Genomic DNA, 288,358 nt, shown 5'->3' with positions numbered 1-288,358 from the left:
TTGTAGCTATGGAATCTTTTGGACAATGATGGGCTGGTTACGAGCCAGGCAGGAGCTCTTTGAGGACCGGGGATAGAACAGTTTAAAGCAGTGGTTCACAGTCTGTAGCTCACAACCCCTTTGGGGTAGCATATTAGCTATGCTGCATAACAGATATTTACATTATGAGCCATATCAGTAGCAAAATTAAGTTATGAAGTAGCAAGAAAGAATTTTATGGCTTGGGGTCGCCACACCGTGAGAGGCTGTATTAAAGGGTCGCAGCACTAGAAGTGTTGAGAAGCACTGGTTTGAGGCTATGTGTTTGGATATCATGCTGACAAGGGATGGACTTGTGATTCTTAATCTTCATTGCCAATTTGCTTGGGAAGTGCTAGGAAGTCAGTAAAGCACGGCTCTGGGTCTTAGTGGGGATTATGTAAGGAACTAGGGAGCTTTGTGGATACGGGCCCTGTCATCTAATAGGCTGAGGACATGTAAAAAACCACTTGAGCGGGCACATGTCATCCGGTTGCTTGCTGCCACGATATGAGTTGCTCTCTCTGCGCCATCCCTGCCACAATGGATGGAAACCTCTAAAATTCTGAGGCCAAGTAAGCAAGGCCTCTTTTGACTTGTTCATATGTTATTCTATCGCTGTGATGAACCTAACATAGACACTAGTCCATTTATGAGGGCATTGTCTTAAAGATTCCAACTTTTAATATTATTACAATAGTATTTAAACTCCAACATAAATTTGGGAGAAGGACATTCAAAGAGAGAAGGAAAATAGTCTGAAATCTTATTGTGCAGCAGTGTGGAAAGATATATTCATAGGGAAAAATGATAATTCAACTTTGAGGATTCTAGAAGATAAAAGAGTTTTTCTCCGAAGTTCGTTAATACTAATGAACACAGCAGTTAAAAGTTAATTATAAAATCTTAAAAGCATCCTCTATCTACATATTTTACTTTTAAAATCTCTATTGTCCTAGAATCCTTTGTAGAGTTTCCAGGGCACTAACTAGAACAAGAATAAAATATAGGTCATTTTTGTTGGAAGAGAAACATCCAAGTTTCATGAGTCAAGAGGAAAAGAACTCTGATTGCTCCAAATACACTTGTGAGTGGTCCCTTCTGGGCCCTGGTGATGCTCAGAGGCGCTTCTGTTGGTTCAAAAGTCTTCTGGGTTCTACTGCCAAAATTCAGCAAGTAAAAACTGAGAGATGCCTAGTTACATTTGAATTGCAAATGTAGCTTTTAAATTCAGGTATGTCTTATATGTATATAGTATAAATACATGCACTTATCTGAATTCATATTCAACAAGATGTCTTATATTTTATCTGGCAGTCTCACTCTGGCTCCCTTAACATATTGGGAGCACCAGTGGGTGACATAGGAAGTGGACTGGAAATAATTTTTCCACTGTGTTCTGTGGAAGACCATTGCCTTATATCTCCTGGTGAAAAGGCCTAAGGCTCAGGGTGGCCCTTAGGCCAAAAAAATAAAGATGTCAAGACCTTTTTGATATTTTAATGTTTATGCCTTAGCTGGGCAGACTCTCAAGTAGCTCATCTAAGTTAACCCATCTACTTTGCCCCATCCAACCAGGAAACTAGCTATACCAAGTCTGCCTCCCTCATGTGTCCTTGCAAGAAGGCTTTCCTCTTTCCTCATCTGTCTCCTCCAGGAAGTCCTGCCTTCCATTTATCTCTCTGTTCATCTGTAGGCTATCAGCAACTTTCTATTAAAGCCAATCAGAGAATACCTTAGATAGGCGAGGATAGACAAAGACACAACTTCCCACCGTGCACTCCAACAATGTTCTTTCTGGCTCATGGCATCCTTTGGCAGAAAGTCTCACTTGTCCATCAGTTCTCTGCCTTCAAGCCATGGTATCTTCTTTTTTTCCGTGTGTTTCTTATGATTCAGGGGAAATACGTGTAACATGCATGCTCTGGGTCCCATCTTGTTGGTTCTTGGTAGCATTAACTAATTTCTCTACTTTCTTACATTTCTTACACTATTCTTCTGCCCCTATTAAGCACTATTTACATAGCTTGAGTCGGTGTGCTGTTTCCTACCTGCATGCAGAAACAGATGATCTTGTAGAGACTCAGTCTCAGAGGTGCCTTTTGAGTACTGACAACTTTAATTTCTCACAGCACAGGAAGTACTGTGTCTCAGGCTGACACGAGCTACACTGCACTGCCCTTCCTTCTCCAGCATCTGTACCTCTGGTTTCTTTATTCTATCTCTAATTTTCCAGCAGTTTCCTAGGCCTGGCTTTTTTCTGCTCCCTTTACACAATGTCTTGGTTTCAGCTCTTATGAAATCATGCAAAATGGTGATCTTATTCTTTTTTTTTTTTTTTTTGGCATGATATCAATGAATGTTTATATGCAATGACACAAAAGCTTTGGACATTCCAGAGTGTTATAAGATCGCAAGAAATTGGTTATGAAACAATACAATGGTTATGATGGCAATCTTAATATTTCAAATTTACTAAGCCATGGTGCCTGTATAGTCAAAGAGTATTCTAGGTGTTTCTGTGAGGGTGTTTAGCATGAGGCATATTTAAACTTGTGTAGTTTGTGAGAAGCAGATTGATTTCCAAAATGCAGATAAAGTTCAGCTAGTGTACTGGTTAGCTTATGTCAACTTGACACAAACTGGAGTCAGCTGGGAAGAGCAAAACTCGGTGTTTCATCTGACTGTCTGGTAGACATGTCTGTAGTGGCATTTTCTTGATTCAAAGATCGCCCAAACTGCTGTGGGTATTTTCATCTTTGGGCAGGTGGACCTGAGTTGTATAAGAAAGGAAGCTGATAAGGTCATGGGGAGCCTTTGTAGTCTCGGCTTCAGTTCCTGCCTCTAGCATCCTGCCCTGAGTATCTGCCTTGGCATCCCTCTATATGGACTATAAGCTGAAACGAACCCTTTACTCCCCAGGTTTGTTTTTGATCACTGTTTTTATCACACATCAGAAAGCAAACTAGCACAGCCAGCTAGCAGATGCCCGAACAGAACAAATAACAGATTTACAAGCAAGAAGTATTTCTTCTATAAATGGTCTTTAGACTTGAACTCCAATATTGACTCTTCCAGATCTCCAACCCTCTACACCACCTGCTAACTTTGGATATGCCAATCTCAATTACTACTATAGAATACATTACTTTGCATACATTTTTTTCTCCTGCCAGAGATAAATTTCTACCGAGTTAAACAGTGTGCACACTTATAATTTTTATGCCACAAGGAGTCCAAGAGTAAGAACTGCATCTACCTAGTGCACAGTGCAGGCTCTGGAGGGCTCTTACCTCTGTCCACAGAGTGACTGTGTAATCGTTGAAAGTGTTTCAGGCCTCACATCCAGACCCAAAATGTTCAGAGGAACAAGTCTGATTGTCTTTCCTTGAGTTGATTTCTTCGGTATGAGACTCTTTTCTCAGAGGCCTGCTTAGTGTATGCTCTGCTTCATGGCCTCTGCTTTGATTAGCCTCAGAAGACTGGAGTGTTCTGACCTATGGCTAAGGCCAGCTTCCTCTGAATTCTATTGGGTGGCCAACTGAGGAGAATCAGGAAAGAAAGGATCAAGCAGATTTTGCAAAGGCAGCCAGCAAAAGCTTCCCGACGACTCACCTGGATAATGACCACATGGGCCAACATCTAGGGTTGAAAGAAAGAGACAAACCCCGAAGAAAGTAAAGTCTGGGTTTGGAGTTCTGGAAGAGTTTCAGAAAGTAAGACATACCCAAGTACAGACATGAGCACCTCAAAACTACTCACACACTCTTTTCTTTTTGTTTTGTTTTGTTGGTTTTTCGAGGCAGGGTTTATCTGTGTAGCCTTGGCTGTCCTGGAACTCACTCTGTAGACAGGCTGGCCTTGAACTCAGAGATCCTCCTGCCTCTGCTTCCCAAATGCTGGGATTAAAAGTGTGCACCACCACCTCTTGGCTCATGCTGTTTTAATGTATATGAAATTAAATATAGATTACAATGAATTATTTTATTATATGTGCTATGTGTAAGGATTTAATAAGACATTTTTACATTAATATTTAATGGGATGAATTCATATAGGTGCTTGATTAAGTGTTTCTTTATTGGAAATGTGAAAAATATGGATACATTTCCAACTGAATCTCAGGTACTATAAAAAAATGCATCTAACTAAATTTATTGCTATACCTTGAGCCACCCCATATAATTCAAGTTGTAATTGGAAAATACCGAGAGATACAGAATGAATGGCAAAAAAAAAAAAAAAAAAAAAAAAAAAGTTTTTTTTTGTCAGCATTGTGTTCTTTAGATGCAGTTGATTCATATATACTCACAAAAGGTCCAATTCAAATAGTATTTCACATGGCAGTTGATAAGATATCAATAATTAAAGGTTGTTTATATGAGCTAAGAGTTGCCCAGCGCTTAAGGAAACAAAGTGCATATTTAGATAGTAGCTTTTGCAAAATTGAAGTTCATCCTACAAAGAAATGTTTCAAAAGCAGCACACACAAAAACCAACCAACCAACCAACCAACCAAACAAACAAACAAATAAAACACCCCAGGAACCTGAGAGTGTTTTTTCTGTTTAAGCAAGATGAAGAAAAGAACAGGAGCCTACCCTGACTTAGGCCTCCAGTTTGTCACAGAGATTACCCCCCAACCCCCGCTCCTGCCCACAGTTTCTCTTTTGCCTTCTGTCCTCCTGCACCCCACCCTACCCCCATTTTCCCCGGGTCTGATCTCCATTCTCATATCTCTCTGCACCCCTTTTCCTACTTTGTTCCTTCTCTTCAACCACTACCTCTGTCTTTTCTATTTCCCCTTCTGAGTGATATTTGAGTACCCCCCCCCCTTGGATCCTCCTTGTAGTTTGTTTGTCCTGTGCTATATAGCTAAAATTCACTTATAAGTGAGTATATACCATGAGTGTCTTTCTGGGTCAGGCTTACCTCACTCAGGATGATTTTTTCTAATTTCACCCATTTGCCTGCAAATTTCATGATTTCTTTGTTTTTAATAGCTGAGTAGTATTCCATTCTGTAAATGTACCACAGTTTCTTTATCCATTCTTCAGGTGAGGGACATGTAGGTTGTTTCCAGATTCTGGCTATTACAAATAAAGCTGCTATGAACATAGTTGAACAAGTGTCCTTGTTATATGGTGGATCATCTTTTGGGTTTATCCCAAGAGTGGTTTAGCTGGGTCTTAAGGTAGAACTATTCCCCACTTTCTGAGAAAGTGCCAGATTGAGACTCCTAGTAGCAGGGGCCAAAGTGACTAAAGAGGACACCTTATAACTGGACAAGACTCCTAGTAGAGGGAGGGGGCATTAACTCACCTACAAAAACTTTGACCCAAAATTTACTCTGCCTACAAGATGTGTAGGGATAAAGATAGAGCAGATAGAGCAGAGATTGAGAAAGTGTCCAACTAATGTCTGGCCCAACCCAAGACCCACCACATGGGAGAAAGCCAACCCCAGACACTATTATGCTTGGAGACAGGAGTCTAGCAGAGTTGTTCTCTGAGAAGATCCCACCCAGCAACATATCAAAACAGATGCTGAGACTCACATCAAACACTGGGCAATGCATAGGCAGTCTTGTGGGAAAGTGGCGGGGGGAGAATAAAAGGACCTGGAGGTGACAGAAGCTCCACAAGAAGACCAACAGAGCAAGCTAACCAGGGCCCAGAGGGGCTTGCTGAGACTGAAGCACCAACCAAGGACCATGCATAGACTAGACCTATGCCCAGATGTATCCAATGGGCAGTTCAGGCTTCATGTGGGTCCTCTAGTGAGGATAGACTGGGTTGTCTCTGACATGGATTCTGTTACCACCTTTTTAAATCACTTCCCCCTGGCAGGACTGCCATGCCAGGCCATAGGGGAAAGAAAGCATGCTCAGTCCTGATGAGACTTGTTGAGCTGGGGTATATGGGAAGGGTGACTCCTCTTTTCTGAGGAATAGGAGAGGGGAAGAGGAAGGGAGTGTGGAGCTGGAAGAAGAGGAGGAATGGGGCTATGACCAGTATATAAAATGAATAAGTAAATAAAGTTTAAAAGGAAAAGAACGTTGGAAAACCATAGAGTGCTTCTGGCAGATACTTCTTTCTCATAAGTAGTTTAAAGGCCAATGGAGTGTGGAAGAAGCTCTTTTGTAGCACAGGTGAGTGGCCCACTTTGGGAAGTGTTATAGTTTAGGAGAATGACAGGAAAAGGTGGAGGCTAAGGCAGCAGATGTCAGAAGAAGTTAGATTATGAAAGGGCATGCGTGTCATGCAGAAGAGGAAGAGGTGGTGATCTTTGACTGTTTCGCAACATGGGAAGATAGGCAAGTAGAGAGGTGACTCAAAAGCAACAGAGGAGGAGAGGGGTCGAGAAGGAAATGGTTGGGAAAAGAACAATGGTGAGGATGCTACTGGAAGAGTTCAGGGGAGAGACAACCATGCAGAAGGAAAGCAGCATGTAGAACTCCATGAGCTGTAGGGTTCAACAGTTCTAATGATTAGTTAGATGGGAAGGGGACCAGAGGAAACCAATGGGCGCATTAGTGGTGAGAACACTGAATGGAAAGTGAGGCCCTCCATGAAAAAGCATCCTGTCCCAGGTATATCCAACATACATTGGAACATCCAGATCACGGGAATCCACAAGCCAATCCAGGTTCCTCTTATATATTCTTTGCCACACCTTAAAAGGAAGCTTTTCTCCCAAAAGTTACAGTGCCACAGATACTTTTAACGTCTATGTCATGTCAAGCTGAAGAGCTAAAGTCCATTTTCTACTGTTCAATGTGAAATGTGTAGATTGAGCTGGGCAAGGTGGTACACACCTGTAATCCCAGCACTCAGGGGGCAGAGGCAGGTGGATCTCTGTAAGTTCGAAGCCAGCCTGGTCTACAAAGTGAGTCCAAGACAGACAAGACTACACAGAGAAACCCTATATCAAAAAAACCAAAACAAACCAACCCCCCCAAAAAGCAAAAGCAAAACCCCAAAAATCCATTATTGCTACTTCCCTATGAGTATTCTCCCTTCTGCCCTTTCCGTAGCAACACTTTAAAGCAGACAACCCTATACACTCTACCCAGAAAACCTCCTTCCCAGACCCCAGGCCTTCAACTCAAGTCAGCCCAAAGTCAGAGACATCCAAGATTCTTCACCATGGCAATGGCTCGGCAATGGCTTGTGGTCATTTTCTCTGCCTGCTTTCTCTGAAGTGAGAGGCATCAAGATGTCTTCCATGTCCATGTCTGCTTTCTTTATTGTCTCATTCTGCCTTCCAACTATCTATCTCATTGAGTATTTTCCTTCATAGCTACTGTCTTGATACTTAGCAAAACCCAGAAATGCCAACAGCTTCTTTTTATATTTTTCTGTGTGACGAAAGAGCTATTTACACACTCCATTGGACTTTACACTACCTGTGGAGATATTGCTAGAAACACTCTTCCCTTGTTTAGAGAGAAACATGTTTTTGGATGTCTTTACTTGGGTGTGATGGGAATGGAGCTTGGAACAATGATCTTGATCTATGGGAGTTTTCTGTGGTTAGAGATGCAGTTTTCAATTCAGAGAAAGTGAGGTCTGAATGTACACAAAGCCAATGAGAGTCATTAGCAATGATGCCATGTAGAGAAAGGAGTGTAGGGGCTGGACCTTCTGGAGTTGCTCAAGTGTTTGGCCAAGGAATGAGTCTAACTTTTCCTGAAAAAAAAAAAGTGTGGTTTACTATGGAATGTACAGTTCCCAGGAGAGTGGAGGTCCTACAAGGTGTCCCTCTGAGAATCTGACAAGCAAGGGCATGGGAAGACATGACAAAATGAGCTAGGAGCCCATTACTGAAAGTTAAGATTTGCATATTCCATCCATCCTGGGCTATATAAGGAGTTCCAAGGAGGTGGGAGCATTTCCCAACTGTATGCCCCAGAACACTCATGCAATACGTCATAACTACACGGCAGATGAGCCACTGATGTATCAAGAGGTAGACTAGGAAGTTAAAGAGGTGGGTGAGGTAACGCAAGTTTTCTTAAGATTTTAGAAAAACTGAAGGAACAATTTGGATGTGTGTTTAGGAGTTCATGTCTTACAGCTTCCTGCAGGAAAAGGAAATTGATAATTACATTCAGAAAGTGCCCACTTCCAGAATAATGGGCATACTTAGAAGGCATCGTTCACTATTTCCTGCCTTGGACATGGGAAATTGCTATAATACAAAATGTCTATGGGATCAGAGAGACAAAAGCATTCTGTTTTGAGGGCTTCACCAGATTACGTTTCAAACTGTTTGCTGTGAAACTTGTACCATCACCTGTGATGTGTTATAGCTAAATATTTAACTTGAACACATAAGCTGTGACTTCTATTTTAATTTATTGGAGATACAAAAGATAGAAAAGCAAACATGAGTGATACCACATAGAAATAACCAGATAAATATAGAACAAGGGACATTCTGGAGAACAGTTGGCCCAGCTTATTTAACAAGTTGGTGAGACTTAAAAGAAAAAAAAAAAAAAAAAGGAGGGCAATTCTGCTACATCAAAGGAGAGAGAGTTTAGACCAGATGAATGTTTTGACCAAACAATTTCCAGAAGCATTTTGTAACATTCAAAGGGGCTGGGCTATAGAGTGAGCATGAGAAAAATAGAAGTTTATCTTGTGGAAGTTGTGGATCATTTAGTAAATAAATCGGTATTTATAAGATAAACATTTTTGGTGAAAAATTTACATATACTTATAACTATATAATATATCCTGAGAGAAATACTTCACAGAGGTTAGACCTAGTTGGTGTGAACAGTGGTCTTTTAAATTTTTGTCTATGCATGCTACCTAGTATTTACACTGCATTTATATTTGTTTAGAATACAAACCCCCCTTTTTTTTGAGTCATTAAAATGCGTAGAAACTGTAGGTGACGCTTAAGAAGATACTTGTTTTTAATGCTGCCAAACAATGAAATAAGACCATGTGTTAGTTTTCTGGGGGCTGCTATTAGGCACTACATAGTGAGATGCTTAAACAACAGCAGGGAATGCTGTCCCACTCTTCTGGAGCCTGAGAGGTCAAGATGTGTGTGAGGGAGGAAGCTGGAGGGGTCTGTGTTTTTGTTTCCTTCTGGCGGCTTATGGGAAAATCTAAACTAAGCCTCCCTCTCTGGCTTCTAGTTGCTCTCTGGCCTCACCCTCGGCTCTGTCTCCATTTTTACACAAGTATTACACATGTCTTTGCCAAAAATCTGCTCTTCATAAAGACCTCAGTGATGCTGAATTAGGGTGTCTCTTATTTCAACGTGACTCATCTTTCCTACTTAAACATACAACCCTACGTGCGAATACACCCACTATCTACTCACTGCCATAGATCTGTGTGGTTTCTTTGACTCCAGACTCAGATTCCCCTTTGGCTAAAACACATAAACACACACCTGTCTTTTCTATAAAAATCCTTCCACTTCTGATGAAGTAGATACCAAGGGATTTGCTGCTTTGCTTTGTTGTTTAGCACATCTGTCACTAGGGGCAAAACTTAACCTTTGGAGAATTGGTATTGATCCTGTAAGCAGGGTTTGCTTATTATATAGGACCAAAACAGGAGAATTCAGTATCAAAATATGTATTTTCTTTTTAAAAAATATTTTATTAATTTGTTCATATTACACATCAATTGTTAGCCCATTCCTTGTATCCTCCCATTCCTCCCTCCCTCCCGCTTTCCCCTTACTCCCCTCCCCTATGACTGTGACTGAGGGGAACCTCCTCCCCCTGTATATGCTCATAGGGTATCAAGTCTCTTCTTGGTAACCTGCTATCTTTCTTCTGAGTGCCACTAGGCCTCCCCATGAAGGGGACATGGTTAAAAATGGGGCACCAGGGTTCGCATGAAAGTCAGACCCCACTCTCCACTCAGCGGTGGAGAATGCCCTGTCCATCATCTAGATCTGGGTAGGGGTTCGAAGTTTACTGCATGTATTGTCCTTGGCTGGTGCCATAGTTTGAGCAGGACCCCTGGACTCAGATCCACGCATCATAATGTTGTTCTTGTAGGTTTCTAGGACCCTCTGGATCCTTCTATTTCCCCATTCTCCCGTGCTTCTCTCACCTAAAGTCCCAATAGGATGACCTCCTCTCTGACCCACTTTCCTGGTACGTAAAGACTTTCATGGGACATACCCCTTGGGCTAGTGTCTCTATATAAGTGGGTATATACCATTTGACTCTTTTTGCTTCTGGGTGAACTCACTCATTATGGTAATTTCTAGTTCAATCCATTTGTCCACAAATTTTGGGAATTCCTTGTTTTTAATAGCTGAGTAGTATTCCATAGTGTAAATGTACCACAGTTTCTTTATCCATTCTTCTACTGAGGGACACTTACGCTGTTTCCATGTTCTGGCTATCAGAAGATGGAGGGATCTACCTTGTTCGTGGATCGGGAGAATTAACATAGTAAAAATGGCCATCTTACCAAAAGCAATTTACAGATTCAATGCAATCCCTATCAAAATACCTACAAACTATTTTCTTTTTTTCTAGACCCCTCAAACAAGTCCATGAAATGCTGACTTTTAACTTGTGGCCTGGTTAATGCTTAAGTCTGGCTCCCTCTGCTGGAGGATATGATAGCTTCCCTCCCTGCTCTGAACTGGAGTCCAAAGACCATACAACGGCTAGGGATTCACAGGTGGGCTTTTCCATTCTGCATTCCTTTGTCGATTTCACTTCACAGAACAGCATGTGGCTTGCAATGGTGGAGAACTTAGGTCATAATCTACCCATCTCTTACTCACCACAATCTACTTGAAGTGGTGCTAACGTATAGCTCAGTCCTTAAGGTAAATACCCAGGGGCATGGCTTTGACATCCCATCTCCCCTTTAGTGGGACAGAGACTGCTAGTCTCAACAGAGGCTTCCTGAACAGGAAGAAAGCCCTAGAGATTTGCTAGGATAACTCCATTTTCCTCGCAAGGGAGCACAGCTGCAGAGAGGCAATTTTCTCCAATTGTGCAACTTCATGATTTTTGATATGCATGTATCACAAATGTAGGACACACTTCTCAAACATTTTACAGGGGCTAATTAGTGAATCCATTCAAGTTATCATAATGTTTTGACTGCCTATGGTATGTCAGACTCCAAGAGACATATAAAGGCTTCTAAGAGGAGGTCTTTGCACCTCAAAGAGCTTATTGTTAATTAAGTTGTATAAGTTATGATTTTAGGTTAAAATAGCTGCCAGGTCTACAATTCCAATTACATGATTTTTTTGTGTGTGTTAATAAGTACTAATTCTTGACAGATGGTTGATAATTTATTTGCATAATCTCCCCGTTACATCTTAGCTCTAGTTCAACAGGTTGTGGATTTTGACCATTTTTTTTTTTCTGCACTAGAAATTGATGCTTTTGAACAGGGGTAGTTTACAGTTAGGCACATGCTGGAGTCGGGGTTCAAAAATTTATTTTGTTAACATGTAAAATGGCTTCATACTGTCCCAGTGAACGACGCTAAAGTTGCTTTTGAACGGAACTATAAAAATAGCCCTAAATTCACCTGTCCTCTAGGGAAACGTATCTGAATATCTAGTTGCTATTTATTGGTCTTCCTGTTTCAGCCTTAATCCATATCACAATGCTTAGAATCTACTCAGGTGTTTTACAGTTGAAGTATTAATTGCATCTGCCTACCATAGTGACAATATTTGTCTACACTTGTATGCATATATAGACCTTCATGGAGAATTAACTAGTAAGTAGAGAGACAAGCCCAGAAGCAATTCTGACTTACTGGTTGGACCACTCTACTGATCACTTATTCTGCTGCTCAAAGAAGCAGTGTGAAGAGCATTTCGTATGGAGGTAGCGTAGCACACTGCAGTGATTGTTAAGCCTCAGGCTCCGGCATTCCCACTCATCAGCCCTGTTACCTTGAGCAGCAGCTTGATTCCATTGTGTCTCATGGTCCTGCTGAGGTTCTTGTGGTGAATACTGAAGGAGCATGCATGAGGCCGTGAACAGGTCTTGGTACAGAGTTGGCCTGTATAAGTATAAATGAACATTATTATTGCTTCATTTGTGCACGCGTGCACATACACACACACACACACACACACACACACACACACACACCCCAAATGCATGCGTGGATCTAAGAAAGGATTTAAAAGTCAATTTACAAAAGAGAGGTGGCTACGTAAATGTCATTTTCTACTGGCTTTGGCTCCAGATGAGGGGGAAGGTATTCGCTCAGGGAGAGTGTCCTGTGGTAGCCATAGGCACCAGGGTGAGAAATCTTAGTTCTCAGCTAATGAGCTTAATGTCAAGCCCCTGCTGTTCTCGTACCTTTTGCTTAGGAGATACCAAAGTACTATGGAAATAAACTCAAGATCATCATCACGGGAGGACACAAGCAAAAAAAAAAAAAAAAAAAAAAAAAAAGCAAAACATTGTAGTGTCAACCACCAAAGAAGATGGATTTGAGTCCCCGAATCCATTCTTCAGAGGTGTCCCTATTTCAAACTCACTTGTCATTCTTGGATTTTAGCATCAAAGACAGGAGTGACTGTAACAGACGGACTCTGTTCTTAGTAGTCACTGGGTGAACGCAGCTGCTGCCTGTCCGCTCAGCACCTAGCTCAAGGCTGCACGATGGAAAATGTCTTCAGGAGCTGCCAATCATCCTGCAGTCAGCAGCAGCTCATTTTCATCAAGATGAACTTATGATTCATCCTGATGCAAATGCGATTACTGCAAAGGACGAGAGCTTGTATACGCATTATGCTTTTAAAACTCAGATGAGATTTAATCAACTGTTTCTCATTTTACTTCATTGGTGCCTCTTTTTACAGACAGCGCTGAGTTTGGATTAAAAATCTATTGGCTAGGCTGCTTCTGAAAGAAAAAAAAACAAAACAAAACAAAACAAAAAACACTAATTGGTTTGCCGCTTCTTCAAAGTCCATCCAACAGGTTGAGTTTTAGATGTTTAATCAGGTGTTGTCTGGAATAGTGTCTACCCAATTACTGACAAACCCAGGCCTTTGATGAGCTGTGAACTCCCCAGGGTGGATCACCAGTACTTGCTATAAGCACCCTGCCACTATTAATTGGGCATCTTACCCCATGTCACCATTGCTGCCATCCCAGTTAGCATTAATGAAGCAGGTGACGTAGATGTCACTGTTCTTTTGCTGTGCACCAGCAATGAATAAGCCTACCAGATAAAGAGGTGCTGACTTCCTGGACTAGTGTGACTTTTTCTGGCTATCTACAGAGAATGTTAAAAAAAAATAATAACTATACGTAATGGTCCTAAGGGCAAAGAGCAAGTGAAATGTGCAGTCAAAAATATCTATAAAATCTGAGTGAGAAATGTGAGAATCTATGATATCCAAATGATGCGCCTGCTCTCCTTCCCATAGCCAGCTCAATGAAGCAGAAACACGTACAAATGGGAACAGAAAGGATTTCTCAACCTGAAAAAGGCTCCCTGCAAGAGCTTGCTAGCTAACCTCATTGCTGATGAAAGAACAGTCAAGTATGTGTCAAGAATTCCAACCCTTATAATCCCTACCTGACACTATTCTAGGGACTCTGTCTAGGGACATTAGGCAAGAAAAAGATTTGGAAAAGAAGAAGTAAAATATCTTTATTCACAAATAGCATGCTTTTATATACAGAAATTTTTAGAGAATCTATTGAAAGCTCTTAGGACTAGAGTCAAGTCAGTTTTCAAAACACGAACTGTATTTTAAAGTTTTTTTAAAAATTATATATGTTTTTTGTGTGTTATACTGATGTGTGTATGTGAGTGCAGACACACTCGTGCCACTGTAGGCTTGTGAAGTCAGAGGACAATATTCAGGACTGGGCCCACTTCTTCCAGTATGAGATTCACGGGTCAAACCCAGGTCACTGGCTTGCATAGCAAGTCACCTTCATCGTCTGAGCCATCTCACCAGCCCTCAAATGTGTTTTTATACAAGTGCAATGACCAACCTGGAAATGAAGTTAAAACAACTCCATTGATGATTGTATCAAAAGAATAAAATATTTAGGGACAAAATGAGCAAAATGCTTGCAGAATTTCTACTTTTAAAACTGTAGGTGGAGTCCTATCCCATGCGTATACAGCAGATGACCTTCACCATTGTTAAGAGGCACTGTCCCCCAAACAAATCTACACCATTAGCCTCAGGGTTGCAGAAAACATCTTTGCATAAAACCAGGTAAAGTTCTGAGGGACCACAAATAGGCCAGGAAATTCTGGCAAAGGATAAAGCAGGTAGATTCACACTTACTGCTTTAAAATTTACCAGGCAGTGATGGATATAAAAACTGTATGACCCTGATACACCACACACACACACACACACACACACACACACACACACACACACACACAGAGAGAGAGAGAGAGAGAGAGAGAGAGAGAGAGAGAGAGAGAGAGAGAGAGAGAGAGAGAGAGACTCCCATAAACATGCAGTCAGTATAAAAGTATAAAATTCAGAGACCAAAAAATTGAATGCACATGCCTCTTGTCAACTGCCTTGTGACAGGTGTGCCCTGACCACTCATGGAGGATAGAACCGTCTTCTTGGCAAATAGTGCTGGCATCCAACTGTGTAGCCACATGTCAAAATGTAAATTTGAACCCTTATTTCAACTTATGTATAAAAACCAGCTCCAAACAAATAGAAGAAATAAGTACAAGATTTAAGAGCATGGGAGGAACCTCTAGAAGAAAACACAGGGGTAAATTTATGATCTTCATATTCATGAAATCAAAAGGTATGAATGGCAAAAATCAGAACAGATGAATTGAGCTTTGTCTCGCTCTCAACTTCATGATCGTTTTTTCTTTAATTTGGTGTTACATACATAAATATGTCTGTATTTTTTACATAAATATAACCTGCTTAATCTGTATAATGTACTTTTTAATATGCATTTTCAGACTGGCCATTGGTTATTGGAAAGCAGTTGGTGTGCCCTCCCCACCCCACCCCCCACCCCCCGAGAGATTATTTCTCCTACTCTTAGCATTTCTCAGTTTCCCATAGCTCTTTGTTCCGGCTTGAGGGATGAGCTTTCCTCCACCCACAGACTTCCTTCTTAATGTGATATAAATGTCATAAGATTTACTTTGGAGAGTTGCACACAGTTGTGCATATACTGAAGACTGATATGTAGCCTGAATTTACATGAGAGAATTGTGCTGGTTCATTTACAGAACTTGATATCCATGTTTGGTACAGGATTCATGCCTCCCTCAGAGCAAGGACCATGTGGGACATCAAAAATACTCACTTTCTGGCAGCAAAGAGGGACAGAGGGAGGAGATGGTTACAAGATACACTCGCCAAGGCCACACCACAATGACCTACTTCTTCCAACTGGATCGCACCTCTGGGAACTTCTGCCACCTTCCAGTAATGTCAGGAACAGGCAATTAAGCCGTTAAGCTCAGGACCTTGGTGGGTGGGTTTATGACACTCCAGTACTGCAGTTTGCAAACAAAAGAGAGGCCATTGAAGGAGAAAGGAGAAATACAGAAATAAAATGTATTCAATAAAGCAGCACTTGCCGAGATCCTTGCCTCTGCATTGCTGAGTGGCAGAGGGAAGGAAGCATGGCCATTGGGTTGCTCACGACAGCTATTGATGTGCTGAGTTCACACAGAAAATGATAAATATACCCTTATATTTTCCTCTTTAATATTTTGAAATAGACATTCAAAGCCAGAGACCATAAAGCCTTTCATTTTTATTGAAAAAAATTTCACACAATATACTCTGATCACACTTTTTCCTCTCCCAGCTTCTCCCCACCCATTCAATTTCATACCCTCCCTCCCCCCTCTTCTTCTTCCTCCCTCTCTCTCTCTCTCTCTCTCTCTCTCTCTCTCTCTCTCTCTATATATATATATATATATATATATATATATATATATATATATATATATATATATATATATATATCTTCCCATAAAGCAATGATCACTTTGTATTTAGAAGAAAGAAACACAGAAAATGTATGATTGTACCTTACCTATGTTCCTAATTTCATTTTAAAATCTGTCTCCCACCAGAATGCACACTCCACAATCCATTTATTCAGCAAGTGTCTGTTGGACCTGTACAGTATTGGAAACACTGCACTGGGAGCAAACTGCAAAATTTCATTTCTTTATAGAATTTAGATTCTGTTAAAAGGAAACACATCATCACACTTACGTAAATCATGAGGTGTGTTTGAAGGGGGTTAGTCTCAAGAAGAAAACAAGCCATAAAACAATGACTCAGTGTGTTCCCACCTGCTCCAGCCCCAGTACCCAGAAGAGGGTCTGGCTCAGGGAGGCAGTAAGTGAGTGGTTGGCTGCATATGCAGGGTTCAAGCTGCAGGCCTTCTAAGGCTTTCTGGTTTACATTTTGGGCTGATTTTTCTTTCCTTTTCTTCCTAACAATCAAGAGAGTTTTGAAATCTGTCTCCCCGACTTGCCTGGGTTTGTTCTCTCAGAGGACAGATAATAGATTGCTTATGCACAAATGTCTCTACAATGCCTGCATATTCTACCTTCACACGTCAGCTTTGCTTATTATTTCTGAAAACTTGAATCCTATTTATCTTACTTTAAAATGAGTTCAATTACACCTTCTTCTTTAACTGTAGCTTGAGGCATTGTGCTTTGAGGAGTTCCCTACTACAGCTAATTCTGATGCGATGTGTCGATTTCATCCTCGTGCTTTTATATTCAGTCAAGATTTATTACTTGACAGTTGTTTTCAAGCAACTGTGCTGGATCCTAGGGGTATTAAATAATGATGTGCCCATCACAGGTAATGTTAGTGATCTTTCTCTACTGTCTGTCAATAGGAAATTTGATATCTTGAGCCTATGCAACATTCATATCTCTGGCAGCTAAGACTGTCTCACTTGTACCCAGCATCCTCAGAACCTTTCCAGTAGCTGTCTCATAAATACATGCAGCATGTGTTTTGAATAAATAAAAGGTTGTTATCTACTAACAGTAATCAATTATATATGCAAGGAGCATACCATTGTAACTGTTTGAATGTGCAGTTTAGACTATCTTTGGGTTATTAGAGATTGGCTCACATTTTTCAGAATCTTTCAGAACAACAGTATCATTATGGAGGTCGACCAGATGACCTATAGCTTGACAGCAGCTCAGGAGCACATTTTTCTACCTCAGAGATCAGCTAACAACATGAATTGATGTTGAAGAACAATTCCTTTCTTCCTCACAAGTGTTATTGCAACTGCTCTCTCACATACCATCACCCAGCTCTGTGAGCTGGTTCTTTATTTTCTATGCCTTGGTTAGATACTCTTATTTCTTCCTTTCATTGTCCTAGTTTAAAAGTAAAACAACATTGGGGTTCGTTAGGATATCTAACACAGACAGTAATTTATAGGATATCAAGTAATAGTAAGCTCTTTGGCTCGTTCCCTCCTTGTGGATGGGAAGAGAAAGTGTAGTGGTGTCTCTTGTTGCTATGGATACCAAGCCTTCCAGCTAGTAAAATCCAGTTCAGTTAGATGATTTTCTCTTGAATGCTCTATCTACCTGGCACACTTTTTAATATAATAAATTATAAGCCACATTAGAAAATGTTATTTACACATGTTCTCCAGCTTTATTTCGCCTAAATCTCCTCCATCTTAACCAGAAAAGATGAGAAGGAGAAATAAATCACAGATTTAGTTTTCCTCTATCAAAGTAGGAAACCAACATGATTAATTCCACACAGCTTTATGTAAGGGTCACAGACGGTTTGGCCCAATTGTGATAATTGGCTCTTTTTCAAAATCTTCAAAACTCTACTTAATTATAAAAAGCCATATAACCACCTTTTCAGCATTCCATTGGCTCATTAAATCAGGTTTCCTTAAAAGAGTATCTTTAAGGTGTATAAAAAATGGGACAAAGCACTAAGCTAATTGGTGGTGGTAAGGGAAAAGAATCACAAAGGCTTCAAAAGAAACTAAAAAAGATATTCAAGGGTAGAAGAGAAATCTATGCCCATGTGTGAAAGCAGTTAGGCTCTTTCTAAGAACACCCATTTCTGAACTAGTGCTAGTTAATCATTATCATTCACAATTGTAGAGGAATGATTTTTAGTGGATTTATAACACTAAAACAGGACATCAGGGCACTAAGATGGCTCAATGGGTAAGGATGCTTGCCACCAAACCTAAAAACCCGAGTCCAGTTTCTGGAACAACCTGGAACCTACACAGTGAAAGGAGAGGATTGATTCTGGCAAAGTGTCTTTCAATCTTTAGTATGTATACAATGCACACACACACACACACACACACACACACACACACACACACACACGCAAGCACGCAAGCATGCACACACACATACACGTACCATGTTGAACTCTTGCTTGGGTCCCTCACTCCTATTCTAACTTACTAGTCTTTGGAGACGGGTCAGGTCCACTGCATAAATTGAAGAGTCTGCACAATAAACATTTTCTGGACTGGTTTGCTGGAGGCTGCCATGTTGGAGCTAAAAGGGCCTGCTTATGTGTCACGAGACTTGGATTTAGCCACAGCTGTGCCTCCAGCTGTGTGGCATCCAATGGATCATTTGGCCTCTATGGTCTTCATTTCATCATCTAAACATTAAAGGTTAGACTATATTATTTTCCAAAGCCCCCTGACATCCTCAAATATCTACACTGCTTTGAAATGTATACACATCTCCACTTCTATCCAATCGATACCCAGCACCAAGGCTAGAAACTGTTTTTAAATAGGCTTATGAAGTTCAAAACCAAATTTAAAGAAAAAACTTTTCACAAATACAAGCCTGCCAGCAACTTTATTTCCATCTTGCACAGCATTTAAACTGCTTTTACACTTACAGTGGAAAATAGGCATTAGCCCACACTGAGGAGGATGGCTCCAAAAACCTTTAGTATTCCTGATGCTTTGCCCAGCTGTGAAGTATGTCATCATATCCCTTCTTGTGCCTTAGAATGCACTAGATGCCTTGTTAAGTGTTTTGTGTGGTTCAGATCACCAGCCCTCACAGTCAACTATGAAGCAGGTTTAGTTGTGTCTGTTTTATGTGTGAAAATGGACACTGTAGGAACAAAGGGATGTCTCTCTCTCTCTCTCCTAAGGACATCTAGCTAGTGTGTGGCAGAGCCAGGATTTGATTCTCTGTTCCTGCTTTTGCCCAAAGCATAGAAACACCACCCCGCCCAGCCCTCCAGTCTTTTGTGCGCTTATCCATGCTTTCTGCATTCAAATGGAAATTCTCACGTGCTCTCCACTCCAGCAGTCCTCTGCATATCTGACTTCAGTGACAGACATCACCTGTGACACAAGACAGAAACTTGGGAATGCCACAAGCCGAAGGTCTTTACATGTGGCTATCAGTGTAAGGTTACTGAGTAAGATACAGATTTTACCCTGTAAAGATGCAGCCTTGGATTCCACTCTGCTGGTGGACCTGTGCTGCTGCCTCCAATGGTGAAAAGGGCCTTGAGGTAAATAAGAGTGAGCCTCTATGTTCAAATGATAGACGGAAGGCTGCCGCACTATGGGCTTTAGAGGAAAATGAGAGGCATCGTCTGAGGATCGGCTGGATGATGCAGTGTGGAAGCCATTTTAGGTCACTGTACAAAGTGCAGTGAGCACCCTGGAGGGGTGGAAGCAGGAGAGCCATGGACTCTAGTTTACGCTTAGAACATACCTCTCTGACTGTCATTTGGCAGATACGAAAAGAAGACCTCCATTCTGGAAGTTGTCATGGCTTTTCCTAGGGTGAGTCTCAGTGGGCTAGATGAAGACAGACAGTTCAGGAATAAGGAATGCCCTTCTGAGATAGTGTCCAGATTTCTCAATGGATTGGATACAGGGTTGGGGAAAGGGAGAGCACAGGTGAGGATGACTTTCTGTCCCTGGAGGAAATGGGGAGATGGCTGTGCCTTTCAGTAAGATGCAGGAGGCTGTGGGAGTAACATCTAGTAGGGAAATAAGAAGAGTGTTCTTGACTCGTGTGATATCCAAGTAGAAATATTTGTTATGGCTCAGCCTGGAGTTTCTAGCTCCAGTCTTGGTTTTAACTGCCTTTCCCTGACTTTCTTCCACAAGTCAAGATCCTATTAACCCTGCTAAGGCTTGGCTGGGGTCATACAACCCATATGGTTAAAAATACTCATCATATCCTTATTGTTCTCAGACTCACACACAGGTCTCAATTTGGTTTTCAACACTTGACTATGGTCCTGGCATTGCCTTTCAGCACTGTCTCGTGTAACTGTCGTGCTCTGTTCTACAGCCTGGTCAACTGGGTGACCTTCCAGTCATTAAACATATTTTGGACCTTTGCTCAGGGTTCCCTCAGTTGGTAATTTCTTTACAATCAACTTGGGTTATTGCTTATCTTTTGAAATGTAATTTGAATGGTGGTAGCTGTCACCAGATTTTTTTTTAAGTCCAGCAGTCAAATGAGATCATTTTTTCTATCCCTTTACAATACGTTGTTAAGATTATATGCATGCACTAGGATTCCATTAGGCTCTAAGGTTACTGACAGACTCATTGTTCACCTAATTTGATTTAAAAAAAAAAACAAACCCTCCATGATAAAATCAAATGTGCTTTCTTTTTCTCCCCTATATTCTTTGCATGTCTTTGAGCCTTATAAAATAAAATTTAGAAATTAATATGTATTGGCCAAGTATAGTACACACACCTGTAGTTCTAGCACTTGTTAAGCTAAAGCAGAAAGATCACTTGAGTGAAGAATTTGGGACCATCCTGAGCAACACATTAAGTCCCTCTTCAACGATAATAACACTTAACTTGAAAAAATCAGCCAAATTATCCTTTAAGTCAATAACGGATTATCTTAGCAAAACAAGCAGCAAACAAATAAATGGCTCTGCCCAGGGGATCTAGCAGTTATATGTTTTTTAGGCTTATAATATCAGAGACATGTACAAACCAATGATGAGAATATATTTTTAAACCCTCTAAGTAGAATATCTGTGTCCTTAAAATGAGTCATATAAATAAAGACTTGGAATCAGAGTCCAGCTCTCACCCAGTCCTCAGCGTGGACTGTCCACTCCCCCCCTGGAAATTCTGCTAGGCCTAACAATAAGTAGTAATTCTACTTGATAGGAAACACTTTGTCCTTAGAAGCCTAAACCTGCCCCCTGATTACTTTTGACAGTAGATATTCAGCAATGAAAGGCGCCCTCTTCCTATCTTTCACGTTCTGTGGAGTGACCGAGTTAGCTCTCTCAGCTCCATGGTGTCAGCTGCGGATGTCCTTATCTGGAGGTTTGTCTGGACTCAGACACCCATATACTTGGTGGCCAACAACTGACTTTATCAGAGCTCTGGAGGGGTGATAGGCACTGTGTCTTCTTAGGCTCTTCCCCACGTAGCTACTCGGTTCTAGAGGTTAAGGGTGGCTATTTCACTCTGTAGTTCCACTACCTTCAGAGCTGTTTGGTGGTGTTTTGTGCTAGCACTAATGGTCAAAACTGCCTGAAGCCTTGATGCATTAACAGGGAACATATGTCCAACTCTGTATGAAATGAATGCCCTCTGATTAGAAAACAGAAAATGAATTAAAAAAAAAAAAAAAAAAGACCCAACTGCTGCCCCTACCCTCTACCCATTGTTCTTGTTATTTCCAGAATAGAGGTTGTAGGGCAGCCTCAGGGCCAGAGAGACATGGTTTAAAGATAAGTATATGAAACCTAGAGCAAGGCACTTGAGTTGAAAAGACTACATTTTTTTTTTTTTTTACAGAAAGCATCAGACTATAATGGTTATTGATTGGAAAAGATTACATGACATAACAAATGCCAATTGCATAACACAGAATGCCTCTTGCATAACAGAATGCTGGACACAATTTAAAAATGATAATTTAATAATCCTATTATTATTGCTTCCATTAGTAGTATAAAGAATTATACTTTTTAAAAAAAAGTTAATTTCACAGCAATGTTTTTTTTTTTTTTATTTGAGGTGTATGGTATTAACTTTATTAGTTATTTTACTTCATATTATATGCCCATGGATAGAATAAAACACATATACCTCATACATTATTTAGAGAGCAATAATATTAAAAAGCTGGGTGTGGTGGCTTATGCCGATAGTCTCAGCCCATGGGAGGCTCTTACGGGAGAACTCTATGAATCTGGGGAGGCAGCCTGTGCTGCAAAGTAAGTTTGAGGTGAGCCTGGGCTACAGAGTGAAAGCCAAGTGCCCCAGAAGTTAATACTAATGCACACAAAGTGGCTGGCAGGTGCCAGCAACCAACAGACAGCATTGTTGCTGTGGCAGGATAGTGAGTAAGAATTCAAACTTAGGGCTTCTGCTGCCCGTCCCATTGTTTTTCCACGACTTCACTCAGCAGAAAGACATTTCTTCACAATTTTGTCCCAACTTCTCCCTGTTTGTGATAGTTGCCCTTCTCAAATGAATGTGCAAATTGGAAAATAAATTCTCAAATCCCTGAAACATACATTTTTTTTAAAAGGATCATGATGATAAGAAATTGGAAGGTGGTAGTTTTCAAAATTGTTAAGGTTCTGGTTTAGAGCTAAGGAGGAATTAGAAGAAAGTAAGCAAAGGTTAAATGCAACATTTGTAACCAATTAGGACTCAGTGCAGTCAGGAATCCCAAGAAAGGGACACTGGAATAACGGACACCAGCAACTGCCTTTGTGACTCTCCCCAAGTGTCCACTGCCTTTCTGAAATTATATATGCATATATGTGTGTGGATATGTACATATGTATAGTTTCAAAGGCTCATTAATAAGTATGTCATGCCAAAATAGTCAAGAAAACTTACGAAGGTTCATAAATGCACAGAACAAGGAGTTTATCTTATTAACCTTTTGGATCCACAAAAGCAAACGCCGCTACTCATGTTTCAATTTTTTTTTTTTTTTTAAGTTTTAAAATTGCATTATTGACCCTCTGACAATGGCAAAGAGACACTTTGTTGGTGGCGTTGTTCTTATATCAGTCAAGGTCAGAGTAGATTGCAATCCTTTGTTCATCCTAGCTTGACACCTGGCTTGGTGTCCAAAGCTGTTTTACACCTAGGACACATAAAAATCCAGTCGAAACAAAACGAATCCAAGCAGCACAGAGCAGGAGGAGGGAGGGCAGAGTGAGATCTGCGTCCTGCCATGCCGCAAGGGGAGGGTGGGGAAAGATGCCCACAAATCTGCTTTCTACCCCATTGTACTGGTGGGCCTTCCACACACAGAGCCCCACCCACCACCACACAGCAGTGCTACCTGCAGACCTGCCACGCCACCCACAGACCTGCCCTCCTGCTCTCTGCACAGGGTGGGCCTTAGGCACCTAGTTGCTACTGTACCAGGGAGCAGAGAGAGAAGATGTCACCCAGGGGCCTGCCTGCTGCATGGCCAGCCTGCAGCAGAAAGCACCACAATGCGTGGGCACGTGGTGGTCAGATGGGAGAAAAAGAGAAGTGGATATCCTTAAGCAATATGAAGAGAGATGGAACTGGAGACTCAAGTATGGAGAGGAGTGGTCTGTTTTGGTTTTGGTTTTGGTTTTTGATTTTTCAAGACAGGGTTTCTCTGTGTATCCTTGGCTGTCCTGGACTCACTTTGTAGACCAAGCTGGCCTTGAACTTACAGAGATCTGCCTGCCCCTGCTTCCCGAGTGCTGGGATTAAAGGAGTGCGCCACCACCGCCCGGCGAGTAGCCTGTTTTGAGTGGCCAGCCCTGCCACCTGGGGCCATGGTGAGGTCCAAGCCTGAGCTGCTCATGATGGCCATGTCTAGGTCCATGGCTCATACATTATTTGGAAAGTAGCAAGGGTTGGTGTCCTTAGCTCATATTATAAACAGAGAAATGAGAATGTCCATAGTTGGGACAGCTTCTGGGGACCATGTGGTTGTCCAGGAGCTGTGCAGCCTAGTCCTGCCCCTCACTCGCTATGGTGCTCTGGAGAGCTGGCCTCACCCTTGTACCTTGCTCAGGCAGCACAGTGGAATTGGCCCTGGTAGCAGGGGTGCAGGTGAGCCGTACCTGAGGGCATGACTGTGAGAGAGCAGACTGCCAGCTCTAGGTTGGCACTGGCACAGAGGTGATGCCCCCGCCTCATTGCCTCCAAGGAGAATTTGCCCCTCAGTCATGAGAACAGGAGAGCTTTTCCTGCCCCTCACCATATGTAGCACTCAAGAGAAGGAACCTTGCACCTCACCTGAGCTGCAAAGTAGAGTTAGCTCTGAAGGCATAAGTGAGGGATAGCTGGCTCTCCCACTCCTCTACTGTGAGGTTGCCTGGGCAGGGATGGGGGATGCCCCTCACCACCTGAGGCAGTTGGGAGAGCTGACCCCTGGGTCATGACAGCAAGTGCAAGTGCAATAGCCCTACTCTGGTTGGCTACAGCACTTGGGAGAGAGGTCCTTGTACCTCACCTGAGCATCACGGTAGATCTGGCCCTGGTGGAGAAGGCACAGGTAAGCTGGTCCCAAGGGCATTAAGGTAGAAGAGCTGCCCCTCACTGGCTGTAGCACTCAAGAGAACAGACCCTACCCCTTGCCTATGCAACACAGTAGTAGAGCTAGCCCGGGGGCTAAGGCATGGGTGAGCCAGCCCCAAGGGTGTAAGAGGAGGGGAAGAGCTGCCCAGCCCCTCGTAGGAAGCAGTATTTGGGAGAGTGGGCCTCACACTTCGACTGGGCAGCACAGTGGAGCTAACTCTGGAGGTATGGGTGCTGGTGAGTTGGCCCCAAGGTCAGGAGAGCACGAGACCTGACCTTGCCTCCTGCAGATGATAGCATTGGGTGACCTAGCCAGAAAAGTGCTGAAGAGCTCACCTTGGTGGTGCCTAGAAAGAAGGGGAAGCCAGCCTGCTGACCAGCTCAGCTACCATCTAGGCTCTGAGTTGGCCCACCCCAAAATCTATATCATCTGTGAATGATTTGGACACATGAAAGGGCCAGTGCTGCTGATCCAAAGCTGCAGGATCTCCACAGCACAGGGCAACATCAGCATAACAGGAGGAGTCCTGCTGAGGATCCAATATTGATGGTGTCACAGAAGCCAGAGGCCTCGAAGTGGACCAATGATTCACTGCACTGATCATTTGCAAATGAAGATGTGTGAACAGAGGGCTATATACTGTGACATACATGCTACAATTTCCTCAATGAGGTGCTTCTATGCTTTGGTTTTTGTTGTTGTTTGGTGTGTGTGTGTGTGTGTGTGTGTGTGTGTGTGTGTGTGTGTGTGTGTGTGTGTGTTATTGAGGGGGGAGATTGTAAGGGTAAAGGGCTGATATGAGGAGGTGGGAAGATGAGCAACACTGGGATGCATAATGTGAAATTAACAACAAATCAGTAAAAGGTTTTTTAAAAGCTACCTCGAAAAAAGTAAAAATTACACTATTTATTCATTCACTTATGAACTGTATTTGTATGCATGTGTACATGTGTACATGCCTTGGGACACCCTGGTGGTCAGAGGACAACTTGTAAGGCTCAGTTCTTTTTTTTTTTTTTTTTTTTTTTCCAGCATGTGGTTCCTGGGGATGGAGCTCAGACTGTCAGGCTTGGTGGCAGGTGGCCTTTAGCAACGGAGCCACCTCACCACCCTGACCACTCAGATATTTTAAAGAATGCTTTGTAGAGGTGAATCTAAGCCTTAGGATGGACTTGGCTCAGTGGGAGAGCATTTGCCCTATCAGCACAAGATCCTGGATTTTTCCCCCAGCACAGGGTGTGTGACAGTTGAGGCAATGAGAGAAGATATGGGTATATGGGTGTCTGAGAATTGATTTAGGGAAAACTCCAATGAAAACTACCTTTCAGAGTGAGAGAGGACTCAAGGACTCACAGAGTGAAGGAAGACAGGAGAGAGTAGAATTTTAATATTAACATCATTGAATAATGGATATATATATATATATATATATATATATATATGGAGAAAAACAGGTCAGATACAACTCTGAATTGTACAAGAATAAAAGGTTATTATTTTTCTGTTTCTGTAAGGCATAAAAGTTTTCCATTTGACTAACTCTTCTCCATGCTGGTACTATTTTAGGGGCTCTGTAGGTTCCCCTCCCCCCTTTAACATTCATCTGAATAAATGTATGTGACATCCGGATGTGAATGCTCCTTGCAGAGTTCTTGGTAGAGGAGGACTCTGACTTTGAAGAAGACCAACAGTTGTAAGGAACATTCTTTAGACTGCTATTCCAGGATCTGAGAAGCTAGGCTTTCTCCTTGTCTCTAAAACAATCTGTGTTTTGTGTGCTTGGCAATCCAAGAAGTTGTCTTTTTCTCCCATAATATATTCCACTTTTCCAGCTGGGGTTAGTCTCAGAGCTTATTGAGTTCTGGGCCTGGGAGTCTGCCTACCAGCCCCAGCCCCAGCCTCTGCTCCCTCACAAAGCTGGCTTTGTGACAGGGATCCTTGACAGTAGAGAAACCCACTGGAGCCAGACATTTCTTTCAGCATCTCATGGGAACTGTGACAAGGGTTCTGGGAACTCACACCAGGCATCCTGATTGTCCTGAAAGGGTTCTATGGCTACATGGTCAAAACTTTCCAATACTGACTTTGGAACACTAAGGGCAAGAGCCAAGAAATAATAACTGTTCCCATGCAAGAAATGTCATTTCAGAAATGATTATAAATCACTTATATCTGAAAAGTCTGGGCAATGTCTGGTACCATGAGGTGATGTCCTGGCTTAGAGAGGAGGTGCCACATGGTCAGTGTTCACAGTCACTGATGAAATGATCTGGGGATAGGTGATGTCCTCCACACCAGAGTTCACAGAAACAGAGACAGGGAGGGACGACAAAAATAACAAAGCTGTTTTAAAGGAATGTCAAGGGTTAAAGTACAGAAATTCAAGAGCTATATGCTGGGCATTAGCACCTTAAGCTCAGGGTAATTGGCATCTGCCTTGAGCATCCTGGGCAGTAAGCCTCTGGCTTTAGAAGCTTGGAGCAATTCCTGAAGCGTCGGAGGTATAAAGCTGTGAGTTGGAAGGCCAGTTTAGGAGCCTTTGGAAACTTGGGGCTGTCAATACAAAAGAAGCTGCTCTGTGCCCACCAGGATGAAAAGTCCTCAGCCAGCAGTTTACTCTACACCTAGGGCTGCACCCCTCGGGTCTGCAGTTTCTCAGCAATCCCGGGTGTAGCCACTGCCCCAGACACAGAATTGAGAGCCTGGTTTGCATCCCTAGGAACAGTCTCAGGACAACCACTAGCTTCCTTTCAGTGGCATTTACATTCCATTCACTCTAGGCATTAGACAAGGATTACTCAAACTTATAGGCTGTACCCCTAGCACTTAAAGACTCAATTTTCTAAAAGAGGTCAGGCCCTAGAAAGAATTAAGAAAAGAGATATGTGTCCTGTTATACGCTGATCTATCTTCCAGTTAAGTGACCAGAAAAACACACTTGATGCACTGCCTGAGCCATAGGTCAAGTCTCTGTGGAATCACAGCGTTGACAGAGCCGCAGTTCCTAACACTGGAATCATCTCCTCAGAGTGCCTCCTCTCTAGTTCCACCTCAGATAACCCTTGTCTTCCAGAAAAAAAAAGTGATCCTAAACATTACCATTTCTAACCAGATAAGATATTGACTGGGTTTTGTACGTACTAGCAGATTGGTGTCAATATTCCTATTTACTGACATCTCCTTTTTCATATTATTCGAATTGATTTTACTTTTTTAAAAAATTGTATTAATTTATTCAGATTACAACTCAATTGTTATTCCATCACTTGTATCCTCATGTTCCTCCCTTCCTCCCGCTTTCACCCTATTCCCCTCCCCTAGGTCTATGACCGAGGGGGACCTCCTCCCCCTCTATATGGTCATAGGCTATCAAGTCTCATCTTGGTAGCCTGCTTATCCTTTCTTTGAGTGCCACCGGGCCTCCCCACCAAAGGGAGGTCATCAAATATGGGGCACCAGAGTTCATGTCAAAGTCAGTCCCAGCTCTCCATATAACTGTGGAGAATGTCCTGTCCGTTGGGTATCGAAATGATTTTAAAGTCTCACTGGTTTGTGCATTAATAAGTTAGTATCCCGGGCTGGAGAGATGACTCAGCAGTTAAGAGCACCAACTGCTCTTCCAGAGGTCCTGAGTTCAATTCCCAGCAACCACATGGTAGCTCACAACCATCTATAATGTAATGCAGGCCCTCTTCTGGCATGCAGGGGTACATTCAGGCAGAGCATTGTATACATAATAAATAAATAAATAAATAAGTTAGTATCCCACACATGTTAATTTTACATTATTTGGAAGCATGCAATGCTTTAAACTTTTAGAGTGAGTATATTTAAGGTTAAGACTCTAGGTTGAGGGGGGGAGGTCTTGGTTGTGATGCTCCTAGGAAAGAGTTGCCAAGATCACAAGGAACTAGTCAAACTCTAGGGCTGCCCAGGAAACTTTAAGATGTTCCTGTTTTGACCAGTGTGGTTTTTTCTCCCCTTCAAAACACAAGAGAATGCTGCATGCTGCATGCTGCCACTTTAGAGGTGAAATGAAACAGTAGATAGCGTTGAATATAGAGAGAAAGGGCTTGAGGTTGTGCCAGAAACCGCAAACACTACAGTGCAAACTCAATAAAGTCTGTGTCCTCAATGCCAGACTTGAAGGAAGACCCCGCCCCCTGTGCTGCAAAGGCCACGGGGTTGGACCTCGCTGCTCTGAGCCTTGTTTTTCTGTTCATCTCTGCTTCAAGAATACTCTATTATTGTCTACCAATGACCACCACTCTGTTTGGGTCCTAGCAATGTGCTCAGATTTTAATATTTCTTCTTGAGAGCGCATCGCGTCCTAGGCATTTCCCAGCTCTGGCTAGAAGTTAAAGCTGCTCAGATAGTTCTGTCGGGAGAATAATGGAGCTCACAGAATATGACCTCCCTCATGAACCCTTGAGAGACGAGGCTTTCCATTCATCTCTGCTTTGTATTCCTGACCTCGAGTTCACACTGCTGGAGGTCATGATGGTCAACATGCAAGAAATGGGTGAGCTTGCTGTAAATGCTGGCATTAGGCGATATTGGAGACAGCTTGTCCCCATAAAATGGCAGTGTATAGACCCCTCCCTCTCACACCTAGTTTCTACCATCAAGTGCTATTTGATTTCCCCTGAACAGCTCATCTATGTCATGGTACTCATTAGCCGCTGTAACAACCATGCCCAGACTCTGGCTGAAAACAATATAGGTTTGTTATCTCACTGTGCTGGGGGCTAGAATACCGCACAAGTCTCCCTGGCCTAAGCCACAGTTTGCACAGGGCTCCAGTCCTGAGGCTCTGGGAGAAAACGCACCTCCCCCTTTTCTGGATCTTCCAAGCCCTCCACATTTCTCGTTCCTCTCTCTTGAATCCTCAAAGCTAGTGATGCTGATCATTGCTCTCCTAACTGTAGTCACATCTTAGATTTTACAAATGTCAGTGAGTGGGTCCATCCGGGTATATTAGACTCCTGAGTTGCATCTGTAAAGCCCGTTTGTCACACAAGGTGACACTTACAGGTTCTAGAGATTAGGGTGTAGACATCTTTGGAAGGTTAGTCTGCTTACTATGGTTATGCAAACTGTGCTTGAGGAGAAGAATAATTCTATCTGAAATATAAAATGCCTGCTGCCTTTTAGAAAGATGATAAAACTCATTTTCAGAGTAGGCTTCTTTTGTTTTAGCTTTCTTAGGAATACACTTTGGTATTTTTACTCAGCCATTTGTTCTTGTTATGAGCTTAAATATGATGAGAGTTTACATGTGGAAAAGAAGAAGGGTGTTCTAAATAACTATACATAAGAACATACTCAAGATGCCTCTCAAACCCTTGACAACTCATTTACACATTGAAGTTTCTTTTCTTTATTTGTTCACAGGGTCTCACTATGTACCCTTGGCTGGCCTGGAATTCACTGAGCCTCTGCCTCCTCAAGGACTGCCTCCTCCTCTGACTCCTCAGAACTGCACCTGGCTTTACCCACTGCAAATTTAAACCCTCTAATTTAGGCTTTCCAGTGTGACTTACATTCCACATTCTTTCTTTGTGGCTGTTTTTGGGAGCATTGCTCTGGACCTTCTCCCTTTAGGTTGCCTACATTTCAGGGACAGCCTGCAAGCTTCTTTTGCCTTACTGTGTGATTTACAAAGATCCCTCCCTAGTCCTTGTTCCAAGTAGACACTCCCCCTCCCAGGTGGCTTTGCAATATTCCAGGGGGATCCAAGATGGCGGCGAGCAGTGTGGACCGCGTTTGGAGGCTCCAGTGAACAATTCAGGGAATTGCACAGATTTCTGAGCCAGGAACACCGAGGTCCGAACATCACGGCAGCAGGAGTGCTCCACGGTTCGGAGGGACCAGGGTGCGGAGGACCTGCGTGCCCCTGCACACGGGAGGAGCGTGGTTTTTCTCTGATCGGAGCGGCAGCGGCAGAGGCAGCAGCACCAGCGGCACCAGCAGCGGCGGCTGAGGTTTGCAGCTCATAGCCTTCCGGTGGAGGCGATTGGTGTGGTGGCTGGTGGGAGTTGCTGCGGGAGAGGGGACTCGGGGCAGGATTTGGGTCGCGTGGAGCCTTTGGACCCAGACTGGACTCGGCGGACAGTTCAGCCCCAGAGTCCCAGGTACTGGCCCAGCCCAGCAAGCAATTCTGCCTGAGGCACTAACTCAGCGTGGCCATAGCTCCCCTGTTGTGGCGCAGGCTTAGTTGAGCACGCTGCTCCACACTAGGCACCACCTCAGCTCAGCGGCAGCTCCCCTGCGGTGACACAGTCTGGGCGGAGCACTTGGTTTCACCACAGGCGCTAACTCAGAGCAGCTGCAGTTCTCCTGCTGTGGCGCAGGCTTGGTGACGTGCTCGGTTCCATCCTAGGCACCACCTCAGCTCAGCGGCAGCTCCCCTGCGGTGACACAGTCCGGGCGGAGCACTGGTTCCACCACTGGCGCTAACTCAGAGCAGCCGCAGTTCTCCTGCTGTGGCGCAGGCTTGGTGACGTACTCGGTTCCATCCTAGGCACCACCTCAGCTCAGCGGCAGCTCCCCTGCGGTGACACAGTCCGGGCGGAGCACTTGTTCCACCACTGGCGCTAACTCAGAGCAGCCGCAGTTCTCCTGCTGTGGCACAGGCTGGACAGAGCTCTCGGTTCCACCAGCTCTAAGACTCTGGTTGGACACAGTGTGCAGTTTGAATCCAGAATTCCTGGCTGAGATTGGTGGTCAGTTCGGGCCCTGAGTCAATAACTGACCACAGCACACACTTTGGGCCAAAAGGCCCTAGTGGAGCTTGGTGTGTAGTCCCAGCCCAAAAATTCTGGCTGGACCCTGTGTGCATTTTGGGCCCAAAATCCCTAGCTGAGCTTGGCAGACGGTTCAGGCCCTGAGAATCTAGCTGAGTTCTGCCCGTGGTTCGGTCCCAGTGCTCCTGGCTGGACTTGGCAGGGAACACAGAAGGCTGTGGATACCTTGGCCTGACCCAACGCTCATTCAGAGACCCAGAACAATTGCAGGATCCACAGCAGAGGGGGACTGAGGATCACTGGCTGTGAGAGACCAGAACAACAGGGCTAACCTCCTAACATCCACACCAGTGAAGCTTTGAGCTCGCAGCCTAGGGAAATCGTAAGAAAACAAGTGAATCTATCGTCAGACACCCTCCATTTAACTCTGGAAGCTACCCAACAAAAACAAAGACGGCAAGATGTCTAAAGGACAACGAAAAAGCATACGCAAAAAACCCCAAAACAACATGGCGTCTCCAGTTTCCAGCTATCCCAAAGAAAACCACCCAGAGAACTCAAATACAACGGAAATACAAGAAAATGACCTCAAATCCTTAGTAATGAGGATGATAATGGAGGAAACAAATAAAATTCGTAATCAAATGCAGGAAGACGCAGACAAACAGGTGAGAGACATAAAAGAAGCACATAGAGTGGAACTGGAAAAATTGCAGGAAAATGCAAACAACCAGATGAAAGAAATAAGTAAAACGGTTCAAGCTCTGAAGACCTATAAAGAGGCAATGGAAGAAACTCAGGAACATACAAAAAATCAAATGAAAGAAATCAAAAAATCAGTTCAAGATCTGAAAATGAAAATGGATTCAATGATAAACACACAGACAGAAGAAAAACGAGAACGTGAGACCTCAGAGAAGAAGGCGAGCAACACAGAGGTGAGCTTTTCTAACAGAGATGGAAGAACGAATCTCAGGGCTAGAAGATACAATCACAGATATTGAATCAACCATTAAAGAAAATGCCAAATCTGGAAAACTCCTGACACAAAACATCCAGGTGGCTTTGCAGGTGGGGATACTAAACCTGTGATTAGGCTTATTCCCAGAGTCTTGTTGGTTGGTTGGCTGTGGGTATATGTGTGCCCAAGCACACATGCTGTGGTAGTGGCTGTTGTGTGTATCTAATTGTGTTCCCTTGATTTCTTCTTTTTTTTTCCCCTGATTTCTTTTTCAGTGTGTTTGTCATTGGTATATAGGAAGGCTCCTGCTTTTTTGTGCTAATTTTGTAGCCTGCCACATACTGAGACCATGTATTTAGCTCTAAGCATTTTATGGTGGGGTCACTAGGGTTTCCTGCATATAGAATCAAATTATCTGCATTTAGGGAGACTTTGACTACTTTTCCTGTTTGTATCCTTTTATTTTCTTCCCTTGTCTTATAGGTAAGACTCCAAGCTCTCGATTGACTAGAAGTGAAAGGAGCAGATACCCTTCGTCTGGTTTTGTATCGCTAAGTACAATACTCACTTCATAGGAATAGCGTAGACGCTCTCCTCTTTTATCTATGTGGTGGTTTGAATATGCTTGGCCCATGGGAACTGGCATCATTAGGATGTATAGCCTTAGTGCAGAAGTTAGAGGCAATGTGCCACTGTGGAGGCAGGGCTTTGAGGTCTCATATATATGCTCAACCTCCACCCAGTGTGGAATTCCATCTCCTTCTGGCTGCCTTTGATCAAGATGCAGATCTCTCTGCTCCTGCAGCATCAAGTCTGCATGCATGATGCCATGCTTCCCACCATGGTGATAACGGACTGAACCTCTGAAAGTGTAAGCCAGCTCCAATGAAATGTTTACTGTTCTAAGCGTTGCTTTGGTCATGGTGTACCTTCACTGCAATAAAACAGATAATCTGTTATATGGAATAAATGAGATATTTTTATGTTAACTCCCTAAAGTTCTGGTAGAATTATACAATAAATCCCCCCCAGCCCTTTTGAGATGAGAGACTCTATTATCGATCTTTCAGTATTGTTGCTGATAATAGAGCTGTTTCAATTATTCATTTAATAATTTCACCTTGGCTTAATTTTGGTGTTTCATATACATCTAAAAGTTCATCCACTTCTTTTAAGTGTTCTAACTTAGTGGAGTGTAAGTTTTTAAGGTATGTCATTATTTTCTGAATTTTATTGTTGCCTTTTGTAATGTTTTCCATTTCTCAGATAATTGTTATCAATTTGGATCTTTTCTCTCTTTGTTTTGGTTAACTTGTCCAAGGATTTATAAAGTTTCTTCATTATTGTTTTCTAGTTTTTCCCATTGTGAACAAGTATAATACAAGATATGATTTCTATTTTTCTGTATATGATGAGACATTCCTTGCATCTTAGTATGTGAAATTTTTGGAGAAACTTTCACGGGCTTCTGATAAGAATATATATTCTGAAGAGTTTGGGTGGAATGGTACGTAGATGCCTGGAAGATACATTTACTTTACAGTGTCATTTAACTCCAATGTTTCTATACTTAATTTTTGTCCAGCTGACATGTCTATTGGTGAGAGTGGGGTATTAAAGTCATCCTCTCCCACTGTTCTGGGATTAATCTGTGGCTTTACATATTGTAATTTGTTTTATGAAAATGGGTATATCCATATTTTGTGGGAATATTTTAAACTATAATCTCCTTTCAGTAGATTATTCTATTAATCCGTATGGAGTTACCTTCTTTATCTCTTCTGACTAATATTGGTTTGAAGTCTAGTTTGTTAGACATTAGGACAGTTATGTTGGCTTGTTTCTTTGTTATATTTGCTTAGAATAAGTTTTTTATTCTTTTACCCTAAGGTGATCTCTATCTTTTATGGTGAGATTTGTGATAGTACAAAGATGGATCCTATTTTCTAATCCAGTCTTTTACTGGCAAGTTGAGATTATTAATATTAAAAGCGATTATTATCCTGTCATTTTGTTTCTTTTTTATACTTCTTTAGAATCTCTTTTGATTAACTAATCTACTTATAAATCCTTGTGATTATCTTTCTCTTCCGTCCTATTTCTTTAATTATCCTCTTTAGAGTAGCTTAGGTATTAGAAATTCCTTTTGTTTATTTTCATTGTGTAAATTTTAACATTTTATTTAAGTATGGGTATAATAACCTATGTTGGCAGTTGTGATCTTAAATTTTTAAAATTTATTTTACATCCCAATCTTAGCCTCTTCCTCATCTCCTCCCAGTCCCATCCTCCTTCCCTCTTCCCCCACCCCCTCCTCCCCTATTCCTCAGAATAAGGAAATGCCCCCCACCTACCCACCCAAGCTCATCAAGTCTCATCAGGACTGAGCACATCCTCTTCCCCTGTGGCCTGCCTGGCAAGGTAGCCCTGCTGAGGGTGGGAGGTGGTCAAAAAGCAGTAGATGGAATACATATTAGAGACAGGCCCCCTCTCCCTTACTGGAGGACCCACATCAGGTAAATTTGTGTAGGGGGCTTAGGTCCAGTCTATGCATGGTCCTTGGTTGGTGCTTCAGTCTCTGAAAGCCCCTCTGGGCCCTGGTTAGTTGGCTCTGTTGGTCTTCTTGTGGAGTTCTTGTCACCTCTAGATCCTTCTATATTCCCCCAACTTTTCCACAAGACTCCCTATACTTCACACAATGTTTTACCTATGAGTCTCAGCATGTTTCAATCCAGTGCTGGGTAGAGATTCTCAGAGGACAGCTATGTTAGGCTCCCATCTTGTTCTCTCTCTTCAACCACTACCGCTGCCTATTCTATTTCCCCTTCTGAGTGAGATTTAAGCATCCTCCCTTGGGTCCTTCTTGTTACTTATCTTCTTTGGGTCTGTGAATTGTAGTATGTTTATCCTATACTGTATGGCTGAAATGCACTTATAAGTGAGTATATACTATGTGTGTTTTTCTGGGTCTGATCTGAGTTACCTCACTCAGGATGATCTTTTCCTGTTCTATCCACTTGCCTGCAAATTTTATGATTTCCTTGTTTTTAACAGCTGAGTAATATTTTCATTGTATAAATATACTACAATTTCTTTTTCCATTCTTCAGTTGAGGGATATCTAAGTTGTTTTCATAGTCTGGCTGTTACAGTTAAAACTGCTAGGAACAAAGTTGGGCAAGCGTCCTTATTTTATAGTAGAGCATTGTTTTGGTATGTGCCCAGGAGTGGAGTAACAGAGTCAAGGTAGAACTATTCCCAATATTCTGAGAAAGTTCCAGATTGATTTCCAAAGTGGTTGTATAAGTTTTCACTCCCACCTGCAATGCTGTCGCTTGAGTTTTTATCTTAGCCATTCTCATAGATGTAAGATGGAACCTCAGAGTCATTTTGATTTGCATTTTCCCTGGTGACTAAGGATGTTGAACATTTCTTTAAGTGCTTCTCAGCCATTCGAGATTCTTCTTTTGAGAACTCTCTGTGTAACTCTGTGCCCCATTTTTAAAAATTGCATTATTTTGTTTGTTGGTGTTTAATTTCTAAGCAAGCTTGTAGCTTACGTCAAATTAAATGGAGAGGAACTTAAAGCAATCCCACTGAAATCAGGGGACAAGACAAGTCTGTCTACTCTCAGTGTATTTCTTCAATATAATACTTGAAGTCCTAGCCAGAACAATAAGACGTCTAAAGGATATCAAGGGGATACAAATTGGAAAGGAAGAAGTCAAAGTATTATTATTCACAGGTGATATGGTAGGATACATAAGTGGCCCTCAAATTCTACTAGAGCACTTCTACAGCTGATAAACACCTTCAGCAAAGTGGCTGCATATAAAATTAATTCAAAAAATCAGTAACTCTGCTGTATACAAACAATAAATGGACTGAGAGAGAAATTAGGGAAACAACAGCCTTCACAATAGCCACATATAATATAAAGTATCTTGGTATAATTCTAACTAAGCAAGTCAAAGATCTATATAACAAGAAATTCAACTCTCTGAAGAAAGAATTGAAGAAGATATCAGAAGATGGAAAGATGTTCCATCCTCATGGATCAGTAAGATTAACATAGTAAAAATGGCCATCTTACCAAAAGCAATCTACAGATTCAGTGCAATTCCCATCATAATACCAACACCCTTCTTTACAGACCTTGTAAGAACAATTCTAAACTTCATATGGAAAAACAAAAAAAACCTAGGAGAGCTAAAACAATCCTATGCAGTAAAAGCACTGTTGAGGTATCCCCATCCCTGACTTCAAGCTATACTACAGAGCAATAGTAATATAAAATGCATGGTACTGGCATAGAAATAGACTGGTTGATCAATAGAATTGAAGACCCAGAAATAAGCCCATACACATACTGACACCTGATTTTTTTTTTTTTTTACAAAGAAGCAAAAACCATACAATGGAAAAAAGATAGCATCTTCAACAAATGGTGCTGGTCTAACTGGTTGTCTACATGTAGAAAAACTCAAATAGATCCATATTTATCACCTTGTGTAAAACTCAAGTCCAAGTGGATCAAAGATCTCAAACCTAAAACCAAATACACTAAATCTATTACAAGAGAAAGTGAGAAAGAGCCTTGAACTCATTAGCACAGGAGACAACTTCCTGAACAGAACACCAACAGCTCAGGCTCTAAGATCAACAATGAATAAATGAGACCTCTTGAAATTGAAAAGATTCTGTAAGGCCAAGGACACTGTCAATAAAAGAAAAGGGCAGTCTACAGATTACAGATTACATCTGATAAAAAGGACTAATACCCAAAATATATAAAGAATTCAAGAAATTAAACACCAACGCTCTCTGTTTTTAATGTTTTAACTATAAAATGTTATGATTAATGTCTTATGTGGATTTCTATATTTGGTGTTCTTGTTGTTTAGGATGGGCATCTCCTTCAGATTTGGTAGTTTTCTTCTATGATTTTATTGAAAATATTTTTATACCTTTGGTGTGATTCTCCTCTCCCTCTTCTTTGGCCAAGGTAGAAGATTTAGTTTTTATCATATACACAAATATAGGTGCACGCGTGTGTGCGCGTGTGTGCACACACACACACACACACACACACACACAGAGAGACAGAGAGAGAAGGAGAATTTTAAAATTTGTCATTAGCCTTTGTCATTAACCTTCAATTCCCTTCTTGTTTTCAAGCCCTGACATCATTTAAATGTGCCCCATTCTATTATTGAAGCTTTCCACTGAGGAGGTTTATTCAGTTTTTCACTTCTAGCATTGTTTCAGCCTGGCTTCTCTTCAACACCTGATCTCTGTATTGAATTTTCATATCTTAAATTGTCATCCTCGCTTCATTCAGCTCTTTGTGTTTCTTCTCTTGAGTATATTTATATTTCCTTTGGGTTGTCGAACATAGAACCCTCCTCCTGACAAGTTTGTCTGGTGATTCTCCCAGGTTGCTCTTCCTGGGGGCTGGTACCCTGGGAATAATGACTCCTGAAGGAGACAGGTTGCTATTAGTTCATGTTAGTTTTGATTCTGCACTGAAACATGTGCACTTGGGAGTAGTTTGCTAGTTGTGTCTTTCTTTCTTTCTTTCTTTCTTTCTTTCTTTCTTTCTTTCTTTCTTTCTTCTCCTTTCTTCCTTTTACTCATGTCAGCTTTCTTTTCTCAAGGAAACCATTTATAGAACTCAGGAGAGGATTAAATCTTACTAGGTTGGAGAGCTTGTTTTCCTCTGAGGATCTAGTATCCTGGGTCCCAGGATCTATCCCTAGCTAGCTTCTCAAAGCCAGCTACTGTCTGCACTGACAGTTGTTGCCCAGGGGTCAAAACACCCCTACACGGGCTCTGCTTCTGCTGCTGTCTGCTGGGCTTTGTGCACCTGAATGCCTTATTTTGATTTAACTCTGACCCAGTCCTTACTTCCACAGCCTCCTGCGTGGAGTGTGGAATTCCGTGGGCCAGGTTCTGTACCTGATTCATCTCATCCGTTCTCCCTGAGCCCACAGCTTCCACCACGAGCCATGAAACACCTCCATCTCCTTGCCCTGGGTCTCCCCTTGTTCTTATAACTTCACTCACAAAGGCTCCACTTGCGTGACCTAATCACTTCTCAAAGGCCCACCTGTTAATACCATTACACTGGGGATTAGGGCTCAACACATGAATCAGGAGACATTAACTTTCAGTCTATGATGAAAGGTGTCACGTATCCTCATCTCTGATTTTTCATGTGATTTGATTAATGCTAAGCAGATCCCCCTGGGAGCTTTGGAAGACAAAAGTTCACATCGAGGAGCTGTTTCTGAGAAAACATGGTAGACAGATGTTTGGGCTCTCTGTAGCAATCTCACTGAGGCCTCAATGGCTTTGTGGGGTCACGAATCAGAACATGGAGCTGGGCGTGGTGGGGCATGCCTGTAATCCAGCACTTGGGGAGGCAGAGGCAGGCAGATCTCTGTGAGTTTGAGGCCGGCATGCTCTATAAAGCAAATCCAAGAGCACCAAGGCTGCATAGAGAAATGGTTTCTTGAAAAGACAAAAGAAAAAAAAAAAAGAAAGAAAGAAAAAAGAAAAAGAAAGAAAGAAAATGAAAAAAAGAATTAGAACACGGAACACCCAGAACACCCACTTTCACAGGCAACAGCAGAGGTGATGAGTGGCCTTCTGATTGTAGAAGAAGTTATGAAGTGTAGTTGTGGAGCTGAACTACCCTGGAAACTCAGCCCACTGCCTAATTCTATCAGTAGAGAAAAGCCCACAGGTCACATGGGAAAACATGACAACAGGTATGTGCTTTCTTCTTGGATTTGCAAGAGAGGTTTCTTTGTTGTGCTAATGTGCTCTGGTGTATACATACCTTCTCTGGCACTAGTCATAGCTAAAAGTCTGAAAATATTCAGTGGTTTTACGTCTCACTACATGGGAATGCTTATTTGCACAGACATCCTTCTGTCAACATAGATGGCTACATGGGTAGGAATTGAGGCGAACAACACAAATCATATAATAATAAGTCCCTACTACCCATGAGGGCTCACAACACACAATAGTGTTCCTAATTTTAGTACACACCGTGCTTTTGATCTTGAGATTCCTCAAAATCTTGACTACAGGCTCTTCTTTTGCTTGGACTCACTTAAAAAGGATATTTGCCAGTAGCAGATGAAGTTAATCTGAATCAAATAGAAACGTGATCCTAACTACTGGGGGCATAAACTTTAAATAATTAGCTAATTCAGCGTGGTTTTTCCCTCTCCTCTAATCAATTTATGGTTTGTTTTTGTTGTTGTTGTTTGGGTTTTTGTTTTTTGTTTTTGTTTTGTTTTTGCCACTTAGATTAGATCTTGGGGTAAAGTCCAACTGAAGGCTGAATAGTAACATCTGCTCCGACCCATACTCACAATGTCATCCTATCAAGTCTTTCGATATTTTCAAGTCACCTCAAGCTAGTAGCATGCAGTTGTGAGGTCAGAAATACACTAAAAGTGTAAGTAAGTGCCAGAGAAGGGAACCCTTATTCTGCTGGTGGGAGTACAAACTGGCACAACCACTGTGGAAATCAGTGTGGAGGTTCCTCAAAAAGCTGGAAATAAATCTACCAAAAGATTCAACTATGCCTCTCTGGGGAATACACCCAAAGAACATCTTACCATAGAGTTACTTGTTCATCCATATTCACTGATGCCCTGTAATAGCCAGAAACTGGAATCAGTCTAGCTAACAACTGTATTAGTACCCCCATGTCATTTGTATGTCCACCACTGGGTGGCACCAGCTGCCAGGTGTCAGATTGGTTGCACAGGACAAGTTTGAGGGGGCTGTGTATGGCTTCCCTGTGCATCACTTTCTTGGAGTCTGATTTTCTATCACAGCTTTGCGTGTTAGGGGCTCACATGTTTGACCATGTGACCTCTTCTTTCTTAGGCACTTTTTCTCCTTTCAAATTGTTTCCTTTGTCCTTAGAGGGCTCAGTCACCCACTAGCCAATGGCTCACTAGATTTGTCCTCCAAAAAGGAAAGTGACAAAGAAACTACACAGCTGGTCATGAAGACTGGAGTCCAAATGGCCAAAGGCACAGCTTCTAAAGGAGGAAAAGAAGACATATTTTACTCCATCAAAAATAAAAATGTGCACCAAAGAATGCTACCAAGAAACTAAAGTCAACCTTAAAGCAAAAAGTAAATTTGCAAATCACATATAAAGTGAGCTAAAGATTAAAGAATTCTTATTGTGCAATAACAAATAGACTGGAATTAATTAGAATAATCTAATTTATGGGCAAAAGGGTCTGCTAAGGCCTAAAAGATACCCAAAGGACTAGGAAGGAAAACAGAAGATGGTCAACATCATTAGCCCCAGGGAAATGAAGCCCTAAAAAGACCTAACTTCCTACCCACCAGGATGGCTGTCCCTTACAAAGGAAAATGGTGCTTCTGAAGAGGAGATGTGGAATTCTTGTTTGTATTACTGGGACATAAGATATTTGCAGCCACTGTAGAAAAGTTAGGCAGTCCTTTTAAAAGTTATGCATTTCTCAAAAAGCTAAAACAAAAAAACCAATAACAACAACAACAACAACAAAAGCAAAACCACATGAGCATGGTGGCTCACACCTGTAATCCTGGCACTCTTGTGCTCTTGTGAGTCTGAGTCACGCAAGGCTTTATGAATTTAAAACCAGGAATGGTATCATAGTAAGATCATGTTAAATTCAAAAAGAAAGAAAGTTAGAGTGACTGAGCATGCCCCAGCAATCTTATACAACATACACAGACACACACCCCACATATGCACTTGTGCCCAAGAGAGTTGAAAGCATATTTTCATATGCTTAAGAATGTTCTTTTAAGCTGGGTGTAATGACTCACACCATTGATCCCAGCACTTGGGAGGCAAAGGCAGGCAGGCCAGCCTGGTCTACAGAGTGAGTCCAGGACAGCCAAGGCTATACAGAGAAACCCTGTCTCGAGAAGAAAAAAAAAAAAAAAAAAAAGAAAGAAAGAAAGGTCTTTTATTGTTATCTCCAAGAGGTAGTGAAAACAACCCAAATATCCAATAACTGACGTTGAGACAAACAAAATACAGTGTATACCTATGAGTGGGATTTCTGGGTCTCGTGCTTGGCTTTTTGAGAAACTGTAAGCCCATTTATGGGAATCCCCTTTTAAATCTGCTTCTTCTACTGCCCAAGGCATGTGATGGCAGGGATCAGGAAATCAGCAGCAAGTAATATCTGTAGTCATGCATTATGTAGAGCCATCCCTTTCAAATGAGCTTTTACTGAAAGCTTGCTCTGTGTGCCTGGTACCAAAGCTGCACAGATCAGTAGGCTGTAGCCCCTCCTCCATAGTGGGTAAGGAAATGGCTGGGGTTATACAGGCAGAGAATAATGTGGAAAATAGACACCTGGCTCCTGCCTGGGGATGCTCACACTCTAGTGGAAAAAGATTGTAAAGAAAATGAACACAAACAGGACCTTAAATGTAAGCAGAAATGGAGTTGAAACAAGAATGGGTCTTCATACAAATGGTGAATATTAAGCCAAGTTTGCTTGGTGGAAACAGGAGCTGGGAATTGCAGAGACAAAGAAACACCCAAGTTGTGGAGGGATGGATTCTGTGTGAGGGCTCAGGGCACTGCAGTGCTCATGCCTGCTCCGTGCCTGGCTAACTGCCTATCTATTGTGTCTCTAGGCCTCAGTTTCTCTAGTTTTGGAGATGAGGAGACTGGGTCATCTCTAGAGCTATTTAAGATTTTTTTTAAATGTTGCTTTTCAGACTGTTATGGAAGACAGCAATTATTTAAATAAGGTAGGAAAGTCATGGGAGAAAGTATATAAACTAAATTTCTGTCTGACTTGGAGTCCTTATTGGCATCTGAAAAGGTGCGTTTCACAGGCTTATCTTTGGAAGGGTTGTATGACTGATGGGGTTTTTATGAGCAATTGGGACAGGAGAGCGATGCAACCTCACATACCATCGATTCTGACTAAATACTCCTGTACTGTCTAAGTCCTTGGCATGATACACTTGTGACTCAGCCTGAGGTCACAGTAGCAGTAGCTGTCCTGGGGACAGACAGCATTGTCATTGTTTTGAGACAGGGTCTCGCTGTGTAGCTCTGACTGATCTCCATTCCCATTCCTTTGGCCTCAGCTGAGTACTGAGATAACAGACATACACCGCCATGACTGGCTGACACACATAGAAAAATTTATCTCATGCTCCTTGCTGTAGTAGGTACAGAAGCAAGACAGAGGGCAGGATGAAAAATGCCTTCAGGTGGCCAAAGCTCAGAGCTCCTCCACTGGCCATATGCTGTCTTCTTTACTGCTCCAGTCCTTTTTTCTGCAGAGTCACCTTCTCGCCTATAGCAAAAGGTCATGTACACAATAACTATATAAATGCTCAGCTGGAAAGTAGGAAGGACAAGGTACTGATAAGGAACTAAACATCTGCAGGAAGGCTTGCTTCACAGCTGCCAGCAATGTCAGCCCTCAGGGTCCTGAGTTCTTTACATTGCCCTTCTGTGACATCAGCTCCTCGAATGATCTCTTCTTGAAGTCTCAAGATGGCTGCAAGCCCTGACCTGTGAGCTCCCTGTCTACCTCTACAGCCTAGGGAGATTTCACCCCAAAGTCCTCCATGGAAGTCCTGAGATTACTCTGCTGATCTCACTGAGGTCACATCCTCACCTCTAATCTAGGCGAGGTAACTGTGAGGTGCACTGGTGCTGCCTGCCTATGGGCAGAATGGAATTTTCATTTCTGAAAGCATGTCGCTCTCCCTAAGTTAAATCAGCGGCCTGCCTTTTGCTCATGTATTTCCAAGACCAGCAAATTGTTTCAGGCCCACTTCCAGACATACCTTAGGCATATCTCTTGTTGCTATTCTAACTTTTCTGAGCCTAAGCACTCCTGTCTAGTCAGAGTACTAGCTACAAGCAGGAATCATGTGGGTATGGTCAGAGATGCTTGGGCACAGAGAAGTGGGCAGCTGTGAAGACTGCTTTTCCCTGTAATGGTGATGAGGTGATGTCATGATTTCAATTCTTCAGGCATCTGTTGGGAGGCTCCTGTTGTTAAAAGTGGATGACTGATTAGAGGACAAAGAACACAGGGCCTCCACTCATTTCTAACCAAAAAGGAAAGCCAGTTGGTGTCACAGAAGGTATGGTGACCATGGGAGGAAGTGACCCAATCACCTCGGAATTCATAATGGCAGGGGAGAGGAACAAATGGGCATGCTTAGTCACACCCATTGGCTTTTCTTTTTTTAATCTGAAGGCAGTAAATAAGTTTGAAGTGTGTTTCTAAAAGAGACCATCACTTAAGAAGAATATGTATCTTAAACACACACACAAAAAAAGAATGTTTACTTTGTAATCTTGGCTTGTGGTAATGAGAAGGCTGCAGGGAGTGTCACTAGGAACCATCCAAAGAGATTTAGAAAGAACAGAAACAGAATTTTGAAGGAAGAGAACATAGTCAAGGCTGAGCATGAGATCATGAGCACAGATTTGTACCAACGAAATGTACAGAAAAGCCAGCTGGGAATAAGTTGAGACTTGAGAAATATTAAAACTGAAGCGGCTCTTTTCTACCATTTTCTTGCTTATTTATTTTTTTTTTTTTAAGGGAGAACATGGACAAAGTGAAGAAAGGTCATTAGAACAGGCAGTGTCAAGAAGATGACAAAGAAAAGTAAAACTATCCAACTGCCACTTTGCTCCCCCATTCCATCCCAACCCCCACGCCGCCACACACACCTTTTAGAAAAGGGCTTTTCAACATGGGAAGGCTTGCATTGCAGGAAAAAAAACTATTCCAAAGGAACAAATACCCTAGGAAGAGCATTAGCCCACCAGGATTCATTTCTGTAACAAAGGCAAATAAATGGCATCCGAAGATAAAGAAGCAACTATCTCAAGTGATGGATCTTGGGGTGAGTAGTAGGCAGAACAATGACCTCTTTCAAAGACAGCAGAATCATAGTCCCCGAAACCTGTGGCTCTGTGACCAAATGACCTCATATGGCAAAAAGGACTTTACAGATGTGATTAAGTGAGGCTCTTGAGATGGAAAGATCCAACCACCTAAATGGGTCCATTGTAATCACAACCGTTCTTATGAGAGGAAGGTTGGGGGTGGGGTCAAAGAAGGAAAAGATGATGTGAGCATGGAAACAAAGGTTGGGGTGATGCCTCTGGGGGCTGGGGGCATGAGCCAGGGAATGCGAGCAGCACCTAAAATCTGGAAAAGGGCAGGGGTTGTCCCATCAGAGCCTCTGGGAGGATCCAGCCCTGCCAACACCTTCATTTTAACTCGGTGAAACTGTTTTTTTTTTTTTTAATTTTTTTCTCTCCAAAGCTCTACTGTGTTGTTTGAAGTCAGAAAATCCATGGAAATATGTTTCAGAGGTAACAGGAGGCTAACACAGGCTCAGAGCTAGAGACGCACTGCAAAGATGAATGTTACAGAAGGACAGCAGTGAGCACATCCCAGGATTATGAGGTGTTACCGTAAGCAGAAACATGGCATTCATCATTGATGAAAATTTGCATTTGCTTATATTAAAGTAGGCTGAAAACACGTAGAAAAGTAGGTTGTCACCAGAAGCAAGCATATACAAACACGGTGAGTCCAGTTTTGAAGGCTTATTCTCAAGGATGTGTTTGTATCAAGCAAACAAACAAAACTGAAAAAAAGCTTTGGATAAAATTCCCGATGATAATAATTTGCTTTTAAGACAAACAAATGCAGACCAGGTCATGAAAAATTTAAGGAGATTGATAGTTGACTGAACAGATGTGCCAGTGTGTTGTCTAATGGAACAGAGCCATTTTGGAAAAACAAAAGCAAAAGGCAAATTAATCTTCTCAGATATTATTTATTAGTAATATGCATGGTTCTGTAAATAACAGCCTTACTACATGGGTGGGTCTTTAAAGAACATCCTTATTACATGGGTGGGTCTTTAAAGGACATCCTTACTACATGTGTGGGTCTGTAAAGTACATCCTTACTACATGGGTGGGTCTTTAAAGAACATCCTTATTACATTGGTGGATCTGTAAAGTGTGACTGAAAAGAATCTGTATTCAAAAAAGTCATCTTAGATTAGAAAACGTGAACAGAAGCTAAACGTTATGACAGAAAGAGAATGAGTGTGAACTCTGGCATCAGGCTTAAAAGTCGTGAAAGTACAGCACAGATGGATGATGTAAGGAGACCTGGAGTGGCAGGGACTCTTATCTCAGAACAGAGGGCATGGTGATTTTAACTGATGGCGAATGGAACTTAGGAGGAATGTGGTCCATTTTCAGCTCACCGTGGCGGCCGTTTTAGAAGCTGCGCCTGGACTCACTGCTGGTGGAGGAAGTATAGGGTTTCGCTCACCGCACCAGCAGAATGCAGTGTGAAGGGTTCGGAAGAAATACATAAATAGAGTATGTGCTTGGGTTAAAGAGAACAGCCTGGGCATTATGGAGCCCTATCACCAGAGATGTGAGGAGGACCTTCAAGTCTAAGGCTGGGGTGTGAGTATCGTCTTCTCTAGAGCACAGATGTATTCTGTTTGAATGTATGCTAAAACTTTTTATTGATTCTTTGTGAATTTCACATCATGCACCCCGATCCCACTCATCTCCCTGTCCACCCTTCACCCTTTCAACCTCCTCCAACCCCACCCAAAAAGAAATAAAATAAGATATAATTTTTAAAAATCCTGTCATGGAAGCTGTAGTGTGTCACAGTGTGTCACACAGGGAACCCTTTGTCCACACATCTTTACTTGCAAATGCTCATTGCAATGAGTCGTTGGTCTGGTTTGAGGCCTCTGGCTTCTCCTACTCTGTCTAAACTGGATCTTCACTGGGACTCCTCTTAGATATCCTGCTGTTGCCCTGTGTCATGGAGATCCTGCAGCTTTGGATTTGCAGGACTAGCCCTTTTATAAGCTCTGGCAGATCATAGATAGGGTAGATGTTGAGGTGGGCCAGCTCAAAGCCCTGGATCCGAGCCTGGGCTGTAGCTGAGTTGGTCCGCCAACCAGCATTCCAGCGCTGCCCTGGGTAGCTCTGCTTCTGCTGACAAGGGGGCAGAGTTGGCTCTACTGCTCTCATGTCTTAGGGTGGAGGTGGGGGAGCAGGGCCAGCTCATCTGTGCATTCACCAACAGTGAGGGGCGCCTCAGCCATGCCACCCGGAGGCAGATGAAGGGCAGGGACAGCTCTCCAGAGCTCATGCCCTGGAGCTGGCTCACTTGCACCAGGGTTAGCTCTACTGTGCTGCCCAGGAGAGGTGTAGGGCCCATTCTTCTGAGTGCTGCTACCAGTGAGGGCTAGAGACAACTATCCCACTCTCATAACCTCTAGGCCAGCACTCCCACCTGCCACAGATGGTGAGGAACAAAGCAGGGGAGGGCATCGTTCCCTTACTCAAGACACCCTTGGCAGTTGAGGGCCAGGGTCAACTCCCCTGCACTTATGTTCTCGGGGGATGCTCACCTGCTCCCTGCCTCCAGGATCAGCTTTACTCTGTTGGCCAGAACCAGCTCAGTACAGTGCCTCAGGCCGCAGACCAGACCAATGACATCTGCATGACCTTTGCTGGTAGTGTAGGCCTGGGACATCATCAGACCTCAGCTACTGCAGGAACATGGGCCCAAACATGGCCCTTGGCAGCAGCCTGGACCAGGCCTTTACCACAGCCTCCTCATATCTGCCTCTTCTTCACTGCCATTGAGTCTCCAGTTCCACCTTTCTCCACAGCATACAACCCCCTTGGCTTTGCTTCCTCTTCCACCTCTCTACAGTGCACTCCATCTTTCCCATCTCTTCAAGTGGCACTTATGGCAGGTGCTTTGGTGTCTTTCTTCTGGCCATTGTGGGCCCTACTTGAATATATGTGTTTCCAATAGGCCCAAGATTAATTTTAGCATTTATTTCCCAGAAGGTGGCACTGTGAGAGGTTGTAGCAATTCAGAAAGTAGGACTGAGCTGGAGGACTTGCCCTTCTGACTATCTCCTGTTACCCTCCATCTGCTGGCTTTCCACTATGGTGTAAACAACTGCCCCCCCCCCCCCCCCCCCCCCCCCCCCCCCCCCGCCATCACACCACCACGTCTCCATGATGTTCCTCCACAGCTCATGGGACCAAATATCTAAGGCATGACCCCTCTGAAACAATGAGCCCAATTACAGCTTTCTCCCTTGAAGCAGCTTTTAGGTCACAGCGATGAAAAGTGACTAAGACGTGAGTGTCAGTATTAAAAAGTAGACGAGGGTAGGTGAGAACTCTCTCTTGAGGTTAGATCTGACAAGTGCTCAGGGTCTACAATCAAGACCGGGCAGAGTGCAGATCTTCAACTTCCTCATGTCTAACTATGGGCAGAACCCTACACGTCTCTGTGTCTGTTTCTTCACCTTTAAAATGTCACTAAGGACAGGGTCTACATATATTACTACAAGAATTAAGTAAGGTAAAATATATGACGTGCGTACACTTGTTCCTGGCATGCAGTGGGTCTGAGCAAAAACTGGCAAGTAGCTATTGTTACCATTCAAACGTTGAATGTGTGGGCAATAAAAACATGGAAAGGAAGAAACAGTCACAGAGAACATGATAAAGGCAAGAATCAAGGGGCTTTGCTGAGCATCTGAACTCTAGTTGATCCATTCGTGGTCTTTCTGAAGCATTCCAAGCTTTGCTTCTGCCGAGGCTGCCAGGTAGAGTCTGAAAGACCTTCATCGTCTGAAGCTTTCTCCTTCACATGGGCCCAGAGCGATGCTCATGTTTTGTTTTGGCTTTTACATGACATTTCTCAAACCATTGCCTCATGTCTGGTACATGTCTCACTCTACCAAGTTTTAGTGTTGTTTTATATATATGCCTTTCTATCTTCTACAACGTTTGGCCGAGTTTCATGAAGGTAGTGCTATTCCAAACTGAATGTAGCTCTCCAGTACTCACAGAGGATTATTTCCAGGGCTTTCCTTCCCCCATGGGCATCAAACTGCAGAGGCTCAAGTCCCTTTTATAGAGTGATATAGTATTTGCAGTGAAGTCACATACATCCTCTACTAAACTTCAAATCACTTTGAGATTACCTACAAAACCTATTACAATGTGAATGTGATATAAATAGCCACTATTCAGTATTGTTTAAGGAGCAATTGAAAGAAAAATGTTTGTTCAGGTTCAGTTTAGACATTAGTTTCCCCCACATATTTTTGATCTGAAGTTGGCTGAATTCTTAGAAATGAAGGCAGTCTACACAACTGAAAATAGGGAGTAGGCTAAGATAATGACTCGAAGTTTTGTAGCTTGTCTTGGGGAAAGTGATGGCACATGTAATGGCAGAAATATATACAAAGGAGATGTTATTTAGACTCAGATGTTCATGGGTTCAAACTTGGGATAGAATGAGTTTATAACTTACTTTGGCTTAAGTTATAAAAAACACTAAGAATCAATTCTTTGTTTCTTTTGGTCAGTCTCTCTTAAATCAAGCATAATTTCATAATGTATGAAATTATTCAATATAAGACTATTTCCCCATGAAAAAATATTTGCATGTTCTGGCCATGTGAGGTGGTGGTGGTAACATTTGTATCTTTCCAAAGTGAGCACTATGAAATTATTAAAATTCCCAATGCTCATGTTTGGGTTGCTGTGTGATTATGTGGCATTCAGTCAGAGCTGTGCACTGAGTTTAGGTATGACATTTAATGCTTGTGGGTCCCTGCAGTTCTATGTTTCTTTTCAGGGTGATGAACTTTTGATGCAACCTTTGGGAGACACAACCATCAGTGGGCAACTCTGAACTCTCATTATACTTGGGCTTCAAAGACAGCTCAGAAGGAGAAGGCAGGGTGAGCTCTCACACTCTTCTTAACCCCCGCTTTGCTCATAATGATGTCTATGCTTCCTGTACTATCCCAAGTACCCACACAGGAAGAGGAAAATAACATTATGGGGATGCTCTATGATTTCAGTCGATGTGGACTACTGAATCAACCACTAGATTGACAGGAGTAAAAAGAGGACCATCAGCCTAACACAGTGTGCAATTATTGTGGTTGCAAATCAGAAGGGACATTCTAAAAGCATCAATTTACTTTGGAGGGAACAGTGGAAACCAGCATGCAATGTATCACTTATCTAGACTTAAGTGATGTTTTTCGTGACTCTGATGAATGTAGGCTCCAACAACTGAAGGAAATATCCAATCAGGCAGAAAATGTTAAGTGTCATCACAGGGACGATCTGGCCATGTAACAGTAAATAGACAATAGAAAGCAGCCATGAGCAGAGCTCAGAGAGGAGTGTCATGGGGTCCTTCACCTCAAGTGCCTGAGTCAGGCTGCCTTGTTTTGTTGACACGGGTGTTAAGGAAAAAGAAGGTCATGAATCTGGATGCCGTTCCTCCTAATATCAACCATCTGCCCAAACGTAACCTCTTTAGTTCCTGGCTGCCGGTCAGCTTTCACGGCTCTTTTCTTCTGTAGTGATTATGAAGCATCCTTAACCGGTACTCACCAGTGTCACAGCACAGTGGTTTGGAGGCCAGCTCCTTAGTTCTTTAATGATGGGTCCCCTTCCCTGCCATGCGAATTTAGATAGTGAGCGTCGAAGAGGGTGGCCAGGGAAGTCCACGTTCCTTGTGGAAGTCTCCCAAATGAGACCTGTTTTGAGAACAATTTTTAGGAGATTAGAACAAAGAGTTGAACAAAAGGGTGCAAGGTCAAGGTTAAATACCTCTGGCTGAATGGGGAAAGGGCCTGAAGGCTGTTTTTTCAGGGTTCCTCCACCTCCAGGAGCTGGAAGGAATCACTGTTGCACTAACGCACCACAGCTGTTCAAACAGAGGTGCTAACCTCAACTGTCTTAAGCAAAAGTGGCTAAAAAATAATGTTTGAAAGAAGCGACAAGATGCTATCTCTAATTTGGAAGAGTTATGCAACAGAGGTCGATTAGATGAGCAGGAGAGTCAGAGACAGGCCTCCAACTATAGCTATTTTGCTTAAGTTTTGACTGTCCTTTGGTTTGATGCTCATAGTGGGTTATTCCCACCTGAGTCTGTGAGATCAACTGTGCATTACATAGCTAATTCAGGAGAGATTCTAAGAGATTTGAGGGCATATCCACAATTATCACACTCTCTGTTCTATCACATGCCTAAAACTGGACCGATCCTTAAACCATTAAACAAAAAGGAAGCCTTCATTTTGTCAGCTCTGTTTCCACATGTCAGGAAGCTATAAACAAATAGAATGTAGGGCTTGGTTAGGGCTCTCTCTTAATTTGCATGTGCGCATGATTATGTATGTAGGCATATGTCATATGACGTGGTCCTCAGGACTAACACCTACATCCTTTGATACAGGGTCATTGTGGCCCAGAGCTCACAAATTACATCACACTGATTGACCAGTGGGCTCCAAGGATTATCCTGCCTTTCCCCTTGTCAACACTCAATCACAAGCACAGGCCTCATCCCCATGCCCAGCTCTGTCCGAGGCTGCTGGGGAGTCAGGTCCTCAATCTTGTGACACTAGCAGTTGACTGACAGAACCATCTTTGCAGCTCTTGGTGGAGGCTCTTGCTGTACAGTCTTCAGGACATGGATGCATTTGGCTCCCTTCTAGTCATCAGACAGCATTTTCCGATTACCTGTACCCTTTTAAGGATCAGTTCAAAGTGTTTTAATTGGTGGCATCTCGGGGCTGAGTCCCTGTCATCTGTCTTGGTGTTTTCCTCATCCCTATCTTTTTTGTTGTGGTGTTCAGTTCACAAGGGAATGCTGCAAAGATTTAGAGCCCGTGGCAGAAGACCTGATGAAGTCAGAGGATGTGGAGTGGCGGATTTGCTTCATCTCTCATGAGGTTCCTGCTGCTTGGAGATGGATGTGGAAGTCGAGTCAGGAGGGAGGGCGCAGCTCATTCTAGAATTCTGCTCTCTTTCCTTGTAACTGCTGTGTGATGTACAGGTACCTGGTGAAGGCAGAAATCCCCTCACTTCAAAGTTCTCTGGCTTTTGTCCTCAAATCTCCGTCATGATTTCAAGCCAGTTTAGATGAATGTTCTGCTGCTGGGATTTTCCATTTGGCCTTGTGCAATGTGGTTTTTTTCCCCTTTTAACTCTTCCTTCTTCGGATGCAAGGCGTGTTACAAGAGGTTAACAATCCAGCAGTGGTGCAGCAGCAGGCAGCAGGAGATCACAGTGAGCTACTTCTGTGCACAGAAGTCCAGTCCTTCCCTCTGAAGTGGAAACCCGTGCTCTGAGGGTGGGGGAAGGGCAGCTGCCGCAGGGTTGTTTGAGGGACAATTCTGTTCCAGGAAGAACGGTTTCATCAACGCAGCTGGGCTCAGCAAAGTTTGCCGTTCTCCCTCACTTCGCACTGGCTAGCAGAGCACACTTAGGATCCAGGAACTAGAACTAAGGACCCTCCCTGCCTGTCGCTCATGCTATGCTAGAGCTTGAACTATGTTAAACCATCTTAGCAATAACCATCTTAGGCTAATGAAGGTGGCTCGGGCAACTTACTGTCAACAGAGGAAATGTTTTGGCAGGAACCTGAAGAAGGGCTGCCGTTGAAGGTTTGCAGAGCACTAGTGGAAAGCAATGGGTCAAAAAGCACACAGAGAGGCGAGATCAAGAGCTACACTTCTCTCTCAGGGGCTTCTTATTGGCTTGGAGTGAGAATTTATAGTACTAACCCAGAGGCAATTTATTTTGTTTTGTTTTGTTTTTTTTTTAAGAAAAAAGTCATTGAAAACAGATGACTAGAAGCAGACAGATGCTTTGCAGTTCATAGAATTCATCCTGTCACCTAATATCTTCATCCTTCCCTTTTTCGCTTTGTCCCGACAATCTTGTGGAGATGTATAGTTTAGGCTGACTTCTTAAAAAATAGAAACGGACCCAAAAAGAATAGAGAGTGTACAAGTGTGTGCAATAGAATTGATGTTATGATCAAAAGCTTGGCATGCTGGGAAATAGAATGAATGTACACACTCAAGTCAAGTAGATCTGGGGTTGAGTTCTTGTTCTTCAGCATAACAGCTTTGTAATGCTGGGCAAGTAAAGTCCACTTACACACAACCCACACACACTTTCGTGTTCTCATCTATAAAGTAGCAGAATAAATACTTCCTTATTGACTTCAAGAGGGGGGAGCAAAGATTTATGTAAACATGTTTTCTATATAATAATCCATAAGGTAGGTGAAATAGGGCAGAGGGTTACACTGTGAACCAGTGCTAGGCTCAGATTATGGAAGAACTAAGTATAATTCAGCTGTGTCTAATAGGACTCTCAGTCACAAGGGGCAGAGGTGGGCCTCAACTAACAATGATATGTCATGACCAAGCTTACTATAGTTTCTACAGAAATTGGTGATAAATAGACCGTTGTGAAGAAGCAACACGCTAACAGTTGGACCTTTGAACATCAGTGTGGTCCTCACCATGGTCTCAAGGCTTAAAAAGGAGGATTGTCACTTTGCATGGGATGCCATGGCCTGGGAACTCAGTCCCTGCTCAAAAAGATCTAGTATGTACTTGCTCGTGCATGCCTTTTTAAACATATGTCATTTGTTTGCCTATTGGGATGATCTGGCAGTAAGCCAAAGTAAAAGCCTGTAAACATTATTCCAGTCATAATTCTCATCGAGGCCTCAAATTTGAAGCACTGGACAAGAGTCTGGCCTAGCTTACTAACTTAAGCCTGAATTACAAAGCTGAGGGATAGCTTAAGGAGTGAGAAAAAATGCCAAACGGCTACATATATAGACAGGGGTCTGATTTTAATGGATATATTCCTGTTAGAGTCATTAGTACATGAGTATTTTTTTTTTTTTTGAGAGTCCTAGGAATAGAACTGATGCTTCAATCATTATTCCTAACTTGGATCATTCCCTTCAATATCTAAGTTACCAGGGGAAAGAAATATGATTGGTCCACCATAGTCATGGGTCTAAGGTTCCACCTACTTCCAATGAAGGAAAGACGTTTTCTTGAAGGATAGGGAAGAAGAGAAGCTGTCTCTACCTGTCCTTTAGTTGGGACTCTCAGTAGAGGACTCTCATCTGCTGGTGTTGGAAGCGTACGGTCTCTGGAGTGAGATGTCTTGGCAGAGCAGAGGGAGACAATGATCCACTGAAGCTTGTCTGCTGCAGCACCTGAACGTTAACAATATCTATACAACTTCTATGGGGTACCACACAACTCAAACACAGCAGCCCTATAGTCTGGACAGGAATCTGTATTTAAATACCCAGAAGGAAGCTAGTCTCCAGGCTGTGTGCACAAGAAGCTGGTTTGAGTCTAGACCCTGCTGCAGAGAGACACTTACCTTGCAGCCAGAAGATGGGGACCAGAGGGCCGCAGAAGAGGTCATGGTAGGTTTGGTCTCTCAGCACTCTGGGATACTGAGAAGCAACCGGAAACAGCTTTGGGAGTTGTGGGTTTGTCTCACCATGTTCTAGTTTCTCCTAGTCACCTTATTCTAAAGCAGCTCTCCAGGCCTCAACCTATCTCCCTAGGCAAAGTAACTGTATTCTGAAGCATGGGTTTCTGCCACATGTCCTTTCTTAGTGTCTTTGAGGCCAAGTACCTCCCCTCCTCTTTGTACAACCCAGTCACAAACTGTTTCTAGAAAAGGTTATAAGGTCTTCATTCACACAAAGAAAAAATAGTGGCCAGTGTCTGCAAAAAACATGTTGTAAGAACTGAACTGTTTGCTCACCTCTCTTCAGCTCTGTCCATCTCACCATCGCCCTCTCTAGGAGACTGACTTCTATGAACTCCTTTGCCTTTGCCTTCTTCTTGGCTTTCACTGATGGGGATATTGGCACTGGCAGCATTCAGGAGAGGACATTCCGCCTACCCCTATTGCGTGGACCTTTCCTCCATGAGAGCTGCTGTTCTCTTATTTAAAAGCCCTCTCCTTTTTCTTCAGACGGAGGACTGTTAAGAGGCTCCCTGCTTTGACCTACTTCATTCTGCTTCTGCATGTCTTGCTGGTGTCCCTTAAACCTGAGCACATCTTGGCAAATGATTCCTAAATGACCTCTTTTTGATTGCATTTGAATGCAGTACCTATTTGCTGAGCAGTCTCGCTTGGAAGGTTGGTATTATTGCTCCTACTTTATAGATGAGAAAGTATGGTCCAATGGCTTGATGAGATTCAGTGCTAACCAGGACATCCATTTACATAGCTCAGATTGTATGAACATAGCCTACCCACTGTCTTGGTGTTTTATGTCAGCCTTCTGCTTTACACTCCGGCTTCTCAGGCAGTAAGAATATAGTTGTCAATGAGCATCCTCTTCTCATCACACACACACACACACACACACACACACACACACACACACACACACGATCCAGTCTTTTTCCCTACCCTCAAACACAATCTGGGTCCTCATTATCATGCTTTGAAGAACATTTTCTTCTATAGTTAGAAAGAATTGCCTCAAATCCCTTCCTCATTCTGGAATAGCTCCTGCGATTTCAATATCTGCGATCCTATTAAGCAGAGCTCTTAAATGTAATTATTGGAAAACAACTTTAATAAAATCTAACTCAAGGCAAGTCCTGAAATACCCGATAGTAGAGGAACCTAATTAGCTATTTCACTCTCTCCCCCATACCACAAAGCACTTTGGAGTTCTGAATAGCCCTCATAGATTACCCAGGCTCTTAACCTCATTTTAAGTAACACAGACCTTCTTAAAATGTGAAAAGTCTTTGGATCTTCTCCCAGGACAATTTCACAATTGTATATACTAGGTCTCATTCTTGCTTTCTCAGGCAGGCATACACATACACACACACACACACACAGACATACACAAACACACACACACACACACACACAAACACACACACCAAGCACATGTGCATGGACCTACACAATTTTACTTACAACTATTTTGTTTTTTTATCATTGTCTTCCTAAAGGCTCTTCCCAGGCCCCTAGATTAATGATCAACTTTCTCATTCTAAGCTAGTGTCTTTGGTTTGCATGCAAAATAAATTACCCAGGGTCACACAGCTTATTAATTGCCATATTAATCTGATTTGTATAAATTTTTTTCTCTAGTAATGGACTTTCTCTTCCTATGTATATGGCCTTGTCTGTGGGCTAGCTCAGGTCTCTACTCTATGCCACATTTACTCAGGAATGTGGGGGTATCTGATACCACGTGTCATCATGAAAAGAGAGCTGGAAAATCTGATTATTTTTTAAAATGACATCTCAATGATGTTTGTAGTCCATTGGCTGTAGCAAATCATATGGTCATGCCTAACTTCCAGGCTGGAGGAGAAGTCACTGTCGAGTACAGGACAAATGATATCAGGGATTGGAAAAAGAAATTTAATCTTTTATCCCAGATGTTTCACTCTTTCCTGGCTGCCTACCAAACTCTAATTCATCTGGATGTAACACACACACACACACACACACACACACACACACACACACACACACAAATCTGTATAGAAAGGCTCAATTTTCTCTACAAAGTTGAGACAAATAATTTTCCTAGTGCTAGAAAGCGATATGAGTGAAGCCTTCTAGGAGAGAAAAGTCGTCAACAGTTTTATCAGCTGTGAGCCATGCAAACTATATTCCCGACCAGCCAGGTAGGATGTGCCCACTGGCACAATAGTGGCATGACTGTTATGACTGCTATGGGGGTAACCAATAATTTTCTGATTGAGTCTGAAGTTCATCTAACTGGAAGAATCGATGCCTGGTACTGTAAACCTAGTTAAAAGCCCATGGTTAGGGAATTTATAGATCTTGGGGGTGGGGGTGGGGAACCTACCACTATTGCTTTACCAGTGTGGAAATAGTATCAAACTGCCTTCTAAATACTTACATTTACACTGATAGATAACACTGCTCAGAGAAGCCTTTATCAGAGAAGCTTCACTTGCAGTGGGCAATGGTTAATGTGGTAACTCATAACTTGTCAAAGTGTTGAAAATAAGTGACAGTCGGGTGCTCAGCTCCAAATGCACATCTACATCATCCCCTCAGGCTCAGAGAACATCAGTGCAGAGGAAGCGGAAAGAATGTAAGAGCCAGAGGAGGGGGGAAAGAGCCGTGAACCATCAGCTTCTGGTTATGGCATGGTTATTTCACACACCGACTCTCACTAGTGGTGGTGACCTGCATAAGACCCGACCTACAAACATTCCATTATGGATGAGAGAGAGGAGAAGGCGATAAGATGTAATGATGGTGGAGCACATGACCAAAGTACATTGTATATGTGCATGGAATTGTGAAAGAATAAATAAATTAGAAAACTATAAAACAGCAATAAAAATCGAGCCCAGCTAGAGGCTTTTTGTTTATCTTCCTTGAAATGCTCTTTTCCTGGTGCAGTTCACTCTCTATGCTACCATAACAAAGAGAGCCTGCTTCACGCCATGGGCCATCACCGGTTTTACAAAAACACTTTCACAGTAAAGCATCTTCTATGATGGTCTTTCTTATGTTTCCAGCACTCATTCAGCCTTCCTGGTCCCCTGGAGCTTGGGACCCAGGTTGTTATCAATGCAGATACAAGGTGTCTCTGGGCTTTTCTGATGAGTGGTCACAGTGTCAGCTCTTGTTTTTCTCTCTGGTTCTTCATTCATTCCACAATTTACTGAATACCTGTTTTGCTCCAAGGATTCTACTGGGCTAAATTAGGATAGATTCAGAATCTGGCATAGGGTAGAGCATGAAAACTGGAGTGTGTGTGTGTGTGTGTGTGTGTGTGTGTGTGTGTGTGTGTGTGTGTGTTTATATCTTGAAATTAATGTATGATGTTTAAAAGCACATATATGCTCTGACACATCAGGTCAGCATCTTGATATCACCACTACTGTAAAAGTCATAAGATCTAGGGTTATTTTAATACCCATGTACCTTAGTTTTTTCATGTTAGATAGGGAATATGGATGCTATAAAACTGCCTTTTTCATGATAAGAACTAACTGAAACAATATATACAAAGCATCCACCATAATGCATGATTTATAGAAAGTGTTTAATATAGTTACAGTTCTTACTGTTATCAGAATGCTTGTTGGAGAACAGCAGTGTTGTCTGCAGAGTAGATAGTGAGGTGAGGAAACGAGTCCAGGACATTTAATAGACATGTGTTAGATCTCAGCTCCATCACGGTGGGAATATGATTTGAACCAATCATTGCTCTGGAGAGCTTTAGCTTCCCAGCAGTGTGTGCCCCTCGTCCTTGTCTTGCAGGGTGTTTGGGGGCACGTGTAGGAATACAGTCCTGCAAGTCTCATGTATTGAGGTGTGCTGGAGACAGGGAAGGAACATCGGTTCCTCTTGATGCTGTGCGGCATATGAAGGTGAACCAAGGAGGCAGCCCTCTCTCTCACCTTCCTCTAGCTCATAATCTCATTGTGGAGACTGGACATGGTTACAGGTCCAATGTAATAAATGACGTCCCTATTTGGTAGTGTAATGACTGATGTCCCTATTTGGTGACTGCCGTGAAAGAGCTGTAGCTAACAGGTGTGGGAATTTGCACTATGTAAGTAAGTAATTTGGGCTGAAGAAAAGGTGCTTTGACTAAAAAGAGACTTTAATTTACAAGCCAATTTCTTTCATCTCTCTTTCTCTCATCCACCCTTTCTTCATTCCTGAACCTGAGGGTACCCTATTATGACCATGAAAAGCTCCCGTGGAGAACAGAGATCAAGGCCCTCCCTCCGGCAGTTTGCTGATGTTATTCTGTTTTGGCTCACCATATTCACAGCAGCCGAGTTAGGATTCGACTTGTGCACGCCTCGTTTTCTCATTTGCTGCCTGAGATTCCATGCCCTGGAACCTGGAACTGGAAACTGGAACGTGGAAAGACTTCCTTGACATTCAGAATCGATGAGCGAACAGGAGAAGCATTTTACTGGAGGCAAGGCAGCCAGCGATGTGGGGCGGGGCTTTGGTTCTTAGCAGAAGTTTAGCCTTCCGTGGCCAGCTGCCTTCATTCACCTCATTACCAAATCCGATGCCTCTGAGGCATCCCTGGGCTTCCTCTCCTGGAAGTATTATAGCCGAGGAGGCTCTCTGGGTGTCATTATTACTTCCTCTTAATTGTGGCCTCTGGACTTACTTCCTCAGAGTTTGTGTGTTTCATTTCCTTCCCATATAACTCTTTCGGGACTTGCCCTATGAAACAAAAGACTTGTGTGAAAGATCTCAGAGCTAGCAGGCCTCTTCTTTGCCTCATTATCTGTGGATTTGGGCCGCTAATTAATGCATACTTTTACTCCTGAGTTTCCCATAAATCCTGCCTCTTAGCTCCAGGAGATTGGTGAGCACCAGGAGGAGTGTTTGGGCGTTACCCCTCCCCCATGTGTTTTCAACTGTAGGTGATGAGCACGCCCTGGGCCCAGGCAGAGACTTCCTCATCTCGCTGCTGCCATCTCGCTGCTGCCTTTGTTTGTTCAGTCCGTCCACTGAGATGGTAGAAGCCTTCTGGTTGTTCTGTGTGTTTTGGTTGCTCACTCTCCCACCCCCATAGCAACACCGTTGTGAATCGAGCAGCCATTTTATCTATCTTCACACACATTCCTGGCGGCATTTCATGGGTAGACTGCAATGTGACAGGAGCAGCTCCATGGATCTTCCTGGAGATTTTGGGTTTGGGACTGAGAGATTTAGGTTAGTCTCTTCATGGGGACTGGAGATAGATATGACATTGAGAATTAGATGGAATTTTTCTTCTGTGTGCAGTGAGAGAAAAATGGAGCAGCACGCAGAAAGGAGAGGAAGAGAGAAAAGGGAAGGGTGGCTCCTGAAGGCACCCGGAGCCTCTCTTCCCATGGGCTGGACTCTTCCTTGGGTAGCGAAGGCCCTCAACCATTTCCAATAACATGTTTTTACTCAGATCAGTGCAAGTTGATTTCTGCCTCAGAGAATCAAAAGCTCCTTATTAATAAATTTTTTTAAAAAAACTGAGTTGCCAGTTTTATGGTTTTGAATAGCTTACAAGGAGGAAAGTTAGGTTTTAATATTCATCCTCACAACAGATTAGGAAAATGCAAATATTTTAATGTACTCAAGAAAAGTCACCAATTAAACCCAAAATAATTGATAATAGGGTCTTGATTATATATTTGTACACCATGTTCATACATGGTGTACAACCAAAAGATAAACAAGCCAAGTGCTCACTGACAGCTGAATGGACCAACAAATGTGCAGACTGCATACTTGATGAAATAGAACATAGCCTTAAAAAGGAATGTCCCCTTTTGGGTATTAGCAGAGGAGATCCAGTAAGAGGCCTGAGCACGAGAAGTTCACCCGGCATATGTCCCCTAGCTTTTAAACAACGAATCAAAGATGACGTGGCCCCTATATTCTGCAGTTTTAGCCCTAACACAGACTTTCCTTAAAGTTATTTTCTGAAACGTAATTCTGCCTCTAAAAGATATTTTCAAGTTCCATATCAGTTTTAAAAAATTATAGGTTACTCAGGAGGCATACCCTATGAGTTCCAGGTCATCCTGATCTGTATAATAAGTTCCAGGTCAGCCTGGGATTAACCCCCCCACTCCCAGCCCCACCCACAAAATGATGGGTTAAAAAAGAAAATCAATTGGGATATTGTCAGTCAGGAAGAATTTAACTGAACTTTTATTTGCTAGTGGCTACTCAACATACCGCAAAGGAGAAGCTTCCCTAAGTAGATGGGGGTTGTTTTTTGTTGTTGTTGTTGGTTGGTTGGCTAGTTGGCTGGCAGGCTGGTTGGTTAGTTAGTTGGTTGATTGGTTGGTTAGTTTGTTAGTTGGTTGGTTGGTTGGTTAGTTGGTTGATTGGTTGGTTAGTTGGTTAGTTGGTTTGGTTTCTATACTGATGATCAAACCTAGAGCATTTGGGAAAGTGCTCTACCACTGACTCATACCCCAAAACCTGGTTTTGAATTCAAGGGAGTGTGACTGGTCCTGGATCCTTTAAGTTCTTTGAGCCTCTTGGGTTTCTGGCATTAACTCATACAAGCACATGCTGTAGGTTCCATGTCCTATGCAAACTTCTGGGAACAGAGACGTGAATAAGAGATGCATTATTGGAGAAGGCTGACCATGGAACCCATCCCTAAAGTCTCTAAGAAGATCAGCTGAGAAAGGCTCCCTGGGTAGAAAGTACAGGTTGAGGCTCATGGCAGTGAAGCAGTTTGCACAAAGCCAGGAGGATAAGCATACCTGGGGTGTTTGGAGAATTTTGAAAATGCATTATGATGGAACTGAGGAACAAAAACTTTCTCTCGGTAGAGGATGGAGCTGACTAGGGGGACCTAGGCAGGTTGATGGGTGGACCATCTGTGGATAGTCTGGAAATAGTGATTATTTTCTGTTTGTGAGTTCAGTGGACCACCATGTGCTCCAAAAGTCTCATTAACAGCAATCTGGTCTACACTAGACTCTCGCCTCTGCTTTGTGGTATGTTGAATAGCCATCATCAAAGAAAAGTTTATGTGAATTTCTCCTGAAATAGTCCTCACTGATTTTTTTAAAACTCATCATTTCTTAAACTCATATAGATTTTTTTATTAATTAACTCATCTATTTACTTTATATCCTGACCCTAGTTTCCCCTCCCTCCTCTCCTCCCAGTCCTTCCTCACTTATACAGAATTTTAGAAATACCCTTTAGTGTCTATGGTGGTTAATTTGTAGTCAACTTCATATAGGCTAGGGTAACCTGGGAAAGAGGGAGTTTCAAGCAAAAAAATGCATTCACTAAACTGGCATGTTGACAGCGTATAGGGCATTTTCTTGTTTAATAAATGATGTGGAAGGGCCCAGCTCACTGGAGTGTTGCTATTCCTAGGCTGGTGGTCATGGGTGGTATAAGAAAGCAAGCTGAGCAAGCTATGGAGAGCAAGCCAGTGAGCAGCATTCTTCTATGGTCTCACATTTCAGTTCCTGCCTCCAGCTTCCTGCCTTCAGTTCCTTCCCTTCATAATGGACATAAGCTGTAATCCAAATAAATCTTGTCCTCCAAGAATTCCTTTCGGTCATGGTACTTATCATGGTGATAGGAAGAAACTTGAATATAGCTACATTTGAAAAACAATTTTGGGGTAAATACATAGGGTTAGAAGTCCAGAATAAGGAGCCTACTTAGTCTTTGCCTCATCTTCCAAAAGACAAGGAACTTAAATTGAGAGATGGCTCTGTGCTCTCATACCTGTGATCTTTTTCAGTCATCCTATATGGGAAAGTAGCACGTAGGAGCAGGCTGAGATGTCGGGGCAACTGGATGAGGCAACTGTGTCCTACCCTGAAAGGACCCCCAACTTCCTCTTAATAGGAATAACGATTTCAGTGCAAGTGACTCACTGACAGTGCTCTCTGGAAGAATCCACAGAGGCATGAGGATGTGAAACACTGAAGACGAGGCAGCCAAGAAGTAGCAGCTAAAGCCTGTTCCCTTTGGGGAGCCCTGGGAGGCATGCAGCATATACAGCTCCAAGTTCCCTGTCAAAGCAGCAATAGGCCTGAAATAGTGGTTCTCAGCCTTCCTAATACTGTGACCTTTTAATACAGGTATTTGTGTTGTGATGACCTCCAACCATCAAATTACTCATGTTGCTACTTCATAATTGTAATTTTGCTACTACTATGAATCATAATGTATTCTGTGTTTTCCATGGCCTTGGGCGACCCCTATGAAGAGGTCACTTGATTCCCCCACAGGTTGAGAACCACTGGTCTAGAGTGTCCATCAGCCACTTCCTGCTAGTGAGTGATTGTCTTAATTTCCTCCAGTATTATTTGTCCAGTTTTGATTGGGGTGGGGAGGAGGTTGGAGCAAATCCAGAGTCCTGCACATATGAGGCAAACACTCTGTCACCAGTCTTTCCCTTAGACTTCTGGTTGTGACTCACAAGGGCCAAACAGGCTACAGGGATTAAGACATTATCCAGTAGGTACTGCTGTGCTGTCTGGAGAAGTCAGGCTGCCTGGGAAGGGCAGGGGGTTGTGACTAGAGCCCTCAAGGGGTTTGCTACAATTCTGGTCTATTTGAAGCAGATTAATCTGCAATTTCTGTTCGTTGCCTTGAGAGTCCAGAATTTTCCCTGTGATTACCTTTGTTATGATATCCCAGAAATCCTATTTCTGATTATCTGACCATTTAACTACCCTCTCACCTTTCATTTTCTAAGTCCTCGTTTGTTTGCTTTGCATGGTGTTTTGAGGGTCATGGAGATTGAGCCAGTGCCTCCCACATGCTAGGCAGGTGCTATAGCACTGGTGACATTCTCGGACCTCTTTGTGGTTCATTTTGAGATACAGCCACTTAGCTGTCCAGACAGTCCTGAACTCACTCTGTGGCTCAGGCTGGCTTTGAGCTCGCAGTCCTCCTAAGTATCTGAGATTACAGGAAGTCCAACCAAGTCACTAGTCTTAATTTATCCACTAAGTACTCTAAACTACACCATAGCCATGCTAAAATGACACTGCCATGAACATCAACTATGGGTTTTTTTTAATGTGGTCTAATGCTAACATATTCTTGAAAAATTCCTTTAATTTTGTCTGTACAAGGTCAGGAAGAGTGGCTTAGTGGTTAAGAGTGCTTGCTGCTCTTACAGAGGACTAGAGTTTTTTTTACTTCCCAGAACTCAGGCTAGACATCTGTAACTCTAGTTCGCAGAGATCTGAAACCGGCTTCTGTACTCTAAATGTACTTCCTTCCCAAGCACACATATGGACAAGGACACACACACACACACACACACACACACACACACACACACACACACACACCCCATCTGTACAAAGTCCCAGTATTAAAACTTGTGTCTTCTTGCTATTGAACAGGATAAAATTCAAGAGTGTGTTTTTTACTATGTCCCTAAATCAACACTTTCACATCTCTTCCACCCCCGTATAAAGCCACACTAAGTCCTAGCCTCCACTCATCCCTTCTCTCATCCCTTAACTCATGCCCCACTTTCATCTTTGCTTCATTTATTCTATGGATTCACTGAGCATCTGCCAGCTGTGCAAGGCAGTGGTGCAAGTCAAGGTGCGAGATGATGTTGTGGGAATAATGAATCCAAAGCATAGCTTCTAAGATCAGGTGGGTGTGAGTGCAAGGCTCATCTCTGCCTTTGGCAAGTCACTTCATCTAGATTATAACTGGAACACAAATTTTATGGAGTTATTGTGAACATTAAAGATACAATGCAAATATAATAAGCCCAGATGCTGACACATATTAACTGATTAATATATACATAGATTATTATTTCCTGTTATTATATCCAATTATTCCCATAGAAGTAGATAAGAGAAGAGTTGGTCGGGTAAAGCTGCATTATGTCAGTAGTACAGAGGAAAGGGACTCACTCCCTGGTTCACTGGGCAGGTGTTAAACACTGAAATCTGTCGATATCACAATTAGTGTTAATGATATGTTCTTTAAGTTCTTGTGATACCATTTCTTTTGATGCCCAGTTACATACTATCACTAAGCAAAGACACTGGGGGCAGGAGAAGGGGGCAATTTGCCATACCATTTGCTAACTATTGTATTGCCTTTTGTGGTCCCAACAGCTTTAAGCAGTCTAAAAGCCGACGAGACCACCCTGATACCATCATTGGTCATTTGAACACCCGTAGATACCTTGAGGAAACTACAGCACAATCTCACCTGCTTGCTCTCGTTCTGAAAGGTGAGGTCCTACTTGAAACTATTTCAATCCTGTATGGACTCTGGGTGATGGGTAAGAACACAAACCTCAATTGCAAGAGTGGTTTGCCATTTAGGGCAGACATACCTTCTCTGGCTTTTTATTCCAGCTGTTTTGCTCACCTGGTGAGTTTGGCTCAGTGAAAGACTCCTTTGCTGTGGGTGTTTTCTTGTCTGCCTCTAGGTAAGACAGTGGCAGCAGGGGCAGATGGCTAGCACTGATAGGAGAGGCAGTAGCAACAACAGGCTGTGTTCCATGTACATCAAAGTGATTGCATGCTCTGGGACCTGCCAAAGAGGCAGAGCCACCTGACTGGCAGCAACATCAAAGTGACAGCAGCAGCACACCACCCTTGGTGTCACCCATTACACCAGCCTCAGCAAAAGCCCACCGAGCAGTTCCAGAGACTGCCAGGGCACAAATGGTGAGGGAGAGAAAGAGTAGAGAGCTGAGGTTGAAGAAGAATTGGAAGCCACAAAGAGCCAGAGAAGGGAAACTAAAGTTCCTGGTTACTGGAAAAGAGTTCCAGAGAACTGTCAAATCTTTAGGACCAAGAGGCTCAGATATCTCAGGCCTAGCAACTCTAACACTGGTCCCCGACTTAGGCCTTGGCGCAGGCTGTAATACTTGTAAAGCTAAGATCGGCTACATGAGACCTGTGGGAGAATATTACATTAGAGAGCTTCTCTGGGGCTGCTCCCACCTGCCTGTTGCTATCATTTGCTGCTGCCAAATGTCAAGGAATATGAAAGCTGCTGTCATCTCTGTCTCTGTCTCTGTCTCTGTCTCTACATCTATCCCTTTCTCTATCACCTCTATCTCTATCCCTTTCTCTATCATCTCTATCTCTATCCCTTTCTCTATCATCTCTATCTCTATCCCTTTCTCTATCATCTCTACCTCTATCCCTTTCTCTATCATCTCTATCTCTATCCCTTTCTCTATCATCTCTATCTCTATATCTATCTCTACATCTACATTATTTGTATCTATATCATCTCTATCTATATATATATATATATGTCATTGTCATCTATCTCTAACTCTATCTATATCTCTATATACAGAGAGAGTGGGGAGAGGTTATATTAGACTGGTGTATAGGCTGTGGTCAGGGTAGCCCAACAATGACTTTCTGCCACAGATTGCACAGACTAAACAGAGAGCACTTGACCTGAGAAGATAGGGTTAGAAGAAGCCGCCTAAACATGTAGGAAATGACTGCACTTATATATTTAATCATATAGTCACATAGCGTGAGCTCAAATCTCTTCTTGAGTAACATGGAACAATATCCTCTCATGGTGCATTCAAGCAGTAGCTGTTGACCCACCACAGTTATATGCAAAGGGAAAGTGAGAGAGCTACACAAGAAGTTTGGGGAAGTAGACAGTGTTGTAGGCAGTGATTGACTGGATGTCGGTGGGATAAGTGTTACTTTGTCTGTCTGTGTTTCTGTACATGGAGGCAATGCACATGCGCCTTAGTGTACCAGTTGAAAAGCTGGGTGTAATGTACACAGTCAAGCTACTGAGCACCAAAAGTACTAACTTCATAGAATCACAAAGTACCCTACCCGTTTTCTTTATTCCCATCTCCTAAAATGGCTGTCACATTGCTAACTCACAGCCTCTTGATGTTGCACGCGCGCGCGCGCACACACACATACACACACACATATCCACTATCACTCCCTCATTTGTGGTTCATAAACCCTTTATTTGATCAAATAATGCCTTCAGCTCAAGGGGAGTACTTTTCTCAAAGAACACTATACTAGAACTCTGAGGCTTGGGGCTCTTAGAAAGGCACAATATGCTGTAACTGCAAATGCTCGCTATTTCTGTTTGCTTTGTATGCTGTTAAGAGTGTGGAAAATGTTCAAATAAAGCCAGCTAGAAAGTAGCTCATTGATTTTTATAGTGGAAACAAAAGAACCAGAGAGCTCAGGATCACTTCCTGTGACCATCTTCATTATAAGGATGGAGGAGGCATAAGTGTTGTGTCTTTCCCTGGCCACAAAGGCCACAAAGGCCACATGCCACTGGCCATGAGTTACCAGCACTCAGCAGGAAGGCTTGGCCACTGGGCGCATTCACCGAGCTACATTCTAGGCGGCAGTTCAGGGAAAAGTTTGTTTGCTATGGCACCACTTCTGGCAACGCAGCTGTATCTTTTCCACTGAGGCCACGGATTGCCAGCAGGACCTGCCTTACCTGGCACGGCTAGTCAGCGCTGGTTGGCTTTGCAGAGCTATGCCTGCTGTCCAAAGCCAGGGTGTGGCGATTTGAACAGACCTAGGGTTTTGAATCTATTTTTTTTTTTCAACAACTTTCATGTATTTGCCCTTCTATTTCCTTGTGTAATCACTCCTGTGCTTTCCTCTCAATTTGAATTTTGAACATTTTAGGGGGTGCTTTTTCAGTGCATGCATTTAATTGACAAACCCTTTATTTCTTTTTGCCCCAATGGATAACTTGTAATTATGGAACTGCTGTCACTTTGAGTTAAAACTCAAACAATTTGCCTGTGACTTTTTTTTTTTTTTAAGATGAAGGTTCAGTGGAAGTAGATATAACTTGGAAAATGATTTACATAAATTGTGGACAAGTGAGAATGAATCATTCAGATATTAAAATGAATGTATATATTTAAAATTATGCCAATGGGGAGAACCCTCAAGAATTTGAAACTGATTCCTCATCAAAAAATCCACTTAAGTGCTTGCTTTGTTTGTTACTTAAAATTCTTTGATTGCTTTAGGATCAAGTTCAAGTGCATAGGGTCAGCCTACACACCATCTGGCTTGTTCCTCTCCCGCAGCCCCAACCCTTCCATTCTAACTGCTGTACAGCCAGCTCCCTTTACTTCCTCTCATCTCTGGGCTGTTACCATTGGAATTCTGCCCACTCCCCTCCATCTATGTAATTTCCATTTGCCAGGCCTCAGCTCGTAGGTGGCTTTCTCTGACGAACCTTCTCAAATGTTAGTCTAGGACAAGATGCTCTGTGTTGTGTTGGATCATCGTAAGAGAGCATCACCTGGTGTGTTCTTATTTTCCTCATTAGCCCATCAACTTGCTCAAGAGGAGAGACAATATCTGGTATCATTTCAGCCTGTGGACCCAGCATAGTAACTGAGTGATACATAGTTGGTACACAATAAGTAATTCTGTTTTTTAGTGATTTAAAAAAGTGTGTGTGTGTGTGTGTGTGTGTGTGTGTGTGTGTGTGTGTAGGCACACATGTGAATATAAGGGCTTACATATTTCTGAAAAATGTGGAAGATTTCTTCAAGCTGGAGTTAGAGGTGGTTGTGAGCCACACAATGTCGGTGCCTCGAACCAAACCTGGGTCCTCTGCAAGAGCAACCTTTACTCTTAACCATAAGCCATCTTTTTAGCACTCAACACATATTTCTTAGCTGCATGGGTACACAGGAACACTTGCTGAGAAAAGGAATCACAGTCGAAGTTAGCTTTAAGGTTTCATGCTGTCCATTATAACCTAGGTTATCCAATCAATGCAGTTGAGCAAATGTTGACCCGCAGAATGTGCCCACAATTGCACTCAGTCCTCTCTCGCCCTGTTTAGTAACTGCTGGCCCTTGGCCTCAGTGAGCACGAACAACACACACAGAACTCTGAGCTACAAAGGCCTCGCTCATCGCTGGTTCAAAAACTGCGACGCTGTTGACACAACCATCTGCTAAACTCACCTGTTAGGACAGCCCTCGGATTGCCTGTGTGAGAGGGAAATCAGAGGCAGCCATTGAAGTGCATTCCTGGAAAAGAGAGCAGAGCAGAGCAGGGAGAAAACTGATCCAAGACTCCAGGCATGGGCTTTGGTCTCCCTTTTGTTACTAGCTGGCTATTTTCACAGAGGACAAGTCACCTAGACTCCTAAGATCTTGGCTTTCTCAGCTACACAGTAAGTAAAAAAACGAGTGGATAGTTTCTTAGAGATGCCTTAGCTTTAATGCTGCAGCGCTAATACTGTCAGTCGGATGCAACTTCAGGAAGGCATAGTGGTTACTGCCTGGGGCTCATTGGGTCCATGGGTGATATCCCACCTGTCAGGGGCACACCTGAAGTTGCATATTGAATGAGGACAGCGAACATAATTTCATACCACCCACTTACAGACTTTTGTGTGTGCATGCACAGGTAACTAAAAAGAACTTTGAGTTGAGGATTGAATAAGAAGAAAGGCTCACAGGAAACAAGCCATCACTCTACAACCTGTTCGCTCTTGTCCTTTCAGACGAGCCCCAGGGGACTGACTGTCTGCTCTTGTGCATACCCTTCGAAGGTCGCAGAGCACACTCCTTCCAATGGACACTTACTTTCAGATAATTGCTTGGAGTTCTGCAGCTCTTGAAATTGCTCTGTGTATTTAAGCAATTAGCAATCAGTTTTCACATCTTATTGCTGCACATGAAGATCTAAAACATAAAAATGCAAATTGTGGGGAATGAAAATAGATTTGAGATTGTTTGCACATAACTTGATCTTTATGAACAATTAAAACTTAGCAGATTTTTAAATCATCTTTGAAGGTACTAAAGTAAATAGAATAATTAAATCACCTATGTGTGGATTTAGTAAAAAACAAAAAAAGCAGGAAAATTGTCATTCTGAATTTTAAAAAGATTGCCAAGTTTAGCTTTGATATGACCAAAGAAATACACTACAGGGCAAAAAAAAATTAAATGTGATGCATAAAAGTCAAATCTTGGCACTCTAACAGGTCTTATACTAGTGACTTCTTCAAGATGCCATTAAAGGCTTCATGTTGTGAAGGAAAAAACAGAAAATAATTTAAGATGAATAGTTTGAACTCGAGAATTTGTCTGGGGTTAAAACAGTAGGCATTGCCAAATGATACAAAGTGATGTAAAAAAAAATGAGAATATTTATTTTTATCCTGTTTACTTTCTGTGTGTGAACTTGAAACTGCATTACTAGTCAAGAAATTCATTTTTTCCTGTCACCATCTGCCTAGGTTACTTCAGGTAAATCACTTTAAGCTCTCCAGAGAGAATTGTTGCTATGCATGGAAATACCGTTTTATAAAAGGGTGACTAGAAACTTTAAGGAAACGATGAAAATATGCTGACAGGGATGACACTGTAATTTGCAGCCTTATTGCAAATTAAATAAATTCTGAAAGTAGATGTCCACATTTAATTGGAAAACAAATGATCCAGTTTCTCTCTGTATTGGATCAGCTTCCGGTATTGAATTGGGATGTCTGTCCTGGAAAGGGCTTGATGGCTGGCCCTGAGTTGTAGGTATAAGCTCCAGATTACAGGTGACAGAATTCCTGAGGTTTTTGATCTGTACAGCAAAGCGTAGAACAGCCCTTTCTAAGTTCCGAGTCAAAGCTGCCAATGTGTTGGGACATCTGGAAACTGAGCTCTTCTGCTCAGAATGATGTACAGTAGTTCCATTTTAGAAGTCTAAGCAACTTTCCCCAGGGAATATGTACAAATGAGCAGTTGTATTTTCTTTATTGTAAAATTGTGTGTTCACTTTGTCTCAATGACAATATAAAAGTCTGTGCCACCTGCGGACTGGGGACTTTATGCTACCTTGTGAAACCCAGACTGTTGTGAGGAATGGGGGAATGTTGGCATTAAATCACAGAGAGGATTACCGCGTGGAGTTCAAAGCCTCACTACACAATGTTTAGGAAGAGAGCCTCATTTTGAGACTGAGCTTTGCTGTGGTCTGTGGCCTTGCTCCCCACCAGTGGATGTGCTGAACTCCTAACCCCCAAAGTGATGGTCTTGGAGGTGATAAGGCTCTCGGAAAGTGTCTTCCTGAGGAATGACATAAGCATACTAACAAAGGAAGCCGCATAGCAAGCTTGTCCCTCTTACCACAGGATGGCACAGCAGGAAGGCCTTCCCTTTCCACTGAATCCGCACGCGGTGCCCTGACTCCTAACCTCTCATCTTTCAGAACCAAGAGAGATAAATCTGTTAGAAGCCTTCCCAGCCTGTGGTGTACTTTTGTTATAGTGGCCAGAGCTGGCTAAGGCAAGCTAAGAGCAGATGATCAGAAATGAATTCTATGCAACTCCAGGATTGAGCTGGAGGGACCAGCTGAAGATGCTGAGGAGGGAGAGAGACACAATCCATAGCAAAAGGATTTTGTTGAATGAAGGAGGGGGTGGCACTGAACACTGATTGACAGGGCAGCATAAGAAAGGGTGCATATAGGGAGTTGTGAGTAGTGTGACAGTCACAGCAAAGGTTTCAGAGGTTACAAATGCGTGGGCAGAATGTGAGGGGTCAACAAGAGTCAAGGGTGGTGGACATCAGTGAGTACACATGACTGGCTACCGAAAGTGTGTTCCTGAGATGCTGTGTGAAAATGGAATTATCCTAAACTACAAGATGCTTATTAGTTAGTTCAAACAAAGTGACATCTGTCAGGGAAAGAGTTCCTGGGTAACTCAAATCCTAGTTCTCCCGAATTATTTCTTTTGCAATTCAAGATTATGTTTATGTAAATTTTCTTAGGGCAATAGACAACTGAATGAAGCAGCTGGAAGAAAAATACTCAATTGTTTTAGTTTTGGGTGTGGTGGCAGTAGAGCACAGACTGTTCCCAACTGAAAGAGACCTTTGCCATCCCTGATCCAACTCCTCATCCTCCAGCTGGGAAAAACAAGGATGAAGTGTTCAACCGTAAGCAACGCCCTGAGCTTTAACTGAAGGTTAACGGCTCTGCACATCCCAGAGCTGGCTGGGCAGCTAGAGGAAGGACCCCACAGTCCTCCCTCCCACTGACAGGTCCTCCTCTGCATGCACTTCACAGGGGCCAGTGTGTTGTGTGGAGAGAGGCCAGCACACATGCCTGCTCTCACTCTTCTCTGGGGGAGGCGGCGGGAGGGGCTTCCCACTCCAAAGGCCTGTAATGGTTCGTCAACTCTTTAACCTCTGCTTCCTAAGACTAACCTAAAAGGATTCATTGTAAATCTCCAAGGCAGAAAAAAAAAAAAAAAAAAAAAAAAAGAAAGAAAGAAAAGAAAAAAGAGAGGAAGAAAGAAAAAAAAAGAAAAAAGAAAGTTATTGGTTCCCCTATATGGCCAGGGACTGTAGTAATATATTGTACAGAAGTAGACAAATGATGCTAAAAGAAAATGTATCTCCCAGGAAGCGATAAAGTTTTAAAACTGAGTGTAGGAAAAGAACAGAGGAGGCCAGTTCTTCCAGAAGTTGTCAAGAATGAAACTGATCCAAGTTCCATAGAGCCCAGGGAACCACAAGTGAAGATGCCGTAAGCCTCTAAAAACACGTCACTTTGCCCTGGCTTTCACTTCTCCGCACACCATCTAACTTTGCTCCTTGTCATTTCTCCTCAGAGATCCCACATGCATCTCTAGTGATCCAGAAATAAGGCCTTTATTTGTGACTGCAGAGAGTACATCAAAGAAGGACTTCGAGGGAGAGGCAGAGGGAGCAGAGAGAGTGTGTGTAATTCTCAAGCAGAACATCTTTATTCTCCGTAAGCAGCATAATTCCCATGCATAAGTATGGCTCAGATTTTAATATCAGAGTTTGAAAATATTTTATTTTTCAGTAGCAGCCTTGCGTCACCTATTTCTTTCTTTTTTTTATTGGATTATTTTGTTTGTTATTGTTTAAGTTTTTTTTTTTTACTTTTATTGAATGTCTATGATTTATATGTCATGCACCAAAATCTCTCTCCTCCCCCCCAGTAAAATAAAACAAACAGACAAACAAAAAATCTTGTCACAGAAGCTGTAGTGTATCACGTATTATAGCCTTTTGTCTACATATGTTTACTTTCAAATGTTCATTGCTAGGAGTCATGGGTCTGGTTGGAGGCCTACACTGTAGTTACTGGATCCTCACTGGGACTGCTGTTGGATATCCTGTTGTTGCCGTGTGTCAAGGAGAGTCTTAATCTTTGAAATCTGCAGGTCTGACCCCTTCATGCGTTCCAGCAGGGCATACATGGGGTAGATGTTGAGGTGAGGTCCACTCAGAGCCCTGAATCAGGATCCGCTCCCATGTCCTCAGGGCAGGACCTATTTCTTTTTAAATATAACATTTTTATTTATTTTTTGGAAATTCCATCCTTGTATATAATGTATTTTGATAATTTTCATCCTGGCTTCCCATCAGCTCTGCCCTTCCACCGTGTCCACATCCCAACTTCATGCCCTCTCTCTGTTTTTTTTTAAATGACGTATCCGATCCTATCAGTGCTGGCCATGTGCACATAGGTACAAGGTATCTACCACAGCATGGACTACCTAACAGGACCCACAGCCCCAAAGAAAAGTGAAGCCCCCACAGAAGAGATCAACTGCGAATAGCTTCTCAGCTTCTTAGCTAGAGCCAGGGCTTCCTAAGCCCCTCCCACCTCCTTACTGAAATGTTGACTGGCTTAATGTTGTTCTGCCCTTATGTAGGCTGCCACAGCTGCTGTGAATTCATGAGTGCAATGGCTACATCAAGCCCAGGAGACATTAAGCTGTCGTACTTGACCTTTGGCTCTAAATAATCTTTCTGTCCCACTTCTATGAGTCTTGGGAGGAGGTAACGTGGCATGGATGTCCACAGTTAGGCCTGAACAGTCCACAGACACTTTTATTTGTGCTGTGACCAGTTGTGAGTCTCTGTATTAAGCACCACACATTTTTGGTACCTATAGCTGTTTATCTCTGACTCCTGGAAAATAAGTTCTCCACCACCCTGGCTCCTTTACCTCCTCCAAAAACTGTGCCTCTGTGACCATCTGCTTTACTGTGTATGATATGGCTAAGTGCTGTTTCTTTTTGCTTCTGTAACTTGCTTAGGCAGACATTCAAGGACTATTTTAAAGTCGCTTTGACCATCTAATCTTGGCAGAACAGAGCAGCTCTTGTAGTTTCCCCTTTAAAAGTCCTTCCTACACCTGTTTCTTTGTGGCAGTCACTGATTTGGGATGGAGATTGCAGCTCTGCTAGAAGGTTTAAAAAGTTTAACTAATTACAATTTGAATTGAATCTGGTTGTCTTTTTCCCAGTCATCTCAAACTCCACAACAGACTTAAAGCACACTCCATGAGATGGAACCCATGCCTGACACTGCTTTGGCTGCTAAGCACCTGAGACTAACCCCAGGCTTAGGATTAGCTTCTACTCCAAACGAACTTTGAACAGGTACCTGGAGTGCTGTCTCTGCCCTATAAATTTTAGATACTTTTGTCTCCATGAATTTTCAACTCTGTCTCTTTGGCTCAGTGATTCTCCTGTACTCTTTCTTCTCACAAATCCCCTCCTGTCTTACTGTGACCATGGCAACCTTTATTGAGGAAAACATTTAATTGGGGCTGGTTTACAGCTCAGAGATTTAATCTATTATTGTCATGCAGGAAACATGGTGCACGCAGACATGGGTGCTGGAGAGATAGCTGAGAGTTCTGCTTCTGGATAGGCAGGAAGCAGGAAGAGATTGCCAAGCATCTGAGATCTCAAAGTCCACTTCCAGTGACAGACACACTTGAAGTCAAGTTTTGTGACAACAATGCCACACTTACTCCAACAATGCCATTCCTCCTATTAGTGCCACTTCCTATGAGCCTTTGGTGGCCATTTTCCTTCAACCACAACTCTGTCCACTAGGGAACTCTACAGCTAGAGCCAATGTAACCCTAAGACCACCCTCCCTTGTCTCTTTTTCATCTACCAGCAGCCCTACTGCCCATGTCTCAAATGAGGTACTGAGCATGTCCTCCCCAGCAGCACATAGACCCTTATCTAAGACTGATCCTAGTCTAGGTCACAAAGCAGGTTTTCACAAATACAAAACAACTGAGATAATTTCTTACCTCTTATCAGATCACAGTAAAAAAAAAAAACTAGAAACCAATTATAAGCGATATAACAAAAACTACACAACACTTGGAGTCTGAGCAGTATGCTGTTGGATGGCTGGTGGACATCTTTGAAGAAACTGGGGAGGGAATTACAAAATTCCTAGAACCAAATGAAAATGAAAGCACAATTTACCAGGACCTGTGCAGTACATCTAAGGTAAGTCTAAGAGGAAAGTGTGTAACTCTGAGTGCTTGGGTTAAAAATGTTAACAACATATTAAATAAATAACCTACTGTGCACCTTAATGCTTGAGGCAGGGGTGGGGGTGGGAGAAAATAAAGGAAGAAAAAGAAGAAGAAGAAGGAAGAAGAAGAAGAAGAAGAAGAAGAAGAAGAAGAAGAAGAAGAAGAAGAAGAAGAAGAAGAAGAAGAAGAAGAAGAAGTCGTCCAAAGCAGTAACAAAAACCAGACAAGACTCACCAAAGAAATTAATGAAATAGAAGAAGCTAAAAGAGCAATATACAGATCAATCAAAGAGTTAGTTCTTTGAAAAAATAGACAAGATTTACAAGCCCCTACCCAATATAATCAAAAGAAAGAGAGAAAAGGCAATTTGTAAAATTTGATTATGAAAAAGGAGGTGTCACAATAGATTCCTACAAAATGCAGAGGATCATTAAGGAATGTTTTGAAAACTCATAGACAAAAAAACCTGGAAAATAAAGACAAAATGGAGACATTCCTGGACACTTGAAACTTCTTTGAGATTCCATTTTACCTCCATCAAAATGGCTGTCATTAAGAAAACAAATGTCAAAAGGTGAGTAAAGAAACTTATGCACTGTTGGCATGAATGCAAACTAGCCTACCCACTCCAGAAATCAGTCTGGAGTCCTCCAGAGACTAGAAATAGAGATGACTTGTGACCCAATTACAGCACTCCTGACTTCATACGCCAGGGATTCTAAATCAGCATGCCAGACCCACTTGCATATCCGTGTGTTTATGTGCACACTATTCTAGGATAAAAATAAAATCGGGGCTGTGGAAAAGGAAGAAGAGATCAGGCGGGGAACCAAAGCAGAGGATGGAACATGAAAGCAGCAAAAGGAAGGATTGGGGGGCAGAAGGGGACCAGGAAGACAGGGAAGTGAAGGGGAGAAGGCAGTGGGGAGTGACAAGAATACAACACAGTAATTTGTGCACAAAAACATGACAGCGAAACATGTGTCACTGCATGCTGGCCAAAAACTTAATAAAATAAAATAAAAATAAACTGGGTGTTCAGAATATTTTGTTGAGTTACAAGTTATGGTGAGAATATGTTGGTTATCACAGCAGGCCGCAGCATTTCCAACAGTAGATGTTTTACAATTATGCAATCTTTCCCTAGCTGTGGTTGAGAGCTTATTTTAGCCACTGCCACTGATAAGTGCTAAGAAGTGTAGGCACCTGAAGCCCTGCCTGGGTCTCACACTGGAGAGCAACAGGGCATGCAAACACATGAACTTACTGGGAGCACATGGGCAGCGGTGCCTCTTGGCTGAGAGCTGACGCTCAGCACTGACTCAGCAGGACCCATAACCAAAACACACTCTTGTGACTTACACTGTCCAGGTCCCAGCAGATGCCTCTTTATATCTCCTGCCTTGTGTTCCTGGCTCAGAATGCTGCTGACTATCCTTTCTGAATGATGCTGTGAAGGCTTTGGGGGCAGTGATTGCAGAGACAGACACAATAGTGTGTTGGGAGCATTTGAATATTAGAAATTAAGATAAATTCGTTGCCTTGCCAAGTTCTCCCCGGCAAGTCTCTGGAATATAACAAACTTTTACTGATCATTTATTATTTCTCAATAGTGTCAACTAATTATTTTCTTTCTTTTTTTAGATTTATTTTAGTGTTTTTATGTGCACGTATGTTTTGCCTGCATTCATGTACGCATGTATGTATGTATGAAAAAGGAAGGCATTGAGTTCCCTGGGACTGTAGTTTCAGCTGGTTCTGAGCCTCCATGTGGGTGCTGGGAACTGAACGCAGGTGCTAACCCATCTCTCCAGCCCCCAAGTGTTTATTTTCTCACTCCTCTTGTTTCTATATGTTTTACCCAAAGTGCATTTAAAATTACTGGAGTGTTTATAATAGTCCAACACGGCAGTTGAAAATGCTTGGAAATATTTTAATAATTCCTGTCATGTTTGTTTGCATGCAGATGTAGTCATAAAATGAATACAATGTCCTTATCAATCAGATAGATGCTGAGTCCTAGAATTCTGAGTAGGTTAAGGTTAAAAATATTTATATGTTTATTAAGATAATGGCTTTATATAAAGGCAAGTTGTTATAATTGCAGAATCATTTCAGTACTTTAATATCCTATATTCATAAGCTACATGTATTCTGACTTAATTTTAATACATGATTTGAGTAGCTCTGAAAAATAAAACTTCAGAAACAAGAAAAATATTTTAATTTTATGTTTAAATTTAATAATTGATAAGATGTATCCACAACTGTATACTTTGAGTGCTATTTTAGTATTTTTTAATGAAATTGTAGTCTTTGTGTGTGTCTTTCTCTGTGTGTGTGTGTGTGTACCTATGTCTATGTGTTGCTGGGGGCCGAGCCCAGGGCCTCCCACATGCTAAACAAGTGCTCTACTATTGAGCTGCGTCTCCAGCCATCATTTTGCCTACCCTTAAACTCACTGTGTAGTATGCTGAGTTTGAACCTTTGACATACCTGCCTTGACCTCTTCAGTAGCTGAAATGACAGCTCTACATGACCAGGGCTGGCTACATCTCAGTTTTAAGGAGCTGAAGGGGAAAATATGAGCGTCATTATGAAGATGCAAATCCATCAAGACAGGAGTATTTGAGAAGGAGAAATTTCCCTAGTTTGTGACTACCTGGCAGAAACAATTTAAAAGGAAGGACTTGATTCACAGTTTCAAAGGCATCGATCTATGGTCAGCTCAGCTGACACAGGGCATCGTAACATGGTAGAGCTTCTAGCCTCAAGGCATCTGGGAAGGAGAGGGAGGGGAAAGGAAGGAGGACAGAGAAGGGTAGGGAAAACGAGAAGATGAGGTATGCTGTTCCTAGCCATGTCCCAGTGCCTGGTTGTTCACCTCCTCCAGCCAGGCTCCACATCCCAATAACACTATGATGACATACCATGCTATGAACCCAACAAGAGATCAATCCATTGTTAGAGCAAATCACTTCTCATTATTGGATTCACCAGATAGGGACCAATTCACTAACATGGCTTTGGGGATGTACTTTATATCTAAGTTATAACTGTTTCTAGGGTAACTGTGTGTGTGTGCCTCAGATTGGGCAGAGAAGGTGGGGAGTATAGGGCGACTGACTTGAGAGTCCTTACTTCCTGGACTGCTAATTATCCCTCTGCAAGAGGGCTGCCTCTTACTGGCCAATCGTCCTGTGGCAGAGGCTAAAGGCAAGTAGGCATTGCTTTGGGACAGGACTCTAGCGAACAAAAGACTTGCCCCAAGCACGGTACTGAGGCAGACATCTATCCATTCCTACATGGATGTCAGAGTTTGTCATGGGGCAAGTTGGGTTATGTGTGTGGTAGGAAGAAAAGCAGATATGGATCACCTGTCCTACTTCCTGCCCAAAGCCCTCAAGGACACACCAGCAACCAGCTAGTATGTTGAATCCCCAGAGGCACTTTCAGCTACTCCTGGAACATTTTCTACACACAGCAGAATTGACCCAGGCTCAGAGCTAGTGGAAAACATCCTGCTCAATAGGGTAGGAGACAAAAAAAAAAAAGAGAGATTATTTTTATCTGTTCCATGTGATTAAGAATAGTCTTTGCAGCAATGTTTTATAAACAATTTAGTCATAAGCACCTCGCTAGGCATGTCTCCCAGGACAAAATTTATGGTCTGCCTGTGATCGGCTCTGCGGGGTTATTTTGGCTGAGCCAAGATTGATGTGGTGTTGTCTTCCTGCCAGTCGCCAAACTAGGCACAGGGCAAACTTTAGAAAGGAGACGCTGACTATCAGCTTTTAATGGACTCCTTCAGCTGTGTGAGGAAATTGTGTCTGTGAGGAACAGCCACGGAAGCAAATCAGAGACGCGGAAAAAAGAGCCGGGGTCATTTATTTAACTAGCAGGGAGTGCATCTCTCTTCCCTAAGCAACCATCTGAGGGAACCTCAAGTTGATTACTGCCTGTTCCACAGTGAAATGTTGATGTGGGTTACAAGTAAGCCAAGGACTGTGGACTGTAGGAAGGATGAACTGCACTGCAGTCTTACTCTCCTGCAGCCCCTAGATGAGTGATTGCAACCTTAGCTGTCCAATACCAACACCGGGACAGCTCTTAACAAGTGTTGCCCAGATCCACTCCATCCCAGTAAGCAACACTGTCTTGGACACGGAACACTGGCACATTCTAGTTGTTATAGCTTCACCGATGATTGCAATGTGTAGCCAGGGCTGGCCTTTGCTAAGCTGCCTAGCAAGCTATTGGTTGCATGGCAATTGCTCAGCAAACATTCAATAAACTGAACTTGGAGCAAGTAATTTTTCCAGGTGCCACTTTGAGGGAAAAAAAAGCCATGAGGAATGGGCTGCACCCTTACAGTTGTTGAACTGCAGGTAGAACAGCTTGTCTAGTAGTGCAGCCCCATGTCAATAAAAATGGTGTGTGTTTGGAGCAGGGCAGGGTGGGTGGTTTTCATCTCTGTTGAGAAGCAATGAAACAGCGGTGTGGCTAAGGCTTCCTTTTCCAGCGTCAAGTCCAGGGTTGTGATGAAATCATTCGCGTTTTAAAATTGTACCACATTATTGCCTTTTGCAGAACAAGTAGCCTCTGTTCAGATCCACTCATTGCTCATTTGTCTAAGACAGATTCAACTTCCTTTGGTTCCTGGGGAAAAGCTGGGCCGACAGGCCCTGGCAAAGGGATGAGAAAGTTGCTGCTCTCTAAACTAAACGCACTCTAGATCACTCAGTTTTGTACTTTAAATTTTTGCCAAAATATGGGTCTGGAGTTAAGGTTAAAAATACAAACATTGGATAAGCTGCTTTATTAAATAATACAATGAATAAAAAACAGGTGGATAGACAGAAGAATGGCCAAATAATGACGTATACCCCGGTTGCTGCCCCACTCGCTCTGTAAAGCCAAACGAAGGTTCATCTTAGTACAAGAGTGACAAAATCACAGAGGCAAACACTACAGTTCCAGGAAAAAGGGGAGAAGGCCAGGCAATGAAGGGCAAAGCTGGAGCCCCTGAAAAGAGACCCTGAGGTGCTGATACGTGAAGCAGTAAGGATGAAACCTAAGGTTCAGTAGTGACCACAGGATGCCATGGATGCCTGTAACGTGCACTGAGGAAAGTTGCAGGTCCTGAGTGCAGCTGGCCCAAGAGAGAGGCCACACGGAGCACAAATGGCAGACATATAGAGCTAAAGTCACACAAATTCTTTAGATCCAGATGCTGCCGCTGTGTTGTCTAGATTTTGGATGGGGAGCTACAAGGTTTGGTGTTCACCTTGCCATGTGCCAGCCTTGCTTTGATCCAGCATTTTCTCTTCCTTCCCTTGGGAGTGAGAACACTTACAATATGTCACTGTAAGTTAAAGATGTGTAACTTAGAAAGGATTTCATGGGGGCTCATCATGAAGAGATTGCATCAAAACTTTGGACTCTTGAACAATCTTGGGACTGTTAAGAATTTGAGGACTCCTAAATTACAACTGAATGGATTTTCATTACGAGAAATCCATGGAGGCCAGGGTAGAACATTATGGTTTAAGTGTAAAGTGTCTCCCATGGGCTCATATGTTTGAATACTTGGTTGCCGGCTGATGACACTGTTTGGGGAGGTTGTCAAACCTTTTGGACAATGGTGCACAACTGATAGATACTGATAACTAGTAGTGGGCCTTGGGAGTACAGCCATGTCCACTTCTGTTCCAAGGACTCTATGTCCTGACCTATGTGATGTGAGAAGCCACCACTACAAGCTCCCACCACTGCAAGCCCCTACAAGCACAGACCAAACCAAACCAGTTGCCGTGCAGTTCCTGGCATGGTCATGTGGATCCCCTGAAGTTATGAGTCAAGGTAAAACCCTATTTGGTAAAGAGATTTGGGAGCCCAGATGGGTGGAAATAAGATGAGGAAAGGCAGAGTGACTGTCTTTGTTAGAGGTGAGATTTTCGGTATCTGCTGTTAATATAACCCTCCCAGTTCTGTTCGCCATCAGGATTTCCATAGGCGTGTACTCCAGACCACTTGCAATTAACTAGATCTGAGTTTACAGTGGTTATTCCCACCTTGTAGATCACAGAACCAGTTCAGGATGGCTAAAATCATTAAATCTTTGACATGAGGCTAACGTGTGTTGCCAAAAAAAATGTCTCCTAGACTATGAAGTTCCCATGGTTCAGGGTCAAGAAGGCAGTAGAAATAGTCTCCTACCCCAGCTCTGAACTGTTCATATCTCTGGGCCAACAGCAAGGCAGTCCTTGAACAACCAGTTTGCTTCCGCAGTAGAAGCTGTGGTTTCTCCTACTATGACGTAAGCAAGGCCTTCTTCCTGTTCACCACTCAATTCAGCACGGTACCTGCCATCCTGAGCAGCCAGTGGGGACTGTTGTAGTGGGTCTGAGGCTAAATATGTATTGAGTGGGTTTATGTTAGATATAAGAATGGAGTGTTGCCCGTTGGTTTGGGAAAGCAGCCTATGCATGATTACCTTTTGAGAATTAACTGTGTTAGGAGAAGGGAATCAAGAACATGATCTGACACAGAGCTAGAAGAACATTAGAAGAAACAACACGCTGTATTAAAAACAACAAGACGGGGCTGGAAAGGAAAAGAGGTTTCCCTTCAAAGCCAGAAAAGGAGCTTCATTAAAAGGGCCAGGTTAAAGTAAGAGAGGAAGAGCTGCCAGATGAAGTCCGGAGAAGGGAGGAGCCAGGGACTAGAGTGGCCCATAATTGGAGGCTATAAAACTGACAGGATAACACAGCTTCTCAACTCTCTGTCCCAGGGAGAAAGCTGAAGAGGGGCATGGCTGGCTTTCTCCAGGCTGTAAAATATGGGCTCTTAGAGTACCTAGCCTTATAAAGTGATAGGCTTATAATCTCTCAGTTTGAATTTAGTGCAGATCAATTTCATTTTGAGAATTTCCCCATTGCACAGTGTGTCAATTCTTAACCTCTGTATACCTTGGGTAAAGCATCAGTATGTTTGCTTAGTAAGAACTAATCCCTTTTTTTTTTCTTTTCTTTCTCTCTCTGAGTTGAGATCAGTGAATGTTGGAGGGAGAAGAGAAGCCAGAGGGTGAAAGATAGTAGCAATTTGTGGTGATTGCATGGTTACGTTTCTGGCTGTGGCCACCAGAGTCCACTGAGGAGGAATCTGGCTCACTGTTAGATAGAGATGACTTGGGAGCAAATTTAGTAGAAGAATTTGCAGCAAGCTGAAACCTGTGTTCTGCTTCTTATCTGAAAGCCTTTACCTCTTCCAACCTCCTCTCCTTCTGGGACCCAGACAGAAACAAACTTCCCCATTCACTACTGTAGACAGGTGTCTCCAGACACGTTCCTTCATTTCCACAGCACAGTATTTCATGCACCATTAGGGTTTTTGTGAATGTGCCCCAGCGCATGACCTTTTTTACGGGAAATTGCAAGCAGAAGTGCTCTGAATCGTACTTCTTAATTGCTGTTTCTGTCCACAAAATGGGAAAATTCCTTTCCTAAGCTTCCAGAGTCTCTGTCCATCTTTAGCCAAATGAAATGTGTGCCATCCTAGAAGACAGGGTCCCTAGGGAAGGCAGGATCCTGAAGGCCATGGAGCAATGCCATGGACCACTTGGGACTGAGAGATAACAAGGGAAAGGATTCTTAGGCCCAGATGACCCTAAACCTTAGCTCAACTCATTCCTACCTGGTGTTCTTGGGGAAGTCTCTTCCCTTCCCAGCTACTCTGAATCTCTGTTAAAGGTGTATGCATCTCTATTCTGGCCATACCTCTGCACCCATTGGTATACTTTCCTGTAAAGTATCCCAATCGCCCTGTGAGTGATTAGACACCATTACAATGTACACTTCCAAGATGATGAAACCACAGCCTTAGCCAGAGTCTAGCTATGGCCTGAAACCGACTTTGCTTTCTGAGTCACTGGAAAGTCCAAATGTCATGTTGTGTGTAGAAGACTTGGAAAATAGTAATTAAAAGATGACAACCGAGGAAGCCGACACCCTCAGAGTCGGAGAGGACTGTTGCTGTGACTGGTGGTAAGAGAGATTGGTGAACTGCTTCTCCGAGCCTCAGGGACCTCGTGTACAAGCAGACCAGATCATAGCATCTCCATGGTGATAATGGGAGTGAAGAGAAACTATTTCTGTGAAACTCTCAGGATAGTAGATGGGATATCAGCCGCACTTATGTGAAGGTCAGGAGCATGATTTTGAGGCAGGGTAAAAAGACAGGGAACATTACAGTGACATTGAAGGCACCTTGTGGCATGCATGGGAAAGAAAAATGGCCCATAGTCTCTGGGCATTGCTTGCCTGTCTAGCTGATGGTGTCAGGAAACTCATAAAGCCAACATGATATATGGAGGAGCCCATGTTAGTCCACAGACATCTCCAAGAAGGATGCTGAAAGCAGTAAAGGAAACTGCAGTCTTAAGGCTCCCCTCACTTTGCTAAACCTAAACAATGCCCTTCATGTATCTACTCCAAGGTTTTATTTATTAAGGAAAATTCTTTAACTTTTAACTTTATTATAAACTACACTTTGGGGCCAATGTTAAAATGAAAGAGAGGTTTCTTAGCAAGCTTTAAAAATTTAACTTGAGAGCCACCAAACTGCTATCTATACCCTTTGTAAAAAAGTCCAATGTGACTCTGCCTTGAGAAGTCCATTCCACGCTCGGGTGTGTCGCTCATTCCTTGCCAGCATGTCTCTTTCTATCTGCCCTGCTTAAGATTTATGTTACAAAACATCTCTTTCTAACTCTACTTCATAATGGCTAACCTTGAAATTGTTTTCTTTCTTGAAGCCACGAAACCGTGGTTTTTACTGAGTGGAGAAAGCTCCGTAAAGAGAAAAGGCACCATTTAAAATACTGCAGGGGATTGACTAGGGCTGTGCCTCTCTCTCTGTCATGGGATGGCAATGTCACATACTGATCATAAAGAAGAGTTAGCCCAGCTTCTTCTAGGCCTTTCCTTGTCTTGCACTTGCCATCCTTCACTACCGCCTTATTCCTATGTGTAAAATTCAGAGGGAACACTGATTGGTTTCCAACAAAAGCACTATGTACTGTAGGTAACAAGTGCACAAGCCTTTCTCTGCCTCACTGGAATGAAGCTCTGCATCCAGTACTTCAGCAAACACTGGGCCTTTCTAGCCACACCCATTCCTTACTAGCCTCAAACAAAGGTTCCTCCTGGGGTGGTGCTCTTCCTACCCCACCTTCCAATCCAGGCTTCTTTGTTCCTTTTGTGCCTTGGTGCTCAGCTGCCAAGTCTCCCCACAGTCCCTATTTTATTCCTCCTCATTTGCTCATCATGGGGCCCAATATCCCTTCAGCATCACTTCCTGGTCCTACAGTCTCTCTTGTCAGATGAAGCCATCCTTATTGTAATTGATGGTGAGGAGCTTTGCTTTGCCCAGGCTTGTGTGGTCTCACCTTGCCACTCCATATTATCCACACGGGAATGTGGACCCAAGAAAAATACCGGTTGAGTTTCAGATTGTGTCTCTCAGCATCAGTCCTCCAGATGTTTCCAGTGACCCACGAGTTTTGGTCCTATAGCTGAATTCCTGTCCACTTAGGGTACACTCACAATGTGGCCTCACTCTGATACAAACTGTGGTTTTATACTTGTTAAGAGCAGGATAACTACTTGGGTGTCCTGCCACATGCCTATAGTCTAGGTACTTGGCAAATAGGAGGTGGAAGCAGGGGGACCAGGGATCAGGAATTCAAGGCCATCCTAGCTACCTAGTTTGAAGCCAGTTTGGGTTACAGAAGATCTTGTCTCAAAAACAAACCAAAGAGTGAACAGACAAAAAAAAAAAAAAAATGGAAGAGAAGAAAGAAAGAAGGAAAGAAGGAAAGAAAGAGAAAGAAAGAAGAAAGAAAAAAAAAAGAAAGAAAGAAAGAAAGAAAGAAAGAAAGAAAGAAAGAAAGAAAGAGTGAGCTCAGGATGCACTAACTTTGGGATTGTCTCTGATGCAAATGTACCCTTTTTAAAAATAGCAGCTGGAAATAGTTTTTGCAAGGTAGTGTTAAAACCCAAGTATTGGGAACTGGGAACTGGAGAGGTGGTTCAGTGGTTAAGGGTACTTACTGTTCTACCAGAGGACACTGGTTCAGTTCCCAGCACCCATATGGGGGCTCACAACTGTTTATAACACCACTTCTAGGGGATCAGAAGACCTATTCTGAGGGTATAGGGCATGCACGTGGTCCATACATGCAGGCAATAAATGTGTGTGTGTGTGTGTGTGTGTGTGTGTGTGTGTGTGTCTGTGTGTGTGTGTGTGTGTGTGTGTGTGTGTGCATTTTAAAAAATGAATTAATTTTAAAAACCCACCAAGTATTGGTCAATGCACACATGCTTTGGTGATGGAGAAGACAGAGTGTGGCTCCGTCTCTTTCTGGCCACTGCAGTTCAGTTTCTCAGAGAGCCTTCTCTAGTCTCCGCAGCTTGTAGGGATCGGCACACCTTCCTTCTCTCTCTTCTTCCCAGACTCGAAGAGCAAAGTAGAAATCATAGAATCTGCAAAAACCTTACCAGACCCCAGATGGGAGCCCAGGCCTTCCCCCTGACAAGTGTGCATCCCTAGCAAGTGTGCTGCGTGTGTTGTCATGCAGCGCAGTGACTGCCACCGCAGACCAGAGCACCCTGGCATTGGAGAGAAAAGCACTACAGCAGGAAGCTTGCCCTGACCTCTCTCTCTTCCCCTGAAGCAGACCGTGCATTTTCTCACTATGAATCCTCATTGCGCCCAAGGGGAAGCACAGTTCTTGTGTGTGTTGACAAAAGGAGACAGGGAGAGGAATCTCAGCTTACAGTCCTTGCTAAGACTCTGGCAAGTCCCTGTCATACGATGATCACACCTCCTTTGCGCAAGCACACTTCTGTCTACCTGCTCTCTTCATCAGATTTACCCAGCAGAAACACACACAGTGGTCCCTGTCTCTTTGGGTCGTCATTTTCTGAAGGATATGTATCACATAAAGCTTGGGTGAATAAGTGGTCAGACTTTTCTCTTGCTTTATTGCAGGTAGGTCCTCAGCCATTTGCCCAGTGGTGAGTGAGGACATCTTTTCTTCCCTGTAGCCTCCCTGTGTCTACAAAGGTCTATAAGCCACTCAATAGGAACACTTTCCTCTGATCATCCTGATTCTCTGATGTTTTATGTTGATTCCAGGGATTAAAAAAAAAAAGAAATGTTTTTAATGTTTTCACCATAACGAAATTATCAATGTTTTAGAAGATGTGCATGTTCAAGTGACCTAAAGATGACACAACATATGAATATACTGGACTGTCATATGACACCATATAGATATGTACAACCTATGTCTCTTGTGTATAAATTAAACAATTAAGTCTGTAGAAAGAAGTAAACACCATAGCAACCAGGAAGTGATATTATAATACAAATGTCAAGCAAGACATTCAATTAATAGTGACATTAGATGCTTGGGCAAATGTACAAACTATGAAAACAAAAAGGATATTAATAAATTAGAATACTTTCTGTTCAAAAAGTAGAATTGTCATTCTTAAAAAAAATTTTTTTTTCCCTAAAGATTGCCTTGTTTGGACACTGTTGGGCAAGTGGGCTTGTTCTGACTTGTGTGTGTGTTTGAGTGTGTGTGTGTGTGTGTGTGTGTGTGTGTGTGTGTGTGTGTGTGTGTGTGTGAACCTTCAAGTTCTTTCCGTGGCCACAGTTTGCCTCCCAGGGCCTGAGGCAGCAGGCTGGTATCTGTGGTTGGGCTGCCTGGTGAGCTGGCTTCAGCTGTGCTTCAGAATTTCCGTTGGCCTCTAACGGCCACGCTCCTTGAATGTGTCCTCAGCTGCTTCAGCCCCAGACAGGCTGTGTACTGAGCAAATGCTTCTCAGTGATTTCTTTCTTGAGAAAAGTTTTAATAGTGTGATTTTTTTTCCCTCTTCAAAAACTAATCCCATGGTGCTTGGCAGTTGGGAGTACTAGACTGGCTCTATGGTGAAGAAAATTTCCTAAAAGTAAATAATACAGCCTTTGGGGTGAGAAGGCTGTTAATGTTGAATGCACTTCTGTGTCACTCACCCATACATCAGTTCTACAAGCATAAGGTTTTTCTTTAATCCTAAGAATGTTTGGATTTGTTTTGTTTAATGCATGCCACACAAACTCAATAAATTATCAGACATAGTTAAGGACGCAAGAGGAAAAAGCAGCACTTGTGACATATGAATGCACAGTCAGCGAGCTCTTTAGGCTTAAAAATCTATTGCTTTTGGAGTGTGTGTGTGTGTGTGTGTGTGTGTGTGTGCGTGTGCGTGTGTGTGTGTGCGCGTGCTGTTTATACATGTTCCTATGCACAGGGACCACAGGTCAATGTCAGTGGCTTCTTCCACTGCTGTCTCCATTGTGTTTTTGAGACAGGGTCTCTCCCTGAATTGAATGCTCAGTAATTTGCCTTCATTGACTGGACAGCAAACTCTGTGTTAGCACTGGGTCAAGCCATATGTTGCTGCTCCCCCATCCCTTTTTACCCCTCTTCTGTGAATGCTGAAGATCTGAATTCAGGATGCAACAAGCACCTTACCCATTGAGCCATCTCCCTAGCATTGCGAGCAATTTTTTTAAAAATCTACTAGCATATGTTATTTGCATGACAGCATCATGACATTTTCACATCAACCATACCCACTCCTGTTTTAACCTTTTTTCCTCCCTCTGTGACCCCACTAGCCCCTGTGCCAATGATTATACACCCTTTAATCCCATACATTAAAAAAAAAGATATCATGTGTTATAGAGAATGTGTGGCATTTGTCTCTCTGAACCTGGGTTGTCTCATTTAATATGAGGCTCTTTAGTTCCGTCTTTATTCCTGGGCATTACATAATTTCATTCTTATGTGCCTCTGTGTATACATGCAACAGTTTACTCTTTTAAGTGTTTATTATTATTATTAATGATTGTGTGAGTAGTATCTGTAGTGTGTGTGTGTGTGTATGTGTGTGTGTGTGTGTGTGTGTGTGTGTACCCATGCCTGCATGTCAGGATCAGAGGACAACTTTTGGAAGTTTGTCCTCATCTCCCATCATGAGTTTCAGGGATTGTACTCAGGTCATCAGACTCGCACAGCAAGTGCTCTTAGCTGCTGAGTCTCCTCACAGGCCCGAAACCACACTTTGTACATGCGTGTGTACATGTACACACCCACCCTTGTGTGAGCACAGGATGCCTCTGTAACCTGGTCATGTGACTAGTGCAGCAAGGAACATCAGTGTGCAGGCACAAGGAGTTAGTTCAACTCCATGCTTTCTAGGCCCCTTTCCCACGCATCGTCAGAACTATCGCACCATTGTGTCTCCCCTCGTGCCAAGTGGGAACTCTGTTCCTTCTGTAAGAAGCGCCATTATCCTAAGTCTGAAGAAACTAGCTTGACCTGAACTGCTGGATGCCCTGGGACCTTAGGGACACCCTGTCAGTTGCCTTAGACCTGATGAAAACAGTATTGCAGTGTTCATTTGCATATAAACAGAATAAAACCACAGTCTCCCTCCCCTGTACACAAGCGTAGTGTGAACAGCCCCTGCTGTTCCATAGCAGCCATAGAGAGTGCAGTATAACCAAAGCCATACTGACCACTGGGGAGATATTGGATCATTTTGTGGAAGTGAAGACTTTTACTCTCCAAAGGGCTGCTGAGGTGCCTGTATCTGGTGACTCCTAGGGAATTCAGGAACCCGAAGGGTAAGTCCTCACAGATCATAGATAATGTGTTACATCAGCGTGCCTTCCTATCCCCAGCGAGGACATGCCATCCCTCAGAAAGGTTTGCCTCAACCTTCTGCAGCCACATCTGCAGCAGATGTTGAGCACTGAAGGGGACGGAAGTATGAAGATAATGTTTCTTACACCGTCTTTCAGTGGTTCCGAGAGTTAAAGTTACTTTATCTCCAAGTTACAAATAAGGGAACAATGGCCCAAAGACTAACTGGCCTCTTCAATAGAACTCAGAAGCAGAGAGGTTCAAATCCTTTCTCTAGGGCAGTGGTTCTCAGCCTCCCTAACTGCGGCAACCCTTTAATACAGTCCCTCGTGTTGTGGCAAGTCCCGCCACAGAATTACTTTTATTGCCACTTCATAACTGTGATTTTTGCTGCCATTACAAATCTTAATGTAAATATCTGATGTGCAGGATATCTGATCTGCAATCCCTGTGAAAGGGTCATGACCCACAGGCTGAGAACCACTGCTCCAGTGGTTATGCTGGGTTGGATGTTTTAAAGGGCTAGACTGGTCTTGGGGTTGGGAAACAAACGCTAGAGATGTTGTAAAGAGGGTTTTATTACAGGAAGGTAAAATACTGCGCTTGCCGTCATGCTTTAGTCTGAATTCATTATCACAGTACTGAAAGCCTTCTGTGACAACAACCACTGTGGTGCCTCCTGGGAGCAAGCATGACTGGATAGACCTTTATCTCTGAAGGTCAGATGTCATTTAAAGAGTAGGTACCACCTTAAGCCAAGGTATGGGTGACACCGTATTAATTTCTTGGGAACCATCAGATAGGAAAACAGAAGCAGTCATCCCTGTTTCTAATTTCTTCTAAATGTTTATGCTTTCTCAAGGCAAAGGACAGTGTACAACTTCGTGCTAATTCACTCTAAGCTCAGCAGATTCTAAAGTTGCTTGACATCTTTTAATGGCCTTCTGGAGGGGATAATGAAACCATTGCCTCATCCAATGTTGGTATTTGTTGCGGCATTTTGATAAATAAGGCCCTGCTCTGAAAAGGAGCTATGTTTTTTTAAAAAATATATTCTTCACTGTTTCTTTTCCAAGGGTGTCCCAAATAGGTTGGCTACATATATTTGTGTTAATGAGATGACCTGGATACAGCACCATTGTGGTTCTAGGCAATAAAGCCAATTTGATTGCGTTATTTGAGCCCCACTTTTGCTGAGATAGTTAATTTCATAACAGTCCCAGGTGGCAAGTATATTGGGAGAGTTTTTAAATAGAATATATTTGAACATGCCACTAGCTATCTTAACATGGTAATTATAACTTAGGCTTGGGCTACCTTAAGTACACAAACTAATTTTGAACCTTTGCAGGGGCTTTCGTGACTCAAATGACTAATAGCTAAAGGAAATCACAGCCTTTTCTTGTTTGAAGACAACATGACCGTAACTATATGGCTGAATCCTCTCTTTGTTTCTTTATAGTTTGGTTGCAAATGGCCCTGAATGCACAGCACCTAGACTAAGCATACTGTACTAACAAATGATTTGATGGAATCAAGTTGTTAACAATTTTGTAATAAATGACACTACCACGTTTTGTTGTTTCTTGAACAATTCTGTTGTATTATTCACCTCCTGATGAGCTGGCATTGGGAGTGGACAAGTTGGTTTCTAAGCCAGGGATATGCATACATACATTCGGTGTACTTAACTTGAGGACCAAAATGGTAAATCTCACTAAAATTGAGTTAAGTACATTGCTCCTTGGCAGGTTTGCTGTGAGACTGTCAAAGGAGGCATATACCTTTAAATAGAGGATTGGCCATCACACGGCCAGGCATTATGAACAGAAAGAGGGTGCAACATGAATGGCCTGGCCTGCCTCCATTCATTGTGGCACGAAGGTCATAGGGTTCTCCAAGGACTACTGGCAGCATTATTCTTGTTTTGTTTTGAGCAGGTGAAAGGAGACATTCTATCACTCCTCGGTTTGTGCCAGGTAGATTATCACTTTTTAAAAATCCTACAAGATGTTCAGACCAAGGGCACCCTGGGAAATTCTGTGGCTTCAGTCATTGTATTCATTCTATTTCCTTCTCTTATGTGATTGCTATAGCTAAAACCTCAAGTACTGTGTGAATATCCCCGAGCTTAGTGGGACTGCTTTGAGATTTTCTCTATTTTAGAATGATGCCCTGAGCTTAGTGGGACTGCTTTGAGATTTTCTCTATTTTTAGAATGATGTCGATGGTACTATTGTTTGATCTCTATGAGTTTGTGTAGTTTCTTCTGTTCTTATTCTATTAAGGTCAGATGGGATAGAAGAAGTTATTTCAGTGGGCTGGAGAGATGGCTCAGTGGTTAAGAGCACCGCCTACTCTTCTAGAGGTCCTGAGTTCAATTCCCAGCAACCACATGGTGGCTCACAACCATCTATAATGTGATCTGATGTCCTCTTCTGCAGATAAAACACTCATATGTAATAAATTTTTAAAAAGTAAATATTTTTTTTAAAAAAGAAGAAGTTATTTCAGTTCTCCCATATTTGTTAAGACTTGTTGTGCGACCCTAGGACATATGAGCTACTTCAGGGAAAATTTTCACGGGCTGCTGAGGAGAATGCACCATGTAGATAGAATATTCTGTAGTTGTCTGTTAGGTTCATTTGGTCTGTGGTATCATTTAACCCTGATGTTTCTGTTTATTTTTGCTATCTTGGTCTCTATTTGTGACCGTGGGATTTTGAAAACACCCATTATTATTGCAGTGGCATCAATCTGTGACTTGGCATCAAGTAGCATTTGTTTTCTGTAGCTGGGTGAGACTGTGTGCAGTGCACATACGCTTAGAATTATGTCTTCTTGATGGTGTGCTCCCTTAATGATATGAAGTGCTCTCTCTCTCTCTCTCTCTCTCTCTCTCTCTCTCTCTCTCTCTCTCTCTCTCTCTCTCTCTCTCTCTCTACCTCCTACAGCTAGGAGAGCTTTCTACCTGTGTTCTCCTGGATGTGTTTATCGTTGCTTTCAGTTTGAAGAATTCCCTCCAGTATCCTCTGCAGATCTGGTATAACAGTTATAAATTCCTTAAGCCTGCTTTTGTCATAGAAAGCTTTTCTTTACTGCACATAGTTTTCCTGTGTGTAGCTGATCTGGATTGGCAGCTGCGGTCTTTCCAATCGTCAGATACTTCTTTGCAGATCCTTCTGTTTTTTGTTTGTTTGTTTGTTTTGTTTGTCTTTTTAAGTCTCTACTGAGAAATCAACTGTTTTTCTCATGGGCCAGCCTTTATAAGGGACATGTTTGTTGCTGCTTTCAAACCATTTCTTTGTTCTGTATATTTAGTGTTTTAATTATAATATGATGTAGGAAATTTCTTTTCTAACCCTATTTAGTGTCATATCGAGATTAGCATGTTTTTCTATATTTAGAGAAATTTCTTCTATGATTGTATTGACATTGTTTTCTATGACTTTGGTATTGAGTTCTCCTTTGTCTATGCCCATAATTTGTTGATATGATCTTTTCATCGTGTCCCCAAGATTTCTTATGTTCCTTTCATACTTTCATATTAAATAATTTATTTTTGTCATTTACTGAGTGTTCTAATTCTTTCACCTTGTCTTCAAGCCCTAATACTCTGCCCCTGTGGCCACACTATTAATCAGGGTGTCCACTGATTACATTTGACTAATTTAAATTTCATTTATAGCATTTCAATCTGGTTCGTCTTAAGTATTCTATATCTTTATTGCATCAATTTTCATACTCTGTAGAGACTTTTTATTTAAGTAAAGTGTTTGTTTTATTTTATTTTTAAGGTGACATCACTTTTAGTTACCTTCTACCATTGCCCCCACCCTGGTCTCATGTTTATTTCATAATGTAAAATATAATCAAAATTTAAAAGTCCTCATAGTCTTTACAATTCCTACACTTTAAAAGTTCAAAGTTTTTAAAAAGTTGTCTTATTTCATTTATTTTATTGTATGTGTGTGAGCATTTTGTCTGCTTGTATTCATGCGTGCCGTGTATGTGCCCAGTGCCCACAGAAGTTAGAAGGCAACAGATCTCCTGAAACTGGAGTTACAGGTTGTTGTGAGCTATCCAGTGTTGAGACTGGCAACAACTTCCTTTGGAAGCATAGTGTGTCAGTTTTCTTTCTACAACTGTGATAAAACATAGTAACAAAAACTTGGAGTGGAAAGGATTTATTTGGCTTACTTGTCCTGATCATAGTCCATCACTGAGAGAAACCAGGACAGGAACTGAAGGCAGGAAGCTGGGGTCAGAAACTAAATCTGAGGTCATGGAGAAACAGAGATTTCTTACTTGCTTGCTCTCCATGACTTGCCCAGCCTGCTTTCTTATACAACCCAGGACCATCTGCCCAGAGATGACACCATCCACCATGGGTCAGGCCCTCTTGCATCAATCGTTAATCATGAAATGCCCCATACACTTGTCTACAAACCAATTGGATAGAGAAGTTTTCTTAACTGATGTTCCCTTTCCTGAATGACTCTAACTTACGTCAAGCCGACCCACCCAGCACCGGCAATAAGCATTCTTAACACTAAGCCATTTCTCCAGCCCCATGCTCAAGCTTTTAATATTTCCAACATTGATAAACATATGTTATTTAGAACATGTTTAAGCATATTTGCATTATAAGTCTCTGTATGTAACATTATAGGATTAAACTGTAGGAGTATGTAAACTGGTGACAGATATTGCCGTGCTGACCTGTATAGAGCATACACACATTCGACTACTGCCATGTACAGGAAGTCCTTACACCCTCACAAAGCACTGTTCTCAGATGCTTGGGTTTTATTGATACAAGCACTTTTAGTTCTGTTTGGTTTTCAGTTTTGTTATTTGTGTAAATGTGAGGTAGGATTCTGCTTTCCTGTGTTTAAGGACATTTGTCTGAATCCTTAGAAAGCTTTTATGCACCATATCAATATAAGACAAATGTTTGAGGTGAGTGAAAAGGTGAGGTACTCCATATTTTAGTGACCTAAAAAAGACTTTCCATAATTCCAAATGCCTCTTTTTCCTGAGTCTTGACAGAGTAAGCTGTGGGCTTTCTGACCCTTTGTATTTGTTGGAGTTCTGATGTATCCCAGACCCCAGCAGAGATTCTCAGGTGGGAAAAACACCCAGATATGTTATGATTATGTAAATGCCCAAAATGATATCCTTCATTTAAGGCTGTCATCCTTTCTACAACTCTCTATAACAGCAGATTTGAGGTGAATGATGAGCCTTTGGGCTTGGGGTGCTTTTTGCAGTCCTCCTTTTTCATCTATTCTGCCTTTACAATCTCCTCTATTCCATCCTCTGCTAATATTTTATTTTATAGATTCCTGGGAGACATGACATCTAGTTTTTTTATAGTGGCACTATATAATAAACAGCAGAGAATGGCAGCAACATCCTGAAGTCAAGAAGAAACAAATTGGCGTGGTTAAAAAGGCCCCTGTACTGAAACAAGAAAACCTGCCAGGTACTTAATCCAGCCATGGGCTTTCTGTTTGCCAATGTTTTGAGAATGAATGTCTTCATCTGAAACCAAACTGTCCTAAAGGTGGAGAGAAACAATGGGCTTAATGCACATTTTACAAATAAAGTCATGTCCACAAGTATTAGGGGGTTAAGGTTTATACAAATGTAGGGGAGCAACTATTTAAACAACTCCTGTGAACAAGCTAAGAACTGGATCCAGACTGTTTTTCCATTTCCCATTTCCAAGGTACCTTGGACTCCTCTGTGCTCTCTCTAGCACTGCTTTGCCAGTGTTAAGGACCACACCGTGGTTTGTACTTACTTGAGGTTCCATATTGTTCTTGCTGTGTCTAGATTGTGAGACTCCCAAAAAGACCACCAGGACTTGATACCAATGCAATACACACAGGGTCCTTTAATTTTCAACTCAAGCTGGGCTCTGACTGTCACCAACACAGTGATATGCAGAAAGAGCACTGAATTCTGAGCTGGGGGTAAATTTATAGGGTCTTTTCCCTCCCAGCACACCCAAAACATCAGGGGAGTTCCAGGCTGGCAAGTGCCTATTAGTTGAGATACAAAAGGGGCATTATGCTTTGAGAGTGCCAAAATCACAAATAGTTCTGGCTTTCTTCTCTCTCTCTCTCTCTCTCTCTCTCTCTCTCTCTCTCTCTCTCTCTCTCTCTCTCTCTCTCTCCCCCTAGTTTCCTAGCAATCTTATCTCCTGTGGGTTGAAAGGAATGCAAGACTCATTGCTGGTTCTTCCCTGCAGCTGGCCAGATTATCTCCTGTAGGCCTATTTCTCAACCTTTGCCCTAAGTGACCCTGAAATCTAATTTTAGCTCTTTTGTTATCTCATTCTCTGTTGTAAAAAGATGAATTACTCTTTCTATATTAATCAATACAATAAATTTGAGGGCAGTAGTTTTCTTTAACCAGCTAGTTCCGCAATGGCTGACACAGAAAGACTATGATTTATTTTTAAGCTCTAAGCACTATACTGGGCAGATTCTGAGCTACTCTAATCCCAGTGCCTTTACAACCCACATAAAAGCCAATCACTTTTTAATCTGATGATTCCAGGGGCAGCTTCTGCTCCACCAGTCTGTTCCTACAGCCACAAGCTCAGCATCATCTTGCCTTCTTGCAACTCCCTGCCCCTCTGCTCCTCTCTTTCTCTTCCATTTCCTCCTCCCTCGAACCCAAGCCAGGGCACCTAAAAATCCACCTCCCTCTCTTCAACCCAGTCATAGGTTTCAGCAGCATCTTTATTTAGCCAGTCAGGAATAATTGGGGAACATTCCTTATCATCACACGATTACAGGAGATAGTTCAACTTTCATAACAATACCCAAGGCAAAGTGATAACCAGATGTCAAGGCACTGAAATCAGCATTTGGAAACACAGTTGGACCTTCCTTCAACATTCTCTGTGCTTGTACTTTATGCCTGGGAACAACCAGGGCACTTTGGAGAAATCACTGAATTTTACTAAATTCTTCTTTTACATACCCTGCCTAATTTCTAAGTAGTATGTCAGTTATACAGATGGAATTTGTTAAATCATCAAAGCTTATGGCTAAGATATAGTGCTTATAATTTAATGTGTGTTAGGCCAGTACTAATCCCTTCCCATGTGTTATCTTGTTTCACTGCAGGAGAGAGTGGCTGTTGTCATCTTTTGTTTACAGAGAAAAATGGGGTTCTGAGAGGTCAGTAAGTTTGTTTCAAGTCCTGGAGCTGCTGATTGGTGTAGCAGAGATTTGAACCCAAGAAATTTGGTCTGGGAGCAAGCACTAAGACTTAACAAACAAAACCTTGTTAATCATGGAATTAACCATGAGGTTCTAGTAGGAACCAGCTGGGCATTTCAGACAGATTTTTGTTTTCCTTCTATTCATTTTTGAAGTGACTGCTGAAAGATATTTAGATCAGTTGAAGGAAAGTACTTGGAACTTGAAATCAGATTTTAGGAAAATATAAAATCAGGATATTTCCTTTCAGGCGTTATTCCATTGCTCTGGAGTTTCCTTGTGTGCTAATTGCTCAGAATGGTTGCTTTGAATTTGTTGACACATTATAATTCATGTTTGCTCTTAAAATATAGCATTTCCCCCACCCACTACAATGGTAAATTTTGTTTTGGCTATTCATCGATGTAAAGCAAATTCCCTTCAACAAGGTAGCATGATGAAGGTCCACATAACTCTATGGAAGGATTTAGTGAAGCCCAGTCAGCCCTATAATTCTTCCTCTTTGATTAACGTTTTTAGCTGAAAGAAGAACAATAAATCATTAATATACCTCCTAAATTCTAAACAAAACTGTATTGCCTTAGAATATATTAATTTATTTTTAACATTCATGTCCATTTTTAAAGAATGGCTTAGTTCCAATATTTTAACAACTTAAATGATAACCACCAGTCTGCCAGTCCAGCATCCAGAGTTGCTCATTGCATTCTCTCCTGTAATGAAATTCATTAATGATAGCATATTTATAGCTTATATGGGAAAGGTCATCTTCTTTTGTATATTGTCCTCCTTTAATTAACTTGGGGGTCCTTGAAAGCTACTTAAGCCTGCAGGTCTTGATGGATTTATCGTTTTCCTCTTAAAGTAAAACAAATGTCACTTGTATGTAAAGAGTCAGGCTAGGGTTTTCATCTTCAGAGCGTCTTTGAAAGTTGTGCGTTTGAGAGGCTCTCGGGAAAGCAGGCCTGAATTCAGTCTTGCAGCTTGGTTGCCCGAGGATGAACAAGAAGAGTAGGAAACAAAGACAACAGTTCTGACTAGAAAGGAAGATGGCCGTCTTGCCCGTTTGCTGAGTTGCTTCCTTTCCTCCGTATTCAATACCAAACAGGTCATCAAGACAGCAGGAGGCAAGATGAACTGGGTCAGATTACACTGAAACTGGGAACCAGTGTGTCTCGGCCTTTGAAATCCATAACAGGGACAATGCTAACAGTTACACATAAAGTCTCATGTCATTTTTGGATTGATGTTTGTGGACAAAAGTGAATATTTGATAATTCTTGCTGAATAAGTTATTTTTACAGACTCTCTATAAATCTGAAAGGAGCAAGTGGTCTGCTCTTGACTTCTACATGCAGCAGACTTAATCAACAAGAGTGAATTTAATGAACTTCCCAAACACTTGGTGGTAAGGCTACTATGATATTTTCATTACAGAGCCAGGTAAACCAAATGATAACAAGCTGAAGAGATTTGCTTAAGACCAATAGGAGATCAGGGAATTGGGGGATAGAGATGGTATTCAAAATATCCTATGTCAATTATCATTTGGTTATTCTTTCCTTCATCCATGCTTTTTTTTTTTTTCAGAAATAGAAGAAAATTATTCTGAAAACCTTTTTCCAAATAAAGCAAACTTTTTATATTTTTGCTGTCAATAAATTTATTCTAGTATTCTTGATTTCAGGTGAAATAAATTCTAGGGGTTCAATTCCAAACATTACTATTACTACTATTACTACTACTGAGTCTCATATAGAATACCAGTGGCAGCCAGCTCACAGGAGTCTCCTCCTAAACTCTTAGGTAGATTGGGCATGGAAGGGAAAGTGAGGCAGTGATGAGGTGATGGACAAGCTTTATTGAATCCCTCCTGCTAAGACTCAGTAGCTACTGGAACAATAGCAAGGCCCAAACTGGTTTCAGTTGTCTTTCAAAACTACAGCATTTCATATCCTCATATTCACTGAGTGTGCTTTTTCTGGGGAAAGACCCATTACTCATGGTGAGTTTGAGTGTTATCCAAAGGCTCTTCTACTATTCTACTATCTCCATTGAGTTAACCTTGTGGGTATAAAGTTTTCATCCATGGATGTTGACTAGCCCAGTATGCAACTGAACTTCTGTACTATATGTAGATATGAGAGAGAGAGAGAGAGAGAGAGAGAGAGAGAGAGACAAGACAGACAGACAGACAGACAGAGAGAATGTTCATGTGTGTATAGGTACACATAAATGATGCCACCTTATATTTTGAGAAAGGATCTCTCACTGAACCTAGAGCTCATCCTGTCTCTGTCCCCCTGTACTGGAATCAGAGGTGCATGCTGTTACATCTTCTCTCTCTCTCTCTCTCTCTCTCTCTCTCTCTCTCTCTCTCTCTCTCTCTCTCTCTCTCTCTCTCTCTCTCTCTCTCTCTCTGTGTGTGTGTGTGTGTGTGTGTGTGTGTGTGTTTGTGTGTTTGATGTGGTGTACTAGGAATTGAATTCAGGTCTTCAGGCATATACGGCAAGCACTTTAGTAACTGTTCCATTTCCCAAGCCCCACTACAGGGATTCTTAAAAGATTCTAAATCTTCATCAAGGTCCATTAGATATTCATTATGACATTTGGAAATTGAAACTACAGAAAGCCAATGGTGCAATGCAAGCTTTTTAAAAGGCCAGAGATTATAGATTCCATCCCAAGGACCAACAATTAAACTATCAATAAGCCTCATCAATTTCAACAGAGGCCAGCATATAATACACACATGTATAAGAACCTGCATAGTCTAACAGGGATAGTGTAGTTTTATTCAGCTCAATCATCAATGGTTATGCAAATAAGTTTGACTTGGTTTTTGAGTGTATGTGATTTGAATTTGCCTTTCAGGTTTTACAATCTTCTTGTCTCCGTTTTCCTGGTAGTTCATAAAGCTACACCTTAGTAGGAGACCATTTCAAGCATTGTTCTGGGAATTTTTGTGTGCTAATCGGTTTAGAAGCTCATAGGACTTTATTAAATCTTTAATTTTTCCCATTCATATTCTTTGTTGTCTTTTTCTGCAACTCTATGCAGATATTGACCTTCCTAGATTACTTAATACAATGTTGTTGTTGTTGTTTTGTTTTGTTTTGAGACAGTATCTCATTGTATAACTCTGTCTGGCTCCCAACTCACTGTGTAGACCAGGTTGGCCTTGAACTCACAGAGATCTGCCTGTCTTTGCTTCCTGATCAATAAAATGGTCTGTGATATAATGTAACATTTAATATGTTTTTATATAAAAGCAGACATAAATACATATTTATATTCTATATAACCAGTTGTTCTGTTTTCTTTCTGTTGCCTTTTCTCTGCTTCCTAGGGGTAGATCAACATGCCCTTCCAGCTTTCTGTTGGGAGTTTCAACTCTGCTGTGTTTTTAATTTCTAAGAGTTCTTTCATGTTCCCTGAATGTGGCTTTTGAAGTAACATTCCAACCTTATTTCTGGGATTTCATATCACTGTTCATCTCTTAAAGGACTTTAATAATAACTTTATTTTGAAGTTTTTTTTTTTTTCTGCAACATAGTTAATTTTTCCTCCAAACTGTTTTACTTCTTTATTTTCTGTTTGTAGTTTGCCTGGTTGATCTCTATCTTGCATGTTAGAGTTCTTCCCTGTCTGTCTTGGGTGTCTGGTCATGTCCAGTTGTGGGAGAATTAAAAAGTTGACCAGAGTTTCTGAGTGCAGAGCAAGGGATCTGGCCAAGTGATATGCTTTAGGAAACCTTCTTATCAGAAGAGTTAGGTCTTTCTTTTTGGACCCAGCAGAATCCTCAGAGATAGCTTTTTAAAAAATCTTTTTAGTTCTTTTACTAGGAAAGAAAGTTTCTGGTGAAACCGTTCTGGAAGTTGAGTGAGTAGACAGGACGCAGTAGAGAGTCTGGGCCTCTGGGGTCTCTTCCTCCTCATCTCCTTCCACTGAGTTCTGTCATGGTTGCATTGCATAACTCAGTCTGCACCATCCTGCCCAGTAGACCCTCTCTTACTTTCTCTGGAAAATATGTATCATTCTTTTTCTAAGGTGGGGAGACATCCCCAGGAGCAAAGGTGAAGGAGCCCAGGGCAGCAGTGTTTCTCCATGCCTCTGGTCCTTCCTGTTTTAAGCCATGTTCTTTGCTCCCATCTATGATGTTACTGTCCTCTGGATTCTTGATAATCCTTCAATAAAAATTGGGGCAACTTCAAGTTTGACCTTCTTTAATTTGTTTGATTGGTTTTTATTGGTCATATTCTTTGGGGTTGGGGTGTTTTTGTTTGTTTGTCTTTGTCCTCTTCCTTATTTTCCATGTACTTACAGGTGTACACATTTCAAATAATTCTTTCTTATAGATCTTAAGTGGATTCTGGAAAAGCAGAGTTGGATGAGTATACTCAAGACATCAATACATCTAGAACTTTAATCTAGAAGTCAAATCTCACTGACCTCCCCCTTAGGGCAGATCGTTCCAAAGATTAGGAGAACTGGACTTCTGTAGATCTTTGCTGAGAGAATTGTTAGAGGATGTGTTTCCAAGATGTTAGAAAGAAAGAAAGATAGATAGATAGATAGATAGATAGATAGATAGAAAGAAAGAAAAAGGAAGGAAGGAAGGAAGAAAGAATCCTTGAAGGAAAGAATACAACAACAAAAATACCAGAAGGTCCAGGAACCTGGTCAAAATGGTGTGAACAGCACCTCCAGTGGAGAAGTCCCCTCCTAGAAGACTCTGGTGATACCCAGTATGGTCCATCAGAAGTGCAGAAGGCAGCCATGATAAAAGGCATCAGCACAGCTAAAAGCCATTCCAAACCTATTGCTTTGCTCTTCATGAATCTTAGAGGTGAGGAGCCAATGTCCCTGGGGAGCATTTCCCTCCTTGCCTCAGAACCATTCTAAGTCAGTAAGGTAAATACTCAGATATCTAATATGAACTTGTTGTAAGTGACCAAACAAATATAAGTTCCATACAACAAAATGAAAAGCTTAAGTATGTATAACATTATAAGTGGGTAATTTAAAAGTCAACTTTCCAGATCTTGGGGAACATCTATAGGGGCTTGTCTAGCTGGTTTAAAAGCAAGGCAGCTCCTTAATAGTCCCCCCTCTGTTCTTCTCATGCGTTTGCTTTCTCTCAGAGTCCATTTTTATTAGACGTCCCCTGACCTGTAATGAAAGTGTAAGACAATTTCCTTTCGTCCCCTAGAATTATAACTTTGTAAAATACAGATTTATAAATGCAATTCCATTTTGCTTGAAACACCCCATGTCATCAAGGAAAGATTTTCATTTTAATCCTAGAGCCATTTTCCACATGACTATTTTTAACGTCCTAGTTGTTGGTTTCTAAAATGGTACCCATTCGATAGCTGAGGCCATTCATCTTCTCTGACACAACATCAAGGCTGCAGATTATTAATTGTCCAATTTGCACACATACATTTTTAATTTCTATGTCCCTCATCCTAAAGGCAGGATCCCACATAAAAGCCTATTTTGATGGGTAGACTGTCTCATAAATGTCAAGTACAAGCCTGGACCCATGAAAAGCTCTGCTGTTAGAAAGTAATAGCAAATGTTTGTACAGTACTTGGACAGCATGCTAAGCACAGTGTGAAGCACTTGGGCAATGCAATTCAAACTAGCATTTAAGACTGTCCTGTGAAGTGGCATTTTTACTGTTTCCATTTTTAGATATGAGGAAGACAAAGCACACAGGGACCAAGTAATGTGTTCTAGGTTCACAGACAGTAAGCAGTGACAAGCTACAAGTTGAACCCAGTCCACCTGGCTTCTGCTCCTCCTTCTAAAAAAAGAAAACATGGTCCCACTCTTTAAATAGCTTTTTACTTCTCTCCTGTAAATAGAACTACTGCTTAATTTTGTTGATGATGAAAAGATTGTCGTGTTCTTATCTTAGTTACTTGTCTATTGCTGTGATGAGACAACGTGACTAAGACAACTTATAAAAGAATGCATTTAATGGGGGGGATTTCTTACAATTTCTGGAGATGAGCCCATGACATTCATGGTAGGGATCATGGCAGTGAGCAGGCAGACATGGTGCTGGAGCAGTAGCTGACAGCTTATAGCTAGCATATAAACACAAGGCAGAGAGAGTTAATTGGAAATGACGTGGGCTTTTTGAAACCTCAAAGCCTGCCTCTAGTGACACACCTCCTCCAACAAGGCCACACCTCCTAATCCTTCCCAAACAGTTCCACCAACTAGGAACCAAACATTCAAATATATGAGCTGTTCAAACCACTATAATTCTTAACCCAAATAAACAGAATTGTATGATGCTTGGTTCCATCCCAGGAATTCTGATTTAATTGGTCTGGTAAGGGCAACCTTTTTTATTGTTTTTTATTTATTCATTATTTTGCAGTGCTGAGACTTAAAACACAGGGTCTTAAAAATGCTCAGCAAGCATTCTGCCACTGAATTCTACCTCCAACCACAACCCTTGTATAAAAAAAAAGAAAGAATTCCCCCTCCCGCCCCTGCCACTGGCCAGATGGTTCAATGTACACCTAAAGTTGTAAGTCTCTGGTCTTGATCACTGAGGTGTTCTGGAATTCTGGAGGTTAAGTTTCTTCCAACTGGTGACACTGGGTACTTGGAAAATCTGGAAGAACCAATGTTATTCAACATTATTAACCTGATGGTGGGCCCTTTGCATTGAAGGAGTTGGTATTCATAACTGTTCTGTGACTTAGCTGCTCAGTAGTGCTATATCTGCAACAAACACACACACACACACACACACACACACACACACACACACACACACACACACCACTAACACCACCAAGAAGTCAATTTGCCAATTTTTGGGGCCCTCTACTTTTTCACTGATCATGAGAGGTGACATGTGACCTTAGTTCCCAGGGTTTAAGAGGACATTCAAGGATGGAAGTACTCATGAAACAGCTCATGACAGCAGGACAGAAGTCATGCTGCCCCCTCCCACTGTGTGCAACTTGAAGTGCAATGGAGTAGTGATCTGCAAGAGAACAGGACACCATCTACCTGCTCTGTTCTTACCTCGGTCACAGTCGGCATTAACACAGGCCATAGACCTGCTGAGGACCCAGCATTCTGCAGCGCTTTCAAGGCAGAGATGTGGCCAGCTTTTCCAATTGCTCAGCCTTTCTCCTCAAGCCAGATAGGCATCCATGGAGCTGATCTGGCACAGACTCAGACAGCAGGATCCAGGCTGCTTTGTAATCCGTTTCCCTCTAGTACACAAGCCTGCACTTCTAATGCCTAAGGTCTCTGGCCCTGCCCTCCTTTCCTGCCTCTCATGACTGTGGCCTTGTTAGAGTTAGCCTCTCCACTCTGGTTTATAGAATATTCTGCTCTCATCCCTGAGAGCCCGCTTTGCAACTGATTGCAGCTGGCTCTCTGGGAACCAGAATCTCAGCTCAGCCCTCTTTCTGCTAATCAGGGAATTGTAGTTTTGGCAAACATCCAGATTAGGTATACCAACAAGGATATGCCATTCCTTCATCTTTACCTCAGCATACAGTTACCAAGCATAAAGAGAATGTGGGCTGGTTTGCTCTTAAAACCTCCGTTTCAATTGTAAACAGCAGAGACATAGACACATAGACGCATAGACATAGACACAGACACATAGACAAGCTGTTGTGTCACCACTCACCCCCAGCTTCCCACACATACAGGACACCCTGCCAAGTTCAAACATTAAATTCTCACCCTAAGGCTAATGGTACTAGAAGGTCAAGCCTTTGGGAGAATGGGTGGGTTATGGGACCAGAGTCCTTATGGCTGGGATTAGCCTCCTTATCAAAGGTCTCCAGAGAGACCTTTTATCCCTTATGTCATGTGAGGACCAAGTGAGAGGATTGCTAGCTAAATATACAAACCCTCCCTGGACAGCAGCTTCCAGAGCCATTAGAGGTAAATTTATTCTGCTGTTTGCATAAAACCTGTCTGTGACATGTTGTCCAGCAGCCTGAGCAGCCCGAGACATGGCTCAGGGAGATAGCAGGAGCATTTAGATTGGGTCTTGAGAAATGAATAGGAATGTTTACTAAGGCTGTTGAAAATATTGCACACTGGGTAGCTTAGCCACACAGTGCTCCTTTCTCGGTGCTAGCAGCTGCAAGCTGGCGATGAAGGCGCAGTGGTGTTGATTCCCCAAGGGGCACTAAGAAGGAGCTGATGCTCCCAGACATGGGAGTCCTTGTCTTCAACATTCCTTGGCTTCTGGAACTATCACTATGGTCCCTGTCCTCATCTTCACATCAGTTCTCTGTGGATAGCTGTGGCCATATCTCTCATTGTGTAAAGATGACATGAATATTGGGTTGAGGTATCTACCCTACTTCATTGCAAGTACAGTGATCCCATTCCCAACTATTGTCACATTGAGACGCTGTGGGTAGGGGTGTGAGTTCTTCAACATGTGAATTGGGTGTATGGACAGGGACACAATTCAACCCACGACCCAATCACAGAAGGGAAGGAATTTGAATTCTGGGTGCAGGGGAATGTGTGAGAGCTCAGGATGGTAGAATGAGGAAGAACACATGGCCAATGCGGAAATGTCTGACAAACAGGAAGAGCAGGTGGACCTGAGGCAAGGAAGTAGGCTCAACTCTGAAAGCACATGGCATGAGCACTATGGATAAACAGATCTCTGTGGCAGAGTGAAGCTGGCCATACCAGCCTCCAATAGGTGCAGTAATGGAGACAGGACTGGGGAGTATGAGAAGATAACATGTCAAAGTTCAAGTTCAAGCCTGCCTGGGGTTAGAGGATGCCTTGGAGATAAAGGGCTTTGGTGATAGCTGGGAGCTGGTTCATGTCCCAGCTTTGTGCCCTTAGGCAAGTCATTCAACTCATGGGATCTCTAGAGATTCACCCTGGGAGCCTGGCCTGCTAAGCACTCCGTAAAAATGGTAGCATTCTTTTTTTAAAAGAGTGACCAGCCGTTTATTTGGCTCAGGGTTCTAGGGCCTGAGACACTCAAAAGCATAGCACTCCCATCTTGTGAACATCTTTGTACCTTTTTAAATTTTAATTTTATTAATTTATTCAGATTACAACTCAATTGTTAGCCCATCACTTGTATCCTCCCATTCCTCCCTCCCTCCTGCTTTCACCCTATTCCCCTCCCCTAGGTCTATGACCGAGGGGGACCTCCTCCCCCACTACATGGTCATAGGTTATCAAGTCTCATCTTGGTAGCTTGCTTATTCTTTCTTTGAGTGCCACCAGGCCTCCCCACAAAGGGGAGGTGGTCAAATAGAGCACCAGAGTTGACCCATTAGCCAGGAGTTTAGATTAAACAAACAGAAAGCGGTTGTATTCAAGTCATGGTGAAGGATGTTGTCTGGCAGCAAGGCTGGAATTTGGAGTAAACTGATGGAGAAAAGATGAGTGGCAAGTGTGAAGCACCTGTTAAGGACCCGTTCCCTCCAGGAGAAGCGCTTACGTCATGGGTCCGGGTTGTGCGAATGTGGCCGCGTGCACAGTGAACTATCTATGTTTTGTAATAAGAAGGGATTTGTTAAGAACTGACTGGCCTGAATCTACTTCCTAGCAGTGATGATTCAGATCTGTGGCAGGCACATGTTTGCCCTTTGGGGGTGAGAGGTAGCTGGTTCTGGGCAGTAAGCAAGAGACACTGCTGGCCCCAGGGCAGAGCCCACAGACAGCACCTCCTGCTGGAATGCGACAGAGGTCACTGGCAGGACAAACCAGGAGCCTGGAATCGTTTTAGCTCATTTTCAACCTCACAATGTGTAATGAGCAGGGACGTGTTATGTTGGGTGCCTTTGTTGAGAGACAGACAGACAGACAGACAGACAGACAGACAGACAGACACACACACACACACAAACACACACAAACAACAAAAAAACAAGACAGAGATAAATACTGCAAACATAGCCTTTTCTTACTTCTGAGGAAAATTGCAGACACTTGTAAACGTTATATGAAGTTATGTTTTTAAAGCTTCTGGTGTGTGTGTGTGTGTGTGTGTGTGTGTGTGTGTGTGTCGATGGCTTGTTCAGGGCATGTACTATTCTTGCAGAAGACTCAAGTTCAATTTCCAGCACCCACACTGGCCAGTTCACACCTGCCTATAACTCCAGCTCCAGAAGATCTGACATTTCTCTGACCTCCTTGGGCACATACACAGATACACACGTAGACATAGATAAATAAAAATAAAATATTAAAAAAATTAAAAGTTACTGGAAAACATGAAAATGTACACTGGACCAAAGTGAATAGGGGTGGGGTGGGAAGAGCTAGAATACTAACTAGCATAGCCTCAGAAACGTGTAACAGTTACCTGTGATACTGAGAGAGCCTGGAGGCCAGCATGCACTTGGTATGCTAAGAGGCACTGCAGACAGCCATTTGCCCCTTCTTCCAGGGATAAGAAAAATAAATGACTCCTTTGGTTAGAGAGGAATCAGCTTCGCAAGTTCCTAAGAAATGCTGGTTTTTGTCTAACCACCAGAATTTGTGGAAATGGAGGTTTTCTTTGGACCTGACACATAGCAGGGGGAACACAGGAGAAGAAGGAAGAAAAGGAGAGATGAACAGAAACAGAAACAATGAGAGATTTGAAAATTCCAAACACAAGGTCTTGACATGTATCAGAGGAGACCTATCTGCTAAGAGAAGGGAAAATATATATTGTTGTTTTTAACAGAAATCTCAATTGTTTCATTTTACCCATAGAGACTCAGGAGCCAGATGCTGGGACAAAAGCCTACTAGCTCAGAGGGACAGAGAAAGCACCCAATCAACCTTCCTCCTCAGCTGATGTCCCAAAAGGAAGCTCTCCTTTTCAACGCCACCTCAAACCCCTCTCAAACTGATCACCCCTCCCTTCTACTTCCTCTGTGTCTCTCTGCTTTCCTGACTTCCCCTTACTCTCTCTGTTTTTTCCTACATTCCATGTTCACTTCCTGTCAACTGGTTGGCTGCTCCCCACTCTTGACCTATAGTTGACTTTATTTTATCCTGTTTACAGTATTCAAGCAGAAAGCTCTTGGATTAAAGGTGTGTGCCAGTGCTGAGCCACACCATAACCAGAAACAGGTTTTCCCAGTAAACAACGCAATCTAGGGATTCACACTGTGATTAAATATCCTGCAAGAATATATCAATGTTTTCAAAAAATATCTAACACAAGAGAATGCAGTTAATGCACAGTGGTTACTGTGGATGTGGTTACTGTGGCCATTATGAAGTCCTTTACGCCCATCCAGTTACTGGCCAGGTAGAAGGCAACTCAATGGCTTCTTATCACTTAGAGAAATAGGGTTTGAGGAAAAGTTTTAAGACTCTTTGTGCTTTAACTTTCTCTTCTATGGAGTGTGACTGGCCATGTGTGCTGGCCACATACTTTGGCAGGGTTGGCAGTATAGTCTCCCACTCTGACTCCATGTTCTATCTTTGTGCTGCAAACTGCAGCTCAAGAATAGAATTGTAAACTTCTGACAGATTTTGTTCTGCCTTAATGGAAAATCCATTCTCTTTGTTGTTGTAAGTTATCAAACAACATCTGAAAACCAAGAGCTGTTCACAAAGACCTGTATATTAATCTTCTTTTGAACAATGGCTAGAGGAGCTACCATCCAACTGGCCTGTAGATGCAGATGTAGACCTCTGAGCTCTGTCTCCAGCACCATGTCTGCCTGTGTGCCACCATACTTTCCACTATTGATGATAATGAACTAAACTCTGAAGCTGTAAGCCAGCCCCCAATAAATATTTTCCCTGAGAAGCATTGCCATGGCCATGGTTTTACTTCATAGCAATAGAGCATCAACTGAGAAGTCTTGATTTTTCTGTATGACTTTGTTCCATGTCACCAGCACATTCTCTTCAAATTACTTTCTCACTGGCCAGCTCCCTATCTCCAGGGCAGAGACTATGCCTTGTTCACCTGGATTTCTATACCCAAACATGATTCCTGGTTCATAAAAGACACGCAGGAAACTTTTTTATTTAATTAATTTATTCAGATTACTACTCATTTGTTATCCCATCACTCGTATTCTCCCATTCCTCCCTCCCTCCCACTTTCACCCTATTCCCCTCCCCTAGGTCTATGACCGAGGTGGACCTCCTCCCCCACTATATGGTCATAGGTTATCAAGTCTCATCTTGGTCGCCTGCTTATCTTTCTTTGAGTGCTATTAGGTCTCCCCACCAAGGGGAGATGGTCAAATATGGGGCATCAGAGTTAATGTCAGAGTCAGTCCCTACTCTCCACATAACTGTGGAGAATGTTTTGTCCATTGGATAGATCAGAGTAGGGGTTTGATGTTCACTACTTGAATTGTCCTTGGTTAGTGCAATAGTTTGAGCAGACCCCCCTGGGCCCCGATCCACCCATCATGATGTTCTTCTTGTAGGTTTCTGGGACCCTCTGGGTCCTTCTATTTCCCCATCTCCTATACTTCTTTTACCTAGAGTCTCAGTAGGATGTCCTCACATCTATCCCAATCTCCTCGTAAGTGAAGACTTTCATGGGACATGCCTTTTGGGCTAGTGCCCAATGATAAGTGAGTATATACCATGTGAGTCTTTCTGCTTCTGGGTTAACTCACTCATTATGATCATTTCTATTTCCATCCATTTGTCCACAAATTTTGTGATTTCCTTGTTTTTAATAGCTGAGTAGTATTCCAAAGTGTAAATGTATCACAGTTTCTTTCTCCATTCTTCAACTGAGGGACATTTAGGCTGTTTCCAGGTTCTGGCTATTATGAATAAGGCTGATATGAACATGGTTGAGCATATGTCCTTGTTGTGTGCTGGAGCATCTTCTGGGTATATTCCAAGGAGTGGAATAGCTGGGTCTTGAGGAAACCCTATTCTCAGTTTTCTGAGAAAGTGCCAGATAGATTTCCAAAGTGGTTGTACAAGTTGGCATTTCCACCAGCGATGAAGGAGTGTTCCTCTTTCTCCACATCCTTGCCAGCATGTGGTGTCACTTGAATTTTTGATCTTAGCCATTCTGATGGGTGTAAGATGGAAGCTCAGAATTGTTTTGATTTGCATTTCCCTGATGACTAAAGACATTGAGCATTTCTTTAAATGTTTCTCAGCCATTCCATATTCCTCTGTTGAGAATTCTCTGTTTAGTTCTGAGCCCCATTTCTCAATTGGTTTATTTGGTTTGGTGGTGTTTAATTTCTTGAGTTCTTTATATATTTTGGATATTAGACCTTTGTCAGATGTAGGGTTGGTGAAGATATTTTTCCAGTCTGTGGGCTGTTGCTTTCTTCTGTTGACAGTGTCTCCTGCCTTAGAGAAGCTTCTCAGCCTCATGAGGTCCCATTTAGGAAACATTTGATGTCATCTTCCCATGATACTGCCCAAGAATGAGGAAGAGAGAGCCACCCACGGCAGGGAGTGTAGCTGCTGCAGACAGCTTCTGTACTGGGACAGCACAGCGCACATGGTGCAAGTACAAACCCTGGCCACCTTTCTTCTCCCAGGTAAACCCCTTCCTGAGCTTCTTCCAGCTATGGGAGAAGACAGCAAACAGCGAGAGAAACTCCTGCAAGGAGCATCTGTGTTTCCCTTGCCTCTCTTAAGGAACCCTCATTTGAAAACCTTCAGACTAGAAGTAAAGAAGAGCTGAACCTGATTAGTAACTGTGGGCTTGGCCCAATCCCAGTGAGAGGCCAATATTGCATGTGTTCTGACAAAGAGAGCAGGTCATTTCTCCAGCGTGTGCTGTAGGAAGCCTCTGTTTAAAGAAGCAGCCCTTATAGGGTGCTGCAGTGCACAGCCATCAGAGGCAGACATCCGGGTTCAAGCCCTGATGACTTATTGGCTGGAAGTGGAAACCTAAGCCAATCAGTTGACTCTACCCTCAATGTGTTTCTTTATTTGTGAAATGAGTACAATAACAGCATCCGCTTCACAGAGACATTGCATGGATTAAATGAGGGAAGGCGTATTAAGTGTCTGGTACATGTTTATCACACACACACACACACACACACACACACACACACACACACACACACACACAGAGAGAGAGAGAGAGAGATAGAGATAGAGAGAGAGAGAGAGAGAGAGAGAGAGAGAGAGAGAGAGAGAGAGAGAGAGAGATATCAGAACAATTGGATAAAACTTTTTGCAATGTTAGAGCCAGAAGTTCAATGTCAAGAAATCTGCAAAGTTGGCTCCTCTGGGACTCTTGGTGTGGGGTGTGCTTTCACCTCTTCCAGCTTCAAGGCTCCGTACATTCCTGGAGCTGCATCAGTCCACTTCCTCTTCCATCTTTATGTGATTTGCTGCACGTGACTGACTTCTCTTCTGCCTCTCACAACACTCACGTACCATTGACTCAGGGCCCATCTGGTAATCCAGGGTGATCTCATCGCAACATCCCAAATTTTATTACTTAAGCATATAGCCTCTCTTTCCAAATAAGGTCACATTCACGGGCTTAAGGATGTATATGCGTCTCTTTGGGAAGGGTCCTATTAACCCATCATAGCTCCTATATCTGGCTTTTTTTTTTTTCAATCCTGAGCTTTATACACACTATTGGTCCTTTGGCTAAGCTAAGTCTTGGAGGTTCTAGGTCCCTGAGCTCTGGTTCCCCTTTTCTAAATGATAATAAGACAGCACTGCAGCTGTGTGGACTCCAGGCATAGTGACTATAGGGCAAGGCTGATGCCCAGAACTCCTGTATTCTCTGGATTCTTCTGTCAACCATCTGCCTGCCTGCAGCCATAGCTCTTCCTTCCTGTACAGAGGTCTGTGGTGGGCACTGATGGGCTCCCCACCCCCTCCAAGAAGGATCTGTCATCCCAGCCACTGGGAATACTGCCACCAACAGTCTCCAGCCACCTGCTTCTTCTGGTCAGTCTCAGCACTGGGAGGCCTCTTGCTCAGCATCACTCTTGTCCCCAGAAAGGCCACATCCAGTCACTGATGGAGGCAGCAGGTACAAAGGCCTGGTCCCTCCAGACCATCATGGGTTGATCAAATCAGCCTTTCTACCTTGAGTGTCTTTGGGCAGAACAGGGTTTGTGGAGTTTGCATTCCAACTCTACTTCTCTTTTTAGCCGAACCCTGCTGCTGCCTTCTCCTTCTTTACAGGGGTATTGATCCCAGGGCACCTCCCAGTAAACACATCAGGTGGCTGACCTACACCAGTGGCTGAGGGACCATGCGTTATACACTGGGTGGGATTTACTTCACCCAGTGTGTGCTAGTGTCTGTCTAATGATCCCATTTTCCATAAGTGCCCACAAGGGGGTGTGGCCTTGAGGCTTTAAATCATATTTTAATTATTTGGATATCTTCCTTGGACTTTTAAAGTTGGGGCTTTTTTTTTTTTTTAAACTTCCTCACAACTTGAAACATGAATCTAAGGCAATTCTAAATATTTCAAATATTTATAGATACTGGAGCAAAGGTGCAGCTGTTTGACAGTAGCTTGTGAGGCTGAAAACAGTGTCTTGAAGTTCAAATGGGTTCATATCTGTCTCCGAACGTTTACATCCATCAGAGAGTATTGCCTTTGAGCAAAAGCTTAAGTGGAACAGAAGGCAAAGGAGGCTCCTGCGCTAGCTGGGTCAGCCTTGTTCCTACCACCTGCTGTCACTGGAGGCTGGCTTAGCCTTGTCTCTACCACCGACTGTCACAGGATTTTGCACCTCAGTTTTCCTACTACTTAAAGGGGTTCATTGTGCTAATCAACTTGCTGTTATTGCAACAAATACCCGAGATGACCCGCTTATACAGAGGAGAGGTTTCTTTAGGCTCAGAGCTTTGGTGGGAGGTTTCTGCTCAAACCACAGTAGGGAGCATGTGCCAGAGCAAAGGTATGGAATGTATGGCCAAGATTTTGAAGAGAGAAAGAGGGACAAGCTGGTATCTCATCACCCTTCTAAGAGCACACCCCTACAATTTGAGGACATTCCAGAAGGCCCCACTTCTTCTGTCATCTCCTTATAGCACCAGGTTGGGAAATAACCTTTTAACACAGGGTCTTTCAGAAGCATTCCAGGTCTAAACCGTAACAACCACACCAACCTCTTAAGAAGGCCAAAGGAGATTATTTCTAGAAAACATCTGTAAGAGTATGCATAATATGTGTTCACTTTTCCCTCCCACCCAAGGGAATGTATATAAACATAATAAGTAGCACACACCAAATAAGTTTCTGATCCTATGAGGCATAACTTACAGAAAATCCACGAAAATATGTCTCAACTTTTAAAAAGATCCTGGACACTTTAACAAATTAAGGAGGTTATTATTGGTTTTTTCACTATTAAAGTGACACCAGAGTGAAGACCGTAACAGGGCACCCAGCTATGTCTGGGGAAGAATGTTTTGAACAGCCGGGATGGCTAGTGCAAAGGCCTGTGAGGACACAGCTGCACTGTGTGGCAGGAGGGAAACAAACCAAAGTCGTTGATAGCTGAGGAATGAGGAGATAAGAAGTTTGGTGAGACTGAGACTTGACAGGTCCTTGTGAAGAATTCGCATTTAAGTAAGTGATGCGGGGAAATCATTGGGTCTTGAGCAAAGAGTAGCATGGCCCTATTCCTGTATTGAACAAAGGCTCTAAAAACTCTAATATTTAGAAGGAAATGTGGTGGGCAAGGCAGAGAAGCAATGGGAAGATCAGGATCAGCAGGCCCAGGTGGTGTTCGAGACCAATAAAAGACACCAGTATGGATCAATCAGGGCCTGAGCATAAACACGAAGCAGGTTGGTACCTGGTATGACGTCAGTCCTAAGCACACAGAATTGGGCACTGTCATAGGAGGAAGAGATCAGTCAGACATGATGCTATGTGCTAAAGTTTCTCTGTCCTCAGCAGCTGGAAAGTAACTCTGTTAACTAAGACAGGGAAGAGGATGTCATGGAGCGTGAGCCATTCTCCTTGAGACCTGTAAAGTACTAGACATCTGGCAAGCATCCACATAGAAATGGTCTGGTGACAGTGACACAGAAACACCTGCTGCTGAGCTTCCCGGGGCTGGGGTATGTTTAAGTCTGAGGAACCAGGTAAAGCACTGAAGGAGGGTTCAGAAAACCACCCAGGAGATGAAGGGAAGAGCTTTCGTCACTCTAGCGTCAAGGGTCCAGGAGAGTGGGCAGCTAGACCTAAGGAGACGGCCTGCTGTGGGAGATAGGGAAAAGCAAGCTCGAGAGGGCAAACTGAAGGCAGAGGTCTGACAGCTGAACAGGAGAGTGTTAGACTAGCGGACCTCAGATTGTGACTCCAGGTCAAGCCACAGCTGGAACATGGTTAGAAATGTACAGCATCAGGAGCGCCATCCCAGAAGTGCTGGGTGTGAGACTTAAGCACGGACCTCTTCAGGGGATTAAAAAATAAGCCACCCCGCCCTAGTCACAGCATTGCCTGCACACACTGACAGAGGAGATTAAGAAGCGGAAAGAACTAATTGACTGGGTGAAAGCACTGTTGGAGACTTACTGGGGTTCAAACTTTTAACAAGCAGATCGCCCGGAAGTGACACCCCCCCCCCCGGCTAAATCTTTCACTATGATGGCTGTTTGCAGAAGAGGAATGCCCCCCCCCACTCCATTTCACTGGACCACGGAATGCTGAGCATCAAGAATGCCAGACATTCTTCTGGGTAAAAAAAAAAAAGGGGGGGGTACTATTCCAGGGTTAGAAACACTGGGCCATTAATTCTAACCACTCTGAGAATTAAAGCTTATTCCACCCCCCACCATATCCAAATTTTCCTCTAGAAATCCCTAAGAGAATTTCATTCCCTTCCATTCTGAGGAAAGGTGGTTAAAATTAGGGTCAGCCCTGAGAGATTGGCACGCTAGATGCTGGGAAGGCTGTCCCCTGAAATAAGCTGTTTCCCACCGCGGATGGGCGGGGCAGGAGCCTCTGGTTCCAACCCAGCAGAGGGACTGGCCCCTTCCAAGTGTGTGCAAGAGGTCTGGTCCCCAGCTTTAAAATTCTGGACGAAGGCACCGTGTGCTGACCTCTCCTCTTTCCCCTAGTGCTGCCTAGCCCTTTCCAAGTGTGCAGTTGTCTCCTCCCTGTCCAGCCGAGCGGTCGTCTCGGGGCCCAGCTGGGCTGAGTCGCCGGGTGCTGCAGCCCTCCGCAGCGCGTTCTGTACACAGGCACTTTGGCTCGCAGCTTCTCGGGCTCTGCAAAGTTGAGCAGCCTGTGGCACCTCCTTCAGGTCCCCAGATCCTTGCCTCACACTCTCCATTCTCTTGGAGCAGTGGGTCCCAGTGAGGCAGCAGCCAGCAGCGCTCAGAGGGTCCTTCTGCCTGAAGTGCAATTATGATGCTAGGAGTCCTGCTGGTAGTGCAAGGTAAGAACCCGCCGACCCCGGAGACCCCCGCCCCCAGCGTGTCCTGGAAACTCTCTCCTACTCGGGCTGTCAGGGTGAGGCTCTCGGTGTTGGCTCAGCCATCCAACGGCTCTTCTGGATCATTCTCAGCCACTAAGCTCCCTGCCCTGGTCAAGCCTGGGATGGGGGTGGGTGTGGAGTTGCGCAGAGGAAGATCCCAGGAGTATTGAGGAAGGTCATACACACATCATCCTCTTTCTCTTTCCAACATGCCTCCCCCGACTTTCACCAGGTAGTGCCCAAGGCTGGTGTAATGCTGCCAAGCAGAAACGCAAACTGAAAGTCTCTTTGTGCCTGCAGCCTTGCAGCTTGCCAGTGCCCTGGACCTGCCCGCTGGCTCCTGTACCTTTGAAGAGGGCACCTGCGGCTTCGACTCGGTGTTTGCGTTTCTGCCTTGGATTCTAAATGAGGAAGGTAAGGGGGCTCCATGGAAAGGTGCCCGAGGTGAACTTTCTTCGTGGTTTGCTTCCTCCCACCCCCTCCCCCCGGAAGTAACATTATCTTGGAGTTAGTTCCCTTTGGGAGGAAAAGTGTGAGTCATGAAGCTTCCTTCCAATCCTCCTGCAGCTAGGAGAGGCCAGGGAAGCCACCAGGAAGAGGATGGCTGTGTACCTGGCTCTGAGCGCGCTCCAACTCCCCCACCCCCTCCCCGCGCCGCCCATCCTACTGAAAGGGACAAAGGGGGATTCTGCTAATGACTGTCCCCCACTAGCCTTGTGCCCCCTGCAGGCTGATATAGCTTTGCTTAGTCCTCAGCATGCACTTGCCCGAGCTTGAAAGTCAAATGGGACTAGCTCTCAGGAAACTTTGCAGCAATGTTTCCATACAGGTAAGAGGGGCTTCAGCGCTAAGACACTGAGGTCCACCCCACAGCAGGTTTCCCCGTGATTCATCCTTTCCCATCCAGTGTCTAATTCAGTCCTGGACAAAAGAGTGAAGTCCACCGCGGAGTGTCTGAAGCCACTGGGCTGGGGCTAGTTGGTCACAGTCTCATTACTCTGTACAAGTTGGTTCCTGTGACAAAGTTCACATGAAAAACAGTCTGATGTGTCTTCTTGCCTTTCATTATTACAGTAAAAACATTCCAAATACAGGTACTGCTGTCCCTCTCCTTTGCTCGCTCTGCTCTTGTCCCCGACATTTTGAAGCTTGATCCTCAGAACCATTTATTTGGGTTTGGAGTAGACTCCCTTAAAAACCACACTGCCATAAATGAAGCCAACTGACCTTTCTCCCCAACTCAGTTGTCCTCAAGTTCAGGCCATCCAGCCTGACTCCCCAGAGCAAGACCCTTGCTCAGGATGTAGAAACCATCAGTAGTCTTGCCTACATGAGCTTTCATGATCCGCACAGGTGGCTGATATGAGAATCTGAGCCTTCAACTAGTCATAGGGTTGACTGAGTGACCAACACGGAACTGCTCAGCTAGGGGAAAGAAATCAGAAGGTCCTAAGTAATTACCGTTGTCTATAACACTCTTGAGCACAGTTTACTTAGGTGTATGCGAGAAAACTCAACTCATTGTTGAAGAGGCCCCTTCCCTGATGGTGGCTTAAGAAAAAAGACTTTAAGCCCATCGTCCCATTCTTTCCTCTGCTCTGGTTGGGTTTGAAATGTCTTGGAAGATGGCTCTACCTATGTTATGGCAGTAGCTTTGGGAGCGTTGTTCTCAAGTTTGCAAGGCTTCTTAAAGTTTCTTTGAGAAGGCATCAGGGTGACCTGGCAAGCACGTTCCAACACAATTTCCTATCCTTTCTTCAGAGTCTGATTCAGTGGTCTGGATTGAGGCCTGAGACTATCTCACAAGTTCCAAGATATTGGGACGGCTGCTGCTCCTTCTCCTCTGGGGGCCACATTTTGAGGATCCCAGACTACCAGAGTGTACACACACACACACACACACACACACACACACACACACATCTCTATACCTAAACCTACATTGTTAGCCCAAAGCAAGGCCAGGATCAAAATGAACCACTCACATAGACCCAAGAGGGAAGAGCTCCCTGAATCTTATGCCCTAAACTCACTTGTCTCAAGCTGCTGTGGCCCTGGGGTGGGGCAGGGGAGGGGGGGGGATGGGTATCTCTTTCACATCGGGCTTCTGAGACATTAAATGCTCTCTATGATATCCTATCAGGTCAAAACTGCCTCCCATTCAGAATCCTGGTGAGCATGGCGCTGCCTGCTAAGCACAAGGGCCTCCCAGGCTAGTAGGAAGCCCTGCACTGAGCTGGCACCTCCACACCAATGTAGCTGTTAAACAGCCCCCTCCAGGGAAAGCGGGAAGAAGATGCTTATAGGAAACAGTGATTAGAGTTACATAATAGAAGCACTGTGGCTCTCCCACTTTCTTTTACATAGCCACTGCTTTCTGGCTGGCCCACTGACTTGGCTGGAGGACATTAATACATCCTGTTCTGAGCACTCCAGAGCAGAGCAGACAGGTTAGGCTTCCATCCTGCCGATCAAAGTTTCAAAGGCTGGAACTTGGGCACAACTGCCCACTGCAGACTCTGGGGCAGTAAGACAGATGTGTGTCAGCTGTTGTACTTGCCTGCTATGAAGTGATCTCTGAGAATTACCATTACTCTATATTAGAAAATTAAAATAGCAAACTTGTCCCAGGCTCAAATTTGGGAAGCTATTTGAAACCCTCCACTTCATTGTAGAACCCCTGTGAAACAGATTCCAGACACCTCTGCATGCTGCATCTGCCAAGAAAGCTGTGAATGCCACAGATTTTACCCACAAGTCCTTGCAACATAAACAGCACTTCCTATATTTCCTTGGTCAGTCAGTTAACCTACAATGAAGAGAGCAACGCCAATGCCCAGTGAAGAGTGGATTCCAGAAATCAATTTGCAAAGTAGAACTTCCTAAAGGGGTCTGAGAATAGTTGACAAACACCTCACACCACAGAATCACTCTCCTGCTATGTGAAACTATTTCTTGGTTTATCTGAGTGTTAGATCTCTACACATCTCTGACTACCTGGTTCAAAGTCATTTTTATATATGCATATACATGCATATATACACCTACATATGTAAATATAGATGTAAACTCTTCCTACTTGTTGAAATAGGTGACATTATGTCAAACTCAAATTGGAAATAGCTCTGAAATCTTAGGTTTGAATTCAATCTTAGGAAATAAGCTCCATTTTATACTATAAAAACTTCTGCATTCATTTATCTTTTAAAAATATTTTATTTACTTTTATTTTCTGTGCATTGTTGTGAGAGTGTCAGATCCTTTGGAACTGGAGTTACAGAGTGGTGTGAACTGCCATGTGGGTGCTGGGAATTGAACCTGGGTCCTTTGGAAGAGTAGACAGTGCTCTTAACCACTGAGCCATCCCTCCAGCCCCCATTCAATTATCTTTAAGAAAATCACCATTTATTCATTCCTCATTCAGAGACTATTGGGTCCCTTGTGAGCAACAATCCTCAGCAAACATAGCATTGTCCCTTCCATCCGCCGCCCCTGCTGCCACCCCAGCTGTAAGATGAGCAGCCCTTTGGCTGAGGATTCTGGGAGACCAGACAGTTGGCCTCATCACAGTTCAGATTGGTGATAGAGTGGGCTTTGCTCTTGGTTTTGGCTTAGTAGCTTAATCTTCGCTCTCTAAGAAACCCTTAGCTGAGTTCTGGGTGGAAGAACAAAACCTAAAGTAGGTACTATTTACTTGGGAGAAGAAGGTGGATGTGGGAATGATTCTGGTTAGAAGAAAGTGAAGAAAAAAGAAAGAAAGAAAGAAAGAAAGAAAGAAACTCAAACCATTTAGAGGAAGATCTACTTTGTGCTTCCTTGATAATGTCCGAGTAGGGAGAAACTTCCCAATACAAGAGACAGGTGGGTGGCTTTTGTACCTTATGGGGGCTGGGAAAGCATAACTAAGGGTGGGGGGGCATGGTAGGGTGTACTCATATCTCCACTGTAATATTCCTATGCACTGCATGCATCACTTTCTGGCACTTTCCTTCACCCAAATTCTTTCCTTGTCTTTTAAGGATACTCCCTATTGGTCATCTGAGTTTTGGTTCTGCACACGGTCATGTGCCAGTTATTACTAACAGTGATGCATCCTGCTTGACTCTTCTTGAGGCCCAGTGGGACCCAAAGTCTGGCGAGGATTGCAAAGGGACTATGCCGACCTTGGAAGGTCACTGTAGCATCTGACCCAGACATCACCATGTTGTTAAGGAAACTCTGCCTGACCCCCACCCCCCCCCACCCCCCCCACCCCCGCCCACCGCCCACCGCCAGCCGCTCACTCCCCGTGGGTCCTGTATTACCTCTGCTGACTGTTTTTGTGGCGTTTTCCCAGCAGAAGCTCCACTCCCTCACAACCCTCCTGGATAGAGGCTGGAAACCAGAACAAGTCTAGAATGTTCCTTGGGCACCTCTCAAAAAGACGCTGACTGCCGAAATGTGGTTGTACAGTTTCTGCTGCATCCGATGCAGCTCTTTGGAGTTGTGCTGGTGTTCCTGCTCCCAGATTGAGCATGACCATGTGTTCTGGGCCTGCACAGTTTGAGTTCTGCTGAGGCTCTGCATATGGTATAAGAGCGGGGCCTCTGAGGATGTCCCGTGCAGGATGTCTGTTTTTCACACTGTAGCCCAGACAGGATGACACTTACAGCTGGGTACAAGGTCCATGGCATCTGACCACACACGTGCCCTTGTGTCATTTTTCATGCTCTACTGTTCTTCCTTCACCTTCAAAGTGGGTTCCTTACCACGTGAAGCAGCTTGAACAGGTTGTTAGAAGCCAACATGGCCAACTCATATTAGAATCAGGCACTGTTCCTTCAAGGGCAGTTGTCTTAGTTAGGGTTTCTATTGCTGACATAGCCAAACACCATGATCAAAAGCAAGTAATGAAGGAAATGGTTAATTTGGCTTTTACTTCCCAAGCATGGTCCATCACTGGAGGAATTCAAGACAGGAACAGGCAAGGGACCTGGGAGGAGGAGGAGCTGAGACAGAGCCATGGAAGGGTGCTCCTTGCCTTGCTCCTCATAGCTTGCTTGCTCATCCTGCTTTCTTACAGAACCAAGGACCACCAGCCCAGGGATGGCACCACTCACAATTGGCCGAGCCCTCCCACATCAATCACTAATTAAGAAAATGTCCCGTAGTCTGGCCTGTAGACTAATGTTATGAATGCATTTTCTTAATTGAGGTTCTCTCTCTCTCAGATGACTTTGGCTTGTGTCAAGTTAACATAAAGCTATCTTGCACAGAAGGCTTGCTTATTTTTTTCACTCTAGAGCTCAAAAGAGATATGAAGGAGCAGGAGAGGTGGTTCAGTGGCTAAGAGCACTGTCTGATTTCCCAGAGTCCCTGGGTTCAATTCCCAGCATCCCCACAGCAGCTCACAACTATTTATAACTCCAATTCCAGGAAATTTGATGCCTTTCTGGCCGCTATGGGCACTGCACATCTGTGGTGCACGAGACATACATGCAGACAAAATACCCACACATAAAATAAAATGAAAAATAAATAAATAAAATGGGAGTAATAAACATATATGTCAAAAAAAAAACCCATATATGTCGTGTAGGATTTTTGTGAAGATTACTCCCACTGACACACTAACATACTGACAACTGTATGATACATGTAATGTGATCCTCACACTATTACCAGATTTGTAGCTTAGCAACATTACATACATTATACATAAACATCCACTCTTCTTAGCTGTCTTTTGCTTGTAGTTTTGCCGATTGCTTTTCATTATAGCCAGAGGGTGAACTTTCTTATCAAGCCCTCAAGAGCTTCACCTAACTTCTGCATGCCTGGAAGATACGAGTATGTAAAGCAATGAGGCTCTGTCTCATACTTGGTCTGCAGTCTCTTTCTGAAGCTCATATTGTTTTGCCTTGTTTTGGTTTTTTTCATTGTAACTCATGTGCTCTCTGCCCCTGTCTCTGCCTCCCACTTCAGCCCAGTTCACCTTGTATCTGTCTCACAGAGCTAGGGCCTCAACCTCAATTGGTTCTTGTCACTGGTGGTGCTGGTGCCTCCTTGAGACTCCCAGCTGTGCTGAGGAGCACTCCTCAGCTTCAGGCAGGCCTCTAACCTTGGCCTTCCTGTCTCCCTTCTCTCAGCCTGCCTAGGAGATGTCTTTCCTAATCACTCCTCTTTGAATCTAGCCTGAACAGCTTCTGCCTGGCTGGCTTATGGGACAGAGGCTCTCAGAATTGTCAGCCTCTCTCTAGGACAAGGTCCAGGCCCAGTTCCTCCCCCTCAGATTAGAGCGGTGACTGGGAAGCTGTTCACTGGATCCCAGACCTCTCCCCCAGACATGTCTGGAGATTCTTAGGATGTTTTCCTTCTCTGAAGTATAGATGTCAGCCAAGGTCAAAGAATCCTGTCATGGGACTTTATGCTTGCTTCGCCACCCTTGAGTTTCTTAACCTACAATGACTGTGTTTTGTAACTTTTGTGTTGGGATATAATATTTAACAAAAATTCTGGCTCTTTCTGGGTGGGGTGGCTTATCACTCAGGAGCTTGGGGATTGAGAGTTCAAGACTTGCCTGGGATGTAGCACAAGTCCCAGGAGCGAGGCTGTGTACCTCAACAAAAGCATAAGGAGGTGGGGGCGTGGGGGGAGGGGGACGAGGAGAAGGGCAGCAAGAAGAAGGAAGAGGTCTTGTTGTTTTAAGATTTATTTATTTTAATTTTATGTGCATAGTGTTTTGTCTGCATGTCTGTGTGCCATGTGGATGCAGAGCCCATGGCCAGAAAAGAGTGTCAGACCCCTGGCACTGGAGTTACAGATGGTTATGAGCTGCCATGTGGGTGCTGGGAACCAAACCCAGGTGCTCTGAAGAGCAGCCAGTGTTCCTAAGCACCGAGTCACCTCTCCAGCTCCAATATCCTGATGCTTAAGTCCTTATCCTTAAAATATCAGTGTTTCTTTTATTAGATTACCCAAAGCCTGGTCCTATTTCTATGTTATGTAACAAACTTGATGTTTAAGAATTTAGCGCCAGTTCAGCTATGCTAATAGAGGTTTGGGCATTTCAATAGGTAGAGCCAGCTGGTAATGAATTCTTCTCAGACATTCCAGATGAATAACTCTGATTTTCACACCTGTCAATTTTTTTAATACTCTTCCTCAATTTTTTCATATGCTTACCTAATCAAGTATATCATAAAAATGTATTCACTCTGGTCTGGTCTTGATGTGTTTGACTGTCTGTCTATCAACTGGAAGAAGCCATGCTGTTGCATACTGAAAAACATGTTGCCAGTCATATATGAGGAAGTTATAGAAGAAGAGAAGAAGAAGAAGAAGAAGAAGAAGAAGAAGAAGAAGAAGAAGAAGAAGAAGAAAGTTTAGTGTGATGAAATTCCTGTCCTGCATACCATTCCCACTTTATTTCACCAAGACATTGACTCTGAGCACTGGTTAGACAACACCTGAGCGTTTCTCTTTAAGTAGTCATGTCCAGCACCGACTCCAAGGGTTCTGATTCATTTGGCCAGAAACTGGACCAGGCTCCACACTGTTAAATAAACTGGCTGGCTGGCTGACAGACTGACACCCATCTGTGGTAGAGAACTGGACATGGGAATGACGGCCTGCCATTCCACAGCCCCTTCTGGGACAGTGAAGAAGAGACACCGTCTCCTTAGAAAACCATTGATAACTATCATCTGTCCCTAAACTGCCTAGCTTGGCATGCACAGTCCCTCCTGATCTGCTTCAAATTATACTTCTACCTTTTTCTCCTATTGATCCCTAGGACACTGTTAACTCATCCTTATTCTTTTTGTCTGTCTCTGTCCTATTTGCCACACCTGCCTTTCCATCCTCTTCTCTTTCTCTTGCTTATGTTAAATGCTGCTGTGGTTTGATTATGCTTTAATTATTTAATTAAATATTGTTGAGTTATTATTATTTAAGTAATTAAATATACATTAAATAATTATAAACACTTATCCATCAAATTTTATTAAATAATTAACTTAATTATTTTATTTAATTTAATAATTAAGTAATTAGATGCTGTGGACTCTGGGAGGTCCTTAGGTGCTAGGGACATGTCCTTGGAAGGGACTATAGGACCTTGCCTGTCCTTTCTCTTATTGTGTCAGTTCCAGATACAACTGCTTTGCTCTTCTGCGTCCTCCTACCATGATATGTTGCCATCAAGAGGTCACATGAATAAGGCTGCTTGTGTCTTGGTCTTGAACCTTCAGGAACTGCAAACTACATGATTCTTTTTTTTAATATGTAAAACTAGTTGCCTCTGGTGTTTTACTGTAGTACTGCAAAGCTGACAGATACAAATATTATGGGTGCTTTAAAGCCCAGGCGTTCATCAAACATTCCACAAGCATCCCAGAAGAATGAGGCATTTCCCTTGCCTCCTTTTACACAGAGCTCTCCACTCTGCATCCTGTACATTCTTCTTAGTAGGGTCTCCTACTGGAGTCTCCAGCCCTTCACCTCACTGGAGGCCTGATGGGGAGTGCATTGCATTAGCAAACACCCTTAACCTAGTCAGTCTCTAATGTCCTCTGAGAGTAAATAGAAAATAAAAAACCTCGAATAGTTTTCCTTGTAGTGAAAGAGGTTTTGGTTGTGTTTACTAGTGCTTCCTACCAGATGAGTTGAAAGACTTCAGTGGTTCACACTGTAATTTACTGACACAACAGTGAAGCAGTGTCCAGATTTAGCTTGCCCATGCCTTGTCTGGGACATGTCAGTGGACAGATAGCTCTTAGGTCAGTATCCATCAAGGCTTCCCGAAGGCCTTCATCCTCCACCATCACACACAACCACAGTGTGAGCTTGAGAGCACACCTGCGGGCTCTGAGAAGTAGTTTCATCCAAAGATTATTAGACTTTGAACTAGCTGCTGGAAATAGTGTTTCTAAAAGGTTCAAGTGTGGGGTGTCAGTGGTGCCCACTTTGATGGGGAGAAGCAGAGATAGGTATTGTCTGTTCCATAGAAGGAGTCCATATGTGGGAAGATGACAGCTGGGGAAACCAGAGGATAGGGTCTGGAGTCAGTAAGAGCTGCTTGAACGTCCAATTTCCCTGTTTCGTGAGCAAATAAAGTGTGCTTGTCGGACTCTGAGGCCAAGAACGAAATAATGAAACGATCAAGTAGTGTGATACCGCAAGTCCATAGTATCATAAATGAATCCTAGTCCATAGAAAAGGGCCGTTAAAGAACATTTATTCTATCAGTAAACTTTTGAGTACCAATTGGGAGATACGTTGGTAGGTGCAGGACACATTGCATAGGATACATGTGTGTGAAGTTCATAGACACAGGATCTGTCCTTGGTGACAGCCGTAGACCAAAGGAATTTAACAAGTATCTCATGAGAGAGATTCAAAAGTACCGTGAATAGTCACAGATTATAATTGCAAATGACAAAAAAATGGCCATTTAAGTAAAATAGAAGGAAACTGGCTTAAAGGGAAATCAGTTAGCTCCCAACACCAATACGCTTTCTTGATGGATATTTTTTGAAAGGGAATAAAGAGATGCTTTTATCTAGACATTTCTAGACCTATTTATCTGACTTTCCCACTAGACATTGGTTATGCCACACCTACACCTGTGTGTTCAGTAGCTATGCGCCTACTCCCTGCAGGGGGATCTTAAAGCAGAGACATTGCCTGAGGACTGTTCAGTGGTCTGAGAGGTGAGACACGGAGGAATTGGAGAGGGGGAGTTGTGTATGAAAGGGGAGAAATGAAATGAAAAAAAAAAGAAAGGGGATAAATGATTAAAATACTACAAAGGGGATTCAATTTGCAGTGCCAGATGTCTTTGGATGCCAGTAACAAAGAAAGCAACCCTCAGATTTCCAGTTTGGGAAGGAGGTATTAGGCTGCTGAGATGTTCTCCTACCTCCTCCCCGTCAAGTGCCTGTGTCAGGCAGAGCCCCTGTGAGAAAAGACAAATCCTTTCTCACCTCCAGGATACTCAGGGGTTTGGGCCTGACCTTTAAGTACACATAGAAATAGTGAGGAGCAATGCAAAAATCACAGACTATGGCACTGAAACGGATTAATAAGGGGCTTAGTGATTTGTCCTGAGACCCTGGCACAGTGTTCTACATGTTCAGTCGCAGGTGACATGTCCACTGGCAAAGCACAGTGTAAGACTAACAACAGCCCATATCAAGGTGGGGAATTCTTTCTGGCAATCTGTTTGCCTACAGACTACCCCTTCAACCCACCTAAGGCTGCATTAACAACAAGAATTCATCATCCGCGTAAAGACAGTGAGGGCAGCTTTTGTCTTGATAGTCTCTGATCACAGTGTCTCCTGCTTTAACTCTTTCTAAAATTCTTTTATCCATTTGTTCACTGCCATGTGGTCCAAGCCCAGAAGAAAGACCCCCTAGTGCCAGAGACTGCACAAATCTAAAGCACAGACAAAGATAAGTACAACAGAGTATCTTGGGAACAGGCTCAGGAGTATGCCACGTGATGCTACCTTACAGTCAGAAGAATTGCATTATAGCTGGAATAAATTTCTGGGTTTTTTTCCCCTTAATCTTGCTGCTCCCTATCAGACCTCACCTATTTAATTTTATTTTTTTTGTTTACCTCCCTCCATTCACTCACATGCTCATCTGAGAAAACTTATGTTCCTTGGATAATAACTGCTTTTAGGAACTGTAAAAGTATTTACTGGAAGACAGTTGCCCAAGATTCAGAATTTAAAAAAAAAAAATTGCTAGAGCATGTGTATTGTGTGGCCAATGTCTTCACTCTAATTTGGTTATGATACTAAACCCACCCTCAGTGCTCTAACCTGATGAAGAAACCATCTGAGGGAGGGAGGGAGAGAGGGAGAAAGATGGGTGTTCAAAGGAAGCGGCATCACTCTGGCAGCACCCATTCTTGTGTGAGCCTTCCACTGTCAGAGATTTGAAGTTATGTGATGTGCTTTATGCGCATAGCTGGTGTGGCCAGGGAGCTGGTATTGAGTTATAGTATCAGCAGAACCTAAAACAGGATGCAGATGATGCAGATCAATAAAGGAATGGCCGACCCTTGTTCTCCAGAGAACGGAAATGGGAAGGTAAGCTCTCTTTGTAGTCCAAAATAGGGTCCCAAAACATTTCATAATTCCCATTTAAACTATTAGGATGCTGTGAGCTAATAGTTAATCTATCTCCCAATACTGTTTAATATTGCACTGAATAAATGGTGCAAGTTGTCGATGGATGAGTGATCAACTATTAGCTCTCCTAAAAATTTATTGATATTTTTTTTCTTTAGTAAGTTTTCAGAAACCATTGAGGGTTAAAAGAATCTAAAAGTCATTTGCAGTCCGGGACAGACAGTGGCTGCAGAGTCTCCCAGCATACAAATGGGCAAAATCTTTTTGTTTCCTACTTATTTTTTTCTATTAATTTATTCTTGTTACATCTCAATGGTTATCCCATCCCTTATATCCTCCCATTCTTCCCTCCCTCCCATTTTCCCCTTATTCCCCTCCCCTATGACTGTTCCTGAGGGGGATTACCTCCCCCTGTATATGCTTATAGGGTATCAAGTCTCTTCTTGGTAACCTGCTGTCCTTCCTCTGAGTGCCACCAGGTCTTCCCCTCCAGGGGACATGGTCAAATGTGAGGCACCAGAGTACATGAGAAAGTCATATCCCACTCTCCACTCAACTGTGGAGAATGTTCTGACCATTGGCTAGATCTGGGTAGCGGTTTAAAGTTTACTGCCTGTATTGTCCTTGGCTGGTTGGGCAAAATCTTGATCCCAGATGATGGTCAGCTAAAGAGAAGGCATTCGGTGATAGCGGCCGGAGGCCAAGAATGGAGCTTTACACTCGCATTTAAGGACTAGGTATGGGAAGGAGGTGAAGGCATGAAAGAAGCAGAAGGAATGAGGCAATTCATGCCAGGAACTGGGAAAGAGGGGTGCACAGAAGCCAATGTGCATGCAGGGGGCTGGGAAAGAGAGGTGCACAGAAGCCAGCAGGTTATGCCTGCCATTGAGAGGTTCCAGTCAACCTCATCAGGTGTAGCACCCTACAGCTTGGCCACTAGGCTTGACCATTCACAAAGCATGGGTGCTCAGCAGGTGCACCTTCTGTGGGATGCTGAGGACAGAAGCAGAGCATTGATGTTTGGTGGAAATTTATCAGCAAAAAACCCTGAATATTAGAGGAGAGATTCAGTTATTTTGTTTTGTTTGGGAAGCAGAGACCATTGCTTGCTTGTGGAATAGGGGGAAAATCCTAGCAAAGAAAGGATTCAGCAGAAAGAGTTCAAATCAAGAGGATGCCAGAGAGCAGCTTGGGTATAAGAGAACTTCAGTGACAGAAAATTGTCCAGTTCCCAATGGGAAGTGGAAAGGGAGCCCTGTGGCATAGCCACATCGTAGACAGGGTCTGTGACAAGTGTCTGCCAGGCACTCTCTGATCATCATAACAATGGAGTGATTTTATATACAAAGCCAACGTGGAGATAGTTGCCAGGCACAAGCGCTCCTGGCTGCAAAGGCTTGAGTCTGTGCATTCTGCACCAGCTACCCTAGAATGTAGGGTGGCACTTGGGTATGTGCAGAGGTCAGCATCAGGGAAGTCAGACTGGCAGACTGCACTACTCTAGAGATCATGGAGAGTCTCTACGAAATACTGGCGAGGTCACAAATCCCAATTCTGTCCGCAGTTTCTCTGTTACAGCTAGCGTGTGTCCCATGCAGTCACAAGCCTTTGGGAAGAAAGGCAGCAGCGGAGGCAGGGGAATGTACTCTGTGTTTATTTTTCCAGTAACGGATTAGAATTAGCTCTTAGAGCCATTTGGAAGATTCACTTCTGAGGCATCAGCGTTATCTTGGAAGAAAAGTCCAGGGAACTTCACAGCCCCCACCTACCATACTCTGGCAGTTTTAAGGGACCCTCTTGAATTTCAACCTCATCTCATCTTACTGCAAACACATTGAAAGGACACTCAGCTCAGTGTGCCTGCAACCTGGCTGTCCCACCAGACACGTGGACCGGTGCTAACTCTGTTCCTCACAGAACAGCGGTGCAGCAGTGTGATCTATAACTTAGCAAGATGCTCAGAAATTTCCACGCCTTATTTGAAACCGTTCTGCCTCACTGCCAAGGAGAGCTGGAGTGTTGTTTGGGGCCTGAATACGCTGCATTCCCTAGGAAACGGGCTCAGTGTTTTAGGACCAAGTCTAGTTCGCAATTACAACTCAGGGGCTTTTCTCTTTTAGCCTCCTAGAGAGGTGGTTCTCACCCTTCCTAATGCTGTGACCATTTAATACCGTTCCTCATGCTGTAGTGACCCCAACCATAAAGTTACTTTTGTTGCTACTTTATAACTGTAATTTTGCTACTGTTATGAGTCATAATGTAAATATCTATTTTCTGATAGTCTTAGCTGAGCCCTGTGAAAGGGTCATTTGACCCCAATGGGGCTGTGCCCCACAGGTTAAGAACCACTGCTCTAGAGAATTCTATTTCTGTAACATTATAAAACACATAAGCTACATACACACACCACACACACACACACCACACACACACACACACACACACACACACACACACACACATTTTCGGGATCCAATTCCAGAGGATTTTTCTCTTGCAAGTATGTTTTGATCCTGCAGCAAGAACATAAACTTTATTGATAGAAAAGCTGTGTGCTTGTTCTATTGCAAATTCTTAAAAATGGGAGTAAGTGTTGGAAATCACATCTTGTTTCTGAAAATGTTTTCCTTTTTCTTTCTTTTTTTCTTTTTTTTACAAATGTCATTGAGAAATATGTGAGCTCTGTGTGTGTGTGTGCGTGCGTGTGTGTGTGTGTGTGTGTGTGTGCATATGTGTGTGTGAATTGATGCTGACAGTGTCTCCCTAAGCTCATATTTGATACACAGTTAACATGAGGAACACGCATGAATCCTGAGTTCTGTAGGGCAGGACAGATTTTCATCCTGCCTGTCAACATAAACTGTAGTACCTACACTTAGTCTGTCCTGAATATTGAATAGCATGAGAGAAACGATGCTGGAGATGCCGCGAAAGAGCCATGGAACAGCCGTGCAACATGATTCACTCCAGGGTTGGGCTCATAAACTAGGACTTGCCTATTTCACTAACATGCGCATTACAGAGTCTTAAATTTAAAAGGAAATTATGATAGCTTTAGAGCATAAATCCCACATTCTTGACTACGGCAATTAAAGACCATGTCAATAATTATCAATAATGCCTTAATTTCTGTCATGCTCAAATGACCTCTTGTCTGTCGAGTGTGCTGTTGAGCTGCTTTTGAGGGAAGATAAGAATGACAGATGCACGTAAGAGCTACAAGTGGACGGCTCCAAATGCGTCCCGCTACTCCTAATATCTCCCCGCTCCTTATCTTTCCACAGAGACAGCTACTCACAATAAAATGTTACCAAAAGAGGAAAAAGGGGCAAAAATAGTGTATTTTTAATTAACCCTTCTCATTTGTCATTTTGGTTGTCTGGAAGCCATCTGTGCTTTTGTGAATGTGTTCCTGTCATAAAATGAGTTTGGACACATTTGCAAGCCGTCTTGTGCTGAGCATAATATTAGCCCAGCTATTGAAGAAATTAAAAAAGAAAGAAAGAAAGAAAAAAGAACAGGCAGTATTTGCCATCACTCCATCACAGGAACAGTTATCTGCAGTTGTGCCCAAGACGCCCTGAGTTTGAGCCTCAGAGTGATTTAAGGACCTCGTCTTGGAGACATTGGACAGCACTGAGCAAGGCTGGAGAGTGAGTGGTAGGGATTCATAGGGTCAGTCTCCTCTTGGTCTCTGCTACCAGGGGCTGGTGTGTTGCGGCATGTTTGTTGCAGCCCAGGGCACAATGATGGCAAACATGCCATCATTGTGCCCTGGGCTGCAAGCACCACAGCATGACACTTGGTAATTTTGCCCTTACATCTCATTTCGAAGTTTCTACAGACTCTAAAACCAAATGGACATTCCCTGAGCACATTGATATTGATGGAGACCAAGTAAGAAGGTGAATGATAACACCGTCTCCTGGACCACTTATTACGGGCTTGTGTGTTAGACACTACACTAAGGCCTCAGCTCACGGAGTGTGGGCAGCGACCCCCATAAGGAAGATGCTCCTTACTGATGGAGACGATGGAAATGAGAGGTTTTTTTCCCCCCAACATCTCCAGAGAACTAATAGGTCCCGGATTTTATCCTAGATTTGTCTCCAAAGATGAAGAATCGCTGTGCTTGTTATCTCTCTGTTCTCCCTGTTGCTTGGCCCCAGGTTCCCAACAAGCTCAGTGATAGAAACAGCAGTACTTACAAAAGCAGCTACCGTTTATGGGAGTGATCACTCCTATCTGAGTCTTGGTCTGCGTGCTTTATGATAAGCAGTTTGAACCTCTCTGAGCAGCGCAGAGAGCTGGGTTTCTCTCTCATTTTAGAGTTGTAGAAAAATAAGAAATGCTGAAACAGGTCACAGAGACCCAAGGCAGCATATCTATTTTTTATTATAGATTTCTGTTCCAATCTGAGTTCTGTGAAGAAAATAACACTGTATTTTATTCACATCATTTCTTTTTTCAGTTCTGGGGATTGACTCCAGAACCCTGGATAAACTAAGCAAGTTTTCTACCTCTAAACTACACCCCCGGCCCAGGAAAGTGACATTTTATTACTTACATTCTCTCTGCACTGTGTGATGGCAAACTCGTCCACGAGTTCTGGCGTAGCTAAGAAAATCATACAAGAGGTTTATTTCTTCTAGAGTTTTCTGTACCTAGAGCCCCCACCACCAAATCAAGTCTAACTTGGGAAAAGTATGCCAGTTTTTTCTTTTAGAAATAGTACAGGGGCCTTGGATAGCAGAAGAATTTTCTGCTTGGTTCCAAGTTAAATGAGATTAAGTTGAAAACCCGTGTGAGAGTCTCCCACACAAAGCGTCCCCATGGCTGCCTTGTATTCCCTGGAAAAAGTCCAGAGACATTTCTGTTTTTTATAATCTCGGTGGTCTTGTTTTGAAAATGAGTCAGGAGTATTTTATGCAGAAAAGGTAAAAATGTACTATTTGCTTGCCTTAGGGATGTGAGCAAGGCACATCATACAAGCCTAAAGACAACAAAGTTTTTAACCGCAGGAGTTGAGTTAATCTATCTCACTGTCTTTGCACTCTCTATGTACTAGGCATGTCTTCTGATTCATAGCTAGACCCTACATTTGTCTTTAAACCTTACAGTTCACTGTGGAAGATATGTTTTATTAAGAGACTGGGACTCATGCAAAATTAAACATTTACAAAGTTTTTTCCATAAGGTATGAATATATACTTTAGGGAGCAGAAGGATAATAAGGGTTATGGTCTATTAAAATGAATGCCTTTAGCTTATTTTTTTAATCTCATTTCATTTCACTGCCTATCTGCAATGAGAGTGATAATATTGGGTAAAAAGGATTTCTGTCCTTTAAAAAGGCAACATGTCACAGAGATCTGTGTACACCCATGATTATTTCTGTCTTATTAGTGATAGCCAATAAACTAGCTAGCCAAGGCACCCATCAGCAGATGATCAATAAAGAAAATGCTGTGCATATACACAGGAGAATTCCTTTCAGACATAAAGAAAAAAGAAATTATGACACATGAACACGGATAGACTTGGAGATCATTATGTTAAATGAAATGAACCATATTCAGAAGGACATTAGTAGAAATCAGGTATGGTGATAACTTTGGCATTGTTGTTTTTGTAAAGGTTGTTTTGGTGATATGGTGTGTGTGTGTGTGTGTGTGTGTGCGCGCGCGCGTGTGTGTGCTTCCATATGACTTTTTTTCTATGTGTGTAGGTGTTTTGCCTGATATGTAACATTTGCATGCCTGATGTCAGAAAGAGGCATTGGAATCCCCTGGAACTGGAGTTACAGATGGATGTGAGCCATCATGTGCGCTCTGGGCACTGAACACCAGTCCTCTGAAAGAGCATCAATGCTCTTAACCACTGAGCCATTCTTCCATCATTCTGACTTTTTTAAAAATATTTTTTCTGCTTCTCTGAAGAATGACATTAGAATTTTGTTGGGATTGGAGTGAATCTGCAGATTGTTTTTGGTAGTATAACTATTTGTCTTCATAATGTTGATTTTCTAGTCTATGAGCAGGGGAGGTCCTTGCAACAGCATCCAGATGTCATTCAGGCCAAAGTGGCAGAGCCAGGCCATGGAGGATTGTGGTTCCTCTCCTGCCTCATGAATTCCAAAGGATTATCATTATGTTTTAAACCTCTTTTTAAAACTTGTCAGGCTGGAGAGGTGGCTCAAGCAGTTAAGAGCACTGCCTGCTCTTCCAGAGGTCCCGAGTTCAATTCTCGTCAACCACATAGTGGCTCACAAGCATCTATAATGAGATCTGATGCCCTCTTCTAGCATGCAAGTGTACATGCAAGTGTAAATCTTTTTTTAAAGAAAGAGTACCTGTTACTCTTTAAAAACAAACACACACACTTCTCAATCTGTCAAAAGACAAAATTATAATTCAGTTTAATGATTTCTTGGCTTAATTTGCAATCCTAGAATCTAGCAACACTTCCTTCCATAAAATAGAATAAGTGTTCCATAGGATGAACAAAAGAAAGAGGCTTTACAGACAGAGTGAAAAATAAGCAACAAAGCAGCCAGAAGGTAAGGTTAGAGGAGAAAAAAGTAGGTCTGTTGTTTCAAAGTTATTTCCCTGGCAATGTGGGGATAAAGATAGAAAGCAATAGAAAAACAGATCAGTTAGCTTCAGGTTGAGTTTTCACAGGACTGAGTCAGGGAACTTGGGGCTGGTGAGATGGTTCAGCGGTTAAGAGCACTGGCTGCTCTTCCAGAAAATGAAGGCTTTAGCCCCAGCCCCGATATGGTGGCTCACAATTATCTGTCACTTTAGTTTCAGGGCTCTAACTCCTTCTTCGGGCCTCTACAAGCACCTGGCATTCACATGCCACACAAAGGCAAAACACACGCGTGCGGGTGCGCGAGCGCTTGCACGAGCGGGGGTGCACGAGCGCTTGCATGCGCACTAAAGATTTTTACTCAGAAAACTATTATTGTGCTGATGGAAACTGATCTTGTTTGGACTTGTGGTTTTTATCCCTCTGTCCTGATAGAAAAGAAGGTGAAGAAAAGAAGGTCAGATGACATCCTAATTTGGGTTTAGTGACATGGAGTATGAGTGACTCCATCTTGAGTTTTAGCCTGAACCATTGGATTCTAGTTCAAGAACTTAGTCCAAAGCCATGACCCCTTGTCATTTCTGCTCAACGAGTCACATTTAAGGACACAGCTTTTTCTTCTTCTGAGGCTGGAATTCTAAACGTCAGCATTCATCTTGCTTTTTCTCATCTTCTTGGTGTGATGTTTAAAGTGCAATCAAAAAAAGAAATCTCAACACTCAAAATCAATAATGTTTTAATACTCTGATTTAAAAACGCAAATCTAATTCAAAATTAGACTGACAAGGTATCAGAATTTTAAATGAGCACAGATTCTAAGCTAACACATACTGCACACCCTGCCGCCTCCCCCTTTCTCTCACCCTAGCCCTAACCCTGTGAAGAGGATTTACAACTAAGTGAATAATTGGATATAAAATCAGCATTTGGCTCTTGTGAGGGAAAAGCAGGATTAATGATCTAGTGAAATATGCTTAGTTACAAGTGGACTCACTGGTGAATTCTGCGGATGCATTCTTTCCTGCCGTCAGTCTGTCCACACCTGTTGACTCAACTGTAACAGTCATGTGGAAGCCTAGAAGAGTGGGCAGCCTCCAGCTTTCCCTACCACCCTGTCCCCCACACAAGGGCTTTTCCTAGCAGCTCCTTAATAAGGAAAAACTTGCCTTTGGGTGTTTCTACTCCGAAGTTCCTGTGGTTGCTATTTCCTTTTATTTGTTTCCTCCTTTTCATGTTTTTGGGTTTCTCCCCATTACAACACAGCTATCCTTTGGTGTTTTCAAGGAATTTGGTTCTAGGTCTACAGAGGACATCAAAAACTCTCATGACAAAGTGTTTGCATGTAACCTCTGCCTGTCCTGCTGGGTGCATTACATCATGCCTAGATGACTCACAGCACTTAACATGGTTTGAGTGCTGCAGACCGGCTGTTGTACTCTATTGTTTAGGGAAGGACAACAAAGAACAGGTTTGGACATGTTTAGCCCAGTCACAGTTTGCTTCCTGTGTATATTTACAGCCCACAGTTGGTTGGATCTGCAGATAGGAAGATCGGCCACAGACACAGGATGCATACAGAAATGCATATGTGCATTTTCATCGGATATGACTTGCTACAGCTTCCTATTATATGCACCCTCCATCAGGGGCAGTGTGTGTAAGCTTAATAAAATTTTGTTGTTAATTGGCTGTTGGGGATATAAGGTAGGAAAACAATTGTTTAACTTTTAGAATTTAATTAAATCCAAAGTCACCCATATGTTTTATGGTCAATTTTTATAGGCCTTTTGCTTTATAGACAAACAGAAAGACAGCATGCTTAATTTGTTTTCATTGAAGTTAAGCCCATTTTTGTATGTTGTTCTCATTGTTAGTGTTTGGTGCACAAAAGGTTTAGACAGATGTGGGAATGTAGCTTCAGTGTTGTTCACAGTTGCATGTCATAAAGCAAAAATCCAGGGACCAAGTGTATGCTGGGCAGCTTTTCCTCTCGTTAAACAAGCTCAGTTACAGAATAGATCACTGTTTTCTCTGGAAGCTTCCATCTTCCTCCAAAGACATGTCACTTCTAGCTCGCCTAGAAGAAAGGTATAAAACACAAGCTCCAGGCCTCCAAGCTGTCAAACGGGAAGATGCCACACAGTAAAGGACAATGCGTCTGTGCAGCAAAGGAGGAGCACAAACATCTGTCTGCTTCTCCATGGGTGTGTCAGCTCACCCACAGTACAAATGCTAACCCTTTGGACATAGACTGTTGAAAAGAAAAAACATTATCCTGCCTAGGGATCTGGGTCAGTACTGGGGTGCTTTCCCGGAGTGTACAAGACCTTGGGTTCAATTCCTAGTGCAACCAAAAGAAAAAAAAAAGTTGTTTGTTTGTTTTGAATCAGAGTCTCATTGTGTAGTCCCAGCTGGTCTGGATCTCACTATATAAACCAATCTGGCTTCAGATTCACAGAGATCCACCTGTTTCTGCCTCCCAGGAACTGGGATTAAAGGTGTGAGCTACCACACCCAGGTTAAAGGGGTTGGTTATTCTTTTCTTTTCTCTTTCTTTCTTTCTTTCTTTCTTTCTTTCTTTCTTTCCTGTCAGAATATCTATTTACCTAGACAGGAAATTTTTCAAAAACAAAATTATCTGTTTTCAGCATAAACAGATCACTCACTCATTCATTCATTCATTCATTCATTCATTCATTCATTCATTCAGCAAATGTCTATAGAATGTCTATTTGTGCCTAGGCCAGGAGATTCAATGGTGAAGAAAAAAGCCAAATAGCTATCTGACTCACATAGAACAGGCATCTTGGTGGGAGGTAGTTTCAGGTGAACAACTGAGCTGATGACATGATGAGGAGAGAGCAGGTGAGGTGTGGTCTATTTTAAAACCACTCCCTGGATCCTTTATAGACAAAACAACAACAACAACAAAAACAAACAAACAAACAAAAAACAAATGTGAAGTGAAAAAATAAAAAGTGAGTAAACAGTCTTTCTAGTCAGTGAGGGTGAGAAGGCTAGAGGGATAGAAAGGCAATGCTTACAAACCCTATGGAGTTAAAGGGGCATTTAAGATGTAGTGCTGGGATTAAGAGCGACAACAGCATCACTGACAGTCACAGCATTTATGGGGAGCAAGGAAAACTGAGAATGGTTTCTAAGATTGGTGTGCTGACACATCCCTGTAATCTCAACACTTGGGAGCCAGAGACATGGGGGATCACTCCAAGTTATAGGCCACAGTGGGTTACAAAGTGATTTGTGGACAATCAGGGATATATTGCATTGTCTTATCTCAAAACAAAACAAAACAAAACACAAAAACCATACCAAAAAAGAGATTATTTCTAGGTGATTTTTACAACTGAATAGACGATGGGGCAATAAATGGAGATGGATAGCACCTGGGAAGATAGCTGAGGAAAGGCCAAAACAGGGACCAGAAAATCCAATAGCTCTAGTGTGGATGTGTGCCATCTGAGTCCCTAGTTAGAGATTTAAATGCAAAAATATTCAGAAAACCTTGCGTATGGGCTCCTGAAGTTCAGGCAGCAATCTAGCAAAAAGACATATATTTGAGGATTACCAGCAGACAGACAGTGTTATCTATCCCCCAGGCTAGAAGTGATGAGCTAGACAAATAGTATAGACAGGAGAGAGGGCAGAAGATCAAGTCAATATTCAGAATAGGGATGAAAAGGAGATGCACCCAGGATGGCTGAGAAGTGGTGGCCTGGTAGAGAGAAGGGCATTTGAGAGCAACAGAAAGAAGAGAAAGTATTTCCAGGTGGTGGAGAGAGGGGCAGGGGTTTAAGATAAGCCCAGAGAAACCATGAGGTTGGACAGCACAGAGAGATTTAAGATGAGCACACAGAAAAACTGTGGGACTGGGAAGCACAGAGACTTGGTGATCTTGAGTGGAATAAAGGAGAACAGCTTTGAGCAGTTGACCTTTGGCCAAGAAAGTCATGTTTCATAACCCGCCCATGAGGTCACTTGTGCATTTTTCACTGTTGGACACAGAGAGATCCATTCCCTAACCTTTTGAGCAGTTAGAAATGCTGTCCTTCCCTGAGATGGAATTAAGCAAAGTGTTTGGTGTCTTTTGCTTTCTCTCAAGCCAAACAAAGAGTCCAGGCTCATTTGTGTCCATTAGTTTTGATGGGTTGAAAATCATGGGTCAGAGCACCTGGGTGATTGTGTATACCATCTTCTCACTCTGTTTATAAGGAAACAAAATCCTGGAAAAGTAACAACGTTTTTATTTGTTTTCTTTGTTTGGGGTTGAACCCAGGGATTTGTACACACCAAACACATGCTCTACCACTGGGCTATACACCTAGTTTCTAGGCAATTAGAATTATAGGAGGAATCATTAGGTTATATCACGTATTCAAGTTTTATGGTCCACAGAACTTTCTACCAAACTGAACAAGCTTGAAGAGTGGTCCTTTTAGTGATGGCACTCTACCTCTCAAGTATCGTAAGATAGAGTCAGGCCCATCAGTCAGCTAATTGTTTAGGATACAGGGTGTGCTGTACATGAAGAACAAAGACAAATGACCAAATAGACAAAATATTTTTCCTTCCCATCAGAAATCATTTCTGTTGATTCCCTTACCTGGTTTTAGTGACATGGATAGAATTTACTCCAATGTTAAATGTCAGCTTCCTAGGTGAAATGATAGAAGGTTTTGGTTATAACAAGGTCATATAAGGACCAAGAACACAAATCTTAGCCAAAGCAACTCAAGGCTGGATGTGCTTATTTCAGGACTTTTGTTCAAATTTCACGTGGAGTCTGTTTACCTGACTCACAGCACATTGTGAGTCTTGTGACTCACAGAAAATTTAGGCTTAAAGTCTCCTGTCTTCCTGAAATGAGACACAGTTAAGAACAGTTGAGTTTGGAGGGGACCAAATGGTTGAAGTCAGTATGCTTGGTGAGTACAGGACTAAAAAGGATTACAGATGTTTTGGATCAATTTCCTTTGAGCAAAATAGGCACCTACTATTTTAATCAGATCAGCTGTGATCATGAGAGACCCTCAGAATTGGGCCCATTGAATTTACCTCATATAAGGAGACAGTGAGGGACATTTGATGCACACTCACATGAGAATCTATCTCCTACCATCTGTGTCCCCACTCTAGCCCTATGTGATGTGCCCCAGCTGCACGTGGTCTCTGGGGGTGCCAGGTTAGAGAAGGTAAAAGATTAACTGATTGGAGGGCTCACCTATGCAGCTGTGGAAAAGTCATCACCATGACAGGGCGAGACGGTTCAGTGATACAGCTCTTCAGGGGTCACCCACACTCCTGGAAGTAGCCCAATGAATTCATGATTCACCAAGCAAGACAGGAGTGGAGTCAGTCCTTTGATCATCATCAGTTCCCCAATCTGAGGTGAAACAGATGTTTTCTCATATCTCCCTGGAAAAGTTTATACAATGCCAGGTCATACTTGAGTACAGCCAGGACATATGTAAAAACTTAGACCTTCTCCAAGAAATATCTTGGTCCAGGTGCTGGCTGCAATTGGGGTGAGAGATCTTTAGTGTTCCAAACTCCTGGGTTTTGTTTTTATTTGTTTGGGTTTTATTTTAGTTTAGTTCTTTTGATTGGAAAGCATTAATGGGTGGTGGCCTCTGACCCTTTAATCCCCTTTATTTCTCTGACTCAGGTTATGAATGTAAAATAGCAGTGCTTTGATACCTACTGAAAGCGTTCATCTATAAACTAATGAAAAATGTCAAAGCTGAGTGGATTTTGTATGATTCCACTGGGTGATTATTTCCTCCGTATTTTCCTGGCTGTAGTTTCTATTCAAATGATTTTTTCCTTCTCTAACTCCTCTCCCATAGACGAGGAACATCTTTTTTTTTTTTTTTAACATCTTAAAAATAAGGTTCAGATTTTTTTCATCTTGGTAGTATCCTACTCAATAGTGAGCACAAAGTACACACTTGAGAAATAGTTATTGTATAAAATAATTTTTGAAATACATGAATATTTTAGAATGTTATGTTTCAGGACTAAGTATTTAGACAGCTACCTTTGAAAGTAATGCTACTTTATCACCACTTTTAAAAGCAAAAATGGGAAAATTACAACAATATGACAAGCTGCTTCTGCAGCCTGCTTTTTGCTAGGCACTTTCTTTTAAATGATTTCTAGTCTGTCCAACAGATCTATCTTTAGGTATTGCTATTAGGGTTTTGTTGTTGTTGTTAAGATTTATCTTACTTGTATGGTGTGCATGTGTGTGTCTGCCTGTCTGTCTGTCTGTGTGTCTGTCTGTCTGTGTGTGTGTGTGTGTCTGTCTGTCTCTCTGTCTATCTGTCTGTCTGTCTGTCGAGTTATGTTCACAACAGTAAAGGTGCTTCAGAAGGCCCAGTGAGGACACTGATCTCTGGAGTTGGAATTACAACTAGAGCCACCTGGCATGGGCTCTGGGAACTCAACCCTCACCCTCTGCATGAGTAGCTGAAGCTCTTCACTGTTGAGCTGTTTTTGAGATAAGAAAACTGTGGTTCAAGTAAGCTACTTGAATAGAGCCTCTAATACAGACTTGCAAATATTGCATCCAGGACTTGTACCCCAGTAACTTTCATTCCAAAGCCCATGCTCCTTGCAACATAGAAGCGACCAAATGGAAGCCAAGAAAAGTAATAGGATTTCACTAAATTGGGTCTTTATTGGGTTTTGCTGAGCTATGTAGGAATAAGCATTTTTTAATCTTAAAAATAAAGTGTATTAAGTACAAATAAGATGTACTTCTCACATCATTGGCAACATTAAAAACTACTGTTAGTAAAAAGAAAATGAGTATGCATAGAACAATGTAAAAGTAATTTAAGGTTATATTTATTAAATTAAAAGTGTCTTTTCTCCCCTACATCCTGCAAGTAACCACAATAACCAATTTCTTATGTGTGTTCTGAAGAGAGAGATCTTATGTTTATGCTCGGGGAGTGGGTGAGGGGGTGCTCCAAAGGCCCCCTTCAGGGCAGATCCCTCCAGGTGGCAAATGACTTATGTAAGGTCACAGAGCCACTAGAAAAAGGGCAACAACCCATGTTGTAACAACAAAATAAAACTAAAGGCAAGCAAGTACTGAGCTGTTCTGTAACAGAACTGAAAACAACTCAGTAAGGGCTTAACTGTATGAAAATTAATTCTGAGGCCAATGACCATCTGCCTATGTGAAATATAGTGAGGATAAAGTAAGAAAGCCTTCCTCTGTCAAATCACAAGGAGACATACCTAAGAGATGACTAACACTGAGTACACGCTGCTCCTGCAAAGCCTGTGGACATCAGCTCTCAAAATCTGGACAGTGGGTCTGACATATGATACGACTGAGCCTGATCCAAGCAGGAGTCAGTGCCTTTCCTGGTTCAGGCTCAGAGCCACCTTAAATTTAGACTAGGTCAGAAAGTTGCAGAGTTAGGATGTCCCTTTTGGCAATAAAGCATGTATTCTTCACTCAACCCTGTGGCAGCCAGTGCTCTTGCACACAACCTGGAGCATGCTGCATCTTTCCCAGTCACTGCCCAGCCTTGTGGGCTGCTTTTACATGACTTTCCAGGGCCCAGGATTCTGACAGGGCAAAGTCAAGGCTCCTCCTAACATTCCCTCACCATCCTGTTCCTACATGCTTTCAGAGATTTTCTTCTTAATTCTTTCTCTTTTTAAAAAAAAACTTTTATTTTATATGCATTGGAGTTTTGTCTGCACGTATGTGTGAGAATGCCAGATCCTCTGCAACTGGAGTTACACGCAGAGAGTTGTGAGCTGCCACGTGGCCGCTGGGAATTAAACCACGTCCTCTGGAAGAGCAGTCAGTGCCCTTAATCACCGAGCCATCTCTCCAGACCCACTTTCAGACATTTCAGTGGGAGTCAAACTTTTTTTTTTTCTAATCAAATCCATGAAGTGTTTCAGGTGGTGACCTAGGTGTATAACAACGAACAAGACAAAACCTCACACTCAGGGAACTTACGGGTTAATACAGGGGAACTGAAAATAAACAAACGTGAGTGTGTAGGTTGAGCACTCTTCAAAATGCATAGTGTGGTAGCTAATGCTTGCTGTCACCTTGGCTGAGTCTAGGGTCACCTGTGAGAAGGGCTACTAGGCATGTCTGTGGGGGGTTGTCTTTTTTTAAAAATTTATTCATATTACATCTCAATGGTTATCCCATCCCTTGTATCCTCCCATTCCTCCCTCCCTCCCATTTTCCCCTTACTCCCCTCCCCTATGACTGTGACTGAGGGGGACTTCCTCCCCCTGTATATGTTCATAGGGTATCAAGTCTCTTCTTGGTAGCCTGCTATCCTTCCTCTCAATGCCAGTCCCCCATCCAAGGCACGTGGTCAAATATGAGGCATCAGAGTTCGTGTGAAAGTCAGATGTGGGGGGTTGTCTTAATTACATTAATTAATATTAGAAGGTTTGTCCTAAATGCAGGTGGGATAATTCTATGGACAAGGGAGCCTGGGCTGCATAAGCGGAAGGAGGGACGAGCTCATCACTATCTTGAAGCATTGCTCTCAGTTCCCGTTTGTGGGTGTATCGTGATCAGCTGTTTCAAGCCCTCGTTGCCTTGATTTCCCCACTGTGATGGCCTGGCCTTGACCTGCCAGCTAGACTAAACTCTTTCTCCTTTAAATTGCTTTTGTAAGATTGTTTTGTCACCACAGGAATAGAAACCAAGACATTTGGGAAAAGAAGTGCTTCATTGTTGGGATTTTTGAAGTACATTTTTGAAGTGGGATTTTCTCATTGCATAATGAGAAAGCTGGAAGATAGGACCAAAACCTGAACACACAAGTTCATTTATGTTGCGTTAATACATCTTCCACACAGAGCCTGAAGGTAGTGGTATACAATGTCTTTAAGCATACCTGTGACTATTTTTTAAGAGTATTTTTTTTACTGCCTAGCCAGGCCTTGAAATCATGGATGCATATGATTCTCTTGCCTCTACTTCCTGATTAGCTTGGAACAATAGGCACGTATCGCCGTATCTGACTCATACCTGTGCTTTGACTATGATTCTTCTTGAAGCCAGGTATGGAATTTCCCACTTGTGGCAGCATGCAAGTACTCAGAAGTTTTGAATTTGGGGCCATATTGGATTTCAGATTAGGGATCGTCAGCCTGTATAAAGATACCATGTGCTGTGGAAAAATAAGTTACAATATGAGACTAGGTAAGGAGGTAGGGAGGGGCAATCTTGGAAGGCTTCTGTCACAGCTAAGCAGAGACCCTGTGAAAGAAGGGAGGCTATGTGTCTCTCTCTGGGGTCCAACCTCTATAGGCAGGATGTGAAAGAAATTCGAACCCCCTGAGGTAGAGTGTGCTTGGGGTGTAATGAATATGTAGCTAGAAGATCATGAGAGAAAACTAGAGGAGAGGCAGCCAGTGCACAGCACTTATACACCCAACAGAGTAATTTTGAGCAGAGGACGGAAATGGCCCGATTCCCTTGGAAAGGGTATGGTGGCTGTCAATGCAGAGTATACAGCAAGCAAGCCATGGGACAACTAGAGAGATAATTGTACAAGAGGCCATGGCTGCTTCAGAAGAACTGGCTACATAGCCTTTGTGTTTGACTGTTAGGTTCTTCGCTGCTCAAGAGCACCTGGCTTTCCTCATCAAGCCAGGCAGGTCCTGCGGAGCTTTCCTACAAGCCTTGTGCCATTGTGTAAATTGTTTGCTGGTGCTGAAAGTCAACACTAGCATTGACTCAGGGTAGCAGTGGAGATGGGAAGAAAACAATCTATTGAGGACATATTTGAAGGGCAAATCCAGGCTAGTTTGCTAACAAGGTACTGAAAATTAGTAATTCAAATAACTCTATGCTGTCAAGCTCCCTGGATGCAGACCCAAGAAGGGTTACTGGACAGAAAACTTAGACGAGCATGCTTGAGGGTCCATCCCCAAGTGTGTGGAGAAGGAAATGGGACCCGGTAAGAGAGACATTGGCCTAAGATTGGACTTCAGTGAAGGCTAAAGCATACTTGGTAGACATTGTGGCACTGGGAGGACCCTTTACCTTGTTACAAGATGGGACAAGGGACTCAATCCTTTAAAACCCTTCATTTGACACCCAAGAAAATCATGTGATTTCACACATGCCAGTCTCCTTCACCAAAGATAGTCTCCATCAAACTATCCAGCTGGGTGCTGCCCTCCAGCAACCATCCGAGCATCTAGCAGGGTGGGGGAGATTCTCCCATCCTGAAGAACACATGGCCTTATGGCATTTCCTGACCCAGAATATGTACCATGTCCCTGTCTGTAGCATACATACAGTCATATTACTTTTTCCTCCTTAACTAGATACAGTCACCAGTGACGTTCTAGTCAGTTGGCAATGACACAAAATATATTCTCCTTACAAAGTTCACACTAATGATAAAAACATCCATGGCCCCACCTTCAATAAGCTTTCAGTATTCAAGAGCAAAAACTACACAATCAGTAAAAAGAGTACTAGCCTCAGACTGAGCATCTGGCATGGGCCTTCCAGTCTGTCATTGGCTATTGCAGTCTTTACTTGAGTTTTGTGCCTGAGGCCTTCCATTTGCTGATATGGGTGGAAAAGTAGAGTGGGAGATGCAGCTCTTCAGAATAACTAAAGAAAAATCACTTCAGACTCCCATTGTTTGACTGTAGGCCTACAGTATGGTGTTGCCATGGTTACATGTCCTCATTCGGAGGCTAGGTCGGAGAATTAGATTGCAAGTAACAGCCGTGTGTGTTCCATGCAGGCCTACATGTGCTGAGTGGGATGCTGGTTCACGTAGCACTTATCCTGTCTAAGTCTGGGTCCCAGTGTCTGCTCTACGTGCTCATGCAGAACACTGTATGTCGTATGGCTCAACTGAACCAACAGGAGCAAATGCAGGTTATAAACTGTAAAGCATGATGCTATTTGAGGGTGTTTTAAGACTTAAAGAGAGTATCCAGAGCCGAGTTAAGCTTGACAGTTTTGACATATTAAAAGTATGAACAACTATAAAAGTAAGGAAAATATTTATTTTACTTAAGTTGTGAATTAGGAGAGGCTATTTTTGTGAGTATTCTGTACACATACACTACTTCAAAGGCAGCATAACAAATGTCGAACTAGGGCAGCCTGTGCTTACAGACCACAGCCTGGAACTGGCTTCAGGCAAAACGGCTTTTGTTGAACATCTTTTGTATGCGGTTAGGGAGCATTGGTTGGGCAGCATTATGTGATAATGGAGGCAGAGTCCTCTTCTCCAAAAGATAAAAAGTCAGAACAGTACAGGAGGCAGACATGTGAATCCCTGGACCAAGTGTGATGTGGGTAACATGAAAATGCCAGGGCCCTTCATGTTCCAAAGAACGGAAGAGTTTTGCTGGGAGAGGGAGGGCAACAGAAGGATCTTTTAAAGAGACAGAGTTGGCATTGTGCACAGATCAATTTTCTGAATTTGGGGTAAGCAAGCCAGCCAAAGATGGATACAAAACTCTTTTTGGTAGAATGGTTTCCTGTGGCTGGAGCAAAGGCTACCAATGGAAGAGTTGCCATAGTTAATATTACACACTACTCTTAACAGCAGTAAGAGTATTTCTTCAGAGAATTATTGCATTCTTCATAGCATCCAGGTGTGTTATATATTGTCCTTCTTGAATGGATAAGTGACATGGGGCACAGAGAAATTGAGTAAGTTGCCCATCTAGCTAGCAAATGGCAGAGATGAATGCTAAAACAATCAGCAGTCCAGAACCCAAACTTTAAACCACTGTGCTGTGCTGTGCCTCCAGGATCTGAGAGCAGAAAAGCTAATGGGAGTCTTCTCTTTTGAACTTACTGTAGAGGTTGATAGGGAAAGACGAAAGTATGTCCTTAATTCATTAGACACCAGAGCTCCTGAAAATTGAGGTGTGGACTAGTGGTAGGACAACAGTTATTTCAGAAAGTACATTTTAGAATTGTATGTTTAGTTTCATGTGTATTAGTAAAACTATATTTAGTAAATCAAAACCTAGATCTGCTAGAAATGTTATTTAGAATGTTTCTGTATTTTTAAAAAAGACTTTATTAAAGTCGCTGATGAAAGAAAAAGTAAATAATAATACAATTGATTCTTAACATGGTAAGTCATGGAGTCAGAGTCACAGAAACCCCAAAAGAAGCATTGGTTCCCAGTAGGGCTGGGAAGCCATGATGGACCCATGGAAACAAAGTAGGGCTATAGAACCATGAGTCTGAAGCCCAGTGGAGCCATACAACCCTGACAGCATGGTGAAACCATAGTGACACCGGAATCTTGGAACCCTGGTGTAGCCGGTATATCATATTAGAGCCAGGAAACTATAATGAGGCCATGGAACTCCAATGAAGCTGCCATGCAACCATGATGACAACCATACGAGATACAGCCACAGTGTAGGTGACATCACTTAAAACAGAAAGGGACAGGTTAAAAAAAAAAAAAAAAAAAAAAAAGAATACCCAAAGTTTTCCTTTCATTCAACTCTTCCAACTTTTCCCTAGAGTACCTCTCATTGGTTGAGTCCTGCCTCCATAATACAGTTCGGCAATACAGAGCAGGAAAGAAGAAAAAGAAAATGAAAACAAAACCAAAACAAAACACTGGACTCCAGCACTGATCTACTTGGGAAGTAATTACAGGGGAGCCAATTGAAGAAGGATGTAGATAGTGCATCTAGAGGCATTTGCAACTAGGGAGAATAGGATGTCCTATTGCCCGAGGGGCGGGACCTGCAGGGGGAATTGTAAATGGAACAGGAAGAAGCTGAACTGAACCTGTGAGTAATAGTTCCAGGTTATCTCCCAGATGTTTCAGTTCACGTGTAGCATTCCACTTCTATCAGCTCCCTCCCATGCCATACCAGGAGACTTTAATCTTCTGGTTCCTGTTTTGTTTACTTGTACTCATTGTTTTATGGGGTCCATAAAAAGTTGAAGAGAGAAATATTAATAGTGATTACATTTATGACAACTCCAGGTATTTTTACTGTTTTTCCAATTGTAGCACAATCCATGTGGCTACTGCTCCCATATGCTTTCTCTGATATTCTTGTAGCTGGGATTCAGCGTTACAAACATTTCTTAGACAACAGGGTCAGTGGTGAAATGTGACTGTACAGTCTTTTGTAATCCGGTATTTATTTCAAAGAGGGTACTTATCAAATCTTTAAAAAGAAAAGCTACCTTAAGCCATGTATGGTGGCCTATATCTGTATCTCAACCCTCAAGAGTCTGGGCAAGAAGACTTCTGTGAGTTTGAGACCAGCCTGGGCTCCATAGAGCGCTCCAAGTCAGCCTGAATATAGCCTGTCTCAAGACAACAACAACAACAACAACAACAACAACAACAACAACACACAACCCTACTTTATTCCTTAGTGGATTACACAGGCTAAAATCACACCAAAGTATTGTCTTAAAGAAAGAAAATTGCAAATGTTTTCAATTCCTAAAATGTCAAAAAGATTTTTTTTTACGATGATTCTGAATATTTAGTTTTGGCCTTGATTCACCCTAGTGTACCTGGAGAGACAGTGACTTCTCTGATTTCTGGAACCTTCTGACCTTGAGGAGTTTACCAGGAAATTTGGGAACAAATTTCAGCCAGAAACATTTGTTCTTTTAGGCAAATTCCTTTTGGTTCCTAGAACACCACTTTCGTGTCAGCATGATCTTGGCTAAATAAGAATTTATGCTTCTTGACATTTTCCTCCACTCAGAGTAACCGCCTTAATTGGCTTTTTGCAACCCTGCCCAATTGCCCCGGCATTCGTGTCTCAGGAAGAGATGATTGCAAAAGTCACAGGCAGGACTTTGGAGATTGCATGGGGTGGGTGTGTGAGGACTGGTCAGCAGAGCAAATTTTCACAACACAGGTATTGCTTATTTGAGAAATGACATTAATTTGGTGGAGAAAATTCTCTCTCTCTCCCTCCCTCCCTCTCTCTCTCTCTCTCTCTCTGAGATTATAATATAACTACATTATTTCTCCCTTCCCTTTCCACCCTCCAAACCCTCACATATACCCTTTCTTCCTCTATTAAATTCATGGTTTCTTTTATTATCATTACATGCATATATGTATACACAAATATATTTCTACATATAACCTACTCAGTCTGTATAATATTACTTGTATGTATGTTTCCCTGGGAAAGACTATTTCTCAGCTCCTTTAGTTGCCTGTAGTTCTTTGTGTAGAATTGAGAACTCTGGTCTCCCCCCATCCACCTCCACCTGTGCCCCATCCCCCCCCCCCCCCCACCATCTACTTTGGCTTCGCACACACTCCGCCATCCACTTTGGCTTCACACACACACACACACACACACCATCCACTTTGGCTTCACACACACACACACACACACACACACACACACACACACACACCATCCACTTTGGCTTTGTACACACCCCGCCATCCCTTTGGCTTTGTACATACCCTGCCATCCACTTTGGCTTGTCTATAGTTATCATTCTTGTTCCACTCATGTTTAGGCAGACATGTTGGTGAGACTTTTTGGTTTTCTGACATGACCAGGAGACACAGTTTTACAGCAAACTTCCCGATCCTCTGGCTCGTAAGATCTTTCCACCTCCTCTTCAACGGTGTTCCCTGAACCTTCTGTGCCAGAATTGTTTTTAGATGTAATCTGTTGGAACTGGGCTGCACAACTCTGCATTTTGATTACTTGGGTCTTCTGTAGTGATCTCCATCTGCTTCAAAGAGAAGATTCCTTGATAAGACGCAAGGACCGCACTATCTGTGCGTGCAAGGACAAATGTTTAGAATGTAGTCATGGGTTATGCTGGTCTAGAAAGGGGGCTATTGCTTTTCCTTCGAGATCCAGGATTTCTCTAACTTCCGGTCGTTGTCTACGTGTTATACCAGGCATTTTCCTCTTGTTAAGCCAGAAAGTTGAGCCATTGGTTCCTTAAAAAAAAAAAAAAAAAAAAAAAAAAACATTGATGGTTCAGTATAACTTCTAAGTGTTAAGAGACATCCAAAGACTTGAGTCCCTGGAAGTAGAAAGCTGAGCATATAAACTGTTTAGTAACTTCCTATGGGTTGATTATTTGAATGATTTGAGAGACTAGGTCTTAATGTAACACAATTCATCTATAATGTGATCTGTGACTTTCAACTTAAGTAGTAAGCTATATTCAAGTTCCAGAATATTTCTTGACCTTGTTTATATGTATTGCTATAGATCCTTGGCTAATGCATTTATCCCAGTCTTTATTTTTCCACTTTAAAATACCACATTTTGCTTTTTGTTGTTGGGTATTTTCTTTGATCTTTGGTTTTTATTTGGTATTTCTGTACCCAGTTGTCCCCCATCTCTTTCTTAAGTAAATATTCTGAGGCTTAAATATGTAAGGTTTGTTAAAATCATTTCAATAAGTGTGTTGTTGTGTGAATGGCTTTCAAAACAAATGTGAGCAATCAAATAACTTAAAATTAATAGCCTCTTAATTGTAGTAGCCTCCTAATGATACTAAAAAAATCCAAAATCTAGAACTCTATACAGGAAAATTTAAAAGACTTAATCTAATTCCTCAGTCAACAGTGCTTTCCAGAAGGTCCCGAAGAAAGTACTGGTATACCCGGAGGCACTTATTAGAGTTGGTTTGTTAGAACTAAGTTGGGTGATGCTGGGTTATACATGTTGACTCTTCAGTAACAGAGACCAGCTGTAAGATACAAAAGCCATCATTTGATTGAACCAGGATGCCATGATTTCCACTTAGGAGCCCCAAAATTCCCCCATTGTCACCATCCTGCATCCAAGGGGTCCCAGAACAAAGTAACCACTCTATTCTTTTTCATTCAAGTGGAAATGATTAGTCAGGCAACAAAGCATGAGTTACATGGCTACAGGCTCTTCCTTTTCAGTTCCTTAAATGTTGTGACATCAGAATGACTGCTGAGGAACTTCTCAGAGCTGAGTTGTTGTTCACCTCACTATAACATCTCCCAGGATCCCTGTGCAATTAACAGAGACTGTGAAGCTGGAACATGTTTGTAAACTTAATGGTTCCCATACAAATGAGCTACAGTTTTTACTGTGACTTATCAATAAAATAAAACCCTAGACAGAATTTACATTATATGGCCTTTTGGTAATTTATTTATTTATTTATCTATCTATTTATTTATTTATTTATTTTGGTCATCTGTGGTGGAAAGCATTTCCATGTAAGAATTTGTGGGTAGGAAGGGAGAATTGAAGCATATAGAATCAGCAATTTTGGAAAAAAAAAACCCAAGGTGATAATTTTTAATGATAATAATAGTAATAGCAGCTGAGGGAGAGTACCTGGGCTTGGACAGATTTCATTATCAATAGATAGAGAGGCTGAGGAAAGGAACAAACATGAAATTGACATTTTTCTTTAATTTACCAAAAAATTCCTTCAAGTCCATTTCAGAGTGGATATGTGCTTTGTAAAGCAGGTATTCTAGGCTGCTGGATTTAGGAGTACAGATGTTCCATGTTCTGAAGAACCCTCATTTTGACTATTTTAGGGGCTACTCAAGATTAAAGCTTAATAGGAACATATTGAAGATCAGATGCCCATTTAGTGGGTGCCATAAATGTGATCACTAATGAAACAATAAACATGGCATGTTTCTCTTACATGGTAGAATCCCAGAATCTGTGGGTCTGATGGAAGGAGTTGGGGTCTCACTTGGGTTACTAAATGGGACCCTCTCTCGAAACAAAAACCAGGAGGGAAAAATAAAGTGTCTCTACTCTTAGTCTGGAACTAATAGGAGAAGAGAAGCATTAGAAAGATGAAGTTGGCTATGTACACAGCGAATACGCTCCAAGATCACTATGTGCTTTGTGGCCCCAGTTAGCCCAGCATAATAAAACTAAATTAAAAGAAAAAGAAAAAAATGGATCTTTTTTAGTGATCACAGGTTCTGTTATTTAATAAAGTTTCTGGCAGAACATAACTTTCCAAGGATCTAATTTGCCATTCTATCCAGGACCTCTCTTCAGGATTCACAGTCATCTCAAATTCTAGTTCCTCACTGATTTGTCTTACTCTGTGACTCTGCTCATGCTAGATGAGTAGTGGACAGCTTCATGCTTCTCAAACATCTTCTTCCATAGCAGCCGGGACTCATTTGGTCCTTGCTTCCAATCTCTAAGCTGCAACACTGTTAACCTCGCGTTCAGCTGGGGTGTGCATGTGCATGCGCAGGGCCCACGGCTCTATGAATCCTGTCTCGGGTTTGCATCTAGCTAATGAGGGTTTCCACCCCCACCCCCACCCTGCCTGCCCAGGCCATGTTGTGTTTCTTATCTCAATAGCCGCATTCCCAAAGTCTTGAATCATCAACAGATTACTGCACATTTGTTTCCATCTCTGCTTCACTGAAGCCCAAGCCTAAGAAACGCACAGACTAAAACATGAAAACGCATTTTTCTTAGCTCCTATTTAAGATGCAACAGAGCCTGTGTGAGGAAATGAGAAATGGGCTGTCAGTGAGTCACGCCCTCATTTCCTAGGTTAAGTGTTTACAAATATGTGGTTTTAAAGGAGGTGGCTTCGGCTTCTCACAAGCCAAGTGTGTTTGTGTGTGTGGTGCTTGTACATCGTGTACCTGAGAAGCACTAGACATTTGCAATAAAGCGTCATGCAAAATAAAACAAGAGCAAGAAACCCACAAAATAAAACAAAAGCCTAGAGGAGGACTCCCCCATCTGGGCAAGATGCAATTTTCTGCAGAGTGGATTGGCTGGTCCAGGCGCTGACAGGGGTGCTTCAGCATTGGCGCGAGCTGTACAGCTGGAAAACATCTTCTTGGATGACTGAAGGGGTTATTGGACTTTGGCCTTTCTCCAAAGACATCCGCGAGACAAACTGGGGGGAAAGGAACACTATTATGCAGTGATTTATAAACATATGTTAACAGCTTTCAAATAATGTGAATTATATGCAGTGCTAGCAGCTTTCAAAGGCCGACTACCTCATTTTATGGTACTTTGCTCAACTTTGGACAGTATGTTTCCTAAGCTTCCTGGAAGCTTTGTGGCCAGCAAGTCTGCTGATGTTATGTTTCCAGAAGCTCAGATGAGCACTAGCATTCTTTTTAGCAAGTAAGTTTTTTTTTTTTTTTTCCTTTGCCGTGCTGGAGATGGAACTCGGAGCCTTGGTCCTTGCACATGCAGGCAAGTATTCTGTTGCTGAGATTCAACCCCAGCACAGTAAAGTGTGTTTTAATAATTTTCTGTGCATTGTTTTTTAGCCAATGCTATTGCACACTTGAAAGACTCCAGTTCTACAAATATAACCTTTATATGCACTAGAAAAATAGTCTTGTGAGTTGTATTGCCGTGATGTTAGCTTTATTTTAGTAGTCTAGAAGGACACTGCAGTTGCTCTGAGATGTGCCTGTATGGATCAAGAAGGGTTGATTTATGACTCTAGTATAGCCATGAATCTCTTCTCACCAAGATGGTGCTGGGAATGGAGGGGCTTGGTTTTTCTCTGGTCTGCCCACATTCCCCATCTTCCAATTCAGTCCTGTGGTGTCTCGACTGTGTTGGTCTGCTTTATGCCTTGCACTCATCTGCTAGTGACCATTATCACATCAATGTGAACAGACAAAGAGAACTCTGAGCAGATGTTGAAAGCTCAGGCTTTACAGCTGTGTTTCTTGTACTTGGACAATCATGGGTCCTTTGGAGAATCTGATTTAAAAACAAGCAAGCTGTTCTCCCTTGTAAAGCATTCAGATGTATGCTAGCTTCTTGTTGACCTCTAAAGTCAATATCTGGACAGAGTAAGATGGCTCGGCTTATTAGCATTACATCAGTGATGTCATCTGGCATGGAGGCACCTTCTTATATAAACTGAGGGCATGACCACTCCAGGTATGATTAAATGGAAGGGTTTTGTTGTTATTATTGTAGATATCAGGAAGAGAACAGCCAGAGGCATCTGTAGGAGTCCAGAGCAGAGAGAGAAAGTAGTAGACTGAACATGGCTGGCACATTGGACTTGGCCATGAGAGGGGAGGCAGGAAGAATAAAATAAAATAAAATAAATAAATAAATAAATAAATAAATAAAGTGAGCAAGGAGACCAAGAGAGAGAGAGGCAAAAAGAGAGAACATGGAGAGAGGACTAAGAGGAAGAAAAAGCAGGGTATGATCAGCATAGCAGGGTTATAAAAAGAACCAGAAGCTGGCTGGGGTCGGGGGTGGAGCCCATGAGTTGGAGGGTAAGGGGCAGGGGGAGAAGAGGCAGGATGCTGGCATGGGCTATGAAGTGTGTTCCAGGCACTTGGGATACTGAGGGAGCCTAGAGACCAGCATGTGTTTAGTATGCTAATACACACCACAGAGAGCCATTTGTCCCTTCTGACAGCAGCGGTGAGGGCAATGGCTCCTTTGTTAGAACTGGCTCCTTTGGAATGAATGCAGAATTTGGAGAGTGAAATTTCCCTTGGACCTGATACTTCTAACTCATTTGCTATCTATTTGTATAAGGACATATGTTTTTTTTTTTTCTTGATGTAATAAAAATACCCAAGACTGGAGATTTCACCTAGCTCACAGCTTTAGAGCTTGAAAAAGCCAAGCTTTTAATCCAAAGGACTTCAGTGGGTGAGCTTCTGGTTACATCATGGCAAGATAGATAGCATTATGATAAGAGCACATGACAGGAAGGAGAGGGCACTCACATGGTATAAAAGGAAAAACAGGATCTTGGAAGGCAGCTTACCTCTTTCTAACAACCCTCACATGAGAACCAACCCAGATCACAAGAGAACTATTTCGATCCCTTCCAGGGGGTAGCACCTCAGCAACCTAATTTCTTTCCCCAGGATCCACCTCTTGAAGCTCCCACCTCCCCCACACTGCCACACTGCAGACCACGCTCCCAATACTTTATCCTATCATAGCCAAGCCATTGTGTCCACCCAGGTTGTGTCCTCATCCTCATGGGTTCAATAGTGGCAAATGCCCCACTTGGAATTGCATTTCAGGCAGGGGTAGGGAAAGTAGAGATAATTTTTAAGGATGTTTCCCCAGAGCTGTACTTAAAATTTATGGTGATATGCAAGGCTGGCCCCTGCGCATGTAACAGTGCAGTTAAACAGGTCATAACTATCTAGAAATTATTAGTAAAATCATTTGAATTTAATGGTCATGGAACATGTGCTGGGGGGTTGCAGTCCCAGCTCATGAAAGGGTCTGTCTCCTTTCTCTTTTCACCTCCCTAGAATCCATGCCTCAATATTGGGCCCCTGGCCCTTAACCTCATGGACCTTCCCCTTTTCTTCCTCTCCTTCCCAACCATTGCCCTGGACACATGGTCTCCAGAATGGTCAGTGCCAGGCAAGCAGATCCCATGGCATCTTGGAGCAGAGTGTGGTGATGGTGGTACTCACCCTGAGCTGCCAGCACCACCAGCAAGTGAAGTGGATGCAGATCACTCGGCTTCATTGTAAGCCGTCTAGAATGTTCCTATTAATGGATGTTCAGTAGCCTCAAATGTCATGGGGCTGCAGGGTTTGGGGAAAACCTGATTATGGGGTGAGTTGGTGCCTAGCCTGACTTCCTCTCAGCACTGAGTCATCAAACAAAAGTCTGTAATTTGTCAACACGATGACTCAAGAGTCCTGTAGGCAGTAACCCTGATCTACACCAACGTAAGGGGACTGTATCTACCTGAAACACATGTGTGTATGAGGGATGGGGTGGGGAGTATGTAGCACAAACAGAGAGGAGTCATTGTGACAAGAGAGAGATACCAGAAGAAATACAAATGCTTCATAATTATTAACTTCAGCACTATCTTTTTCCTGCTCATTCAATAAAGGAGCTCTGCATTTTATTTTGGACTGTGTCCCCCAAATTATACAGCCCATCCACCTGCGTCTTACAGGCCAGCCAGAGTTTCAAAGGAAACTGAGAAAAGAAATGTAGTCTTGATTTTAGGTCCTGGAGGCCGCACAAAAGTCAGAACTTCTGTTGCCATGGAAGATGGAGAAAGTGGCTACTAGAATAGGTAACTAGTAGTTTGTTCCATATAAGAAAACACATGTAAAATAATTACCACAGGCTAGGTGTGATTGACAGTGTCTATAACATGTAGTTCATTTCATTCAACAGTCTTACTATCTCTAGTTACTCAGGAGACTGAGGCAAGAAAATTGTAATTTCAAGGTGACTAGGCTGTTGAGTGAATTCAAAGCCAACTTACTTAGACCTTGTTTCAAAAATAAAAGTAAAAAGAGGCCTGGGGGTGTAGCTCACAGGCAGAGCACCTGCCCAGCACAGGTGAGACCTTGGATTCAACTCCTAGCACCACACACACACACACACACACACACACACACACACACACACACACACACACAATTACATATGCACACATACACATACATACATGTACACACAAACATACACACACACAAAGGCAACACATGAAGATGACAAAGATGGATTCAATTTGTGCAAGAACACATCCAGCAAGAGATGAAGTCAAGTTCAAAGCCAGGCAGCCTGGACTTCAACTCCAGGACTCTAAGCCTTCCCAAACCACCGTCTGTGGCTCAGCAGAGATGTCCTAGCTCTCAAAATAACTTAGGCAAACAGTGGTCACAGCATCACCTGGACCAGATATGCTGCGGTATTTGTTTAAGGCTAAAGCTTCCCAGGTCTTGGGCCAAACACTGAGTTGATATGTCTGAGGTCAGATCACGAATCACGGAAAATTTCATCTGAAACAAACTCCCCCAAATGTGATTTTTATACACTTTAGGAAATATTGCCGTAGAATATGAGGATACAATAAATTTCCTGGGATGAGCTCTGTATGTGGAAGTTGTGAAGAAACAAGCCTTCCTGTGAATGCACTGGAGTTGGGAATACAGTAGCACATGCTCATGGAATGCCCATGGCCAAGAGTGCAAAAAAGAAAAGTAATGAATAAAAAAAAAAAATGTAAATAATTAGTGACAAGATAGCCAAAGGTTATGACACAGTGGTAGAAATTTTAAGTTTCCACAATAATCTGAGCTTATTGTGCCAGCCATATGACCTCTTGGCAACAACATGCTGCCCAACATATCCAATGACTGGTTGACAGCTAAGGGCAGCAGAGACAGCCCTGGCCCCTCTTTGCAAACCCTGTGCTGGGGAGGGCTATGGTCCTGTTCACCAAGCCCATCCTGACCTGCAAGGCTTAGAGAGTGGAAAGACAGGAATGGAAAAACCAAGAGACCTGAGTACAGAAACGCGAGAGCATGTAGACAGTGCACACGGAACGAGATGCGCCATCTGCCTGGAGTCTCGGCCCATTTATTATACACAGCGGAAGGAGGTAGGCTAGCTAATCTTGGTAGGGGAGGGTCTCTGTAAGGAAGCAGTCTCAGGCTGTAGCCATCCAGGAGCAAGAAGCCATGGTTGGTGCTTTCTGTACACACTATGAACATCTGTACTCAGAGCACAGGAAGGCTTTGCTACTCCCCATGAATCGGAGGCATCGAGCTCCTTGACATGACTGTGCTCACGTCAACAGTGCACATTGGCTCAGGACTTCATCTTTTCCCCAACACTGGGGCAAAGGGAAACGCCTCAGTGTGTCTCTTTGGACTGTGATATGTTTCTGAGATTGCATCAGCTTTTTCATCCTTCCTGATGAGAGCGGTTCGTCTGAGTCCTGGACTGGAGACAGGCTTCTCTCCTTTCACACACCGGGGTATGGATGCCCCTCTTCCTCATCTGTATGATATTCCTCTACTCTTGAATTCAGATGGCGCACAGCTGGCATGCTCACCCCGACAGGGTGTTTTCTGTGCTTGGAAGACTGCTGACTTACGCCCTTGAGTGGGCACATGCCAGAGGCTCAAAAACAGACTGTGCTCTTAAAATAGCATTCTCAGACTTTGCTGTTTAAGTCAGGGCTCAGGGCTCAGAGTCCGTTGCTAAAGCAGAATAGGTACTTTCCATTGCAGATTGTCCTTTATGGACATGAAGCCCCAGAAGGGCAGACCCCGATCATCACCAGTTAGGGAGAAGAGCTCAGAATTCAGGTCAAGTTTTCTTTACTTAAAAAGTAAGAACTAAGAACTGAACGGATCTATCTACATAGTAAAAGACTGGCATTCTGTTTTGTGGACCTGGGTTAGTTTATTCTAGGTTCCCTCTGCCTATAGCGGCTCCTGAACGAAAGCTAGGGAAGACGCCTTGAAGCTGTATTTTCATAGCCGACTCCTAGGAGCAAAGAGATATAAATCGGCCATGTCAACAAAGTGAAGGAGTGGCCGAGGGAAGTAGCTCATTTGCTAGAGTGCTTCCTTAGCGTGTGCAAAGCCCTGGGTTTCATCCCCAGCACCACGTAGCACACAGAACTCAGCATGGCGGTCCACATATGTTGTAATCCTAGCCTCAGGAGTGGAAGCAGGAGAACCGCCACAGTCTCGAGCCTAGCATCATTTACAGTCTGAAGTCTACACCCGCCAGAGCTACATAATAAGAACTAGTCTTAATAAACAAAACAAATGAAAAACAAACAAAACTGCAGATGTGGTACTAATGTGTGACACATTAAAAATAAGCTGGTATGCTGGCGCATGCCTGTAATTCTAGCACTGGGGAGGGGTGGGGGAGGGGGGAGCGATGAGGCTCGAGGATCAGAAGTTTTAGAACATCGCTGGCTACATAGGAAGGTAGAGACACCTCAGTTATATGAAGCTCTGTCTCAAATTTTTTTAAAAAGCTAAAGGACAGTAGAGGTTAAAGCCCCATTCTCCGTTTCTCAGGCCTCACACCGGTTCGTTAACTGCTCAACTTCACAAAGACACAAAGTCGTGTCTAAGGTGTATCTACATCAGAGAATTGTTCTGCGTCGGCAAAAGGTATATACATGGCTGTCCAATATAGTGACTTCTGACTATGACAATGTACAGCTAAAATGTGGCTAGCATGCCTGGGGGATTAGACGTGTAGTCATATGTTATTGCAAATAGTTTAAGTAGCCACATTTGGACGGCCAGTGGCTTACCATTTAGACAGTATGGCTCCTCAATGCTTATTAGAATGGCTGCCAGGAATTACAATTGCTGAATTCTGACGTCAGGTTCACTGAAGATGTCAGTGTTGGGTTCATTCTCAAATCTTTTTGGACACTCTGAGAGGACTGGGACACTTAGACATCCTTTGTCCTTACCGCACTCCATAGGACAGAGATGTGATTGTCGATATTCCTGGGCTGTCCTGCTTTTTGTCAAAAAGCAAGTGTTGGTGCAACAAACAAACAAACAAACAAAAAAGCAAAATAAATAAGTAAAGAAAGAAACAAAACTCATCTTAAAGAAAGTAAGGCAGAGTTTACTCTGAAGCCATTTTGAGTGCCCATGGCCTGGGAACACAGATGTGAGATGTCCAAATTCTGTCTTCCACCATGGACCCAAGCAGTTTCATAGTTTTACAAAACAAAACAAAAAAAATCATAAACTGAGACAATTTTCAAATACACTGAGTGGTTATAGCAAGATGGGGGAAGCTTTTCTATAGGCCTAAGATGTTCTCTGCTAACAATCTTAGCTCTGGAGTTGGTGGACGCTAGTAGGAAATTCCAAAGGTTTTTAATCTGTAGTTACAGGCTGTGGCCCAGCTGTGGGCAATGAGTGGAATACCAGTTAGGCTAACACCTGCCCGAGATAAGGTAGTTGGCCTCTGGACCTGCAATTTTCCAGTCTCTCCACAGTACTATAGTTCCAATCAGTCAATCAATCTCTACAGCCCCAGCTTCTTCCCAGGAGTTCTCCCAGAAGCCAGAGACTCAGTCCTGGAGGCGGAAGGCTAGCATGAGGGCAGACCCAAGAAAGAAAAGGTATAAAATCACCATCCACCCAAAGTCCCACCTGACAAGGGAGAAAATTTCATTTGCACGTGACTCAATTCTTTAATTTAATTTGACTCTAATTCTACTCATTGCTGCTTAGAATTTTTAATCTGAATATAGAAAGGAATTTTATTAGTGCAGTGCAGTTTGTGGGACTGTAAAGAGAATTCTGGAATTTTGGGTTCTTCAAAAAAGACAAAAACATTATAAGAGTATGTTTTCATTTTAATCCCAGGCATGGGGATGTGGGGCTACTTTGATGAAGCTGACTATGATTTGCCTCCTGCTCTAGCAGATGTATGTTTTTGCAAGTTGAAGATAGTTCCTGTGATTGTGCAACATTTGGAATTCTGGGAAATTTTTACCTGATAGACGGGTTTGGTGGTTGGTGGTCACTGGGGGTAGCGGGTTGTGGTTGGTTGTGGCTTGTTAGTAGTTGTACTCAAAGAAGAAACAAAAAGAAAGAAATTAGATTCAGGGTCTCTCTCTCTCTCTCTGTCTCTCTCTGTCTCTCTCTCTCTCTCTGTCTCTCTCTCTCTGTCTCTCTCTCTCTCTCTCTCTCTCTCTCTCTCTCTCTCTCTCTGTCTCTCTGTCTCTGTCTCTGTCTCTCTCTCCCACCCTCCTTCCCTCTCTCTCCTCTATCCTTCTTTCTCCCCTATCTAGTGATAGAGGGGGAAACTTTGGGGGGAGGGGGACTAAAGAGCAGAAAAAAGAAACACAGTCAAACTACATGGTACCATTGTAAAAAACAAAAAAAAGTATTATAATATATCACAGTGCAGATAGCCATGGTAGGAGCATCTTAAGATCAAATGCCATTTAGCTCCAATTATATTGATAACTGTCTCCTACATCCAATTTCTTCTCTTGTGAATGCTCTCTTCTGCCCTAGTTTCAAAAGTCCTGTGTATTTTCTTACACTGCTGATTAGTAGACAATGGGTAGTTGGAGTCTCTTCTTCTGGGTCCTCCCATGTCAACAAGTCTTCATTCCCAAGCCACAACCTCTCATCACTCCGGACCCGCTCCAGAAGCCCCTTTTGTTAGGATGTCTGTCTACCTTGGAAAAGGGGTGGAGGTAAGTTGAGTGACCTATAGGTCAAACCCACCCTGCCTCAGGTCCAGTTATTGTTGCTCCTAAGACTGCCCATGCCACACCTTCAGAGTTGACACACAAGTCACCATCTTCCAGAAATAGGCATCACTGCGCCTACAGATTTAGCTGGTACGTTTATGTGGTCAACAGTACAGAGTGGATTGCCACCTCCTGGTTCCTGACATACACTTCTGGGTAATAGAGCCATGCCTTATTTCACTGCCTCAAAGCAGAAGCATCGAGATGCCACAAAAGGGTGACCGTTGGCCCACTCACCCTCTCTAACAAGTAGAGCTACTGAAAATACAAATCCTGCTGGTACAGACCGTTACTCAGGACACATGGATGTGGTGTGGAGACACAGAAGCTCTCAAAGGCCTCATTCAAAGAACAAACTCATAACACATTCCAAGCTGCTATAAGAATGACATTAAGTATTCCTCTCTCCCGCTGAGTGAGCACCCAGCAGAGTGCCATGAATATAAACAGCCCGAGAATTGCAGATCTTATTGTGTTGTTGATGAGCACACATGGTTCTTGAGCACGCAATGTGGGTGGTCTGCTGGGGGTTATGGATCAAAGCTGGCGGGGTTTTCTTCTCTGCTCAGCCTCAACCCGTTATTTCTGAGCATTTGACTAATTGCTCATGAACTGCACATTTAGTGGCCCCTCCTGAGTTTTTGACAAGAAAATGGCTACTTGTTTACTCTCAGCTGTCATAATAAATCTGCCCTTTACAAACCAGAGAGCCAGCATGGCCACATGGGTGGGTGAGTTTCAGAAGATTTCCTGGGAACGTCACAGTTCACTGGCCAACCTTGAGGGAGTTGTGAGGCAGGTGTGTCTCCAGCCTCTTTAGGACACAAACTAAATGCACCTGCCCTCTCTTGGCCTGAGTGGGAGTCTGTGCAACTGCAGAGGGATAAAATTAATGCAAACTCTGTCTACAAACAGAGCTCCTCAGTGCTCTGTGTTATGTAATGTTGAGCCTTGTTGCTCAGTATCACTTCTGTTTATTTTGTATATGCAAAAGCATTTTAAACTTGACATTCACTCTGCAAAGCAGAGAGTAGCTCCTCAGTTTCCTTTTTGGAGCTTGAATATCCTGTAGTGGTTTGGGGCTCTTTGTTTTGGGGGCTGTTTGTTTGGATTTTGGTGACTTTTTTTTTCCTGCAGGGATAAGAATTAAACTTCACATACGCTAGGTCAGCATTGCACCATAAATAAGTTAGGCTTTTAGCAGCCTCACTATTATTGTATATAATTTCAGGAAAGGGTCTGGGAGGCTGGTTACATTAAATAGCTAACCTTGTTTTTATAAAAACTCAACTCAAGTGTGAGGAGGCACAAACAATGAGTTGACAGTCTTCTTTGTCCTATTTCCATTCCTTTTTTGGTTGTTGTTGTTGTTTTATTTTGTTTTGTTTTATTTTGTTTTTGGTTCTTTGAGACAGAGTTTCTCTGTGGCCCTGGCTGTTCTGTACTTGCTTTGTAGACCAGGCTAACCCCAAACTCACAGAGATCCTCCCGCCTCTGCTTCCCTGAGTGCTGGGATTACAGACAGACGTGTGCCTTTGAGGTGAACCGTGTTTCCCACAATCGCTCAATGTGCATAGAAGCATAGACTCTTGTTTTTATAATTTGTAAGCACATGGATGTAGCCTTTATATGCTGTAGTGATAAACACATATCCACACCCATGCATAGGACATATTTTTAAGTTCTATATTTGGTCACTTTATTCTTCTTAGTAGTCGCCTAAGGGTCTGTATCATAATCATAATCTATTTAGCCATTTCTCTATTGCTAGGGCCCCCCATCTCCACTGCTCCCTACAACCTCCATCCCTTCCTCTTTTGCGGCTCTTATTTTATTACGCAAAAGTGCCCTGTCTGCAGCAGTGGAGCCTGCAGAGAGAGGCAGTTGAGTTGCATGAGCGTTTGGGAGGATTGTTTGTTTACACAGTCGGTTCCCTAGGTTTCCATGTATCATTGCCAACCTGTGACTTGGCAGCCAAAAGCTAAATTGTAGCTTGTGGCCAAATGCAAACTTAACATCGAGGAATGAAAAATCTTGCAAAGTGTCTTAATGGTCAGGAAGGTTTTTAATTCCAAACCAGGTCTAGTTCCTGTTTTACATTAATAATAATAATAATAATAATAATAATAATAATAATAATAATAATAATAATGAATCATCTAATTTTTAAAAATCTCTCCCACATCAAACTCGGATTACGTGGGTGGTGAGATCTGAATTCAGATCCTCATTGTTAAACTTATTTCTTCCCCAGATTCCTTGGTCTTATTCACATTTTTCCATAAACCAAAGTGTATTCGTGGCATTAAAAAAAAAAGCCCTCGTTTTCCACCTTTTGGATGCATCTATAGTATAGGTTCCTTTCCCGTAGCTCAGCAAAGCCCATGCACCTTTAAGGACAATGGCTCTTCTGTTTTAATCCCCTCGGGTTCCTTGGGGACCTTAAGATATTACTGTTCAAAGGGGAATGGAAATGTGTGGATAGACTGAGCAAATTGGAATCCCCGTGCTGATCCAAGGAGCTAGCCTTGGGCCCAATCCAGAAAAAAACCAAACCAAAACAAAACAAACAAGTAGTTCAATGTATTGTCTTCCTATGAAGGCTTGTTGTGGCTGAAGCAACCTCCAGGGAATACCAAGGACTCTACCCAAGGGTTCACCTCACTCACCACTACCCACTACTCAGTCCCTGCGCCAGGAGATTTTGCTTGTTTCCATCTCCATTCCAGTCGCTTATCCCAGCTCTGGGACAAGCACGGCTGAGACCCAAAGGAAAGGCTAAATGCAAAGAGCCAAAGGCTTACAGGGCCATCTGTCTTCCCCCTTAATTCAGACAAAGAAGTGTTGTGCTGTAAAGGAGGGAGTAACAGCTACTTTAGATAACCACTGCTAAGGTCACGCAGGCTAGTATTAGCTGTAACCCAGAGTAAACTGCAGAGATCTGTAAGAGCAACAAGGTTTTCTAACGAAGGAAAGGAAAGAGGAGGAGAAGAAATTGCTTCAAAATCCAAATTTGCGTCTACTCTCCTAGGAGAGTCTATAATTGACATATTTAAATGTGAGGATGCTCGCCCATCAAATGGCCCAGTTTTGACCGCAATCCCTTCTGATTTGGAGTTTCCCTTGCTTCTTATCTCTACAAAGTTCGCGGGGAAACGCTTGTTTTTCTTTCTTCCTTCCATCTACTCTGTCTTTTAATCTAAGAATTCAGAGACGTGGCTGGGCTTCTCCATATCTGAAAAGAGAATCAAGAGCTCTTGCAGTCTTGCAAGAAAGATGCAGAAGGCGCTCAGCTGAGGCTTGGGGCCACTCCTGAAGTAATTGCTGTTGAAGGGCCAGTGAGGAAACGGTGCCAATCACGGAAGTCATTTTTCTTTGAAGAGGTCAGTCCCTGCTCATCCAGGCCTGCAAGCTTAAAAAGCAATTTCCTCTACCTGGTCCACTCTCGGCTCCCACAGCACAATGCCACCTGCAAATCAGAACTTTCTAATAAATGTCTCCTCCTTGCTCCCCAAAATGAAATGTTGAAAATATTAAAACAACAACAACAACAACAACAACAACAACAACAACAACAAAAAAATAGAAGGGACAACATTCTAGGAGACACTGCCTTCACTAAAATTTCAATTTCAATGGGTTTTTTGTTTTGTTTTGTTTTTCTTTTTGGTTCTTAACTGCTTCAAAAGCTTGTATTAACTTGCTGGCTTGTGGCTCAGTAGCAGAGCACTTATCTAGCATAGGTAGGCACTGGGTATCACATGTAGAAAAATTTAGAATTAACAAAGGAATCATAGAGCATTTAGTCCTGTGAGTAAAACCGGAAGGACAGAGGTCAGGATGGCCGTTTACAAGCAACTTTGGAAAACTGAAAGAGAAATTTTCTTTTCAGGTGTGAGCTGTGGTTTTCCATCCCTGCTGTCCTCTCTCTGTATTGCATCCTTGACCACTCAGCGGTACTTTGGCATTCTTAATTCAAAGTGTTTACCTGTGGGACTTTCTAACTTAAGTTTAAAAAAAAAATTTTTGTTTGTTTGTTTTGGACTGATTATTTTAGAAAGTTCCCATCTCAGGTTTTTCCTTTGTACGTGTTTGTTTCTTAGTCTATAATCAAAACAACAAATGAAAAGGCTGCATAGTCCATGAAGTCCTCTCAGCCAAAAGCAAGTTCTGCCTGCTGGGCCACTCAGCGCCATCTGTTTATCAGTCACATGACAGGAAGAAGTAGCAACTGGAGACAAGGTTGACAGTTAACCCTGCAAAAGAATTCTCCATACTTCTCCAACGTTTCCCTTTCCTGCATTTTTGTCACAAGTCAAAGTTCAACCTGGGCCCATAAAAGAAAACAAAAAACAATTGCTCAGAGACACCTCAGACTTCCACTCATTGAGGTGGGTCAATCCAATGATGTTGCTAAGGAGGCACCTCAGCCAAACGCAAGTAAAATGTGAAAGTCGTGCAGAGAAACATCTGGTGTCCATTCCAGTGTTGATGGGCAGGCTCTAGCTAACTCTACCCCACCCTAGCTAACAGGCTTCAGAGCAGCAGAGAGAAGGACTCAGACGAAGTGGTTTCTCAAGTTTTCTCTAAGGTTAATATTTCATAATCTTAAAGACATCCAACTGGGTACCGCTTGTGTTATACATCGGTTTATTTGCTACCCCTCCCCCAAAATACCACAGGAGACCACCTGTTGGCAATTCTCATTTTCTATGCTGTATTGTTTTTAAATTACTTGTATTATCAGTATTATCAGTATGCCCAGCTGGCGATCAATTAAGACCCAGACACTTGTTATATTTTAAAGTAGCCTTAGTCAACCTGGAGCAGGGCAGATATTAATCCTCTAAACTACTTCCCATAGTGGGGCAGGTATCACATACCTGCCCCAATCCCATGCCATCTGCTTCTAATAACTTCTATCAAGCTACCTCTCATACATAATCCCATATACTTGCTAATGTTCTTCATCTGGGCTGCATTCTCCATCCATGCTGGCCACGTGCTTCTCCTCCATCTAACCCATGGCGGACTTCCTCTCTTCTCCTCAGGACCCTCTCCTCAGGTCTCTCTTCCTCTTCCCAGGATTCCTCTCTCTCTCTCTCTCTCTCTCTCTCTCTCTCTCTCTCTCTCTCTCTCTCTCTCTCTCCTCTCTCTCTCTCTCTCACCTTAGCCACACTTCTAGCTCCTTTGCCCTGCCCCAAGTGGGATTGCTTTTTATTACTAGAAAAGGTGAGTCACAGAGACAGCAAGCGGTAATCAGCATTAGAATACATCAGACCATCCCCCAACAATGCTGGCAGCTGGTTTTTGTAAAGTGGGGCATTCATGCTCCTGCTATCTCACTCGGGTGTTTCACATTCTGTACCTGTCCTGCACCACCCAGTCAGACCAGCTCCATGTATGCTTTCGCCTCCTCCTAATATTATGTCTTGTCCATTGCCCCAGCAAAGCTCTGTGAAGAGTAACCTGACTTCAGATTGCCAGAAAAGAGTATAAAGTGCTTTAAATAACTGTTAGGTTTACAGCTATGTGTCTAAGGTCTGAAGCAGTCGCTGCACAAAGTAGCTGTCCAGTCAACACTGTTGAATGAACAATTGAACACAGCTCTGGCTCCACATGGCTGCATTGCATGCTGGAAAGCTACCACCACTGATTCTTGTCTCTGGTGCCATGGTGGCCCTTGGTCAGCCTTTGCTGACAGTGTGGGGTTTTCTTCCCATCTGCCTAATTCCTTTCACACACTGATGCTATTCAAAGGTCTCTAGCTTTGAATAATGACCCAAATGTCATGCCCTCAATTCAGTGAATGAGCCATTTGGAGTGGGTCTGATATTCAAGATTTTGCTGTGATCCACCAGCACCATCAGCAAATACAGCCAAAGGATTTTGTGAGTAGAATATTTCCTTGAGCTCAGGAGTCTGTGGGCACCTCCAGGGACAAGCAGCAGAAAGGAGCTGTCTCCACTGCGGCAGGGTCTGGCAAGTTCTAGGGAAAGCCTGATGCCTCAATAAAGGCATATGCAAGGCCTTTTGTAAAAAAACGAACTTTGTCTATTTAAACTTATAATAATGAAAATGAAACCTGTTCCTCTTAAAGATGCTGTGGCTCATCTTTAGTCCCAGCACTTGGAAGCAAGGTGCACCACCAAGGCTTGAGCCTCAAACCAAAACAATGTATTGCATTTGTTTCATGATAGAACTCTGTAACATCTACAAAGACCTATTGTTCTATACCATACTTCCTCCTGCCAGCACCAAAGATCCAGTAACCACAGAGGATGGCCTGCTCCTCAGAGCTCTCTCAGGCCCTGTAGTGAATCATCTGTGACTGGTTTCTGAAGGCCCCAGGGATCACGTCCTTCCATCCTGGGGTGGTGCTAACTGTGATGGCCAGGAGTTAAAGGATGAAATCCTTTCTTTTTGTTGGCTTTGTCAAAGAACCCAGTGCCTAGGGAGCTATCCAAGGTGCTGTCCGAAGCCAGACTTCCCTGGATCTCTTGTTCTAGTATGGACACGTCAGTCTATCTTAAGCTTCTCTCTACTGTTTGCTTTGATCCTAGAGCTATCTGTATTCCCAAGTCTGGATTTCTCAGACCTCCACTGGATTCTAAATTATGAGATGTTTTTCTGGGGCATTCTTAACTTTCCTTCAACCAGCTCTCTGTCTGTGTCTACAAAAACAAAACAAAACGAAACAACAAACACACATACACACACACACACACACAAAAACCCCACAAAAAACAAATTTGCAATGAAGCTTAGTTGTTTAGGGGTTAAGATGTTTTTAGGTCTTAATTAGATGTTATAAGTTGATAGAGATGAGATATGATAGATATTGATTTACATTCAGAATTTTAGATTCGCCAAGATAGGAAATACGTTTTCTTCAAGGTTGCCAAATATAAATAGCCAAAACACTATGAATGAAATATTTATATAATTCCTGGTTGTTTCACGGTTCTTCTTGCTGTATGTAGTGTGTGTGTGTGTGTGTGTGTGTGTCTAATAATATAAATGTATACATAAAAGAAGTAAAAAGTCAGGGTCTCTCTGGCTGACCTTGAACTCACAAAGTAGACCAGGCTGGCCTGAACTTACTTACAGAGTGGTACCTGCTTCTGTTTCTCAAGTGCTAGGCTTAAATGCATATGCCACTACTTGTGGCCAGCCTCTACCTGTCTTGACCTTGCCTCATCTGACTACCACTGTCCTCTCCTAAGGTTGATCACATGTCTCTGATCCAATAGTTTTGTATCTATGGTCCATGTCAGCAAGATGGTGGAAATCAGAAGCCAATCGCAAAGATAACCAAACCACAAGAGAATGATATTTTTCATTTGTATTAATGTAAACTGCATGAATTATATACTGTCACTAAGATAGCACGTTTGTTATGGTGAGTTAAGTATTCAGCTACTCTTGGCAAGGTGAATACTCTTAAAAGATACATTTGATATACAGACATCAGACCTTTTGCCATTTTTACCTAAAATTAAACTATGAAATTATTTTAACTACTGCAGTGGATAACATAGTCTGGCAATTGATACTAAGTTCTATTTTCTTAAGATACTCCTTTTCTGTTAAGATTTGGAACGCTAAATTCATAATCAGTATAAAATTTTCCTTAATGTTTATATTTTATCTAATTATAATACTTTATATTAATATTAAAATGTATTTATATATATATTCCTAAAAATAACCACCACAATATGTACATTGTCAATAAGGAAAAGTAAACATATGTGACCGTAGAGCACAGTAGGTACATATCAAGTTCTCCACAGCTGAAAGTGTGGGTGCATGTTTCCTGGGCTTGATTTACAATGATCACTCTACCTTGAGAAAGAAAAGGAAAAGGCAGCTGGAAAGGGCACACCCATAATCTCAGCACCTGGGAGGCACACAGGAGGATAACAAGTTCTTGGCTAATCTGGGATACACATCAGCAAAATTTCTATACTCTGTCTTAGGAGTTGATAGAAGACCCTTTTTAAACAAAGGAGAGGGGAGAAGAGTGGAGGGGGAAGGGAGGGGAAAGGGAGGGGAAAAGAAAAAGGGAAAGAAGCCTCTATTCAGAATGCATGCTGTTTCCAGTCCCCTGAGCACAGCCAGAGGTGTTTGTGTTGGCACCTAAGGTAGAGATAATGGCTGTGCAGAATCATTTTTATTCTGTCCCCAACCCTTGTGTGACCAATGGCCTGCATCCCTAAGACAGTTCTCAAGATTAGTGACACATATCATAGCCATTAACAATTTTTTTCTGTCTGTGGAAAGTTAATAAACCCTCTAGGGACTACATTCTTGACCTTGGTTTCTGACCAACTCCCAACACGGACTACAACATATTAACAAGACATGACATTTCTACTGGGCTCCAGCTGAGCTTTGAGTCAACTTAGACCCAATATCAACAGAACTGGAATGGTCAGCTAGCCCATTTTAACAGCAGGATGCATTAGTCCATCAGAACTCTCTAAGACCGGCTGGAACACAGTACAGATAAAAGGAGAGCCAGTCACAGAGAACAGAGGTCTAGGAACCTGGATGTCCATTACTGTCCTACTACTTGAGGCCCATTTTCTGCCCAGTTTATTTACTTTCCAGAAGGGAAAGTCAATGCTCGGAGATGTTAACCCACTGTTCAAACTCACACGGCTAAGTATGGGCAAAACAAGACAGAATAGTGGGCTCACAGCTGCCTTTCATAACCCAGCTCACAACAACTGTCTCTCTTCTTCCCCTGTTTGCTTGTGATTGAAGCCTGCATCATGCAGACATCTGTGTTAACAAAGCTCTTTTTTTTTCCTCCAAATAGAAATTTCTCTAACTCAAACTGGTGTGAACTAAATGAAGAGTTTATCACTTGATGTAAATCAAGGCTTGGTGAGCTCTGGCTTCTAGTTTATGCAGGAGACTGAAGACTCTATCTGGTTTGGTTTCCCTCTCTTCTTGTCTCTCAACCCTGTCTTCTGTCATGCTGTCTTCATCCTTAGTGGACCTTCCCTGTGGAATCCAGCATGTGGAAGCAGCCAACCTTCATATCGGTAACAGTCATTGTAGAAAGGAAGCTTCTCTCTGCTAGAAACTTAAAAAAAATTCTTTCCACAAGCCACATTGACCAAGTTGGTCATGTGATTGTGTCCCAGGGCCAGTCACTGTAGCAAAAGGGCTTGATAAGCCGATGGCCCAAACCTAGGTCACATAGTCATTCTTGAGTGAGTACAGTTAGAAGGAGACTAATAGTAACAGTACCGTGAGGCAGTAATAGTACCATGGTACCAAGAGATGGCAAGACTCTGAAGGTAGTATAGGACTGCAGGAAACTCGGCAAGACTCTGAAGGTAGTATAGGACTGCAGGAAACTCGGCAAGACTCTGAAGGTAGTATAGGACTGCAGGAAACTCGGCAAGACTCTGAAGGTAGTATAGGACTGCAGGAAACTCGGCAAAGTGGATTGGTAGAATATAGCATTATAATGACTTGGCAGACATGAAATCTAAGCTCCTGTTTTGCTGAGAACCTACTTTTCACCAAATACTCTACTAGGTGCATGTATCATTCTAAATATTCACGGAACATCCCTGTGAGGTCATGTTACCATCCACATCAGGACACCCAGGAACAGGAAGAACATGAAGTCTCCTGCTTGATTTGGTTCTGCCAGCATTCCCCGCCCCCCCATTGTGTTGATTTATTATAAGAGCTCAGGTTTTTATATGTATTTGAATGTTCACATCTTGGAAAATTATCTTTGCATTCCAAAAGTCTGGATGGCCATTTGGTTTAAATCCTAGTAGGGATTGGAAGGAAAATACAGGAAATTGCAAATAGTCATTTCTCTGGAGTGTGTCCAGATATGTGGGAAAGAGGGAGTAGAGATGAGGAGGAGGACAAGACAGTGAGGAAGTGCTGTTGTGAGCAGGGAATGAGTGGCTGGAAGGCAGAGAAGGCACAAAAGACAGGCTCCATGGGGTTCAGTGATTTATTTCAGGATACCACTAGATCCCGGAAAAATCTCAGGAACTGCTGTTACAGTGGCTCGATTGTGCCTTCCTCACAGTCCTGCTGTGATGACTTGAACAAGATGGAAATGAGTATCATAAACTTGAACCTTAAAAAGTCCTTCCATAAACAGTAGATATTTCAGCTACTATGATAACCATGTGTGTCTTCTACTAACGTTGATGTGTCACACATTTATTTAAATGTAACATATTTTTGAAACTTCGCACTAAAATAGTATTGATCTTTTGACAAACGACAAACTGGAGACTATCATAATACCCATAATAAATGCTGGATTAATTTCTTTAATAAGCATTTCTGTAAATAATAATGAAAGACTTACCACCCAATGGCAACATAGGACAACAATAGCACATATTGGGGAATATCAATTATCAGTGGCTTTTCTACCTGTAAAACCTGTTCTGCTTCATTCATAGCAAGAAAAAGGTCATATAGTAGCTTCAATAAGATGACATTTTATCTCCTGGAAAATCCCCACCATTCTGCTGATTACCAAAATTGATTTGGGTAGCAGGAATGTTCCCATGTATTGCCACTGGAGAAAGAACTAACACAACTTCAAGAAGGGACATTTGGCAACACATAACCGAAGTGCAAGTCTCTATTTCCTTTAATTCTGCAGTGTCCTTCTTAGAGCCTTCTACCATAGCTGTACATACAACACTTAGTCATGGATACAAGATTATCACCATATTGCTCTTAAATGCAAATGATGTGAGGATGTGTTCATCTTTAGGGCAACAGCTGGTTAAAGATGATGTTTCTAGTCAGAGGAAAAAGCCATTTGGGTGTTAGAAATAAAGGTTAGGGCTAGAACTCTATGGTGGAACTACACACATCATCATCCCACAGTTCTTTCTGTGACGTGTTGGATTTGAGAGTCATTGTGGGTGCTACCAGGTCAAGTGAGCTGAACCTGTGGCTCCTTTCTCCTCCCCTTTCTAGTTCTCTGTGATGAGGCCTTAGGAGGTCAATTTTATTCTGGCACAGCCTTGGACCATGCTGAGGCATGTCAGGGAGATAGAATGTTTGAATCTGCAGCACTGGAACAACAACAACAACAACAAAAAAAAACCCCATAGATTAAATACATAGATTTATAGACAATAGGGGGATGACAGATAAATAGAATATCTAAAGTACATTTAGAGAAAATGGTGCAGAAGGGTGTTTTAATCATTTATATGAAAATTCAAAATCTATATCTAAATATGTAGTTGTATTAGTTACTTTTCTATGTTTATGACAAAACACCGTGGCCAAGACTACTTAGAGAAGAAAGAGATTATTTGGATTTATAGTACAAGATGGTTATGTTCATGATATCCGATGGAATGCATGCTGGGAAGAGTAGAAAACTGAGGGCTCACACCTTGAACTGAAAGCACAAGGCAGAGAGAACAACTGGAAACTAGGGGAATCCTTTAAACACTCAAAGCCTGCCTCCAGTGACATACTTTTTCCAACAAGGCCATGTCTCCTAAAACTACCCAAACAGTGCCCTCAACTGGGGAGCAAATATTCAAACATCTGAGCCTATGGGGAGATGGTCTCATTCCAAAACCTCCAGCGGTTCTTTGTATTGGTACATAATAAAGCACCTCTGGAGTAATGTCCCATAATTCCAGGATAAGAAGCTTTTTTGGTTGTCCTTATTTTTAAATTGTGCACCACCCTGTACTATTTATTTAAAAAAAACAGTTAGCCATTGAATTAATATAAAGTGTGGTTCTGGAACCTTGAGAGCTATCACTCCTGTAATTCTTTACACACAGGCATGATGGAAATATGTCTGCGCGTGCGCGCGCGCGCGCGCACACACACACACACACACACACACACACACACACACACACACACACCCTTGGCTTGTTCCAGAAAAAGAATCAGTCTAGGACCAAGGATTGCAGGATGCGCTGTTAAATCAAAATTGCAAATAAGTGACAAAAAAAAAAAGTTTCCTTATAGTCAGTATGTGCCATGCAATTTTTACAGCATGCACCACTAGCTCCAACTGCTCTGTCTGGCCATCTGAGTGAGTCTGGAGGCCAGCACTCAATAGGCAGAGTACAGTGTCCAAACCAGGCTTCTGCAGTCTGTCAAAAGAGGGAAAAACATGTCCAGCATTTTCATGGGGTTGATGGGAGGCTCGAGCCAGCTCCAGTGTTGTAAATAGATAAGGCTCTAAAACTAAGTAAGAGCATATTTCCGTCAAGGTGTTGGTATCAAAGTTCAAACCACTTACTGAAACCTGATTTCCTCCTCCTCTATTTTGGTTCCATTCTGTCTTATAAGTCTTAGACACGTACATACCCACATATTCCTCTTCATAAAAAGCAAGCAATGCCTCTAAAATACGTAATATGCTATTTGAAATACAGCAAGAGCTTCCTTTTCACTGCTTGTCCTCATGTACTGAAATGCATAGACAGTTCTGCTGCTTAATTAATTTTTCACATGCATCAGACACCTACTATGTGCCACACCTTGAAGTTAAAGGTGAAGAGAACAGGTATAGTTTACCATACCTGAATATACAGTGTGGTTGAGGTCTGACCCAGAAAGCAAACAGTTAAAAAGAACACCTCTGTAGCTGCCACTTGAGAATCACTTAGAAGGTGTCTGTGTGTCCTGTGGACCATGTCTCCTTCAGGGATGCTAATGTGATGGGGATGAAAGCTAGTCGATCTAGACTGTTTCATAATGGAGGGCTGCCATGGACTCATGGCCCAGGAATGCCTCTCCTCAACCCTGTGCCAATTAGGGAGGAAAAAACCCAACAGGATCCAAGTATGAGACGCAGTGCTAAGCCTCTAGCTTTGCGAAGAGCTGAATTATCTTAGATAGAGGTTTCCAAACCTCCAAGAGCTTCAGACATCCCACTCCAGGGTCTTGAGAAGAAACAGAATCTGTGGGTAGAATTGAGCAAAACAGCAATGGTTGGTATAAAACTGTCTGCCCCACCTGGTCCCAGCTGCTCGTCGTCGTTACTCTATTAATAAATGGACTACTGTGTTTAGCTGGGCTTCTTAAAAGTTTCAAAACTACATTCTAGATTTTTTAAAATGCTCATTATATTCTTGCAGTGTTCCTTTATTTCTGTTCCTTCTGATATTATGCTTCTACCATTGACCATCATAGCTTCTTATGTGTGTTATTTGTGTACAATGTGTGTGCTCGTATGTGGATATGTGTGTGATTTTGTGTGTGTTCAGTGCGGACTTGCGTAGGTTCCACTGAGCATGTGTGAAGGTCAGAGGACAACCTCAGGTTTTGGTTTCATATAAGGTGTCTTTGTTGTAGCTGCTGCTGTTCCCCCATTACACAGATCAGTCTAGGTGGCATGTAAGCTCCAGGCATTCTCCTATCTTCCATGTCACTGTAGGAGCACTAGATTACAGACACGTACTTCTGCTCCCAGCTTTTACGTGGGTTCTGTGAATTTGAATCCAGGTCCCCATTCTCGCACAAAAACATTTTATCTAATGACTCATAGCCAAGCCCTGAATATCTTAGCATCCATCTTCCCTTCAGTACAACAAGATGAAATGTGTTGACTTCTATTTACTTTTCAAATAGAATATTCTCCTTGTTCCTTCTCCATTTTTTTCTTTATAATACACATGACGCAGGATTTAAAATGAGAAATTGTAAATATTTTAATATCTATCTATTAATTTATGTGCCATCACACATACATACATATACATATGTATGTGCAGATTTGTTTGTACATGCCACGGTGAAGCCTTCACATGCATGCCCATTTTATTTTGCTTTGAATGAAGCTAAAATGGGCATAACTTCATTTGACAAAATGTCTTACATAATTCATGAGCAAAAACACTCAGCTGTGCTCTGAGCAGTGTCATTAGGCAGGGCACTAAGACAGAGAGCTCTTCATCAAAACATGCTTCTCATGGAAGCAGGATGCCTTCTCCCTTCCCAATACACTCATGAGACGGGCAGTGAGTCACGTTGCCCACTGTGCTAGCCATCATCACTATCCACATCTATTTTGTTTTTTCTTTGCTTCGTGATTTCTTTTCGAGGCAGGGTGCCTCTAGAGAGCTCAGGCTGACCTTGTACTCCCATCTCCCTGGCTCAATCTCCCCACTGCCTGGATTAGAGGCATGTGACATCAGACCCAGCTCTTTTATGTTAAGTAGGGGAGCATGTCAACATCTCCAAGGAGTGTCCTCTAGACACTGTTCCAAGATCTGGGGCCTAATAGTGCAAACACTCTCATGCAGTGGAGGCTTTTTTTTTTTTTTTTTTTTTTTTAACTTGCTCAAGCTCTATAAAACTGTGTTCCCTTTCCAACAGCCTCATGACCTTAGCCCGTGGGTTCATCACTTGGTTTCCTGTTGGTAGTTGCTAAGGTAAACTTCTCTTCCAGAACTGCTGCTAAGGTCAGCAGAGTTGAAACCACGCCCTGCATAGCCCTAAAGAAAAGTGCAGATGGACATCTGGGTGGCAGTTTCCAGTGTTGGTCACTGTTTACATTGGAGACTGCTGCTGGTGATCTTCTTAAGCCCTCATAACATTCTATCATCTTTTGACGCAACTTTTGCGGCATTAGCTACAATGAGACGCTTCCCTGATGTCAGGGGGAACAGCAATGTTCTTGAAGACAGCTGCGCACTGCTGCCCTGCCCCTGCTCCATGGAGCGATGATCCCTGCCTTGTAATGCCTCCAATCTGGGAGTGTGATAAAAACCATTGCTCTCTTTAATCTGCAAATGGCACATTCTGGAAGCCCTTCTTCAAACTTCCCGCAAGCTCTGCATCCCAGCGTGGCAAAGACTTATGCATTTTAACCCTTCTTTGCAAATCTCAATGTCGTGGGGTTAATGTTTCAAAAATATTAACAGTAGGGACATATGTGAAAATAGTTACATGTGCATGAGTCACCAGGAAAAATACTAGTTGTCATCAGATATCATATTTCCTGCAGTGAAGTTTAGGAATAACAGTAAGTGAATACTTACTACAAAATTTGAAGCTAATAAGAAATCTCCATAGTGAAAGGGATTTTAATGTGTCTTTATATAAAAATGATAATGAAGAAAACCTACTTTCAGGAGGGAGTTTACTCTTTTATTTAAAATAGAGACTACAAACCTGCTAAGAGGCAAGCAGATATGCTATATGTCATTAAATGTGGAAAGCCCTAATGAGGATGGTAGACAAGGAAACGGGCAAATGTAAATTCATGTAACAGATGCTAAAAGGACTTAGAAGAGACATCCAGTAATGTAGGTGGAGGTTAGCAAAGACTGCCTGGAAAAGGAAGTATAAGCAAGAGCATCAGACACAGTTGAGTTGTACACTGCACAGCTATCCATGGTAGCTATCTAATCTATTACGATTAAAGTTTAATGAAGTGTCAATGAACACTGCAAAGTCCATTTCTACACACAGAGAGAATGTGCCCTGTGTGCTGAGTTAAAAGGGAATGTGTACACTGTAATTTTGTTTTGCTCTTTAAATGCAGGTTCCCCCTTTTTTCCTGTTGTAAAACTGTATTTAAAATTTCCCACATGAGAGCCTTTTGCTATGGTAGACTTTGTTCTGGGAGCAGTTTCTTAGCAATGTGGACCCAAATAGAGCTGCAAAGTGTGGTCTCTTCTTAATTATAGACCACTTTGCCCATTACATGTTAAGAGCGGGCTGCCTATAAAGAGGAAGAGGCAGTGCAAACCAACATCCTCAGAGAGTTGGGTCTAAGTTAGTACCTCTTAAATATCATTCTCTACACAGAAATTAATTTAGAGTCAATGGTTTCATATACTTTCACTGGCCCAGAATGAGAAGTCTCTGGGACATGTGTCATTATTAGGGACCTCAGATGGCAACAACAGAGCAGAGAAGCCATTTCCATTGAAAAGACACTGGGAAGGGTTGTGAATCCATGAAAACACCCTACGGAGCAGCCCTTACTATCCAACCGGGGCTTGGAGTCCTAGTGGGCCACTTTTTGTCATTTAGCATGGAGCACTGTGTGGAGCACCGAAGACTTTCCCTGATGCCTCCTCCTCGGCATTGGGAAGTAAGTACATCAGCCTTGGGCAACAGGCTGAAACCTTAGGAGCCTCTGGGCTGCCAGTGACGACCTTTTGTAGAATGGCCCTGTAATCCTTCATGCCCTTGCTGCCATACCTCCAGCACAGTTTACAGGGATATTTGGGAGGGGGAGGTCTCCAGAACCAGAGATTTAGGACTATCTCTGACAACCAAAATGCATCTGGAAATATCTTTGGTTGTATCCAGTGAGTCAGTAATTTTCCAATATCTTTGCAGTGTGAAGAAGCAAGGCACATTATTATAGCTCAACTATAAGACATGGCGAACTACTGCACAAACCAACTGTAAAAGGCAGTAACGTGCTGTAGATCATCTGGAAGACAAGTAAATGTTAGAAACCTTGATGTGCCAAGAACCTTCAGTATTAGAGCCAATGTGGTAAAATCTAATGGCTGTCTAATGGCAGGCATGTTACAAATAAAGAGGTCTAAAAAGCTCCCACATAGAAGTGTCTGCTCCCGGAGGATACTAGTATAAAGAAAAAATAAAATAAAATCTTGCTCACAACAAAAATACATACTTCCTGTCAAGGATATAAGTCATTGTGATAAAAAAAAAAGATATGCTCTTCTTGTTATAGTAATATGAATACACTTGTGAAAATGTAAGCTAACAGACGTAGCAGAGAAGTGTTTGGGGAGAGTGTGATGTGCACTGTAAGCCATTCTTGTGTTTCTAGCTGTGATCTTGAACTGATGGGTTAACTTTGGTGAATCTCTGGTTCCACTGTGTAGGATGATCTACTAGAAACAGGATACAAGAATAAATACGAAGTGTGCTGAATAACAGCTCTCAGTGCACTCTCTCACACGCTCTCTCTCCCTCCCTTCCTCCCTCTTTTCATATTGGGAGTTGAGCACAGGACCTGTTTGTGCATACTGTGCAATCACTTTGCCACTGAACTTCCCACAGCTGGCCTTGATCCTGTGTTCCCTTGCTTCTGCCTCCCGAGCAACTGTGGTCCACCATCATGCTCAGCTGAATCTGTTTCTTAACAGATAGTTTAAGAATTCCTAAAAGTTCTGTTCATCTTTCTATGATTAAAATTGTGATTAAAAAAGATGACAGGATAACATTCAGAAAAATTGGGAACTTCAAACAGAAGAGAATATGAAAGTGACAGGCATTTGTGCTAAATGTTTTCAAACAATATTTTTTCCAGAAGTAATCAGTAGATTTATTGATGATTATGAGTCATGTTGAGAAAATTGTATATTAATAATCTCAAACGTGTACTAGAGTTCCTTTAACGTTTGAAGAGTACTATTCCAATTATTTTCAAACAATAAAATCGACTGTTTATTTTTAGTTATGTGTTTGGAAGTATGTGCAAATGAGTGCAAATGCCCAAGGAGGCCAGAGGCATCAGATCTCCTGGAACCAGAACTGCCCAACATGAGTGCTGGGAACAGAACTCAGGGCCACTGCAAGCAGTGCATGCTCTTTACCACTCTCAACCATCTCCACATGAACTATTTTTGAGACCCCTTACCCATTGTGTTTTCTATACACATTCAGGAGTATGTCTTTTTGATAAGCCTTTGATATGCCAAAATAATTACAACTCTTTCAAATGTACTTTTATGGCTTATACAGATTTAGGATACAAGTCTGTGGAGAAGCCCGTCTCCACAGTAAGAATCTGGTTCTTTGCAGAGAGGAATGTTTGCTGCATGGCTTGGATGCATTGCTGTCCAAAATGCTTTGATCAGCTGGTGGCTCCAGTGATGATGGTTTGATGCAGATCATAGTTGGACAATGGGATGGACATCCAGGAAGAAGTTAGGAATGAGACAAGGCTGAGTGCCTGGCCACAGAGAAGCACTAGACCGAATGGATCTAGCTGCAAAGAGCAGAAGGGTCGTCTGTGTGGTGGAGGAGTTGGTATCAGTAGGGCCACTGCAGCTGCAGACTAGAGCAGCTAGTATCAGAGAGTTCCGGTGTAAGATGACGACATGGTTGCTAGGCACCCAAAAGATCATACTGACTGGGCAGCTGGAAATATAAGCTTTAACATTTATTAAGAGCTTGACAATATGCATCTACTATATGGTCTTATTTAATCTTCTTTTAAAATGCCATGAAATCAGTGGTTTAGCATCCCCATTTTACCAATGGAGAAAGTGAATCTCAAATACTATAATTAACTTGCCCAAAATGACAGAGTTTCTAAATAGTGTGGCTAGACTCTGAACCAACATCTGCCTGACACACCAGCTCCACTTGACCACTCTATAACTTCCCATAGGCAAGGCGGGATCCAGCCAGAAAAGGCACCAGGAAAGCAGAGAAGACTATCCTCATCTGAATTCGGGAGCTAGACTACAGCCTTGTGGAGGAACCCTTGTGTATAGGGTGTGCCTATCCACAGGCAAAGACTAGGATGAATACATTACAGGTGGGATGCAAACACCGTAGCCACAGGAGAATTTCTGGCAGTTCCTCAAAAAGCTAAGCATAGAGCTACCATCTGAGCTAACGAGCTCATCAGTGAGACTTGAATGTTCACCTAACTGAAACCTCACATGCGTGCTCATAATACTGTCCCTGCTTGCCACAGCCAAAAGACAGAAGAACGGCCCAGACATCTGTCAGCTGGTGACTGCGAGACGCAAAATGGGACTTGATCTTAGGAAGGGATGGAATTCTAACACAGGTGTGAACCTCAAGAACATCTGCAGGAAGATGCCAGCCCCACACCCACTATAAGACTCTAATTATAGGCCATTGCCAGAACAGGGAAATCATAGAGAGCCTTAGATTGTGGTCTCCAGAGGCTGGTGAGAGGAGGATGAAGAATGAGGCTGTGAACGAGTTTAGAACTTCGGTTTGGGTGGCACATGTATTCTAAAATCGCACAATAATGAGATGGCTGTGCAATTTTGTGACTGTGCTGAAAAACCACTGAGTTGTCTTAAAAGGGTAGCTTCTATGATGAGCTGGTTCCTTGTAAACTTAGATTCCTGATGCCAGCCTAACCACGGTGGAGTAAATCACATACATTGTTTCACTCCACAGGATGTTTCTCTTTGATAAAGTAGGTTTTGCTGGGATTTTACAAGTTATAATACCGAGAAGTGGCTTTATAGCCATGGCCTGCTCATTCTATCTTGAATTTCACAAATTTCCTCTAACTATAGCATGCTCCCTCTAGCTTAATTTAGTGGCAACATGACCTCAAAATACAGTATTGCTTTGAAACCCCAACTAGGGGTTTTCAGCTTCAGTTCAAGTGCCAACTCAGACTAACTGGCAATGGCTTCATGGGGCTCTGTGTTAGGTTCTGGGCCTGGGTCCAGGCTGGGTATGAAAAGCAGACTCAGAGATCCAGAGTGGTGATCTTGGACTAGGCAGTGGTAGATACCGTAGGAGCATTTGAGTTAGTTAACTAAGGTAAGAAAATGCATTGCTCTGCTGAGTAGATAAGCCTGAGAACACACCGTATCGCATACACATATTCATCCAGGGTGACCCAGATCTGTAATTTAAATGTGACTCTTCATATTCTGAAATAGTCAATATTTATGGATGAGATGTCAAAAATCACTCAATAAACAGACAACTTTTATCATACAGTATATATCAAGGTAATTTTGAATAATGCATTTAATATAGTGTATGCTTCAAAGGCTCTTAACAAGCGATCATTAGCATATGCTTGCAGGGTAATACAAAGTGAGAAAGGATGTCAAGACAGATTACGGGGAGGTGGGGAAGGGGGCAGGGCAGGGTAGTCTTCCATGGGGGGGATGATAGCCTGACTTATCAAAAGCTACACTTTTGGAGAAAACTGACTCACCCTCTCCCTGCAGCAAATATAGGTGCCGACCACTCCATGACTAGGAGTAGGCGTGCGTACCCGACTCCCTGCTCCATACCAGAATTTGGTCTGGCTTAGGCTCGCACCGGTCTTGGGTATGCTATTGCAACCACTGGGAGTTCCTATGTACAGCTCTCCTGCTGTGTCCAGAAGACAGCGTTTCCTTGTAGTCACGCCCCTCCTCTGCCCGGCTCTTATACTTTTTCTACTCCCTCCTTGACAATGATCCCAGAGCCTTAAGAGGAAGCCGAGTTTGGTGTATCTGTTCTTGTTAGGGCTGAGAATTCTGCGGCCTCATATTCTCTACACCTCCCCCAGTTGTGGGCTCCTCTGTGAACCACCGTCTACTACATCAGCTTTTCTTTCTTGGGATGAAGTCTTACTGGCCTCAAACTTGTCATTCTCCTGCCTGATCTTTCACATGCCAGGAGTTAGAGGCATCCATCACAGCTTCCAGTTCAACACAGGCTTTGTAAACAGCCCCCACCAGAAATTACAGACATCACCAATTGTTAGGTGCTATGAACCTGCTATTACACACATGTTTTGTTTTGTTTTTGTTTTGTTGAGACAGAGTTTCTCTGTATAGCCTTGGCTGCCCTGGACTCACTTTGTAAACCAGGCTGGCCTCAAACTCACAGAGATCAGCCTGCCTCTGCCTCCTGACGGCTGGGCTTAAAGGTGTGTGCCACCATGCCCGGCTATTATACACATTTATTGACGTTTGAGCTATACTTAGACCCATCTCCACCCTCCTAAGCATGCTATAGGAACCTGTGATGTACTTCCTGTGATAGACTACAGGAGCCTAGAGAATGGGCCCCTAGCTCTTTGGAACAGAAGTGGTCCCTCCAGATGACCCCAGATGCAAATGTGAAAACTTCTGCTTCAAGCCTTGAGCTTTCTTTCTCTTCTGGCATGGGGAAAGAAAGGGGAGAACCGGAGCAGGAGGAACCGTGAAATGCCCACGAGAGCTGGGCCTCTGGAGCAGCAGCTTTGGGCTTTGTCATGAATGCTGGCAGCCACAATGTGAACTTTCTTCCTTTTCCTCTTCTGCCCCACTTCCCTCCCTTTTTCTTCTTCAGGGAAGTAGCTTGATGAAAGGGTTTATTTCAACTTTCACACCACGGCCATCATGGAGGGCAGGCAAGACAGGAACACAAGACAAGTACCTGGAAGCTGGAGGTGGAGCAGAAGCTATGGAGGAGTGCTGCTCACTGGCCTGCTCCTCCTGGCTTGCTCTGCTTGCTTTCCGGTGCACCCCAGGACAACCTTCCCAGGGATGGCATTGCCCAAAGTGGGCTGGGCCCACCCACATCAACCATCAATTAAGAAAATGCTCCTGCAGGCTTTTCCACAGGCCAAATGATGGGGTCAATTTTTTCACTTGAGGTTCTCTCTCCTCAGATGACCCTGGCTTGACTCATGTTGACAAAAATCTAGCCAGCACACCATCCCACCCCACACTCCACTTCACTACCTGACTAATGAGACTCCCTGAACAAAGAGTGATAAAAAGCAGGGTAGCAGTTACATATCCCCCTGAGACCACAGTGGTCCAAAGTTTTACTAACAAACCCCTTGGTTTCAGGAACCCAGTTTCATAATTGAGAGCCAGTAGTCATCACAGCTTGTGAATGGCCAATAGGTACCAGCACTTAGGGCAGCACCTGATACCTGAGTACTAGCTATATGCTGAACACTTGGCGGTGTCAGCAGCTTTCAGGATCAGACTTATTATGGGGGGGGGGGGGAGTGTGCTGAGATGGCTCTTGAAGCTGTTGTCACTCATGAGTGGCTGCCACATGGAGACTGCCTCTGGCGATAAGCTTGGTCTTGGAATTTTTCAGCTAGCAAGATGGCGTTCTGTGTCCTACATGAAAGCTGATTTGCTGATTGTTGCTGGCCTGCCAGAACTGCCACAGATGCAGAGATCCTAGATGCCATAGCCATTTGGGGCAATAAGTGTGGGAGGACAGGCTGAAGGAAATCAAGCAAAACATATATGTATCTTAGGGCTTTCTGGTAAAAGCTCAGTGTTAGGGCTCCAATCTACCAGGGGAGAAGTGGGCAGCCACATGATAGAAGGCAATGAGTTAAGGCCGACCCATAAATGTGGGTGCTTCAGGGCATGGGGCATCTACAACTCCACTTTTGAAGACCAATAAACAAACGAATCACAGCTAGGAGTCCAAGTTGCCAGAGCAGTGTGGAAGGCTTACACTGGAATTCTTGCCTTCACTACTCCTTTGTCCCATCCTCCCTAGGATTATGATTCCACGTCCTGGCCCAGCTGGCAGAATACCATTCCTCCATGTTAGCAGGATAGAGAGAGAGAGAGAGAGAGAGAGAGAGAGAGAGAGAGAGAGAGAGAGAGAGAGAGAGAGACAAAAGAGAATGCCAGGGAAATAGAGGAAAGAGGAGGATTGGAATGGGGAAAGAATGTAACAGGAGACAAAAGAGAGAAAAAGGGGAGAAAACCAAGAAACTGAAAAAGAGGAAGACAGAACGGGGGTAATCTTGCTGTGCCTGCTGTGCTCCAAGCTGTATGCAATGTGTCCTACATAGACTTTACCTTTAGTTATTAGAGATGTGAGGTTTATATTTCACTAGGAAAGAGTCTAGGCAAAGGGAATCTTATTCTTAATTGAAAGAAAGAAAGAAAAAAATAAAGGAAAGAAGAAAGAAAGCTTTCATTTTTGTCTGGCTAGGCCCCAAGAGCCAAGATGAGTAACTAAATCAATTGAGTCTATTCTAATGATACAAGCTAAATTTAAATTAAATCATTTGTTCTGGGGGGAGCTGTGGAAGGAGATGGTTGAGTTCACCAAGCCATCCTATTTTGAGGCTTTTGGCTCCAGGCTGCTCATACTGTTACCAATGTTCTGAGACTGCATGCCCACTCATGTGAGGGCCAGAGTGCCTAGTGGACCTGGTGTGGGATGGGGGAAGTGTCAGAGTTCAGAGGAGTTGAAGGGATGGAAAACTGGGCATACTGCTCAGCCTCTGCCTGGTGTCATGAGGGGAAATAGCTGAAGCATGACCAGACCATGTCCAACCTTTGACATAGTCATATGATATCCTTTACAATTGTGTTGAAATGCATTAACACTTACCATGGGATGTGTGTGTCCACATGGTACAGGGTAAATATGCCCATTTCATGAGAGAGCAGAGACCCTGTGTTCAGGCAATTATGTTGCGCTGTCTTTCCACAGATTTTGGTGGTGATGATGGTTTTTCAAGACAGGGTTTCTCTGTGTAATAGTAGTAGATGTCTTGGACTTGCTTTGTAGTCCAGGCTGGCCTTGAACTCATGGAGATCTGCCTCCCAAAGTGCTGGGATCAAAAGTGTGCACCAACACAGCTGGTCTTGTCTTTGCACAGATTTAATGGACCAAACAGTTGTCTTTTCTTCTTCTTCTTCTTCTTCTTCTTCTTCTTCTTCTTCTTCTTCTTCTTCTTCTTCTTCTTCTTCTTCTTCTTCTTCTTCTAAGTTGCAACAGAAGATTAATTCCTTGTCTGTGTTCATCTTGCTTTCAGGCCATTATGTTTATGTGGATACCTCTTTTGCCAAGCAAGGGGAGAAAGCCGTGCTGTTGAGCTCTGATTTGCAGGCCGAGGAGTGGAACTGCCTGCGCTTGGTCTACCAGATAACCACACCTCCGGGCTCTTTGTCAGACCCCAGCCAGCTGAACCTCTATGTGAGGTTTGAGGATGAAAGCTTTGACCGCTTGCTTTGGTCCACTAAGGAGCCTTCAGACAGCTGGCTCATAGCCAGTCTGGATCTTCAAAACAGCTCCAAGAAATTTAAGGTAGGTGGAGTGGGGCGGGGGAAGAGGTGAGGCATGTGGCATGTACTTTATGCTGTATGAGGTTTTAGAAGAGTGGTTCTCATCCTTCCTAATGCTGTTACCCTTTAATACAGTCCTATTATTTTCATTGCTACTTTATAACTGTAATTTTGCTATTGATAGGTATTGTAATGTAAATATCTGTGTTTTCTGATGGCCTTAGGTGACCTCTGTGAAAGGTCATTCTATCCCCTAAAGAGATCACAACCCACAGATTGAGAACCGCTGATATACCCAGTAAGTCAGTAAGGTTAATTACAGCATAAAAAATAATAAGTTAATATTTGCTCATTCCATAAGAGAGCATCTTCATAGAAATTCTCCATCTGTTTAAAACATAAGCCTCTAAATGGTGCTTAAGTTGACCTCTTCAGTGAAAGAGGATTTTCAGGAGTATTTTTTTTGTTGCCAACAATTTTGCTGCCACTTCTAAACTGTTTGTGGCAAATGCCTATGTTATTTTCCTAGTGGGTTAGTTGCTCCAAGGTTTGAACAAGCCATTATCATAAAGGAAACACTAAAGTACTTTGAAAGGGGGAGGTTATTTACCAGGCACGTTTCCTTTCCTTTTCAGAGAGGCTACCTGTTCTGTCAGTGGCACTCTGGGAAAAAGGCAGAGGATGTAAGGGATGGGCTGTGGAGTTGAGCTGGAGAGTGGCACATATGAGAGCACCCCTGGGGATATAGCAGGGCCACCGGGAGACCCTCGTTCCGAATGCATTCCATCCTGGGCTCTACCTTCTTCTCTGAAAGTCCTTAAAACAGAGCATCTCCCCCTAGTCCAGCCTGTTGAGAGTCTCTCCCATCCGTAGCCACTGAGGGAAGAAACCCTGGGAGTCTGAATTCCAATTTTACACCATCCTCTGGTAGTTATCAGCACCCAGATCTACCCGCATAGTTGCAAAACATCCTGTTGAAGCCACAGAAGTAAAAGCCATTTGAGAACCGGGGCCAGATGTGAACTCTCACATTTCCTGGAAATCAACCATGTGGGTTGTCACTCTTTTATCAGTTATTTGTGTAAAACTCTCAGTTTCACACGGAAGTTGAAACTATAGGTTGACTTTTGAGCCTTCCCATCTCATGCGGAGATTTCTGACAGACTTGGGCTCCCTGCCTTCTCATCCAAGGATGATATTTTTAACCCATGCATCATCTACCCTCAGTTCCATCTAGAACATACTTCCCTAGCTACACAGTCTCCTCCCCATCCGCCACCAATGACACCTCCATGAACACAAGAGGATGTGGAGATCAGGATAGTATTGGAAGATGTGTGACTCTGAACTTCTGGTGGCCACTTTGCTCATGTGAAAGTCCTCACAGTTATGCGTGTGCATATGTGTTCATGTGTGCACAGGTATGAGTGCACACATACGCAGTCCATAATAAGATTCACATTCAGGAGCCATGAATCACACTGAGTAACGACTCCTGCCTATCGGAGATATTGGACAGGAAACACAGTGCTTTGACGCCTGATTTCTTTTTCCTGTATATGCTGTACAGATTCTGATCGAAGGCGTCTTGGGACAAGGAAACACGGCCAGCATCGCCCTCTTTGAAATCAAGATGACAGCCGGCTACTGTATTGGTGAGTGAGTTCTGGGATGGTGGCAGCAGAACGCAAATATCTTTCTACAGTGCACTGCCAGAAAGCACCAAATCAATCCCAAAGGCCAAGTGTGTCGTAGAGCATGCTGGGAAATGCAGAGCAGCTTCTGTTCTTTGCTAGGCTCACCTGAAGATGGGACATTGATCCTCTGTCTTCAGTCAGTGTGGAAAGGCTCATTAGCATTTGCTCCAACCGGCTGCCTGAACAAGCAGAAACAGCAAATTTTGCCCTCCGCCATGCTCTCTAACCTCACCAGCTCTAATAAAAATAATTGCTGGTTTGCTGCGAACTCTATTTTTTTATGGCCTTTGCCAGAAGAGCAGTCATCCATCACGTCGCCTGCTTTCCTGATACACTGTTGCTGCTGTCTTAATCATCACGACTGTCGTTTTAGATCCCACCTGGTGTGGGCAGGATCGATTGTCTGCTTGGCAGCTTTGAGAAAGCAGGAAGAGAGGACAGCCCCTGCCCCATGAGAGCCTGACTATTCCTCATCTGCCATCGACCGGAACTCTTTACAGAACTAGCACTGCACAGAGGGCTGCCATCTGTGGAGGGCACATAGCAGGAAAGGGTTGTTTGTCAGCAAAGGCTGTGAGATCTGAGCATCCAGGCCATAGCTGAGCAGTCGGTAACCCTCAGGAGGCCTCTTACAGAGCTGGGATTCAGGGTGGGTGGGGAGCCTGGGATTCTAGAACTACGGGGTGGGGTGGGGGCTGTGCTAGAGTGAGCCTGCAGGGGGTGGGCATGCAACTGTGCCTTTCAGATGATGACACTGGCTTCCCTGGACTGGAGACTAGGAAAGTGCAGATACATAGGAGCTAGGAAAATCCTGGGAGAGATTCTGACTTTACAAGGATTATAGAATGAGGAACTAAACTGGGATGGGGATGGGAGTCGGGATGGGATGGGGTGATGGAGTAGCATTACAAAAGAAAAAGGCCAGTAGATCTGAGAGATGCCTCAGCATTGACAGTATTTAGATTGAGGATTCAGAGACAAGGGGAGTGGAGAGTCACAGATAATCTTGATCAAGGAGCCTATGATAATGCCATGTGGTCTGGATTCTGTGTTTGGTCTTTCAGCGATATCTCTAATGCAAAGAAGGAAAGGAGACTAAAAGATAACTACTATGGGTAGATGCAGAGAACTTCCATCCAGGCTCATTTCTTGAGTAGTCTATGTACATCCAGAAGAAGTCAAACACACTAGGGGAGCGCCACCTGCTGGTTCTGTCCCTCACTGCATACACACAGACACACACACTACACCGTTCTTGTCATCACCTGCAAGATGGCGCTGATTCCTATGAGCACATAGGAGAGGTGGATATAAAGATGGTTGATATAAAGATGGTGGCTTCTGTTTTTTTTTTTTTTTTAAACAAAAAGGAAGCTACGCTGTAGCTCCTCCTTGCTCTGTGTCTGCCTTTTCTCTTGGTTCCTTTTCTGTACAGTTGGGTTAATAACAGTGCCTATCTCGAGGAGCTATGTTGAGGATTAGATGAGTTCATAGAAAAAGCTTAGGCTAGAGCTTGGCTCGCTGAGAAGGATTTTGCTTTGTATTACACTCTGTGGCAGCCCTTAGCACTAGATGTTGCACCTCAGTTGGCAGGTGCCACAGTGCAAATTTGAAAAGAAAACTTGAAGTTTGTCAGTGCTCACTGACAACTGTACCAGCTAAGATCCTGGTGGGAATGTGGAGGGGGATGTGAGATGGAAGGGGGGGGATAACCAGCTCCTGCTATTTGTAGAAAACCCATCAACATCAATGAGACCACAAAGCTGTGCAGGGTAAGGACCCTAGCAGGTGCTGGCACTGTGACCAAAATTAGTACCATGGCTCATAACCTGTCATCTGGCTAGCCAGGTTCAATGAGAGAGGAGAAGGGACTATTAGCAACTGCAAATGGTGACTGTATGGTCAAGACTTCTGCTACACTGTTCCTTCTGTAAAGGAACATAGCTCGCCATTGTAACCTGGCAGTGATGGAGATGGGCACTAGCCCTCATGTCACCCTCTTTTGCCTCCCTTTGGTGGAACCCAAGAAGAAGGAGGACAGAGCAGTAGAGAGGAACCAATAGGAATCATCCTTCATTTGGTAATTGCAGGATTATGGGGTCCCTGTCCCAACAAAAGGAATTTGTTGATGAGGAACAATTTATGACAATCATGTCAATGTCCCCAAGCACAAAGCTTTTATTTCTATCTTTCTCATCTCTAGGCAGGAGTTGCAGGGAGGTCCTGGGCCAGGTGGATGCCTGTCTCACCTACGCTGAGTACATTCTTATTCCTCAGACAAGCGGGGGATTTTAGCATCTTGGAAACATGCCTCTGAGCTCTGGGAATCTTGTTCACTATAAAGAGATGGAGGGCTACGCCCACAGGTAGCAGAAAGGGTGGTAGAGAAAATGTCTAGAGCTGAGGGACTAACCCTGAAATAGTGCATTAAAATAGACATCGGAGCTGGGAACATAAGTCAGCGGTAAAATACAAGCTTAATATGTGTAAGACCCTTGTCCCCAGCACCAAAACATTAACTAATTAACTAAGTTAATAGACTGACAGAAATCATCAGCCTCTACGAAGCACAGGCCATGTGTCTTGTGTTCCGGTTCTGTACTGAGAGCTGTCCATGCTTACAGTATAATGACGTGGGACTGTTGTCTCCAACCCACACATCAATAGACATAGATTCAGAGAGATGCTGAGTCCCACAACACACAACATGCTAATAGGAGAAAGGGCTATGGTTCTGAGGGGCAATGACGAAGCAGAGCATCAGTTTGTCCCTGGATCTCTCTTCTTGACCAGTATTGTTCAGAATTTCTGGTCCAAAGGTCCCATGGTTGAGGAAGAGAGCCGTTAGAATGATTAAGGCCAGACTCCACAGTGAGTGTGGGTGTCACCAAGTGTGACTACTGGTCCATGAAATATCTATCTGTGCCTCTTTCTCTAGAATGTGACTTTGAAGAAAACCATCTCTGTGGCTTTGTGAACCGCTGGAATCCCAACGTGAACTGGTTTGTCGGAGGAGGAACTATGAAGAACATCCACTCCATCCTCCCACAGGATCACACCTTCAGGAGTGAGCAGGGTGAGCTGCCCGCAAATTAAGTCTTTTATTCCAGGGTGAACTATGCCTTCATCTCCCACCTCCTGGGTTTCATCAGCAGAAGAAGGGGCGGGGAACCACTGGGAGACCCAGTCGAAGAGAAAGAAAGGAAGGGCAATCAGCAAGACAGAGACTACTGCAAACTAAGCTTGTAGATGAGGAAGCCAGAAAGGGAAAGATTTAACTCATCTGTAACCTTGGCTGTTTTTGCATTTCCATGGAATGTTTCACTTCCTATCTTTTGGCTGTTTTCTTATTTCTAAAGACAAGGCTGGGATAATCCCAGCCTTCATTAAAAATAGATCGGAGGGTGATAAGTTCTTAAGAATTTCCCATGAGACCACCAATGCTAATGATTATTCTGCGTGAAGTGTGCAACAGGGCCCCCTGGTGGCCAAGTACACAGGAACTTTACAAGGAAAATGCAGAGGCAAGGTTCTCAGTGAGGCCAGAAGGAGAAAGCTTCTGGGAGGGAAACCTATCTCATCAAGGGTGTCCTTGCTTGTGTGTCTCACTGGTCACGCCTGTCCCCTGGTGGTTTTGTAAATTACTATGTCTCCTCATCTGCAAAACAGTCTCTGGTCTTTTCTAAGAATTGAGACAATCTGGCTTCCTCAAAAGCAAAAGTAAGAATGCTGGATCTGTTTCTTTTTCACTCTTGACACATCCTAGTAGATACTGAAGGATCTATTAAGCCTTGCTAAGTTTCTCACGATGACAGCATGGACCCTGGCCTAGACACAAGGTAACTGTGCTTTCTTTATTGTCCCTCACTGGCTCCAGCGTCTCAGTGTCTAAATGTTTAAAAGCATGCCTTCAACTTGGCTTCCAGCACCGGACATTCTGCAGGTCACCTGGGCTCTAGAGTCGACATCATGACATCAGTTCTCTTTGTTCATGCCTGCCCTCCTCCTTTGTAGCCAGAGTCTTAGACCTAATTTCCCACAAGGGCCAAGGAGACAAATTAAGCAATGAGGTGTGTGGGCTGAGTAAGGACTGTGACAAACTAGACAATTGAAACCTGTGCAGAATAGCAATCTCTGGTTATGTTGTATGAGAACGCGAGCCCACTTCACAAGAGCTTTTGATGTTTTCCCCCTTAAGATATCCAGGAAGAAAAGGATATTTTTTGAAATTTCTCAAGTATGTAAAAAGTTAATGAACATTTTCTAAAATAAAGAAAAATACTATATGGACTGACAAAAGGTTAGCTAGCTCCTACTTTTCAGCCTCTATTTTACAGGTTTCTTTTCTTTTTTTAACGTGTCCAGGCTACTTAGAATAAGATGCTTCTAAGCCAGATAGTCACATGGGCCTTGCCTGTTTGAGACAAACCCAACTTTGCATCTAGCAAATTCATTTGATTCTGATTTAGGTATAATGAAGAAAATTACAATTCAGATGACAAGCCACCAGGCTGCTTCCAAACTTCAAGAAGTAAGTCCCAAGAAAGAGAACTTCTTTCTCCCATAAACAGACATCAAACAAGATCATATGTGTCAAATGTTGTCAAAATTGTCCTCTTCCCCTCCCAAAAGAAAAAGGTGATAAATATTTAGAGATAAAAAACACTGATAAGTATTCAGAATTAAAGGAAAAGTGATAGATATTCCGATAAAGGGACCCTTACAAGTCATGATAAATGAAGTAAACTCATTTGAAGGGGGGCTGTGGTTTTACAGGCAGAGAGAAGTCAGAAGCAATAATGCTATGAATAGTTGTGACAACTACAAAAAAGAAGGAGAAAGATGTGGTAGGTGTGAAAAGGCAGTGCATGGGCAAATTCTAAAGGGGTGGAATGCTGGAGCAGATCCCAACCTTACTGACAGTGGGAAGCCTCAGGGGTCTTTGAACAGAGGGTGAGATGCCATCACACAGTGCATATACCATCACCCTAAAGGTGACTGTGTTCATAGGTGGAGGACAAAAGCACAGAATGACCATAAATTAATACATCAGTGTCTGTCTAGATAGAATAAGGGTTAGTTATGTAAGAAGCCAAGACAAGGAAAACATTTTCACCATCCTAGTTGCCAAAGAAAGGTTTAGCAATTGTTGGTAAAATTGAAAGTTTGGAATTCTACGCCTAGCCCATTTTCCAGCCCTAAAGGTAGACAACCCAGTGTGGCCACAGAATCCACACTAGACATGAGGGTTCTATGCAGAGTGAATGATACCCAGCAGTAGCAAATCCACCCACGAATCAGCATGAACACTGTAAAAAGCTGGGCTCACTCAAAGCAGGAAAATGACAGCACCTCCCAAGACCTTCGTTTAAATGAAGAAAACTGCTAACAATCTCTTGGGGTTTCATAAGAGAAAAGCCCCAGGACTTTCTCCTTCACACATGGAGCCAGAATAGCTTGGTGATTGTTCTTCCTTTATATCTCATAAATCAAGTGCAGAGAGCAATAGGAAATTGAAACTGTAATATTCCCGGGTCTCTGTTTCACAGCTACACAGATGTGAAAGTTTAACTGTGGGAAAATGCTAGAGAGCTTTCCCAAGCCACTAAAACTTAGCTCTAAAGTGGTGACCATCATAATCTTATGACAGCAAGTTCACAGTGCCTCTGTCATCCTTGTTGATGGTGGTAGTCAGCTGACTGGCGAGAATGGGGATGTCTTAGGAGAAGCAAGACCAACCGATGTACTATGTCCAACTTTTCATTTGTCTGTATTTCCTGAATTCCTGTACTGCTTCCTCTGTGGCCTAACTATTCTGGCCATATTGGGTCAATGAGAGATGGAGAATGAGCCAGGCTGAGAATCCCCACTGCTTGTCTTCCAGCCCAGTTATCTGAGCACTGGGGTTCCCAGAGAAAGCCCTCAGCTTCTCAGAGTCACCATTAAACCTATTTGCAGGCGAGGAATTTGCATTCAGTGATCTTCAAAATGCTTTTGCATTCCAAGATTTTACTTTTATCCCTTTGCCTGGTTCTACACATTAAAATCCTCGATTTCGGCACCCGTTGAGATCTATTTCAGAGCCGTGTGGGAGCCTCCTGAATACTTATAAGCACATTGTATTTGGCACCAGAAAAAAAGGAAAAGAGGATGAGAACACTAAGGGCCTGGTTTTCCTGGTGCCTTGACCAGAAGGTAAAGAGAAAGGGATTGCAGTGTGGTCACCCTTGAAGGCCACTATGTTCTGCTGATATGTGATAGGTCACCCCTGCCCCTTACTTGCCTCTGTCCTCTGCTCCTGTTCACTCATTTCCTCCTCTCCATTTCCCCACCTTTTCCACTTTCATTTGGCCATTTCTAAAGCATCTCCCCTAGGAAAGCAGCTTTGCTCACTCGCATTGCTCAGTACCCTTCATATCAACATGAAAAGCTAACAAAGCATCAGGCCATAGGCTGAAGGGGAGAGGTCTAGAGAAAGCGTACACCTCCCTCCAGCAAACCTCCGGCTGACCTCCAGATGGAGGCTTCTTCATTTATCTCTCTTGTCCCATCTGCTCGTTATAAATACACGATAAACAACACATACATATGCATGCAATACACACACACACACACACACACACACACACACACACACACACACACACCATGCATGAACTCCCACAAAGTCATCCCCTTGCTTAGAATGGGGCATAAAATGATGAGTTCTGAAGATTCTAAAATTTTTATCTGAAGAGTTTTGCCCAAATGGCGCAAAGGTTTGCCCAGACTCTTGCAGAAAAATAAGACTACCAACACTCTAAAGAAGACAGAGACTGCTTCTCTCGTTTCGTTTGCCTCCTGATGGATATATTGATTTTCTCTGCGCTCTTATCAATTGGGTGGCAACGGAAAGATTAAATGGTCCAGATGTTTGCCTGCAGCAGCAGATTTTGCTCTCTGTGGACTCATCTCATCTTCATTCATACTGGAAGCAACTTAGGTTTCTGCCTTTGGGAAAAAAGTGGAGAACCACACAGCAGAGATCAGGGATGTGGAAGGACACACCCACAGGTCTTTGCGTTGTAGAGAAGGGGACTGAGTACAGCATCTGCAAAATGCAGTGTAGATACCAATATCCTTTCATTTGTTTATGTGTCTCTAAAAGTTTTCCCCAAACAGTAAGCTTTGGCTTCTCAATGACACCATCCCCAACTTCATGTCAAATAATAGAACAGACACTGCACTAAGAATTGTGGGATTTCTTTGCGATATCAGAAGGGATGTGATTTTTATCTTGTTTTCTTTTTGTACCCAATTTTCATTCACCGCGTTGGGTTTTCTTCTTTGTTAATATTTTATGGAGTGAAACAAAAATCATTTCAGGAGATGACTTGCTGACAGCCCAGATCAGTACTGTTTTCTATGCACCTTGGTGAAAAGAAGATAATGGATGGAAAAAATAATGAGGAGAGTTCATTATTTTGCCGAGGCTCAAGGTTTTTCAAACCCAGCTGCTCAGAGTGCTGCTCTGCAAGGAGCTGCACAAAGGTGAGACACCCAAAATAAGATCAGAACTGGGTTTTTTGTTTTTTTTTGTTTTTTTGTTTTTTTTCCACCGAAGCCTGTGAGATGGACGAATCAGATCTCCATAAGCCATGCCATTTTTCTCACTTCAGTTTGGGTGGAGTTCAAGTGTCATCTCAACAACACCTCCTCATCCTCTCTGCATCTATCCATTTGGGTGTGGCATTAGCACCCAGTGGGAATGTGGCTTTGTCGATCTCCTCCGCATTGCCTTCTCACGAGCCCTGCTGGGTCCCCCTCTGTGGCTTCCTAGTCACCTTCACATACCAACAGCCTCATCTCTGAGGACTGAGTCCAGCCAGGGCACAGCTCCCACATCTCATTGGATGCCAATGTAGATCTCTCAGGCTCTTCCAGAGAGCAGCAGCAGGGAGGTGGTTGTGCTTTGCCTCTTCCTATGTCTTTGTTTTTCTTTGGCTTCCCCCATTCCCCCATTCCTTATACCACTCTGGCTTCTTTGGGGTTGGGGAGGCAAAGTAGGGTTCAGAACATAAAGAAGGGCAATGAACAAAAAGCTTTACCTGCCTGGTACTGTTTAAACTTAGGTTGAAGCCCTTAAACTGGAAACTGTCAATGGCCAGTTCTCCCAGGGCCAATAAGAATTGCACGCTATAGTTCCAGGAAAAGAATGATGCTCTTTATGGTTGACCATCTACAGACCTCTTCCAGATTTTAGGAGTAACAGAATCATCCAGACCTTCTCTATGGGTGTTACCATGCAAACCGGCAGTCAGTCCTCTTGAGAGGATTTTTCTTTTCTTTTTCTTTCTTTCTTTCTTTTCTTTTTCTTTTCTTTTTTTTTTTTTTTTTTTTTTTTTAAGTTCTTCTGTCTCTACAAAGACATGGTTTCTCTGTAGCCTTGGTTGTCCTAGACTTGCTTTGTAGACCAGGCTGACCTCGAACTCACAGTGATCAGCCTGCCTCTGCCTAGTGTTGTAGTCACTTAGGCCAAGGAAAAAGTCAGTGTGTTTATTCCATCAAACTCTGGAAAGCCATTGGCAACAAAATTTGTCCTTTCAGCTCTGTCCCAACACCTCCACTATCAGATTCTTGCCTTTTCCTACATGCAAAGAAAGCCAGGCGCTTCTTTCTGTAGTCTACAAACTTACTTTCTACCCATCAAGTTCTCTTTAGACTCTGATCATCACTGAGATGGCTCGACGGGTAAAGTGCTTGTCATTCCAGCATGAGGGCCAGAGTTCAAATCCCTAGAATCCACATAAGTGGGTGGCTACCTCTAATTTCAGAACTCTGAAGGCAGATTCGGGGGACTAAGCCAGAGCAAGCTGCCTAGCCAGGCCAGTTGTGTCAGCAAGCTCTGGCTTCAGCTGAGAGACCTGCTTCAATGAATAAAGAGGACGCTATTGAGGAAGACTCCTAAACATCAGTGTTGTATTTCCACATGCACCCACACATACACCACCATACATCACAACACACACATACACAAGAGGAGGAGGAGGAGGAGGACAACAGTAGCAGCAGCAACAACGATCTCCTTCATGTCCAAGGCAATTGCAAAGCCTAGAACTGTCTGCTTATATGATGACATTAGAGGCAGTTTCCCTATTCCAACTGCTCCCTTAGCTGCTCCCATTGCAGGGTAAGAAAGAGAAAGGAAACACACTACAAGCAAATATAGCCATGAGAGTTCTTTTTTTTTTTTTAATCCCATCTTTAGACTTGTCACATATCTATATTAGAGGGAAGATATGGGATAAAGTTGGCAGGTGTGGCCACTTGCTATATTAACAGTCCATCTATATATCCTTTAGAATGTAGAGATTATTGCCTATGAGTGGTGACACATAGCTGTAATCTCACACTTGGAAAGCAGAGACAGAAATATCCAAAAGTCAAGGCCAGCCGCAGCTACATAAGAAGACCTTGTTTGAAGAAGAAGAAGAAAAAAGGAAGGATAAAGGGAGGAAAGGAGGGATAGAGGGAGGAGAGGAAGGAGGGAAAGAGCCTGAGGATGGCGAATAAAGGAAGGAATGAAGGAAAAAAGAGAAAAACAGGAAATGGAGACAGTCTCTTATTACCCATGTTCTTGGTCTTGAGGTATTAGCTGAGAGTAGAAGGCTTCCAGACAGAGTAGAATCTATTACTGTGAGAAAAATACCTGGGGGAAAATAGCCTAAAAGTAGGAAATTTTCTTTTGACTCGTGATTTCTGAGATTTTCAGTCAGTCTCCTTGGCTCACTGGCCCTGTTGCTTTGGGCCTGAGATGAAACAAAACGCCACAGTGGTCTGAACACAGGCAGAGGCTGCTCTCTTTGTGGCCGGAAGTATAACAAGCAGAAGGGACCAAAGACATTTAGTGACCTACTTACTCCAACTCGGCCCCACCTCTTGGCTTCTACAACCTCCCAATAACGCTATCAGATTATGAATCCATTAGTCTATCTATTGATTAGGTCAGAGCCCTCATCTTCTGGCTAACTTCTCCAAAGCTCCACTTCTGAACATTGCATCTGGAACCAAGGTTTTAACCTATGAGTTCTGAAGGGATATTTCACATCCAAGTTATAACAAAGTCCCATCCACATTCGCGTACATGTTTTTCATCTTTGCTGTGTAAAGAGACTGGAGTCCGGCTCTACTAAAGATCTACTTCAACCCCTGAATTGAGTGTTCCTGACTAGATCTATCAGACATGCAATGTGGGAAAGGAGGTGGGATGACTTGCTGTCTCTGAGTGCTGTCTGCTCATTGAGGCAGCAGCACAGCAGTATTTTCATCTGGAACATGTTTCTTCAGCCCAAGTTGTACCAGGAGACAGCTAGTCCAGGAAGCTAGGAAGACCGAAGCAGGCAAAGCAACTAGAGCCAAAACTGTGACCAAAGGGGGAAGAATCGTAGCTGAGTCCGAGGCTGCCTTTGGCACCATGGTTAAGCTGTGGGCCCTCTGTAGGGAAATTCTGGGTGGCCAGGCCATTTGAAGATGCGTGCTCAGGAACTGCCCTCTGAGTTCTTTTCCTAATGCATGGGGAAATGGATGACAGTAAGGAACCACACTGAGGTTGCCCAAAAGATTTCACTAATACAGAAAGCTACTGTGAGGAAGAAGAGAGGCTCTCTTCGGAAGCAAGTGCGCAGACTGCCCTCAAGCATTACTCAGGCCTAAGGTTCAGATGGTATTACCAAACATTCCTATATTTCCACTGGATTCGACAGTTGTGTTACCCCGCAGAAACTTCTGGGTTTCAAGTATAAGTACACATTGGGTAGTGATAGATTGATTTCCTCTCTGAGTGTGGCAACGCAGTTGATTCTTAATCTTGTGGGGGAACCCATGGTCTCTACTCAGACTCTTTCATTTTCAGCAAAATTGGTTTTTCTGGTTGGTTGTTTTGTTTCAAGAAAGCATCTCTCATTGTGTGCTATATAGCTTAGTCTGGCCTCAACACTGTGATTTGCCTGTCTAGGCTTCTACATGATGTACCACCATGGCTGATTTAAAGTGCTAACTCTAGGCCTGCAGGCTCTGTGATGATATGGTTGATTATAAGAGCCTGTTTACCTAAAATTCATTTGTAGTTGGTTCATATCTGAGTTTCCTTGTACGCAAATCCTAATGATCTGATTTTTTAAAAAATCACCTTTTCCCATGTGACTAAAACGCAGCAACCCTGAGCTACGTAGAAGGATAGGCCTGAGCTGAGTAAAAAAGCTCCCATAATGCCAGGTGCTAGACATGGTTTCCTAAGAACGCCAAGCTACCTCCCCCCACCCGATAGAGGCACAAGGACCACTCCTACCAGTCCCCCAGCTGCTCCTTCCTAGAGCAGACTTCACCAGAGATGTGCTCAGCCAGACTTTTGTCACTCCCCAGCCTGGCCTCTTAGACCAGACACCTAAGCAATGTTGTCTGAGTCATCCCCATTAAATCAGATGATAAACTCATGGTGAGCCATCTTCCCCCCTCCACATCCCCATAAGAAACCTCATGTTACACAGGTTGTCAGTAAATAATACCCAAATGTCAACAAAGGAATGCTGGAGAAGAAAGGAAGGCAACTGCTTGTGGTCTGAGCTAGTGGTTCCATGGGAGACTTGGTGTCAGCAGTCTTGGTAGGATTCATGGCAACCTCACTTTGGGAGGGGTCACATTGGGTTTTCTGGATGCTCCTTCGGCCAGTAATGTGACTGTGGTTTGCCCAGCTCAGCATCGTGAGCATGAGCTGTTAAGGAGGTAGTTCAGCAACTAAAGCAGGAATGAGACCAGCATCCACCCAGCAGGTGAGCAACTCTCCTGCGCCATCTGGCGTCTGTCAACTGCAAAGAAGATGTGTACACAATGGGGCTGTGGGTGAGCAAATTCTCCAGCTCCGCACAGTAATAACACACTCCTGGAGGTGGAACACGTTGTTTCAAGTGGATCTGTCAGGAGCTTTCTAGACTCTTTGGGGCTAGGCTGTCTCATCTCGGGTAGAATGATTTTCCCTCCTCATGGCTGTGTCAGTTTGAGTTGCGCTAGAAACAGACACGAAGCTGGAACTGGAGAAAATGCCTGTGAAGAACTCAGGCAGACACTGTCAGTGGAGCTCGTTAGTAGAGTGGGTGCAGGAAGCTAAGAGCCGGGGCGTTTTTTAAGGTTCCATGGCAGTACCTTAACTTTAGTTATTTTAAAAGCAAAACGAATACTGAAAAAATAAAAATAATAACAAGTCCAGCCCAGATGACTTCATTTTTATACCAATGCAGTCATATGCCAGAAAATTTCATAGTGTGTGGAGAAGCAAGAGCACCTAGTGGCCACAGAAGCCATACTGTGTCCCTGAGTGAAACACGCCTTCAGCATCCTGAGAAAGAGGAGCGGCCAGGCCCCCAGCAGAAGAGCCCAGCTGTAGTGTCCCTGCTTGCTGGGTTTCTGGCTAGGGGTGGCGTGGGGTGGTGTGTTCTTGGGAGGAACACTGTCATGAGTCCACAGGTGGGTCAGCTGAGTCCCATGAGCCCGTATCGATGCTTGCAGCAAGTTCGCTTGCAGAACTATGTCCCACCTCTGTGCTCCCACAGTGGGGTATGAAGAAAGAAAGGCATACAGCTCTCCCTGGAAGTGCCCACTCATGAGGGAGTACCGTTTCACTCATGACATATAACAAGAGGCAACAAGGATTTTAGCTTTGCTTGGTTTTGCTCCCATAAATTACTGGTCAATGGAGTCATGTTAGAATGGAGTTATTATGGTCACGCACATCCTCCATTATTAGGGGGCTCTAGACTGCCTGGCCCCTGGGATTGTGCTAGAGGGAGAGGCGTTCGACTGACTGTAAGATAAGAAGTGGTCTTCCTTACCTATCAGAAATGTTTTCCTATCAGGAATATTTACTATATTTCTGCATACAATAGTATAAAGATCGTAGTGTTGTACATTAAGTTGCACCGCCCCTATGTTTATATATTGAATTCCTAAAGTCCTTGCGCTTCAGAAAGAAGGATTTGCTTTGGCTTGAAGATGAGGGGATACAGTCCTTATTGTTGGCGAAGGGTCAGAGTTAATGTCAGTTGTCAATTGGACACACCTAGGAAGAAGAAACTTCTGTTGAGGAATCACTTCCATTAGATTAGCCTGTGGCCCGGTATGTGAGGCATTTTCTTAACCAACTGCCGCTGTGGGAGGAGGAGCTTACTGTGGGAGGTATCATCCCTGGGCAGATAGGTCTAGACTGTATAAGAAAGGTAGCTGAGCAAGCCAGTAAACAGCATTTGTCCATCTGTCTCTGCTTAAGTTCCTGCCCTGGACTGTGGCCTTGGAGTTGTAAGACAAAATAACTCCTTTCTGCCCCCAGTTACTTTGGTCAGGGTGTTTATCACAGCAGGAAAAGCAAACTAGAACTGAAGCCATGGCAGCCTGTGTGTCCATGTTGGTGGGGCATGTGACTAGGTCTTCTCACCTCCTAACAGTAAACAGAAAGTAGACCGCAGGCAGGGATAGGTTTTGAACCTGCCAGCCCCACATCCCAAACGATTCCCAGCCTCTCAGAAAAGTGCCACTGTTTGGACACCAACTGTACAAATGCGTAAGTCTGTGGGAGTCATTTTACAGTCTGAGCATACTACGGAGGCTTGTTCATGCAACTAATGAGATGCAAGAGTGGGCGCACTGCTAATCCGATATGAAGAGAGTGTCCTTGGGAAAGGGAGCGTTGAACATAGGGAGAAACAGAATCAGGAGAGTGGTAAAGATAAAAGATAAAGGCTGAGAGATACAAGCCAAGGAATGCTAGAAACTGCACAGACCCAGAAGCCAGGAGGTAGGTGAGGGACACACCCTTCCTTTGCATTCCTTCAAGGCAACCAGTTCTGTTGACATTCTGATTTCAGACTCAGAGCCCCCAGCACTGTGAGATAAGAAATTCCTGTAGCTTAAATCACCTCAAATACTGTATTTTGTTGTCAGCAAACTAATACATGGAACATCACTTTAAAAATGGCAATTTGCCACATAAACCTGGATTTGGGGCATTTGTGAGAGAAACCCATAGCACTGGAACGGAGGCCCAGGCATCAGATGGGAATAGAGGCTGCCAAACCTGGGAGGATGCGGGGGCGGGGGTGGTGGTGGGGGTGGTGGATGGGAGGCTGAGCACAGGCCCATGCAAGCATGAGGCAGCCATCTTACCACCTATGTGAGAATATGGGCCCCCGTGCTACAGGGTTTTCTGATGTTTTCCATAGAATCATGGATTCCATCTCCTGTTGTTGGGGAAATATAACTTCAAATACTAGAAACTAGTTCATTAGCTTAGATTTCTCCTTGATCCATCCCACTTCACTTAATCTGCCTGGCTTCTTAGCATCCCAGTCTGTTGTATCTGTTTATCTACACTTGCATGCCTTGGAAAGATGGCAAGAGTAATTACATTGAAGTAAAGAGGATTATTCAAATTGCCGTGAGGAGAAAGTGAGCTTTGACCTGACCATCTTTCCTCTGCCTTGGTGGGGAGACCACTTTGCCAAGACGGCCTTCATGTTTTGGATGACCACACCCTGAAGGCCTTCCACACAGGAGGAAGAAACAAAGTGAATACTCTGTGTGTCAATTGTGTGTCTGTACCTACTGTTCTTACTGCTTTTTCACCAAAATAAAAGAAATTCTTATTAACCAGGCACTATATCCGAAAAACAAAAAACAAAAATTAAGGTATATATGTTCTGAGCTTATAAATAGAAAAAGAAAAAGAAAAAAGAAAGAAAGAAAAACAACTCATTTTCTCCAAGCCACATTGCATAGATTATCTCTAGCATAGCATAAATAAATTTTACAAAACTGCTAATAGTAATGATAGCTACCCCTTATAGAAATAAGATCATATGACAAGCATAGTTCTCGACTCATAAACGGTATTGCTATTTCCTTATAATTATGCTGAGCAATTATACTATTTTTGGCACACAAGAAGCGCTGTACACACATAATCTCATTTCATACTCATATCAAAGCCGTGAGGAGAGTACAGTTGCCTGTATCTGCGGATTTAACAGTAAACCAAAAAAGAAAGAAAGAAATCAGAAAAGTGACTGCATGTATGTTGCACATTTGCTGACTTCTTTCTTGCTATTATCTACTAAAACAGTAAGAATAAATAAGCACATTGTGTTAGTATCTCATTATTTACAAGTGGTTTTAAAGTATATAAGAAGGGCTGAGGCTGTCGCTCAGTGGTAGCAGAACACACGTTGCAAGCTAAGGCTTTGATCCCTAACACTGCAAAATAAATAAATAAATAAATAAGTGAACACACAAACCAAATGTGTAATTCCAGGCTTCTGAAGCCTGGGACAAGAGGACTGGGGCTAGACGCCATCTTGGGCTACATAGCAAGGCTCTGTCTCTCAACAAATAAATGATAAATAATTATTTTAAAAGCATGTAAGATGTGCATAGGTTGCATACAAACACTCGCCCATTCTGTATGAAAAACTTGAGCATTCACATAGATTAATATGCCCAGGGGCTCCTGGATCAAATTTCACCAGATAGCAAAGGGTGGCAGTGTCCTCATTCTAGAGACCAGGATGCTGAAGCTCAGACAGATTCAGAAACCCGCTCTAGTCCCAGCATCCTGCCAAGGAAGTGGGGTTCAAAGTCAGCTCTCTTCAATGGCAAACCAAAGGTCTTCCTAGTCTCCACACTGTGTCTGTTTCGGCCTTTGGTGGAGGTTAGTGGCTCTGGGTCTGCCAGGCGCTCATGTCACCAATGGCATCACAATTTCAGACCCCAAACCCTAGCCCTGCCCTTGAGCACTCTTAGTATCACCCAAACACACAGTATGCCTTTGATGTAAGTTGTGGAAATATATATCCAGGAGGGTCCCTCCATGGCTTTTAAATAAAAAGCAGCATAGTCTTGATGTCTTTTAAATCAAAGAAGGCGTGGGAAGGGATCGCATCTAATATAGTGGTGTTTTCATCTATGAAAATTCAAACACTTGAAGGTGACACATCTTTCCTGCGGGGATAATTTATTTCCATGAAAAGTAAGGAAAATTTTAAACTGCTTTTCATCTGGCACTTGCAGTATGCAATAAACCCATATGTCCATCTCCCAGCTATGACATTTACACAGACTTCCTCCTCACCCCTCCCAATGGATTGTGTTGAAATGAGACCCAGAATGGCACAGGTTCACCTGTGACTTACTAGCCTGTCTTACCCTATATTCCGTTTGTGTGATTTCCAGGCCACTACATGTACGTGGACTCCGTTTATGTCAAGCACTTCCAGGAAGTGGCCCAGCTCATCTCCCCAGTGACCACAGCCCCCATGTCCGGATGCCTCTCCTTCTATTACCAGCTTCAGCAGGGGAAGGGCAATGTCTTCGCCCTTTACACCCGGGATATGGCTGGCCTGTACGAGGAGATCTGGAAAGTGGACAGTCCAGGCAATGCCGCCTGGAACCTCGCAGAGGTGGAGTTCAGTGCTCCCTACCCCATGGAGGTAGGTGGGCCTTGACCCAGTCTCATGCAGGCAGGGGTGCTATATACACACAGACATGGAGGGCATTCCACCATACCTCCTTACCTACCTCAGTCATGATTTTAAACATAGGTACACATTGACTTTATTTTTTTATTTTTAATTTAGTTTAAAAAAAAAATAAACATTGTACCTGGGCACTGGTGGTGCACACCTTTAAACCCAGAACTCTGGAGGCAGAGGCAGGCAGATCTTTGTGAGGTCAAGGCCAGCCTGGTCTACAGAGTGAGTTCCAGAACAGCCAGAGCTATTAAACAGGGAAACCCTGTCTCAAAAATACACAAGCAAAACAAAACAAAACAAAAGTGTACCAATTTATGTAATAAAATGTGATGCTTTGATTCATGTATAAAACGTGTGGCGATCACATCATGATACTTAGCACACGCATCACCTCAGATATTTATTATTTGTTGGTGGCGGCGGCATTTAGAATCCTCTCTTCTAGGTACATGAAATGTACAATATATTGTTATTAATTATAGTTGCCCTACTGTGTAACAAGAACCGAACTGTACCCTTTCAGTCTAGTTGTAATTTTGCATCCACAGACCACCATCCTTTTCCCTTCTACTCCTGATGTACCTGCAGCTATTATAATCTTTTAGAGGGAGGCAGATGGAGCGCTAGTGCTGGCACTCTTGGAGGCCAGGCCAGGGCAGGGCAGTTGGTCTCTTAGAGCTGGGGCTGCAGGCATTTTTGCCAGAGCACCCGGCTTGTTATGTGGGTGCTACTCATCCCCTGAGAATTCGAAAGAGGAGGTCAGAGCCGGAGTATGACTCCTTCCTGAACCTCTAGCCCAGGGTTCCTGGTCATCCGGGGTCCTTTGCCTTTTCCCAGATAGAAAACTGGGAAGGCAAAGAGAAACTTCTCTGTGTACCGGGTGTTGGCAGGTTTACCTTCCCTCTGAATTTGTGCCGCGAGGATGGGTCGCAGAAGGCACGCGGAGCAGCCGAAAGAGCAGCAGGAAGCATCCTACCATGTTCCAATTCTTGTGCACACCTCTAGTACCTAGGCCTTGCCTGTAGGCCTAGGAAGTCACCGTCCTCAGCCACTCACAGCAGCCCGTGTTGTAAAGGAGACACGGCATCTGGGACCCTTGGGCCTCAAAGACTTGGCAGGTCTCGGGAACTCATTTCATCCTCCTTCGGTCTCTGCTTTGTGCCCTCTCTTGCCATTCCTCTACTTTTACAGCCCATTTCTTGCTGCTGGCCACTCTCAGCTGTTTAGATGCTACTCCTCCAGCTGCCTGGAGGCCGCTGCCTTCCCTCTTTACAGCCTCCCTCCGCCTCTTTACTGCTCAGCACTTACTGCTGCACCTGCAATCACTGCCACTCTCTTTGCTGCCTGCTGCCTCTTTCTTCATGTTACTCAGTAAAAGAAAAGATGGCTGGGGAGAAGCTTTTTACTGGGTCTACAACAGGAAGGGTGGTCTCACAGCATAAAGTCTTCAAACCAGTCCCCTAAGGAAGGCTGAGCAGCTGGAGAACCAACCACAGCCTCATCTCTTGGCACCAAACCAGCCATGGAGGCTGAGGTTTAAATCGATCACAGCTTTGCCTCTTTAGCACCAGTCACGGAAGTCCCTCTCTTAGACCACCAAGGCAGGTGCACCTAGGTAGAAATGGTTGTAAGGTCATCTAGAGTTCACTGAGATGTGTGAAAGCAAAAAGTCTGGTACAAGCTGTCGGATAGCTCCGGATGAAGCTGCGCCTTCCAAAGCCAGGGCAATCTTCTGTGATCACTGTGTCACTTTCTCCAGGCCCTCAAGCCTGCCGGTGCTGGCACAAACAGTCTGGCTGGTTGTTCAACCGATAGTCCTTTGGCTCAAAGAATCCAGGCAGCAAGAGAGGGAAGGGTCCTATATCTGCTAATTGGAGGGTTGGATCGTCACGCCCAGCATCTTTGTTTAGTTACAGGAAAATGCACATCAGAAAGACTTCTTACAGTACAAGCCTAAATGTTTCTGACCACTAACACTGGTTCTTTAACAATGCTTTAGTGCTGTTTACCACCACCTGCCCAGTGCCTGAAGGTCCCCCTTATTTGCTTTATTAAGACCAATTTTGAAGGTTTCACTTAATTGAGGGAATTGTCTTTCTAGGAAAAAAAAAAAAAAAAAAAAAAAAAAAAAAAAAAAGCCCTTCCTTACTTCTTTGCAACAAAAACAACGTTATAAAATCAGAAGTAAACTTATCCATAGAGCCTTAATTTAAAACAAATTTTGGTGTTCTTATGTTACAACTTTTTACAATTATATGCATGATAAATATCCAAAGCAAAAGAATCATAAAATTTTAAGAAACAAAAAATAAGTTAAACATCTTCACAATGACAAACTGTGACAACTGGCATTGTAGTGTTTATTGCTATATTCTTAATTAATTAATTAATTCACTTTACTTCACGATCATAGCCCCTTCCCTTCTCTTCTCCTGGTCCCACTCTCCCTCCCTCCCTCTTCCTCCATCCCCATCCTCTGTTCCTCAAAGAACGGAAGCCCCCACCCCCACCAGCAACCCACCCCAGCTCACTAAGTGGCACCAGTACTGAGCACATCCTCTTTCCCTGTGGCCTGGCAAGACAGCCCCACCAGGGGGAAGTGATCAAAAAGCAGGCGACAGAGTCTATGTCAGAGACAACCCCTGCTCCCCTTACTAGGGGGCCCACATGAATCCTTCTGCCCATTGGCTACATATAGATCTTTAAGCACATATCTAAATCTGTAGCTATAGCTGTGTGTGTGTTTTCAGAACTTCCAGGTACTGTCAGTGCTTACTGCACACTAAAAGCAATGTCCAAGAAGTCTGACATTGGTTTTCTAGGTCACACAGCTGGTAGATGCCAGAGGCTTAGGAGACTTCCTAGACTAAAGTCTAATGCGCAGCTGCAGGAAGAGCGTCAGTCTGTCTGAGGCCCTTACTAGGCCACGAGAATCTAGGGGTTGCTCTGTGTGTAGGACTGCTATGAGCATTTGCAGCTAGCTATAAGTAGAGTCTTAGTTGCCACAAGTTATTAATACCCTCCACGTTTCACTTTGTACTTTCTGCAGTATATTTTCCAGTTCTCTTTAAAGAACAAAAGTGGCTTATTCCTCTGGCTGCTTTTCAGTGGCGCCATCTGCTAGCCTGCTGCAGAACCAGAGAAGGCTGGCTTGGTCTCCAGTTCCAGTGTGCTCTGCCTGCTTGCTGCTGGTGCGCCTGACACTCCTCCACCTCCTTCATGTCCCTCTCAGATCCCTCACCTCAAACAGCCCCAGAGAGAGCACAGTGCCTTTGTAGAATGCGTGCTATTTCCTGTCACACAGTCTGGCCAGGCTTTGATTTGTTCTTATGGCCTAGTGGAAATTTTTCTATGACTTTGGGTTACAAGAAAGGAAAAGAAATGCTGCTCCAGTGTACTTTCCCTCTGTTAAAGTCAAATGAGTTGTGTGTTAATGCATATTCGGGCAGTCATGTGTATGCGTGTGTGTGTGTGTGTGTGTGTGTGTGTGTGTGTGTGTGTGCGCGCGTGCGCGTGCGCATGTACACAAGTGTATACACACACCCACACCAACTTCTGTTGTCCAACATAAACTCTTCACGCAAAATTTACATGAATTAAGCATTGCTGATTTTCTTTTAATCAGCACTTGAAAAGTCATCATACTGAACACTTCTAATCCTTAACATTCATCTTTGGATCCACATGTGTGTAATTTAGCTCCACAAGTCTGAGTCTGTCATTTGTGTTGTTTGCTCTTACTAATTGCCAAAGGAAAGGAACTGGCACTGGAGAAATATGTGAACTCTATGCCACCACATTCTCAAGTGCATTTCAGGAGGAAAATAAACATGGGAGACTTTTCTGAACAGAGAAAGAACCCTGGCATATGGGCTGTGGTTGGCAGACCAGTGTAGGGATGATCTTTTTAATCTCCCAGCTCAATATGAACAAGGCTTTTCTTTTCCTCTATCAGTGTCAGTGTCATTGATCTGTGTCAGGGGTCAGGGAGATATACACATCAAAAATTTTCCCCCCCTTTTTTTTTTTTTTTCTTTGCTTTTGCTTTTCGAGACAGGGTTTCTATTTCTAGCCTTGGCTATCCTGGACTCTCTTTGTAGACCAGTCTGGCCTCGAACTCACAGAGATCCTCCTGTCTCTGCCTTCCTGAGTGCTGGGATTACAGGTGTGCACCACTGCACCTGGCTAAATTTTTTCTTTTATGAAGACTATAATAACATCAGTCATTTGGAATCGAGGCCTACCCTTCTGCAGAATGACCACATCCTAATTACATTTACAAAACCCTTACCCTTCAAAGGGGTAACAAATTGGAGGGTGGGGGGTCATTAACAGCTGTCCCCTTCAGTGAGTTTCACCTTCTTCCCTCTTGAGAGTCTGCATCCCAGGAAGGCAACTTCCTGGTCCTGGCGTGTATTTAAGTTTCAAGTCATGATCCACAATGTGTCTTAGCTATCAACTCACACAGCATAGGCTGCACCTCTGGACTATGTTCCTAACACAACTCAGAGCTGAGCTGATTACACCTGATGCCTTACTGTCACAGGCAGAAAGTTCACGGTTGGTGGATGGGTGAAAGCAAAGGAGTTGGTATTGCTGACAAATGGTCTTTGTGAATCCATTGGGACATGGCTGGAAAGGCCTAGTCACAGTGCTCATCTTTGACTACTGTGTCTTTCCCTAGGCTCCCATCTGGAGTACCATATGTGGCAAGGGACACAGGCAAGTTAGTTTCCTGTAGACAACGGAAGAACCTAATCCATTTTCTTCACTGACTTTTTCCTATAGAAAAACCTATGGTGCTAATAAATTCTGGAATCTGTCAGAAATGTCTTGGGCATGGTAGCTGGTACCCAAGGAGTAGGGAATAGAGCACCCAGTAAATAAAAACTCCAGATGTCTTGGTCCATTATGAGCTGCTACAACAAAATAACATGACCTCAATGACTTATAAACCTTAAAATTTTATCTCTCACAGTCAGGAAGCTGAGAAACCCAAGACCAAGGTGCTGGCAGATCCACCATGCCAAGGGTCCTTTTCCCGGGGTACAGATGGCATCTTCCACTGTGTCTCCACAGGGCAGAAAGCTCCCTGGAACTCATCACTGAACTCACGAATGAGGGCTCCACCCCATGAGCTAATCACCTCCTCAAAAGATTAGACCTCAATAGATAACATTTCAGCAAGCAAAAAGCCCACAGAATGTAGCAATTTCATTTTCCCTGAAAGAGGCATTGGTGTTGAATAGAGTGATGGCCAAACACTTAGGGGAAATGATGACATGAATCTTTGTAACTTGGCCTCAGTTGGGTTGATTGATTTGTCATTTTCAGCCATGTAAGAGCAAGAGAGTATGTAAATATATGCTAACCTGTCATTTTCCTTCCTAGGCTATTTTTGAAGTTGCTTTCAATGGTCCCAAAGGAGGCTATGTTGCCCTGGATGATATTTCTTTCTCTCCTGTTCACTGTCAGAATCAGACAGGTGAGTCCTGTTTATTCTTCCTCATTTGGGATGTGCCTGCCTCACCAAATGCCCAGAATTGGCATTCATTTTAAATTGTCTTTAATTTCCTTACCTTTTGTTTTACCTTGTCTTTAAGAGGTCGTCAATGGATAATCATTTTTTTTCTGGGCTATCACCCTCTTTCATCCCTCATATAGTACATTTAATGTCTTTGATGCTATACACAAGTGCTCATGAAGCACCTTTGCCTTTCCTCTATATAAGGAAAGAAAAACTTAAGTATTAATTTACTTAAATCCATTTGTGTCTTTGAGGAATACCTTGGGTCAGCATATGAATAGCTGGATACAGTAAGAAAGAAACTTACAACCTACTGGATAGAATTATAAAGCCTCTAATTTTTAAGCCTCTAAGATTCATAATGCCCTTATTCTTGTATACATTAGTATCCAGAAGGCATCTCTGGGATGATTTTGGCTAAAACAGTATGCATTGTTAACTTAATTATTTTCTTTTTCAAAGTAAACCTTCACAATACTTTATCGGGCACAAAATTATAATTCTATAACTTTGATGTTTAAAAAGAAAGGGAACTCTCCGCTTTCTGGGGAAATGGATAAACACAAGTGTTTTTACAATAAAGATGGCAGCAGTTAAACAATGACACAGTTAAATGCAATTGACCTTACTGTTCAGTAAATTCATTTCTTTCCAACACCCAGGGCAACACTGTGCCCATCCCGTTTTATTAACAAGCGCTCTTCCTGCATCTGGAGCATGGAAAATCATTACTGGAGCTGACCTTTGCTGCACGACTTACTCTTAAGATAGAACTCTAATATGCTTCCAGCTACATCCTATCAAGTAAATGAAGATAATACTTCCCACTTGAGCTAAAGTGTTATTCCCAAATTAGAGAGCAAGCTAATTTGCTGAAACTAAGAGTTTTTTGTTGTTGTTGTTGTGGTGGTGGTGGTGGTGGTGGTTTGAATGAAAATTACCCCCATAGGCTCATAGGCAGTGGCGCTATTAGGAGGTGTGGCTTTGTTAGAAGGATTGTCACTGGGGATGGGCTTTGAGGCTCAAAGGCTCAAGCCAGGCCCAGTGTCACTCTTTCTTCCTGCTGCCTGAGGATCTGGAGGGAGAACTGTAAGCAGCTTCTGCATACCCTGTCTGCCTGTGTGCCACCATGTTTCCTGGCATGACAACAGCAAACTAAACCTCTGAACTTGATTTAAGCCAGCCCCAATTAAATATTTTCCTTTAGAAGAGTTGTGTGGTCATGGTGTCTCTTCCCAGCAATAGAAACCCTAGCTAAGAGATTTGCTGCTGTTGTTTTACTAATTCTAATATTTTGAAAACGAGACGGTCTCAATCCAGAGCCCCGTGCACGGGAGGCAAGCACTCTACCCATGAGCTACCCACCTAACTCCGTGTCTACGTATTTTCAATGATGTAACCCAAACGATTAACATACTCCCTATATCTGACAGAACACAGAAAAAGCGTTTTACTTCTTAGAATTTGACTGCTCCCTGATACCACCGGTTAATGTCTCCATTATGGTCGTGGTAATTCCACAAGTTCCATGTGGTTACTCTTTTACAGTTTCTCTTCTCTGTTCCTGGGCAGTTACGCTGACCTTTCCTATGTCTACGCTATGCGTGTGGGAGAAGAAACACTTGTTCAATATCTGCGCTGGGTGGAGGGAGGGATGTAGAAGCAGCCAGGAGGTAACAAAGGCAACCGTGCAGATGCTTCTAACATAGATGCATAATGGGTGTGAGCACTGCCCTACAACACTGGTCTGACTGGTGAACAGAAAAAAGAGTCCAGCGAAAGGAGGCTACTTGAGAGGGCCAGTGTCTCCTTGGTGCATAACGTACTCACAAAAGGTCCCTTTCCCTACAAGAACACACATGTGTTTTTGTTTGTTTGTTTGTTTTTTGTTTTTTGTTTTTTTTCATACAGTACATTAGTCAAAGCTCCGTATTGGTTTTTAGAACTCATTGAGCCAATGTTGCTTGGAAAATACTCTTCATTGCATCATTTTCGTATTATGCCCAAGAACTTGGATTCTCATCCCTAACCTCTCACCTATAAGCTGTGTGATCTTGTCATGGGAATTTTTAAAAAGACATTTATTTTTATGTCGATGGGTGCTTTACCTGCATGTACATGTGTGCGTGCATGCGGTGCCCAATGTGGGCAGAAGACAGTCAGTGTTGGAACTGTTAGTTGTGGGTGGTTGTGAGCCATCATTGGAGGTGCTGGGGTGATAACATTGTATCACAGTTTCCAAAAGTGAGGACTTTCCCGGGAGTCTATGCTATTGCCTTTTTATCTATAAACCCTAGAAAGCCAAGCAAGCCTTCCTGTCTACTTCTAGAAGGCTGAACTTACTGCCCAACTCCACACTGCTGTGACACACAGAGGCCCAAGCTTCTCTCCATTCCACACACAAGCCAGAGACTGCAAGAGTCCTGACACTCACGGTTACTACAGATGCTCCTCAGAAGGCATGTGAGCCAACAGTAACAATTCATCAACACTGGGGGCTGCCCGGAGGTCTTATCTAGTTTGGAAACCTGACTCCAATTGCTGCCTAAACTGTAGATGAAGTTGCTGACATTTTTCTTGTCTCAAGTACCCCTAAGTGTATCTGCTACTTATTCAAAGGCCCAGCCACCATGTCCTCATGGTGCTCCAGTCTAGGACCAGGTCCTCGCCACACTCACTCTTCCCATAGCCAGATTTGAACTGTCTCTGCTGCCTTTAAGCTGCCTCATAGGCAATAAAACTTCCGTCCAAGGTTAGTGTCCTTCTCTGTGTACTGTGTACTGGGTCTTGTAGTACTGCAGGGCTGGGGATCCTTTTGGGTCACAGCACTGCTGTTTAGTTTGTCTCCAGGAGCTCCATGGAGCAGAGAAAAAGAGTGCAAACACTCCAAATGCTCTTCCCAGGCTGCAGTACATTCCAGCTAATTAGGTTGTCTAAAATGCCTCCATTTCTAAGAAGTTTAAAGGTCAGAAATCAAGTAATTAGCCAGGCATGGTGGCGCAGGCCTTTAATCACAGCACTCAGGGAGGCAGAGGCAGACAGATTGCTGTGAGTTCGAGACCATCCTAGTATACAAAGCAAGCCCAAGGCAGCCAGAGAAACTGAAACCCTGTCTCGAAAACAAAACAACAACAACAAACCAAGTAGTTAACTCATGCTTGCCTGATGATGCTAGTTTTAAAGGGTTTGCTTTCTTTTATTACTTTTTCCTACCAACTGATACGGAGTGGCTTGCATCTTCCTCCAGTCCCTCCCTATGCCTCCGGCATGTCCTTAACATGCTCTAGCGGCTCAGTTTATGATTTTTCATTTGATCCAAACTTCTGAAACAAGCTGTGAGCAAGAACTTTGCCTCCATTGCAGAGGCTAGGCAGCTCACTGGGGAGGGGGTCCCTATCTTTAGCTTTCTGGTATTATCTAAAGATTCTGCATAAAATAGACTTAGTCTATTATTTCCACGTTTGAAATCTTCTCTCTCTCTCTCTGACCATAGACAAATGACTTCTAAGACCAAGTATTTACAAGTGAAGGACATAGCATGACCAGAAAACTCTGGATCAGCATAGAGAAAAGTGATCCTTGCTTAAAGTTGTGTTTTATTAGTACAGTTTTGAGGTTCAACCAAGTGATCAAAAGCCACAGAAATATTTGTTCCCCCTATACATACTACTGTCACCCAGATTCCACAGTTTACACCAAAGGTCACTGTTGGTATTGCATATTGTATGGATATAGACAAATTTACAATGACATGTGCCTACCATTACATTGTGATATAGACTTACTGTGCTTTCTCCCCCGGCCACTGATCTTTCCCCTGTCTCCCTAATTTTGCCTTTTCCTTTATGCCTTGTAGATGTGCAGTCATAGAGTTTGCAGCCTTTTCATACTAGCTTCCTTTGCTTAATAGTGTGCATTTATTAGGTCTCTTCATGGCTCCAAAGACAACGCTCTTTAGTGCTGAATAATACTTCATTGTCTTAATGTACCACAGCTCATGGGCCTCTTCACCGACTGAAGACCATCATGGCTGATTCTCCATTTTGGCTGCTGTGAATAAAGCTGCTATAAACTTTTTTTTTCAGCACTACCAATGCCCTTTCTTACAGACCTCATAAAGGAGCTAAGATCCTCCCACAGCCACCTAGGGGTGCTGCTCTGAGGGTCGCTCCTCAGGAATAACTTTCCTGACCCAATGACCTTTTTGTGCTAGGCATTTAGGAGTACCTAGCCATTTCCTGAGCTAAATCGCTGGCTGTACAGTTTGAACTTTTTCATCTGTTTTTCATTATCTGGTAGAGGGAGGTTGCCGAAGAATTGAGATGGCGAGGTTCCCTCTGGCCTCCATTATCCACAGGGGAATACTGAAGAAATGTTGAAGGATCCCCGTATATGTGACATCATATTAATTTTTTGCAGGCTTTGTCTCCTGGGCTTAAAGATAAGCCCTCATTCTGGCAGAAACAAACAGAGCAGCGTGTGGCTGAGTCTCCAGGCCTAGAGCACTGTAGCTGTCCCTTCTGTTTCCACTATCAGACTCAGGCTTGGCCATGTGACCTGAAATGCTACCATGCTCCAGTTATATGGGGACAGTTCCTTCTTCTTTTTCTGTAATGTACAGAGAGAGAGAGAGAGAGAGAGAGAGAGAGAGAGAGAGAGAGAGAGAGAGAGAGAGAGAGAAATTATGGAACTCTTTTTGTAGCATTTCAAACTCAGATAAAATTTGCCAGAATACAGGAATACGGTGAAGAAGTCCCACCGTCTCTTTTCTCGGATCTACAAACTGCCCTAGGCAAGGCCAGCATTTGCCTGATCAGGCCTTGAAGAGCACTGTCCTACTTTATCTATTAAATTGTCTCACTGTGTATATATGCAGTGTAACTGGAATTATTAGTGAGTTCAGGAAATTTAATACTGATACAATGTTATCAGTTCATAAAACATATGACTGTTCCAACTGTTTTTCTGGGTCAAAACTAAATCTTGAGTTCCTTGGAGCATTTGGTTGACTGGTTCTTTTGACCATTTGACCTGGCAGAGTTCTCCTGCTCACATGAGTACTTTCTTGGTTTGAAAATTAACCGAGAAGATGATCTTGTCATAACATGGCCCCATGTCGCCAGCTGGCTGTTCCCAGGTTGAAAGTTTCTCTAGAAATGACACTCCAGCTATACAAAACAAACCCCTCTATCTCTCTGTCCATAAAACGTCCCAACAGTGCCTCTCACCATTCAGACGAAGCTCGCTCTGAGTATCTCAAACTGCTGTGGTCACAGCTCCTCTGACCCCAGAGGATAACCTAAGCTGTGAGGCTTCCAAGTCCTTTGTTAATAGGACCAACCAGTATTCCCAAAGGAGCAGGATTCTTTCATATACCACTCCACCCAGGCCGCCTGGGCCAAAGCGATGCTTGCAGACCATGACAGACGACAGCAGAGCTCAGCACAGCTCACACTGGGGCAGCCCCTGCGAGGCCTGCTGTGACTTCTGAACTGTGTGGTTTTGGCTTTAGGATGCTTATCCTGGAGCTCAGCAGCTCCTACTGCTAACGCCAACCATAGCCACTCTGCCACAGAGACTAGTCAACAAAGGGGGCTTGTCTCCAGAATATACTATTTCTTAGAACTTATGAGGCTCTTAAAATCCTCCCGTTTTTCTTTCTTTCAACTACCATAGGAGTTGGTTTTAAAGGTTTGAGTATAAATGCACACAGCCATTACATTCTCAAAGGAAATCCCCTTTGAAAGCTACCACTTGTTTATTTTTGCAGACAATGTGATCAGAGTGCCTTCCTGCCCTCCTTCTGGAGAGGAAAAGAACAATTTCCCTGTCATGTCAAAACACTGTTTTGATGACAACCTGTCAGCCTGCCACTTGGATAAAAATAGTTTGCTATGTGTCTCTCCCTTGGTCTCCCAGGCACAAATGTAGCCTTATCTGTCGACTGTTGGATAAAGGAGTCCTCTGAGAGTCCCAGGCTGACTGTAACTTTGGTTCTCATTTGCCCAGGGCTTCCTTTCAGTGCTGTGGAAACAAGCTGCAATTTTGAGGCAGATCTCTGCAACTTTTATCAGGACAAAGAAGGTCCAGGTTGGACCAGGGTGAGAGTGAAACCAAACATGTATCGGGCAGGAGACCACACGACAGGGACAGGTGAGTCTGGGGTCTGTCGGCCTACATGTCCTGGCTTTGCGTTTACATACCACTTGCTATTTTCATTTCATTTCTGCAAAGACAAGGGGGAAAAGAAAGATGAGACAAGAGGGAGAACAAAGAAGCAACAATTGGTGACAGGTGGCTGGCTACTTTTAAAAGTTTTAATTCAAGATGCTGTGCTGCTCAGAGTATTTACCAATTCATTAAATAAATATTTGTGAACTGTTTTTGCTCTTCATTTCAGATAAAATACTTTTTAAAAAATCCACTGGACTCCACTTCCATGAAATCTACCAAAGAATCCATAGAGGCAGAAGGCAGATTGGTGGTCTTAGGAGCTAATACAGGAGGGGTGGAGACTGGCTGTGTAATGGCTGTGGAGTTTACTTCTGGGATGATGAAAACATTAGGGAACTAGACAGTGGCAATGCTTGCTCTTGCTTTAAAATTAACAAGCCAAAAACATAGTGAATACACTAAACAGCACCTAAAGGTTAACACTATTGATATTATTTAAAGTGGGAAATTTTATATTATCTATTCTACCATGATAATGAGTATTATGGTGAGGAAAAGGCTGCTGGAAAATGTTGAGTGAACACCTGCCGGGTGCACCTGTCCTAGAACCAGGGTCTGAGTGCTCCTTGACTATTAACTGACTTTAATGGTATCCTCAGAAATCCCAGTCATGGGGACACAGGGCAGCCAGGAGCCAAGTAATTTTGTGTCTCGTTTATTTATCTACATCCTGGGTGCTGTGGTGAATTTGCCACTTACACAGGCCCTGAGACAGCCTTGGAAAGGGTCTTGTATCTTATGCCTATAATTTAACATTCCTTTTTTAGAGATGGCCTAACTTGTGGATGTACAAGGCCTGAAAAGCCTTTTCTAAACTTTGTCAAATTAACTCAGAGAAGATAAAATAGTAATCTGAACCTCGCTCTCCTGGTGCAGAACCAGTTCAATGAGCAAAGGAAGCGATGGATAAACGTATACACAAATGAACTTAATTCCAAGCATAGCAAAGAGTGTCTTGGAGGAAAACATGCCCCCTCTACCTCTTAGTTTTTGTAGCTGAGGCTGAGAATTAAACAGATATGAAGCAGGTTAGCAAGAGGAAAATATAACATTCTAAGAACATATTTTTCTATGAACATGGGACCCTTCACATGGGAAAATGAAGAGTAGAAAAACACATAGGCTTATTTTCATTTTTAACAATGAATGACAAAGTTGTGGAAAGCAGCAGGATAAAGGAAAGGGAGGGATAGTCAGTTGTGAGAAAGTGACTAGGAATCGTATGAAAACTAATAAAAGACAAGGGTTTTGTAGTGGGTTTGTTTGTATGGATCCATTTTGGCGTAGTCTCGGTCTCTACCACACTGACTTCCTAACTAGGATGTGTGCCTTGCTCATAGGAAGTCTTATGGCCTGTTTTAGATAAAGAGTGAGAGGGAAGAGAGCCCTTCCTACTGTCCTCAAGTGCCTTCCGCTCAAAGTTATCAACATGCGAAAGTGGTATGTTTGGAGTGGTATGTTCTGATGGTCTTTGGTGCTCTGAGAGAGACTCAAGGAAGAAGCCAGATTAAGCTGTAGAGGTCTTTCAGTGTGGAGAGAAGTGGCCACACCAGTTGGCTAGAGGGACAGTGTAGTTGCTCATAGAGAGAAATGGCTGACACAGACAGCCAGTAGTCCCAAGCTCTTTCAATCGTTTTTGTGAGATATATATATATATATATATAAAGTTTCCTAATCAATGTCATGAATCTGAGTCTGAGTACTATAAGATCTATATTGCTTTGTGGCATTTACTTGACTTTCTCAGAAGTTTCATTTGCAATTGAGGTCTAAGGACATTTTATAGATTTCTTTTTTTTGTCACTTAAAGCACAAACACTAGAAAGCATCTTTTATAGTTTAAAGCCTATGGAAGTAGTCTCTTATGGAAAACCCCATTGCTTTAACCAGTTTCTACCTGTCTGTGTGCACTCACTCTGCATTGAATACTGTCAGTGGTTCTCAACCTTCCTAATGCTGTGGCCCTTTAATACAGTTATCTTGTAATGACTCCCAAGCATAAAATTGTTTCATTGTTACTTCATAACAGTACTTTTGCTACTGTTATGAATCCTAGTGTAAGTATCTGATATGTAGGGTACCTGATATGACTCCCAAGGGGGTCACGCCCCACAGGGTGAGAGGAATAGCTGCACTAAGGATTTGTTTTCTTCACAGGGTATTACCTGCTGGCCAATACTAAGTTTACAGCCCAGCCTGGCTACATTGGAAGGCTCTATGGTCCCTCTCTGCCAGGAAACATGCAGTACTGTGTGCGTTTTCATTATGCCATCTTTGGGTTTTTGAAAATGAGTGACACCCTAGCCGTTTATATCGTTGAAGAAAACCATGTGGTTCAAGAGAAGATCTGGTCTGTTCTTGAGTCCCCACGCGGTGTTTGGAGGCAAGCTGAAATCAGCTTTAAGAAGCCCATGCCCACGAAGGTATGGTAGAACCTGCACTACCTGTTTTTAGGTGCCAGGTATGGTTAGTGATTTCAGTGTAGTTACTGTGCGCTGCTGATGTGCTAATCTTCTGCTCAGAGTCACCTGCATTCAGCACATATTACCTGCCCCCAGAGAGGTGCATGTTAAGTCTGCAATTCCCTTGTATTTTCTAAATTATAGCTACCTAAAAATTCTCTCTTTCTCCTTCTCTCTCCCCATTTCCCCCTCCTCCCCTTCCTCTTTCCTTTTCCCCCTTCCTCTCTCCCCTTTCTCTCTCTCTCATTCTCTCTCTCTCTCTCTCTCTCTCTCTCTCTCTCTCTCTCTCTCACACACACACACACACACACACACACAGAGAGAGAGAAAGAGAGAGAGAATGCTGAAATTAAAAAGATGAGATTGTGCCTGGGTCTTCACTGTGGCATTATTAAGGCCATCACTAAAGGCCTTTGCAGACACAGAATTTTTGAGGTTAATTTACTAATTGGCCTAATAATGTTTATTATCAGGCCTATAATTGTTATTACGACAGTATTTTCTAACCTGCTAGCAATCAATGAACCTGTTATATTTTAAAATAGCCTTAGTTAACCTGGGGCAGGGTAGATATTAATGCCCTAAACTACTTCCCATAGTGGGGCAGGTATGGGATACCTGCCCAATCCCAAGCCATCTGCTCCTACTAATTTCTATCAAGCTACCTCCCATCCATAATCCCATATACTTGCTAATCATCATCATCTGGGCCAAGTCTCAATCTACACTGGCCATGTGCTTTTCCACCTAACCCATGGCAGCCTTCTTCTCTTCCCCTCTCCTCTGGTCTCTCTTCTCCCAAGATTCTCTCTGTCTCCCCCAGCCCTGGAACCTTACCCACACCTATCCCATTTGCCCTGCCCAGGTGTGATGGCCTTGTATTGGTCAAATAGGTTAGGCTCTTAGGTAAGGTACAGGTGGGGCAGAGACAGCAAGCAGTAATTAGCCTCAAAATACATCAGACCAACTTCCAACACTAGAAATGAAGCCCGCCAACCCCATTTAGCTACTGACACAGAGAGCCATCAGCAGGTGATTCTGATAGCAATGAGAATACAAAAACAGACCTATAAATCAAGGAGAATACAAAGGAATGGCAGGAACCTCCCAGGCTTAACAACTCATAAACTAAAGGAAGCTTCAGAGATACAATAAATTCTGTGAACTACCAGATATGAAACCAGTGTGGGAAAATTCATTTTGTTTCAGTCCATCAGCCAACTTCAAATTTTTCTTGTGTGTCCTCTCTTGCAAGAACCAGGCCCAAAGAAAGTAAATAACTGCTTTCCCCCCGAAATGTATCTCAGACTATGGGAGCTCAGTACATACTATTGAATGAATGGGTAAATAAACTGAGTTACCCCAACTCCAAACCCCCCAACAAAGGTTAAAACCGAGGGAGAGCAGGACAATCCTTTAACTTGTCACCTAGACAATTCCAAATGTGTTCTCAATGAACCTTTCTTTGTACAAATGTCCCTCGACACCTGTCGTATTGTTGCACCTCCACTTTGATCTATCAGCACTGGAGAAACCTAAGTGTCTCAAAGATTTGTTTTTCCATTGCCAATCATTTAACTCTCACAACTAACCACACACACACACTCACATACACACACACAACCAGTTTCACATAATCAGGGTGCACCAGAATGAAATTTTGTTATGCTTTAAATATAAGCATCTTGCTTATTATTTGGCTTGCATGTATTTATTCACTCTTCCATGTACTTATTCCTTTATTCAGCCATCATTTATCCTGCATGTGTGTGATGGAAAGCATATAAAGAGAAATGAATTTCAGGTCCCAGTCATGAGACAGAGGTCACATGTGACAGCAGACTGAGAAACCGAGGCTGAGATACAGTCGGTGAATGTCACTATCCCACAGAAGGACTGCTCAGACAGTTACAGATGCGATTCTACAGATTGTTATTGAAAAGAATGTCATCCAGACTTGGCAGGCCCAGTGTTTGGAGGGTCAAAGTTCAAGCCACAATGGCCTCTAACCCCTGCTCCTCCTCTCCTCTGTAACCTCGATTGGCAAATACTGCACTACTTAGGAATCTGCTCAATTCTTCACAGTGAGCCCCTGCTACTACATGACTCCCATGAAGCTGGTACAAGCCTCCTAGCAGCTAAGGGTGCCCCAGAGATTCTGTCCTTTCTTTGTTGCAAGCATCTTGGTGCTCAGCTACCGTGTGGTTCCTCAGTGACAGAAGGGAAAAATGGAGCCAGACCCAGTCAGAGTAGGGGAGCTCTTACAGCAACTGGAAGGAACTGGGCATGGATTCAGATGGAAGTTCAATACAGAAACTTCCTAGTTCTGGAACCAGAGGTTCTGGAAGGTTCTAGATAGTTCTAGAAGATTCCTGCTAGGCAGAACTAGCTCCCTCAGAGTGGGGGAAGCATTTGTCACTCCTGAGAGAGGGTGCAGTAACTAGGGAGAAACTGAAGCTTGCTTACTTATGGTATATACCTATATGGATTTCTGTGCTTATGTGCTATGTTTTCATGTGTTTATAGACATGAAAGCTACTTACAACAAGGAAAGAGCCAGTATTTCCATCACTACCTTCTACTCCTGAACATAAACTCCAATTCTACTTCTGTTTCATTCTGAGCAGTTTCCTTCCAGATTTGCAATGTTTTCCTCCATTAACCTTAGCTATGTTTGCTGAGTCTCTGCTATGAAAAAAAAAAAAATAAGGACTTCTCCTTCTCATAGTTTTCGTTGTATTTATTTTGGCTCTTAGACCTTTAACTATACCTCAATCTCAAACTTTAGACAGTGTTTATAAGCACCTACTTTATAAGATGAATAAATTATCATGCTTATAATTTTCCTTTGCTTTCTTTGCCCACCTACAAATGTATAGTTGCTTTGACATTAAACATACAGTTATATTCCTACTGAGCCGTCTATGCTGGACCTTGAATGGTTATCCCAGCAGGGGTCCTTTTGACATTATAAGGCAGACAACTCTGCCAATGTGTAGAGCCTCCCATCAGATCACTACCTTTTAAACTTCTATGGTGACTGCAACAACCAAAAATATTTACACATTTCTAAATGCCCCAGAGGTATCATCTTTGGATGAGAAACATTGCTTTATAAGTTGATTCCAAGACTTACACTATTCTCTCTCTAATTGCAAGCCATTTTGCTTCTTCCTGCTTTATCTGCAGTTTTGCAGCAGAGTTACAGTAAACTCTTCTCCTGCCATTGCTCCTTGGCTTCTTAATTTTAGTGCCTATGTGCTCCCCTCCCCCCCTTTTTTTTCCTATAGTACAGGAAATTGAACTACACTGAACCTAGAACTGGTAGATTAGCAGGTTCTCAGTGGCTGAAGACTTAGGCAAGTTCATGTTCCGTGAATTCCATGCCCAGTTCTCTCACTCTGGGATGCTGCCTGGCATTCCTGTGTGCTCACATATTTGGAGGGGTGCTCATCAGACCCCCTAAGAAGCTCTAGTTAAATGTATAGTCCTTGTGTAAGCACCCTTCAATGCCCCCCAAGGAAAGTATTTCAGAAACACAACACCACACCTGGAAGATTGTTCCCCACATGTCTTTTCCATCCACAGAGGATATGTTTCTCCAAGTATTCAGCACATTTAAAAAAGAGTGTCAAGTCACAAAGCTCTGAAAGCAGACACAGGGTGAATGCTTGTCAGCTGTTACACACTGTCTAAAAGCTTCTGTTGGCTTTCTACAGTTTAAGCACTCAATAATTATTTTAACTTATTCTAAACTAGTGGAAGCTTAAGAGACTTTTCTGAGCATTTTGAGCTTTGCATACATTTTTATAATAGTTGGAATTTATAATGACTAAGATTCTGAAGTGAACCTGCTGAGACTTCTAGAAAGTTCCAGCATCAACCTAGGTCAAAACCATATGCAACATGGCTGGTCATCAAGTATCTACTTTGTGCCCAGCATCTCTCACTATCAATCCTTATCACCAGGCACAGTGCGCATGCCTATAATCCCAGCACTCAGGGAGGCAGAGGCAGGTGGTCTCTGTAAGTTCTAGGCCAGTCTGGTCTACAAAGTGAGTCCAGGAAAGCCAAGGCCTCACAGAGAAACCCTGTCTCAAAACAAAACAAACCCAAAAGAAAACCTTATCGTCCTCTAACCATCCACGTACAGAGGAGGAAGCAGAGATCTCAGCCTGTCAGCACGGCTTGATTCTTCTTAGTTTCTTAGTGTGTGCCTTCAAACGGCCGGCAAGATCATTACATTGTACTCTAAAACGCATCCCTGACTTGTTCAGTCTCGCATGCCTCCACCTCACACAAAGTCACCACACCGCCACATCTGCCACAATTACATGGAAACTTTGCTGTGACCCTCTCTTTCTCCTCTGCTCTGAGCCCACAGCCAGGTCACCTTCCTGAAGTGGAAATCAGATGGTGCCATTTCACCCACAAAGCACTCCAACAGCCTGCAGGACAGAGCTGCCTCCTTGACTATGGCCTGGAAAGCCCCAGGTGATCTGGTCCTCGCTTACAGCGCTAACTTCTCCTCTCTCTGCTCTGCTCATAGGCACACAGTCTCATGGGACTCCACTAGGTCCCTGAGTGTGAAGGTCATGCCTTAACCATGGCCTTTTCACTTGTAGTCTCATCTGCAATGAATGTCCTTCCCCAGCAATTCCCGAATTCCCCTGGCTCACAGGCCTCTGTCCCATTTGAAGGGCTTCCTCTCAGAAAGGAACTTTCCAGAACACTCAGTTGTCACCTCTTTCCCCATCCATAGATAGTTCCCATCATACGGACTGTCTCATTTTCTGCACCACAGCTATCCCAATCCACTAAGTTTTTGGTTTCCTTTTTTATTCCCTATCCCCTCTATTATGAAAGTAAAGCCTTCATTTAGACAAGGACCTTATCAGCTTTTCTCATCTCTGTGCCCACCTGTTTGAATCTTCCCAAGCAAAAAAAAAAAAAAAAAAAAAAAAAAAAAAAAAATATTATGCTCACACTAAACAGGATAGTTTGGCAAAAGGTAAAGACATTGGGCCAGGCAGTGGTCCCAGCACTAGAGAGGCAGAAGCAGGTGGATCTCCGTGAGTTTGAGGCCAGCCTGGTCTACAGAGAGAAATCTAGGGCAGCCAGGGCTACAAAGAGAAACCCTGTCTAGAAAAACTAAACAAAACAAAACAAAAGTAAAAGGACACTGTACAATACCACAGGGCTTTTAAGTGGCAGGGCTGAGAGTGAATGGGGCTCACTGGACCACATGCTATTTTTATACAATGCCCAAATGCCACTCAACTCTCTCTTGGTTGATGTCAAATGACAGGATTGTGGTGGGGAGGGGGGCAGGAAAGTGCATCTCTAACACTCAGCTTGGGTAAGTAAGTAGATCCAGGGTTTTATTAAACTGACTCTCCAATGATCTGTTTTAGAAGTAAGAGTGGCTCCTAGAGGGGATGAGAAGTCAAGGTGGCTCATCACTCATAAAGCAGACTGGTGAGTCAGAGGGGAGAGGCAGCACACTGCTTAAGGTGCTCAGCTGTGGGTCCTTGATCAGTCATGGCTTCATGCTCTAGGCTAGTTATGTGACCCTATTATCTATAACCCTCACTTTTCTCTCATGTGTAAAAGGGGTACCTGGTAGTGCTTGCTGCATAAGGTCTATCTGTGTATCACATGAGACTGCATGAAGTCCTTAGTATGTATGTCTCCTAGCATGTAATTAACACTATTAAATTCAGTCCAACACAGACACAGAAAAAGAAAGAACAAAGGCTGTTTTTCTAGGTCAAACCATTTATTTGGTACATGGATAATTCTGTATTTTGATTTTTGCTGTGAGTTGTTGAAAATGAGGTCAGAGTTTTTAAAAATTTAGCACTATTAGACTTTCTTAAAAAAATGGAAGACATGTATAACCATGAACCCTACAACAATATTTTGCATGTGTATGTTTGTACATATATGTACATGTGTGAGGTGCAGAGGCATGCATGCAGGCATATGTGCGTGCATGCGTGTTTTCAAGTCAGAAGTCAATGGTTAGGAATCTTTCTCAGTTGTCACCATCTTTTTTTTTTTTTTTTTTTTTTTTTTTGAGACAAAGCCTCTCACCAGATTTGGAGCTCACTGACTTGATTAGACTGCCTGGCCAGCAAGCCCCGTGGATCCTCCAAGCTCTATTTCCCCACCACCACACCTGGCTTTTTCTGTCGCTACTGAGGTGAAATTCAGGTCCTCAGGCTTGCGTGGCATGTGCTTTATGGTTGAGCCATTTCCCCGGCCCCTTCTCTCCTTAAAAAACAAAACACTCAGAAACGTTTACGAAAGTTTGTGAACCTAAAACCATATCTTCATGGGTCCCATCTCTACCATCACTCTGCTCTGCAGAATAGAGAGCAGGTGGGAAGAACTCTGTGGGGGCTGTGTGTGGTGACACACACCCATAACTTCAACATCTTAGGGCATGGCTAAGGCTGAAGGAGTACTGAGAATTTGCACTTACAAAGCAAGATCCTATCTCAAACAAACAAACAAACAAACTGCAAACAAGCAAACAAAATGCAAAGTTACCTGGAAGAGAATATTAATGAGAGAGCACGTGCCAGGGAGATGGAAAAGGAGAGAGGGCAGAGAAAATAGGGAGAGCAGAGAGGAAGAGAAGGGAGGGAAGAAGATGGGAGGGGAGGGGAGAGAGAGAGAGAGAGAGAGAGAGAGAGAGAGAGAGAGAGAGAGAGAGAGAGAGAGAGAGAAACACAAGGACAGAGAGGGAGGGAACAATTTGCTCCAAGATGTTTTTACTAAATGCCAGGCTGTGTGGAAAGACTCCAGATTAAGATCAGAAATTACTTAATGATGACACTCAAACTTTAGCCTCTCAGCCTTCAAATGCTACATTTAATAACTGTTCGATCAGTACAGCGTGGACATTAGATCCCAAGTAACTTCTTGCCTCCAACTATCTAATTGAGGGTGTTTCAATAGTCTTTTAATTAAAAGCACTGGGGTGAGGGGGCACTGCAAACTCAGCACCTTATTATTTAAGTATTTATTTGAGAGGAAACATTAAGAGGCTGACAAATGAGAGAAGGGCAAAGCATTCTATTTCTTCCAGGACTGGGTTAATGATCAGCTCGGTGATCATTAAAATCTCCATAGGAAACCATTCTAAATCTGCAGCCTTCCTTGTCTGTAAGACTAAAAAATCAGACAGTGAAAGCCAAATGCATTTAAGAGAAAGCCTCCACCCAGGTAGATACAAATAATTTCCCCCACTAGATTAAAAAGACAAAAACAAAGCTAAACTCTATGCCAGCCCTTCTTAGCTGTGCACCATGAAGTGCAAGACATTAGATATGTTCCAATGAACAAGGGTATCTCATTTGCTTTTTATTTCTAAAGCGGACACAATTTCTGGAAGAGAACAGGTACTCAGTAGTCAGAAAGAGGAACTGCCAATGAACGTGTGCTAACAGCAAGGATGAAGCGTACTTCCCTGAAAGGAAGAGGGCAGACCAGCTGCACAGCACCAGGCCAGACTAATTTGGCTCACAGCTTTGAGGTTGTGACTGGGCAGCTGGCTCCATTGTCTCTGTGCCTGTGGTGAGGAAGAATGTCATGGCAACGAGCATGTTAGTGTGAATCTGCTCACCTCATGAAAGCCAGAAAGCAGTGACAAGGAGTTAGAGCCCACAAGTGTGCCTCAAAGACACATCCCTGATTATCCACTTCTGTTGTTCCTCATCTCCCATAGTTCTGTCACCTTCCAACAGGCTATAGGATTTTCATTAACAGACCAATCCATTTGTGGAAGCACAGCCCCACCCATCCAGTCACTTCCCCAAAGCCCCACCTCCGCATGCTGCTTGTACCACAGACCAAGCCTCCGCTGTATGAGAACCTCAGAGTGAACTGTTAAAAGTACAAAGACTCTGTGAATATAAGGACATATCACACACACACACACACACACACACACACACACACACACACAGCTGGTGCGGAATTTTACTTTTTTATGGTCTTTAATTACTGAAACCAAGAACTAAGGCTCCTCCCTTTGAGGCAAGCTCTCCCCTTACATCGTTACATCTTGCTCTTCCCAAGACCCTCTGCTAGGCTTCACCATCAATTCCCATTCTCCTGACCCCTTCCTTGCCCTCAATACAGCCTCCATTCTGCACTATAATCAGCGATCTACTTGCCTCTGCATCCTACCCTCCCCAGCCCAGGTCACTCCTGCCTTCATCATCTGGGTCTTCCTAACCTATGAGGATCCTGGGCTGCTGCCTTCTGTTACCACAAGCTTCTCAGTTCAGCTGCAGAACGGTCTGACCTCCACCACCGTCCCCTCCTCGTTATTAGAAGAGCCCATTTCACTAACAGACTTCCAACTTGTACCACTCTGTTTCCTTTTTAGGATGTGACCTCATGGTTCACTGGCCCCACCGCACCCCACCCCGCCAAATGATCACGGTGTCCGACCCTTTTGGTCCTGTCCCTCCCTGCACCCTCAGCTGTCCCCTTCCTCTCCTGGCCAGTCTGGCAGAGAAGTGTTGTTCTTGCCACTAGTGTACATGAGTGCTTCTCCGCTCCTAAGGTCATTCCCCTGCCTCCTCTGAGGTTGGGTTTCATAAACTCTCCCATCTCCACCTGCACATATGCTGCCTAAGTATGCTGACCTCCCGTGGTCTGCACAAAGGAGTCAGTCTTCTTTCTTTCATCTCGGTGCATTTAAGCTGCCCCTCATCCTCTTCCTCAGAATCCAAACCTGCTAAGGAAGCATTGGCGGTTGCACTCCTCAGGCCTCACATCCTTGCCCTCTGCCCTCCTTCCCCAGTGTTCCTTCAAAGGGCTTCAGCATCTGAAGGTATTTCTCAGTGACAATTCTACATCCCATATACTTTGGGGGAAATCCTACCCTTCTCCTGGGCTCTTTCTCAAGTGCCCCTTCCTTTGAAGCTTGTTTACTTCTTGGAGTGAATTTTGTATAATGAAAGAGCACTGGGAGAGGAAAATGAAGAAAATGAAGGCCTGCCTATGACTCTTGTCTCAGTCATTAACTGTGTGAATCACAATGCCTTGTCCCTTCTCTCTGAAATGAGCACAGGAACTCAGATGGCCTCTGAGTCTCTGCTTGGTATATTTTTAGGCATCTTAGTGGCAGGAACTATTTTATTCTTGTGCAAAGTGCATTTTTGCAGATGCTTTTTCTCTACTTATTTCTTCTTACGAAAATCTCTTTCCTTTAAAGGAAAAAAAAAAACTGAAATTCAAGCTTGCGATGCAGATTTCAACCTTTAAATTCTTCATCTTAAAAAAAAAAAAAAAAAAAAAAATTCTTCATCTTAATTGTGCCCACAAATAATGTCAAAATAAAGAATTATAAACTACCAAGGGCTCTGAAAATTTTAAATGTTTATTTTGTGTATATGAGTGTTTTGCTTGCATGTGTATGCACCATATGTATTCCTAATACATTTAATATAAATTTATTCTAATACACTGGTAAGTAAAAGTAAGCTAAACAATATAAAAGTAGACAAGATAGCTATAGTGAAATCAGCAAAAAAGAAATACAATAGAAAATATAGAATCTAACCTTATTTGTCATTAAAGACATTTTAAAGTAATAACATGTTTATAATTAACTGAATATATGTTTTAAGAATATAGAGAACACCAGGAGAACACAGGCCACAGAATCAACTAAGCTGGGCTTCTAGGGGCTCACAGAGACTGAAGCGGCAATCACAGAGCATGCATGGGTCTGCTCTAGGTCCCCTGCATATATGTTGTTGCTGTTAGCTTGGTGCTCTTGTGGAACTCCTAACAGTGGGAATAGGTGTGTCTCTGACTCTTTTGCCTACTCTTGGGACTCTTTCCTCTTATAGGGTTGCCTTGATATGAGGGTTTGTTCCTAGTATTATTGTATTTTGTTATGCCATATTTGACTGTTATCCCTGGGAGGCCTGCTCTTTTCTGAAGATTATATATATATATATATCACTCTAGAGTGTGATGTTTGTCTTAATAGCTCTGCTTATACTTTATTCTGTTTGTAGTGTTTGATTTATGAATTATAAAAAACAAACCTTTGGTTTAGAAAGAAAATATAGAGGCCAGGATGTAACTCTGTGGTAGGATGCTTCCCTGACAGGCATAGAACCTTGAGTTTTATCTTCAGTACTTCAAAAAACAAACAAACAAAAAAGTATATGTTCTTTGTGTGTGTGTGTGAAAAAGTAAACCTTTTACTTCAGATCCCCAAATATATTAACATATGTACAGAGAAATATAATTTATTTTAATTAATAAATATATGCATAATATATGTATTATATACATTTGTAAATTTTGTGTATAATACTTATACATATTGCTTATTACATATATACATATTACATGTATATATGTGTGTATGTATATGTATGCATATGTGTATAAACCTGATCCTGGAAATGTGAGTGTCTTAATTAGAGTTACTATTGCTGTGATGAAACACCGTGACCAAAAGCAAGTTGGGGAGGAAATGGTTTATTCAGCTTACACTTTCATCCATATCATCCATATCATCTAGGAAGTCATGACAGAAACTCTAACAGGGCAGGGACCTGGAGGCAGGAGCTGCTTACTGGCTTGCTACTCACGGCTTCTTTAGTCGGCTTTCTTAAAGAACCCTCAGCCCAGGATAGCACCACTCACAATGTGCTGGGCTCTTCCCCATCAATCACTAATTAAGAAAATTCTCTACTGGCTTGCCTACAGCCTGTTCTTAGGGAGGCATTTTCTCAAACAAAGTTCTCCCGCTCAGATGACAGTAGCTTGTACGACATTGACATAAAATTGGCTAGTACCATCCTCACTGTTACAGAGTTACATCCTGGCCTCTATATTTCTTCCTAAAGCAAAGGTTTGGTTTTTTAATAATTCATAAATCAAACACTGCAAACAGAATAAAGTATAAGCAGAGCTATTAAGACAAACATCACACTCTAGGGTGATATATGATTCAAGGAAATCATTCTCATATGCTTTTTAAAAACTTTTGTTTATTATTATTGAGGGAGTATATGACTTATGTATGGACACATGTACCACAGAGGATATGTGGAGGCCAGAGGACAACCCTGTGGAGTCTGTTCTCTCCCTCTACCAGATGTGGGTCCTGGGGATATCACTCAGGTCATCAAACCTGGATTGTCAGGCAGTAAGCACCTCTACCACTGAGCCAAGCTGCTAGCCATTCAAATGCTTTATTTTTTCCAAGACAAGGTTTCTCTGTGTAGCCTTGGCTATCCTGGACTAACTTTGTAGACCAGGCTGGCCTCGAACTCATAGCGATCTGCCTGCCTCTGCCTCCCAAGTGCTGGGATTAAAGGTGTATGCCACCACCGCCTGGCTTCAAATGTTCTTTTATGAGGGCCAATTAGTACAAAGTTTCAATTGCCATTTAGCTGTATTTATAAAAAGGAAAAACATCCAAACATGTATACCTTCAGCATAATGATTATATTTCTAAAAATGTGTCACAAAGAAGTAGTTATGGGGTCAAGCATGGTGGTACCTGTCTGTTTTTCGTGTCTAGTTGAGCAGCTTATTAAAATCCTGTCCTAAAAAAATAAAAATAAAAAGGAGATAAAAATGTAGCTCTGTCATAGAGAACGTGCCTAGTGCTAATGAGGCAGGCAGGCCCTGGGTTAAATTTCCTCCAAAATGAATGAAGAGATTGGGGGATGGAAGAAGAGAAAGGGTGAGATGAGGGGAGGGAAGGAAGGAAGGAGAAAGGAGGAGGAAGGGGAGAGAATGAGAGAGAGAGAGAGAGAAAGAGAGAGAGAAGAGAGAGAGAGAGAGAGAGAGAGAGAGAGAGAGAGAGAGAGAGAGAGAGAGAGAGAGAGAGAGAACACGAATGTAAATTATGGTCATGTAAAAAGATCTCTCTACAGAGGTTCGTTCCAGTCGCCTTGGTAAAACTGTGAAATGAGAGGACGCAATTGCCTATTATTAGAGGTGACTGAATAAGTTGTGGCATCGGTGCCAAGGAGTTAGTATTGCATGAACTGTATCCCATGGCTTCCTATCATGCCAAAGACTGTATTTGCCTTGGGAATCACTGCTCATCTGGCTGACACTTGTCTCTGCATCTCAGATGTGAGTTGAGCAAAGTGGGTCTTACTGTTTGGGTACTTGCAGGAGACTGCTCTTGGCCATGAGCTAGTCCTTTGGAATAGGGTAAACCATTGAGAGTGAAGGTGGGGCTGTAAAGTCTTACCTTTTTGCTCTTTGCTGATTGTATTCTGAACATCTTCTAGTAGGAGTGACATTTTTATGTCTCTTCAAGTGAGCTGCAACAATATCTCCATGCTATGCTGTCTTCTCTTGAACATGATATATTGGCCATTGCACTACATTTAACCAATCAGAAAAGTGTTTGGACAAGGAACTTTGGAGGGAAGTAGGCCAGAAATAGGCCAAATTTCACACAGAAGCACTGTGATTTATTTATATTTAATTACTAGTGTATATTAATTATGCAGTGTGCCATTTCCACAAACCAGCATTGTTTTTCACACAAAATCATAGACAACCTGGAGGGCCATTTTAAAAAGTCACCAAATGACCACCTATTCCCTTGAGGAGTAAGCATAAAAAGTAGAAAATCCAGTGTTGAGGACATGGCTCAGTAAGTAAAGTTTTCCATGAAAATATGAGGACCTGAGTTGAGATCCCTAACACCCATAAAAATGCTCAACATGGCATCACATCTCCGGAATCCCAGCACTGGAGGTGGTGGAAACACACAGAACCTCAGAGCTCACTGGCCAGCCAGTGTAGCCAATGGGTGAGCTTCAGGTTCAGTGAGAGACCCTGTCTCAAAGAATAGCATGAAGAGCAATAAGAAAGGTACTAGATTGACCTCTGGCCTCTGGGTGCGCGCGCGCGTGCACGCACACACACGCACACACACGCACACACCACACACCACACAAACACACACACCTACATGGCACACACATGCATGCATCACACACAAAGCAGGAACGCATCCACATCTATCTTCCATCGGTGACAAATGGTTACGACGCCATTATATATAACGTCCTCATTATTAAGGTGTGAGATTAGACCCTGAAATGCCAACAATGTAAGACCCGCTTTGCTCACATCTGAGATGCAGAGACAAGTGTCAGCCAGGTGAGCAGTGATTCCCAAGCACCTTGTGATCTTGTGATCATTTTCCACTTGGATGCCCCACACTGTGTAAAATTAACCATCTGTGTCCCTAGTAAAACGGTTATAACACTGGCTTTGCTCTCAACATAAAGGAAATGTAAAGGGGACATGGAAAAGTATACAGGGGACATGGAGATGAGGCTGTAGGGTGGATCAGGGGTTTGCAAATTCTTTCCTAAAGTCACAATAGAAAGATGGAGTGGAAAGGTAATGACACCAAGTAAGGGAGAGAAGAAAGCACAGGTGAGGAGGAGCTGCTGTGAAGCCAAAAGAGGTCATGGCGGGGTGTGTGTTAGCCAGTTCTGTATCAGCCATCATTGCACTCCTGGGCTCAGAGGCTGTACTGTCCCTCCCCATCCTCGGGGTCATGACACTTCCTGTTACAAATGTCAGGTCAGCAAGAGAACAGCAAAACAAAGCCAAGTTTTGTATGACGCAGAGGCCTTAAGAAATCAAGACTCTGGGATCTAGGTATACACTTTCCATGGCACATGCTGTATGGAAATACTATTGGGCAAAAAGGATGCAGTGTGTTGACAGTAGATTGGGAGCGAGAAGAGAAGCTTGACCAGACCCCTGTAGGCCCCTCCACTGGAGTAGATTGTCCTCCCAAGGATGGTCAGGACCCCTTCTGCAGTGGGAGTATATAACCTACGATCAGACAAGGCGGGCCTACGATCAGAGAACTTCCTCAGGGCCATCCACAGCCAAAAGGTGGCAAAGAGTAGGGCGATATTTCTGTCTTATGATGGGATTTGTGAGGAAATGCAAGTCTAGCTTTTATCGTTTCCCTTAAAAGAGATCAATTCTAGTCTCCTCAGACTTTTTTTGGAAGGACCTGGAGACAAAGGTACAATGGGGGTGTCAGCAGCTGTCTAGAGGGCTGCTGAGTTCATTCCCTAGAAGGAGCAAAGAATTGAGCCAACAGGAAAGACAGAAGAGCAAGCGGCAGAGCAAGGGAAAGTAACAGCTGTACACCTTCTGCATGAGAGAAGCCTAAAGCTGGGAGCTGTCTGGGATACCGTATAGGGCCTCTAGGGCCTTCCTTTCAACTGTTTGTCCTGTTTAAATACACACACACACACACACACACACACACACACACACACACACACACACACACACACACCTTCCCATCTTTCCCCTTGTAGTGTTTTCTGGGAACAATAAACAGCCATTTTAGGAAGCCTGTTTTTCTTTCCTAGTCAATAGTCCCTTCAGAGAGCCAACAAAGTTTGCCTCGGAGGCCCTGCCACTGTCCTTTAGTCCAAAGTACTCAGGATGGTAAGCAGTATACTTTAGGAGGCCCCGCTCTGAAAATGCTTAGATTTAAGGCAGAGATCTCTGGAATAAATGCAGGTCCAGAGCTCTTTGACTGGGAGTTCTAAGATCAAGTCTTGAAGAATCGCATTTTTATTTTATTTCCTTCCATTAAAAATAGATTTTTTTTCTCACATAATATATCTTGATTATGATTTCTCTTCCTTCTACTTCCAGTTCCTCCCCACCTCCTCTCTCATTCAGATCCACTTCCTTTCTGTCTCTTATTAGAAAACAACCTGGCTTCTAAGGAATAATAATTTATAATATAGTATAATGTGATACAATATAAACTAACATATTGGAATTGAACAAAGCAAACAAAAGGAAAAGAGCCCAAGAGGATGCACAAGAATCAGAGGCCCACTTGTTCATACACTCAGGAATTCCATAAAAGCACTTAACTGGAAGCCTTACTGTGTACACAGGGACCTGGTGCAGACCCAGGCAGGCCCTGCACATGCTGCCGCAGTCTCTGAGCTCATGGGAGCATTGGTCATGTTGATGTAAGGGCCTTGTTTTCCTGGTGTCCTCCATCCCCTCTGGCTCTTACACTCTTTCTGCCTCCTCTTCTGTAGGATAGGATGAGGTGTTGCTTGAGCCCTAACGGGAGGGATTTAATGAAGAAATCCTGTTTAAAGCCTGAGTGCAGAGCAGTGTTTTTAAATACCTAAAGGAAGAAAGGAAAGAATAGGAAAGTGGTCTAATTTTCCCTATCAGGACTTGGCAAAGGTCTGCTGTTTCATCTTGGCTATGCAGTTTGTGAATGTTTATCAGAGACTGCCTTTGTCCTGCTCTAAAACTGATAGATCCTTGTTTTCATCTGCCCAAAGTCCACTTTCCAGGGCCAGGAAGAGCTAAAAATGATGCAAATACATTGTGAGGTTTGAATGTTTACCACCCAAACAGCAATGAAAAACATTGGCTGCAGCCTGTATTCTATCCCAGCATGCCCTTTACCTCAGAACTGAAAACTTGCAAAGAGTACTGGGAAAACTCTGGAAGCAGATCAATCTTTGTTGCTTGTCAAAGCTAAAAATTGAATTAAATCAGATGAGTCTTTAAAAAACCAAAAACAAACCAGATGGGACTTTTAAGAAGAAAGCATTGGTCAGCGAAAGACATGTCTGAAAACACATGGCTCTTCTATGGTTTGTGGGACATGCAAATCAAATATAGAGTCTGCAAGAGGCATGCTATTATGATTTAGCCACAGTTTCCTAAGATATAGCCCGGTTCTAAGAATGCTTAAATCTCACTCTCTTTTCCACATACAGCTCCACTTAACTTGTCCTTAGAAATCCATGAAAATTACATCATTTCTGCCAAGTATCTTAATTTTGAAATTTGTGTTTTCTTTGTACTTTTGCGGTTTTAAGATTCAAACACTAACTTATTGTCAGTAATTTAAGTGAAAACAATGATGGGCATTCCGTCCTGCTCTTGTGTCCACAGCATCTTAATGAAGGACTGTAAAGTCTCCCTAAGTAGATCACAGCAATTTTGTGAACAATTCCACCAACTCTGTAGTTAACACACCCAAGATTTTAGCGTCATCAGAAGAAATGTTCAGTTTAAGCTGGGATCTGAGGTTGAGGTGCATTATTTATAACAAGAAATAACTGGGGTCATTTGATGGATATGGCTTATATGGTTTTGCTGGCAGAGGATTGAAATGTTTTCATCTATCTGGGCATGGTGGCATAGCCTTTAATCCCAGCACTCCGGAGGCAGAGGCAGGTGAATCTCTGAGTTCAAAGCCAGCCTGGTCTACAAAGTGAGTCTAAGACAGCCAGGCTGTTATACAGAGAAACCCTGTCTCAAGAGGAAAGAACAAAAGAACGAAAGAACAAAAGAACGAAAGAAAGAAATGTTCTGATCTGAGAATCATTTATGGAAGCTATCCTTCATAGTCTAATCATGGGGCAAAATGGGTTTTGCACTGGTAAAGTCAGTGCTCATTTGCACCACCACTCAACAACTTGTCTTACAGTGTCTATCAAACAGACCGCGGAACCATCTTTAGAAATTGCTGAGATGGTTATGCAATTGGGCCAGGCTAGCTCTGTAATAAAGACTGCTGTTTTATTATATTCCATGGCTCCTTACAGAGCCTGATCTCCTTCACCTTATAAACCTTAGTCATCGTGCTGGCTGGCATTTACACTTAACACCTCTAAAGAGAAAATTGGTAATCTTTGTTTTAAAACAACCTAGTGTGGATTGGCAAAGTGAACTCATGATAAAGACCATTTCTCTACCCCCACTCCCCCAGCCCCTGGGGTGCTCTAACGAAGAACTTACAAAACTTCACCATCGTAGGGGCAGCCTGGCCCTTTGACTAACACAGCCATGATTATATTTCCACACAGACCCTCTCCCCTCCCTCCCCTCCAAAATCAGCCACATGCCTTGCTTGCTCAGTTTCCTCCTAAGTTCTTCTGCTTACCATTAGTATCCTATTTTTAGAAAGAAGAACATTATTTTTTTTTTGAAAGTAAGAAAAATATGAAAACATAGAGGCAATTCTATTGTCCTCTAACTGTTACAGTTTTGAGTATAAGTACTTGGAAGAGAGGAGGCCTAAAAGTTGGAAAGAGGGCTCAGTGGATAAATAGCTTCTCCAGAATGCACAAAAATGCCAGGAAAGCATGGTGGCCACCTGTAATGCCAGCACTGCAGAGGCAGAGACGGGAATCCATGGGGCAAGCAGCCTAGCCAGAAAAACAAGAATCATCAGGCTCTAGGTTCAGCAAGAGGCCCTGCCACCCAACAATAACTCCAGCCTCCATGCACACACATGCACACACACACACAAGCATGCACGCACGCCATATATACACGAGACAAAAAGTAAACAGACCTGAAAATCTAGGGTATGATTATTGGTCTGAGTATTCATCTCTTGCCTTGCCTTGTTCCTCTATCTTTGTTTTCAGGGATTGGGAATGTGCAAAGAAAATAAATAGCTTGAAACAACAACAACAGCAACAACAACAAAGAATATGAATCAAAAAATAAGGTTGCAGAGCTACAGATTTCTAATACAGAGACTATATATTATAGGGCCCTAGTTAATGGCTTTTATAATCTGCATAGAAGTTTATTCTTTTTTTTCCAGTTGTTCTCAGACAAAAGGCTTTGACTCTCAAGGAATATTTGGCACCAGTGTCTGGATGCATTCTCGATTGTCATGATGTGCGGGGGAGAGGGGCGGGGAAGCTAGCATCTAGTGGGCACATAGCTGTAAGAACACGATCCCACTTGCATCTAACAAAACCAACACCTTGATACATGGAGTGATAAGAGAAGAGATTCATTGGTGTCAAGAATGCCATCTTGCTAGGGTCCGGTCCTAGGTACAAAAGCATATATGGACTTTCTGAGTTGTCTAGCATGGCCAGAGGAATGCCAGAATGGCCTTAAACTCTTGGAGTATTCAGCTCTCTCGACCTGGGCACCCATGTAAACATAGACTATTGCTCAGATGGCTGCATGGCTTGTGGTTTCTTAGTTATTTTCCTTTATTCTTCTCTTTATCAATCTTGGGGAAAACTGATTTCAGTGGCTAATTATTGGGAAATGAGGTAAAAGAGAAACAGTGAAAAACAGACTTACTACTGCTAGGGCACAATTAATCTACCCATGAGCTTTAGGTAGAAGCCACAGATACTGTGAGCAATGCCCTAGCACACAGAACAGCCCTCAATCTGGCTTTAAAATATCAAGAGCACTGAGACTGAAACACTTTTTTTTTTTTAATAAAAGAATATACACAGTATTTCTTCTTAGCACAATGAAAACTAAGTGCCAAACAAATTCTGGGGTTTGAGGACTTAGCTTGAATCTAGTCGGTACACGATGGGTTTGGGGAGGTCTGTGGTCAGACAGAATGATATGTGGGCTGTCTAGTACTCTACCTATGGGAAAGTATGAAGTAGAGACAGCCTGGTGTTCTTCAAAACGCTTTTGGCATCATGTTCAATATATTTGGCATAGCACAAAGGAGCCAAGCATGTTATTTGGTGTGGCAGAAAAGAGGCAAGAAGCCCGTTCAATGTTACTTTTTGCAATGAGAAGTTGTTATATATGTGTCAGTTCAATTCATTTAGGCATGTGGCTGCATATGGCTACAGTGTTGACTGCTTTGGCATGTGGCTAATGAGACTGAGTAACTTACAGGCTTTGTGCCTAGGAGGTTCCATTATAAATAACGCTAGTCTAGAACAAATACTAACATTATTCTAGTTTTGTCTCTATCTCTTGTGGGGAATTGAACCCAGGGTCCTGTACATGCTAGGCAAGCCCTCTGCCAGTGAGCTACACCACAAACCCCATTATTCTACATTTTGAATATAGATATCCAGAGTCCTTTCTTTCAACTATAACTAGTGACAGACTATAACCCATTCAGAAAATAAGGAAAACTGTGAAATAGCCATAATTTATGAGTCTATATAATAATTATATTGCTGGTAAATGTTCTTGGCTTCTTCTATTATTTTAGATGAATTTCGGATTGTTTTCCCTTTTAATCAGCTTTTTAAAAAAACTTAGCTTTGTAAATCTGTACTGTGCAGTGCTGAATAATTTTCACCACACTCATATTTAATGATCGCCTATTTCTCAAACTGCTGTATTCTAGCTTATTTCTTCTCTTTTGAAATGTTAGGCTATTTCATCTGTTGCATGCCTGCATGTTTCTTTGGTTTAATAGTCTTTATAAAATAGTATGATTGTAAGCATATGAAAGCATCCTAATACTTCTCATCTTTAGGATGAATTGCCATGCAAAATGTCTGGCCTTTCTACAGGGAAAGACTTAGAGTGTGGCTCGTCTTGCTATTTCATATCCATTGGGCAAATGTACTTTTCCAGTATACACGGTCATGAAAACAGTCATGTGAAAAGCTGACCAAAGAAAAGAAAGCCAATTTTTCCCTCTGTGTAGCACAATTACTTTGGTAAATCATGAAACATATCAATGTATTCATTCTCATATAACAATAAAAATGCTAATAGAATATAACACTTGTCAGGACTGATGACAAAGAGCTTTGCTTTCCAAATGCAGAATAAGTTTCCAGGCACAAACTAGAAAGTAAAATATTTTACATAATACTTAGATAGCCTCTACAATCGCTAAAGATAAAAGATTAACAGAAGCCTTTAAAAAGAGCCATAAAAGCCACCCTGCTTTGTTTTGTTCTGTGTAAATCCACAGAGATCAACATTTATATCTCTTAGCTATCTATTTATGAGAGGATATGAACACAGAGGCAGGAAACATCCACACATCAGGCAATTAAACTTCCTCTGGGAAGATTGGCTTAGGACATTTTATAGTTTGCATAGTGACAAACTGTCACATGATCTAACACTTTTTCTTAAAATAAACTCTGTATTCTAATAAATCTGATCATCATGGGCAAAAGGAACCTAGTAATAATACACATAAATAAAATTAAGCCACAACATTTAGGATAGTAGAACCAAGAAAGTCAAGTTTGCTCATTAATCATAAGTAGAATGTAAACTTCTGTTATGTCATCTTTTTGTCTTCTTTACTTGAATGGAGATTTGTAGTTGGGAGATGAGACATGGACCACACTAACTAGCACTATTTAAACATTAAGCAGTATATTTGAAGCAGATCTGTCAACTACAGTGAAAATGTAACATAAATATGTTAAGAGTCATTCTTTGGGCATCATACATCTGAAACAGCCTTTAAACTGCCCTGATTATAAGAAATCTCTCTCTCTCTCTCTTTCTCTCTCTCTCTCTCTCTGACTCACTTCCTTCCTCCTTCCCTCCCTCTCTCCCTATTCTTCCACCCACACTGAATTTGATAACATATAGTATGGATTTGTTTTTCCTTCACACATAACAATAAAACTACTGGGACTGATAAAATAACCAAGTCAATGCTTTTATTCATGACGCCAACCAGAGACGTGGGTCTTTGTCTTGGAAATGGAACAGGAGTCTCTGGATGGGTTGTCAATGGGACTTTGTTCATAGTGTAAATAAAACACATTGCTAGACAGTTCCTTACAAAACAACCAACAATGGTTGTACTGGAAACATTTGAAAGATGCTTGGAAATCAGCTGCCACTTTGGGATTACCAAGGGAAGATATTTGAAACCTAACAAGCTTTTCCCTATCACCAGCTAACCAGCTGCCAATCTTTGAGGACCAACTCTAGTTTTTATATCCATATACATGGTATATTATTATTATAAAGTCCACTTTGCTTAAAACAATGCAATTCCAGAGTCATATACCAATGGGAGCCATTCTTTATACCACTGTATCCTGTTCCTCATGTGGGCAATGAGAAGGTGTTTCTAATTGCTTGCACGGGTCTGAAGGGTTTCCATTTTCAGCTAACAGAATTCAGAGCTTAAGTTTTGTGAATTACAGGTGGTTTTTATGAGCCTGTGCAAAAGCTTTTGGGACTGTGGACTTGTAGCCCTGGATGACATTACCATACAATTGGGAAACTGCCAGTCTCCAGGTAAGAGGACCATCACTCATTTCAGCTGTGTGTCCCTCTACCTACAACAGACACTTCCAGTTCCTCAAAGAACGTCATACACTTGACCTATGCTATTCTATCCTTTGCTTTTCTTGACAGACATGCCTCTCTCACAGAGCTTTGCAGGAGATTCTACAAGCTGGATGTGAGGATGCCAGTGTTCTGTATGTCTTTGTATGTGTGACTTTTCCTCATTGTAAGGAAAGTTGGCAATACCTCCCTGAATGCTGGCAACAATGCTTATGAACTGTCCTAAACAGTACCTTAAAAACAAGTGCCCTCTATCTTAACTAGCATTATAGGTAGCATTGTACTCTTACAGAATGCACATTTTCAAGTAATATCGATGGTACTGTTATTTCACAAATACTTATAAGACATATACCATTAAATTTTTAGTAAAATTGATATGTTCTAAGTCAATTAAGTGACAGTAAAGCCAAAGATCCTACCGTAGCAACAGGGGCCACAGTCTTAAGCTGCTGCTTATAGCAGTCTAATGGTTATTTGGTTTTATTTTTCCTTAGTTCCTTGAGAATTTAATGCAACATTGTTTTGACATATTTATCTCCTCAACTCTTCCCAGAACTACTCCCTTTCCCTATTCACTCAATTTTGTGAGGTTCCCCCATCTTAATCATTCAAGACTAAGTTGCCTGAGTACTCTTGAGTATGTGTCCTTCCGCTGAAACATGGTCAACATATGAGTAACTACACTATTAGATAAATCTGATCCTTCTTTCTTCATCAGCTGTCAACTATGAGGGGTAGGATTGTGTGCCTACCACCCCTCTGCATGCTGGGATTTAGTCTGGTTTGGACTTGTATAGGTTTTATGCATGCCATCACAACTGTTGTGTGTTCATATCTGCAGCTTCCCTGCTGTGTCCAGATGTCTTCTTGCCATCATCTACAGCCTCTGGCTCTTACACTTTTTGCACCCATGCTTGCACGATGACCCCAAAGCCTTGGGATGATTATGCGTTGGTTCTCTAAAAGATCCCAGCCAAGGCCTCTATATCTCAGAAAAGAATTTCTGAAAGAGTCAGGAGCAGAGTTGAAACTTTTTAAGAAAATGTGTTAACATAGATTTAAGTTTTGCTATCTATCAACACAAAACACTTCAGAAAAGGACATTAAACACCCAAGACAGGGCTGTGGGGCCTTAAGACAGAGTCTTAATAGTCAAGTATATATAAATAAATAAATATTTCTTTGTTTATTTGTTTGATGGTTTCTGGAACTACATTGTTCAAAAGTTTCTAAGAACTTTTCCTTTTTTTGTAAAATAGATCATAGGGCAGTTTCTGATATGCACTGATAAACTTAAAAACTGTTAAGAAGACAAAGACAAAGCCAGATACAGTGGTACATGCCTGTAATCCCAGCACTCAGGAAGGCAGAAATAGGCAGAGTTTGAGGCCAGCCTGATCTACAAAAGTTGAGGACAGTCAGAGCTACACAGAGAAACTCTGTCTCAAAAAACAAGAAGGAGGAGGAGGAGGAGGAGGAGGAGGAGGAGGAGGAAGAAGAAGGCATTCTTCACTATATTAGTCACAAGACATATTCTGTCTGGAAACTAATTTCATAATCTTGTGTGTGAGTTTTTCAGAATGTAACATATTTGCACCTAGAAATGGAGTGAGGTTAAACTCAGAAGTCACATGCAAGCCATAAGCAAGGCTCACTGCTGTGTTAGCATTATTATTTAAAATAGTTTTAGAATTGTGTCAAAATCTTCCACTCTTCACTGGTTGAGACTTTAACCAGACTCCAGAATGAGCTCCCCCAGGCCATTTCTTCATAACTTCTCCTTTATTTTTTATCTTACTTCAGACTAAGTGTTGATGATGGTGAGCAACTGAAATTATGGTAACTGGTGGCATGCTGGACACGGTGGATGACGTATAAATGGTTCATACCTCAAAGATCCTCAGTATTCGTCTCTTTAACAAGTAACCAAAGCATAATAACAGTCTGATGGTGGAGAACAGTTGGAAACATTTCTGGGTCAGTGGCCCAGCTCAGTGGCAGAGCTCTTACATAGCTCTCTATTTACTTCCCTATGCTATTAAAAAATAATTTAAAAGGACACCTGTTTTCTGAGCCCTTGGGAGAACAATACTAATAAGAATATTCACACTCAAGGCATGTAACCTGGAAATTAATTAGCACTGGATAAAAAATAAAACACAAGAGAAACAAAAAACAGGCAATCATCGAATTTTTACTAAGAATATGAATGTAGGGTGGTATAGCAAAGTTGAGCCAAAGGAAAAGTCACAGCTGAGTTGAGAGACAACAGTACTTTAGTGGCAAGAACTACTGATGTTAATAAGAATAACATTCAAAGACAAGTTTTGGCTGGGGACGCAGCTCTATAAATAGTGCTTGCCTAGCATGTACATGGCCCTACATTCAATCCTCAATCTAAAAACACAGACAGTTATGTCTAGAAATGGAAAATGAGACTTTCCCTAACAATACAAAAGATCCTAGTATTTTTTTTTACTACTAATAATTGAATTATTACCATATCTTAAATGTTTCACATACATCATCTCATTCAGTCTTCGCAATCCTATGAAGTAGATGCCATTGGTATCCTAACATACAGACCAGGACACTGAGGCACAGAAAAATGATATTGTTTTAGCATTATAGTTGGGCCTACAGTCATAAGTTTATTTTTTTCACCTACATCCTCTGTTCCTCCTCCAGAGGAAATATAGAGTTGACATGAGGGTATCCTTCACTTACACTGGGTTTTTAAAGAAAGCTCTTGCATTATGCAATTTTGTAATTTTAATTAATTAATTTACTTATTTATTTACTTTTGTATCTTCATAGAGGCAATGTATCTACAATATTCCGAGCTTAGTAATTGCACTCATACAAACTCCCAAGTTGAGGGGTGTCTTTCTCAAAATAACTCCATATTTAGGGTCTAGATGTCTGATTCTGTGCCATCATAGGACTCATGATGGAGCATAAATTAGCTGGAGGTACGACTCAATAGGCCACCTGTAGGGGTCTGCCTCTCTCTCTCTCTTTCTGTGTCGGCTTGACATATGGCCAGACACCTCTCAGACATGCAAAGCCGGCTGCTAGGAGCCGTGAGAAGATATATATTCTGTCTCAGCAACTGCAACATGTGCTGTTTCCTTGCAGAGAGACTCCCGCCCGCACCTGGAGAGTGCACTTTCGATCAAGATGAATGTGCGTTTACACAGGAGAAAAGAAATCGGAGCAGCTGGCACAGGGGGAGGGGAGAAACACCCACTTCCTACACAGGACCCAGGGGAGATCACACAACTGGGGTAGGTGAGTTATGCCACATGGTACTATTCCCTAAGAACACAATTTAGTATACTAGTGGTCATTTACAGCATTTTGAATGTGCAGATTCATGTCTTGTGTCTACAATGAACTATATGTGATTCTATACACACAAGAGTTTGAATAGATTCATTAAAAAATCATCTTTTATAATATTGCTTAATGTATAATATAAAGATAATTTAGAACTAGGTTTTAAAAACTGAAAGAGAAACCAAAGTGTAGGCAAAGAACTTAATCAAAATTGAAGCTAACTGAGGCATAGTTCATAAATTTACAGGCAATAGAGGAACGTGCAGGTAAATTCAAGTCCATGCTTTCTGTTGTTGAAACAAAGACAAAAAAAAATCATCTTCGAATTGTGATTGTGTTCTTGGGGTGAAGCAAGGGAGCAGACAGCTGACGATATACACAATCAGGCAAGGTATGCTCTCCCTCTCTGTCGTCTTTGTCTGTCTGTCTGTCTCTGTCTATCTCTGTCTCTGTTTCTGTCTCTGACTCTCTCACACACACTAGCACACACACACACACACACACACACACACACACACACACACACACACACACACACACACACACACTTGTTCAGGCAGGCCTGGAACTCAGGTTCTTCTTGCCTCAGCCTTCTGAGAGCTCATGGATGTAGATCTAGGCCGCCATGCCTGGCTAAGGAGTGTATATTCAACACAGAATGTATATAATCTATAATAGGAAAAACTCAAAGGTGATCTTCCTATTACTACCGTATATCAGCTAGTAAAAACAGTCAGTGGTAAGTGTGTCCTCATTTGGTATATCAGGTAGGTTAAAGTACAACCTTTAGTTCAAAGAAGGAAAATTGTCCCTGGCGTAACCTCACAGAGATCCTTTGACACCAAGCTTCAGGGTCCTTATAGAAAAGCCAGTAGGATATAGTGGGTTATTCTGTGATGTGCCTTATGATTCACCTCAAGATAAATCTATGACCAACCAGAATGCAACCAGAAATAGTTTTTTTTCCCTTTTCATCATTCACTTTATATATGCTGAAGACTTTTCTTACCACTCCTTGGTAAATCTCTTAACTCTCAGTTCTGCTGAGGTATTAGACCAGTCATAATTTAGGCACAGTAAAGAGTCTAGTCCAAATCAAAACTTCTATTTTTCATTCAATGAAAATGCTTCTGGTTTTCTCAGCTTGGCCTTGACTCTGTCTAGTCTTTAATCTTTATTTCATTACCTTCCTTGCCTTTCCTGTTTGCCATCCTCTAGTCATAGCAGGTTGAGGAGGAATTAAAAAAAAAAAAACTTTAAAATATGTGGTGCTATTTTATAGTCTCTTTTGCTTATTGACTGTCTACTCATGCTGGCCAATTACAACTTGTGCAGCACAGTCTTCCTGGCAGTGTCCACTCTGCCTAATACTTCAAAAACAGCCCTGTGTACTTGCTGCCTCCATGTTACAGTACACACCTCCATACAACCAAGGTTTTTCTGAAATTGTGGGCTTTCTTTGAATTTGTACATGATTTCATATACCTTCCCAGAGTGTCCAGATCTCAGAAACTAATGTGCTCTCTCACCTAAAATGTGCCACCCAATCCCAGTACTGCCCTTTCCCCATGCTGCTTTGGCACATTCAGGAGAAGTGTTTCCTCAGAGAAGGATGCTGTTGAAAAGATTCAGCACTGGCCAAAGGTAGACCAGATGTCTACTTTCAGTACTGAATAATGATTCTGAAAAATATTATGAGATCCCCTGAGGCTACATCTGAAAATGCATCAGGAAGTGACAATGATAACTACAGGGTTTGGCAACTCAAATCTATTTAAGTGGACAGGAGATCCTTCTGGATTTTGAAACAGGAAAAGGTCAATTCAGGCACATCCTGATGGAAGGAATAAACTATATAATCACGAAACTCTTCACTCACTCTTCACTGGGTTTTCTGGGTTGGCTCTAATCTCAGACAGGCTATCCTATCATGGTAAGAAATTGGCTACAGAAGAAGAAGCCTCATGGATTTCCAACACTGAAATTTGTAGAAAAGGATAATGATAAAAATCTCCAAACTGAGCCCCCCTTTTTTTGAGAAACCTATTACAATGGAGTCCTGGCTGACCTGAAACTTGCTATGTAGACAAAGCTGGCCTTAAATTCACAGAGATCCACCTGACTCTGCCTGCCTCCTAAGCGCTGGAATTAAAGGCCTATGATACAATGACCAGCAAAAATGAGCCTTTTTGGCTCTGAATAACAATGTCATGCTGGCAAAGTACTATAAAACTATTGAGTCCCCACAGTACTTAATATTGTGACTTATATATGATAGACAAAAATCTTTATGGGATAAGTGAACAAATACCTGAATGAGTAAATGAGTGAGTGAATGAATGAATAAACAAAAGCTTTTACTGGAACATGTAAGAATGATGATTATTTAGTAAGACCTCCAATAACTGGCATGGTGGTACACACTTATAATCCCAGCTCTCAGGAGGCTGAGGCAGCAGTGTTACATATTCAAGGCTATCCTGAGTCACATAAGAAGATCCAGGCCACACTGGGCTACATAGCAAGTTCTGCCTCAAACAAACAAACAAACAAACAAAAACAACAAAACTCTCCTGTAGAAATAATGGGATTGTGGGAAGATACAATTTTTAATATCAGGGATGCAGTAGAAAAGAGCCAATTAATTTAACTAATCTGTTATAGGAATTTTTTCTGAGAGGTTGATAATTTTTATTCCTTTTATGCAGACATTAAGGTTTCAGTTAGAGGTGTGAAAAGATACCATCAAAGAGTAGCATAAGATGACTGCTGGGTGCAGGTGGGGGAAGGCGTGGTCTTCTGGATAACGAAGATCGTGGAATGTGTTGGACATGGGAGACAGGGAAGAAACAGAGCAGTAAATAGTGAAGGAGCCACTCCAGAGAAAAAGCAAAGGAAAACAACCAGGCAGGGCTAGAAGAGACTAACATTCTGTTCAGTGAGTATGGACTTAGGAAAGCTACTTGAATTCTCAGTTTCAGCTTTGACTTCTAGAACAATGAGAAGAACTACAACTACCTACTCACTTAGCTAATTTCAAAGAGTGCTCCAAGACCAAGGTGTCAGTATGGCTGCCTTCCTCAGGCCTCTGTGGCTTGCAAGCTGTCTTCTTGCCATGTCTACACACATCCTTCCCTCTGTGCCAGCACACCCCTGTCTCTTTCCTTATGACACTAGTATTGAGTCAGTATCCACCCTAAAAAAAATCCTCGTTTGATTCAGTCACATCTTGAAAAGCCAAATATAGCTGCACTCTGAGGTACTGGGGTTAGGGCATCATCATGTATGTTTTAGAAAAATGCAACTTAGCCCATCCCTAGCAGACTCCTTCCTAGGAATCAGTGCTGTGAGCTGATGTCAAAGGAAAAGGAAGAATCCTTTCATGTTAGATAAGTGACAGCCCAGGCCTGCCCTTGCTCCTCATTGCCTTATGCTACAGTCTAGGCTTGTCTGACGTGTAGAACACATTCTACCTCCTCCCCACACATTCAAAACTCTGTGAAAAATCTATCAAAAACGTGTGCAGTATGTATTAAATAACTCATAATTCTAGTCTGTTATTGACACCATCACTGGGCTATGGGGACATATGTTAATTAAGTTGGGGTGGCTCTGTTTGAAGATGGTGTGGTTGTGCTTCCTTTGTCTCTTTGAAAACTTAAAGAATGCGTTCGCTGGCTAGAGTGAAACTTCACAGCAAAACAATGAATGCAAATGTTCCTTACTGAACTCCATATTTAGTCTGAATGAATACTAGACACATTAAATTAAATCCTCTGGTGCACAGTGTAGAGAATGCTGATTTTTGAAGATAAACTATTTCATCTGCCTCAATATTAAATTTCAAAAGGTTCTCAAGATGCCTTTCAGATTTTCAACAAATAAAATATTTTGGAATCTATCCTTTTATTGCTGTGCATAGCAATGCAAGTAAGAAAACAACTTCTACTATATTATGCCCAAGGCACCTATCGCTATATAGCATCGAGTTAGGGTTATCAATTACTTTAATGACCCTTTCACTGTAAAGCTGGGGTCGTTTGTTGAACATTTACCCTGGGCGGGCTCTGTGCCTGAAATCTTTATACCCTTCCTACAATCTGTAAAGTAAGTTTAAAGTCCCATTTTTCAGACAGGGAAATAAAAGCTTGGAGAAGTTAAGTGCCCTTTGGAACCACACAGTAGTAACTGGATAAGTGGGGACTGTATTTCAGGTGTATTTGGTTCCAGGGAACATATTCTTGCCTCACTGGAGTCACTGACACATCACACATGACTCATAATGCACGTGGCCAACAGAAACAATCTACATTTTCCTAAACTATTCCCAGCGTCTATTCTGATATTATGAGTGTAACTCCAGGAGTGCACTCACTCCCCTGTTGTCTACCCTAACCACATGGAAAGTAGCTTTCTTGTCTTTCAGTCTTTAATAGCATGGGCTAAATAAAGCTGATATACAGCTGTCAGATCAAACAGGGACACGTGTTACCCACTCAGACATGAAAGCATGAACAAAGAGTCCTCTAAAACAACTGACTGGGTTTTTCTATACACTTATTTAATTGGAGAGAGAGAGAGAGAGAGAGAGAGAGAGAGAGAGAGAGAGAGAGTGCTTGCATGCACATGCCACAGTGTGAGAGTGGAGGCAGGGAACACTTTCTGGAGTCTGTTCTCCTTCCACCACATGGATTCCAGAGATTGAACTCAGGGCATCAAGCTTGGGGCAAGTATATTTATCCTCTCAGCCATCTCACCAGCCCTCAAGATAACTAATTATTCAAACTACCAGCACTAGAAGTTACGTGTGTTTAAGAATCAAATCTCTTAGAACTGGGAGTTACCATTAATGTCATTCAACCCAAGGTCCCTGCTTGATTCCGTCCATATCTCCCAAGCACTCAATAGCCATTACATATTTAAAAAAAAATACAAATAACTCGGATCTAAAAGTAAAGCAATAAAGGTCAAGTTCTAGAGATGATGGAACAATGCAGATCAGGCACTCTCCTTGGTGGTGTCTTGATGTCTTGAAAGATAAGACAGAATAGATCAGGAATTAGCAGGATAATCGATTGGGCATGTGGATGCATGTCAGAAATCATAGGTGAGAAATATGGATGCATGAAGAAACAGCAGGTGTGAGACCTGCAGCCCTGTAAGCACTGGAACAGCTTTCAGGAATTCTAAGTTACAGGATATTGCCAACCAGGAGTCCCACAAAAGTGAAGCCTCACAAATGACCTTGTGTGAAGGTCATACGCTTGAAGCTATGAGTCCTCACAGCTGGAATGGGGGACAATGCCACACAACAGGGAAAGTATTGATCTAAACCACAATGATGCATCCTTGACATGGCCACTGTTATGTCCAACTGATTGCTTGAGAGAGCAGGGACATCTAATAAGCCATGTTGAATTATGTCTCCTGACCATCCGCTAAAAGGTAAAAGGGAAATGTATTTTTCATACACCCACACCCTCACTGGCCTAGATAGGTGCCCACTCTGCACTGACCCCCCCCCACTCCTACCTCACTCACATGGGTGCAGAGACATTCTGCAGAGGCTTAAGCTAGGAGTGACTGAAGATACCTCTACATTGAAGGTCAAAGGCTATCAGTACCTGCCTTGGGCCCAAGGTGAGGCGTCTACAAGGTGCTTCTGCATCGGCTCTATCTTTTCACTTTCCTTGCTTCGAAGCCTGTCAGTTTACAGTTGGCAGAGCTCAAATAAGGGAGGAAAAGAGAAAGGCAGGGGGAGAGGGGATCATACAAACTTGTTTTATAGACAGCTGCATTAGATGGTCAGTCAATACACATCCAGCAAATGAAAAGAAAAGCTCAGAAAAGACACACTATAAATACGTCAAGCTGCTGTGTGTCTGTCAGGATCAATAAATCATCTCAGGTTAAATAAAGGCAAGCCATGTGAATGAACTCTTTAATTTGGCCTCCAAATGGGTCAAATCATGCCAATTTCCCAGGAATGGAGTGTTTGGGAGGTAGCCTGCCTGCTCTGACTCAATGTCTGTGCCCATCCTGCTCCTTGCCCATGCCTTAGTGGTAACACTACTAGTTTTCAGTTCTGTTGCAGAACTGAAGGAGAGGTGTGACAGTTAACCAATGGCCCAAACAGTTCAAGAATGCTTGCTCAAGAGAAGCGCTTGGCTGTTAGCATTCATGAGCTATTAGAGCCATTGGTTAATTGCCAGATGCTGACAAAGTTTGCTGTGACCATTTCGTTCCTGTCAGTGTCCTTGTCGCTTTTGTGGAGATTTTCAGATCTTCAGAGGTCCTTATTCTGCCTCTCGGAAACCCTTCTCACCACCTGCCTGCTTTTTAATAGAGTCGAGTTCATGGGCGGAATTCCCTATCTTATCCATTTTCGTGAATGTATCCACACATTTATGTACACGTATAAATATATGCATGTGTTTTGTCCCAGAGAATAAGAACCAAGGCAGTGTGAGGTGGTGCTCTAGCCCTGCTTCCTGGGCACACATCTGGTTCTGCCTACAGCCCAGGCATATTTTCCAAGAATAGAGTCTGGAGTTTGTTGGGACATTGTCCTCCCTAGTAGGTACTAAACTTAAAATGTTCTCGTTGGTTGGTGAGATGACAGGAAACCCTACTATGTTTTGCATGTAACTTTCTGTCTCTTGGTCTCAAGTTAAGAATTTGACAAATACCTCAAGAGAAGAGTGTCAAGTGGAGTGTACTCTTTCTGTCTTTTCTTATAAAATGTGGCCCTTCCAATGGCAGCTGTGTGGACAACTTTAGACACTAGTTACTTTCTGCTCATATCAGTGAGTCTGTTGGCATCTCTGCCACAATGTGTAAAAAGGGAATCAGCTCAGGGACTCTTGAGCTCACTGGGGACCTTCCATTGTCTCGGCACCTTCCATTTTCCTCTGGAACCTGTTGATTCCTTAATGCCTTGCAGCTTGGAACATTCTCTTATAGCTCTGAAACAGGTGCCACCCTGTTAGATCAGGATTGATCAAGGCAACGTGAAAAGAAAAGAAAAGCAAAGAAAAGAAAGAGGCTAACAACCTCCACAGAGGCAGATTGTCTTTTAATCTGGACAGTTAAAGGCAGCAGGAATGGGGAATGTGCAAGGGGGCTCAGAGATTTTATAGGGCAGAAAAAGGAACTTTTTCAGGTGGAAGAGTCATCTGTAGATCTGTTCCCTTGCAGTCTCAAAGTTGTAAGTGAAACAGGTTGGTATGCTGACCTTCTTGTCAGAAGCGTCTTGGCTCATAACTACCTGAAGATGTTACAAGCATGCAACTTTCCCCGAGTTCCTCAGCTTGCCTGCAGTTTTTAAGTAATTAACACTTCACAATGCTCATTTTTTTTTTTTCTATTTGTCTGCCCTAAGTTTCCTGTAGGTAAACTAGAACCGGTGCCAGTCACACACTAGAGCCAGAAGAGGCCACTCCGATGTCTCCTTTTGTAACATCATTTATTTACAACAGATTATTTTGCTCAGAAGTTGCATTGCTCTGTTCTACACTACAGGCCAACCAGCCACATTTTTAGAATATTTCTGTTTATTATTTGACAATATCAAGCACGTATACAACGTATCTTGATCATATCCAACCCAAATCCCCTTTCCTACTGTTCTCCCAGCTCTCCCCTAAAGCTTCCCCTTCCTACCTTTATGTTTCATACCCACTTCTTCCCCCCCCCGCCCCGGCGCCCCTTTCTCTCTCGCTTAGAAATGACCCACTGTGTCTGCATATGCATGGGGCAATCTAGCAGAGCCTGGGCCTATTAGTGGCCACACGCCCCCAAAAATGTCTCTCCTCCCCAACAACCACCAATTGCCAATAGCTCCTCAATTAGAAACAGAATATTATTAATATCTCCTACACCCTCGCCAGAATGTCAATTGGCTTGATCTCATGCAGATCTTGTGCAGATAACCATAGATGCTATGAGTTTTTGAGTGCAATGGCATTTCACAGCACCCCTCCATACCCTCCAGCTTTTACATTATTTCTGCCTTCCCCCCACTGTTTCCTGAGTCTTAGGAGGCTGGTTTTGATGTCCCATTTGGAACTGAGCATTCAATAATCACTTACTCTCAGCATTTGGATCATGTGAGTCTCTGCTTTAAGCACTGAGCAACACAAAGCAAAGCTTTTCTGACTAGGCTTTTGAGTAGCACTAATCTAAGAGCATGAGCACAAACATTTAGAAAGCGGCTTGAAACCGTGTCACTTTACAGAACAACAGTTGTAAGCTCTCCCCTAGGGCCTATGACCTCCCCGGCCATGGACTCCTGACCACGCTTAAAGTACCAGGCATAAAATCCGTCATATGAAGTTGATCTCAAATCCACTTGGAAAGCAATTGCTTACCTTCAGAACGGTCAGGCCACTATTGCATGAGAAGCTACATCTTGCCTGGCAAGTCAGTATTGCAGCATGTAGCATCTATCTCTGAATAAGTCTGTACTGATAAATAGTAGCGCGTACTATTCCCCACTCCCATTAAGGGCCTCTTCCTCTCCCCCCTTCTCTCACGTGCCCTTTCTAGCTTTCTGACCTCTAAAGACAGCCCAAATAAAAACACGCGAACATAAACACGTGACGCTAGAATGCATGTATAAGAGGAAACATGCAGCATTTGTTTTTCTGAACCCGAGTTACCTCACCAGTTCCAAACATTTCCCTATCAATTTAATAATTGCATTTTTCCTTAGAACTAAATGAAATTCTGTTGTACAAATATATCATATTTCATTATGGATCCATCAATTGATGGATAATTAGGCTGATTCCATTTCTTGGCTATTGTAAATAGAGTGGCAACAAACACAGTTGGACAAATATCTAAATAAGATATTGAGCCCATGGAGTATATTCTCCAGAAATAGATTAGTTGGGATAGGTCATATGGTAAGTATAGTTTTAGCTTTTATTAATTTATTTGTTGTTGTTGTATGTGTGTGTGTGTTTGTGTGTTTTGCATTTTATATTTTCTTCTCTTAATTTCTTGGAGGATCAAATCATAGACATAATATCATGAACAAAAGTTTAAATTTTTTTAATTTAATCATCATCATCATCATTGTGCATGTGTGTGTGCCATGAAGAACATGTGGAGATACTAATTTTGCTCAGGAATGTTTTGAATATCTGGGTTCTTTTGTGTTGACATGTGAATTCTAAGATTCTCCCCCCCCCCCATTTTGGTAAATAATGTCATTAGAATTTTGATGTGGATTGCAATGAATTTCGGACTGCTTCTTAAAAAAAAATACATTTATGACTGTTTTGCCTGCATTAATGTCTGAGTACTATTTGTGTCCAATGTCCACAAAGGCCAATAATGGACACTGGATCCTTGGGGACAAATTTCTAACCTGGCATCTTACCCATAAGTCCCCCCCACCCCGCCATCATATTATTTAGAATGTGATCTTTCTAACTATAAGCATTTGTTGGTGTTTTCTGCCTCTTTATTTGTGACGATGTTGCAGTGTCCTGTTCTTTGGCAATGGGTAATTAAAGAATAGTAAAATTTATACAGATTCCATCTGTAAACTGCCCAGTAAAGGGTGTCACTGACTGCATGTTTCCTTGTATAACCGCCCCCACATCCTGAGTAATAAATACTGGGGACACTATGATAAAAAAAATCCCAGCCAGGCAATGATGGCGCATGCCTTTAGCCACAGCACTTGGGGAGACAGAGGCAGGTGGATCTCTGTAAGTTCAAGGTCAGCCTGGTCAACAAAGCGAGTCCAGACACCCAGGGCTATTACACAGAGAAGCCCTGTCTCAAAAAACAAAAGCAGGTCGGGCGTGGTGGCGCACGCCTTTAATCCCAGCAATTGGGAGGCAGAGGCAGGCAGATCGCTGTGAGTTCGAGGCCAGCCTGGTCTACAAAGCAAGTCCAGGACAGCCAAGGCTACACAAAGAAACCCTGTCTCAAAAAACCAAAAAAAAAAAAAAAAAAGCAAAAACAAAAATTAAAAAGAAAAGAAAAGAAAGAAAGAAGAAAACTATCCCAACTGTGCTTGTTAAAGCACAGTAAGACTTTACTCATGGCCATCATGGTGGGCATAGGAACCAGCTCGGTGCAATTTTTCAGTGGAGGGGAGAGACTGGGCTCAATCTGAATAGAGCATGGCCAAGGAGGAAATAGAAAAGCAAAGAGCTGCATGAGAATAGGGCATGGAAAATTAACAGGAAGTAATGTCAGGGTAGAAGGATTCTGGATGAACTAACCTACCAGGCTTCTTGCTGAAAGTAGCCCAAGGTTATCACACAAGCACCTATGGCATGCTGGAAGATGAAGGAAATCATCATATAGACACCAGGAGTGGGAGGTAGGTGCCTGACTTTAAAAGTTTCTTGCGAAGTAGGGTTTTGTGAGGAACAGTAGGCCTTGGGAAAGATTTAGGACTAAGTTGGGTTAAGCAAGAATCGCTGCAAACTTTAAATATTAAAGTGCTGCAAATGTTTTCTTTGTTTTCCGTTGTCACAGAAAACACTTGGTCAACCATATAGTAATATTTAAAGCAGTATTGTTCAACCCGTGGGTCATGATCGCTTTGGGGGCGGGTCAAATGACCTTTTCATAGGCTCTCATATCAGATATCCTATGTATCAAATATTTTCATTACAATTTACAACAGTAGCAAACTTACAGTTATGAAGTTGCAATAAAAACAATGTTATGGTGGGGGGTCACCACAACATGAGGAACTGTATTAAAGGGTGACAGCATGAGGAAGATTGAGAACCACTGATTTAAAATTACTTGTGTGGTTAATATAATGTTGCTTAGATGGATAGCACTGAAAATTTTCTTTAATGAGGGATATATCCTGAAGTAATGTATTTTGAAAATTTTCATTTACTCAACAATTAACAACAGTTTGTAGATTTTTTTAAAAGATGCTGGAAATAGAAGTAGACAACCTAATATAGATCAGCTGAAGTGACATATATTAATATTATAGAAATACATTTAAAATAGTTTTTTACTTTTATTTATTTTATTCTGATTTATTTATGTATTTTATGTATATGAGTACTTTGTCTGCATTTACATCTGTGCACCAGAAGAGGGCATCAGACAGTTGTGAGCTGTCATGTGAGTGCTGGGAATTGAACTCAGGACCTTTGGAAGAGCAGTGAGTGCTCTTAGCCACTAAGCCATCTCTCCATTTAATAAAATTTTAATAGTTAGCTGCTGTTTTCCTAAGGTGGCAACAATAAGCTTTCTTATTATTGTATACATTGCAAGCAATAATGAATTGCACTGAGAGAGAGAGAGAGAGAGAGAGAGACCCATTGCTTTCATGGGTGACTTATTACATTTAGTCCTAACAAACCTCTCTATGGCACCTTCTCAAATGCAGGTAATAAGATGACAGGAAGGACCTTAAAATGCGTGGCTTCCTACTTTGTATTGCAAAATGCTCCACTGAGACTTGGGACAGTCTCAGTGTGTGTCTCCTTGATGCCTACAGTATATATGTATAGTGTCGATGGCCATGGGACCCTTTTTAAATTAACATAATGCATAATGGGACTTTTGAAAGACATGACTGTATCTGTACACTGCATTCTACCTTTTCACTTCCCATTCTTAAAGTTTGTCAGTCTATGCTTAGATGAGCCTATATGGGGAAAAAGAAGAAAGGAGAGAGGCTATTTTATAGATAACTGTATTAAATACTAAGTCAATATAAATCCGTTAAATAAAATGAGAAGCACACACAAAAATTTTGTGCCTGTCAGGATCAATATATCATCGTATATAGCAGAAAGGCAGGTTTCTGCCTTACTAAAGGGCAGTGCAGAAAGGCCTTCCCATGTTCTGCGGTTAGCGTGGTATAGCCCAGCAGAAAGACAAAGCATTCAGCAGTGAACTGTCTCTCCTCTTTGCTGGCTGTAGAGCCTGGGGCATGAATCCACAGCCTCTCTGCGTCTGAGTTCCCTCATATATAAACCAGCAATAACAGTTAATACCTTATGAGTCCCTCGGGTTGCTCTGATGATTAACTGGTGATATATAAATGCCACCAAAATGTGTGGTATCATTGTTTTTACAATTCATGCATCTTTTATTGAACCTGATGCCTGGCTCTGTAATACTTTCTGGACTCACTGTTTAATGTCATGTTCACCTCCATAAAGGACAAAGCCATTGCCTGTGACCACTAATACATTTTCTTAGTAGAAAACAGAAGACTTTGTAGAGCTATTAAACCAAACCTCCCCCTAATCCCATTCCATCCACCCCCAACACATCCAGTGATAAGTGTGTGACCATTTTTAGGTTTTCCAGCAATACCCATGCATATGAAACCGGTAACCAGTGTGTCAGAATTGTTATTTCGTAGAATTGCAGCTTGTTTTATGTTTCCGTGATAACATAAAGTTTCTTGTTCGAATGAATATATATGAGTAACAAAACTATTTAAAGACTATTAAGGACAAGTAGCATAAGATAGACAAAAAGCATCGTGAAGATACAGCCTGTATGATGAAAGCTTGGGGAATACTTACCAATAAATCATTATGCAAAAATGACAATAAGGACACCCTCCAAAAACTCTAGCCCCACTATTTCACCACTGTTTTTTTTTTTTTAAGCCAGCATTCTATGACAGATGGAGTGTGACTGGCATCCAGCTGCCATGGACATTGCAGGCCTTATCTCTCTGGCTCCTGCACAATCTGCATGAGTAGCTCTCTCCTACAGCACCAGCGAGTTTCCTAACACGGGTACCACTGTGCTTCTTATTGATAAGACAGTGACAACAAGGTATAACAAACGTCCCAGAGTTTTGTTGCCATATATATATGGTGACAGGTTGCCAGAATTCTTTGTATTTGTTTTAGAAGAGTTTAAAAAACAAACAAACAGAGATTCTACAGTCAAATGATAATAAATAAATCAACAGATAACTATCAAGTTTATGATAAATTTCTCTCCCCTGCCCAAACCCTGTAGTCTCGGCTCCTGACCCACTGAGTCTCCTAACAGGTGAACTGTCGGGTCTTTCCACCCCATCCTTTCTCCTCTTCCTCCTCCTCTTCCTCCTCCTCCTCCTCCTCTTCCTCCTCCTCTTCCTCCTCCTCTTCCTCTTCCTCCTCCCAGAAAAGCAGCTCTATTCACCATCCTAATGATTCCAAAGAAAGACACCATCATTCTTTTAGGATGCTCTTTGGTGTTTGTTCTGGAAATTAAATTATCTTCCAACATACTAATAACTCAAAGTAGGAGGCTTCTTTATTTCAAAAAACATATCAAAGAATAATTTATTTGTGGAAATGTGCCGTTAAGAGAAAATGAAAACTATGTATTTGAAATGTTGTTTGGGTTTGGTTTCTTTATTTCCTTTGTTCTGTTTGTTGAGTCGAGGTCTTAGTAGCCAGGTGGCCTCAAACTTCTGATCTGGCAAGAGCATGTGCATGTTGTGTGTGCATGTGCACCTGCATGTGTGTGTGTGTGTGTGTGTGTGTGTGTGTGTCTGATTGAAGAAGAGCTTACGTCAAGTCCTTGTCTTTTAGGATTTGGGTATCTGACACCAGGTATGTAACCTAGCTGCTCCAGTGCTCTACGCTGTCTAAGAAATGAACTCCAGACCTAATAAAATCTCCAGCATGTTGCAGTCTTTCCACAGCTAAGCTTCCCATGAGAGTGTCTGATACTCTGTGTCTGATTCCACTTTGTCAGAGAAAGCACCTGTAAAAAGTCTTTTAAAGATGTGGTAAAAAAAAAAAAAAAAAAAAAACGTTTGAAAATGCAAAGTGAAACCCATTGCTCTGAATTCTAACCTAAAATTTTAATTAATTTAAAACTGCTAAAATGCTGGACATCTTGTGGAGCTGACTGGACTGACCTGACCACCCCCCCCCCAGTAGCTCACCCTCATTTCTGCCAAAAGTCCTTTAAAAAGGCCCTAGACTAGCAGCCTGATGGCACCTGTCACCTGGTCCCCTCCTGCTATACAGGAGCTCTGTGTGCTTTCTCCCTTCCCCTACTCTTAAGCTCTGACCTGTGGCTTTATAATAAACTTCTCCCTAAGAATCAAAACAGTGGTAAAGGATACATTGTAAATGTTTGGATTGATGACGATAAACACATGACATCGATGTGCAGCCACCATCCCCATCCTGCTCCAGAAATTTGTCACCTTCTTAAACAGAAACTACCGACTAAAGATTAACTTCTCATTTGTGTTGGGCTTTTTAACATCGCTAAAATAAATGGGGATACAACAAACTCAAAAGTCATGAAAGGAACAGGCAGGGAGTCAGGGGTGGGAAGGAGGTATTAACAGATAGAAAAGAGATAACGTGGGAGTAACCAGATTACACTGTGTGTGGATAAAATGTCAAAGAACTAACCTAGTAACAACAAATAGAGCAATGTTAGAGGGACACTTTTTAACAGTTGTTTTACCCAAAGCTTTGATGATTCCCCTGATTTTAAGGAGTGCTCTTCCAGCAAGTAAAAACAGCTCACTTCCACAGGCCTCATGACACAGCCTGCCCAAGCCCCTTCCCAACCCTGTAGAAGAGAGCTACTGTCTCCCAGCTAAAGAGTGTGGGGATGCTTCTCTGGGCATCACAGTTGCCTCACAAACAACAGATGGGGCCTTGAGCAACCAGTAAATTCATGGGACTCCTGCATCCTGGATGTCAGACAGTAGCCGACAGAAAGAAAGAACTTTCTTCCCCATCCTCACCTGCTAACAATCCTTTCCATGGTCTGGATCCCTCATGTGCAGGAACCTGTGAGCTAGCCTTCTGCATACTTCTGTGACTTTCTGTTCTACCACAAGATTTTGTTGCTGAGACAGATAGAGCTTGAAGCTGTTATGTGGTTTCTCTGCTTTCCAAACCTGTATGACGCAGCCTGGCCTCTGTGAAGTTCTCTGGTGGTTTCGGGAAAAGAAAGTAGCTGTGCAAGTCACGAAGGGAGAAGTAGCTGGGCAGCGGTGGTGGTGCACACCTTTATTTAATCTTAGCATTCAGAAGGCCAGCCTGGTCTACAGAGTGAGTTTCGGGGACAGCTAGGGCTACACAGAGAAATCCTGTCTTGAAAACAAAAACAGAAACAAACAAACAAAAAAAGTACTTGTAATCAAGAGAAATAATTGGTGCATACATGGGAGTTCTGATGAGTTGACAAAGTTGTTAAAATTTTATTTTTAGGAAATAAACATTGGTGCTTGAAATTGGTATTTCCATACACATGTGTCCTTGGTACAGATCATACCCTGAAGTGATTTGCAAAAGGCTAAAAATACTGAAGAGAGGTAGGTAGAAGTTAGTGTCCTAGAAAATCATTCCCCTTCCTGACACGCCCTCTCTTCCACAAAAAAGCAGTTACATGGGTCAGGCAGCATGGTTTCCTTTCATATTCCAAAGCACTAAGCACAGAGCTCTCTGGAACCGGTAGTCTTAGCTAATAGCTTTCACCTGACACCCAAGACTCAGCAACACAGGAGAGGAAAGAAGAACAGGCTGCAGAAGTTGCATCTACAGGAGTGTGTGATCCAAAGCAAGGGAGCCGAGGGTGTAGGAGGCTGCAGAGGCTGCCCTGGTTTAATTAGATCCTGTGCCAGGAAGAGTCTGGCACAGAGTAATGCTTTCTCTTTCAGTGATGAAGAAACTAGTGTCTTGTACCCATGGAGGAAAGGACTTGAACCAATATTCGGGAGAGCCTGAGAGTTTGTTCATCTTCCAGGACCTCAGAATAACCATGGCCAAGAATTAGCATCACCAAGTGAAAGACGATCCCAGGCCATCTGTCACTCATGATGAGTTTATCTCTCAGCCTCCCCTTTTCTTTGCACTTGCACAGGGAAAATGCTTTTCAAGGATATGCCTTTCCTACTAGAACCTCATGTATAGCAAAGGTCTTTTACATTTCAAGTGGCCTTTGGAGAAGTCCAAAGCAATGCCCACATTTTTTTCATTGTGGCTTTTTGTTTTTTTTTCTTTTCCCCTTAAAAGTTATTTCTTGAGTATTTTTTTTTTTCTTGCTATACAGCTCAGACTGGCATCAAACTCACAATCGTCCAGTCTCAGTCTTACTACCATACACGCCTAACTCCGAATGCTTTTTAATTCAGCATGCCCTTTAGTACCATTGCTGTCTACTGTGCCACGAATTTGCACACAGGAGGCACAAAACTCCTTAATACATGGTCTGATGACATCTCATAGCCATTTCATGCCGCCAGAGAGTTGGACTCACAGGCATGCACCACTGCTTTGAGCGTGTTCATTTCAAAAACTATCTCAGATGATCTGGAACTTGAGAACACTCACTTTAGTAAGACTTTGATTTTTATCACATCTTGGGTTTGTAGTAGCTTTGCCTTAGAGCATCCAAGTTAAATGCCTATCTCAGTACGAAGAACCGCATTCTTTTCTGTGAGCTTGGTGGATCCACCTGTTTGTGGCTTTAGTGCTATAAAAGAAAATATATTCTTTATCCATCCACTCACAAATATTTCTGAGCATCTTCCATGCCTGTAGCACTGCTCTGAGAACTGGGGATATGGTACTGTAACTAAACAATGAAAATCTACAGATGAGGGAAACACAGATTAGACAGGAGAAAACTAGGTGACCCATCAAAAGGCAATTAGATGCTACAAAAGCATACTAAATTAATAGACAAGGGATATGGAGTGCTGAGGGAGCAATGTGAGGGGGAGATGGCAACTTGAAATAATGAGGTAGGAATAGGTACGGTAGAAAAGGTAGTGTCTAAGCAGACACTTAAGGGGGGAAGGGTGAAACCCGAGAATATCTCCAGAAGAGCCAGGGTTAGCATATGCAAAGGCCTGAGGTGGCACCCAGGAATAGTAGTGCCCACTTAATGAGAGACAAAGCGTAAGAGAGGTAACTGATGGGAGGCAGGTTGTTCAGGGCACTGAAGCAGTCCTGAAGCCACCAGCCTTGACTCTGAGCTGAACTAATGGAGGCTTTAAACAACAGCATCGTACCATTTAGCTTTTCGGGTTTAGGAAGATGCCCAGTAGGCAAAAGCACTTGTGAAATCATGAGGACCGGAGTTTGGATCCACAGAGCCCATGGATGCAGTAGCATAAACATCTTTAATCCCAATTCTGCTTTGGGGAGATGAGAGGCAGAGACAGAAAGATCCCCAGAAACTCGTAGGCCTCATAAGCTGACACACACTGCAGAAAAACAGCAAATAAACCCTGTCTCAGACAAGATAGGAAGCAGGGACCAACACCTGAGGTTGTTCTCTGACCTTCACACATGCACAGTGGCAGACACATGCTCACACAGATATAGCTGTGTGTGAACACACACATACACACACATACTAAGCATTGAGAATAATGACTACTACAAAAACTGCTAAAGTGGACTATAGGGGATAAGGGAGGGGCAAGCACAGGACCTAAGATTCTGTCATGTTAGTCCAAGAGGACATGACTGGACCAGGACACTAGCAATAGAGAGTGTGGAGCAGGGCTCTGAATTTCTCTTGAAGGTAGAGCCACCAGGAGTTGCTGACAGCTTGGATGAGGAGAGAGAGAGAGGGAGAGAGCTGAGGGAGAAGGCTGTATGGCTCACAAGTTTGGGGCCTGAGCAACTGGAAGAGCTGGGATAGATTGGGGAGGGGGCAATGCTTTAGTTCTGTTGGGCTGCTGTGACAAATAATCATGGGCCGGACAGATCATAAACAACATATACTTGTTTCTCAAAGCTGTGGAAGCTGGAAAGTCTGAGATCAAGGTTCCAGCAGATGTGGTGTCTGGGAGGCCCTTCTTCAAATGTGGCCACCTGTTGAAGCTCCCCTCCCATGACGTAAGAGATGAGTTAGTTTCAGAGAGTCCTTGATGAAGATGTTGATCTCATTGTGTATGTGTGGAGTGGGGGCAGGTCACTGCTCTCATATGTAATTAACTCCCTATCTCTTCTTTTAATACGGATATCCTAAGCATTAGGGTTTCAATGTATAAAACTGGAGGGAGTACAGAAACATTTGGAATATTATCTGTGAAGTAATGAGATAATTCCAAATGTGATAATCATACCCGCAACATAATACTGGTGCATTAATCACCTTCTATTAAACTGAATTATGAACCATTAAATGAAAAGGTCACTTTGGGTCGAATCTTTACAGCATGTCTATTTTTCTTGGATCATACATACTCTCCATGATTGTAAAAGCTTCTTCTCAGTACTACAGCCAAAGCGTCTATGTTTCCAGGAATACTACAAAAAAATGGGTATGTGATGTGGTCTTTTTTTAAACCATGCCTGCTTTACATTCCTCTCAAGGTTACTACATGTATATCGAGGCCTCCCACATGGTGTATGGACAGAAAGCCCACCTCTGGTCCCAGCCTCTGAGAGGTATCCTCGGGAAACACTGCTTGACTTTTTTCTACCACATGTATGGAGCAGGAACTGGCCTGCTGAGTGTTTATTTGAAAAGAGAAGATGACAGTAAGGAATCCCTGCTGTGGAGAAGAAGAGGGGAGCAAAGTGTCTCCTGGCTTCGGGCACTAGTTGAATACAGCTGCAGGAGGCAACACCAGGTAAGCCAGAAGGGACGGGAGCATGGGGAAACACACACTGAAGTGCCTGGTGCTCTCCTGTTTCTTGCTACAAAAGAGAATATTTTGTCCTTTTTTCAGAGTCAGAGATAAAGGCAGGATTAGTCGAAGAGTAAACATATTATCCTGTTATTGATTAACTCTAGGCAGTGAATGGAAAATTAGACAGGGACGTAAAGCTTTGGACATTCATGCATAAAGTGATTGGTTTTTTTATAATTCAAGGATGACTGGGTACCTACTTTGTCTTGATGTGTTGTGAATATCAAGTATATTTCTTCCAAAAGGAAGTCTCCTTTCTTCTAAATGCACTACTGCTGTTATTACCCATGATCACTTGGATGTAAGGGCTTTTGTTCTAAGCCTCTACTTAAGAGTGTATATAGCCTATGGTAAGTTCTTCAAGACTCTGTATGCATTACTGTATTGTTGTAGAAGAAACTGGGGGTCCTGATCCCAAGTCCATGGTCATCTGCACCCTAGACATCCAACTCCCCATGTGTTATAGAAACCCCTTGTCGTAGATGAACTCAATCGTTGCAGTAGGTGGGGATAAGCAACTATTCTAGCCTAGAAAGCCGAAGCTGCCTTCTGACTGCCACAAACTTCACATGGCCACCAAAGCCGAAGCTCTGGGGAGGCAACTTTCAGACTCCCAACTGCTCTTGAAAGCACTCTGTAGAATTCTGGTGTAAGCATGCTCTGCAGGCTCCAGAAGCCTTGCTTCTGGGTGGTAAACCTCCTGGGCCCACTCAGCTTTAACCACTGGCTGGCTGGCTGCTCTAAGCTCAAATCTTCCTGGGAAAAGGTATCCAAAATGTGAACATTTTTTTTTTCACCACTCTCCAAAGAAAACTGATTTTCTAATGACCTAAACTGAAGATATCACAACTCAAGTGGCTAGATACAGTGCCACTCTCAAGCTGCTACGCTGATGAGCAATAAATGACAGGAAGAAGATGCTCTACTGCCTAGGACCGGTCCATCAGCTACGCGCAAACAACTGTTTGGGGATCTATTAGAGAGTGGCAGATTGCTCCGTGAAGGTTTTTATGACTGTTACAGAAGGTACATGGGCCAGATGAAAACTTACTAATGTAATTAGTCGATCATCATTCAGGGATGGCAGCCCAATCTTGCTAGGCTACAAGGAAGTCAGATTCTCTATCAAAGGGATCTCAAGGTATGGTCCAGGTACCAGCATCATCATAAATACCTAAAATATAACTTCACCCAAAATATTAATTCCCAGTCTCCTCCTCAGAATACTAAACTAGAAACTCTGGAAAGCTTTGGAGCCCCAGAAATATATCTTTAATAAGCCCTCCAAGTAGTTCTGATGCAAGCTAAAAACAGAAGCTCTCCAGACTTAAATGAATCTGAATCTTTGAGGATGGTATCCAAACATTGACACCCCCTACCCACATTCTGCAGTGCAAAAGAGCAAATCCATTACCTCATGCATGTCAGGCAAGTGTTCCATCACTGAGCTATACTCCTAGGCCAGCACTGATATATAGATAGACATAGACAGACAGACAGATAGATATCATATGATATATATACACACACTCTTAAATGACACTAATACACAAATGCCCTAAAAATTGTGTTCTGGGGATCAACACACAGGCCCTTGCATAAAATATACTATGTATATGTGTAGCTGTGTAGGTGGTCTTATAAACTGTTATTTGTTTTTGTTTTGAGAGGTCTGTCTGGTTATGTAGCTCAAGTTGATCTCAAATTCAGAATTCTCCTTCCTTAAGCTCCCATTGCTGAGATTCTAGGCATGCACCAGCACACACAGATTGAAGTACTTTTAAACATAGATTAGCAAAGCATCTGCAGCGCCATTTTGGAATGTTGCAGCTCAAAAGTGCAAAATAGCTACAGAGATTTTCAGTTCACAATCTAGAAGGAAGCCTCTGGCTGATAATAGACAGGTAATCAATTTCTTTATTTGCACTTAGTGCTCACCTCAGGAATCCCAAATGACTTTAGGGGGACTAGGCTGCATAATAAATGTCAACTGCCTAATAAAATACAGACATATTCATACATATAGCCTGGCCCTCTGTTACACAGTGGGTGCTGACAGTGCTAAGAGCTGTACATAAGTTGTTCCAATTAATGTCATAGCTCCATTTTATAGACAGAGAAAAGCAAATGGCTAGGAGGGAACTCACATCCAGATCTGCCTAGTGCTAAAGTCTGTTTCCATAATCACGGTTCTATACCGCTCCTTGCCCCGCAGAACTTCCAAACTGTCCTCATTTCCTTAAGGTCACAAGCACCAAGTGGCCTTGGACAAACATTATCTTCTCTGGATTGTTTCTACATCTTCAAAATAGGTAAATAATTCCTGTCATATGATACCAACAGAGTAAAAGTAGGCCTCAAATGTTATTGTGTGTGAAAGTGTTTTATAAACTTCATTGTACCAAATTATTTTTAAACATGTTTCACTGCTTTTAGAAACTACATTTTCCTTCTAGATCCCCCTGGTCTCTAATTCCCATCACCACAGCAGAACTGATATTCCCAATAGCTGTGTCGCGCATGCAGGTTGAGTTCTTGTAGTTTAATATAAAATATCTCACTTTAGTAACTATTTATTGACTACAGGCGTGTAATATATGCTAAATTTCTGAAATAAATATAACACATGAAGTTCTTCTTTTTGGAGTTTATATTCTTGTGAGAGAGTGATTAAAAAAAAAAAAAAGACTAGACAATAAGCTGGGGACTGGAGAGAACACTTGCTGCTCCCAGAGAACCTGAGTTTCCTTCCAGCACTTCTGCTGGGTGGGTCACAACGTCCTGAAACTCCAATTCCAAGAGTCTGACACCCTCTTCTAGCTTCCATGGGCATCCGACCCACGGGCCACAGACACATACGCATAAGTGAAAAGCTTTTTAGCCATAAGCCAAAAATAGATAATATCAGTGCCAATAAAAAGAAGTCAATTTGAGTTCACAGAAACAGCTGAATAAAGGATGGTTGAGCTGGATGTGGCAACGAAAGTGATGAAAATGGTCAGTCGTTGGTCAAAGCCTAGAACACTTCATGTCGACAAAAGGAATGAGCTTTGAGAGCTATTGCACAACAGCATGACTGCAGTCAATAATAACATATTACATATTTAAAAACGACTAGGCAAGTAAATTTTAAATGTCTCATCACTAGAAAATGATAAAGCAGGAATAATCTGCTTGATTTAATCTTTGTGTATTATTAACATATATTGAAATGTCATGTTGAACCTTATAAAGATATGAAAGTGTGGTTTTGCCTATTAAAAATAATCTTAATTGGAGAGGGAGAAGAGAGATGAAGATGATCAGATGATAAAGCCAAAGGAGTATTAGGATAGTTTTTGTAAAACTTTATAGGAAATGGTAAAAGTTTTGAAATTCTTCCAAAAGCAGTAAGAATCCTTCAGATAGTTTTAAGGTAATGATCCAGGTGTGTTGACACGGACCTGTAATCCTCACACTCAGGGAGGGAGAGGCAGGTGGATCTCTGTGAATTCCAGGCCAGCCTGGTTCACAAAGCAAGTCCAGGACAGCATGGACTGCACAGAAAAAACCCTGTCTCAAAAGTAAAACAAACAAACAAAAAAGAATTCCCATGATGTGTAATCAGCAATCTGGGGAGCCAGGAAAGCTGTAGCTCAGCTTAGTCTATATCTGAAAATGGGAAATAATGGTCCAACCCTCAGGAAGACCTGAAGCCTCGGCTGAGATAACAAGTCTTGGAGACCAAAAGCCTGAGAGCCTGTCCTTCCGATGCCCAGCAGCTGGAAGGGATAGGTGGCCAGTTCTAAAAGAAGGAGGACTCTCTCTTCCTCAGCCTCCACTCACTGTGAACAAAGGCCACTCATCCTGTCCTGGGCCACCATTCCAAAGGCCAATCTCCTCCAGAAAGTCCTCCACAGACATGGCCAGAAATAATGCCTTATAACCACTTTGATGCCCCTTAGCTCAGGAAAGTCCATGCTTTAAATGGATCATTATGTGTTTTGTTGTTAGAAAGTTTTCTTGACCTTATTTTGCTATGTGTCTGTCATTAAGTTCACTAAATTCAAAATAATTACATAAACTTATTATTTGATTTATATCCTTAATTTTTGGGTAGCTTTAATAATTTAATAAAAAATTAGCATAGGGGCCTTTTTAATTTTTTTAATTGAAAATAAACTGATCTAATGACACTGGTAGAACAAGCATGTCTTCTGGACAGTTGTTATTAGCCATAAAACTCTCTGGAGGATTCCATCATTTATTAACCATTATTGCAACATCTTTGGTGCTGGTCATCTTTTTTCTAGATTAAGAATATTTGGTTAGCCAAAGACAATACAGGCGGTAAACTTTAAATCCCTACCCAGATCTAGCCAATGGTCAGAACATTCTCCACAGTTGAGTGGAGAGTGGGATATGACTTTCTCACGTACTCTGGTGCCTCCCATTTGACCATGTCCCCTGGAGGGGGAGACCTGGTGGCACTCAGAGGAAGGACAGCAGGTTACCAAGAAGAGACTTGATACCCTATGAGCATATACAGGGGGAGGTAATCTCCCTCAGGAACAGTCATAGGGGAAGGGAATAAGGGGAAAATGCGAGGGAGGGAAGAATGGGAGGATACAAGGGATGGGATAACCATTGAGATGTAACAAGAATAAATTAATAAAAAAAAAGAATATTTGGTTAGTTGTTTTCTTCAAAGACTCTAAACTCATGAAACAGAGCAGCCTCTCCCTGTCTCACTGGGTTGTGCCTTTGATGTCATGGTATTTAACATAAGGGAATCACTATCTTTTGGTCAATTTAATTATTTTACACAGTATTATTAAGCTTTTCCACCTAATGTTAGTACCAAAAGTAGAGTCAGCAAGAGATTAAAAGAACTAAAGAGTCCAGCCTAAGGATGCTGGGAAATGCTAAGTGTAGAGTGTTCTATGCAGTGTGGGGTTGTCAAGTCACCAGAAAGCTCTCCTGCTTGAGTGTCTCTAAGGAAATCGCCTGAAGATGCCAGAAGAGTCATCAGGGCATCACACTTCACTGTGGAATACTTACATTCTAAATAATCTAATTTAAATTTGTGATTTTATTTTAGTTATTGTCTGGTTTTATTTTATTTTAGAAACTTGGTTTCACTGGCTAGCCTTAAATGTGCAATGTAAACCAAACTGCCCTAGAACTCACTAAGCAGTCTACACTGCTTTGAATTTACAGCACCTCTTTCACCTTAGCCTGTTGATTGCTGGGATCCTAAGGGCCAGGCTTGAATTTGTAATTCTTTATTCCTTTCCTAAAGTTATCAACATGTCTAGACTAACAAAGCCTAGATCTTCCCTGACCAGCACAGTCTTATCATCTTGACTAGTTCTAAATTCAAACTTGATCCTTTTTCAGATAATTTTTGAAGCCATTCGGGGAGTGTCAATTAGAAGTGATATTGCCATTGATGATGTTAAATTTCAAGCAGGACCATGTGCAGGTAATATTTCCCCAATTACATAAGCTTGATTGGAAAGGGGATCTTATAATAGTCTCAAAGTATAAGAACTCAAAATTATCTTTTCTATAGAGTAAATAATTATTGTCTGACTTTTCTGACAGAAATGGAAGATTCAACTCAACAATCATCAGGATATTCTGAAGACTTAAATGAAATTGAGTATTAATAAATTATGTAAGTTGGATTAAGAAGATAAAAGCTGTACCTCTCCTCCATCAAAGTGAAAACAGAAGAAATGAATACTGGACATTCTTATCTGTTGCATAAGTTGAAATGACTTCAGAACACCCTCTCTCATTACTTTTGAAAACTATATATAGATATATATTGACTCAGGGCTTTCTTCTTTTTTCCCCTGCACATTTGACAACTGTTACTAGAAGTACAGGCTACTGGTTTTACATAGACCATTTTGTTTTAAATACAAATGTACTATGTTGTAGTCATTTCAAAGTTCACATATAAAGGGCACAGTCAAAATGAATGTGCTTACTTAAGTCTGCATTCAGTGAATGTATTGGGAGATGAGGTCTTGTTGGTTTTTCTTTTGAGCTTTAAGTATGATTTTTTTCTTAAATAATACAAGGTATCAGTAATATTTGCAAAATGAATGCAGTTTTATGGTAACAAGTTATTCTAGAAATAAAGTCTCATTTGTGTATTGTATTCACACACACACACACACACACACACACACACACACACACACACACACACACACCACACACACACCACACACACACCAAACTATAAATTGTTACTATTTCACCATACATATGAGAAAGGAGCTCTTATGGAGCCCCAGGGTAAATGCATACCAATTAATATTGCACTACACAGCAATGCTACTTTCTTTGTTCTCCCTTTGAACTACCTTGGACAGTCACTAGGAGCACCTGGACAGAAATGCACTTTTTCAATAAGGCATGCTTGAAACTTTTATGTACACACACCTAACAATTTTTATAAACTTGTTAAACAATTTCACTGATTTTTATAAGAAATGTTTTTGGTGAAATTTTGAGTAGTATGAATTCAACCACATTTGATAAACTATGGTTTTCTAATGACTTATTTAGAGAATTGTACATATGTGTGCAATTGTGTGACCAAGCAGCTGTCTAAAACGTCAAAATTACCTAATAAAAGATAATTTGAAAATCTTTTCATTAGCAATTAACTCAGTTCTACATTATTTGTTTTTATCATTATATATTCATTTTCTAATTGCAAATTTTAATTTGAACCTCTATTATGCAATAATTAAATGCTTAAGTCACCTTATTAGTGACAGTAATACTATCTATATTCATATAACAATTAATATTTAAATATTATTTTATTTCCCACAAGCAATCTCAGTTTTCCTAGAATTTATCTTTAGAACTAAACTATAAAGACACAAATTCTTTTCTTTCAGCTTTTAAAATTAAACGTATTTAGGAGGGCACATGCATGCCATAGCGTGTTGCTCCTCCTCCTGAGGGTCCTGCCTGTGGGTGAGGGCAGGAGGCTCAGGCTAAAGAGGTGAGCAGCACAGCGTCACCACACAGACACAGAGAGTCAGGTGAATACAAAGCAAGGGAAGGCAGCTTCAGACTCCTTTATTCAAGAACAGACTGCAGGTTATGTGGCTTTAGCCTACCAATCAGGTTCCTCCATGCTGTCTCCTAGCTTGCAAATTTGCAAACTATCTAAAGTGCTTTCTGCCCAACTACTTCAGTCAGGTCCTCGGAAGCTGCCCCAGGCTGTGAGCCCTAAAGGCCCCTCTCCAAGAACACCCACATATCCTCTTTTTTGTTTTATCTCTTGAGACCTTGGGAGACAGGATCCTTTGCCGCACCATTGTTGGCCCCAAGCCTCAGGGCTGACCTCTAACAATGGTGTCTGCCTTAGGCGAACCTATCTGTCTTCTTGGTGAGTACCCCCAAGGGTCGCTCTGCCACATAGGAGGTTTTTCAAGGGCAGGCCTTTATTAGTCAGACCCATAGGGATGGTGGTTGGATAGTTGGCTTGACTAGAGAGAAGGTGGCTTGGGGGAACCAAATAATGGGTGGGAAAGGGTGGAGGGGATGTCATATGAAACATCCCAAAGTTGGTGCTGCAACTGTTTGTATGTATGTAGTCCTGTTGTCACCCACCTTTGTGATTCCTACAGGGGGGACATTCCCCTCCTTCAGGACAAGCTCATCACAGCTATCTGTCACTGGGTGTACATTGCAAACCGAAATTCAGATGGACATTTGTAAAGCCTCTGGAAAGACACAAACAAACCCTATGCCCTGGGTAAGGAGAGGATGTGGTCCCTGCTAGGGGTCCCAGTAAGAGGGTCCATCCAGTGGACCACGAAAGGGGGGGTCATGAAGGGATGGGACCTCCAATGTTGGTATGTAGGAGAGGCCCTGGCTGCATCAAAGGTGAGGAAGTTGGTTGTAAAAAGTACCTCTATCAGTGTCAAACAGGAGTCCCAGGGCATCATAACAGATCTTTATTTGAAGGTCAATTCATTGAGGATTCTATTAGCTCTCTCCATTACAGCTTTACCCTGTGGAATGTAGGGGATGCCGGTGGAGTGTTTAGTCCCCCAAGAATCCATGAATGAATTGAATTGAGGTAAGCCAGGCCGTTGTCTGTCTTAATCTCCCATAGCACTCCTATAACCAACATGATGGCTTTAGTGGCCTTAATGGCATGGGGTGTTCTTTCCCCTGAAAGAGCCTGTGCACAGACAAATTTGGAATATGTGTCAATGATAACATGGACATATTTAAGGTTACCAAAGCTCGGGATGTGGGTAACATCTATTTGTTGAACAGAGTTGAGCATGAGTCCCCTAGGATTAACATCCTGTGATTGAAGAGGGCCCAATGGCACCAGAGGCTCAGAAGTTTTATAGACATGGGCCAGATGTTTACATTGTTCCAAGCACAGTTCAGGGGATAGAGTATGTGGGCTGGAGGGGGACAGGTGGAATCTGTGATGCAGGCTCCTTGCTTGTGCTATGGGGGCAAGTGCCACTGAGGCAATAAGCCTGCCTGCTTGGGCATTCTCCTTGGCTGTGGTACCAGGGATCTCTGTATGGGAGCATATATGCTCAACAAACCATGGATGTTGTCAGTTAGCCAGCATAATTCTTAGGGCACTGATTGTGTAGTCGATGGGAAGAAGAGAAGATCGAGAGCAGGTCAAGGGCAGCACCCTGACCATTTGTACAACATAATTGGTGTCAGAGAAGATATTAAGGGACTCCTCCTGGCAGAGTTCCAGAGCCGTAAGGACAGCCAGAAGTTCTCCCAACTAGACTGAATGTGGGTTAGGGAACTTGTGAGTTGAGTCTGGCTAATTAGGTCTCTTGAGGACAACTCCAAAAATGGATTTGTTGGTATCAGTGAATACCAAGGTGGGTCTAGAAAAGGGGGTGTCCTCTAGAGGCAGGGGGTAAGGAATTGCAAAAGTGTGTAGGTCAGGAGATGGTTATCATTGTCTATGGGGTATCCTGACATCACGATATGGAAGAGGGAATTATCTCAAAACAGGAACTGAATATCCGACAGAGGGAAGGGGAGGAGGATCTTGGAGCATTCTGTGTTAAAGATTTTGTTAGTATACTTCCATTCTGTGATGGCTAGCATAAGAAGAAGATCAGTCTTAGTGGCTAATTTATGGGTACATGACCAAGAGAGTGGATCCAACAAAGAGTCTAGTGGTTGTGCCAGACAGTGGCCAATGGAGCCTCCCTTGTCCAGAGAATAATATTAAGGATTAGGGTCCCAAGATCATATCTCTCAAGTGAGACAGAGAAGAGAAAGCTTGATATTTATGGAGCAATTTTCATGTGGGATGGTCTAGTCAGATCCTAGAAGAAGGATCAGAAACATGTCAAAATAGGTCAAAGAAGGGAAAAACTCACCAGGGCAGGGATGGGGGGGGATGGGGAGGAAAGGCCTGAGCTAATTAAGTTGACCACAGAGTTTTTGGAGACTGTTAAGGAATTACGACCCTTTAATTAGTAGTAAAGGGGCAAGAGGTTTGATCTCAGTGGTGACCTTATATCAGAGGAAGCTAAAGAAAGGCGGGGTCTGAATCCTCTCATTGGCAACTGTAAGGCCAAGGCTCTCAAGATCTGAGGCCAGTATTTTTTAGTAAGTTCGAAAAGAAATCCTTGGAAGGATGTGCAAGCAATAGGTCATCCGTATAATGGATGACCAGGCAATGAGGCTGTACTCTCACTGTGGCCAAGGAAACAAATCGTTGGCAGATGTAGGGGCTATTTCTCATGCCCTGGGGGATATCCATTGATACCTCTGGGCAGGCACATTATGATGGGGTTCCCACACCGTAAATGCAAAATAGGGCCAGTCCTCAATGTTAAGGGGCATGGAAAAGAAGAAGCAATCCTTATTGTCCACTACGGCTAAGTAGTAGTGAACAGGGATGGCTCCCGGATGTAGAAGACCAGGTTGGAAGGAGCCCATTTTAAGCATATGTTTGTTAATTTGTCTAAGATCCTGAAGGAGTCTATATTTACCAGACTTCTTTTATGTGGACTAGAGGATGGCTTGACATGATCAAGTAAAAGTAGTTTCTGCACAAAGGATTTGAGAACGGAAAGTTTGGGTTCCAGTATAGGCCACTATTCAACTCAGATGGGGTCTAAAGTATCCCATTAGAGTGGCATGGGTCAGGATGTGGAAGAACAATGACCTTTAGGATTGGGGATCTGAGGGCTTAGGTTGGGGAAAGGGGTGAGAATGTCTGGAGAGACTGGAGGTGTCATGGGCCATGATTTTGTCATAAAAGGCAGATGACCTGTGGTCAGGACAATATCCATGGCAGTGAGAAGGTCCTGAACTCATAGTGTATTGGGGACCTCAGCTACCAGCTGAGAAAGGACACCTGTCATGGTCCTCCCAAATAACAGGCTCTTTGACTTGGCCAGTGGTTTATAAACCACCAACTTCCTTGATATTGGGGCCAAGCCCATAGGACCAATGTGTGAGGTGGGAGGCATCATTAAAGGAAACAATGGTAGCATCCACCTCAGTATCCACAATACTTTTGATCTCGACCCCATCTAGGAACACAGTCATTTGAGGGGAATGCTCAAAGATAGGAAGGGTCCATTGCGTGTCAGAGGGTTTCTCTCTTACTGGCTGGGGGTGTGGGAGGGAGTTTAAAGGAAAGGCAGATCTGCAGTCTTTAGCCTAGTGATAGCCTTTGTGGCATTGAGGGCATGGGGTATGGGGGTGGGCGGCTAAGGTCCCCCTTGGGCAGACACAGAAGAAATTGTCTGGTTGGCTGTACCCTCCATTATGTAGGTTTTTGAGAAGGTTGTTATCAATATCCAGGGTCTGCACAGAAGCCACAGCAAGAGCCTCAAAGGGTGCAATCATGGGGTTAATATCTTTGGTGGCAGTGATCCACTTATGAAGATCTTCTTTGTGGATGTCTCTGATGGCATTGTGGGTCACCTCACCTTGGAGATTCCTTCCCAAGCAAATTGTTCAATCTAGCTGGACCAGGAGAGGTATGTCAGTCCACCGACTCCATCACACAAGCAAGGAAGTAGGTAAAGCCCTCTGAGGGTCCTTGTACTAGGCTGTGGAAAAGGGTCTCTGGCTTGTTAGGAAGGCAAGCCTTAAGGACCCGAAAAGAGATGGATTTAACTTGGTCAAAGTACCCATGAAAGCCAATGGTGGCCTGTGCAACAGGGTCCATGTAGGGACCCATACCCATATGCATGTCCAGGAAAATAGAAACCCCGAGATGGAGGCTGCTGTGGGCCTGGGATTCAGCCAGGATGTTACAGGCCACTTTCCATTGAAGGAACTCACTAGGTGCATGTACCCCCTTTAAGAGAGAATACCAGTCATAATGGGTTTGCAAGTGAATGGCCCATTGTAAAAGAACCTGCTCGAAATAGGGGGCATTGATATCGGACTATAGGGTCATCTTCCAAATGACGGCCAAATCGGTAAGTGGGGTGGGATACCAGGACCAGGCCGCTGTGTCGTGTCCAACATTAGCAGGATAGGCCGTTGCTAGAATGGCAGCGTGGTGGAAGTTCCACCTCATAGGTATTAATTAGGTGGTGGTGATGGGGCTGTGGTTCGTGAAGGAGAGTGGGAGGGCGAGGTATGAGAGGTTGGGCTATAGGAGGAAGAGGAGGCTGTTGCATCACAGAGGAGCTATAGGGTAGAGTTCCTCCCATGGATAGGTGGCGGGAGGCTCCGGTTGGGTTTTGGCAGAGTAAATGTGAGGTGATACCGGCTGGGTGGGGGTATAATCATCCTCCTCGTAATTTGAATGATCAGGGAGTTGGGAGGAAAGGGGGGAGGGGTGAGTGATAGTAGAACGTTACTCATAGTGGGAGGAGGGTGCAGAGAGTTTGGGGATAAAGGTGGCTTTACACCTGCACAGTGCCTCCAGGGAGGGCGGGCCCAAGTCGAGGCCCAGGTTCCTAATAAAGAACCAAATGAAGGGGCAGAAGCGCAGTCTGAGCGGCAGTATGAGGCTGCGCACTCACCCATGAGCAGCCAGAAGCAAGGGGCCAACTCACTGAGAGAAACGGGGACTCTCACCAAAGCTGAGGAAGCCAAAGCCATATTGGGTGCCAGAAGTTCCTCCTCCTCCTCCTTCCGAGGGCCCAGCCTGTGGGTGTAAGGGCAGGGCACTCAGGCTGAGGGGGTGAGTGGCACAGAGTCACCACATGGACACAGGGAGTCGGGTGAATACAAACCAATGACCAGGGGCTGCAGAGTCATTTATTCAGGAAGAGACTGTAGGTTATATAGCTTTGGGCGACCAATGAGCTTCCTCCAGCCATCTCCGAGCAGGCCAATGAATGGGTGTTCATCTCTGGGCAAGCTCTCCAAAGTGCTTTCTACCGGACTAACTACTTCCATAGCCACGTCCTAGGAAGCTGCCCCAGGTTCTCCCACGTGGGTCCTGGGAACTGAACTCAAGTTGGCAGGCTTGTCTGCAAGTACCTTTATATACTGAGTCATCTGACCAAACCAGAACATAGAATCTGTTGTTTATGTTCTTAGTGTCAAGAAACAAAATCGAATGAGCAAGTGAGCGTACCTCCCCCTCATTCCCTGGAATGAAAATTATTGGCGTTTTTCACAGATATGAAAGCCAAGTATCAGCACTGGGTATCGTAGCTCAATAATGTAGCACTTGCTAAATATGGGCAAGGTTTGGGGTTCGACCCCAAGCACTACGAAGACAAAGCAAGGTGAAACAACCGAGTATCAGGAGATGGAAAGTCACTTAAGACTGGGCAGCTTGGAGGTGGTGGCAGGTAAAAGCCAATGTTTTAGCTTTGCACAGCTGCAAATCCACAGGCCTCATCTGTGAAAGACACTGTGCCTCTCCACATGCCACATTACTTAGAAAATAAAAATATTCAGTTGCAAAAAATCAACATCCCAAGGTTCATAGATAAAAACTAAATTCAATTTGTAATAAAACAGAACTTCATTAATGAAAATTTCCTACTATGATTAATTAGCCACAGAGGCACAATTGGAGTTTGACGTACATCGGGCAACATAAATCTGTCACAGCATTGTCCCCACCTATAACTATAGTCACATTTGCTGAATACAGGAAGGAACATTCTCTACCCACACATGTCTGTGGACACAGTGAGGCGTCTATGCTGTGTGACAAATAAATAAGGTATTTCACTGGCATCCTTGATGGCGACATACGGTCTTATGTAATCGTTCCATCTACCATTTATTGAAGGCCTACTGTTTCCAGTGACAGGGCAGAAACGTTTTTGCAGGAGTTAACTTATTTAATCCTGACAAACAACCCATGAGGTAACTCCTAGTGGAAGTTCCATTTTATATAAGGACATTCAATCTGTTCACGATCAGTAGCTAGTGCACCACCTGGGTTTGACACTGGGCCTGTTGCAGTGCCCATCCTGTGTTCTAACCTTCCTACACCTCCAACGTGACAGCTCTTCCCTTAGCTCCATCAGCAAAATGGATTACAAACTCGCCACAGGTTCCTAGTTTCCCTCTTGTAGGCTTTATTGGCTATACAAAAAGCTACAAGATGGGGCCAAGGAGAGGGCTCAGTCGTAAAATGCCTGCCATGCCACTATGAGGACCTCAGTTCTGATCCCCAGGTGCCCTTGTCAAAAAGCTTGATGGGGCAGCAACTCGATGATCTCTAGGTTCACTGAGAGAGCCTGTCTCGGGGTTAGAGAGATGGCTCAGTGGCCTAGAGTATCATTTTCGGGCAGCAAGTGAGAGGTAATTACTACCGGCAGTTGCTAAGAAACAACCTGCCGTTTTCCACGGCAGGGAGGTGGGAAGTGAGCTGAGTGACTCATCTCCCCTCGCTTCTGCTCCTTTGCGGGTTGCCACGGCTTCACGCTTCACTTCCCTCCCCAAGTGTCCCTTGGCATTCCTTTTGACGATATGCGACGTGGATGAAAATGTAGGCAGATGGTGGGCACAGTGTAGTTTCGCCAGGTTTAGAAACACCCAAGGGGAAGGCACACTAGTGACTTGGTGCTACTTAACAATTTAATCCCGGTCTCTGCATTTATTCCAAGTCTCAGCAGCACCTAAACACCCAAGCTCTTGAAATAGAAACAGCTTTCTACGCACACTGCCTTCGCTCTTACAATCCACCATCTGCGATGGAGGTTATTTATGTCGAGAAAGGAGGAATAGCGCTGATGTGAAGAAAACGGTACCTCTGATGCAGGGCCTGGCTTAATATGGAAGAACAAAATTCAGAGAGGATTTCTTAAGATATCTATGCTCTGGGCATCTTACCAAGCACGGCGGTTACAAAGATACTTACAGATTAGTGAAGAAAACGAGATACAAGTCAGCCAGCACAATTTCATGACAAATGATGTCTCAACCCCATGTTTCCCCATACAACCAGAACGGGGAGTAATAAGTTTTTTAATATGGCTGGATTTCTGGCATGTGGATCTCTATAAAGATTAGATGCACGGCTCCTGGACTCTAGCTGCCTCCATTCAAATTCTGGTTTGACAGCAAGTCATCTTTACCTTCTTTAGTTCCTTTTTCTACTTTGCAAAATGAGATAAAGTAGCTGCTTTGAAGAATAACTGAGAACAAGAGATGGTAAGAGCCGGTAATACGTGCCTGCTGTCACTTGGTATCACAACAAAGTAAAGCCAACAAAATACACAACAACAACAATATAATACATACAAGAACCTAAGAAACATATTTAGTTTCTAACACAAAAGTCTTCCCAGTTTATAGGACAAGGAATTATTAAAGCTCAGATAAATCTCAGTTGTTTTCATGTTTCCTCTCTGGATAGAGGAAGTGTGAGTTTATAGTGCCATCTTAAGGATAAAGCAGCCACATAATCTTGTCTTGTTACCATCTTTTTCTTTAACCAGCGACTAGGCAAGGTCTTCTTGTTCTTCCCACAGTGGTCATGGCTGCGGTTCTTCAGAACTACACATGGAGTCCCCCAAAAGACTCATGCTAAATTAGCCTTCTGCACAGATCCATCTTTTCAAAAAAATGTCTCCTAGTTTAGTTTTCCTATTTTTGGATTAACTAAATGTTCAAGAAAAACACTTCGTTTAACATAAATGTGCACACGGGGTTACAAATACTAGAAGAGGGTAAAATTATAGCCCTCTCAGAGGGCTATAATCAGTTCATTAACTCCAAGTAAGCAGTAGAGTGTGCAAAGCTTCCCTCCTGCTCTGTAAACTATCCATTGACTCTGCTGATTGTTTCTTGTGTGGTGCAGAAACTTAACTTACTGCAATTTCATTTATCAATTCTTGAACATATTCCCGAAGCTGGTAGAGTCCTCTTCAAAAACCCTTGATGACACCTATATCTCAAAGTGTTTTCCTTAGCAGTCTCAGGATTTTAGGTGTTACCTAAAGGTTTTAGTGTGTTTTCGCTTGAGGTTTGTAGAGAGTAAAAGACAGAGATTGCTTTATTCTTCTAAGTGTAGAAAGCTAGTTTGCCTGCATCATTTGTTGAAAAAGCCATCTTTTTCCCAACATTGTTTGTTTAATGTATGTATGTATGTATGTGTATGTATATATCTTTATGAAAATGTTGTGGCTGTGGCTGTAGCTGTGAGGGCTCATTTGAGTCTTCCATTCCAGCCATTGATCACGTGTCTGTTTTAGGGTCCGTGCTGTGCTGTGTTTGCTATCTTGGCTCTGCGGTACAATTTAAAATCAGGTTTGTTCCACTCCCAGAACTGACTTTTTGGTTTAGTATTGTTTTGACCCTTTTGGCCTTTTGTGTTTACACGTGAATTTTAGTGCTGGTTTTGTTGTTATTTGTTATGTGTTTGCTTTTTCCTAGTTCTGTGAAAGATATTGTTGGAATTTTGATGGGGACTGGTTTTAATTTGTAGCTCATTTTTTAGTAACAGCCATTCCACGTTATTCTGATAATCTCTGAGGGTTAGAGACCTTCCCATTTTTTAGCATCTTCTTCAATTTTTTTTTCATGTCTTCAAATTCTCATTGTTTCCTGGATATTATCATTTTAAGTGTTTTTCTCTTCCTTATTTCTTTCTAATGTGTGTGTGTGTGTGTGTGTGTGTGTGTGTGTGTTTTCTAAACCATCACTTGTGTGGCTTTTATATTCTGCTACTTTATAGAAAAGGCTTAGCAGTCCTAAGGGGTTCCTGAAGAATTCCTTCTGGGTAAGTGTACATCACAGCATCTGTATAGAGATGGTTTGAGTTCTCCATTTCCAAATTATACCCTTCATTTCATGCTCTTCTTGCTGCTCTAGCTAAGATGTGAAGTGCTATAGTAAACAAGAGCGAAACAAGTGGAAAGTTTGTCTCATTCCAGATTTAGCAGCAGAAATGTTCTCAGTTCTTTCCCTTTTAGTGGATATAGGTTGGCTATGGATTTTTTTTTTTTAATTTTATGGCTAGATGTGTTTCTTGCATTTATGTGGGGTTTTTTTTCAGTACTTTTATCATAAGGGTATCATATGGGTAATCAATGATCCCCATAAATCTTGAAGACTGGTTTCTATGGTTCCTTTTTAAAACTTGGTTTTAGAACTTGGTTGATTTTTTTTTCTGTGTGTATTTAGATAATTGGTGCTTTCTGTCCTGAAATTTATTTATTTAGTAGACTAAGTTATGTTTAATGATTTGCATTTTTTAAATCAATCTTGCATCCCTGGAATTAAATCAACTTGGTCATGATGTATGACTGATTAATTTGTTCTGGAATTTAGTAAATCTTTTTATTTTTGTAGTTTTTTAAAACATATACATTTATATTGATGCCAAGAGCCATACTGTTAAGGGAGCTCACTAGGCATGTGGGCTGTCTAGGAGGTGATCTGGTATTTGCAAGGTCTTGTACCATGATGCACCCCCAAACTGTTTCCAGCCTCTGGCAGGCTGTCAGGAGCCATTGATTCAGGGAAGTTCAGTAGGCATGAGAGATCTCTGGAGGTGATCTGGTATTTGCAAGGTCTGTATTGTGATGTACCCCAGAATTGCTTCCAGCCTCTGACTACCTTGTCAGTTATGCTTTGTTGTATCCCTCTAAAATCTAGCATTAGAGCCGGGCATGGTGGTGCATGCCTTTAATCCCAGCACCCAGGGAGGCAGAGGCAAGTGGATCACTGTAAGTCTAAGGCCAGCTTGGTCTACAAAGCGAGTCCAGGACAGCCAGGATTACATTTATGGCCAGCCCGGTCTACAAAGTGAGTATAGGACAGCCAAGATTACACAGAGAAATCCTGTCTTGAAAAACCAAAAAGAAAAAATGTCTGGCACTGGTGTGAACTGTATTGACCAGCTCTGATTGAGCAAACTTCCTACAGGATCTTGTTGAAGATATACTGTTTGTTATTCAGATGAGTTGATCCCTGATTATGAAATTCCTCATTTGATTCACATAGTTTTAAAAGTTAAAGTTAGTTTATGGCTACAATAAATACCTTTGTGGACCTCCAGATGCCTCACTAAGGATAGCCTTGTAGCAAATTTGTAGCTTCAGATAAGCCTCCACTCCAGATGATACCACAAATCCTGGTATCTCACCATAAACATACGCAAGTTGGTTTAAACTTCCCATGGACCTAAATTGGAATAAAGCTACCTAGAGATGTCTGAATTTACTCTGTTTCTTAGAATGAAAGACAGACACAATTATTGTCCTGAATTCATAATGAACTAAAAGATGGCTGGATAATTTATAGTTAGGTCAGTCCTAATTGATAAGTCATATATTCTTGTAACTTTTAGACCTTTGTCACTCTGAACTCACTGTGAACTTATATAATGGATACTTAGATAAGAAATGTTTAGATTTAAAACATGTAACCTGTTGTATTTTAAAATTCATCTGTTTCATGATTAATTGCCTTTTTTGACTATGAGGTAATATCCTTTTCTCAGAAGTATAAGTATGGTTCATCTACAATAAACGGTGTTAAGATTGGAAAACCTGACTTCAGTTGAAGTCAAGATGCCTAGTTTCATTCACCTTTTCCCTTGAATATGTGTTGAAAATTGGAAACTTGACTTCAGTTGAAGTCGAGATGCCTAATTTCATCCACCTTTTCTCTTGAATGTATGTGTGTGAGTGGTTTATTTTCCATCTTTCTCTTATTTCTTATTTCCCTGTAGATTTGCAAAATAGCAGACTCAGGGCCCTTTCTCCTAGCTATCCCCACCCCTGGCAGCCTAAGTTTACTGGAGATCTCCACAAAGAGACCTATTACAGATCAAAGAGCCTACTTTTATGACCCCCGTGCAGTTTCTAGCTAAAGTCACTTTTACAGCCTCAGCCATAGGAAAATTATGGTCAGTTTAAGTTCTCCTCCTCGGCTGCAGTATAGCCAGTCCCTAGAGAAGAAACCCTGGGCACCCTTCTCTCCTTTCTCTTTCAATCCTGATCAGTTGCCTGAGCCATCAGCTCTGGCCACCCAAGAGATGAAGCAAACCGGATGAAGCGTAGGGTCTCTGGGGCTGGATGCAGATGCCCTACGCTGGACCTCCTCAGAGCAGCCGCTGGGCATTAACATATTATTACATGTATATACAATAAATTATCTGCAGCAAGAAGAACCATAAAACAATCAGGAATTATATAAATGTTACATTCATAGTGTTTTGGCTATTTGTATTTGGCAGCTTTGAAGAAAAATCTTTCCTATCTTGGTGCATCTAAAATTCTGAATATAAATCAATATTCATCATATCTTGTCATTAACAACTTAGTAGTGTTTTTTTTTTTTTTCTTCTCCACCCCTCTTCCTCTCATGCTTACTGTTATTTTAGTGTGGTTTATTTTTTCCTGTGAGCTGCCTCATGGCTGGATTCATCTCTTCCTTCTGAAATATTCCTTCAGTTATCTTCCATAGGGCAAGCTTAGTGCTCAGAAATTTCTTTATTCATTAACAGGGAAACTTTTCCCCCTTCAATTGTAATAGATAGCTTTGCTGGTCTTCATTAGCAGGTGCCTTTCAGATCTTGCACCACATCTGTCCAGGCCCTTCTGTCTTTGAAAGAGTATAATTTGAAAGTTGAATAATTTGCTCTTATGATGGTTTGTGTTTATATGTGACTTCATGTTTCTCTTTTGCCACTTTTGAAATATTTCCTTTGCTCTATATATTTTGTGTTTAATTATAACATAATGAAAGCAGGGTCTTTTTTGACCTTGACATCCTAAACTCCTCCAGTGTCATTATTAGCAATGTTCTCCATAAATCTTGGAGACTGCTTGTTATGGTTCCTTTAAAAATGTTAGTTATTGTATATGTATGGGTGTTTTGCTTGTATGTATGTCTGTGCACCATGTACAATCATTGCCCTTAGAGGCCTGAAGAAGGCATTGGTTCCCCTGTAACTAGACTTATAGGTAGTTATGAGCCCCCATATGGGTGCTGGGAATTGAACGTTGGCCCTCTGGAAGAGCCATGAATGCTTTTAACCTGTGAGCCATCTCCCCAGCACCTCCTATAATTTTTAAAAATATTTTCTATATTGTTAGAAGGAAGTTTCTATCCTCCCTCTATGTACCTATAACTCAGAATCTTTACAGAGAATCACATATATCTTGAACTTCCAATCAGTTCTCTTCTTCTCTCATACTGGTCCTGGGGATTCAACGCAGGCTGCCAGGCTTGCCAGCAAGTACTGTTACGTGCAAGTGTATCTCGAGGCTCTTCTTCTTCTTCTTCTCCTCCTCCTCCTCCTCCTCCTCCTTCTTCTTCTTCTTCTTCATTGTTGTTTGTTTTTTTGTTTGTTTGTTTTTGTTTTTCAAGACAGGGTTTCTCTGTGTAGCCTTGGCTGTCCTAGACTCACTTTGTAGACCAGGCTGTCCTCAAACTCACAGCAATCCGCCTGTCTCTGCCTCCCAAGTGCTGGGATTAAAGGTGTGCGCCACCACGCCTGGCTCCTCCTCCTCCTCCTCTTCCTCTTTTGTTTTGTTGGGGGTCACTCCACTTTTTGCGGTCGAAGCAGATGCAGTCCCCGATGAAGAGGGAACCACACATGCTCACAGTGATGGCACTGTTCCGGCCCATCTTCTTCTCTTGTCTGGGGCGTGTGCGGGGACCCCAGCTGCCCACCGAGCAGTGGTTAGCTCCGACTGACCGGAGCACGCCAACCGCTCCGAGGCTCTTTACTTCTTACACAGCAGCTGGATGCATCTACAGATACGATTGGAGAGTTATGGGATGAGGGTGGGTGCTTTAAAACTCAACAAGCACTTAGTGGGGTTAGAGATCCACTGTCCAAAGCCACACTCGACTCCAGCCTTCTGCTAATGCCCTCTACTAGCTGATCCAGAATCAGGGAAAGAGAACCTCATCTTGTGGGTCATTGTCATTGGTAGAGGGTGTCTACTTCTGTGAACAACTTGAGGAGTAAAAGGCTTAGTTCAGCTTACACTTCTACATCACAGTCCATCATCAAAGGAAGTAGAAACTCAAAGAAGGACCTGGAAGCAGGAACTAAAGCAGAAGTCATACTGCTTATTGGCCTGCTACTCATGGCTCGCTCAGCCTGATTTCTTACACAAGCAGGACCACCTGCACAGGGTGGCACCCCCACCACAGAAATGGCTCACCCACATCAATTACCAAACAAGAAAATGTACCACAGATTTGCCTACAGGTCTAAAGGAGGCATTTTTCTCAATTAAGATACCCTCTTCCTAAATATGTCTAGGCTTGTGTCAAGTTGACAAAAAGCAACCAGCAAAATGGACAAATTATCAACTTGACACACAAACATTATTTATTAAGTCATAACCTTTCCTTTTAATCGCTAAGATCTCGTATTACTATCAATATTTCAACTTTTAAAAGTCCCAGTCTAAAATTCAAACACTTTTTAAAGTTCAGTCTCTTTAAAAGTTCCAGTCTCTCTAAAAAATCCAAAGTCTTTCAACTGTATGCTCCTATAAAATAAAAAATAAATAGATAAAATATAAATAAATAAATAAAAACACACTAATACTTTCTCACAGTAAGAAGGAAGAATCAGGAGACACAATGAAAGTAAAGCAAAACTAAAGTCCAACAGTGTAAAAAGATCAGTGTCAGATATGTGGGATTCACTCACAAACTTCTGGGTTCTGAAGAGTTGATGTAGCCATCTACTACACATACATCTGGTAGGGTCAGGCCAGCTCTACTCCATACCTGCTGTCCTTGGTGGTTATCTCATGGTACAAGCATCTCCAAAATGAGGAGGTATGTGCTGTAACTAGGTTGTACCTTCACCAATAGTCTCTCCTTGGCTCTTGACTTCAGGGACTCTGAGTCTAACACATGGTTCTATGCCTCAACTTCTCTCTGTGACTCCTTTAACCCTGAGACTTCTATGGCAACTAAGGCTGCACTTTCACCAATGTCTTTACCTGGACCCCCACAGTATCAAGTCTCAACTGCTCTCCATGACCCCTTTATGCCTTCAAAACCTTATATAAAAGGTCTCTTACACATTACCAATTTCAGGGGCCAGCACAAGATACAGCCTTGCTCCTCTTCTGGAACAGAGCTTCTGTGTGCTGACCCTGAGGAAATACTTCCCAAAATATTTCACTCAACAATGCTTATCTCTTCTTAATGCTAATTTCTTGGCTCCAGCCAACTAGCATCAATTGTCACAACAAAGGTTTCACTTTAGTGGTTCTGGCCTCTTGTTAACCACAGCAAATTCTTTAACCCTAAAAGAACAGCTTTTGGGCGGGGGAGGTGGTGGTGGTTGGGAGGGGTTGTTGTTTGTTTTGTTTTGTTGGTTTTTTGAGACAGGGTTTCTCTGTGTAGCTGTGGCTGTCCTGGACTCACTTTGTAAACCAGGCTGGCCTCAAACTCAAAGAGATCCGCCTGCCTCTGTCTTCCCGAGTACATGCACCACTGTGCCTGGCTGAAGCACAGGTTGTTTTTTTTTTTTAAGGTTTATTTATTTATTTTATGTATATGAGTGCTCTATCTGCATGTACACCTGCGTGCCAGAAGAGGGCATCAAATCACATCATCGATGGTTGTAAACCACCATGTGGTTGCTGGGAATTGAACTCAGGACCTCTGGAAAAGCAGTCAGTGCCCTTACCCTCTGAGCTATCTCTCCAGCCCTGAAGCACATGTTAGAGTCTTTAAGAAACTCTCTCCAACTTCCTTCTAAGCTTCACAAGCCAGTCCTCCATCAGCTGCATTTCTCTAAACACTTACCTTCTAAATTCCTACAGAACAACTCACTGAGCTCTGAGTACTCAATGGCTTTTCCAACACCACCACAGTCTTCCCCCAAACACCCAGTTGGGTCTGTTACAGCAATATACCTCATAATCTGGTACCAATTTCTGTCTTAGAGTTTCCATTGCTATGTAATAAAACACCGTGACCAAAATCAATTTGAAAGAGAGCTTATTTCCACTTAGAAATCCCATGAACGGTCCATCATCAAAGGAAGTTGGGGCAAACCCCAACAGGAACCTGTGGCGGGAATGGAAGCAGAGGCTAAGGAGGAATGCTTGGGCTGGTTTGCTTCTCTTGCTCAGCCTGCTTTCTTCTATCACTCATGCCCAGGGGTGGAATCACAGCCCATAGGGTGGGCCCACCTGCATCATTCACTAAGAAATTGCACCACGGACTTGTCTACAGCCTGTCTTGTGGAAGCCTTTTCTCAATTAAGATTCCCTCTTCCCAGTTATGCCTATGTTTGTGTCAAACTGACAAAAGCCGACCAGCACAGTCATAGAAATCAGGCTCTCTGAACACAGAGCAGAGTGAAAGGGGACAAAAAATGAATGCAGAGTTAGTAAAAGGGAAAATCCAGAACTTTTACATTTCTCAACGATTTTTTTTCTCATCTTAGAACATGAGTAAGGATCTTCAATAATAACAGTTACGGAATCTTTTTATCATGAGAATGAATCAGAAGTATTTCCACCAATTACAATGTATGCTCTAGGCTTCTTTACACACGGCGTTCATCAAGTTAAGAAACATCAGTGTCATTCCTGGTTTCCTAAGAGCATATGACAAATAGACACCGAACTTGTTTTCCTGGTGAGATAATGATTCATTTCCCTTTAATCTTTATTAGTACGTGAACTACACTGACACATTGCTGATTTTCTTTTTCTCACTTAAAGTATACTTTTATGTAAAGTGTAACTATAAGAAGTACATAGATGGGGTGGCGGTGAACTGGGAGGAGGGGGGACTGCAATCAGAATGTAAAGTGAATAAATAAATACATTTTTAAAAAAACAACAACAGCAAAAATACATAGTAAAGGACCAGCACAAGCCAGCAAGAGACAGGATGGGGGTGGCAGTATGGAGGAGAGGGTGAATCAGAATATAATAAGATTGTATCCATTTATTAAATGCTATATAATGTAACCTATTACTGTGTGCTAACTTTAAAAAGTAAACTTAAAAACAAAAACAATATATATGTAAATGCTAAGGAATAGTAATAAGCACCCCTGGACTACTGACAATTCAGGGGAAGTAAAACATTACCAGAACTTTGGAAGAACTCTGTATATACTCCCCAGTCTCAGTTCCTTTCCTTTCTCAAAATGTTAATTATATTTGTGTCTCAAAAAACAAGCAACCAGGCCAGGGAGGTCCCACAGACACCCAAACATTACAGCCTATTACCATTGCTTTTGGTTACCGTCCAGAACTTGGTGGTAAGATACTGTTGCTGAAGGCATCACATAATTGAATTCTAGGACACGGAAAAATCAATTTGGCACGTAACCCCTACTTGTGATCTTTCATAGTTCCAGAAGGTGCTATGCATGATGCCAGGGGAAAAAGTCTTACTCAGCTTTGAAGGCTGTGAGCTACAATAACAACTGACCTAGCAAGGCGTTCTCACTGGTGCAATAGTGGCACAAATATCACAGGAGTAACCGACTATTTTCTTATTGATTTTAAAGACTGCTCCACCATATAAACCCATATCCAGTGCCTGTGGCTGGACAGGTCATGGATCTTGGAGAATTACTACTATTAATACTCTGTACATAATATTAAAATGTACATAATAGTAAATGGATCCATAATGACTTATTATTACACTCATAGATTAGTACATCTCTCAACACCCATCAAAGAAGTTTCTTTCTGGCTCAGGTGCAGTCAATAAGAAACTGTGGAATGCTTAATCCTAAATGGAACATCTATATCGTAACAACTCCCTCCTGAGGCTCAGAGATTTTTCTCTCCCAATCTGAAAAAAAATCATGACCCAAATTTTGTATTTATTATTTTGTGTATCTTAAGAAGAGGAGGCTTACTAAACAAAATAAGCTTCAGACCCCACATAGCCTGGATCTAGAAGAAAAAGGACACTATAGAAGAGACAGCCGTGTGTGTGCTGTGCAGCTCTTTGGCAGAGAGGCTAGAAAGCCAATGATGTTGTCAGAGAGAAGGAAAGACAGACATTGCTGATGTGATATTCAAAGGATCATAGTTTCCAAGAAGTGGCATTAATAACCCCGTACTAAGAAGCTAAAGGAGAGCAATACATATGGCATATGGTCTAGTGATCCTATTCTCACACTCTCACCCAGCCAAATGCTTGCGAATATACACAAAGGTGAGCTCAGCTGAGCATGACCCTGTAGGCTCAATTTCCTTAACAATTATACTTTTTTATGAGCTTATTAAATGAGCGTACCTCCCTTATAACCAGACTAGCCTAAATAAAAGGAAAAGGAGATTAAAGAAAACAAGAATGAAACCTTCTGGGTATCAGTTCCTAGGAACAATTCTCCTGGCATAGTCAGCAGGATTTCAGCAGAACAGCAATTCAACAAAAGTTGCTGCTGGAACAACAGCCAGACCCGGAGCAGCAGCCGAAGCCCCAAAGCCTTGGCTGGAGTGGTTCTCTCTAGGAGCATCTCAAAGTGGAGCGAGGAACAGCCAAACAATACCAAGACCCTAAAAGACCCTCCTCCTGTTTTAGGTTCATATATGTCCTCCCAGAGTCTGTTTAAGGACATTTTTCAGCTGGCAACAATCAAGCTCCTCCACAAAGTGGTTCAACTTCTAAGTGGATAAACATCACCTGCTCTCTCACAAGTCTTTTTCCACATCCCACATGTGGGATCATAACAAAAACAGGCTTTTCTCCTCTTCATGACCCTAATTAAAAGTCTGAGGCTATCTGGTCAACATAGTAAGTTTAAGGCCAGCCAAGGCTACATGGTGAGACTTTGGCTCAAAAAAATTAAAAAAAGTATCTTTTAAGGGACATATTCAAGGATGGTTTCTGAAATGAAAAGCTGAAAGCAATCTATAAGTCAAAGCAGTGAAATAATGGATAAAGTATTCAGAAAAACAAAAAAGAGACCTGGCTTGTATTTGTTGACACTGGCATATCTCAAAACCATCACTACTGTTGTTATTTTGCTACAAGAGAGTTAGCTCAGGGTTTTGGACATGCTAGCCAAGAGTTTACCACTGAACAACAGCCCCAGTCCATAAAATCATTTTGTAAATTAAAGTCCAAGGCGTATAGCTGTTGATACTGTATTTTTATATGTGTGTGTGTGTGTGTTTATGTAACAGTTTTATGATGAGTTCACGTTCATGATAGTACTACACATTTTCTGTAGATAAAATGATTGCAAGATATAAAAATGGCCTGGAAAGGTATTATATTAAATACCTTAATAAGGTATTAACTGTAAACAGTTAACTACAAACCAGACTTGGCATTCATTCCTGTAATAAATGAACCTGGCAAGACGGGCGTGGTGGCGCATGCCTTTAATCCCAGCACTCGGGAGGCAGAGGCAGGCGGATCGCTGTGACTTCGAGGCCAGCCTGGTCTACAAAGTGAATCCAGGATGGCCAAGGCTACACAGAGAAACCCTGTCTCTAAAAATCAAAAAAAAAAAAAAAAAAAAAAAAATCTGGCAGGCTGAGGAAGGAAGATCTTATTCAAGTGATGAGGAAGATCACTGTGGACCTGATGCCACCCTAAGGCACATAGTGAGCTTCCAGCCAGCCTGGACTTCAGAATAAACCCTTATTCCAAAAACAAAACAAAGCAGAATGAGGAGTTAGGGAGCTGGTTCACCAGATGAAACACTTGCTGCCCACGTGTGAGGACTGGAGTTTGCCTTCCCAGAACTCAAGCAAATGCCAGTCAGGACGGCAGCTGCTGTAGCGCTTGGGAGGCAGAGGCAGGAGATCTGTGACACAAACTGCCTAGACAGACCAGTCAGTCAGTGAGCTCAGGGTTCAGTTAAGAAGCTCTGCCTCAATAAAGCAGACATCTACCCAAGAACACACATGTGTGAGGGAGGATGTTAACTCCTGGGTGTTAAGACCTTCAGTTTCCCCATCCAGCCTCTTCCTTCCCTCTCAGGCTCCTGTGGCTCGCTTCTCTACTTTATGAAGTTGCTAAAAATTAAAAGTGGTGTCCCATTCACTTGTTATTTAACCAGAAGAGATCAAGCTCTACGACACAAGAAGGACATACGCTCAACCATGTTCATAGTGGCCTTATTCATAATAGCCATATACTGGAAACAACCTAAATGTCCCTCAGTTGAAGAATGGATAAAGAAACTGTGGTACATTTACACCATGGAATACTACTCAGCTATTAAAAACAAGGAAATCCTGAAATTTGTGGACAAATGGACGGAACTAGAAATAATCATATTGAGTGAGTTAATCCAGAAGCAGAAAGACTCACATGTTATATACTCACTTATAATTGGACACTAGCACAAAAGACATGTCCCATGGAAGTCTTTACTTACCAAGAGATTGGGATAGATGTGAGGACATCCTACTGGGACTCTAGGTAAGAGAAATATAGGAGAATGGGGAAACAGAAGGATCCAGAGGGTACTAGAAACCTACAAGAAGAACATCTTGACAGGTGGCTCTGGGCCCAGGGGGTCTGCTCAAACTACTGCACCAACCAAGGACAATACAAGCAGTAAACATCGAACCCCTACCCAGATCTAGCCAATGGACAGGACATTCTCCACAGTTGTGTGGAGAGTGGGGACTGACTCAGACATGAACTCTGGTGCCCCATATTTGACCACTTCTCCTTGGTGGGGAGGCCTGGTGGCACTCAGAGAAAGAATAAGCTGGATACCAGGATGAGACTTGATAGGCTGTGACCATATAGTGGGGGAGGAGGTCCCCCTTGGTCATAGACCTAGGGGAGGGAAATAGGGTGAAAGAGGGAGGGAGGGAGGAACGGGAGGATACAAGTGATGGGATAACAATTGAGATGTAATCTGAATAAATTAATAAAAATAAGTAAATAAATAAAGCTGTAAAGAAAAATCCTAAGTGTGCACGTTAGAAGAGGGATGGCAAACTGTCTCAACGATGCAAAGATGATGTCAGCACCAGTCTGACCCAAGCGTCTTGTGCCACCTTCTGGCTATTGTGGTACTATTTGCAAGGACTTGTGCTGCATCCAAGTGAACAAGCACAGAAGAATTTATGAGGTCAGGATGTTTGTGACCCAAAGTTTCTACCTGAGACTTAACTTTCAGCATGATGTTATTTTGAGACAGGGATGCTGGGAGATATTAGGTGAAGCCTCATGAGTACGGTTAGTGTCTTTACATGGCCAACAAGACCAGTGGTCCTCATCCGACACTAAATTGGCTAATGCCTTCATTTTGGGCTTCTCAGTTTACAAAACTATGAGAAATAAATTTCAACTGTTTAGAAAGATTTGGCATCTTCTTATAAGATGGGATAAAACCATGATATTCTGATGTCTGATGATGAATCATATTTCTAATTTTCTTTTTTGAGACAGGGTTTCTCTGGATAGCCATGACTGTCTTGGACTCACTTTGTAGATCAGGCTGGCTTGGAACTCCCAGAGATCCACCAGCCTTTACCTCCTTGATTGCTAAGATAACACCCCAATCGTATTTCTAATTCTTGACTCTAACCAAGTCTGCCAACACTTTAGGTTTTGTAGAATTGAAAAGCCAATAGTGAGAATAGCCCCTGGTCATTCGGCCTTTGGTCAGAAAATACAACCTCTTTGTCATATGCTAACAAAGAGTGCGTAACAATGTTAGCTGGTTGCCTTAAACCGTAGGAGTTAGTTTGGGAGTGGTTTTCTGGGGACTGAAATCAGGCGCTCAGGCTTTTAAAGCAAGGGGTTGTACCTGGGGCTCGTTCGTCATCAGCATAAAATTCCACATGGGGATATTTCTGAGCACATTCTGTCTTCTCAACATTACCTCTTTCAAGATGATTTTCAGATGTCTTCGTGGAGTAGTTGCACTTGCGTACAGTTGCCTGAGAAGGACAGAAGAGGGCAAGGCAATTCCTCAGAGTTGGTGCTACAGGCAATTCTGAGCACTTGAAATGGTTTTTTGGGAACCAAATTCCCATCCTCTGCAAGAGCAGTTTACACTCCTGACTACTGAGCCACCTCTCCATCCCTCAAAGTATCCCCTATCAATGTACTTAAAACAAATGTGCGGACTTTCATGCATGAGTAAAAACTTTAAGGCATATTAAGAAGCACATTACTAATTAATAGTCTTCCAGAGCATCTTTAGGTCATGTTCATTTTCAATCACACAGAATCTAACAAAAGCTAACTATGTAAATCAATAACAACGGTATATGTATTCAATAAAATGTTATCTGATTACCTAAAACCATGTTATGAAAACTATTTAGTCGCATGAAAAGTAATATATTAAGTGGGGATTGAATATAGTATAAATAATACAGTGTGTGTATTGTATTATTACTTTCCTTGAGGAACAAAAGGAACACACCATTAATATAAAACAACAAACAAACAAATAAGCATGTATCCAAACTACGCTAAAGTCTTTTTTGTTGTTGCTGTTGTTTTTTGAGACAAGGCATAGCCTTGTGTAGCCCTGTAGAAGTGACCTTTATTCATATTGTATTAAACTGTGACTCTGTATATTCAATTGTTAATTTGAGTCCTTCATAATTCCTGCTTCACAAAAAAGTCTCCCATATACTGGGCCAGAGGGCCAAAGATGATACCCCAATGCTGCTGAGGAATATTGGGTGACTGTCCAGACAACCAGCTGTCTCTGTCATTTCTATAGTTTTGGAAGTTGCTTGCTCTGCACTTCCCATCTACTCAGGTAATATTTATCCTTCTCGGGTCTCTGATGGGATTGAAAACTAGATAGGTATAGTCTCACATAAAAGCTTAAGTTGTGAAGCATCTAAGAAACTATTTTAGGGTCTAAGATGTTTTAAGGATGGTCAATGCAAGTTAAGAGGGTTGGAGGATGTGAAAGTTTAAGTTGTAAGGTGTCTTAAGGTTGGTAAGTGAAGGTTACAGGGTCTAAGACCCTGTATGAAGGTTTCAGGAAGTTGAAAACAGATGTTTTAAGGTTGCTAATTGCAAGTTGTGAAAGATAGAGGAGATAAAAGCTTAGATGACAATATAAAATTATTTAGGTATAGAACTTTGAACCTACCAAGATAGTTACATAATAGATACTTTCTCCAAGGTTTCTAAATCCAAATGAACTGTACATTATGAATGTAATTCTTACCTGATAGTTTTCATAATTGTTCTTATTGTACACAGTTTATTGTTGTTAAAGAAAAAAAATCCTTGGACTAAAAGGGGACTATGTAGAGGTGACCTTTATTCACATTGTATTAAGGTCTCTATATTCAATTGTTAATTGCTGAACTGGAAGTGAGCTAAATGTTAACAGATTCTGGTATTATCACTGCTATTGAGGAATCTTCTGCCTCATTATTGTGTAAAAATTACTCCCCAATTATTTCTGATTGGTTAATAAAGAAGCTGAAGAGCCTATGACTGGACAAAAGAAACAATAAGTGAGACTTTTGTTGCCAGTGTGGGAGTACCATAGAGAGAGAGAGAGAGAGAGAGAGAGAGAGAGAGAGAGAGAGAGAGAGAGAAAGAAGAAGAAGAAGAAGAAGAAGAAGGAGGAGGAGGAGGAGGAGGAGGAGGAGGAAGAGGAAGAGGAGGAGGAGGTGGTCACTGGGCCATATGGATGTAGCCATGAGGCCTCACCAGGAGAAGAATGTCACCAGGCTGTGAGGAGTCAAGATAGGGGCAGAGATGGAGCAGGCGTGGCCAAAGTCAGATTAGAAGACATGTAAAAAGGCATGTGGCTGGGAAGTAGGCCAGGGTAGCTTCAGACAGGTTAGAATAAGTGAGAATCTGCCCAGCTATAGTGCTTTAAAGCTTATTAATAAGTGTAACAGATTTCCATTTCATTATTTTGGAGCTACAGTGGGCATTTTTAAAAAAACAACATTAATTTGACATAGCCCTGGCTGTTCTGGAACTCTCTTTGTAGAACTTAGAGAGATCCACCTGCTTATGTGTCCTGAGTACGGAGATTAAAGGTGTGCATCACCACTGTCCAGCTTCCACACTAAAATCTTTTCTTTTCTTTCTTTTTTTATTTTTATTTATTTATTTGGTTTTTCGAGATGGGGTCTCTCTGTGTTAGCTTTGTTTAAAGTAAACAGAAAGCTCTAAGATCAAAGGCTGAGCCATACTACAATCAGAAACAGATTGGATCAATATCCTGTAATTCACCTCTTACCCATTCTGTTTAAATCCATCAAGAGTCTCCCCTACCCTCTCTTCTCTCTGCTTTCCCAGAGAGACAGCCTTGGCAGTGTGGAATAAACTTTTTCCTTCCCATCAGGCAACAGCCATTTCCGTGGTTTCTCTGCTGCATCCTCGCATACAGTGTTAGTCATGAGTAGCCGGTTAAAACCCATAGTATGGTTGTATTTCTGAAGTCATACAAGTTTGGGGGCCTATTTTCACCTTCAAAGTTTAGAAACATAATTTTAATAGCACCCTGAAAGTCTGATCCTGACATAATCAGGCAAACTGATCTTTAACCCCTCACCATTGCTGCCTGTATTCTTATTTGTCTACAGAACAGACTCCATCATAACTAATTACTTCTTCATAACTAATTACTCCTTCTCCTGGATAGAATTGTGAGCCTCCAGGCCAAATACCCTGGGGGTTGAGACTGCAGGCATATGCCACCATACTTGGAAAACCTTAAGCTCATGAAGCTGCTTTTTAACACACCAGCTATGTGTGGAATTGGTATCCTAAATCTTTTCATTTCTTCCTGTCACTTGAACATTTTGCAAGTTATTCCTTAATTTCTATACACACACACACACACACACACACACACACACACACAAATCTAGTACCTATGGCAGTTTACATGCTTTCTGCGATTATATTTTCTTTGTTTATAACTTTTAGTGAGCAAATCCCACTACCCTAGTCTCTGACCAGTTATGCATACTCATTCTTCGGTTCGGTGAATGGTGTCTATGAGTGTTAGTAGCACCATGTTTGAAAGGGCTAATGAGATGACTATGAGCATAGGGCCGCAGAGCCTCTCCTAAAGAAGCTTGCTTATTCTGCTTCAAGGGTTTCTAGAAACCACTAGGGAATTTAAGCAGGGAACTAAGGAACCCCAGGGGAAGAGGCTATCTGATGGCCTGCTCTGGAATATCAGCATTAAGGAAGCAGAAGCAATAGGCGTTCAAGGCCAGCCTGGGCTGTGTGGTGAGAGTAGGCTATCCAGGGCTAAACAGTTTGTTTTTAAAAAAAAAAAAAAAAAAAGGGCATGTTAGTGCGAGTGGCCAGGTAACTAAGGCAGTGCAGTCTTCGCAATTTTGAGAGCGCCAGAGGACTGCTAGTGCCATGCTCCAAACAACAGGCAGAGAGCCAAAAGGGGCGGGTTCTTTGGAGAAGGGAAATTGAGTTGAGCACCACGCAAGGAAACCCAGCAATGTAGAACCCGAGACAGGTGCGGCCAGCGGTTCTA

At 42.7% G+C, this 288,358-nt stretch overlaps 1 protein-coding gene, 1 non-coding gene and 1 pseudogene across 2 annotated transcripts; all 3 read left to right on the top strand.

The window, feature by feature from the left end:
• Nucleotides 1–22,997: 22,997 nt before the first annotated feature.
• LOC127190206 (small nucleolar RNA SNORA48) lies at nt 22,998–23,142 on the top strand. Its single transcript, XR_007830714.1, has one exon. It is a non-coding gene; the product is annotated as a small nucleolar RNA SNORA48 (small nucleolar RNA).
• A 90,251-nt stretch (nt 23,143–113,393) lies between these two features.
• Mamdc2 (MAM domain containing 2) lies at nt 113,394–262,727 on the top strand. Its single transcript, XM_051146935.1, has 13 exons — nt 113,394–113,424; nt 113,731–113,877; nt 180,718–180,989; nt 182,538–182,622; nt 185,603–185,740; nt 198,916–199,172; nt 204,606–204,699; nt 210,751–210,894; nt 213,133–213,398; nt 234,401–234,494; nt 237,687–237,839; nt 256,202–256,461; nt 261,901–262,727. The coding sequence occupies exons 1-13, from the start codon at nt 113,394–113,396 to the stop codon at nt 262,006–262,008; spliced, it is 2,049 nt and encodes a 682-aa protein (XP_051002892.1). The 3' UTR covers nt 262,009–262,727.
• Nucleotides 123,327–123,949, top strand: LOC127190139 (ubiquitin-conjugating enzyme E2 D3-like; annotated as a pseudogene).
• Nucleotides 262,728–288,358: the final 25,631 nt, after the last annotated feature.

This window comes from Acomys russatus, chromosome 5 (genome assembly GCF_903995435.1).
Source record: "Acomys russatus chromosome 5, mAcoRus1.1, whole genome shotgun sequence".
NCBI lineage: Eukaryota > Metazoa > Chordata > Mammalia > Rodentia > Muridae > Acomys > Acomys russatus.
This window is presented reverse-complemented; position numbering and strand designations above follow the sequence as displayed.

Coding starts and splice junctions, on each gene's coding strand:
- Mamdc2 (XM_051146935.1), top strand. CDS start 113,394: ATGATGCTAGGAGTCCTGCTGGTAGTGCAAG. Junction 113,425..113,730: donor AGTCCTGCTGGTAGTGCAAG/GTAAGAACCCGC, acceptor GCTGCCAAGCAG/AAACGCAAACTGAAAGTCTC. Junction 113,878..180,717: donor TTGGATTCTAAATGAGGAAG/GTAAGGGGGCTC, acceptor TCTTGCTTTCAG/GCCATTATGTTTATGTGGAT.